Source organism: Channa argus, chromosome 1 (assembly GCF_033026475.1).
Source record: "Channa argus isolate prfri chromosome 1, Channa argus male v1.0, whole genome shotgun sequence".
NCBI classification, from domain to species: Eukaryota; Metazoa; Chordata; class Actinopteri; order Anabantiformes; family Channidae; genus Channa; species Channa argus.
Window position 1 is genome coordinate 10,630,484 of NC_090197.1, and position 288,358 is coordinate 10,918,841.

The following is a 288,358-nucleotide window of genomic DNA, read 5'->3' on the forward strand; positions in this document are numbered from 1 at the left end:
TAGGGGGGTTGATTGTTATCCAAAAGACGACAAGAAGAAGATTAAATCAGGAGATTTAGGTCAAAGTGGTGATGTCAAGGAGAAAGAAGGGGGAGGGTCAGGAAAATGGAGGAGGGCAAAGAAAAGCTGGGAGGAGGAAAAGGAAGGATTGGGGCCAGAGAAACTGATCGCTGTAGCATGAGAAGTTGCCTTAGCCAAGGCTAGAGAGTGATGCGGTGGGAGGAAGGAAGTGGAAGCCTGATTCCTGACAAGACTATATTTGACTGACCTGAGGAGCACAGTGGGGCGTTACCTTGTCACCTTACCTGTCTAGACTTCATAATCGGCGCCGACTGCTCTGATAGCTTTCTTTCTTTTCATCTCTCTCTGTCTCACCTCTCCCCCCCTCCTTTTTCTGGCCAGCCTAATTAGCAGACATTTTTATTGATCCAGTGGATTTGGTGCTGAAATCCCCTTCTCTGTCTGCCAGACAGATTCTGGTCTAAAGTCTTTCTCTTTAGCAGGTGGTCTCTGAGACTGGGGAGGGGGGCGATATGGGCCAACCTGTTGACCACAAGCCAGAAGCGTGCATACATCATCCCTTTCTTATCCCTATTCTCTGCATCATAGCATCTTTAGGCCTCCCAAAACCCTCTGTAGCAACTCTGCCCTCACTCTACTTCTGTTAGACCTGATGTGAGCCGGACCTTTCATTAATTGCATGTGCTGTAGCATATGACAAGTCTCATTAGTTCAGAAAGAGGGATGAGATAAAACAAATGGGAAGATTATGGAAGTATTATAAACCACAAAGTAGTCACCACACGCTGGCTAATAAACCAACAATCTGTTGGCACATGCAGGCTGAAAATACATCTGAGGTCGTTCAGGCCAATCAGACACCCAAATTCAGAGTGGAACACAATAAGGGATCACTGCATGGTGGATAAATGCATTTACTGTATTTAATTGCAGTACTTAAATACAGAAAAGAAAAGAAAGCTTCTAAACTTTCCGTTTGTGTTCAGCTTTCCCTTGGATACACGTTCAAACCCTAAAGAAACATACTTTTGTAATTTGTCAAAAACGCAACAATTGCAGAACAATCAAAAGGCAAAGATTAGTGTCTTACATTTTTTCCTTTCAGCGCTTGAATTATCTCACGACCTGTTAGAACCACCAAACGATAAGTATTATAGTGTATATAAATAGTTAAAACTAGCATCAGCTCGATCCAACAACGGTAAAACTAGAATTACCACATTGTGGTGGGAGGCCTCCCTCAACCCGTCAAGGGGCAGTTTACTGTGCATGCATGTCTGTGCAGACTCACATTGTCTTCAGTTCATCCGTGAGTCGGAGATGTAGTTGAACTCCATACAGGCATTTCTCCAGTAAAACATAGGTCGACATGAGTTCAAAGAGATTTTGACCTCCAACCACTAGAATCTAATCAGTTCATCCACGAGTCCTGGTGGATGTCTGTGCCAACTTTCTAAGAGACTCCCTTAGGCATTCTTGTGTTATCATGTTCACAGGAAAAGACAGACGCTAGGTTACAGATACAATGACTTCTGACAACCATTGACCAAAATCTAATCAGTTCACCCTAGAGCAGGGGTCACCAACATGGTGCCCGTTGGTACCAGGTCGCCCACAAGGACCACTTGAGTAGCCCACGAGCCTGTTCTAAAAATAGATCACCAAAGCACCACTTACCAGTGAGCTGGATCAAATGTTTTTGTTGCTATTCTTTTTAAAATCACATTTGATAGTTATTGTGAGAAATCATTAACATGATCTGTGTCTTCACATAGATGAATATCATTAATTAAATTAATTATTAACAATAACATATAATTAAAGGTAAATTGAACAAATTTGTTATTTCAAAAGTGTGTATCAAACTGTCGCCCTTAGCATTAATCGGTACCCAAGAAGTAGCTCTCAGTTTCAAAAAGGTTGGTGACCCCTGCCATAGAGCACAAGTTGACCTTTACAGATTTGAAGAGGTGTCCTCAAGGCAGGCTGTCACTTTCACAATTACAGGAGAGACTCGTACAGATCCTCCAAAACGTATTGACGGAGGCATAATAACAACTACATAGTTAAAATTTGAATGGAATACAATTTTAATAAACCTACACTGGGGATTTGATACTTTGAATCTACATATACTTAAAGGGATGTTGTGCCTCTTCCTGCTTCGTGTAACAAATCAGAGAATAGGCTTTCATAATGTGATACATGCTGGTGATGTGCACCTGCATGTCTGACAGTGAATGTCAAGCAATGGCATGAAGTGCAGTGCATCTGTTTGTTTATGGTACATTGTTACTGTATAATATTTTTAGTGTGACTCAAAACAAAGGAATGTGTCAAGAGATTGCTATCTAGTCTTATAAAAGAATAATCAGTACACCTCAGTCATGTAAGGCCTAACGGAATCTGGCAAATATGATTGTTTTCAGAGAGAAGTCACTTTTGCAAATAGTATGCAAATAACCCTGAATGGCACCATGCTACACTATCCATGTCTTCCTCTTCTGCTACTTCTAGCTGATGCACTCTAGGTGTGAACAATCACATGTCTAAACTGAGAGAATCACAGCACCAACTTTCAGATACATCACATACATTTGATTAAGCCTTTATCACCAGAAATATCGCTCTTAAAATGTGCCAAAAGCAAGAACTATAGGACCTGTCACGGTTACTGAAAAAGAAGAAGAGACTCTGTGACCAAAGCACGCATCACAGAACAAGAGTTGCCAGTAACAGCCAGATCAGCTTCAATACTAAGAAAAAAAAAAAAAAAAGGTGCAAATGTTTGTGGTAATGACACTGACCGGAAACTGAGTTCATATGGGCATATAATCAAGGTTCTTTTAGGAACATTTGTAAAGCATCACTTTGCTCATTGCTTTGTACAGTAAAGAGATTACAATAGAGTCAGGCATTGCATACGGCATACAGTCCCAAAAGGGATGACAATATTTAATATATGAGCTTAAGTTTTTACTATTTAAGTAAACAACAGGCTAATGATTACAATATGTGTGAACTCAATAAAACATATTAATAACAAACTTTGCTCTTGCTTTGCTCTGAGATTAAATTAGAGGTGTTGAAAAATCCCCTATAGTAGCCCTCATTTGGTTTAAAGGTACTGTATGCATGGTAAACAGACTGATGATAATGATGCAGATAAGGATGTTGTTTGTTGAGGCCTCTGGCTCATCCGCCTCCTTCCTTCCTCTTCTGTGATGGCATGCAACTCAGAGAAGGTGCGAAAACGAAAGGTTATTTTGGTCTGCCAGTGTCGGCCTCTGAGAAACTATGGCTTAGGCTACATATGCTAGTGAGAAAGTGTGAGCTCTCACTTTGTATTAACCTTATAAGGATGCACAGCCGTGCAAAAGGCTGAAAAAGTGTAAGATTTTTTAAAGATAAGTTGAAGTCACCTTTAATCATGCTGCAGTTATTAAGTGTTTGTGCTGAACTGTGCTACGGCTCAGCTGAGTGGGTCATAAACACTTACAGTAAATGGACAATAGCTTTACAGTTTCTGTTTTTAATTGCAACTTTTAGTCATTGAAAAACTAACTTTGCAAAAAGTTACAACTGAGTACAACTAAGGCATGCTCACAGTATATCCAGCGCTGGCAACTAATTTAGCAGTGAAGCGCATCTGCAGCAGAATGATGCAATGGTAATAAGCCAATAATAGCCATGCTTTGCATTAATAGTGTATGTGCTTTTTACCCTCGACTTCTTTCTACAGGGTCAGTATTGAAGAAACAAGTTAAAGAGAGCTAAAAACAGTCATTTCAAGGCCGCAAACATGTTGTGTATTTTCAGCAGTGCTTTGAAATGTTGGCTAATGCCCTTGCCTTTAATTGCCAGGGCTTTACCAAGAAAATGAAGTTGCAGATTACATTAATGCATTGTTAGAGTTTCCACATTAATCCATTTTAGCCACCTTTTGTTAATGTATAACATATAGTGAAATGAAATTTGAATCCCTCCCTTCATTTTTGCTAGTACCTGCAAAGAGTGGGTACCAGTAGCTTTTCCTCAATCAAGAAGAGGTTGAAGAATCAGAGAAAAGGAAACGGATTTTAGTGAGCGCTTTTACCTTCTTTCACCAGAAATATGTCTGACAGGTCACTGGAGTCATCTTTTTTCATCGAATGGCAAAAATATTACAACAGGCTTAAATGTAATGCACTCGTGTTTTTAATTGTACCTGGATGGCACACTGTGTGTTAACCCCCACTGACCTATTGAAAAGATACTGTATGTGATTTCTTTTCCCCAAGTGCGAGCACGGTTGCATTAAAGGAACTAAAGCACTGCTTATTTGACATTTAGTCGTCTTGCGACACAAAGGCTTCTTCCAGCGAATTTAGAGTATCCCTCAGAGCAACAAAAGCAGGTCAGACAAGTTCAGAATTAATTGGACAAGGACAGATATTTGCCAAGTCACTCAGAAAGTGGAAATGAAATACATTTTTTTGTTTTCGAAGAAAGCCTTACAAGGAGGTGAATCTTATCTTATGTGTGTTGACATGCACACAGTAGATCAAAAAAAAAAAAAAAAATTCTTCCTCTGGTGGCACAATACAGGTTCAAGAAAAGTGATGGCGTATGATTAGTGAAAACACAGGAATCTCAGGGACAAACTCTGACTTTCCCATTTCTAACTCACCAACTGATAACACAAAAGACCACCCACTTTAAAAAGTGACTCAGCATGTTAGTGATAAAATGTAGTACTATAATCTCCACGTGTGGTTTCAAGGTTTAAAAAAACGAGCCGACCAGCCTCAGTAAACAACAAGCCCCTGAGCAAGTGATGTTTTTCTGGCTTCTCGTTATAGGTCAGCTTCTTCCTCATAAAGTGGGTGTGGCTGTTGCTAGGGACAACGTAAAGCGCAGCATGGTAACAATGAAGACAATAATCCTATTTTTCTCTGTAAATATCTGCTCCTCAGTTGTTTACTGTTTACCAGGAAAAAAAAAATTGAAAAACACCAAGTGAGGGGAATCTCAGATCAATAAGAAGACTTTTTTGTGGCATGTTTCCACTTCAGAAGGACATTTGCACTCATGTTCTGACTTGTGATCTTGCATCTGTAAACATGTCATCTTTCTTCCGTGACTCAATTGTTACCACTTTCATTCTCAGTGAAAGAAAAAAACATTGGGCACCACAACCACAACTGACAATCCAACAGCTGAAAGTCTTGTTTCTTTTATCTTACAGCGGAGCTGATCTCAAGCTTCGGCCCATTTCCAAGTACGATGGAACTGCAAACTCATGTCAAAGATCTGACTACCTAGGAACTCCCAGAAAATATTTTGTTTTGGTGGACAAAGGAGAAAGGATGATACTGACACCTAAAATTCCCCTGGAATGTTCATTCAATGAGAGTAACAAGAGAGGTCCCGCGTTGTTCATTAATGTTTCTCCTCGAGGCCGCTGGCTTTTGTGTGACATGCTTTTCGACAAAGCATTTCGTCTTTTGGATGTTTAACTATTAGATGGTTCACAATTACTGTAAATACAGTGACATTCATGTTCTGTCCCTGGTGATTTGTGGTCCCCAGCAGGTTGACCTTTTAAGATCAGCAGCTAGTGAATGGAAAGTTTACGATTCTCAGATGCTGTGTCCCATCGATGATGGTAATTATCTGACAGTTCCTGTACCTCAACCTTTAGTTTGACATTTGAGGTTTTTAATGTCTTCACAGTGGTTTTGCAAAGTGCAATGAAATTTGGCAGACATTCATAACACCTATGTTGATATCCTAACTTCCCTACCTCTATATTAATCTTGGGACAACAACAGTTTGCTGAATGTACCAGTCATGTGACCCAAAATAACACTGTACAACACCACCAGCGAGCCAAAGTCCCCTGATTGAGTCTCCTGTTGACTCATAGAAGCAAAAATCCTTTCCTTTCTAACTCTCCCACACAAATACTGGTGGTGGCATAGGTGTTAGATAAAATACTGTAACAGTCATTGTTGCATTCCTACATTGCTCAAGTTCTAATTGTCTCAGGATCTCTGGCAGGGCATTGACCCACCGCTGTCTCTGACAAAAACGGGGACTGCCGCGGCTCATTGCTTCATTCCTGAAGGCACTCTATGATGTTGCCTTTCAGTCTTTCACACCTGCCACACCTACATACGCATAATCTCAAAGGCACTTTACATGAAGTCCCCATTTTTATGTTTTAAGGAATGCACATTTTCGATGTGGGGGCATTTAAGGTGGAAACAAGAATATAGGTGTCCCTAGTAGATTTCTTGGTTTAAAGTTCAATTCTAAGTACAATAGGGGACAGCATTGCTTTTTTGGGGAGGGGGAAATGGGGGGCTTAAGCATCCTAGAAGATATATGAGTATATGAGTTATCGCTTTCAATGGCTGTTTTGTGGGTGGTTAAGTTAGCATGAAAAACATTCTATCAGCACTGTCATGTCTCATATTGTGAAAATGTAAACCGCAGATTAGCAGTATTTCCATGAGCCTTTTTACAACCATCAGTGTTGTTTCAAAAATGAAACATTTTATTCATTACTGGACTCATAACTGGAGCAAGCAGACCCATTCTTGATCAGCAGTATACAGTCACTTCGATACTTCAACATCTTTTTTTTTTTTTTTCCGGTCTATAAACTGCAACTCAACACCCAAATAAAGGGACACGAGTAATAAATGCTCATTTGTGTCAGAGATCTATCTGATGTTTTTGGTAATAGACGGTGTATGATAACAAAGGTGAAACATAAATGTATTTACAGTACAACCCAAACATAGAAGTTTAGGGAAGTTGCAGTTTCTACATTACTTCACAATTTGTTAGATCTTCACTTTGTTCTGTGATTAAAAATTACATTATTAGAGTCAGTTGAGCAAAGTACACTAGAGTCCCATCCAAGGTTACACGCTACTGGTTGGGGAACATGTAGAATGAGTGGAAATTGGTGGAATCACTGATTACTGAAGAGGTGTAGAATAGTGACTCACTTGATACTCCTGATTACCCTATTTGTTTTCTGGTAGCATTGAGGGCCACATGTGCTAAACTGAAACTTATTTGTTAAAATTTGCTCTTGACTCAGCCCTCTTGCATAATATGTCGTGCACATTCGGGAAAAATATAGTCACTGTGCTCTCAGCTATTTATGTTAGATAGATTTAGGTTTTCACCGTGTAGATGGAGAATGATGGAGCCTTTTTTAAGAGAAAGGTGATAATCAGCACTTATACCATTCATTCATTTTACATTTTTAAGAAATTAAACAATTTTAATTAACTTGGATGGACTGTTAATTAAAATTGTTCCTCTTTGGTAGCTCAGTCCCAGTTCACACACATTTATTTTATTGTAAGTCCATAGTGTTTGTCAATCAGTATAATCACTACTGCATTTTAAAACACTCCCAGCTGTCACTGTGGGTTTCTGTTACCAGTTGTTTCAACTCACTCACTTTTAAAATCAACATTTGTTAGAGCATGTGGCCGTTTTCTCTGCATCTGAGCACTGCTGCATGGCAACAGGCGTTCATTTAGACTAGACTATTACAAAACAGCCAGTTACCATGAACTTGGTATTATCGTGTCTCGGGCCGCATCACTTTGTCTGATTTTCACCGTCTTAAACAGCTTCAGTCGAGTTGACCTCAGGTCTTTCCTCCACTTATCCTTTTCGTCTTGTCTGGTGCCCTCCCTCCCGCTTTGTGCTAAGGCCCAGTTCTGTGACTGAAGTTTCTCTCTCACTGGAAAAAGTATGTCTAGACCTTCTGATGTCCCGGATGTGATATGTGTCCAGCAGCGAGATGAGTCGGCTAGCCGCCTATCCTGGTGTGCCGGATCTTTAGACTCTGAGCCCTGAGCCTCAGCCCAGACAGTCTGACAATTAGAGAAATTAGCCTAGCCAGGCACTGGCCAGTGAAAGAGCCCAAATCACCACCTCCCCTTCCTCTCCCCTTTCCAATAACAGCTATCTTCTACCACCACCAGTAAACCCCCACCCACCGCCACACTGGACAGGGAAGCTCCACGCTTGGAATAGTAGCCTTGCCATATGGCAGCCAATTTACTGTTTCACTAGCCAGATTGAGATAGAAAAGGGATAAGTTTTGGCGTGACTGACAGACACAAATAAAGTTAGAATGCTGTATATATAACAATAAGGCTATATTTGGTCATACAAGTTCTTTTTATGACCGAATATAAAGTTCTTTTTACCGAATATAAATTACATATCTCATTCATTAAATAACTTTTAATGTCTTTATATTTATTTATCTTCGAACGCTGAAAATCCAATTACGTTTCTCTTGTTTATATACAACAGCCTCGTAAATTATTGTAGCTATTTATAGTATTTGACAGACACATCATATGTTTGCCCGTCAGAAGAAAAGCAAAGGTTACTCACTCATACATGTGCTTTTCCCACCCAGATTACATGTCCACATATAGAGAAGTCATTTTCTTTTTTTAACTGCTCTCTCCTGTCCTCGCTATCTTTATGCAGACTTCCAGATGAGGTGACCCAGAGCTCCCTGTCACTAATGTCTGAAAGTAAAGGGGAGGCTTGCCAGACAGGTGTCTTAAGTCTCTTTTCTGCGTCATGGGATGACCTGCCCTACATCTGTACCTGTGAATGAGCACCAGTGAGCCCACGGCAGGTATCTGTGTATTTATAAATAAAATATATAACTTTTCTTCATGCCTTATATGTTATGCATGCGAGGATCAGATACGATTCAGAATTTGTTCAAAGCATAAAAGAAAATTTGTGTTTATGTATGTATGTACAGTATGGGGCTTTGGTTTATTTAATGCTGGGTTTGTTTGTGTGTGTGTGTGTGTGTGTGATCGAGGACTCATGGGTCTCAAATTCTACAGTAAGATTTAGGTCAAGGAGATACAGCAGTAGCAGATTGCTCATTAAGTGCCAAACCAAGCAAAAGTCTATGAGTGTGTTTTTCAGTGGCAATGGGTCGGCCATCTGCTCCTCCATTATTCATTCATTAACATGTCTTTGTGTGCGCATGGATGTGTGTGTGTGTGTGTGTGTGTGTTTGTGTTTGTGTGTGTGTAAGTATTCATCGCAACAACCACTTGCTGGCCAAGTGTACAATGTCACTGATGTTGTTGTCCAAAACCAACAGTTTTGTGTCAGATGGCTCGATCACATGACTACGGTGCCTTGTGATTGGCTGGGGCACTAAGCTAAAAAAGCTTGGCGCAATCCAGGCTCGTGCGTTTCTAGTGACAGAGTGGCCGCAGCGAGAGTGGATACCCAAAGGATCTAACTCAGAGGAATCCCTGAAGAAGCCCTGGAGAAAGAGGAGAGAGTATGAAGAAAAGATAGAAATCAAGGGATGACATAGCCAAGGAAATGAGGATCCTACAGCTGAATGAATGTGCGGAAGTGAGTTGTGTCTTATTTCTTTTGTGGGCAAACATAGCCTCTGGATAGATTTACAACATAGATGAGATGAAGATGAGCTAGAATGAGCCGAAAGCAGAAAACAACAACTGCTTAAACTGAATGGCATTTGTTGGGATGTTGGCCGAGGACAGTGTCAATGAAGTTTGTGTCTTTCTGAATGGAAGTCTGGATAAAGAATGACTGCCAGCAGGCATTTTAAAACACCATGAGACTAGCAACAATCTGGGGATTTCTTAGGGCACCCAGTAAGAATAGCTGAATTTGAGTTCAGATACTGAGCACTGACCATAATGAATACTTCTATTCTCTCTTTGCCTTTTCACAGCAGCACTAATATCTCCGGTTCCCTCCTCCTCCCTTTCTGTTTCAGATCTCGAGCTTTAACCGACGTACCTAGTGCAAGCGATCTACCACAACGAAACCAAAGTACTTCCACGCCAAAGCAAGCTAAGCCAAACACAACCAAACCAAACTATAGGTCCAAAGCCTGAAGCTACCACCAGCTGTGTATTGTATACTGTCAAAATGAAGCTGGATAGCACATCAGGAGACATGAGCGGGTGGAGGGAGGTGGACTTTGCCCTCAACTGCACCTACATTGTGCCAGACCAGGTGTCGGACCCCAGCTTCAGCCTTCCCAAAGCTATGACCTCCATCCCACGCAACCTCACATTTGAATATGGCGCAGACAATGAGGTAAGAGAAATTCGTTTTCACCTTTACAATGTATGTCTCAAACTCACTCTAGACATCTTTGTCAAATGAACTTAATATACAGCATGTAGCAGTAGCCAATCAGCCTCCTCATGTTACAGCTCCTCAACACAGCATGTAATTTAATCCACAGACTAACTTCACTCAATTTGGAGTCAGTTGCTATCCTTTATGGTATTTTAGTCAGTGTTGTGAGATTAAAACTTTACACCTCAAACTGATAATAGTGTGTTACATAACTCTCTGTTTCGGCCATCTGTATTGGGTTACCGGAACAAAACATCTGCTGAGTAATGTGTTTGTCACAAATACAATACAGTCCACTGTGTGTGGACGTGAGGTCACTGGTAGCTTTGGGTTAGGCACTTTTTTATGTCTTGTGGCCACAACAATGACACCTAAACACTCAAACTATTGTACAGCTTCTCTTACTCAGGACATACACACAGGTGATATAATTACTCCAAAACTTTCCTCCTTACTGTTTTCTTCTTTTGCAACCTTCTTTTAACCCCTACTCCATTTCCCACTCAGGTGAGTCAGGCATATTGTACATTACATAACTTGTCTGTGCTATTTGTCACAGTCCGTCAGCTGAATGTTTGGCTCCGAGTGCAATAAAATCAGGCTTCTGCCTGGACATGTCACCTTGTGCAAAGCACTGCAATCATGTCTCGAAGCAAGGTTTTAAGGGGAAGTAGCTAAAGAGAATCATCATCTTAAAGTGAAGAGCGCGAGAGATGCCACATGCTTCTTTCGTAGTCGCTCTCAACACTCGACGCAGATGCTTGTGGTTATCTTCGCTGTCCCCTTCCTCTTTCTGCCCTGACCTAGGCAACACTTAGCGGTGTCGTTCCTCTTCTGTAGCTCTCATACTCTCATCTCTTCCTCCTCTCATTGCAGAATTATCTGCTGCAGGATAAGAAAAGCATGCAAACTGTGGAGATTATATCTCACTGAGGGCTAATTACAAATCCCCAGCCCTTGTTTAACGGCTAACATAACTTACTTACACTTACCACACTCACACTCAGGGCAGCCAAACTTGATTTCGCAGTGTGCTTGTGCTGGCATGCTGCACTGCAAAGCAGCCACAATAAAAATTATAATAATAAATAATAATGATAATAGTAATAAAAATTTAAAAAAAGATTTGGATTAACTTTGACCTAAAATCCACAAAAGAAAAAGAGTTACTGGCATACTTTTAAGTGTTTGTGTATATGTCACCATATGTGATAAGTGAAATGACAACAGATAAGAAATGAAACATGAAAGCTAGCATGTTCACACATTTGCATGGTTGCCAGTAATCTGCTTTGCTTAGAGAAGGCTCTTGTCCATCGAGTGGTTTCCCTTCCTAAAGATGGTGTCATGTGAATCTTTCTCCTTGTCTTTCTGTCACCAAAGCTGGGAAATTAATTTCTGTTTGTGATCAGGAAACAAAGTCACTCCTTTCTGTGGGTTTTATGCAGATTAAATGTAAGTTACAGTTTACATTATAGAGGAAGGTTTGGTGGAAGGGATTTTTAACATAGGTGAGTTCATGGTAGATAGATGAGTCAAATTTAGAGAGTATGTAGGGAAACAGAAAATGTAGTCAGCGCCTCTACGGCACATTAAAACATGGATGACATACAGTATCATCATGCAGATCACAATACTTCAGAGATCTTCAGCACCTGTCTGGATGAAAGAAAGTCCCCCATTTTCTCGTTTTTACCTCAAAGCGCGGCAAGAAAGGTGAAGAAGGGTGAAAGGAGCACGTGGCAGATTGGGCGTTAGCAATGAGCGCAGAGGACATGAATGGGGAGGGAGAAGCCGGGGTAGGCCTGTGTGTGTGCGCGTGTGTACGGGGGGGAGGATTTAGGTTAAAACCAGATGATTAACTTTCGTTGGGCACACGCAGCCAGCCAGGCATCAGGCTTCAACCTGGCAGACACACGAGTTATTTCAAGAGTGCTCAGAAAGGACGGGGCAGGATGGAGAAAAGGGGGGTGTGATAGCGTGGGTCGACATTAGAATGCCCGTCCTCCTTTCTTCTGTTCCTCAACACACTTCCCTCCCTGCCTCCCGCCCCCACCACCTCGCCTAACTCCAAACCTGACTAAACAGAGCGGTTAAGCAGCGGCGGCGGCCCTGCAGCCCCGGCAGCCAGAGTGATTCGTTAGTCACGCAACGCCTGCGAAGCACAATGTCCATGTCAGCCTGGTTCATCGCATCCAGGAGTCACCTCACTCGCCTCCGTGGCTGCTTGACACACGCATACGCACACTCCTGCCGTCCTCAGTGACCTGTTGTTTTCTAATTAACCGCTAATATGCCATTTCTAAAGGCCAGTTGCACCCTTCATCGTGAGATAAATCACCATAGATGTATTATTTGTTTATTAGTTGACTTTTATGTTTTTTTTATTAGTCCGTTTTTATTTATTATATTCATCGGTGGCAGAATGAGAGAGTGTGTGTTGGTGTTTGGGGGTTGGGAAAGGAGGGTGAGCTGTGTAAAGACTGAACACAAAGCTCCTCCAAACGATATGTGTGTGTGTGTGTGTGTGTGTGTGTGTGTGTGTGTGTGTGCAGGTGTGTGTGTGTGTGTGTGTGTGTGTGTGTGGGCCACAGATGCAGCTGCCTGATGATGTGTGTGTTTGGGTGTGATTTGTGAAGGGGTGACCCCCAAGCTTGTGCAGTTTCGATCAAGTGGCAACCATTACGTGTGTTTTTGTGTGTGTGTGTGTGTGTGCATGTGTGTGTGTGTCTGTGTGGGCCACAGATTCAGCTGCGTGATGATGTGTGTGTTTGGGTGGGATTTGTGAAGGGATGACCCCTAAGTTGTGCTGTTTCCATCAAGTGGCAACCATCATGCTGTTCTGCACAACAAAGAAGACAGTTAAAAATCATGTTCTTGCTTTAGATTAGTGTTTTCATTTTTTTTAACTAACTGGAAAAAAAAATATGCAAAAAGGTCAGAAATGACTCAGTCACCTAACAACAGGGCAGGTTTTGTTCCACATACATTACTGTATGTCCCTGAGAAAATAGGTACTTGCACATGGTAAAATAAAATCCCACACACATGATTGCAGTCAAAGTGCTTGGACATGCTTTGAAACGCCTATTTTAATGGAACCACACTGTAGAAATCATTTGAATGTCTATATAGACAGGATTTGTAACGTTTGGGAAAGAAAAAGTTAGTACGAATTTTTGTTAAATGAGAGATCAAACAACAGCTGCGACTGCTTCCACAACAGGTGACACTGCTTCCTCTTTAAGAGGACAGTGGGTCAGAGATCAGTGGAGTAGGTCAGAGAAAGTGTAATTCTCTTCATTCGTTTAATTCATTAGTGGAGAAAGTGGGTCACCTTTTGGATTACAACGTGGCTCTTGAGCTGTCTGGGTCAAGATGACAAAGACACCACAGCTGCAGCTCAGGCCAACGACAGTCAGAAAATACAGCTATTACCCGATGTGAAGATTTACGCCTGTAAATGTGAAAGTTATTGTATCTAATATAATAACGATGTACTTGATGTATTTTCCAGGTGACAGGCGTGTTCAGCAAAGAATACATTCCTCAGGGGACTCGCTTCGGCCCCCTGCAAGGAGACATCTACACCAAAGACAATGTCCCCAAACAGGCCAACAGAAAATACTTCTGGAGGGTAAGGAAAATAAAAATACACATGCAAATGTGTATGCAAATTTACTTATAACATACTTTTTTTTTTTAATAAATTAAAATCACCAACTGTGCTCGGCCTGATAAGCAGCGAAAGTCTAAAAACCTAGACATGAGAAACTAGGTCTCAGAATAGTCTGGGGAGTGACAGGGGACCGGTTTTCATCTTCCTGTGTTACACATTTAAAAAAATAAAAATAAAGACACTGGTTGCTCAGATACAGTTTCACATCAAGTGTATGTCCATACGTCAATAAGGAAACAAAAATGCTTTCACACAGATTGAACTGGCTTACAGGGGTTTTGGTCAAAAATTTTTGAGGAAGTTGTAAACGGTAGTGGCACGTAACTATTGATTCACTCCCACAGTCATCACAGTTTTACCGGCACTCAGGTTCTGTGCAACATGTGTCACACACACACAAAGGAAGGGGCTATTGTACAACACACAAACACACACAATCTCAGACAATCCTTGTCTTTCCGCCCACTTTTAGTCGTCTAGTTTGCAAGTTTCTTTTGTCTCTCTCCCATCCAGACATAACTTGTGTCACTCAGGAAATTTTCTATTCTGCTGAGTCAATTCCCATAAGGACTTTTTCTTTGCAATCCTACGTATTTTACTTCCGGCTCTATTTCCTGTAAACCTGTGCAAAGGGGTGTTCCTGCCCTGGTGCAATAGTGAAAGTGTTTGGGCCCCTGGAGTGATATCAACCACATGACACAGGTGCAGAATGGAGGCGGACGTGCTTCCAAAGGCATGCCTGCATGTGTGTCATTTGGCCGCCTGCCAGCACTTGTCTGTCAGGCCGCCAGCAGTTACATGGCCATTTCATCTTGTTTGTTTTCGTAAGCCAACGCACTCATTCTGTTCCTGAAAAAGTGATCGTAATTAGGCGAACCGCTGGCATGTAACCCACACGCTACACCAAGAGACAGGAACAACAATAAAACTCAAAGCTGAAAAGGGGAAAGACACAGAGAGAGTGAGGGAGTGACTGTGGTGAGGAGTCCAGGCCACGCCTCCGTGCCACACGCCTCAAATACAGGCACTCTCATGTATTAAACACTCACAAGAGTTTCAGGACACAAAGAGCAGATCTAAGGAGCACTGTAGCTGATAATTCACAAGGATACATCATATTTAACTGTACATGGCAGAGGTGAATATTCTCTCTCCCTTTTTTCTTGTTTTGAAAATTCTATGTGTCTAACATTACAGTTGCTATTTTATCATAGAAGAAGAAGTCTGTGGGTCTTAGTCAAGTATCATCTACCCTCTCATTCTTCTGCAGATTTATAGTGGCGGTCAACTTCAAAACTTCCTTGATGGCTATGACATCCACAGGAGCAACTGGATGCGTCATGTCAACCCGGCGCGCACCGTAGCCGAACAGAACCTGGTGGCCTGCCAGAATGGCCGGGACATCTACTTCTACACTATCCGGCCGGTGGAGCCCAAACAGGAGCTACTGGTCTGGTACAGCCCGGAGTTTGCCCAGAGGCTCTGTAGCCAGCAGGATGACATCAAACAGAGTGAGTGCAGCAGGAATGGCCGTTTTTATTTTTCTACTTGGAGGTTACGATGTAATGGAAGCTATGAAGTCTGTTGGCTTTGTGGAAGTAAAAGACGTTTAACAAATATTTTTAGGCACAGGAAGGAACAGAGCTTGTGTATGCAAACTCTAGTGGCAATTTATTATGTAATTGAAATTGAGGGCGTATAATAGTTAGATTGTTTTATGCATACAATGTACAACTTACTCACATACAGGCAGAAAACAATCATGTGAGCTTGATTCCTTACATTTATCTTACTTAGAATGAGTTAGTGACCGAGGACAGCTGATAATCAGCTGATTTGATGTTGAGAAAGCACAATGACACACATGAACTAATGTCATTTTCTTTTACTAGATCTGATAAAATGACAGATTTAGATCTGTGCTGTGACTAAACACACTGCACAAAGTCTCCGTCACACGGTGATAGTTATCAGAAAAATTCCTTCACTTCAGAGTGAAAAAAAAACAAAAAAAAAAAATAACACAGATTATTCTCTGGATAGGTGATTTGATATGCTTCGGTCCTGTCTGCGTAGGGTGGAGAGAGAAACGCCGTAGTAAGATCACAGAGAATGCATACATCCAAACAAGGACCAAACAAATCTCAGTATCACGTGTAGTGCTAAATGACGTGGGATTTTCAGGAGAGGGCACAAATGGAGGGGGAATAGTGGCTGTTCAAAGTACCTTTTGTGAGTCATTTGTCTATTAGTGGAAAGGCAATTCACACCTTATCATCCTGAAAGATATTCAGGTGCCACAAAGCCTGGTGATTCATACCAACTGGATGCACAAGATGTCATGGCCATTCATCCTAATGACTAATGCTTATCCGGTATCAATGTAGCAGAGGCAGAGAATGAAAAGAGGGGACGAGCACTGCTCAGCTCTCTAACCAGCTGACTTTCACATTCACAGCTTTTTACACTTTCACGGCTGCTTTTATTTATTTATTTTTTGCTTTGTGTTAAATTAAAGTGAAGCCAAATTGCTGTGTATAGGCCAAGACAGTCAAAAAGAGTGTAGTGGTCCTTTAAATTACCTTCAACATATGCATTACAATGAAACCCACAGGACACGCAGCAAACTGACAAACTCAAACAACTAGGCAAGGAAGTCGTGGCTCAAAAAGAGAAAGAACGTAAAAAAGGAAGCAACGTTTCATATGTTCTTGTGGCCAGTACGGTAAAACAATCATACCCAGAAAAAGTTACGACAAACGAAACGAAGCCTAGCATTTTACAACTGCTCACACATGTCATGAAGCATGTACTCCCACAAGCATTACCACCAACCCAGTCTCATATCAAAATCACTACTGTGACTGACAAACTGAAACCTCTACTGTATGATTTACTTGTCATGTCAAAACTGAAACTACTATCATTTACCATAAGACATGGTGTCTTCTCTAGGTGGATATGAGTGTCTTTGAGTGCTGTGTTACTTATTGGTTATTTAAATTGCATGCACACACATACGTGTCTGTATTTGTTTCCGTTGGGTGCCTTACATGCCCATCACAAACTCACTCAGCAAATATCTTTTCATTCTCTTTCTCTCAGAATACACAAGTGCTGATGAAGTCCAAGAACCAGAGTACGTCAAACGGCACCTACCTCAGCGGACGTGGTTTAAAGACAGAACGAAGGAAGAGATCAAAGAGGAAAGGGACGAAGAAGCAGACGAGAAAATTGACGTGGAGATGTTAGAGAGGGACACTCCACCGGACACGCCTGATGACCAGATCATGGACTTCAGCAAAAAGGCTGAGAAGGAGGAGAACGGAAACAAGGAACAAGAGGCCCAAGGGACCATTCCCTCCCCTCAGCCTGAGCCCAGAGAACCCAGCCTGGGTTTGACTCACCCGTATTTACCCGATCACCACCCTATGCTTCCGTCTGCACACAGGAGTCTCCCACTACACCTCCATGGCCTCTATGGCCCCAGAGAGGGGCTGGTGTCATCTTACCCTCTTTACCCGCAGTCCAGACCCCTCCAGAACCCCTACCAGCTTCTTCCCCCATATGGTCCACACTATCCTCGGCTCCTTCTTCCTTCATACTCCCCTCCCTTTCCTGGGATGCTGCCCTCAAGAGGATCCTTCAGATACAGCAGCTACCTGGGCACAGATGGACTCCCATACCCTCCTATTGCCAGCCCTAATCTACTTCCAGTGTCCCTCCCCTATCCTCCATCTGCACAGGGAGGTCTGAAAGAACTAACGCCAAATGTATCGCCGCCTCGTGGAGCCCCAGCTACCCCAGAGCTCTCCCCTCTCCCCAAACCCAACAGCCAATATCCATCCCCTGGGCAGTCACCCTCTGGCTGTGATGAAGCAATGAATCTAAGTCTAGGTACAGCCAAAAGCAACACATCACCACGCAGCAGCCCAGGCCACAAATCCCTGCCCTACCCACTGAAGAAGCAGAATGGAAAGATCAAGTATGAATGTAATATCTGCTCAAAGACATTTGGACAGCTGTCAAACCTCAAGGTAACAGCTTTAGTTCCTCTCTCTTATAATGATGAATTACTTTAATGCATTGTAATAAAAAAGACCAAATGTTACTACTCATCGTTTGACACTTTAGCTTAATAATTTTGTTTTTTTGCATGACCTGTGTTATTGTAGGTCCACCTCCGAGTGCACAGTGGCGAAAGGCCATTCCAGTGTAACTTGTGTAAAAAGAGCTTCACTCAGCTGGCTCACCTCCAGAAACATCACCTGGTCCACACGGGGGAGAAACCACATGAATGTCAGGTATGTTAAAGCCACCTCTTGTTTTTTAACCTCTGTTTATAAGCTTTTAACAAGCTCTTCACATATGTGAAATTGAGACATGAAAAGAAACTGTGCGCACACAATACAAGGCAACGCTCTGACTCACACACTGTTGTGTCTATTTGATTTTAACTGAGCCACTACCCACCTTGTCATGTAAGAGCATCTTTATACTTTTGTTTGCTAGTGTGGGTGTGATTGTTGAGAATATAGAACTGGTCTTACAGGGAATGAAAAGTAGTCCCACTTGCTTTAAGTATAAACCAAAGGAAACTGGAATAACACGGTAAACAGTGATACTGGGGTTTTAATACCTTCGAGGTGACATAATACCAAACCTCTGTTTTTCCAGAATATTCCTGAACACAATCTGTACAGTCGGTGACAAGTAATTAGTCATGTGAGTACTTCTCATAAAAGACGTGACCTTTCATTCCATTTTTTCCAGGTGTGTCACAAACGCTTCAGCAGCACCAGCAACTTGAAAACACACCTGCGACTCCACTCTGGGGAAAAACCTTACCAATGCAAGCTGTGTAGCACCAAGTTCACCCAATACATTCACCTCAAGCTTCACCGTCGGCTCCACAGCAGCCGCGACCGTCCTTACCGCTGCCAGCTCTGCACTCAGTCCTTCTTCCACCACTTCTCCCTCCGCATTCACCAGCACAGCTGTTGCCTGTCTAACTCTGTCAACGGTCCTGTCAACGTCCACATGAAAGAGATGGTGGAACGGTTTGACGCCAGTCAAGAGGCCGACGCACTCCCAGAATCGGCATTGGCGGCACAGGTGGAAGAAGCTGTTGAGCATTGGCTGGCTCGTACCCTGGAAGGAGAGGGCAAGGAGGATCAGAGGGAGGCCACAATGCTGCTGAAAGCTCTGACGGTGGCCATCAACACACAAGCTATATCCATTGCTCCGTCAGCTGTACCATCACATCACAGCCCTCCCCTGGCCTATCAGGAGCGGGCAACTGTTGTTCACCTGCACAAACGAGCAGCAGGGAGGACAGAAGGACAGTGAGAAGCTCGAAGGACTCATACAGCATATCATCAACCCAGAAAAGAGGTCCTCAAATAAACCCTAATTTGTCCACATGGTGTATAACAGGGAATATAAACCTTCAGAATCCAATGAGCGTGGCACCAAAATAAGAGCATTCCAAAGACTGTACTTCCTCCTAAAGTCGGTTTAAGAATTTAAAAGAGGGAGGCATCGTTAAGCTGTGAATTTCAAACTCTTGTCAATCAGGTAGAGAAGTGTTTGCTTTTTATGCTTTAACTTATTCCTTGTTTTGAAATTTGAGACATTTATATTTATTTAGTTGTATCATAGTTTGTGGATTCTGGGTACGACAAATGGACTCAGGAACAATAGAAAAGCGTAAATGTGTGTACGATTCTTTACTTTTGCCGTGCATTGTCTTACTTTGTGTGACTGCATGTTTAAGCTACTGGATGCTTGTGTGCAACATATCAGAGCACTGTCATAGAACAAACAACCCCTCTGCTCCTCAACTATTTGCAGACATTTTATTTATTTATGATTAAAAAGTGAAAAGCAGGTTATGTTAAAACCTGTGTCCTTATAGCAACTGTCAAAAATACATTGAAAGAACTTGAATGTGTACCACTGTGTTTGGTTTGTTATTGATACAGAAAGAAGAAAAGAGATTCTTCTAAGCATTATTCATATTTTTTTTAATGTGTATTTTTCATATACACATTAAAGTATCACAGACACACTGCTAATCACAACCAAACACCGCCAAAATACTACAGATTCAGTGTGATCACAGCATCCCAGTAAAATGCATACTTTGTTTCTATTTTTATACTTTTATTTTTAAAGATATTTATTACAAAAGCTTTACTGTAAAAGTGTGGAAACACAACCGTAAACATCGGTACCTCATATTCAGCAATAAACAATTTTGGAAAACAGGAAAAAACAGGAGCATTGTTAAACTTTTGTCACTTAGCACTGGAAAGAAAATGTTTGCTTTTTGTGTTACCCAGAGCCAGAAGGAGGGAGCCATTCTTCAAAATTGTACTTTGGAGTTTTGCATTCTTTTACCGTTTTGTAGTTCTTTTGTACAATATGTTTGTCTGTGTAGTCTATTTTTTGAAACAGGTTGTGTAATGCTAAGATTTTATATGTAAGAGACTATTTTAAAGAAACTTTTATATTAACATGATGTAGCATATTAAAGGTTGTGTTTGTACATTCTTAGTGTTTTTCATGTCTTTTCATGCCCATATACAATGGAAAAATACAGCAACCAGCAAGCGTGAAGATAAATAGTTTCTGAAGTCTTATGATAGACAGTTCCACACAACAATAGGTCTGATTTTTCCTGCTGTTCCAAGTGCCTGGGTTTGGCCTTGGTATATTCCATATTTCAAACAACCCTTGAAACAACCCTTGTGTGTGTGTGTGTGTGTGTATGAGAGAGAGGGTGTAGCTCTGGCCTTTTTGTTCCACACAAGGGTCGAGTGGAGATTGACAACAACAGCACCCTCTGTAGGCGGTACGTGATAATAGCTGATGATTGGACAAATTCAAGTTTCCAGCACACTGTATGCCACTCAGCAGGGTAATGGTGTAAAAGTTTTACAGTCACATTTAATTCTCTTAATTCTCAGTTTAGCCTTTTATTACAGGTGTGATGTTTGTGCAAATCTTTGTTGGCATGAGGAATGTGACATGAGATTAGCTTTGCACAAAGCTGTCAAGGCTCCATTTGTGGGTTCCTACAGGTGTCCGTCCTGGAACCCTTACTATTCTCCAATTTAACATTCATTGCTAAGTTTGGGATTTTTCTTCAGCACTGATGCACAGTCTTTAATGCAACTGCAAGGGGACACAAGCCAGTGTCTTCTTGTACCAGTCCCAAATTCAGGATAAATGCAGAGGGTTGTGTCAGGAAGGGCATCCGACATAAAACACATGCCAAATTAAAGATGCGAATCGTGATTTATGGATGTAGTGAGAGGGGACATGAAGTTAGTTGGTGTGAGAGAAGAGGTGTTTGTTGTAGTCCTAACAAAAGTAGATTAGCAGGACGTAGCAGGAGCAAGACTACACCACAAGAACTTCTCTTATAAATACTGTATCTTCCTATCATCTGAACAAGCTCTGCAAGAATCTAACCGTGTCACACAGGTAGAACCGCTTCATGTGCACACATTTCCCAAATTTCCACCGTTCCTCTTCAAATTCAAATGTGAAGCCATTGGCCCTGGTCCAAGCTATCGTTCTGGTTATTTTAAAGCAACTTTCCTTCACCTGTGCATGACGTTAAAGCTGTCTTCCATGTCCTGGTTGCAAATATATACTCAAAGTGAAACAGGATTTTCCAACAGGATACTGGAGTTCAACTCCGGTGTTAGATGTTGTGCGGTTGTTGTGAGATGTTGATGATCATTGCACAACATTACACGTATGCTTATTGTAGCATAAGTATAAGGACATAAGTATTATAAAAAGGACAAGCTTATTATAACAATTATAACAAGGATAAGCTCATTAATACAAAGATTTCATTGTATTCTGTTGGTATTTTAACACTTTTTATATGTTATCTCTTACTTTAACCGTCCACTGAAGTTTTAGCACCTTGCTTTAATCCAGCTGTGATTGTGCGTAGAGTTAACCAAACTGTGATGTTTCCACAACTGCAACAGAGCATGTCATGGTCCAACAAGCAGGCATGAGCCTTCCCATGGCTACAAGTAGCGGTGTTCCTAGGGCATCCAACATTGATGCAAAAGGAATAGATTAACGGCTTTCAGCTTGTCCCTCCTGGGGTCCCCACAGTGTCCCACCGGTTGATTTGGCATGAATGACGGGACCATCCAGGTTGTTTTCAGTGGGCAGTTTCAAAGCCTGCATCTCTGATGGTATGTGGGTGCATCAGTGCCTATGGTGTGGGCAGCGCTGAAAAAGTACATAGAGGCTTTAGAGCAACATTTGCTCCCATCCAGACAGTGACTCTTTCAGGGAAGGTCTTGCATATTTCAGCAAGACAATGCTAAACCACATGCTGCATTCATCGCAACAGCATGGCTTCACAGGAGAAGAGTCCTGGTGCTGAACTGGCCTGACTGCAGTCCAGACCTTTCACCCATAGAAAGCATGTGGTACATCATAAAATAAAACAATCTGCCAACAAAGGCCCAGGACTGCTGAGCAGCTACAATCCTGCATCAGACAAGAATGGGACAAAGTTCCTCTCCTAAACATTCAATAAATCTAGAATATATGAGAGTTTTTTTTGTATTTCAATTATGAAAACATTTACTTTTTCACCATATTCAATTTTTTTTAGATGCCCTTATAACCTGCTGCTACATTCAGCAGTTATCCAGCAACTGTGAAAATGAAATCATATAATTTTCTCTGGTTCCTACCCTTTCTACTTCATTCCTCACAGTAATAGTATAATACCATTTCCTCACGTTTTTTTTTAGCATTACTTCTGTAATTTTCTACAGGTACTCAAACTGGGTTCCCACTTAGTGACTCAGCTATTCTTGCCTCACCACAGTTGCTCTTTGCCATCCGCACTCCCAGGTTCATTTTTCCAGTTACTCACTTTGTCATCAAGGGATTTTTTTTTTTCTCTCCGCTGTTGTCTATTTCGTGCTCAAGGGGGATTTGTTGAGTTTCTCTATAATTCTCTATAAGGTCTACACATGTTTAGGTAAATTAAAATGTGGTTTAACAGGGCTGATGATATTTGATAGCCCTTCTTTTTCAACAACCCCATTCCTCAGACATTGCTAGACCAGTGGCCAGCCGAAAAAGAACTTAAATTACTTTTGAGTTTTCAAAAATCAACCAAATAAATGAGTCGTTTCATCAAACTGCCATGTACATCATATGTAAATGTTCTGTCAATTGTCTGTACTTCCGTTAAGGCTCTTGCCATTATTCCTTTCCTCCATGGTACCACAGCTCAGCGGTCGTCCCATGTGATGAAACTATGAAACAATGAAACTCACTGCAGGATGTGAAGCCTGCTGCAATAAAATATGTCCAGGATACATAACAAATGGGCCCCTCTTTGTAAAATACAATGCTTCAAAGGACTGAGGCTGCTGCCACGTTTTACCAAGGCCTTAGGCTTTTCCTAAAATCTGCAAAGACAGTCACACCTGGTTTATTTCTGTCCTGCATCAAAGAAAATTGATTCTGCATCCACAAGAGCAAGCTTTGACTTTTTTTTTTTTTTATCAAATAAGCCTAAAGCAAACTCCATTTGCCTATATCAAAATAGTGAGAAATGCCTTTACATGGAAATTAGAAAACTCTGAAAGTCATGTTCCAGTAGATGTATACTCACACACCCTTGCAACATCCTGCTTACTACCCCTGTCTTGCTGGTCATAAACTCTAAGAAGTCCCATATGCATTCCCCTGATTGGTTCAATGTTCAGGCTCACTTTCCTAGAAAATAGAGGAACCGAAACTAGCCAGTCACTCAAAAACTCAGAAGAGCACTGCTTACATCACGACGTTTCAAAATCAACGAGTGTGACAACAGATACTCCTATTTTGGACTTTGTTATTGTTGCTGTGAAGACACTTTGTAGAAAGGGGGGTCAGTAAAACCAGTGCTGACTGTCATGAGGTACATCATGGGAGTTATGTTTTACCACTTTTTTTGGTTTTTCATCCTTTTTGTCAGTTTCAGTACAATTTTAGAACATTCATTACAAGACATTTGTAGATGAAAAAGCTTTTTTTTTTTTTTTCCTTGAGACAAAACAGTTCAACGTATTTACGGGCACAGTGTACCTGACCGAACATGAAACCACAAAATGTGATTTCAACTTCATCATTGTCATCCCAAGGCAGTGAGACACACTTTCACTCTACAAAATGTATTGCAAGGTTTCAGTAAGCATGATTTAGTCTTTACAGTAACTCTCTCTCTCTCTCTCTCTCTCTCTCTCTCTCTCTCTCTCTCTCTCTCTCTCTCTCTCTCTTTCTCTCTCTCTCTCTGTGTTGTTTCTCAGTCTCTCTTAACCACTTTTTTCTTTTTTCTCTTTTTTGGTATGCAGTGACTCCTCGTTCTATTGTATTTTCTCCTGTGATCTGCTGTGGGGGAGAACCCCCACAGAAAACACACACACACGCCACTGACCAGAATAAAAACACCTCAGACCTTTAAAGTATGCTGTCAAAGTCTATTGGTAACAGGAAATCCTTTACATCTGGAAGGCTGCCAGGTACACTACCAGCTATGGCGCCTACATGTTTATCCTTTGCTGTCGCAGTAGAAGCAGAAATGCTTGTGTACACTTCTGACAAAGGGAGGACAGGTTTGAAACATTTACAGACAGATTACTACTTAAAGGGAAGATAATCAGTGATAGATGAAGGATTCAATGATTTACTAAAAGATTGATTGATAAACTTATTGATAAACTCACTTGTTCATCTCACAACGTCATGTGCCATAATATATAATCATAACATAAACCTATAATAAAATCTACAAATTATCTAAAATTTATAAAATAATTTCTTTCCAGTAATTGACATTCATTTCTGAAGTCTTTTGTTGCTGTTTTCATTTATTTCTAGTAGCTAAAGCTCTCAAATAAAAGTAGTGGCATAGGGTAGAATATTTGCCTCTGGAGTGTAATGAAAAAAATATAACAAAATGGAAACGATTAGGCAAAATAGAAATAGAGAAGTGCACTTAGAGCACTCGAATAAACGTAATAAGTTATTTTCCACCATTGTGCCTCTATGCCCTTCAAACCTTCAAACTCAGCTCTTAACATCACAACTATGTAAGCAGGAGTAGCATCACAGGCTGTAATTTAATTCGGGAAATGTTTTACAAAATCTAAAGAACACCTAACTGTATATTCCTATACAGTAAATATTGCTCACCTTTCTATGTATGAATAAATATTTCTTAGTTGTATTCATGCAGGTTGGAATGAGTATAGGAACTCGCTAACCTTACTGGTTATTTGGTCATTCAGTCTATTATACGTGATGTTAATTATTCATTATGTGATTCAAATCTTGGTTTACATTGTTATTAGTCGAGTGTCAGATCAGGTGTGTTGACAATATCCCATAATTCTTTTATCTAAATGGGTGATTAAATGGGTGAACTAATGTTAGCCTTGGCACCAGTTTGATACATACATACTGTACATACATATACACCTGATAGAAACTGTTTAGAATTAGTGGCGTGTAGAAATCCAGCGTAAGAGTTACAGGTGGGACTGGCCCCTGCCCTTTGACATCCCTGTAAACCTGCACGGCTCCACCAGCCCAGAGAAGAGAAGGCAAGAAAAAAAAACTAAATAAATCAAGAGAAAAACGAAATTATACTGAGCTCGAAACAATTGCAAGACTGTTGCTCGAAAGGACAGGATCGTGTCAAGCAGACATCCTGTTTATATTTTCTTCCACTCTTGTATCTCTTGACACATGACTTTATTCTGTGCAAACCAGCTGGCCAGCTGTAAAGCAGACTTGATTCACGTAGCCAAAACGAATCACAACAGGAAATCCTTTAACTTGCATAATAGGCTGACTGACAAGCAAACAGTGAAAGAAACACGCACGCAGAAAAAAAAAGTAAGAATACAGTAGGTGATTGGTGACGGCATATCTTACATTATCTCTTTAAATGGTGACAGGTCCCTGAAAATGTTATGCGTGCGCCAAACACCAAAGCTGTAAATCTAGAATACACATCACATGGAAGTCTTCTTTCTTGGGAGGTTGTTGTCTCATTTCAGTTTACATCATGCATTGTATGTAAAAAAGTTTATGTACGAGTTCCTTCGCTTTTTACTAAATCTAACTTCCAGGGAGAAACAAAGGCAACGTTTCCGGTCTTTCAGGGAACTGTCCGATGAGGATCATTGGTGAAGTGGTTACTGGAATGAAACATTTACGACACAGTGACACAACCAGTTGCTTTCAGCATTCCAGTACAGAATGCCGCAGGGGCAAAAAACACACAAACTGCTTCTGTTCTTCTCTCATCACACGGGCACACTGTTTCCACTCAGCCCACTCTCTACTGTGGTTACTTCCCTTCCAAAAAGGTCACCACCATCCCATCAGTGCCAAAGACTGTCATGTTTTGGAACTGACCTGTAACTTATACTACATTGGCATCAGTGCTTGTGGCCTGATGTCCAGCTTACTTTCCCACAGAGGGAGACTTTCTGGGGCGTTTAAGAACCGTCAAGCAAAATGCAGTTTACTAATGCCAGACAGCTCATTGTGTCATTGCCGTTACGCCAACAGGAAATCTTACAACATTGGGATGGACCCGAATGGTCTCAATGCATTTTCTCCAGCCCTTTTCTTAGAATTAATGATAAAACTAAAATGATTCAGTGTGGGTGAGCCGAAAGGGGCGGTGAGGTGGGTGGGTGGTGTGTGTGTGTGTGTGTGTGTGTGTGTGCGTGGGGGGGGGATAAGAAGAACCAAGAATAAATATGACAAACTTTACAATTCCAACTCTCGGGGAAAACTTGAACCTTGACCGTATTTTATTTTTGAAATGCCTGAATCAAAAAATAAAGTGCGACATACCTGTTTTAAGACCTGGAGGAGTTCCTGTATGCATTCTTTACTCACTTGCAAATTGACAAACTCAACATTTCTTACATGTCCTACATGTCTTAAGACATTGTGTCAATATCTTTAAAAGTATTTGAACATGATTCTGTACTGCCGTTTGGATTTTTGTTTTGTCATGCGACCAAATTATACCAGAAGTCGTATCATATGTGCACCTTTTTATGGTATATAACAACACTGTCCACATACTGTAATGTGAGACTGTGCATTTCACTTAACATATGCACCATTGACACTTCTACCTTCTTTAATTTAGCCACCAGCTATTTATTCAGGTGGTTAAGCATGTTATAGGTGCATTTTGCATGGTTCTTAGTTTTATTTATTTGTGCTGAGCATTGCAAGTCTCCTATGATTAAGGTAAATAAACAGGTGACACAGAGGCAGGGTTTTTTCCTGGAGCCAAGCCTTCTTGGCCTCTTGTCCTTTTACCTGAAAGAGACTTGTGTTGGGTAACCACCAAATATCTTTGCCATGCTTCATCCTACAAACAACGTCCGTAACCCTTGAACATCACATGTCTTTCTGTTTAAATGCAAATGCACGATGGTATTTAAAGTGTGCGTGGGTTTGTGTGTGCATGTGTGTGTGTGTGTGTGTGTGTGTGTGTGTGTTTGCATTGACAGACAAAGACACTTTGCTCTGTTCTGTTGCCAATGCACCCTTTCAGTTTTACTTTACACAAGTTGCCAAGACAACCAACATTTTTCAAACAGTTTTTCTATGTATGTTTTCATGTCTTCTTGTTATTGTTGTTGTTGTTTTTTAACAGGTGCATGTGTATGTCTTGTTTATCATTTCTTATTGGTCCCTACCCTCTCAGTTCCAGCTTAATCTCGGTGTTTGACTTTCGGTTGCAGTTATTTTTTCAGTCGGCAGCAGCCAGGAGCCATATCCATGGGTGTGGTGCACTGAGTAATAAGACAGGGTTGTGACGCTGTAGTAATCAACTAAATGGGTCTAAAGGTTTAATGTATAAAGATAAGCTGTGGTTGTTCACATCGCTATTTTTAGGGAGTTCACGTTAGGAAATAGGCGGAAAAACAATAACTTGTTTGTAATAAATCTCTGCCTTGAGTTAGCGTGCAGGCATTTCTTCTTGCACTATCACATTTCAAACAGCCCTGCACCTGTTAGGTGAACATAATGTACTTACCCTTTTTAAATATTGTTTGTAGCAACCTTACGGAGGATAAAACCTTAAATGTTTTATTAACTAAAATGTATTAAAATGCAGATGAAAGTATGGAATACGTAGTCCTACTATATGAGTGATACATTACTGGACCATTTTACTCTTAATAATGTTTGCAAAACATTATAGGGCAGCTTTAATCCTAACTCCGAGCTAATTGGGAGTCATTAGTGTAATGGATATGACCAAGGGTGTTACTAACAAAGCAAAGCAGGCAACTGCTGGTAAATAGATTCATTATATCTTTGTTTGGGAATATAGAAACTGACATTAAACCAAAAAGATCGTGTGAGAGACATTTATTTGATCTCTGGCAGGAGGGGAAGCTGACAACATTTAATCTGCTTGTGGCCACACAACTACTCAGGGCCACAAATAGTCTGGCGTGTTGTAATTTTTCAAAGACTTAAGGTTAATGTGGACAAACCAATGCTAACTACTGACCACAGTTTGTGGCCTTGTGTTAAGCTAAGCTTTCTGGCTGCTTGTAGCATTATAGTTTACGATGGACATTTTGCTGTATGAATATTTTCATCAGAGTCTCCCAAAACTCAAAGCAATAATTATCCATATTTTGACCTTCTGCTTTATAGTGGGTTTCACTATAAAATGTGACCTTCTATCCAAATGTAACCTTGATTATTTCAGCTAGTGTTGTTAAATATATGTCTTACTTGACTTAACAATAGCCAAATCACCACAAAATTAACTTATGGAATGGCCTGAAAATGCAAGTATTGACATGTCAAGACAGAAGTACAATTTACAAGATACTTTACTACTATCCATACTTTATGTTTATTTAAAGTTTATGTATTTATTTTAGAAGTGAACATATACATACACATCATGAGTAACTTGGGATTTAGTATCTTGTCCAAGGACACTTTGACATGTGGACCACAGTAGACAGGTGACCTGTTCTACTTCCCAATCCACAGCCTTCCTGTTTATCAAAAGAACAATGGGACCAAACTGTCTACTTCAAGGAAAAAGAGATTTTTTTTTTGATACTTGTTGTGGAATTATTTTTTTTTACCTTTATCGACCATGTGGCACATTAGCAAATGCCAGTTTAAATTATTTATTCTTACAAATTTACAGTTTTGAAAGTGTACTATAATTCACCCTGACAAAAATAAGCTAGGTTAAAAAAAAAGAAAAAAAAAAGAGTTGGTTCACTGCAGGGGAATCCCAGCACAGTGATGGATAATATGACGTCACTTTAATTACACTTCCTAATAATTTACATCAGGTATGATTTACGTTATCAGTTTCTCTCTTTATTCCCTCATTGCAAGTGAACAAGCAGTAAAGTGTGGGTTGCTGCTGTGCCAGGAAACCAACACAAAAGCAATGTCCGGGCACTATTAATACAATATTAATCATAACAATAATGCTGTATTTCCGTATTTATTCTTTTGTATGTGCTTATTAATTATAAAGTTACAGTAAATGTGGAAGTACTAGTTGACAGAGAGGTAAAGAAAAAGAAAAGAGCTGGGTTTGTTCATTGTTCTGTTGGTTAGTCAGTTATAGTCATTTCCTTATCGAACACTAACACACACTGAACCTGACTTTTGCTGGTTGCACAACAGCTGCTGCCTTTCAGTGAACTGCGTGAGATGGTAGCGCCATCGTGAGCCACATCCACATCAGCACCTACACAGGTGTTTGCCAAACAACCAAATCTGGGATCAGGCTGCAAACTGCACAGACCAGGCACTAGATGTCAGAGTTGCTCCAGATTGCACACACAGGTACACACAATGAAAAGGTATTATAAATGGAGGTCACACAAATAACTTTAAACATGAACTGTTCTGCTCAAGTGAGTCTTTGCATAACATTTCAAAGAGATTCTCAGTGAGATGAGGATTCACTTTATTCAAAAAGTAAAAGGTGTTTAAATCTCCCATGTCCCGCTACCTCCCACCATCAAACATGCAACTTCTAAATATTAATTTTATTTCTATTTCGAATGTTTTTTTTTATAAAATACGGCATAAGCAATAAAGAAGAGAGTTATTCAAATTTTGACTGAGGTGTGTTCAACCAAAGACTATGAAGAAGGACAAAGTTAGTCTTATCTGACCTGAACAATATTGCAAACTAGTAACTAAAAACTGGGAATAAAACCATAATCATCAAAAAAAAAACATGACAGTTATGTATACAGTATAATAACAGAGAAAGCTTGGAAAGTTTCGTGGGACAGAAAACATTCATGAGCTCAAGATTCAAAGAACGTTATTGATCCCATAGGGAAATGGTGGGTCGCTCATTATCTGAGGCCTCGATTGAAACTCACCATTTAGAGTTAATTTGCAGTTCATTTCCTGCACAATTGTATAATGGAGTAGTGGAGCAAGAGGGATCAAAAAGCAGAGTCGTGTCATTGGGAGCAGGCTGCTGCTCCGAAGGGGGCGTGGCCTGTCGCCACGCCCTAACTCTGCCTACTGTGCAGGGAATGAAGCGGGAGCAGGTGTTGGCCTGCATCTGTCAGCGAGGCGGTTTTTTTCTGCTCCACCGCTTTGTCATCAGCTTCCAATGACCGGATCACCCGCAGACAAGTAGACGCGAGCCGTGCAGAGGCCCGCCACATCCTCCCCTCCGTCCTCGGAGACGTCGCTCAAGTTGGAGATGGCGAAGAAGAGTTCATCCAGAAATGCTCTGAAAAGTTTGTTCTCCAGGAGCGAAGCCCACCTTGAAGAATCCGTGGATAAGGATGTGGAGAAGGCTGAAGGGGAGAAGAAGAAGTTCAAGTTCCTAAAGTTCAAGACAAAGTCCAAGAAAGGCTCTGCCTCCGAGAAGTCGGCTAATGAGAGCCGGCAGGTGCTCAGGTACGTTTGCACACCTTCAGTAGCCGGTTGTCATACCTGTGCAGGTGTCCCGTAGGTTCTGGTGGATGAGCAGTAGAACGCTGAATCGAGCTATGAAGACTCGGAATACCTGATGTAGCATGCAGTTTATGAAATGCATGTAAACAGTTTGAAATGAAGCAGTACTTTATTGTTTTACACTAACCCCACGCTCCTGTATGTGGTTTGTGTGAAGTTAAAGCTTCATGAATTGATACTTTGTCAGTGTCACATTAACTCAGATCCACTGATGTACAATCCATCAGTCAGAGCCGAATTTTAAAAGATAACAAGTTAAGAAAATGACCTCCACCGTCATGTCCTGTGAATGTTCCCTGATTTGTCCCGTGTGATTTGATGGTGACTGGGATGGCCTAGGAGGAATTTAGTGTCTAGACTGGACTGATGAAAGAGGGACTGTGAAATTTGTGTGATGTGGTCCATTCATTATGTAACTGTGCAAAAGAGAGAATGAATGGTGGCGTAACACTTTCCATTTCTTTGAAAGCTTGCAGAATGAACAACTGTCTAAAAGCTTTGAGAATATTCTATGTCACATTTGAGTTAAAAACAAAAGGGGATCATTGAAAAACCAAAACTCCCATTGTTCCATTCATGGACACCAAAACTGTGGCCAAACCAGAAACAAGCATCTGCTATTTTCTGCAATGCCCAGAATAATGTGGTTCTAGCTTCTTAAAGTTGCTCTCTTCAAATTTTGAATTGCTAGATAAACCAAAATGTTTAATGATGGATTCTACTGTTGCTAATATTGACACTGTTTCAAGACCAACCGCATGTATGCGACCAGCAGTTGGCTCATTATGGTAAGTGATTGAGAGTTTAATCAGTAATTTAATGCAAAATAAAATGACTGATACTGGGCTTGTGGGATCAATATGTATGTGTTCACAAGGCGATTTCCTTACTTAGTGTTATTGGCAGTAAACTGGAGTCCTGCAAACAGGTGGATTCACAGCAAGCAATAAACTCATTGTTCTCATCTGATAAACTGGGTTATGGCCATTTGTCGTCATCAAATTTGTTTGCTTGACAAACTAATTTATTTAACAGTTTAAAAGTGTGGTCTTCAAACTGGGACTTTTTTTCAAATGACTACCATTAATTATATCCAGTATATGTTCAACCCTGCACAGTAAATGAGAACCAATAGTGGGAAACACTGTAGGAATCCAAAGTATTGATAGCAACATATGTTTGATCAGGACTTTGTTCATCAACATGAACTCCACTAAGAAAACACTTGATACTTTAACTTCATTGTTATTGAAGGAGACTGTGCAAGTATGGTGGCCCGTAGGTGCAAAACGTGACATTTCAGGAAGCGCAACAACAAAGCAGCATTTCACAAAACCTTACAACACACGCATTTCAGAAGATGCAACAAAACAGGAAAACACGACCGTCATTTAGAAAACACATTACAGGAGCTTAAGCAGCTTTTTTCCTGATTGAACACAACCAAGCTCAGTCACAATCAAGGTCAATCTATGGAAGTAAAGCTTCATCAGCAGTCATGGGTTTGATTCAGCCTCATAGTGTCATACTTTCAACCCTCAGTGGGACCGGGAACAAAACTTTCATTTACCAAAATCATTAATTTACCAGTTTTAGTACTTAAGGAGTAAACTGCATCAGTAAATATGCCACATTATCTCACAACTGTCCATTTTGCAGTCAACATATTTGTATTCTTTGCAATTTGTTCATTTTTTTTTTCTGTAATATTTTCGTTAGTGAATGTGGTTTAGCAGGTGCATCAGTCATCTGGTAACCTGGAGGTACCCACTTCAAATCAGGCTTATGCACATTTCCATTCAATCATAAGTTAACAGAAGACTTTGTGGTAAACAAGTTTACTTCATATGTTGTAAAACTTGTATGTTGTAACTGTATTGCTTGTTCTTTAAATGGTTTTTCTAAAATGGTATATAGATGTGTTGTTTATGAACTTGTATATAACTTAAAAGTGTTATGCTGGTATTATCCAAACAGTCTTAAAGTAAATTCTCCTTAGTGAAGGTGAGAAATGCTATCAGTGTAAAAATGCCAACTTACAAAATCCAACCTAACATAAAATACTTTTTATAAAAGTAGATTTTATAAAATCGATATTGAAAAAGTATTATTCAGTAACTGGTATTGAACTCAAACTATCAGTGTTGGTACCAGGATTCAAAATTGCATCAATTGCATCATCAATAACAAAACCCGGCCCTGATCTTAGGAACGCTATTTTAGGACTTTTAAGTTATGATATGTTTTCAGGCAAGAAAGGATATAAAAGGGGAAAAAAAAAAAAACACACTCAGCTCGATGTTGGTAGTTGGGTGCGAAATCTGTTAGTTTCACGTCAAACTCAAAAAAATTGTGTTTTTGTAATTTTTTGTGTGTTCTCTGAATTTCTTTGTTTTTTTTGTGTGTTTCCTAAACATCACACAATGTGAAATGTTACTTTTCTGATACGCTGCCAATGAAGTTTTGAGCATTAAACAGGGACCGGCATCATTTTAACAGGAACTATGTGTTATTTAATATAACTTTCAAAAGTTCACACTTTTGGTGTTGGTTAAGGTAAAATGGCGTTAGTACAGGTGCAACTAAATCCTGGACTATACAGAGACGTCTTGTAAATTGTAGTTGGGTGTTAGTTGTGCATACCGAATGCGCCACTCTTTTTCTGGGTCATGATTGTTGTGCAAGGCAGTAAAAACACGATGTTCTGCTTAAAGTATATGTGAAAGGTTGTGTACATTTACAGTATACACAGGCGAGGTGGTGGCTGAGCCAAAGTCACATGTCAGGACAATGCGGTCACGGTGTTAATTTGGTTGTCTATCAGACGGAGTGACAGCCTGTGTTTACTCAGAGGAAAATAAATAATGAGCCGACACAACCAGCACCACCTTTGTACACGAGCGGCACACCGAGGTTATGTAAGGGTAAGGCTTAACAGGAGGATGCACATTCAGGTACTGTAGGAATAATGATGGGTAATGGTCAAAAAGCTCTTGGGGATGTGTACATCTTAGCTGTCTGGAGTAGAGATACAGCACATTTAAGTAGAAAACAAGAATAATTGTCTTTTACTCAGTCAAAAGCATTAATGAGCTACTGTGTTACAGCAGCTTTTGAACGGTGACTTGTTGACGTTGTGGATAAACGGCCTTGGTCAGGGTTAAATCCCGACTTGGGTTAAGTCTGTATTTGTTATCAGTCCAGGATTTAAATGTATCTGGCAAAGAGTTGGGAGATTTCACGGTCTGAGAAATAAATCTTCACGTTCCGTTTGCTTTGCCTTCATAGGATTCCAGTTCAAGGCCGTGTCAAAGTCGTTTTGAAACCTTACCCCCTATAGGAAATTACAGAAGAAACACTGAAGTTCTCTTCTCCAAACAAGTCAAACACACCCAGAGTTTTAGTATCTGGCAAGGTTTGTTGGAGTCCTGACCCGAGCTGTGGATTAATAGAGATACTGTAGAGAAACCTGCCGCTCCACATGCCTGTGACATTGTCGTGTAAGGAGTAATCACTGACACACACACACACACACACACACACACACACACACACACACCATTATTGTGCCTACAGACACAGGTCAGCAACATCGACAACATGAAGCTCCGATGTCTCCACTCAAGTGATTTAACATTTCTGATATTATTCAGAACAATTTGGTTTAAAATGAGTGACAGCATCGTCAAACCTGTTATCTTTTGTGTAGGAAGTGTACGTTACTGTAAGTGTGGGCCAAAACAGGCTTTACACAAACTGAGTTTACTGAACACTAGTAGAAATACTTCATCGTTCTCACAAAGCCCAGAATAAACTGACTTGCCCAACATTGTAAGTTAATTAGCCTGGATTCAAAGAAAACAGTTTCCCTATTATGAAGGGCATTTGTTGAAACGACGAGCTGATAAATTGACTATTGTCTTGAAAGAAAAGAACTAGATCACCTTCGCTTTGCCTCGAGATAGTCGAATGTCTTTTACTGTTGTGGCTGATGTGCTCTGCTGCACTTTGTAACATTAGTCGTTTGTCCAAATTGAAATAAATGACAAGCTCCAAAATTTACCAATCCAGCAGAAATTGTTAAATGATCTCACTGGAACCTCTAGAAGTGATTATTTGGATGCAGTTTGGATAGAGTAACCCCAGTCAGCGGACGTAGAATGTTTTTATTACTCCAGTGACTAAGTTCAGTAGGTGCAACACCGTCCTATCCATCAATGCTATCCGGAGCTGAGCCTCTGTTCTCTAACAATTCAGCGAGACCAATTAACCTAACGTGCATGTCTTTGGACTGAGGCAGGAAACCGGAGTACTCAGAGAAAACCCACGCAAGCACGGAGAGACATGTGTCATTTCTTCCTAGTTTTGCCTCATGCAGTACGTGCAATGGTGGCATTACTACAAGCACAAAACTAGACTGTTTTTCTTTGTTGTAGGACCGAGACAAGAATTTCAGTGTTTTGGTGTCAACAGATTTAAAAAAAAAAAAAAAAGAAGGAAAAAAGTCACTAGGCAGCCTTGGCAATATTTCCCTTTATATTTAGGATTTGCTGGTTCACAGATGGCCTTCATTTTGCTACAGGGATGTTTTTTTAAGATTGGTGAAAACCATATTTACCTTGGATGATTCACAGCACATGACGGATGTGGAAGCGGTTTCATTCTATGTTTTGGTGTGTGTGTGTGTGTGTGTGTGTGTGTTTAAACAGGAGTAAGCAAATGTTTCATTCGATGAGTCCCAACATCAGTTAGTAGCTGCTCATATAGCAACAGCTGTGTGCTCTGAACAACGGTGGTTAAACATGAACCTTATCTCTTTTCACACTAAAATTAACATTGTAATGCCGGAAAACTTTTATTATTACTACTTTAAAGGCCAAATGAAAATGACAGTGTATGCATACCTAAGCAGAGTGGGTATGCTTTCCATTCACAGGTTTGACTGTATGTGAGTGTCCTACATAGTTTCTGTCAAGTCCTGCCTGTCTCTCACATTCCAACAACCTACTCACCCAGTCACCCATTTTCTAGGAAGTGGTCCTTCATGTGGCGTTGTCTGCACCATCATTAAAACTGAAGACAGCTTTAAAGCTTATCTACTTAGACCTATTCCTGCACCGTGATGGAGCTGGTGGCCATTTTAGATGCAGCTGACAGTTTGTAGATACTATGCAAATGTGCACATTGGACGGAATTGGGCCTTGGTATTAATTGTGCTTCTCGCTCGCTCTCTCTCTCTCTCTCTGTCACTTTCTTCTTTTACCCGCACAGCCAGAGAAAATTGACAAGGAGGTCTTATCTCTTAGTGACATCCTGTTGGACTCCATCCAAGTCAAGACATGCACAAGATTTTTCTTTTCAGGATGTCGTGTGTTGTAATATCACACAGTGAAAGACTTTCACTGTTCCTTGGTATTATTCTGTGTGTTTACATGTCAGCGCACATCACCAAGGGACAAAAAATATTCTCTCATCTCTGAAGATTTTGTTTCTCTGGCACAGACAATTGCCTTTTTGTCTCACACAGAGATGTGCATGCATGACTTCGTGATAGATTAGTTGGCTATTGGGTCATTTTTTATTTTCTTTTTAAATGCATTTTTAGTAGCTGTGTGTTTGTACAGATCTTGTGTAACAGTGTCAGTTTCTACTTGTTGATGCTGCCTTAGGCTCATCGCCTACAGTATATGAGCACAGAGAGGTGGAGCTGAAGGTTCAGAGCAGCAGGTGAGATAGTGAGCATGTTTGCTGTGTCAAAGTCACATTGTGCTATAAATCCTGGCGATGCTACTAATGTTTGCTTGTCACTTGGCTTCCTGTTTCATCCAGTTGTGCAAAGACTGTGTGTGTGTGTGTGTGTGTGTGTGTGTGTGTGTGTGTGAAGAGAGCTTTGTAATGATTGTTTAATGCGATGACAGCTCTTTATTATTGAACCCTCCCTGTTCATTTTGAAGCCCACGCTCAACTCCAGACTGGCCCCCCTCAGGACATGAGTTGGAAACTCTTGGGAAGGCAGAGAATTAAAAAATATGCTTATAGCCAACATTTTGTTGGCATTTATTCTTCATGGAATGTTTTGATCATGGAGACTCACTTTCTGCTTAGCCGGTTCTTATCACCATTCCCTAAGTAATGAATCGCGGCTTGATTTGTGCTAAGCAGCATATGTTTCCCTTTTAAAAATATTTATTATAATTATCAAACTGGATGAGATGTATAGTTTCTATTGCACCAGTATATGGTTCTTAACATGGACCAGAAATTTCACAACTAGTGTTGCCAAGCAAACATAAGAGAAACGATCCATCTTTTTAGAGTTTCACCAAATAGCACAGGGGAGACTCCACTAATTCATGTTTCTAACCATATTCCCCTCAGTGCTGTTGAAACCAGTAATGCTGCTGAGACGGATGGAGAGGCCTGGGCTGACAAGATTGTTGTGAAAAACAAAGACCAAAAGAGTTCATTTCTCTATGCCACCGCACCGAGGTCAAAGGTCAGTCAAAATGATGTTGTTTTTTTTGTGGACCTGTCTTCTCACACATTTAGAATATTTCAGACGGTGCAGTCAAGTAGCATACAGGTCAAGTACATATGTAAAGGGTGAGGGGAGTGTTTCAGCAAGCTGCATGCCTCGGAGGATATACTTGTGTGTTCAAAATAGTTTCACCCATTTGGCTGGAACCTGTTTTTAAGGAGTTGCCTTTAGGTTTGTAAAGTAAGAAAAACAAAACTGTATAAAATGATGGCGCTGATTTTCACTCCCACAGGCTCAAGGTTACACTTTGATAAAATGAACCTAACAAAAACAATGTGTCATTTTTAGTAATTGGTTTTGCAAATATAATCAAGTTGATTTTAACTAGCCTACAAATGAGCACGATTTTGTAGTACTAGATAGCCTCAAATGTGACGGTATGACACTGCATGTAGGTGAAGTACAATCTCCATGTGTAGCATTTCATATTTTCTAATGTCAAAACATTTGAGCCACATCCTCTTATAATGCACTCAGTATGACTCCACTACTCACTTTGACCTCAATAATAAGCACATACGAGAATTATCACCTTTCTGAAAGTTTTAAGCTAAAAACTGAGAAGTTATAACCTTGTAGAAGTAGAGCAAGTGTATTGGATTGCAATAAGTTGCACAGGTGGTCACAATATTATGAGGAGGGGGGGGCTGGGGGCTGGTGGGTCAATGGGTAGAGCGTTGGGCGGGGCAGCGTGGCCCCTTGGTGGCGGTCCAGAGCCCGGTTAAAATGGAAGGGTTGTGGCAGGAAGGGCATCCGGGGTAAAAACTCATGCCAAATCAATGTGTGAAACACGTTCCGCTTTGGTGACCCCTGAAGGGACAAGTCGAAAGCCTTTGATATTTGATATTTGTCATATTACGCCTGATCAGTGTGTATACAGTAGCATATTTTAACATTAAACATCCCAACATTGAATATTTTTTTGTACATAATAATATATAGAGGACATGCTGACTGGTGGAGTGATGTGAGTTTAATAGAAAATGTGATGACCAAGCCTTAGTGGAAAACAGACAGACAGGTAAAGACATAATAGAAAGTAGATTGTAAGAACTGGAGTCCATGACCAACATCATGAAGGACACACATTCAACACTGTGGCTGAGAGTTGGTACTGTACAACAGACTGGTATAAATACACAGGAAACTGATGAGGAAGTAGGGAACAGGTGGGCGAGTGGGTGGGGAAAGTCAGGGCACTGGAATTGGACAAAGAGTGTAGAGGCACCTGCTGGCTGGAGGGAGTTACTGGAAATGCAAGGGCCAAAGGGATAAAGACCTGGACCAGGACTGAATGTGCACAATGAGCAATTCACCACAGCAGCTCTGTCATTAATTTTATTTTACAAGAATATAATTTCTCAGTTTTTGAGTTGAAGCTGTCAAAAAGGTGATAGATAATTCTACTCTGTGTTTTTTATTGAGGTTATAGTGGAGTGAACTATACTGTGAGGTGGTTCCAATATTTTGGCCCCCTCATTCTGTTTATATCGGCTTGCCAAACTAATTAGTAGGCTATTGTTAGACTTGTTTTATATTTTGAGGAGATGGGGAATGTGGGGTGCTTATTTATTCTGACGTACTGTCACAAATGGAAACATAAAATTTTAATGTGCCGAGTGTTGCTAGGGATTTTCATTCATGAATAAAGTATGTGCTATGATGATAAACGATAAAACACGGCAACGTGTTTTGTCAGTCTTAGACAGCTAAAGTCGGTGGCTGATTGCCAGACTGATAAAGTCCTTAGAACCTGCTGCTGGGCCCTGCCCTGAGACTTCCCCATCGGTTCAGATCGCTCTCACAGATGAAATGTAAAAATAGAAATTCTAAATGCAAAATATTCCAGAAGTGTTGTGAAATGTGTTTATATTTTTAATATTTCAGTATGCGATAAGAAAATTGCATTGAAACTTGTTGTTACGTTCTTTCCTATACTGTACAGGATATAACAGAATTCATGTAGGCAGGTCTGTAGGTGTTCTCACAGCAGCCTATAAATACCAATAACCTGTCTGAACAAGCATATTCTCTGAGGCAAAACTTTGGCAGGTCAGCTTCTCTGACTTCTTGATACACAGATGACTGTAAAATGCAATTTGTAACTTATATAGTTATTAATTACGCTACCAAACAAATTGTCTGAGGAGACGTGCAATAAGCTTGTCCCTAGAGGCCAATATACTACAGGAAAACACACTCGCTGTATGTTGGTAACGTAGTGTACAAAGTCTCAAAGTCAAACACTAAATACTATTCAATTCCAAATACAACGCTGTGGTTTACTTGTGTCTGCATTTTTCTGGCCTTGTTTTCCACTTATGCAGGCACAGAGACAAAAATCACCAGATTTATTTATTTTACCTCCAGCAGAGGGCGTCAGTGCTCTGCCAATCAGCAATGCTGAGCTGAAGATCAATGAGGATCTCTAACAGGAAAAAACTCGTTCAAACCCTGATAAAATGTTTCGCCTCTTATTTTACAGTTCAGTGATTGGACGTGTTATGTACGTTGCAGCATGTGAGCTTGAAATTCAGGAATTTAATCTATATGTGCAGTAAATGTACATATTGTGTGTGTGAGTTTTCGACATGTCGCTTTTCCAAATGAACTTGAGGCTCAGTGTGTAGTGACCAGAAGACTTGAACCCTAATTCGCGTCCCAGAAGATCATCCACAAAGGGCTTAAAGTGTGAATTTGGCAGCAGGGCAGCTTTCAGGATCACTAGTGGAGCAGAGCAGAAGACACCCTATCAAAACATTGTAGTGCGGGAGGCATTGGTCATTGAATGTACCTCGAGTTATATTAAAAAAAAAAAAACAGCTCTCCGGTCACATCAAATAGGTTTTCATATTCAAATGTGGGCCACACAATACACCACACCTGTGCTCATACGAACTGAAGATGCAGATGAGCGAATCCATTCAGACGTGGCTACCACAAAAAACCCAAAGGGGAAAAAAAAAAAATTCAACAAGAAAATGCTGTGAAATCATACATTAGTTGAATTTACTTTTATATTTTTTAAGATTCTACATATGCAAAATTAATTGGTAACTAGCTGCAAAATAATTGTTTTGGGGTAACTGCATAAATTTGTACATAAGTATAAGGTTATAAGGTTTATAACCAATGGTAGCAGCATTTACCCCCACGTTGTATCAGCATTTTATCTCCATCACTCTGTGGTTGAAATGGCTCCGTTTCGTGTAGATAAATTGTGCATAGATGGCTGAAAACACACCAGCTTCCATGTGTGTATCTAACACACGGGTTGTCATGTCCACCCACAGAGCCTGCTATCTTTGCATCACATACTTTTCAAACTAGCCATCAGGGAAGAATTTTATACACGGCACACCCAGTCCAAAATCAGACAGTTTCTTGTTTCATTCTCCTTTGTCTACACGACTCAACAATGCATGAACACATCATCGCTATAATAACATCACCCGTATCTTGACAATCGGTGACACATTTTACAATCATCTGGAGAGGAATGCCTAGTGCTCTCCCAAGATATTTTCCACACTGACCTCTTACCTTTTAAAAAAAACAAAAAAAGCCATCATGACTGTAATGATGTGTAAATAAACGTCAGAAGCCATGTACCCAAAACAACCTATCAGTGACTTTTAAGATGATTTGGTGACCATTTAGTTTTCCACATTCCTGGGCATGTGGTACTGCATGTACTGTGTACTTGCACATTATTGTGTTCGTTTGCACAGGATGTGTAACCCTATACTCCAGTGCAGTATCATTAAGATAGACGTTCGCTGGCATCGAATTTTTCAAATTTTACCAAGCCCTTCAAACCATGGCGTGTGTGCCAGCTGCTTTTTGGTTTTGTCGAGCATGTTCTACAAGTCTTTGCTATTTTTTTTTTTTTTTAATTCTATTTTTTTTTTAAGGTTGGAGTCAGTGGAATCTTTAGGGTGTCAACTCCTTTCTTGTTTACAAGACGAATCATTTTTCATTGTGCAATATCCTCATTCCCACCACTGACACAATTAGTGTTCTGTAAAAGCTTCTAATTATTCTTTGGCGAGAGCTTAAAATGATTAAGTATGGCTTCTATGTGCGGTATGTATGAGTCAGTTTTCAGAAGAATTTGTCGAGCTACCATCTTTTTATATTTGCATAATGAAAAAGAGGTCCGTCTGTGTTCAGCACATCATGCCCATGCAGTACATTAGCCATTTCTTTTTAACCGTATGTCTATATTTTATCGGTTCTCTTTCTGTCTCTGTCCAACTTTCTCTCATCCTCTCAGAGCAAAGAATTTAGCTACTCAGAGCTGGACCTCCGTAAGCCCAAAAGGTTTGCTACCTTTTCCTTTGGTCTTAGAAAGAGGAAAAAGAAGGATGAGGAGGATATCTCTAAGAGCTTCGTTGGCCTTCACAGCCCAGGCATTAAGGAGATCGAGGAGGTAACGGTGTTGTCTGAACCGTTGTTTGTTTGTGTCCATCTGGATCTAAAAATATAAAAACTATTCCACCCACTGTTAATTAATAACCCACTGTTGCCTCTCTATGCAGCAATTGTATAAAATGAGCAGAATACTTTTTCTCACAGGCTCCTCTGGACCTCCGTCCGATGGAATTGGATCAAGCCAACACGAAGACAGTGTTCAGTATGTCTCAACCACAGCTCGACACCTGCACTAAATATGACATCCCTTCTCCTCCCCCTGTGGCCAGCAACAGATCAGATTCATACATCGATCTTCCTGGACCATCGCACTCGTCTGTCCCTACAAAGACTCCGACCCAAGTAACGGAGCCTCTGCGCAACAGCTCTGTTCGTTTTGTTGCGCACTACGGAGCGCGAGCACCGATCGCCTCCATTCCCGAGCTCCAGCTGGATGAAGACGATACACTAAATATTCCTGCTCAGGATAAATCTTCCTCACCTGCCCCTAAGAGCGCTACAGAAACCACCCGGGCTGTTACTCAGACTGCATCTAGCCTTCCAGCTAGCCGCCCCACAATTGCACTTGAGACCTCAGATCACGACGCAGCACTTGTCGACTCAGCCTTCACAAGCACTGTTCCATATAATGATGATATCCTCCAGCAGTCTGACACAAAAACAGAAATCTATCAAACAGAATCCACCGCGGTTACACTATCGCACCATCACCCTGATGCCTCTGGCATAGTTGACAGTGCAGCTGGAAGTGGTGAACCCTTCCTGACAGGTGTCGGCTCCAAAACTGACACCGCTTTTACAGAGTCACCCCCTGTTTCACACAATGACAAGTCTGCTGTGAAGGCAGATTCTGCTTCCATCCATCAGGAATTTTCAGTTTCTACCACTGAGAAGTTTATCCCTGAAACTATCAAGAGCGTCTCCGTAACGTCAGCTGTTAGCAGTGAAAAAAGGTCCCGTCCTGTCATTCAAGATGCGGTTTACGGAGAGTTGTACGAGTCTCTGTTTCCCAGTAGCTTTACCTCTGAAGTAATGTCATCCTCCTCAAACCCACCACCTAAAATCTATACTGTTAAACATGTTGATGTTAAATCAGAGCCTTTCATGATTAAAACTCGTAATGAACTTCACACAGAAACGAATGTTATTTACTCCCGCCTGTCGACGTCACATGAGTTGGCTGCTTGCAGTATGGACGGTGCTGACAGCAGGTATACAGACAGACGTGACCACGTCAGCGAGGGAAAGAAGGTTTCTTCGAGTGAGAGCTCTAGATTTACCCCTTACCAAAGTTCTACTCCGACTGTGCTTCAAACGGACCCTGACAACCGCCACGAATATCTACTGCCCTCTCTCAGTTCAGCATCTGAACCAGTTCGACAAGACATTCATTACTCAGAGCTGTCCCTCTCCCATTCAGAGGTGAAATCAGACAGCTTTGTCCCCATTCATGAGAATGTCAGGTCAGTCCCTGTGGTTAAAAACTCAGCCCCTCCTGTTTCTGACTGTGTAACATCCCAAGGGACGGAGTCTCAAATTACTGACTCCAAACGGAGAGTAATCCTAGTCAAAGAGCTAGTCACAAATGAGACAGACATGGATCCTGTTTGTCCCCCTGCTCGGTCTGACAACACTAGCGCAGTGAAGGATCTCGTGGTAAAAATTAAAACCACCGAGAGTTTTTCTGAACAGATGGGTGGATATGATGGGCTTTTAAGTCCCGCATACCTGAGTGTGGGATCAGATGATGGCAGTGCCATGGATATTTACTACAGTGCGGAGGAGGACAATGCAGAGGCGAGTGAGGTTGAAGAGATGTACACCGTGGATGAAAGAGAAGACAAAGTTGTGGAAGATGGGCTGAAAGAATTCCGGCTGCGTGAAGAGCAGGGAGAGATTGTAGAAGACAGACAGGCGGGCAAAAAACATGAGGCAGATTTAAACGTGGCAATTATCAAAATGCAGGATGAGGACGGCAACGTGGGCAATGAAGAAAAGACGGAGGATGTCAATCTCCAAACTGAAGTGCAGCAACATTTAAGAGGTCCGAGGGCAGAAGGTCATGTGCTCGAATCAAAAGACGATGAAGAAATGTACACACTGGATAAAAGAGAAGGCAACTGCGTGGTAGACGGGGTGAAAGAAGTCCAGCCGAATCAAGGGCAGGGGGAGATTGTAGAAAGACGGACCGGCATAAAAAATGAGGGAAAATTAAAGGTGGTAATTATTAAAACGCGGAATGAGGACGGCAAAGTAGGCAATGAAGAAAAGACAGAGGATGTCCAAACCAAAGTGCAGAGGACAGAATGTCAAGTGCACAAAACTGCAGGGTCTGAGTTTCTGTTAAGCAATCATGCAAATGCTCGGGAGGAAGCAGCAGTGACTGCAGCGTTGCCAGAGAGGAAAGAAGAAGGGGAGGAGGGGAAACGGGAGGAGTTACTGGCCACACCGGTTCAACAGGTGAACACGCTGATGGAATGCAATGTCGCTCCACCCTCCAGTGAGCCGCGTGGGCAGGGGGAGGGGTCAGAAGGGAAGTGGACAAAGCAATTGGAAACAGAAGCCCACCCTAATGGAGAGGTGCAATTCCAGAGCCAGGAGCTACAATATCTGGCTCACAAAGACATCAAGAGTCCTGAATGTGTGCATGCGGCTTCTAGTCACTCAAGACATGAAGACGTGATCACACCCACATCCAGTGAGGCAGATAAGCAAGTTTCAGTAAATGCACACAAGAGGAGAGAAGTGAGCAAAGAAAGCGTAGAAACCGCCAGTGACACTAAAACAACTGTCGTCTCAGATGCTTCTGCTGAAACACAGGTTGAAACACAGGTTGTCACAGGGGTTTTGACTCAGAGTGCTGAGCTGCAATCAGATGCTTTGGAGAATTGGGCTCCACTGAGAAGCGAGGGGGTGGATACAATTACTCAGAGCACAGACAGAAACAGCACAGTGCAAGAACAGGTGTCAGTCAAGCTGTCGGTCTCGATCACAGACACACACCATCCTGATACTGAAGCTGCAGAGAGACACGAGCATCCACCAGAAGCCCGACCTGGCCTGAATCAGGGGTAAGTGACCAGCCTTATAACAGCGGAATCAAAATGAGTCCAGAGCTTTGGGTTTACTGACTTTTCAGTGTTTGAGTAAACAGCTATATGTCACAGTGTGTGACCAGTAGTTTGCTGCTCGAGTGTAGGGAGCATTAGAGAGAACATTAAGGGAAAGTGCAACAAACGAGTTGTTAGTCACATTTTAAGTTCTGTTGTTAAGGAAACTGTAGCCTCAGTAGCTGCTGTGGAGCCTGCAGGGTTTGTTAGACACACATACCAGTGTGGGTATCAAGTAGATGTAACCCAATAACTTTCTATCCATGATGCTTTGATACGGGCCTGAAATGTGTGATGACACACACATTTCCACTTACGAAGGTCAGCAGTGGATGAGCTGCGCTGTTTACCAACAGCAGTGTCTACATACCTGGAGTGAACACACCCTTTTTCGATGCATCGCATGTTACGTGGGGCTTTTGTGCCTGCACTGGCAATTCAGGCTGATTATGGTTTATAAATTCAAATATCACTTTTTTTTTTTTTTCAACTTAAACTAAAATGATGGATAGTGATTCACCCTAAGTTAATAAATATTCAATTCAATATTGAATTCAATAAACAAATTAGTCTTTTGAAAACACCATCTCCATCAGGTGTTTAACTTATTATTGTAGCTATTTAATATAATTTCATATATGATGTTAAGGTAAATCAAATTTATACTTTCCTCAAACTCAAAGAAACTGAAAATTTGTTAAGAAATTGCAGAATAATTTCCTTACTATGTACAAACACTGGTGATTCAATTTCTGCCCCACTCTAAACTGTAATAGTCAGCTGCAGATGATAAGGAAAGAAATGAGTAAAGCTGCAGTAGAGTTTAATTTCTTTGGATGCTTTTGCTAATACTGAATGATAAATTGCTGCTGTGCTTCTTGAAGAAACAAAGCCATTGTTGGGGGCTGCAGTGGCTCAGTCTTCTATACGGAGCACTGTTTGAGTGTGTCACACTAGTCAGCTTCCTACTGTATATGACAAGTGAAACAGGTTTTGCACCTGTCCACTCTCGTCAATAAAAATATTCCAATCCACTTTTAATGTAAGGGGTGAGGCACAAAATGTATGCTGCTCATCTTGTGCAGCTTAATAAAAGGTTCCTAGGAAACAGAGAAGCGGTAATTAGTGCTCAAAAGACTACAATGAGATTTTTATTTAAAATGATTGTTGGAGCTTTATATTACTGTAGGTTCAGATTGACTTTTTAAAAGAGGTAAAACAGAACCTTTTAAAGCTGATATGACGAAGGCGAATAACACCAACAAGCAAACGTACGGTTATATTGGCACCTTAACGTTGTGTTAAGAAAATCTGCAATCACACTTTCTAATCATTTGAAAATACAGTACAAACATCGGCTACTCAGCTCTAAATACTGTGTATGTGATGCTGCACTGCCGCCTACTTCTGCTGCAACTTCAATTCTCTCCATCTCCCACCACTTGTTGCCCCTGTGCTTATGATACGTGTATCTGATTTGTAAACTCGCAGTGAAGTCGTCGTTGAGCCTGTTATCCACTTTATCAAAAACAGAGCCACACCTCAAGCTCTCACACAGCATGTGTGGGGCTGAAACAATCAGCCGATTAGTTCCTGTTTAAAAGAAAATCATTTGATCAAAAATCGTTTGTTTTCCAGTGGCAGCTTTTCCCCCCATCGTCTCACTGCATATCATCAAATTGCTGTTGCTTCTGTAAAACCTGTTTAAAACGTGTTACGCTCACTAAACTCCGTTTATGATGAGACTAATGGCTTAATCAGTTATTCGTAACAAATAAGAGATTTAATGTTAAACAAAAATGATCTTATGTTGCCTTTTATTCAGTCAATCGATTCTGGCATCACAACAGGGCCCCGGCACTCGTTATTGGGTCTCATGCCAGAAGGCTCATTTGCCTATTAACATAGTTGTTTTAGATTACATAATAATTACTATCTTTCGTTAGTCAGCCGGCATTTAAGCCAACACTTTAAATTTTAAGGAAAAACGGTGACGAATCTTGAAACTGTGACCACACCATAGCCATTTAACTAAAAGTAGCTCTGTTTGACGCTGCAGTGAGCTGTGGTATTCCAGTATGTTCTGCCGTTTAAAAGGCATGTGTTTCCTGCATGCGTGTTTTTTTTTTTTTTTTTTAATATTAGCTCATTTGGTCTGTGTGGCAAGTGTCAACAGTAGCAGGCAAAGGCTCTGGGATGATGACTGAGAGAGAGATTTCTCAGGAAGGATAGAGTTTCCTGGAACTTTGTGATAGGACGAGCGCACTTTTACCCTTGTGGCTAAACACAGCAGAATCTTCATCGTATGCACACAAAGCAAGCATCACTCCGCTCGCTCCATTTACAACATAAGGGCATTTGATGGCTATATGTGCACCATGAGCATTTAAGTATAAATATCAAATAGACACTTTTTTTACAATTTGAAAAATGCTGTGGAACTGGTTTTAACAGCAATGGTGCATGTTGCTTTTTAAAAGGTGGTGATTGGTGTCAGAGTTGTGGTCCGTCTATCAAATTGATTGTGCTGCACTGTGGATGTGTTCTGGATTGTTACGACCACAAGACGGCAGCAAAGACATGTCTTTTACTTGGTATGAATTTCTTGGCGTAGCCCGTACTTTGTTACCAACATCTAAACAGAGAGGGGGCTTCAGACACAATTTTAGGAAGGAAAGTGCATCTTCTGTATGCAGTTAGTGTAGTATAGTGTAGTGTTGCGTTATGCCATTGGGGGCTTTGAATTCATGCTTTAAAGGTCTGCTTTGGCAAAACAACAAAAGTTGCACAGCATGAGTGAATCTGGGAAAGTGAAATACATCATACAAATATTGTAAGTAAAAAAAGTCAACAAGGGAGTTGGCTGGTTTCCAACACAGTGTTGGTACTTCCGAAATACCAACAGTATCTTTTAAATCCAGTGATTGATGGATGGATGAACCTGCCAAAAAAACAAGCTGTGGCCTCTAACACAGTTTCTGGTGAAAAAGGCACGATGATGTTCACTGAAAGGCAAATATGACATTTGGCCCCCACCACCAGTGGAGTCATGAAGAGCAATAATTATTATTAATAATAATAATGGGGATCTACAAAAAGAATGTGGAGAAAAGAAACTGATGATGATGATGATGATAATAATAATAAGTCCCTCATTCAAATTTTAGTATCCCAGCTTTTAAATTTGAATCAGCAGCTCTCTGAATACAACACATGTACTTGCTGCTAGGATTAAATGCGAATCCAGTTGAGCCACTTGTAAGTCTTTTGTCAAGACTCTGACAGTGAGCATTGTGCCTTGTCTGACAGTTGTCTTCCGGCACAAGTGGGATGAGAAACTTGTGGAGAACTCCCTCTTTTCGGATCGCCATCCGCCAGCAGAAAATGTAAAGAGGGGCTTAAACCAAAGATGACATGACCTTAGTCGTCATCAGGAAAGCTTAACCTCTCAACACTTGGCTTTCACAGGCCACGGGCTGAAGTTTTCATTTAAGACGCCATAGTGAAGTTTTAATAGAGTGGGAATGTTTATCATCACAGAAAGCAGAGTACTTGAAGTAAACCCACCCAGGGCCACCTTGGTGCAGGTCCCGAGCCCATGTAAAATGGGAGGGTGGCGGCAGGATGGGCACCTGGCATAAAAACTCACCAAATTCAACAGGCAGCACACGTTCCACTGTGGCGACCCCTGAAGGGTCAAGCCAAAAGCCGATTATCTTTGATTTGTTCTATGGGTACAAATGACTGTCTGCGATGCCTTATTATACATTATACATATAATAATTGTTATGCAAGCAAGACCCACAGTTTACAGGCTTATGATTCTGATTATGATTCATCAAGGTAAATATTACTCTTTGACCGATGTGTGTACTGGCGTCTTCGGTCGGCCTAATGTAACGTTTGATGACAGTAAGTCACAATGGAGATTCTTTGGCGTTGTTTGAAAACCTCTTTAGCTAAAGTGATTTTGGCGTTTGGCCATTTGATGAAAATTTAGCAATGCAAAATGACTCACTTCCAGTTTATTTGCCCTATGAATATTATTCCATTTTCCGGCCTTATTAGCTTGATGAAGAACACAATTGGTGCCACTAGAGATGTTTTGCATCTCTATTTATTGAAGGCATAGTTTGTTTGTTTTATATTTATCCCTATCATGTATTATATCTTACTTACTTATGTAAATATAAAGCTTATCAGAATCGGAATGAACCCTCAATAAAAGCTTTAACAGCTGTGTGTGAGCATCCAAAATGGACTTTCTAATCCGGTGTCACTGCTGTTGGTCTTTTAAAGGATGAATTGAATGAGAATCTCCAGAGGAAAAGAAAACGTGCACAGTACTCTACTCTGAAGACAGTTTTGCAGATGTGCTCATGATCCTTTCAGCAAAAGCTCATTGATGATTGATTGGATTTTATGAGTGAATCTCACTGAAACAAATTCTTTCTTAGGAATTCCTTCATCTTCTTGCATTTCACTAACCACTTTCAACAGGAAAGTCACGCATCAAGTAGCTTTGTATAATTTGCATTGTTGGCATTACATGACCGGCACACCCTGGAGGCAGCGCAGTACTTTATGATCTGTGGCGCGGTAGACATTATATCAAACTCTCACTTTGTTATTTCAGTTTCTGTTTTCTTTGTGTTTGCCAGGAGTCTGACAGCTTCAAGCATCACCACCGCAGACACAGAAGTTCTGGCTTCAGGAAGTCAGCAGACCAAAGCGGAGGAGGAATTAGTTGACAAAATGAATGCAGGCTACAGCAGCCTGAGCAGCAAACTGTCCATAAAAAACATGTCTCCCCCCAAAGATGATGAATCCAAACATCGTGTCCATAAAGTGTCCCTGATAAATGAGGCTAAGCCCACCTATGACAGCCAGGATACACTGGACTTTAGTAAAACGAGCACGATGGTGTCAAATGGAACAGATGTCACCCCAGAGTATAAATGGAAAAACAATTTTGAAAGGGTTTCTCTGTATAAATCCTCCACAGGAGAAGATATTTCTTTTTCAGACTCTTACAGGGTGTCTGACACCTACTCCAGTACCTCCTCCATGTCCTCCTCCTTGTCCTCCTTCTCTTCTCTCCCGGAGGCTCCAGGATACAAATGCCTCAGCAATAGCTTTAGCTCCGCCTCCCCCTCTCCAGAGGAACACTTTGGCAACAGGCTGAGTGACAGGACCGAGGTTTGTCTGAGCCCTAACAGCGAGCCAGTGGGAGAACCGAGAGATGAGTGGAGGAGGAGCCTATTGGGGCAGGAGGAGCTTTCTGCACCTGCCGGTGAAAGAGAGGAACAGAGAGAGGCAGAGGCAGAGGAGATAAGGTCACACTGGCTCCCTGTGTCTGAATTTTCCTCTGCACTTCAAAGCAGCCACACTGACGGGTTCAAAGAAGACGACGACAACACTTTGCCGTTTACTGGACTATTCAAGGCGACTTTTGTGGAGCTGGTCTCCGACCCTCCAGCTTCCCCCACCACTCCCCCTGCTTCTCCTGTCGCAGACTCCTCCAGCCAGTTCGACATGGATACCCTGATGGATACTCTAAAAAACATGGGCCCCTCCTTCAGACCCAGGAACTCAGGCCCACGTGCACCTCCTCCAGTCCTCGTTTCCTCCCTGCCTCCCATCATCGAGGATGCTCCCAACCCTGTATCCTGTATCGATGTCACTGACTCCCTCAAAAGTGCAACAAACAAAACTGAATCGACAGGAACCCCAGCTGAGTCCAGTCTCAGTAGAATTTACACTCTGCCTGCTGACCTGGGACTGAGAAGTGTCAGAGACACTCGTTCACCACTGGAACTGATGAAGCAGAGCCAGCAGGTAAAGTACACTCAGACCTAAATGAAAAGAGGAAGTCAAATTTGAACCCTAATGCATGGAGCAGTAAAATCTACTAGTGTGCTTAGGATTTAATATATAACTATTATATTAAGTTCATTTCCCTTTGGTAAAGTTTATTATCTTTTTTTCAAGGTTCAGCCTAAATACAAAAAATATATTTGTCATTACTCTGTGGTCTAGTGCATTTGTGAGCATAAAAAAACAAATATGAAATATTGTTTTTTACACTTGGCTGAGGTGGAAAACTTGGTGTATTTGTGTGCAATAGAAAAGTGATGTGCATGAAGCCTGTGACTTAAACATCACACAAGCTTCTGTTTCACTGAAAAGACAAATGGGAGGCGTACTGGGACGTCTGAGAAGATGTTAAAGTTCTTCAAATTATTACTCAGTCGTCTTCCACAATGTTTGACATTAGTGGACTGAAACACGTTCATTTGCATTGTTTCGGTAGATTATTTTAGATATTTTGATCTGGGCTACTTTGAATATGTGGCTTTTTGTGTTTTCTCTGGTAAACCAACCTTTTGGCTTATTGCTGTATCAACACATTGCTCCATCACCTGCAGGACCAGCCCCAGCAGTCTGGAACAAGAGGCCTGACCTTGCCCCTGAGAGAATCTATTGCCAGCAGTATTGTAATGAGAAAATCCTCTGACTCTCCTACAGAGGAGTTAAAATCACCTGTGCTCAATGGAAATGGGTTACTTCCGTCTTCCAGTACAGGCTCCCGCCTGGAAAAAAGTGTCCTCTTTAGAAACTACAGGTCCTCATCCATAGAGCCGACACAGGAAAATGGAAAGACCAATCGCCCGCTCTTCCACACTAACTCGCTGCCTGAAATGGGGCCTTCAAACAATCGCATGAGTGCAACGCCGAAAGAGCTCTATGAACTTAGCACTGGGACAGACCAGGCAGGGTCTCGGTTTGAGCGTCTGTCCTTCCTTTTGAACCCTTCATCCTCCACGTCGACCTCGTTGACTGGGGCCGAAGACCCCAACGCTCGTATGAGTCGGCCTTCATCCCTCTGTATCAGTTCACCGACATCCAGCAACAGTCCCACTCGTCTCCTAAGTCCCACGGGCTCCATAGACCTCCACAGGCCATTCACCACCTCAGACTTGCACCTATCTATGTTGGGACAGAATCAGGACAAGGGGATGGGTGTGGGAACAGGAACAACCGGCGCTCCCATCCTTCAGAGGAGCTTCAGTGGCGAGCACACTGTGGGGGTCCAGCAGCCTTCATTGTTCAGCAGCATGCTCGGAGGGTCTGTGATGCAGAGCCAACAAGCTGAGCCAGACAGGAATTTAACAATGAAGTATAGAGCCTTCCCAGATGCCTATGTGAGTATTACTAGTAGTGTATATTTGCAATTACTGTTTACATTCTCGAGTGACATTTAAAGGTGTAGAACTTCAGTCTAGAACTGACTTGACAACAAAGACTCTTGAGCTGCACAGAATTGATGAAGATTTTCAGATTTATCAGCCTACTTGTGTTTTCACCTCATGGTGATTAGCATGTAGAACTACATTATGCAGTTCACTGGAGACGGATGCACAGTGCGTGATGCATTTTTCTGCACTTCAAGGGAAAGGTACTGTAAAGGAACCAATGCCAGCCGAGTATAAGAAAGTATGAATGCATCCCAAAGCTTTTGAAGTGACCAGTTTTGGTTGTGTACTCAAGACTAACAACAGGTCAGCTTACAATAGGTGAGAGGGGGAACATGTGCTGATTCGTTGTGCACCTGGGAAATGTTCGTCTTTGTGTGGCTGCTGATGGTTTCACCAACCCGGAGCATGACTAGTGTCAAAAGGGTCCTTGGGTAGTTATGCTTTAACAATAATGTGTGTTCAGACCCACTGTGCCACACACTGTCACACAGAAAAAGGATGTGGATCTAGTTTTTCTTTCCATGCAAGCATTCATGTGTGCATATAAAGAGCTTAATTTATTAGGACAGGGCTTTAAAATTCTTTTTATTGCCAATATGGAGAAGCCATATCTCAGCTCAGGTGGATACACCCTCTTTCACTTGCTCCTCTTTCGCACCTCTGCAAAGAAAGCATCAAATATTTCCAGCAATTTCACATACAAACGTTAACCATTACTGTTAACCATTATATATCGTTAGTGCAGTTATGCCAAGAGTTAGGAAACACAAAAACCAGTGAAAAATGCCCCCGAGGGAAAGTAGAAATGTTGTGACAAGTGGTAATGGCAGCTTCTCTGTCGGATTTTGATGCGGTGCTGTCTGCAGCACATCACACTGCTGTTATCTGTCCATGCAAATGCTAAAAGGAGTGTCCACTGCACACTGGAGTCATTCGTCTACAGCTGCCCTGTTAGCTTTCATACTAATGTTTGCACAGGATGTTTGTTCATGTTCAAACAATAAGTACTGTAGTTTGCCTCTGCAACAAGTCAGTTGTATGGCTCCTGGATCATTTTTTCTTGGTTTTCGCAAGCTAAAACTAACTGAAGATGGGATGTTCAAGACACAGGACATTTGCAAAAAAGGGAATTGTTCTCCAGAAAAAATTGTCAGTTCAATCTGAAAGGGGTCAAAGAGCAACTGCGGTGCTACCGTGTAGATTTTTACATCACGGTAAAATGTTTCCATACTTGATTCGATCTAAATGCAACTAAATAGCGAATCTTCAAATTTAGTTTTACATCACACAACAAACTGACTTTTATGAGCAAATGTGTTTATGTCCCACTATGTTTTAAAGTTTTATCCTGCTTCACTTCTGTCAAAGGGCTTTTTTTTTTTTTTTTTTTTTTTTTTTTTTTTAAATGGATTAAGTGGATTAGAGAACGTGGAGAGCAAGAGAACTGGGAATCCAAAAGTGACTTTGAGGGAATTGTGAACACCCTGCAGCACTGTTATGTCTGCGTTAACAGAATCACAAGCTGTAAACTCGCCCATGCGTTAAAACCATCAGAGACGCGTCTCTCAGCAGGTGGGCGTGAGACTTCTCAGTCATTTCATCCTGGCACCGAACGCTTCTGTTGTATTTTGTGGGTTTTTTTGTTTTAATTTTCGAACGCGCTCCCCACCCAACCCAGCTATCTGTCTGTTCCTGCAGAGACACGGCCACACCTCGCTTCTTTCTTCACCTTGTTAGAATTCTGATTGAATTAAGCTGACGGGGACAAATGACGAGGTGACAGCGAAAATAGTTGTTATCTGTACGTGTCTGAATGGACACGAATGTCCAAAAGTTTTTATTCGTTCTAGTTATCGGTCATATGCGTCACCTGTTCGTACGTTTTGCTGAAACTGCACATTCCTTCTGCTGTACTTCATTTTATGGTAGAGCAGATCGTGCTGGGAGGGCAGGGAAAAGATGGTGAAAAGGTTTGTGTGAAGTTCTATTGTACTGTAGATGGATAAATGGGGAAAAGTAGTTGATCAGTTAATCAGCACCTGCAGAAAACATGCGCTCAATGCTTTTAGCATGACTGTACATGGGCACTATTTTTAGAACTTTTGAGTAAAGCCAACGACCTTTGACCCCCAGTGTCAGAATCAGACAGCCTACTGTACCATGTCAATCTACAGGAGTGTAAATGTTTACTTTGTGGATTGTGCGATGTGACAGCATGTTGCACAGCAGCCACTTTTTTTTTTGTTGTAGAAACTGTTCCACCCATTGCTGCATTAAGTCAAGCATGACAAATGAAGAGACAATATTTCTTGGGTGGGAACAAAATCCGCTGTGTGGCAAAGGACAATTTTAAGAAGGAATGCAAAGATTAAGATGGAGTATTTTTTGTTTAGTTTTTTTTTTTTCTGTTATATCTGTGGACAGTAAGGAGTCAGAGTTTTATGTCCTGCTGTAGGTCCATTTGACTTCATGGCTCACTTTCACTGTAAATGTAAAAAGGCCTTTTAAGGTCAAGAAACTTTGGCTGAGATTGGCTTTATTAAGTTATTTAATTCAAATCTTCCTACAGTAATTGGTTAAGTGCAGGACACAACACAGATGAGCACTGCTGAAATAATAGTTTCAGTAGCAGCTCTCTGTGGTCGGTAACATGATCCAGATGATAAGCAGTTTCCTACAGAGCTTCCAAAGAGTGGAGGCCAAGTGATACCTGAGATCACACACACACACACACACACACCAAATCTCTAGTAAATCTATACACAAATTGCACAGAGTTAATTTCCTACCACATTCCAAATTGAACGCGTAAACATGGCAAAATTCCATCAACACACAAGCCACGATTTGTACAGTACATCAGGAAACTCCAAGGGAAACAGTGAGTTCATTCATGCTGCGTGCACTGGTCAGTTTTCACTTTTCAGAACGGCTCCCATGTGAGCTCATACTGTTATCAGTGAGCGTAGTACTACAAAAGTGTCACGTTAAACAGGCAAAGGAAAGGAATGTGTTTCCACCTGTCAAAGAGGGGCTTGTTCTCTGATCTTCAGCTGTCTCGGCCTTTTATTTTTTTTAGGACGGGGCGTAAGAAACCACAGTATATAGTTTTAATGAGCGGGGAAACAAAATAAAATGCGTTTATCTTTATTAAAATCAGTAATAAAATGTGTGTTTTATTTCCCCCCCCTTTGTTCACAGCTCACCAAAGAAAAGGAACATGGGAAGCTCAATCCTCGTCCTGGGAAGGTGAGTTCCTTATTCCCGTTATTCCCGTCCCATTTTATTCATAATACTTAAATAAAAACAGACTCTGTATTTGATAGCGTAAAATGTTTTACCCGGCACCACATAGTCACCTGTTGGTTCGCAGAAAACGTAACGGGTTTACCTCAGAGTGGAAAAGCGTCGATACAAAACGTCTTGGCTAACACGTGGCCTCTTACGTAACAGCTTTTTTGTGAGCTTTTTCACTAGAAGTAGCAGACTGGTTAAACCATGTCTTCAACCAGAAAACCACAAACCTCCCAGACAACTTCACTGAATATCAGATGCAATTAAACTGCACACTTATAACAGTCGCCTCTTCCAGGGAAATTGTTTTATCATGTTTCAACCGCTAATATCTGATTCAATTCCACTTTATTTACATAGCACTAGCTCACAATAACACTCACCTGAAGGCACTTGCAACATACAGCTCCAAAGTAGGGGAAACCTGGATGGGCAGGGTGAGGTACAACTACAAGGGATCACATAGCATAACACTAGTTCAGAGTGACCTGAATCATCAAAATCAAATGGTTTTAATGCCCAGTCAGACACCAATGCTACGTTGCAACTCTGCTACCATACTGTTGCATTTACTGCAGACAGTTCTTAATCCTGCGCTCATCCTAAACTCATCCTTAATGCTCTTGAGCGTGAAATTTCCGATTTTTGCCTGGATGTAAAACCCCATTATGTAATTTCCTATATCTGTTTCTTCAGCAGCTCTGGTTGAGCTCTTGCCTGCGTTAGCGTTTGATAATTGCTGTAATTTTATTCGCTCTGCTATTCTTCTAATGTTAAAACTGATTTTTCTAATCGCCACACTTTATTAGATGCACGTCTCTCTTGGCAAAGCTTTAGATCTGCGTATCTATTGCTTGGGGAACTTGAAAGAATGTTTTGCAAAGACTGCAGAGTTGCATAGTGTGCAGGGAGGTGCTTTTCAATCGCACGGCACGACATGTGCCTGGGTGAAATTAGGAGTATAATAATTTTCCCTTACTGTCCATTGTGTCTGTCCATGTCTTCTCTAGATGTATATCTTTGACCGACCGGGGATGTGTGGCCAGAGGATTGAGCTGCGTGGTGATGTCATAGATGCGACACCCTGGGAGCTGCAGGAGACCATCTCCATCAGGGTTGTCAGAGGAGGGTGAGTCATTCAAAATGTATTGCACCAGATTTTCCATTTAAAAATTTTACATGGTATAACAAATACTTATGGTATATTATACTCCACTTTTCAAAGTATGCGACTTTTTGCAGTTGGTTCATACAGAAATCTGCACACTTGAACCTTTAGTACTAACAGGAAATTACTTAATTGCACCGGTGCAATTAACAAAAACCACATAATGGTAACTTCCTGAAAATGGAAAAATGGCAAAGCTAGAGAGGACGATGCAGCCAGAGACCGATCTTTCTTAAGAATCGTAATTAAATCCTGATCTTTTCATGTACTTGAGTACTGTCAAAACACAACTGCGTGTGTGAGAGGTGAACTTTGGGCATGCGAATGCTTTTAATAGTGAACACACCTACACACAAGCTACAACACACACTTGCCTCAGATGTGGAATGTTTCCTCGAACGCAGCCAATGATTTAAACCTGCAGTGACACTGATGGTAATGCTCTAACCTGTACACACAAGGGGAAATGTGTGCTTGGCTTGTTACTGTGAGAGCATTGAACCATCAGCTAATGCATCCAAAACACAGCAAAAGCTGTATTTTAAGATTGTTAGATGAGTGACCTTTTAAACCGGAAACCCTTAGATATTTGTAGATTCTTTTTTGGTTTTCAAGAGGTCAACTTTGTTGCACTGGAAAGTAACTAAATACAGTATATTTACTCAACTACTGTGCTTTAGTAGAATTTAAATGTACTGTCATTGTCATTTAATACACAAAATACTTGATAAGCAAATTAAATCTATAGCATGTGCACAGAGATGTGCACACATGTGGACTTTTTAGCTTAGACTCTTACAGATTTGAGAAAATTGTTGCAGCAATATGAACAAAACAGTTGCCTGACAATTCTTCACATTTTCCTCTGACCCTGTCACTCTCCCTTCTCTTCTACAGATGGGTGCTGTATGAGAAACCCAACTTTAAAGGGGAAAAGTTTGCCCTAGATGAGGGAGACATTGAGCTCACCAACCCCTTCAACCCTCCAGACGCGGAGGTGGAGAATGGGCCGAAGAAGGCTGACGATCAGAACGGAGAAACGAGGGAAACCAAGCGATTCATCATTGGCTCGGTGCGACGAGCTGTCAGGGTAAGATGTGTCAGTGTGACTCTGAGTTGGGATCTTAAGGTTGGTCAAGGACAGTGTGTTATGTCCTGAAAGTCTGAACAATTCTGAGACATTTTGCATTGTAACTTTACACAATAGCACCATCTAGTGTGAAATAAGTGTAAAGGCCTTTTGCCTTCACTTGTTGAAGGGTTTGTTTTTTTTTTTTTCAATAATTGTAGATTTAGAAGGTTTTATTCTTCTACCGCATGGGATTAACAGATAACATGTCTTGTCCCTCAGGACTACAGCGTCCCAGAAATCTGTCTTTTCCCAGAGGAGAATGCAGAAGGAAAGAAGGTCATCTTCAGAGACACTTCTGATGATGCCAGGATTTTTGGCTTCCCCATCAAGGCGAATTCTATCATCATCAATGCTGGGCTGTGAGTCATGAATTATGGGCTATGAAAAATCTGTGCTTTAAATCCCCTGACCTGGAAAAAAAAAAGGTCAATGTTCTCACTTACTGTATATTATCCTTTCTATTCTTCAGGTGGCTTGTGTTTGCACATCCCTTCTTCCAGGGTGTCCCCCGTGTCCTGGAGGTGGGGGGGTACTCCAATCCTGCAGCCTGGGGAGTGGAACAGCCTTATGTGGGGTCACTACATCCACTCAAAGTTGTAAGGGACACTGTCAGATTTATTTACGAGTCGCGTCCTTTTTTTTTTTTTTTTTTTAATTCTGTATATTACTGTATTGAAGAGGGGGGCCTGGTGGCTTAGAGGTAGAGCACCCAGCCTTGGTGCGGGTCCCAAACCCGGACAAAGATGGGAGGGTTGCGGCGGGAGGGGCATCGAGCTAAAAAAAAAAAACAACTCATGCCAAATCAATGTGTGGAACATGTTCCGTTGTGGCGACCCCTGAAGGGACAAACCGAAAACTGTCGATCATATATTTCTGTATTGATGTCAGCACCTGATTGTTCGAACTATTTGTGTTTTGTCATAGGGTGAACCAAGAGTGGAAAATATGGGTGAACCAAAGGTAAGAATATTATAAGTATAACGTATAGTACTTCTACCCTAAAAGGTTTGAGTGTGTCGTGGTTGTAATGGCCATTCTTGGTCTCTAGATGGTGATCTACGACAAGCCCTACTTCAGTGGGAAATCGAGGACCATAACCACCAATATGAGAGACTTCATGACCCGGACAGACAGGCAGCAGACTGTCTTTATGTACAGTGTTGGTTCTCTTAAAGTGCTGGGAGGAATGTGAGTACTATTGACCATTGAGTCTAGTTGCAAAACATCACTGCACAATTGAGTTTGGGTGCAACATAGAAAGCTAGAGGAGCCATTAACAAACATCTCTGAAATAAAGAGTGTGATGATTTAAAAATGCTGCTTGAGCCTTTGTGGGGTTTTGTTTTTTTCGATGCTGCAGCTGGGTTGGTTACGAGAAGGAGGGCTTCCGAGGCCACCAGTACCTGCTGGAGGAGGGAGAGTACCATGACTGGAGGGTGTGGGGAGGCTGCGATGCAGAGCTACGCTCCGTTAGGGTGATCCGGGCAGTAAGTCGCTGCTATGAAAACTATTTCACGTCAGCTAGTATTTGTGAATAAGAAGTGATGCAAATGTTTGTCAGAGCATTCAAAAACAAGGGCAGGTGTGTGTGGCTCCTGTTGGGATCGATTTGCAGGTTAAACTGTTTGGACAGGGTATTTTTAAGACACTAAAATGAGGCTGAATTATTACAGTGTAACATAGTCTGAAACCTCACAGCTTTTATTAGAGGAGGTAGGTTTTAGTGATGTACATCAGTAATATTTAATCAGACCCCTTATCCACTGGTGAACCTAGGGATCCAGAAACGTGCACAGTAAAACAGCCGGGTTTTTATTTTTATTTTATTGCAGCAAATACAAACTTTTTGGCTGTAACTGTAGCTACTGGTTTTTTACTTTACCTAATTTATGACCTACTTTACATCATTATGGTCTTACTGTATCTAATGGCCCACGTGACACAGTCATGGTTATGTTCCAGGACCTGAGAGACCCCTTGATGGTGATGTTAGAACAGCCAGAGGAGGAACAGGGTGAGGAGAACTCCTTCGAGGTGACGGAGGCCATTCCTGATGTCGAGCTGTTTGGCTACAAAACCTCCACACGCTCCATCCACGTGATAAGTGGCGCGTAAGTTGATTGATGTTACGGTTGATCTGCCGCTTCTGTTACGCCGTTGATTGTAGCGACACTGTAATTGAGCATATAGGTAATTGCTCCGTTTTGTTTTCAGGTGGATAGCCTACTCTCATGTGGACTTCTCAGGGAACCAGTTCATTTTAGAGAAGGGTTTCTATAGTAACTGTGCTGACTGGGGCTCTCGGGACAACCGCATCTGCTCAGTGCAGCCCGTCCTACTGGTGAGGACCACTGTAGAGAGGAGGACACAAACCTGTCGGCAAGAATTGATTTAATAATGTTGCTCACATGTGTTTGTTATTTAGGCTCCAGGTGACCACACAAGGAGCAGGAATGAGGTGAATATATTGTCTGGAGTTTTACTTTTGTTTATCCTCAAGTCAAGTTGTCTGTTAGACTTTTATATATGTTCAAAGTGTGTCTCCACAGTTTGATCTTCTTTTATTGAGATATATTTACAGGGCTCAGCTTGCTACTCCATTCAGAGAAAACAATGACATTAAACAGAAAAATGGACACAAACACACACACACACACACACACATGATCTTATGCCTCAAAGGCTGTAACTATAACATGGCCACAATAACTTTCCTCATGGTTTTTATTTTTTTTATTTTGCTGTGTCTGGTTTCTGTTGGAGCACAGAGTGCAAATATTTAACTTGAAGCTTGTGGGATGAGCTGCGCTGCATCTGGACTTTGCTTTATACAGGGAACCTCCCCTCCCCATATATTGAAGATAATGAATAGCATTACCATCTGAAAGTTACGCAAGGATAACTAAACATTTATCCTGTCATTTGTCCTCCACTTGGCCTTTTTATTGAAGTCTCACATGTCCAATATGAAAAGGACGGGGCATTGTAAAAAATCAAAGCTTGGCATTTAAAAGCTGGTAGTAAGATAATGATTTCTTTTATGGTGAATTAGAAATTGCGTCACGCTGGGCTAACTGTTGGGGGGCCGAGTCACAATCTTGTGAGACACGCACCCAGTGCTGATGGTAGCTTAGCCGTATACCTTTTATAAATCTTGATGAAAAAAAGTCAAAAAACCAGATTCCAACAGAAAGGCAGGGGAATCCTAAGAAAACCAAAACTTCAACACGCCCTGATGCCAAACGTCACATTCTCCATAGCGTAGGAGAAACTGCAGTTGTAAAACTTTGGCATTCATTGTTAAATAATTAGGAAGATAAGGGTTGAGGCTCTACATGTGTTAATCTGATGTCTCGTTCTCTTTCCCCTTTGCCTCTGTCAGATAATATTATACTCCGAGCCAGACTTCCAGGGAGAGTGTCACGTCTTTGACCGCACACACGAAGCAGTGCCAGAAAAATTAACAACCAAGTCCTGCCGAGTGGTGGGGGGAAGGTAAGGACCCGTGACATAACCGCTACAAGGTGCAGCCGAAACACGGTGCAAGATGTAAGATTAAAAGGCTGGAGAGCAGTGTGTGTGTGATGAAGAAGTGGAAATCAATCAACTGAATAAATAATAAAAACTTCTCTGTTTTGCAGCTGGGTCCTCTATGAGAACAAAGAGTACTCTGGGAACTTGTATGTCTTATCTGAAGGAGAGTATCCCAATCTAACCAGTATGGGATGCCCCCCTGACTGCAGCATTCGTTCTGTAAAGACTGTTCCAATGGTGAGAAAACTGTTTTTAACATTTTGAGGAAATTCTCTCTTCTCTCTCTCGTTCTAAACATCCATCGCTTTTTGTTTAGACTTTCTCAGTTCCGTCCATCTCCCTGTTTGGCCTTGAATGTCTGGAGGGCAGGGAGATCACCACAGACACCGAGATTGTCAGCATGGTTGAAGAGGGCTTTAACAACCACATCCTCTCTGTGAAAGTCAACAGCGGCTGGTGAGACTTTGTGTGTTTGGTGATACTGTTTGGCCATGTGCTGTTTTGGGTTTTTGCATTACCACAAGTGCATTTTGCATCGATGCATGTCATTGAGCAGCATTCTGGCTGTTCCGTCTGCGTGGCAGCTTTTTATATTTTTATGACCTGAAGACAGTTTCTAGACTAAATGGTTTGGACCTTTTTGCTGATAAGACGGTAAAAACATCTTGATAATCAGTTGAGTAGCCAAACTGGTTATTTCCAGTGATGCTGCGTAACCGAGGAAACACAACCTAATCTTGTCTCTGTCTTTGCAGTTGGGTGATATGTGAGCACAGCAACTACAGAGGGCGCCAGTTCCTACTGGAACCAATTGAAATCACCAACTGGCCGAAGTTCAGCTCGCTGCATACAATCGGCTCAGTGTACCCAGTCAGACAGGTTTGTGGACAACAAGGCCATGAAGTGAAAAAAATCAAATACCAGGTTTTGACATTAGCCAATCCTGGTTTAGGAGTAGAACAGCCCCTTGAGACTCTGAATATGAGCACTGTGTTGGTAGGACATGGTGAACGTGTGTCATCTCTGATATTAGTTTTTCATAATCCTCGCCTGCTTAAAAGGGTGAAAAAAGTGTGTTTTTAAATTGCAAATCTGTGACAATATGTTGCTTTTGAATTTTGCCTCCTACAGAAGCGCCAATATTTCCGCATCAAGAACAAAGACAGAGGTCACTACATGTCCATCCAGGGCGGTGTGGAGGAGTTAAAAACGGGACGCGTAGTGGTGACGCCGGAGGTGGAGCCCACGAGTGACATCTGGTTCTATCAGGATGGCTTCATCAAAAACAAGGTGATTTATGAAGAAGTGGAAAGAATCCTCTTTTAACTAAAACCTCAACTGAAATTTCCAGGCCTGAGCTGATTTGATCATGTGTCGTGTGTCCTCTTTAGTTCTCTCCAACCATGAGTCTTCAGGTGATGGGAAATGTAGAGCCGGGAGCCAAAGTGGTTTTGTGGACGGAGACTCGGCAGCCTCTCCAGACCTGGACAGCCCAGATGACGGGCCTCATCACTAGCGTTACGTTCCCTGGCATGGTTCTGGATGTCAAAGGTGCGAACAAAGAAGACGCATGCAGTCAATAAATGGCACTTTTACTTGCCCATTTCTGCCTCGTTCGCGTGATGATTGTAACGTTATTGTGATTCAACTTTAACAAGATCCTTTACTTTGTGTTTAGGTGGCAAAACGTATGACAAGGACCACGTGGTGGTAATGTCGGAGAACGAGGAGAGGCCAAGCCAACAGTGGGAGATAGAGTTGGTTTAAAAACCTCATGCTCTTCATCATACCAAACAATACAAGCCCTAAGAAGCTGCACTTAACAGTTCAGTTCTTTGCAAAGTGTTGTTTGTAATTTTGTACTTTAGGAGAAAAGAGATTGATTTTAGTCTGTACATCATTTTCTATATACAAGGACTCCAACTAAAAAAAACAAAAACAAAAACACTAAACGCGTGAACTGTTACATTATGTGATCTGATCACACTATTCAACCCAGCACTGATAGATCCCTGTTCTGTAGTAAGTTATAGAGAGTTTGACCTGTTTCTTTGACATTTATCCACAATTTGACTATTCAAACTAACATCTCTTGGTTTGTACGATTCCAAGCCCATGCAAATTTCCTGGAACGGGGAAGTAATTTTACGATTTTGTTTACAAAAGAGCGACGTAAGTCTGAATTTCTTTTGGATATTGTTTTCCTGGAGTGAACACCAAGTCGCTATTAATGCTTTATAAACACTGTGGGTGAATTAAGCCAAAGTAATGTGTCGTATGCAATGTGTGTCATGCTTTTATTTATATATATATATGTGTGTGTGTGTATCATTCGTTTCATGGGAAATATAGTTCTGTATGCAGCACCGTGTATCACATTGTGTTTTGCTGTGCTATGAACTGGGTTGTGTCTCGTTTTTGTCAAGTTACTGCTTCTTTCATTTCTGTTGTATTTTTGTTGTTCTAAGTCATATGTTACGTGAAAATGTGTTACCTGCATAACTGTATAATAATGTTTGATACAAAAGATTTTATGTCTAATGTTATGTTAAAGGGGGTGGTTTTAAAATGTCAAATAAAAGGAAGCATTGTTAAATAAATAAAAGCCTAGTAATTGGAAAAAAAAAAAAGCCATACAACCATCTTATCGTGATATGAGAAATACAGCCTTTTTTCTTTTCCAGCTATTTGAAAACTATATCCTGCCACTTAAACCCCACTTTCCTAATTTATTTATTTTTTTAGTATTTTAAAACGTGCGTGTTGAGAGTATAGCGTAAACTGCTAATAGTACGAGGAGGCAAAATACAGTAAGTTGCTGTAGATCAGCTTTGCAATCGCAGTTCTTATATCCACATTTTTAAAAACACTTGAATCAATAGGGACTTGTCCTCCTTCAGCTTTCTGCATCTGTCACAGAGAGTTTTCTCTCAGAATTGTTTGCATAAAACAAATTTAAAAGGGGAAATGCTGAGATTAGTAAACTATGTGATGGTTATTGAAGCGATTCTTGCTTAAATTAGCTGGTATGTACGGTTATTTTAAATATTTACTCAGGCTTTGTTTTATTTTAAATCCCACTCCTTTCACCCGTTTGTACGTCCATCGGTTTTACTGCCTGTTTGACCTTGGGGTGAATTTAAGTGTAATTGTTTTGCATTTCTATAAAGGTCTTTCTGACGTGCAACAAGCCAACAAGGACACAGCATGCAAAATGGGAAAACCACTAATATCATTTTAAGCCTTTTTGTTGTTTGTTTTTTTCTATCTCGCTGTATTTTTCCAACTGGCTCATTCTAAACTGTTCTCATGGCCGCACTTTAACTGCTTTCACCCCAAATGTTAGCGGACACTTGTTATCAACATTCACATGTTATACGACAGCTGCAGTGCTTGTATCTTTGACTCTTTAAACTCTTTTAGTGGCTACATATCAACAGACTATCTGCTCTTGTGTCTTCAAACAAATTGCATTTCCACTGCTTTCATCTCCCTCTTCTTAAATTCTAATGCTTGTAGGACTTCACTGAATACTTACAGTTCCACATCCATTGGGGCTCACACTAAAACTACCTTTTTCATCTGTAACTATTATTATTCAAGCTTCTTTTATTATAGTAGATGTGCATTGACTGCTTTAGTAGCTTCACTGTTGCAGTGTTAAGCACTGAGTGACACATACTGTACAATTTCTTAAGTGTATTAGATGTTGAGTTCATGCTGGTAGAAGCTAAAAGTGCTGACTGTAGATAACCAAATGGGCCTCTTCTTTTTTTTGGCTCTGCAGGGACAGAGCCAGTAGATGTCAATGAGCACAGAGGATTGGAAAGGTTAAAAGCGTAAGAGGATACAGTGTTTCTTTTTAAGTAGTTTCCAAATGGGTTAGGGTGTCTCCCCTCTCTGTTGATTGAGGGGAAAGGGCGGAGGGTTTGGGAGCATCCCATTGTTGCTCCGGCGGCCTCAAATGCAGGTATTGAAAAGCCTCCTTTGTTAGCTTTTGGGACACAGTTCACTTTTCATATTTTAGAGCCATTGATCGGTTGCGTTATTCCTGAACACACCAGCTCTACTTCCACAGATGGCAGGTCGTCTGGTAGGGTGGTGGATCAGATACAGTATCTCATCTATCCCGTGGAAAAGCTCATAATCGAGAAGCTCCTACTTCAGTACTAAACAGTATTGAATGAAGCTGTCAAGTTGTGTAGAACACAATTTAGTCTGCAGCCTCGAGTCATTTGACACTAAGGTCCACTGTAAATAAACCAGACTGTCTGGATTCCTCCTTTGTGAGGAATGGGAGTATTGTACAACTATATCGTCATAGTAACTACACGGTTACAGCCAGTAGAGTTAGTCGTACGTGTAAAAATAATAAGCCGCTATTGGTCATAATTGTTGAGAGACAGTCAGGTAGGTCTGCTGAGAGCGGGCGTGGTGTCCTCGGGTTCAGACTGCGATACAGAGCTTGTTAAAGGTGGTTGTAAAAAAAGAAAAAAAGGAAAATACAACGTCCACACCTTCGTTCAGCTGCCACAGTGTCTGTTACAGGTAGGTAAATCAGCCATGCTTTAAATATTTCGGAAGAAAATGTAATTGTGCTGTTTGCGTTGGCTTGTAGTCCGTTATGAATTAAGGCGTGAAGAAGTGTAAGATGTCATTTCATTTTTATACTCTTATGTGACACTGGCTTTTTGTCAAACACGGTGTGTGTACAATCCATATATCTCTATTTACTTTCTTTCTTTCTTGTAAAGAAAACAAGACCATGGACCCTGACTATTACAAATCTCATGTGAGTAGACCTTTTTGGCCTTCATGGCATCATGACACTCTTTACTGTTCACTGCACACTTTCTTGCCTTATCAACACAAAACGATCTAGTACGTGATGTTTTCAGGTATACTGGAATGATGCAATGTTTAATTTCTGTCATTGTTCAAATTCATGCACGATCAAACCTGACTCGTATCTTTTACTCATCTTCCATCGATGCATGTTTGGTATGTCTGGCACTATTGTCACGTCACTGAAACTTGTTGCTTAAGACTTGTGAGTTTGCTTCTCCTTCTGTCTGTCGCACTCCTCTTTTAGGAGATGATGTGGGGTACGCTCGGAACAGTTCGACCTTTCTCAAATTTCCACCCTGACCGGGACGTCGGACGGATCCAGACAGCCCTGGAGAAAAAAGGTAATTCTACTCATAGGTTTAAGCTCATTTGGAAATCAGAACAACGTCATTGACCTGCCATGTCAAAGAAAAACTTTACACTGACCTACTTTTTTTTCTTAACAAGCCTCATAACCATACTCTCAATGTTCTATCATAAACAAAATGTAAACATTCTCTACCAGATGCAGCCACTCTGGTGACGATCCTAACCAATCGAAGCAATGCTCAGAGACAAATGATTGCCAAGGTCTTTAAAGAGAAAACTCAAAAGGTAAACTGCACTTACTGAATTGTATGATTTACTTGAATGGAGAAGACTTGAAAGCAAATTACTTTTAAAAAAAAAAGGCCCTGCAGCCTTACAATATGAAAACCTCTCTAACATCATTGTTATGCAGTGCTAAACTAATTTGGAGTGGGAGTGGTTGTGTATGTTTGCTCATCCGTATCTTTTAATTGTTTGCTGAGCAAACCTTTTTGAAACTGGTCTTAAAGTGCTTGAACACACCTTTGTTTAAAGTGGGAGTCTGGCAATATAAACTGAAGTGAATCATACGCTGAGGTAGTCTTGAAAGTCATATCTCTGGTAGTTATTGATTGGATGGAAATTTGGTAATCAATAATAACCACAGCTGGGGGGGGGAGCTGGAGTCTATCCCAGCCCTCATCGGGCGACAGGTGGGGTGCACCCTGGGTGCCAGCCTGTCGCCATGGGCCATGGAGAGACATGCACAGAGAACCATTCGTACTCACAGTCACACCTGCAGGCAGTTTTAGATTCACCAATTAACCTAACATGCAGCTAGTGATATTGCTATGAAGCCCCCGAGGTTTAATACTCCATGTGCTGATTTTCAGTCTGGTGGTGGTTTGGGATGTATTTAAGAAGACAGTTCAAAAAACAAAACAGTTTCTCTTGTGAGCTTTTTTCTTTTTAAACTACAAACATAAGATTTAATGCTCCCTGTCCTTCTACTCCTGAGATACAATGTGTGGACATTGGTTCTTATTCTTCCTCTGTGGTGTCCCAGGACCTGGCAGCTGGTGTTAAGAAAGCTGTGAGTGGAGATCTGGGAACTCTACTACAGGAACTGTTGATGCCTCCTCTGGATTTTGAGGCTCACCGCTTGCAGCAGGCCATGGTGGTGAGGGCGGTGTTTGTGCTTAGTGTACATATTTTTGCATGTACACAAGTGTGTGTGCATGGGAGGATCCACACTGCCTGTCTGACAAAACAAAAAGTACAAAAGTAGGTAGTAGACAAAAAGTAGGTGTTTTTTTCTTTTTGTGTGTGTGTGTGTGTGTGTGTGTGTGCAGGGTATAGGCACAGACGAGGAAACACTCATGGAAATCCTCTGTACCCGATCTGGAAAGCAGCTTCAAGAAATCAGCGCTGTGTACAAACAATGTGAGTCCGAGAACTTCCCCAGGCTTCCCTCAGATGAATAAAACCCCCAATGCGTGGTCTTTTGACATGGGTCATTTTTTTTGTTTGTCCATTTGTCAGTGTACAAGAAGGACCTGGAGAAGGAGCTGAAAGGAGAAACCAGTGGAGACTTTGCTAAGCTGGTTGTGGCTTTGCTTCATGTAAATTGAGTATTTATTTATTTATTATACGCCATCTAATAAAACTGTCTTCATTATTCTTGAGGTCACGCAATCGCATTGAGCATCGCTTTCATATTATTAAAACGGTTTATCTGCAAATGCAATAGCAGTAAAAGCTTCAACCGAAAGCGGATATCGATCCTTTTTGTGTTTTGCGTAAGCTGCACCTTAAACTTTCGTAGACTTCTTTCAGCTTTGTTTCATTGTGTGTTTCCCTGGTTTTTCCTACAGAAAGAAAACGTTGCTGGTGTGGTTCAAAGGGATACTGAGGTGTGCTTTTCCATAATGTTACATATATTTACCATATACAAATGTTGTGGCTTAGGAGTGTGTAAGGAGCAGCTTTTAGTAATATTTTAATACAGTAAAGGATGCAAGGTTTACTGGCAACGATTTATTACTTTTATTTCTGAATAAACTTGTGCACACCTAGAAAATATTCATTGTACCAGTGCATCTTTGCACAGGTACAGTCTGCTGTTTTACCAGCATCAACTTGTTTTTATTCTTCCAGTCTCTCTGTGCGTCACTCAATGGGAAAAAAGCCGACGCGGGGCCATGGATTGAGATACTGACCTCTAGAGACTTGGACCATCTCAACAAAGGTGAGACTGTAATCGTTTTTTCCTACATAGTTCTTTTCTTGCATCATTGTTTCTGGTGTTCAAGCCTTCGCTGTTTTAATCTACTGACAGTGTTGATGGGCCTGGAGCTACAGACCGGCCAAATTGCTGAGCAGGCTGTGGAGAAACGCCTCACGGGAGACATTCGACTGGGCTTGAAGGTCCTAGGTAAACATAGATTGTTATGCTGAAGGATTTATTAGTTTGTGCTGTACACGTTGATTAGTCATGTGACATTTATTGGTGTCTGTGTCATGACAGTGCAGTGCATTCAACGTCCTGATATCTACCTCGCCAAAAGGCTCATGACCGCAAAGGTGAGATATGTCTTTTTATCAGTTTAGTTGATAACCCTCCCTGATACCGCTCTCTGCAGCCAAGGCATGAGTCAGACATCATTTAACATGAATGCTGAGCTCTGGCACATTTATTTGTGTATTGATTATCGATTGATTTTATTTAATTGCTCATTATTTATGTTGTTCCATTAACAATTTTTACTTTATTTAAGTTTTAATTTAATAGACATAGAACATTTGTCCTGTGAATTGTTTCCTAATTTCTTGACACAGCCATAAAAATATTCATAAAATATATAAAGTTTATTGTTGCCACCTGTATATATTTGGAATATACCTTCTAATATCATCTTTGTCTGTGTTGTACAATTTTGTACCTGCAATATTGTGCTCATTGGATGTCATCAGCCACTGAACAGCGCTGTGGGTAGTTTAGGATCAGTTTGCCAGTATGTGGGAAATGCTCTGTCTTGACCTCAATCACCGCACCAGAGTCAATTGTGGGCTTATGGGAATAAGGAAAACTGATATCTCATATCGTCTATACGGGTTTGTGCTATTTTGGTCCATGTTCCCATCATTGTAACCTAACAGAAGCGAATTTGGAGAAGCAACCACCACTTCCCACTTTATTATATTGTTTGTTTATTTGCCCGAATGGTTCTTCTATTAATATTCATATGCACAAAATCCTTTAGGGACGTTTGTGAAATATGTATTTGTTAACTCCTGCAGACACCAATCGTACAAGGGATTATGGTGTCTCACTCTGAGGAAGACCTGCTGAGTATCCGAGCTGCCTACCTAAAATTAACAGGCACTTCTCTCTACACCTCCCTGCAGGTGGGTCACACACATTAAACTGTGCTAAATACAACATGGAAACAGTTGGCCAGTTTTACATGTCGTCTTTCCCCAACAGAAACTATACAAAGGAGACCATCTACAGGCGCTGCTGGCCATTTGTCGATCCGAGGATTAAACGAACCCTACAAATTTCATATGGCTCCTTTTTGTTTGTTTTTACTGTGGTGTTTTTTTTTGTTGTTGTTGTTGTTGTTGTTGTTTTAAATCTGGTGCCTTTCTTGTGAAAATAAACTTTACGTTCTATTGTGACTTTTCATATTCTCTGGAGTGTGGTTCAAACTTATGCTTTGCATGTTCTTGTTTTAGTGACTTGCAAATACGTGCAATAAATTTGGTTATTTGTTTTTATTACTTTTAATATGTATTGCAATAGCTGTCTTCACCCAAATGTTACACACAGCACAATCCACAGGGTTTATTTTCCTAACACAAAAAGCTACGACGAAGCAAACAAGTGACACCCTTGAACTTGAAAAATATGCATCAAGTCTGTATAATATGAAGCTCTTACAATCTTTGAACGTTATATCCCACTTTTTCAATTGTGAATTTGATGCATCCCTTACACTGCGTTTACATTACAATATAATAAATGCTTTTTTTAGCCTGCAGAATAACAAGTACATAAAGTTCAAAGATACACATGCTTAAGAACAATCTGCAAATGGTTTCATTACACATAAAGCTTAGTATGGAGCCAGTCCCTTCATTCACCCACATTCAGTCCAATGTGATTTTTGTCTACACTCAGAAGCAATAAAACATTGAGGAGGACGACCATTTTAGTCCTCTGGCAGATTATTTAGGGGCAGAATGCATAGAGCAACAGCAGCACTACAGAGACCAGCTGAGAGGCTTTACATCCTGAACCTCCGTTGGCTTTGGTGGTGGCATTGATGGTGGATGTTTTCAGTGTCGTCCTCGTTGTGGCGGTGGGGGTGTTGTTTGTGGGGGTGGTTGTGTCATTTGCAGTCATCGTAGTTGTAATTGTAATGTTGGTCACAGACATGGTTGTCGCGGTTGGTGGAACAGGATTAGTTGTATTTGTAGTTTTCACGGTGGTGGTCGTTCCACCGGTTGTTGTGGTGGTTGGTGCAGCAGTTGTTGTGGTGGTTGGTGCAGCAGTTGTCGTGGTGGTTGGTGCAGCAGTTGTCGTGGTGGTTGGTGCAGCAGTTGTCGTGGTGGTTGGTGCAGCAGTTGTTGTGGTGGTTGGTGCAGCAGTTGTTGCATCTGATGTGAAAATTGTAGTAGTAGGTGCATTTGCAAGGGTGGCAGCAGTAGTAGCCTTGGTTGTAGATATTGTTGTATTGGGGTTTGAGGATGTATTTGTTACCATGAAGGTGGTCATGTTGCTCGCACTGGTGGTTGGGGCGTCAGTGATAGAAGCAGAAACTGTTTGAGCCAGTGTAGTAACACTGATGAGTCCTAGAGCCTGATTGGGAATAAAGGGGAAAAAAAATCATTTCACTCAGTGTTAGAGCGAACAGCTATAGGGCTGTATCTTCATCTAATAAGGCACATGAATGAATGCAAATGTAATTTTTACCAGCAGCTTATGTAGATTAGCATAGTGCAGCTGCTTCTGAAAGATCTTTGTGCTGAACACTGACCAGTTAGACTGTATGTAAATAGTTTAGACCTGACTTTTTTTCTCCTCCGCATATTTGCAAACCCATTGTGTCTTTAAAGAGGAAGCGGAAAATACCTTTATTAAATATAGAATTTCATACAATTTAAATAAATGTGACAGCGGAACCAAAAACCAAAAAAAAGCAGGTCATTGGAAGGATGTGGTCTTAAGGACAAACAACTGAGCATTAATGCAGTTCCACAAATTTATCAAGGGCTCCCGGACTCGAAGCACCAGCTTCTTCGTTTCTAATCCAAAATTGAGCCTTAAAAATTGCACTGCTTCGTCTAATCAGTGTAAAAGCAGCCAAAGCCCCAGATCTTCCCTCATACAGGCTCTAACACATTTATTTGGTGCCAGGACCACAACAATTAATTTCCTGCTTAAAAACTGCATTTAAATATTCATTAAAAGCTCCTTCTGTTAACGTTGTTCCATCCATTTAGGATTTAATAAGATGATTTCCTCAAGTGAATGGATTAAACTATTAGAAAATACTTTTACAAAACTTTTTTTGATTGTTTCAACTTCCTCCAGGTCAAAAGGTAATATCCATCTTGCACTGGATTAGATATTAATTTCAGTGTGTTCAATGTATTCTTTCCATACAGACACGTCCCTTTTTTTTGTTTTTTGTTTTTTTACAAAAATTGTTTTAAAAACAAGAGTTTCATGATTATTTTTGACTAGTTGTGCAACAGTTGCAATAAGAATTTTTCTTATACTAATAGAAAACACACTCAAAATAAAGTAAAATAAAATAAAATAAAATTAAATAAAATTAAATAAAAATTGGTGAATCCTATACTACTGCCACTATACTACTAATCCTACACTATGAATCCCATGAAATACTTCATATTTCATAAGTCAGAAGGCTTTATAGGATAAAATCACAAAACATCAACAGTGTGGTCATTTTAAAAGCTTTTGACTAAGTTACCTGTGCTAATGCCAGCAGTGCCAGTGTTGTTATTCCCAGAGCCATTGTCTTCGTGGTGGAGAGACGAGAAGAGTGAGAGCAGCACCAGAGATGTTACTGACAATGTACAGCAAAAAAAAGGAAGAGCAGTGTGGACTTTGTGGGCAGTGCAACCTGCTTCCACTTTCTGTGGGGCAACTGAAGGCAACTTTTTGGTATTTGTATTTATACTAAAATATTACGTTTCAGGTAGGGTGGGCGCATGTGACTTTATAATTCTTCATCCAGGAAGTTGAATAGGGAAGTGTGTGCATGTGCATGTGAAGGGCATCCTTCCTTAAATGTCCATAGACTCACACTGCATATGTGCAAGGAACTACCAATGATAGAAAATACTCCATTCCCTCCCTGTTACCATGACACCCGCTTTAATGTTTGTCTTAATGATTTTGACAGATAATTTAACTCACTCGTCTCTGTTCGGATGCAGGTTCTCGTAAAGTATTTAAACTCTGGTCATCTAGTCGGCTAAAGCACTTGGATTAGTCAGAAAGAGAAAATTAATCCTCCTGGTGGATAATTAACAAACTCATAAACAAATAGGTTACAATATAATGTTCTCAAGTGGCGACAGGTCTGTCACACACACTCTCACACGCACACAGGGATTTTATTGGCTTTTCCAGTACTTCTTTCTGAGACAGACTGGGCCGATAAAGCTTTGGCTACGTACTCGTTTGTATTTTCACACGCTGAATTCATTTCAGGCTAATTTCAAACTTCTCCCAACTACTGCACCGTGTTTGCTGTGAACATTTTGGAGCTGCAGAGGGCAACAATCTCAAAGAAGTTATATATTTTAGCATAAGGCCGTGCTCATTTAATAAATGCCTTTTAAACAGATTTTTTTTTTTATAGTCACCAAGCTGTTACTTTATATCAGCATATTTAGTAACTTATAGCTTTATTATTACAGCATAGTAATTATTATTACTATACAGTACTTTTTTCATTTTTGTACCAGTTGTCTGAAATGTTGTGTCATTCCATCTATTATTTTTACAAAGAGTGATGACATTCAACACCTATAGCTGGACTCTCCACTGGAAGTAGTGGTACAAAAGCAACAATGACACTTTGTCACTGCACCTGCCAACTCACTCAAGTGATAATTCATAATTACAGTTTTTACCTTTTGTCCTGTTCTTCTGTATTGGAATTAATACCTCACTTCATGGTAATTGTGTTTGAATCTGTTATGTTATGTCCTACACTATTTAGGTTATTATCACCTGAATGTGAAACAAAATGGCTTTTTAAGGGAATATGAGAAAAGATTAGCTCTATTGTTCAATATTTGGGTGGTGATTATGTCAAAATTACTGTAGCGAAAAGGGGGGAAAAAACTCTCTCAGCCCATTGTAGAAATAAAAAACCTTTAGGACATATAGATAGAATAGAACACATCTATCATCCACATCGTATTCTGAAGCTTTGTGTTTAAAGAAATGTGACTCTCAAAAGACTGATGAAGGCTTTTTTTTTTTTTATTGATAGATATTGTAAATGCAAAAATTACAAATCGACAGTAGAGATGTTTTTCTTTGTAACATTATTTTACTCTATTCAATGCTGTGAGACACGGAATACAGACCAAATAATTATATTACCGCTTGTGCCGCTATGCACAAGGATTTGCAGCAACATACACACACAACAGCTGATCCTAAGTTCATCCCAACTACTGCAGTGTGACATGTCTCCAAAACATTTTATTATTAGTTAGTGCATTTATTGTATGCATATATTTGCATTTCATCACGCAAATAATATCACACACGACAATAAACAGGCCTGCGGTATGTACAAAATGTTGATCTCATACAAACCTGTTTAAACTAAGTTAATTTTTCACTCATTTCTTTCCTTCATGCTTCCCATCTGTTAAAGCTGTTCTATGTTAGTTAATCAATAGTCTGGCCCTGTCACTTTGACTCATGTTTCATTTTATAACCTCGCTCGAAAAACACACCTTAAGGTATTTTCTATACAGCAAACATCCTAAATAGCATGTTAAATAGTTTTCTATTTCAAAACTGACTCTAACCCTGAGCCTCAAGAGGCCACCCACTGCCAAAGTGCCTGAAGAGCGCAAGATCCAAACAGGAGGCTGACAGAGGTGAAGATGTGGCTCTGTCCATTCTTTGTACCCATGGTGTTTGTGGTACACATGCCGTTTAAGCCACCCAGCTGGCTCCCAGGCTGTGAGGTGGTTGTGGCAGAGGGGCCCTGGTTATTGGAAGAGGTGGTTCCTGTGCTGTTCTTGTTGCCGGTTGAATTGGATGCGGTAGTGGCTGTTTTGTTCATAGCTGCTGTAGTCTGTGAGGTCTGGATAAAAATACGACAATTCCGACATAACGTGGCACCGTAGTTGGTTTTACAGAGCATAACATTTCACACTATGCTGTAGAAAGTGCTTGTTAAATAAAAGCCCCAAAAATGTAATTAAGTAAAATGGCTTGATATTTTTAAAATGCTAACATTTTAATGATTTAAGATTAAGGACTTTGTCTTATTTGTTTGATCCCTTTTTTACTTAAGTGATCCTATTAAATCAGAAAGCATAGGTTTCCTCTGTCACTACACATTCTGTTAAGCGAAGAAGGAGAAGCGATTTACCTGTGCGCACACAAATCCCAGCAGAGTCAGTGAAATCAGCCCCAGGACGAGATACTTCATATTGGATGAAGGGGGATTTCCTCTTAAAGATAAACTGACTGCTTGAGTTCACTTACTGGAAGTTCTAAGGCTTGTGACAGACCTGCGTGTCCTTGCCTTGCCTGCGCGTCCCTTTTTAAGTTTAGGTAATCTGACCACAGTCTCCACCTCAAATGCAAAACTTCAGTGCAGAAGGTACTTCAAGAAAATAATAACATTTCGAGCTGTTCTTATGCTGAATGACTATTCCTCACCAACATCGTATAATGAAATGACTGACTGAAGCGGCGTCGGGTGCAATATCCCAATGTATTTGTTACTGGGAGAATAATTAAGTTACATCACCATTAAAACCTTATTTCAACAATAATATTACAGCCGACATTAGAGTTCAGTGACTGGTAATCAACAGCATACACAGTTTTTCATGTTCACCACTCAACCTACAGCAAGTCCACATACTGCAAACCATCATTTAACAACACTTATATAAATAAAGTTTAATATGTTGCTGTGATATCCCAGAAGCCCTGAAGCAACGCGTTCAGAGAGAAACAAACCCTTAAAAGGTTGTTCAAAACAAACAGCCTAAATTTGAATGTGCTCTTTGAATAAAATGGAACGTCTGCATAAATGCAAATGAGGGGAGTCTACTATTACCATTGGATTTTATTAGAACTGAGGTTCTGCTGACACAGTCCAGTTCAACCGATGTTTTTGGTGGGAATGATGATCAGCCAAAGATTCCCGACATTTGCCTCCCAGTTGCCAACATGGTTTTAGACCTTTAGAGAATATTTAGCATTCAGCGCCATTTCAGTTACCATTGAATTTCATATTTGCCACAAAAAGCCAAACAAGTTTGTACCTGTTGTTTATGTTTGTCCTTTAGAGAAATGTAGTTTAAATATTTGAATGAAATATTTTCACATCATTTCGAGAAACTGTGTGACAAACCCCTTCATATTATTAGTGTGATAAATGGGTGACAATTACAGGGAGAGCCATTAAGCCCCCGGGGGCTCAAAGAATCAAAATCAAATTTAAGTAAGGTGAATCTGTGATTTTTTTTTTTCCACCATTCTCATACATAAGAGGATTTATGGATTTAATATAAAGAGGAGAAGTCCTTAGAAATGCGACATTCAGTCCTATGCACTGTAGATGAGAATGGAGAGGACAGGCACCAGCAGGTGACTGTAGCCTCTGAACAAAGCAGCAGTCCCTCCTATTGTTGTCTTAGACACTGTGTTACTTCCAGCAACCCCAGTTGTGGAGTTATGGTTGGTGGATGATGTGACTCCAGGGTTTTGAGTTGTTCCATTTGTCGCCTGGGGCCTCTGCGATGATGTGGCAGTAGCTGTGGTGTTCGAGGAAACGGTTGGATGGGAGGAAGAAAGAGGTGGGCCTGTGGTTACAGTATTACTGGTGTGGTTGCTGGAGGTTACAGGAGTAGTGCTATTGTCAGGCGGTGGCGTCTGCTCGGTGGCAACAGTTGGGTCAGTTTGGTTGCCGGTCTCTGGTTCAGCTCTCCCCTGCAAAAGAACACCTCCGTTTTATAAGACAGTACTGTTTAAAAATGGCTTTATTTGCTCAGGTTTTCAGATGTACGTCTGGATCACTTCCAGCCCCATCCAGGTAAAAAAAATGGGGAGTTTACATTTAAATTCTTTTGGTCCCCGTAGCTATTACTAAAACAAGCCAAGGACAACAAAAACATATATTTAAATAATAACACAGTATAATAGCAGCTGATTTGACTGTCAGACCATTCAGTGGAGCATCCTTAAGTTCTCTCCAGCCCCCGCTTATGGTTCAGTCGGTAGCCTTCTAGCGTACGGACGTGATAGGAGGCAACATTTAGTGGCTGTAACAAATATTACTAAAGTAAGGGTGACTGTTGGTGACATATGTTAAAACAAAGATGACGTCTGTGTCTGAAATCACCCCCTACTCATTTTATAGCAGTGTCTGAATGTGTAAATCTATCCACTATACGTATTCCACAATGCAACCTAAAAGTAGTGTACTGGGCATGGAAGATTATAAAAGTGGGTAATGAATGAGCTAGCAGGATGGGATTTCGGAGACAGCCGAGGTCTGTGCTGGGAGGTGGTCTGGGTGGATGGCCGGGCAGAAAAGCACAAGACTTTCATGCGGGAGACAGTGATTTGTTTTTCACTTTTTTTTCCTAAACTTATCCCCAATATTTTTGTGCCTAAACCTAACTTCCTCAACCGAACCTAAGAAGACTGTAGGTCGACACCTGACAAGAACCTTCTATACCTGCTTTGAGGTAGAAGTTGAACTATAGTCATGAGCTATAATTATGAAACGTGAAAAATAATAATAATAAATGCAAACTATATATAAACTAAAAAAAAAAGGTATATATGTCAGGACTGGGTTCTCTGGGTAAGACACTGAACCCCCAACAGCCCATTCCCATCTTAAGCTGTGCAGTGCCGGTCCAAGCCTGGTAAAAATTGGGGAGGGTTGTGTCAGGAAGGGCTGTGCCAAACTCTGCCAAATCAACATGTGGACAATGATCCGCTGTGGTGACCCTGAACTCACGGGATAAGCCAAAAGGACAAAAACAAACCAAAAAAAAAAAAACACACACACACACATATATATATATCCGGCGTAAAAACTGTGCCAAATCAACATGCGGACAATGATCCGCTGTGGTGACCCTGAACTCACGGGATAAGCCAAAAGGACAAAAACAAACCAAAAAATAAAAAACACACACACACACACATATATATATATCCGGCGTAAAAACTGTGCCAAATCAACATGCGGACAATGATCCGCTTTGGCGACCCTGAACTCACGGGATAAGCCAAAAGGACAAAAACAAACCAAAAAATAAAAAACACACACACACACACATATATATATATCCGGCGTAAAAACTGTGCCAAATCAACATGCGGACAATGATCCGCTTTGGCGACCCTGAACTCACGGGATAAGCCAAAAGGACAAAAACAAACCAAAAAATAAAAAACACACACACACACACATATATATATATCCGGCGTAAAAACTGTGCCAAATCAACATGCGGACAATGATCCGCTTTGGCGACCCTGAACTCACGGGATAAGCTGAAAGGTGAGTAGTAGTAGTATATATATATATTATTACAATTAAAGAAATAAATTAGACTTACAGGGTTAAAAAATTAATTGTAATGAGAAAACTAAAATATTGGTTAAAATGCGTCACACATCCACGTAAAGCCTCCCCACAGAACAGTGTGTCTCTGTCTCTGCCACACATCGTTTGTAGCCACATGCAAAGGTCAAGCACCTGCTGCTCAGGTATGAAGACATTAACGGCACTTTGCATGTTGCTGTGGTTAGTCCTGTTGATGTTTGCCCTGCACTCCGCGTCATGTTATGTTTTTTCCCCCTCAGTCTTTCAGGGTCTGTTGCATTTCAGCCCCCCCACCCCCACTCTAATCACTTCACATCTAGTTTATCTGGAAATGAGAGAACTCCCCAGGCTGACCTTAAGTAGCTCCCTCCGCCACAAGAAAGGATTAGACTGGGCTAATAAAGAAAAGTGGGTCTAATATATTCAGTTTCACAGAATTATAACAGTAAAGAAGTTACGTTTCCTGGTTAATAATATGCTTTAGTTCTGAAATAACAAACCCCGTTAACGGGGTTAGGACAAAATGACGTAACACATTAATGAAATCTATTAGGTCTATTTATGTAATAAGCACATTTTTAAACATGTTTTTTTGTTGCACCTGATGAGTCAATTTGTAAAACAACCATTGTTTTGCCTTTATTAAGTATTTATTAAACACAAATTTTAAGTAGTACTTTTAAGTTGCAGTAATTCTAAGCTCAAGAATGGAGTTTTTGTCTCCACTGAAATGATCAGAAAATAACTTTTTTTGCGCGTGTGTTCACCTATAAATAAGAAACAGGAATAAAATGTGTTGTCTCGTCATCTCAAAGAAAGCATTTCTCCCTGCCTCCATTTGCCTACAACATGAGATGGATTTAAATATTTCCTTTTCACTCTGACTACTTTGAATGTAACCACGCTCGAGTTAGAAAAGAGAAAGATGTGCTTTTAGGTAAAAATCCAAATGATTCCAATTTTCCAGCTGAAATTGCCCACAATCACAACACTTTGAATGTGGACACAAAACTCATCCCGCTTGTCCCTTGACATTTGTGTCCACCACGTCTTCAAAGTGTCCCTTACCTTGGTGCTGCCCAGTATGAAGGTCAAACAGACACAGAGGACAAGCATTTCTGTTGTCTTCATCGTGGTTTTCAGTTGTTTCCTTCGTCCTCTATGGCTGTCCCCACCTTTCAGCCTGTCCTTTTATACCTCCCACCTTTCTGCGACGCTGATACTGATAACTGTTAGTTAGGGAGTGCTGAGGAAAAAAAAAATAAAAAATCATACACTGCACTTTTGAGCACTTCCAGCTTGCTCTAAATTATTAATGTGATAAGAGAAAGATGATTTGTCTAATATGTAAATTACAATTATGCCATGAGGAAAGGTGTGTGTTAGTATAATTTATCCACTCTATTTTGTCTTATTGTGTACTTCCTGTTTCAACCCCCGGGGATTAAAGCACACTGCTGAATTGATGCTCAGGGATTTGGACACAATGAACTGTCCTTCACACAATAGTCTTTATTATATGATATTGTAAAATGTTACCTCATTTTATCCCAGATTGTTCAAATACACATTTACAGGAAGTATTACCACTGCGTACTGTATGTCACTAAGAATGGATCCCATAACTTGTATGTGAAAGGGATCTGAAAGCATTTCCTCTCAGAGCTACAGAGCACGGACCACAGGGTCAGTGGTTCGATCCCCGGTCCCGGCTATAAGTCAAAGTGTCTGTGGGAAAGACACTAAACCCCCAACACCCCATCTCCAGCTGAAATAACTACGCTAGAAGGATGGACAATGTTCACCACGCTCGTGTCTGCTGGATTCATAAATAGGCTGTTTTCTGATGATTGTGCCTCATTGTTTTGCATGTTTTTGCAGGTTTGGTCATTTTCATTTTTAAACAATACTTGACTTTAGATTGTTTATCATTAGGTCAGAAGTGTAGCAGGTGTCATCTAGAAATCCTAACAACTTTTAATCCGTTTTTAAGGTTTGTTCAACTATTCACTTTCTGCCCAGCTCAGATATGTAAAGAAGAAAGGCAACTAAGGAAAACTGAGGCAATATAAGGTAATTTACCTAAAAATGGAATGTAACCACAGAAACCCATTAGGAAACACTTCCAGGGTTTATCGTGATAGCACAATAATTCCAGTCTACTTTCAGATATTTCCAAACCTACTAAACATTATACAAGATGAAGACTTGGTGAATAAGGCACGGTTGAGTTCACCTTGCCTGTTGACTTGCAGCCGAAAGGTCTGTTGGAAAAGGAGAAGCAAACAGAAAGGAATGTGCCCCTTGTGATATTTAGTTTTCGATACCGAGTTTGTACAAATACTTGAGGGAAAGCAGGCCTCTTATCACTTTCCGTGCAAACAAAGCAATAATGTGACAGCTTGAGTAGACTAAAATACCTGGACTAAAACCCAAAGAACGGAGTTTTGAATAACATTCGACACAGGTGTTTCCAGTTTTGCCAGCTTTAAGCTGAACACGGTTTCACTGTTAGGTTAAAACATCATAATTATTTCAAATATTCCAGCTTGAATCTTTATTGTAGCCAATGTATGGCCCCATAAACTCTTATTGCACCTATATTGCTAAAGAAAAACAAACAGACGTCGCCTCTCATTTCGATTTTATTACTTTAAAGATGGGAGAAGGGGGTTGTGACAGAAATGCTTCGTGCGACAAGTTCTATAAGGTTCACCAGGACTCGAATGTTATTTCAAGGTTATGGGTCACACTGTGGACTACAAATGTACCGCAAGAAAAGTCTACTTTATTACACCCCTGTCACAGATGCCTCTGGATTTTGCTCATCGGCACCATGCAATCTCAAGGACAGAGGAGGAAACAAATGTATTCCTGTAAAACGGTGGAGATCACAGGCAGCTCTTTGTGGAGCTTTATCAGCTGTGCACTTCCTGGTATAGGGCATCGTGATGTCTCTTTCAGATATAAGGTGTCCTGTGTAATCAGTTTTACTTTGCCAGAAACATGATTAATTGGTAACCCTTGTCACATTTCTATTTGAAGGATGAGCTCAGAATCAACAACGGAGAGTTACTAATTAAACATTAAAATCGCAGTTATCCCTTGTCTTGATATGTTTTATCTGATGAGAGTTACTCATTGAATCCAGCAGGTTTATAGAATTCAAAAAGACAACGGATGCAGAATGATCCGCCTCATAAGCTATGCTATGTCCATCGCAAATATGCTACTTCACAAAAAGAGCACTTCAAACACATAGTTACTTATTTTTTATTCTAAACAAAAACAAGTCACAGTAACTCTGTGAAGGAGCTTGTACATTTTCAGCGGTGACACTGAGATAGATGGGAATGTTATAACCTAGTAAAAAAACATGCCGAAACCAAATAATTGCACATATTAAACTAACCCAGTGAAGGAAGTAGCAGAGGGAAAAGGGCACATTTTAGGCTCACCAAAGTTATTTTAGTTAATCTTCTATGAATGTAAGTGAAAAGGGTCACATTTGCCACAAAGGGGGCGGCTGCAGCTCAGTTGGTAAGTCGGTCGTCCACGGACCACCGCGTCAGTGGCATTTGCCACGTTTAAAATCATATCGTATCATGTCGTCATTGTCAGAGGGCAAGTAACTGTCTCTAAACCTTGATACTGGGAAAGCCCCTCTTAACTTCGAATAACAATTTGAATTTTGACACTTTCACTTATTTGCAAAGACATGTTTCCCACTGACATAGTGCTACTTAAGGAACAATGTTCTACAGGAAACGTATATGGCACAGCCATATTTATGAAAGGCAAACAATGACTGTAATTTGATTTACTTGAACAAGCCTCGGATGATCAAATCCACCTGAGTATTATCTGAGCATTGGCTAAAGAGGAAGGGATCAAACCTTAGGACAGTTGACCTTTTGTACAAAGTACTTAACACGGTCTGTGCCACAAATTTGCTTACATTTGATTGCTGACCTAAAATAATGCAGAATCTTTAAATATATCTTATTCATTGCACGTGCTGCAACCTGTGTTTATAAATGTTCAAACTTTTTAATTATTTCCAGATTTCCAAAAACATTTTTCCTGATTTTTGTTGTCATCTCAGATGTTTAGAATAGAGCAATGGTAATCTTCAAGCCTCCGGTTTTGGCAGAGTTGTATGGGTTTTAAAGAGTCCACACTAATTTGTTAAACAACAAAAAAGGTAGACAATTTATTCTAAATAATAATGTCAACATTTATATATCTGTAGATTGGATGTAAAAGACACCAATAAAATGGAATAATATGGTTAAGATCCAACCCTAAATACAAATTTTAGGCTACAAAATAAAGAATTGTCAAGTCAAAGTACATTATAAATGTGTCCAACATGTCGAATTCCTTGACTATCTACTTACTATTTGGCATCAGTGTGTGTCCCTGTGACCTGTGTGTTTAATGCTTGACTGCAAACCAAATTTTCTTTGGGACTGTAAAAAAAGTGTGTGTGTATATTATATGTGTATACTTACACAACATCAATGAAAATAATGGAGTACACAATCAAAGAGAGGAAGACTAGCAAAAGAATTTCATCAGTTCAGGATCAGGACAGTATATAGGTAATGGGCAAGAAGTAAAATAGCTCTATTTTCAGTTATTCAATCTTTATTTCTTTTTTGTGCTTGCCACTGTCATGGCACACTGTCCTTGGAGAAAATTGGAAGTATATGCAAATAAAGATGGTTCCATAAACACTCAACATCAGCCTCTTTCAAGTCCTGATACTTGCACGTTAGGTCGACAAAAGGCCTTTTCAAACAATGAACCATGTCACAAGAACAAATAAATATACTTCCTTAAAACGAGTGCAACATTTGATCTTATGTAAACCATGGATAAAGTCAGTCACACTGATTTAACAAATGAAGCTGGAAGGCCAGAACATAAATTAGTAATGAGTTGCTTTGCTGATTCTTATTGGTCTGGCCCGTCTGGTAGGCAAACAAGTCGCACTCGTACGACCTTCATTTCACCTTAAGTTTACTGGCACCTGCAGGCTTGATTTGCTTAACATTGTTTGATAAAACAGTTGTTTTGGTTCTCAGTAAAAAAAATACCTCAGTAATTAGAAGATATAATCCTAAAATAGTTAGATAAAACAATCCAAAACAAAGTATTTTAAATCAGTAAAGTGCTGAAATATTTGTCTATAAACAATGACTTTTTTCTACAGTAGGCCTAATATTTATAATCATAATATTTGTAATAGTATGATTTATATTGCCTGTATGAGCCAGTCAGGGGTCCACAGTTTAGTTATTTGTTTTATGTAATGTGTGTCTGTGTGGAATGTAACTGTTGTATGTAATTGTGTTGTGATGTGTCTGCGTACTGATGATGTCATTAGTGACATCATAAGGCCTTGATAGTTTGCCCTTGATGGTTGCCTCTGTAGTTTACCTTATTTTGTTGACCAGTGGTCAAGGAAGCCAGCAATGCTGAGGGTTTGTTAAAGAGAGATGCAGTTCAGCTCAGCTACTGAAGGGTGCAGATGTGACACGGTAGCTGGAGCAGAGGAACTGACTACAAGAAAGCAAGAGAGTTTGTCAGATTCGAGTAAGATCACCTCTACAATACCCGTTAATAACATTTGTATTCATACTTACTGCTAAGATTAAACTACCCAATCTAAGCTTACTGTATATGAGGACATTTTAATTTAACCTCCTTAAGCATTAAAATGCAGGCTACACAATATTTCATCAGCATAATAAATGAATAATAAAATCTGTTTTCGAGAAAACAATCACGTGAAGCAAAGTCTTACGGGCACTTTTTAGGACATGTCCTATTTCTCTAGGCTACCATAATGGAGAGTAAAGGTAATGGAAACTTTATATAGCGCGATTTGAAAAAAAATCATGAGGTAGTAAAGTGGTGTTACAGTACATTTACTCAACAACTTCTGTTTCCATCTAGTGGTGGAAATTGTTTCCCTGATGGGAAGTGACATCATAAACACAATAGGGCGCTGAGCTTCCTAAAAGAAATCAGTGGAATGGACACGTCATAGTCGACGCCTGCACCGGTGCGGGCAAACTTACACAAGCTGTTTTGAATGATGCTGTAATGACACTGACCCGCCATTAGCGTTGTTTTTAATGTGAAGGCTTCAAAATGCTTATTAGTTTTCTTTGTTTTTGGTTTAAAACAAACATAACCAGAGTTATGACGCATAATTTACACAGTTTTAAAGTTTAAATGTCCGAAAAATGCACGTCTATTTACTTCCATTTTAAAACCGGCCCGCAGTGCAAACAGTGCCATCTTGTGGCAAAGAGAAGTGACACTCCCTGGAAGTGTAAGTCCTGTGATGCTGCACTGTGCGTATTTTCAAATAGGAACCGCTTTGAACGGTGGCACAAGTAAAGTGCTAGGATTGTGGTAAATAGTTTTGGGAAGGTTTGCCTGTGTTTTATCTAAATTTTTCACCTTTTATTGGCATTTCCTTTGCTTTTTTCTTATTTTGAACATAGTTTTTATTTCACTATACTGTTTGCACAATTGTTAGAAAACCTAAAAAGTTGAGTCTCAATTCTTTTTCTTTTTACAACAAAAAAATAACATTTACTACTCGGATTTGTGTTTTTTGTTTAGTTTCAGGTTTAATGTGGAATTATTGTGTAATATAATGACAAAATATCTGTATGAAAAATGAAGTTGATGTTGTAATAAAAAAATGGACATGTACACTTTCCACAAAAAACAGTTTTAAAGGTGAATCATTGAAGCAAATTGTAAAGTGGTAAAAACGTCCAAAAAGACCCTCAGATCAATAAGGGTTAATAAAGAGTAAAGGTAATGGAAACTTCATATAGCGCGATTTTTTTTTTTTAAATCATGAGGTAGTAAAGTGGTGTTACAGTACATTTACTCAACAACTTCTGTTTCCATCTAGTGGTGGAAATTGTGTTTATCTTATAGGAAGTGACGTCATGAACAGAATAGGGCGCTGAGCTTCTGAAAAGAAATCAGTGGAATGGACACATCATGTGTTTTATAGAATAATATCGGTAAATTAGCAAACGTAGTTTTCCGCTACTGCTAAAACAAGCCCAGATATTTTGACAGCATCCACTCGAGGACGGCTTTCAATTTCGGTAGGCGGTTTTCTGTGCCTTGTGCCTGCTAGTTAGCTAGCTTAGCCTCTAGCAAGCAGCAACGTTGTGCAATACATATTACAATGTTTAGGCTAACGTTAGCACGTTAGCATGTGTACAAATTTAGCCTCTGTTATACTTTAACTCCGCGTTTCTTTAAGCACGATCAGTTTGGTGGTCTGCACAGGAATAAAAGTTTAAAACAACCTGGAGAAAATGTTCGTTACATCATAGGCAAGTGTTAATAAAATACTTATTATTGTTGTGAAACTCTTATTATTTCAGTGAAGATTCTCAGTCATTCAGGTTTGGTTGTCCGACGATTGAATCATGTGAACTGAACTTTTGTTCTTGGTTAGAAGCGTTTCGCTACTTATTCAAGCAGGTTTGAATAAAGTGGCTGTTATTATTCCGAGTCACGCTGACGTTAAGATCAGTGGTTCAGTGAAACGGGTTACATTTAATCAAGTAATCTGACTTTACCATTAACTATCTTACTATCTTTTCTTTCCCTTCTTCTACGATCAGTAAGTAATTATAACGTCATAACATTTGATTACTTTACTTACTACGTCACAAGTGTCGCTGAAATGAGGTTTCATGGCGAAAACTTAATAATTCCGTGGTCTGAAGTTTTGCTTATTTTTTATTTATTTATTTATTTGTATTTGTATTAACATTTTTTGGGTTAGGATTAACGTTACTGGACTGATTTACAGAGAAGACACCTGTGAAGGTCCAAGTTTAGGCTTAGGTATAAAAAAATGGGGGTTGTGATGTGACACTTTTGAATTTTCCCATTAAAATAATTAGAACATTAAATAAATATACACAAAATAGCACATATAATAGTAAATAAAGTAATGATAAAGTGGTTCACCCCAACCAGCTCATTTACCAACAGTAATGTATAGATTGTAATGTGTTGTGTAAAGTGTTTTTACATTGAGTGTTTTTAGTTCTCATACTTTCATACTACTTGTGCACTTTTACTCGAGTAGCATTTTCAATCCTGAACTTGGTGTACTTTTACAGTGTAGTATTCGTGCTTCTAGGATATGAATACTTGCTGTAAAGCATGCATGAGTAGAGCAATCTGTGCAATCTGTCAGTACAAGTAATGTTACTTGTCCTGTGGTAACTAACGGTCACTCACTACTCAATGACACCTCGTTCCGTTGTCCTATGTTTCATGCAGCGATGGCGTCATCCTTACCTCAGAAGCCTGGGATGGCGGGGATGGCCCTTCAGCAGCAGGGCCACCTACCCCCTAGCTCTGTCTCAGCCCAAGGTCAGCAGGGCATGCCCCCTCAGGGAGCCCTGAGAGAGATCTCCCCGGTTTTTCTCTGTCGGATTGGACAGGAGACCGTCCAAGACATTGTTTCTCGCACCATGGAGATCTTCCAGTTCACGCGGGCCACGCAGGTATTAAACACACGAATGTTAGACTGCCAGGTAGCTGGAAGTAAGGCTTTTTTCAAGGGACAATGTCCTGATGCAGTTTGTAATGGGTTTTCAAAAACCTTTTCTCAATTAGTAGGATAAGTTATTAATGTTATTAAACAAGCTGAGAAGGATCTCAATAACTACTGAGACCATATTAGCAAACAGAAAACAAAATGACCATATGATTTAGTGCATATTGGCAAATAAATGTAATTTAGTTGGTGTAAATAATTAATTCACTTCATCTGTCTCAACTCAAAGTCTATTTACTTCTGTTTAATAGACCTTTCCACTCTATTTTATGGTTGTTATAGGCACATTAGGTTTGCTCCATAAACATGTAGACTTTCAAACCTCTGAATATGGGCATGGGCAGATGATTTCTCACCCACAATGACTTCATCTGTAATGAATGAATTGTTGTCCTATATAATTATTTATTCATGTTCATTTTTGAGAAAAGAAAGAGAGCGTTGCAAATGCTTAGAGACCAAGCTGTTGATTTCTTCATCTTAACATCATCTTGATAATTTCTTCACCAATTCACTTCATTTCCGTTCAACTTTATTTAATGAGCGCCAATTCACAACATGGTCATCTAAATGGATAAATCTGTCTGAATATTTAAGTAATTAATTCTTTTTCGTGCCTTTTAGAGAATACAATTATAGTTTAATGTATAGTTTTCTGTGGCAATATTCTTCGACAGTAGCAAGGAGAGAACAATGTTTTTTTTTTTTTTTTTACTCTTGTCAGTTGTGTCTTGATGTTGACTGAATGGCTAATGATTCCTAGTTTACTCCCTCTGTCCTCTATCAGTGTGCACTTGTCCTGTCTTCCTTCTTGGTATATGTGCTTGGCATGCTTGTCACCATCCGTCTTAGTCATGCTCCCATCTCCACCATATCTGTGTCTGTAATTGTGTCTTCTCAGTGTATCACCGCCTCCGTCCAACTTGTCCTTGTCCATTAAACTGCGCGTGTATTTTTCTACACTGAAAAATCCGATATTAGGCAGCATCCGGAACATGGGTTTGTGTAGTAGTGTGCGTGATTGTGACTCACATGCCTTTTCATCTAATATAGCATGAAGTGCATACAGTGCCCTACAGTAAAAATGCTTTACTTTACTGGAAATAAGAGTAAACATGTATGTAGTCTACATACTGCCTTCTGCCTACAAACTAGTCCTTACACATTGCATCTGCACGTTACACTGCTACCTTAACCAAAAAAGGAATGTAATGTTTGATGTAGCTTCCTAATGGCGTGACCCAAAGTCAAGCGATGTATCAAGACCGCTTTGGAAAGCTCCAGGAACATCTTCGACAGCTCACCCTGCTCTTTCGAAAGCTTCGACTCTTGTATGAACGCTGTGTGGAGATGACCTCTGACCTGCAGGAAGGACCAGCAGAGGTTAGGACCATGCCCTCAATTTCTGCTTCGATTTGAGTTTAATATGCAGACAGTTATATGAAATATTGAGCCCTTTAGTAATGTGATGGCCATGTATTCTTTTGTAACACTGAAGAGCAGCTCTTTTCTGCACAAAAGGATATTTTCTTTTATTGTCCTTTCATCCAGGATTAAAATTTGTCAGTGTGTCCTTAACCTTTTCTTACACCCTTTGTCCTACACTTCATTCATATAGTGAAAGAGAAGGACTCATTTAAATCCTATTTTATTTCCTCAGCTTGTTCCATATGTTGGAGACGAGCTGGTTTCCGCCAGAGCAGAACCGTCCAGTCCTGCTGTCATCCAAGAAAAAAAAGAAGTTCTTGAGGTGTGTTTCTTTTTTCTCACAGTCTAAAGTGATAACCCCAAGAGGGAAATATTTAAGGTTTCATGTTGTTGCATCAAAGTAATGAGGTACACAATGACAGATTCCACAATTGAATCTTTCATTACAGATTAGTTGGTAATTGTAGAGCTTGCTGCATGTTACCTGTCTTGTATAGTTTATTTCACAAGGACAAAGTAAAGAATTCTAAAGCTCAGAATTCAAAATTCAGTGTAGCATCTGAAAAATGGCAACAAGGCTATTCAGTTGTAAAAAGTCCCCTGAAAGAGCCTCTAGGTGGCAGTAGTGACATAGGTCATAGTGGTCTCTTTTGCTATGGGAGAAATGTAAAAATCTAGCATCATTTGCAGCATACGTCAAATTTGAATATCAGGATGTTGGTCTTGTTTTGTTATTTTTGTAAACAGTAGACTCGTTATTATAATTGGATGACATTTACAAGCAAGTGAGGTAATTGCTCCCAGGAGCAACACAGTGAACATTTTGGCTTAAGGCTGATGGGCTTTGTTTGGTTTGCCAACATCATCATAAAACTTTCAAACAGGCATTGTTGCAATTCCCATTTCTCTTTAACGATAATGTATGTGGGAAAGGAATGGGGGAAGCTAAAGCTATGGCTCATTCTGCTTCAGAGAGTTTAAATGACAGATGTCGTGTCTTGTGGTACACCTGCAGAAAGTTCGTCAGAAGAACCAGGAGATGAAGATTCTGATGGATCAGATGAGGAACCTACTGTGGGACGTCAACACCATGCTGACGCTCAGAAAATGAAAGTTCTTCAGTTTAGACGAACTCTTTTAAGAAGCACATTCCTCCACAGACATACTGACTGCCAGGTGAAAGAAAAGACGACATGTTGGATTTTGGATAGTGGAGCTTCCACTTTTGTGCCACTCTTTTTTTTTTTGTGGCAGCCAACATTTTTCAATGATTATATTGATGCTGTTTATCTTTAATAAGATAGGATGAAAGTAATACATACTTTTTTAATCTTTTTTTGTTTCAACCTGATCAACTCAAAAATTGATATACTTGCCACCATCAAGATTGAGACTATTAAGTAGTTTTTTTTTTTTGTACCGCAGAAGGAAGCTGACAATCTATTTTGTACTCTGTAAAGTTTTCAACAGCTGTTAAGTCTTGCATGTTTGTTCGTATAAGCAATAGGCTTATGTTTCTATACCGTCTAAATAATGAGTTGAAACCTGTATTGCCTCAGGTAAACAAAACATTTTCTAAAAATAGTGTATCCACGGTGTTTTGCCACCAGACAGACTTGAATTTATTGCTGGCTATTTTTTCCTAAAAGCACACAAGCTAATGTCTATGTTTACAATAGGAACAATTGCCCTTGTTATGCTCTGCCAGTTGTAAAAACATTATAGGTTTGGAAATTCAGATTAGCCCCTTGGCAGCTATATATCTCAGGTGTGTGTGTGTGTGTGTGTGTGTGTGTGTGTGTGTGTGTGTGTGTGTGTGTGTGTGTGTGTGTGTGTGTGTGCGCGCGTGCATGTTCTTAATGAGATTAGCTTCCTCACTGCTAGACAATACACCTGGTTACCCTGTGGGGGCTGAGACTTGCTTGCCAGTGAATTTTTTTTGTACACTGCTAGACAAAAGTTAGGCCTTCTGGGTCATTTCTGTTTTGTATAAAATAAACTTCAAAATATATGTGGAGCCATTGGAAAGTCCGTCTACTAAATACACAGGCCTGCTCAGACATTGCAGGATGTGCCCTAAGGCATTTACACATGATACATGTTCTGACCTGGTGTCTTATGTTCCATTCATTACACATGTAGCCTAGAGCTGCTACACTTCAAGCCACTATTTTGTAATTGTATTTTAAATAATTTTAATAATTCCAGAAGTGAGTTTTAGAATTAAAAAGTCGTTACTCAGATTAGAGTAAAATTTAAATGATTTGCAAATAGATTTGACGAGTTTTGAGCAAAACTGTACCAATTCTAGCTTCTTAAATGTAACTATTGGTTTTCTGTATGTTTTTCTTGCCGAATTAATGTTTTCTCGGTTTGACAAAAGCAATTTGAAGAAGTCCCCTTTGTGCTGACAGTTGTCCAGAACGTGTACTAAAACCAGACAAAGGATAAGGCTGGTGATTTACAAGACTTTTTACACGACTCTTTCTTGTGAAAATCTTTTCCAGAGCCCAAAAGCTTATCTTTACTTTTGGAATTCTTTACAAAATAAATAAACAATGATCACATTTTTGTGAGGAGGAAACATCCAGTTCAGCCGTGCGGCTCATTCATGGGTTTTTAATAGCTTTTGAACAACAATGGAGGTTTATTGCACAGACAAATATAGTAAAATCAGGTTCGGAATTTATAGATGTTACAGTAAATAGACCATTTATTTTACATTTTAGCTGTTTAATGAATTTGCTGACAAATTTAAATATAGAATATCACCAGCTTTATCCTTTATTTGAATAACTTGAGAAGCTGGGGAATAGTTGATGGAAATTAAAATAATTGCTGGAGTGCTAGTTGAGACTGGTGGACATGAAATAGGATGTTCATTGTACAGTACAATCAATTATGCATCTATCCATCCATCAGTTCTCTGTAACCAGGGGGCTGTAGCCTATCCCGGCTGCCATTAGGCAAGAGGCAGCGTACACTCTGGATGGGCCACCAGTCTATCTCAAGGCAAACGGAGAGAGAGACAACCATTCACTCCTACAGGAAATTTTAAGTCCCCAATTAACCTAAACACGCAGGTTTTTGGACTGTGGAAGGGAACCGGAGGAAACCCATGCAAGCACGGGGAGAACATGCAAACTCCACACAGAAAGGCTGCAACCAGCTGCTGGATTCAGGCTGGTGAGACATCAGCACCCACCACTCCCCCACCCTGCCTCCCACCAATTATGCATATGGGACAAATATGAAGTATATAGTCTCTATGCCTCACTCAAGGGGGTTTTCAGTGTCTAACAAACCTATCGGGAAGCAATCTGGTTCCTTCATCTGTGCTGAAAATACACATTCAGGACTTGTTTGAATAGAAATGTTTGTCAAGTGAAGAAATAAAACTCCCAACAACCTGCTGCACCGTGGCAGAGTTTGCATTTATAAATCACTTTATTTGTTTTACAATTAGCATTTTGATGGGGAGATTATCTGTTTCCTTGGCAACGGTCCTTGCACATTAATGTTGAGCCACAGCTGGAGTGCATGTCACCAACACCAGTTCCTTGCTTTTGGCATAACCTCCCATCTTATTGTCACACCAGCAGCACTGGCATCTGAAGTGTTCACACAGACTGTCCTTTCTCACCGAGACTCACAAGGACTACTTCATGTCCTCCTCTGCTGTCTTACCAGACTCACAAAGGTGGAAGAATCAATTGAAGTTTATTTCAAACTTTATAAGCCTCTTTCTCTTTATATTTATATAGTCCAGAACAGTCCACCAGGGCCTGTCTTATTGTATTTTGTCCATGGACCATTTTGTCTACTTCCCAGACAGTCAATAAGTAGCACATTGCCTGTTCATCATTGACTGTTTCGTTCGTTTGTCCAAAAGGCCACTAGACAAGACCTCCCGTGCTCCTGTGGTCCTTCTGTCCATATGTCAATTTCATGCCCTCTCTAGGTCTTTGTACTTTTTACGGAGGACAGATACTTGATCTTTGAAGAGCACTGGGTCCAGGCGAAACTGAGAGTGGACTAGGGGCATGTAGCCAAACCAGTTGGCGAAAGTGTTGACACACTCTTGCCGTTGGTTGAAGTGCTCTGGATTGGCCCAGGGGACACTTTTTGTACCCTAGGAGGTAAAAACAGGACAGTGTGATTTTACTGGTCTGTTCTTTTAAGTAAAGGGTCTCCAAAGACTACAGCAAACAAAGAAAAAACGAGCCCCTACCTGTGGACTGGGCAGCTCTTTGTACTGTTTCCTTTGAGCCACTTTGACTGGCGGCAGGTGAGTTACAGCAGAGACCAGGAAGTTCATCAGGATGTCCTCACAGTTGGAGGTACGATCCACCAGCGTCCGTAGTGACTGCGGCAGGTAGTGGGAAAACAGGTAGTGATAGTACCTGCGGGACGTGTAAAAGTGTCATACAAGTATCTGTGCAGTGTTGTTAAAATATAAAACAAATGTTCTTCGAGGTCGACTTCACCACTTGCTTCTGATGGATCTAGACTGGGGAGTACATGTATACTAATGCTTTTAAATATTACTCTACCTTCCCTATATTCTGTTATATTCTGAAAATGCCCTGTAGATGACATCACACGGAGGAGTTTTTCCCTCATCGTGATGATGTCATCCCGAGCGTTCTGAAGGAGGAAGTCAACCAAGACCACACGACCTCTGTAGAGCGAGTGACGAGTTTACGTCATTTGAATTCAACAACTGACAATGAAAGAAAAAGCTCACCGCATAAATTAATATAAAGTGCGAGTGCAGTAATGGGCAGCACGGTGGTGGAGTGGTTAGTGCGGCCGCCTCATAGCCAGAAGGTCCCTGGTTTGAATATACCCGCGTTGAGTTTGCATGTTCTCCCTGTGCTTGCATGGGTTTCCCCCCCCCACAGTCCAAAACACATGCAAGTTAGGTTAACTGGTGACTCTTAACTGGTGATTTGTACGTGTGAATGTGAGTGTGAACTGTTGTCTGAGTGTGTCTGTCTGTGTAGGCCCTCGCTTTCAAAAGGGCTTTGAGGCACCAGTTTTGAAAAAAAAAAAAATAAACTAAACATAGGATCATTGGACAGGTTACAGCCACATGTCTTATTAATTTAACCTCATGTAATAATTTTTAACAAAAAAAAAGCGCCAGATGTTTAAATTAAAAAAAAAAAGGGACCTAAAAATGAATTAGCTGCGAGAGTTTCCTACTTGCCTATTCTCTCCATCACACATTGTTCTATTCTTCGTCTTGCAAAATACTTTGTCACATTTGTTGCCAACGTGCAAAACGTGATGTTCTGTTTCACTATTATTAGTTTCTAATCACAGCTTTAGGCTGTCTTGTACTTGCACACATAGTACAATAAATCTCTTTAGACAAGCACTTTGACAAAAAAAAAAATTAAATTGAGCAATGCACCACATCTCTGCCTGTTTTACCATAAGGCAGAGATCGGGGAGTTAGCACCTGCATGGTAGCATGTACAAAAATGAGAACATGGTGTGATGTATGTTGATGAAATGCATCTGGGACAAGTTAACCACTTCACCACCAGTGGGATTTAATATTTATAGTGCACAGAAAAATAAACCCCTCCGGCACGACGCATGTTCTTTCTTCATACAGATGTCAAGGTGGGAGAATTGTAGTGCTGTGCTACTGCATATTGAGCTGTTGCATTACATTTCGGTGCAAAGCAGCTCCATTGTGAAAGGCCATTAGCTGCGCTGTCACATCATTTTACTAATACCCTACACAGTAAGTAATTAGATAATTTTGCGTGTAAAAAGACCAAATTGAAGGTTCACACAATGAGCAAGGCACGTTTTAACGGACTGACTCACTGTGATTTGACTGTTTGACGGTGAAAAGGGGCATGAGGTGATCCTGATGGTCCTGTAGTGGGCCTAACCTTCCAGGATACAAATTAGCATGGAAAAGTGGTTTCTTTATAACCGCTGCCAAAAGTGAGCACACTGTGTTAAATTGTGGAGTAACTGCATCCTGCTTGTATAAGACGGCATATTCCACTCAGGTGGATTTGTTCTACTCATCAGAGGAGCTTTCAAGTAAATCAACTTTCAGGCCACTGATCACCCATTAGATTTATGGCTGTGCCTTACGTTTGCAACGGAATACTGATGACTAAGTAGCGTCGGGATGGTGGGAAACAAGGCGTCAGGACCAAAAGAAAGATTCAAATTGTTATTTTAAGCAAATAGGGGCTTTCACAGCATCGCATCACAGGTAGGTGAAACATTTCTTCGAGGAGATTTTGCATGTTTATGTACCTGTGGTAGAAGGCAGCTCCAGTCAGGACGATTGAGTAATTGTTGGTCCATTTCGAGGTGTAGCCCCAGGCGCGCTTCAGAGGATCCCAGAAATGGCTCCTGGGAGGGTAGCCCACGATCCGCTCAGGGAAGCTCCGCCACACCAAGAAAGCAAAGTTCACCTGTATGTACAGACATGCAGGGGTTATTGATGCTACTTTTTGGGCCGTGTACATCTGCTGTATGTTTATGACTAACACGGATGCACACACCTCACTGGTCAGAAGGACCGTATCCTCGTCCAGACTCAGTACTGCTTCTGTCTCTATGGCAACGTGAGGTAGAAACCGACTGGTGGTCTGTGAGGGAAATGCAGTAGTAATCTTTAGTTATGGTACTGTAGGCTATGTGCTGTCTGCCCTGTGAGAGATTATTAGAAGGAGTGAAAGATGACCATGTTACAGTTAATCGTGCAGAGTGAGTGAGAGGAGCGAACCACTAAAGATTTTGTGAAAAAAAAACAAAAACAAAATGGATACAGACTGGCACAAACCATCGGGAATGAGTGACGTTTATGAAGGTAAATGCCAAACGGATCAGTGAACATGTCTGATATACATGGGGAGGAAGACAGACAGAAATTCAGACATCAAGGAGAAAGAGCAGTGAAAAGACAGGAACAGATGTAAAGCAAAAGACAGATACATAAACAGCCCGAGCGACTGACAGTTTGTCTTTCTGTCACTCAAGACGTCAGAGCAGGCGTCAGTGTGAGTTGTGCGTGGCACTGGCCCTCACCTTCCTCCTGCCGTCTGTCACAGTGAGGGGGACGGGCATGGGAGGCCATTTGCTCCGACTGGGTGGTGGCTTCTCGCTGTTCCACAGAATGATGATCTGCAGCAGCAGCAGGGGAGGTGAATTTTACATAACACATCCACAGATAGATGCATCAGATTGATCAGAAATAGATGGTCCCGTCAGTCAACTAGAAAGCCTGGCGGATGTGTAATTCCTCCTCTAAATCCCTGGTTATTGCTAAAGTGATTCATTATAGATATAGTCGACAATAGTGCATACGATGAGTTTAAACAGTGTTACAAACGTGACTGTATTTTACTATTTATTCCACATTGTTGTGTCAGAGTTTGGTGTATTCACCTGTGAACAGTACTTTGACTTGGAAACCACCTGAAGCAGCTTCATAATTGGCTGAGACTGGGAGACCAACGGGGAGACGGCATGGATGACAGCAGTAAACTCCTGACCTGGACTGACACCTAAACAAAGTCACAAAAGTAATATTGTATCATTTGTGTTCAAAGGTTGTGCAAGAAACCGTGAAGTGCATCTGCATCAGTCCCTGAAGGATCATCGAATGACATTTCAAGACACTGTCAAGATTTTGATCCTTTCTTGTGCTACCCAGTGGGAAAACGAGCCCTTGTGGCATAGAGCAGTACCTGGGTTATTGCTATGTTCTGCCATCAGAATAAATTGAAAAATGTCATAATCACATAAACATTTGCTTAAATTGGCTCTAAATATTTTTTAAAGACTTGCGAATCTTATTGGGGAGATTTATTTGACGGCATTTGAAAATAAGAATTAATGCAGACCAGACCTTTCATAATCATTTGATTATTATTTGCTGCTGCAGTGTTGATTACTCCTCTCTACCTCCCCAGCTCTGACATAATAGTCTCATGATTGTGCTTAGTGTGGAATCGAAATTTGCATGTTCTGCCGACTTATTTACCTAATCCCAGGTAGTAGAAAGGGAAATGGGCCAGGTGAGTCGAGTACTCTGGGAGGACCAGCAGACCTCCTGGTAGGGAGTTCCACATGTATCTGTTCCTCGATATGTGAGAGAAAACGCGATCCTTGATTATCTGAGGAGAGGCAGGAAAACTGGATGAGTAAGAAACAGAAAGCATATTGGCTAGTTGTGCTCATCTAGTATAAGCCTGCACCACATTCATCTCTCTCTCTCTCTCTCTCTCTCTCTCTCTCTCAGCTGGCGGATGAGCGTCTTGGAGCTTAATGTAAACTCCACTGCAATTTGAGACGCGCCGCACTTCTGTTTGCGCCCTACAACAATCCCTCATGATATACCTTCTGCACTTCCCGTTTTGCACCAACAGGAGGTGTCTATGCGGCGGCACTGTCACCATCCAATCAGAAGCCCTCTGCCTCACTGACCTCAGGCTGACTACACAGCTGTCTCTCATGGGGAGAGAGGTTCCCCTCTGCATGCTGTATGTATATAAGCAGCTTATCACCAACTTCCAGAACCTCTCCTTTATTATCTCTACCATAAATCCCCAGCAGCAAATACACCAGGGGCCTCCAGACCTGCCTTTACTATAAACATCAGTGTGCGAACGCAGCCACTCACTGCGTGATTTCTTCAGATATCAGTAGGGTTGTTTTTGTGTGGCAGTGTGCACAAAAAAAAGGCTCACGTAATGAGGCTGTTATTTCATTTAATGCTTGATCTAACCCTTCGGCCGACCTTCAAATGACTCTCTCTTAGCAGGAGAAAGTACTTGTGAAGTACATTTTTCTTCTAGGTTTGTTCAAAGACCAAAAGGTAAAAACAGAGAAAGCGGCTATATGAGCTTAGACTAGAAGATTTCTCTGAACCTGACCTGTGGCACTAAGAAAGAAACGTTCTCAGTCTGATATTACTGAGCAGTGAGGCTTAACTTGGCGGGTCGGGACTGACATTTGCAGCATAATGATACATTTCTATACGTTAGGGGATTTCTACTGAGACTTCAGGTGGATCAGATGTGGACTGCTTTGAAAACGTTCCCTATGCAAATGGAGCAAAGCAGCGCCGAGATACAGAAGGAAAAGAGTAGAAGCATGGGCCACGATCCAACCCCGTAATCATAATGATAGAAGGGTGGTTGGATTCAAAAGTGAACACACGGTTGAAAAGCCTTTCTGAAGGAGGCAGCACACCACAGGGAGATGGGCGACTACGGCTGGGTATCCAACAGAAAGCCTGTGTTTACAGCAGCAGCAGCAGCTTCTTTTTATGGATGTTTTCTTTGGAAACAAATATATGGCTGTATGGTAACAGAAATGCAGACTATTCTAACTAATGGAAGATTTGAAGTAAGTTTCTAGTTGGTCCTGGAATTTCACTTTCAATCCATCTCACACATTATTGCTCATTGGGTTGAATATTAGAAATCCTTACCATATCCCAATCCTAACCTATGGCACTAATATTCAATGCTTTTGGCCTCGCGGTGATTTACCAGAGCTAACGGCAGCATCTAAGAATTGCTGAGTTTGGCAGGCAAGTCAGTGCCAATGATATAGACCAATGAGTGTTTCACCCATAGCAAACTGTCTTAATCACACTCACTTCTGTGGGGATTCTGACATAAAACGAAGCTATTGTGGAGCATCCACTTGTAATGAACCCTTTATTTAAGTCTTTTTTTTTTTACATTTTTATGCAGTTGCGAGACTGATTTCTTTTAAGCAAACTCTTGATGCACAAGTGAGCAGCTGTCAGTCCTCTGAATTGCATCAAGAGGGTGCCCCCTCAGACATGGTCTACTGATGTCAGCAGGTCAGCATTTACTTGCCAAAAGAGTTTTCCTTCTGCACAGCATATGCCGTGGCGTCCCAAAGGGGGAATGTGGCATCAGCTGTTTGTCTGAGCGACCAGACCATTGACACATTTTGGCTGGAGGCTGAGCCATTTAACGACCCTGAGGGAACAAACTGTTTTAAAAGGAATTAGTACTAGTTGACATCCAGTTACTCACCATACCCATGACAAATACACATGGGGTGAGAGCGTTTTGTCAAGTGAATCTTTTGAAAGCTGAAGGAAAAGATTGAGAAACCGCACTGGGATGTCACGGACGAGTAACTAGGCCTAAGCAGAGATTGAGAGACATCTGCAACATTTAAACCTTCCCGACAGTCACAGGAAGTGTTTGATTCATCAGTGTACGAGCCACAAGTCCTGCTGCTACGGACTGTCCACAACATCACTGAGGTTTATGTAGCCTTTTGCAAGGATTGTCTATAGGAAAATGCTTTTTTTGGTGTGTGTGTCATGTTACTAACATGGCTGCTTCACGATTAGGTCACTATGCTAAAATTGCTTCACTGCCAGCCCCTGATACTGCAGACTTGTTAGCCCTTGCATACTGAGTTTAGCTAGTTCACCATCTAGGACTGCATGTAGCCACAGCGTCACCACATACTGCTGCTCACGAAACCACATAGAAAGTGTTCCTCTGTGCGAGTGTGTCGAGGCTTTGGGCTGACCTCTAGCGTGGTGAGGACTATCTTATCCACTGACGAAAAGTAAGCTTCCCACAACATCTGCGTCCTCTGTCTGAGAGCCAGGACTCTCTCATCACCTACTGCTCTCACTGTGGACGGCACCTGAAATAAGAAGAACCAAAAAATTAAGATTAAGGCAAAATGAGAGTTTTTGATAACATTTTCAGATTTTCTATCCTATTTAGTCACCCACTATCATGACTTATACATTTGTGTAGATGTTGACAGTAGCTGCCTCAACACTGTCTTTATTTCATTATTAGATTTAACTGTTTTTTCCCAAAATGTAAATCAACCCATTCACTGTTTTAGTCACACCAGAGACCTTGTCCTTACGTATGGCATTGAAATAAATAATTCTCTTACCATTTTCTAATAACATTTTAATTTGAAATGATGGACTATACAGCAGTTAGAAAACAAATCCACTACAGTAGGTGCTTGGGTGAAAATGCTGTGAGCGAATTTAAAGAAACGATTCGTTCGTCATTTGCTTCACCATGTGTCAATACAATGGAAGGCAGCCACCTTAACTTTACTCCTGTACAGGTTGATTATCTTGTTGATAATTCTGCAGCTTCACTACGTACAATACTCGATACTGTTGCTCCTCTGAAAAACAAGGCTGTTAACCAGAGGAGGCGATCTCCATGGTATAGTTCACAAACTCGCAACTTTATGCAGGAAACAAGAAAGTTAGAAAGGAAGTTCCTGGTCCACTAATTTAGCAGAATCCCATTTAGCCTGGAAAAACAGTTTAAAAATGTACAAAAAAGCTCTCTGTGATTCCAGAACAGCATATTATTCATCATTAATAGAAGAAAACAAGAAAAAACCCCGGTTTCTTTTCTGCACTGTAGAGCCATAGTCCTGTTGAGACTAGAATTTCCTAAACTCAGAGCAACGATGACTTTCTTTATGAACAAAATTGTAGGTATTAGAGAAAAAATTCACCAGATCCTCCAACCCAATTATTAAATAGACCTTTTTAGATTCTAACAACCGTGATAGAATCATCAATCCCTCTTAGACTGCTTTTTACCCATAGATCTCGCTGAGCTAACATCAACTGTTACCTAATCTAAACTAACAAACTGTCTGCTAGAGCCTATTCCAAGTACACTGCTACACTGCTCAAGGAAGCTTTACCCTTAATAGACCTGTACAGGAATAATTTGTTTCAAATCTTGACTGAAAGTCTTCAGAGTTCATCATAGTACAGAAACAGCACTGGTAAATGTCACCAACGATCTTCTTATGGCATCAGATAATGGGCTCGTCTCTAAACTTGCATTTAACATCACTGATGGCAACATTTTATTGCAGAGACTGGAACATGAAATTGGGATTAAAGGAACTGCACTAGGTTGGTTTAAATCTTATGTATCTGATAGATTCCAATTTATTCATGTTAATGAATCCTCCATGCACACAAAGGTTATTTACATAGTTCCACAAGGCTCTGTGTTAGAACCTTTTTACTTTATATATGTCTCCTTTAGGCAACATTATTTGAAAACACTCCATACATTTCCATTGCTATACTGATGTTACCCAGCTATATCCATCTATGGAACCAGATAAAAAACACTACAAGACATAAATGCCTGGATTTCCGACAATGCTTAAAATTTTTTTTTGACCAGGATTTGTCCTTTACCTCACATATAAAACAAATCTCTAGAACAGCCTTCTTCCACCTACAGAACATTGCCAAAATTAAGAGGATCCTGTCTCAAAGCAATGCCGAAAAACTAGTCCATGCATTTGTTACCTCTAAGTTAGACTACTTTCAGGATGCCCCAGTAACTCCTTAAAGAGCCTGCAATTAATCCAAAATGCTGCAGCAAGAGTGCTGACTGGAATTATCAAGAGAGATCATATTTCAAACTCACTAGCTTCTCTCCATTGGCTCCTCATTAAATTTTGAATAGAATTTAAAACCCTGCTTCTTACATATAAAGCTCTGAATGGCCAGGCTCCATCATATATAGAAGACCTCATAGCACCGCATCCCAGTAGACCACTTCGATCTCAGAATGCAGGCCTACTTGTGGTTCCCAGAATTTCCAAAGGTAGAATGGGAGGCAGAGCCTTTAGCTATCAAGCTCCTCTGCTGTGGAAGCAGCTCCCAGTTAAGATTCTGAAAACAGACACCCTCTCTACATTTCTGTCTAGGCTTCCTCTTTGATAAAGCCTGCTATAGGCTATAGGATTAGACTGCTGGGAGACCCACCCCCCAATGCACTGAGCTCCTTTCCTTCTCTCACCCCACATTTCTTTGTCATCACTGTATGACAACTTTGTGTCTTATTTCTCCTTCTCTGTCTCCCTCTTTCTGTCCCTTTCTGTAGATGTCCCAGGCTTTGGATCCGTGCGTTTTCCAGTGCGCAGCTACTGGTCTGCCCCAATCAGTCAAGGTAGATGTCGGCCCACCCTGAGCCTGGTTCTGTTGGAGGTTTCTTCCACTGAAGGGAGTTTTTCCTCTCCACTGTTGCCTAGGGGTTGCTCAAGGGGGAATTGTTGGGTTCTCTCTATACATCTTTTTAGTCTCAACTTTATTCTGTAAAGTGCCTTGATGAATTGGCACTATATAAATAAAGCTAAATTGAATTGAATTGATTTGTTTATTCAGATAATTACAGCTTATTTTAGTAAGGACCAAATTAGGGGTTTCGATGGAACCACCCAAATTGATTTAATCACTTAGAGTGTTAAGCTCAATGGCTCAGTGAAGGTGGAAGAAAGCCATGTTGAACTGAGAGAAGTGCGAGCAGTTGACTCTTTAAAACCCTTCACAAAGTCTTCACAAAGATAACACATTTTCTAATGAGCACCAGTTAAAGAAGCCGGGAGGCCGCTAAATCTCTCGCTGTGTGTATTTTGTCTGAAGTGTCTGCCCACACTCCATAACCCCACATCATACACACTCTGATTATTCCTCTGTGTTTCCATGTGACGGCTTTTGCAGGTGTGCAGAAATGCCACTGATAAGGTCGACTCGCTCAATCCAATGTCTCCTCTGCCCCGAGTTCTCGGGGCACGTTCCCGTTCATTAGCTGAATGGCAGTTCATGTCCTCTGTTGGCTGAGATCGAAGCAGATCAGCACAGAGGAAACATGATGTTATTTGTGTGAGGGAGAGAGATAGCAGCTGTGGCTGAGTGTAAGCTGGCTTTGCTCGCTCATTGTGTTTATTCTTCTGTATGTGCGAGAGGAGACACAGACACAGGAGGATGAGCGCGCAAATGCTTTTGAACCGAAGCTGGATTAAGGCTTCTATGGGTGTTTAATCTCAAGGGGCCCTAACCTGTAACCACGCTGCTTGATACAGGTAATGCCTGCTTTGTAGCTTTGTAGATGGGAGGTTTCCCATCGCCCATCATTACATACAAACCGAGTGAAAACTGATGTAAATGGGAAAATGTTGCCCTTGAATCCACGAGAAAAAAGCCCCATGAAGAGGAGTCTAGTGTTTAACAAGCATCAATAATTAGGCTGTGTTTATTTTGACTATAAAACATAGAATATGTATACGGATGTCACATCAAACTAAAATGACCAAATTCAGGTGCCTTTTATCGTCATTGACTATAAGATACTTGCTTTAAATGGCTCCGTCTACGTACTCTGGGTATTTTTCTTATTAAAAACATTGAACCTCGACACTCATTAGATGCCTGCTTTTCTTTTTTCTTTGTGCAGCTGCTTTACCGTTTGTTTCTACATCTTTAGGACTGGAATTGCTGGATCATCTATAGAAGTCCACTGACCTGCTTGGACGCCAACTGAGGACATCCTGGTGGTCATTGACCTCGGTGTGCATTTATGGAAATGTGAAACTATGCGTGTGCATGGTTGGAAGTGTAAATGCTTATGCTTATTACCTGTAGTAGTAGTCTCTCGTCTCCCTCAATGACTGCTTGGTTCCACTGTATGACGTCAGAAAACGGCAGCTCCCAACCATTACTCAGCAGCACTGGGATACACGCCGCCTATACATGCACACACGCACACACACACACACACACACACACACACACACACACACACACACACACACACACACACAAACACACATTTAGAGAGTCATAGAAAGACAGTGAACTAATAAACCAGCTGTACAATTCCATGTAGATCAGCTCTGATCAGCTGCAATTTGACTGGCTTTCTTCCAGTTGCGTCTGTGTTGGTGCCAGATCCTCTTTGGCAATAAGCGACATAACATGATATACTACAGCTGTATGAATATAATACAATCTGTGTGAGTTTAGTCCCAGCTGCTTGGGACTGTGATATCCCAGGCTGAGCAGACAATGTGATCAGTCCTCTTGTATGTTAATATACTGTATGTGCAAAGTGTCTCTGTGTGTGTGTGGGCGGGGCAGGGGGGGCAGCAAAAGGAATGCACATATGCTGGGAAGGGGATAAAATGAAAGAGGAATGAAGATCTGAAGTATGAAGACTAAGAAGGAACTGTTGATGTGTACAGACGGGATTTATTGAAGTTTATGTTTGCTGTTCTGCTATCCGCTAATTCACTGACAGGGTTTTTGATGCTGGTCCACTTTGTCTTTGGTGTCCCCCTCTCTCCCGTGAATATATTGGCTTCTCTCTCTACCCTTTGTCCATTTCCATCAACGGCGCTCTCATCCCACCCTGCTCTTCTTCTTTCTAATCGCTATGGTTTCAAGTGTCGATTGGTCTACACATTGTGGTTTTTCCTACCGTTTTCTAATTAAACCACCAGAGAACAGCAGCACCAGCAGCAGCAGCAGCAGCAGCGCAAACAGTGGAGATCAAACGCTCCGGCCCTCTGAGGCTTCCATGCATTTCATCTGCGAATAGAACTGCTGAAGGACACTCATGCCAATAGAAGGATTTGTCCGTATGTGTCAGGCGGCCGCAGGTTATGACAAGGTCACGCAAAGCCTCCCAGAATGATTATTCAAGGCCTCTACATTTTAAAACAAGCCTGAGGCTCAGCTGACTATTCTGCCCAAGAGATGAGGCACTCTGAGGATGATTTTCAAACATTGCCCTACCTCCCGCCTGGAGGTAGGGCAATATAAAAGCCTATGCGATGTGTGCGATGTTTCAATTTGTTTGCATTGGGAAATGAAGAAGGGTAGAGTCTGAGCGAATATGTACGCGGAGGAGTGAGCTAATGTGCGTATATCGGAAAGCTGGCAGTACAATTCCCACCACAGTGGTAATTGCCAGTTCTTTTGTGGGCTCGGCTGGCACGAAAAAAAAACAAAAAAAACAAATACACAACAAAAATGTTTAAAAAGTGGCATGAATGGAAAACAGAAGCGGCAGCAGGGAGAAAGAAGTGAGATGGAGAAAGAAAGGACAGAAGACAGGAGGAGAAAGGGACCGTGACTGCCGTCTGCTGCCAAGCCAAGTGGGTTGTATGTGGATTTGTCCATTCAGCAGACATGAGCAGTGGGGCAGGCTGCCACTCCTATGGATGCTTCCGGGCCATTCATGGACATGCACACGCACACACACACACACACACACACACGCACACACACACACAGCCCCAGAGAGTAGTGCAGCCAGGGAACACAGTAACAGCTCGAAAGTTCAGTGTTCGGCAAATCTAAAAACAGCCACTCTGCTTCCTGCACCAGTGTGAGACCGTCGACTTGGGTGGCAGAGAAAGACATCCAGCAACCAGGCTGGTGTAAACTATTCCCTCACTTCAACGCCTGTGGTTTTTTTTTTCCCCCCATTGTTTGTCTACTTGCACTTTTCACCAATAGACTTTAACAACCAGTTCCAGCTTGCGTAAGTATGTAATGGAGCCGTTTTAGTTTAAAAGGCCTGGCAAATAGCAAATAACAATGCCTTTGTGTCTACATCTGCACTCAACACAATGCACTGGTCTCTGGAAAACACTTAAAGATGTGACAATCGAGGTGTCAACAACCAATACGCTACAAAACTCTCCAACATAAACATTCGGCATCCTGTTCGCTTCCCCATTGACTGAAGTGTGTATGAGCTGGATCTTATTCAGCGAGTGGCTGTTTCCTGTAAAAGTCTAATTTGGTTACTCTAACAGTGTTTTGTAGAAGGAAATGTTGTAGCTAATGATGATTACGGTGTTGGCATATAGCATGCAGAGCTTACGTAGTCGTTTATGTGGCCCTCGGAGAATCCAGTAAATCCCGAAGGCAGGGTAAATGCAAGATGTTTTTTTTTTTTTTGATTTTTTTTTTTAAATACAATTTAAAAATCACATCATTGTTACGTTACAATATGGGGGCAGGCTGTGCTTATGTGTAAGCTGATACAGAATTACATCATATTGGTGATGATCCCTAGGTTACAGTATATTACATGGTACTTTTCTAACCATTTCAAGTCAGTGAAAACATGTACACAAACACAAACTCTCTTTGTGAAATAAGCAAAAACAATCTAAATTCTAGCAGAACACATTTTATTTATGTGTGACTACTTCGCTCATACTTAGAAGCTGTAGGTGATTAGGGGTTTTAATGTTAAATGCAGGCTTAAAGCAAAACAAATAAGGAATCATGTACAGTAGATGATGGTGTGTATTTCATTGAATAAGTAATATTTACCTGTAGTGACTCCAAGAAGCGGAAGGAGCCCAGGCGTCGACCTCGAGGCACCAAACAGAACGTGGAGTTGTGGAGGAGCTCCTGGTAATCAAACCTACCGAAGACAAGAGCAGCTATGTTACATTTATTGCATTTCGTTTAGCAGGAACCAGTCTTTTTAAAGGTTTTCCTGCCCTGGATATTCACGTCTTGCACAGTTGTCTCGGTAAAAACACACAGGAACGAAGGCAGAAGGTGAATATTTAGCCGCGAATAAACAATACATAAACTGTAAGATTTGATAAGTTGAGTAAAGTCAAAAATGGAAATGGGGACACACGGCATATCGTGGGGGACAGTTTCAAATTTAGTCTTTCGAGCTTAAGCGAGTCTAACAAACGGCTTAATAAATTGAACACATGACAACTAATGATATAAATGGTGAAACGTGAAAGATGCCTACAGAAAAGTGAAATGACACCGGAGAAACCTAATGACCTGCCAGTGTGGCAACACATGTCATATATCAGACCGAGGGTTTGATATATGACATTTAATATCTGTCCCACATAAAATAAACCATTTTTTTTTAGTCGTAATGACTCAGATTATGTGCAGCCATAAATCTTCCAAGTCCCCCCCCCCCCTCTTCCCTCCAAAAGACATGTTGGCACCACTACAGATAGCTACTGTATGTTTGAAACTATATCCATCACTGAGCTCATAACTAAATATGCCCTAATCTCTGTTCTCTATTGATTTGTGCTGTAGACAAGATGGCCTGAACTGGTGCCAAAGAAACAAATTTTGAGTGCGTTACTCCGACTGACTGCTGCCATACATCACCCGGGTGAACTCCACCACTTCGCACTCGTATTTCACACTCGTGCTACGCAAAGAAGCCACACGGAAAACCTCTGGATCAATGCGGTCCTTCTTCTGCTGACTGGAACAGCAACGGACGAGTGGCGTAACGGCCTCATGGTAAAGAACCACACAGTGGAGCAAACAGATTAGGCAACAAACTGGCTCTTTTACTCCCCCCCCCCCCACTCTGCTCCTCCTCATCTCTCCCTCCCTCACCCTGCAATCTGCTTGTTTATTTGCAGAAGGACTGACAGTGTAAATCATACCTGCTATTAATCTTCTCACTCGTTTAGTCATTTATTTAACCCCCGAAAGTGATGATGCCCCCTGGTTGAAAAATAATAATAATAATAAAAATCTGGATTTCACTTGGCATGAGTTAACACTGCTACATTCAAGTCTTGGACAGGATCTAAATAGATGCCACTGTGTGACTGTATATTGAAACTGAATGTGTCAAGACACACAAGAGTACATACACAACACTGGCGTCAGTTCACTGAAAGGCAGCCTTGTCTGGCGTTAGTTGAAGTTCTGCTCTGATAGTCCTCCACCTTCTTCGCCGTCGTCACATATACATGTGCGCGTGATGGATCCGTGTGCATCTGCACCGGTATAAATTTCCAGCGTCAGGGTATTGATGACGATTTGAAATGAATTAAAGAGTGACAATTAAAGAGATTTCTACAATGTATTTCAGAGGGATTTCATGTCCAAATCTTGTTCTGGGCGCAGGATTTTAGTTAAACATGCGTTTAGCTATGCATGAGCGAACATATTTGTAGATTGCATCTGTAAAGATGGAGAGCTCCTCTGTGTATTAATGTGTTAGAGTACGGGAAGTAAATAAATGCGGAGCTAAGAGGTGTGTTACTTGTAAAGGTAAATATGGTCGTTTGGCCACGTCTGGTCGTATGAGCCAACGATAACCTTTGTATATTGCACATGTAGTGAGACTGAGCTGGTTGTTCTGACCCACTTCCTACTCTGTTCCTGCTGTTTTGTTTGTGTGCGCTTGATAATGCATAACCGCGAGTCAGCTTGTGAACGGTGTGTGTGTGTGTTTATCTTTGTGTGAGAGGGTCTGTCTGCAAATCCAGCAGTTGAGCTGGCTGCTCTTCCTGCTGCTGTTCTTTAATGAGAGAATGTGCCTAAATGCAGGGAACAAGTAAATCATTTAACAGCACTTTGTTTCCAACAGCAAATGGCAAGGTCCGGCCTGTCTCTCCCCCTTTCCTTCCCTTCTCGTCTGTCCCTTGCCTCAGCAGCTTTTCTCTAAGCAAGTGTTTGTTGCTGTCCTCTATCATGTCCGGTATATGTCGAAAGTAGACTGCAGTACACTGCCATCATTTACTAAAAGGCTTCGTTTGGCGTTAGCTGCAGATTTACATGTTTGTGTGGGTGTATGACGCGTCCGTCTGTATATGCAGTTTAAATCTGTGTATTACATGGAAATGAATGTTTATACCGTTTGTGTCCAATGTCTTGACCTATGCTCTGGTGTGTGTTATACATTTAAAGCTGCGACTGTTTCGTTTTCCCCGCTTTGCTTTGTCTCTTACGATTGCAAGCTAAATACTGCCATGGGGGTGTTTCTCAGACAAAATAAGCACTTTTAAAGGGGTCCGTATTGGCTCTGCAAACCTGTCATGGACACTTAACTTTCTGACTTTTAATAACTTAATGGAACATGTGGCTAATCATTTGGCAGATTGGTCGTAGTGCAGCTCTAGCTATATTATTTTTTTGCAACATTGCCAAGTTTGGCTCAGTCTAAAAGCCACTGTGTGTGTGTATATATATATATATATATATATATATATATATATATATATATATATATATATATTATATTATATTATATATATATATATATATATATATATTATATATATCATTTCATACTGTGTGGCAAAGAATGTACTAAACGTCCAGCTTGTTAATGAGGGAAATCACACATGCAGTGAGTGTGATGCACATGGATGGACCTGCACTTACACTAAAATCCAGAATATGTTTAAATGAATGCTGTGTGCCGGGTTGCATTAATGTTTTAGTTCACTGCCACTGCATGAACTGCAGTATGTAAAAGTTTTTAGGCACAAACAAAAAACTATAATAATAACTGATTAAAAAAAAAAAAAAAACTGGTCACATAAACTACTAGGAAGTGAAGAAGGTTTTTTTAAGACCAAAATAATCCAAAATTTTAATTCATACCTTTTCTTTCTGACTTTAAGTGGCCAAAGATTTAATTTATGCTAATTTAAACCAGCATAAATAATTTTTTTTAACAGGGTCTATTAGATATGCTAAAAGAGGAATTGAGTTGTTTGCTTTATCAAGTCACAGTTTCGGCGTTGTGTCTGTAACAATATGGACATTGGGTGGTGCCTTGATTTCACATAGGGTGTTTGTGTTATTTGATGGAGGATTCTGATTACGTGCACAGTTACATCTACAGGAGCCACATACTGCTTCCTCCTACGATTTTCCAGTCCCACAGTCTCCCAGGAGGACATATATTGGATGCTAAATATTTAACTATATCTGTATATGTCCAAGGATAAAAAGTTGTGTAGTCCTGGCACACACTGTCACACGCCCTCACATGCATTTCTTTATATCTTTTTTTTTTTAAATCTCTATTTCTTACTGACACACAGGCTAAAGGCTCTCCCACCCACCTGGCGTCTCCCACACACACAGTGCTCAGCAGGCTCTCTCTCTTCGTGTCAATGCACTGGGCACAGGGTGACGCCACTGTCATCAAAGACGTGTTTACCAAGATGGCACACGTCGGAGTCGACGACGACCGCACGTGCATTTTTGTGATGTCTGATCAACAAATGTGCTTCTCCTGAACCTCCTCATCTTCTGATCCCTTCATCATACTCTCATCAGTTTTCCACTCTCCACAATACATTACCGTTCTGGCCACCCTCCATTTTGTCTGAGTGTGCTCTTTTTTTTCAATAATAAAAACTGCTCTTCACTCAGACTCTATCCACCTACTTCATGCTGCATCATCCCTTTATGTACACTCTGACTATTTAATGAATATTGACCGAGTGAAAGCAGAGCGGTTAGAGATGGACAGAACCAGGAGGGGGAGCTGGATAGATGCTCTTTGATCGACAGCGACTTCTGGTTAGTTGATCTGCAGTATGCTTCCTGTAAAGGTCAGGTGTCAAAACAGAGTGCGAGTGTGTTCAAGTATCTGTGTGTATGCAAGTGTTTGGTTCACTAAGGTGGTGGATTAGCTGCCACAGTGTTAACAGGCCACTGTCAGCTCTTTTCATTCTCTTACGCTTCGAGCGAAACCCGATAGACAGAAGTGACTGAACTGTCCACATACACACTGTAAACAAACGTAAGTTAAAGCTGTATCATGCAAAGAAGAAGCCACATGTGAACATGATCCAGAAACACTGCTGTGTTCTCTGGGCCAAAGCTCATTTAAAATGGTAAAAAGGCAAATTCTTTTTGGAATCCATGAATGTTGTGTCCAGTGGGCTAAAGAGTGGAGGGACCATACAGCTTGTTATCAGTGGACAGTTCAAATGCCTGCATCTCTGATGGTATGGGGGTGCATTAGTGCCTATGGTGTGGGCAGCTTACACATCTGGAAAGGAACCATCAATGCTGAAAGGTACATAAAGGTTTTAGAGCAACATATGCTCCCATCCAGACAATGTCTCTTTCAGGGAAGGTCTTGCATATTTTGGCAAGATGATGCTAAACCACATCACAACAGCATGGCTTCGCAGGAGAAGAGTCCTGGTGCTGAACTGGCCTGACTGCAGTGCAGACCTATCACCAATAGAAAAACATATGGAGCATCATAAAACAAAATCCAGCAACAAAAAACCAGAACTGATGAGCAGCTAGAATCCTGCATCAGATAAGAATGGGACAACATTCCTCTATTAAAACCCTAGAGACTCGTCTCCTCATTCCCAGACGTTTGCAGACCCTGTCTCCCTGCTTCAACTTTTTTAGATGCGTTGCTGCCGTCAAATTTAAAATGAGCTAATATTTTCAATGAGATGATAAAATGTCTCAGTTTCAACATCTGATGTATTGATAATGTTTTAATGTGAATAAAACATGGGTTGATGAGATTTGCATTCCGATTTAGGTTTTTTATTTAGGTTTTTATCGTCACAACTGTTTTTGATTTGAGGTTGTAATTGAATTTTTATTTTTATTTTATTTTCAGAAAATGGCTGAGATGCAAACCACATGATCACAACATATCTGGTCATGTTAATTCTCGTCATGTGAAAATACAAATTGTTTTATTTTTTTACAATGACTTTTATCCAATAATTACACATAGGACAAACAGTAAAAGGGTGTCAGGATACAGAAAGGTTACTTTACAGTAAAAGAGAAGGAGAGAGTGTGAGAAGGAGTGAAGGAAATTACAGAAAAAAAAAAAAGGAGACAAGAAAGACAGGAATAGAAATATGTGTGTAGCCAGCTGCCGGAGCCTCTGGGTCTCAGCAGGAAGGGAGGGCTGGAAGAGAGAAAGTCACCAAACTACAGCTCTGTCTGCAGGCAGTAGGTCAGGCACTGGGCTGTAACCTTCATTAACCATGCCATCAGACAGAAGCAGAGGGCTAAAAGCGAGGAAGCCATGCTAAAAAAAAAAAAAAAATGATTTGGGCAATAAAGTAGTTTGTAAACTGAATTTACAGCTTGAGACAAATGAGAAATGTGAACAGTGTTATAAAGATTAGAGGGGCTGGAATAAGAGAAAAAAAAACATGAGAGAGATGGGAACTGGAACTGGAGGAAAAGGCAGGAGGCTAAATAGACAGCTCAGGTTTCAACGTGCAGAGAAATGAGGTTGTATCTACTTACATTAAACAGACAGAGAGAGAGAGAGATGAGTGGCCACGCTCACTTTTGTTTGGTGATGGAAGCAACAACGTTCTGATAATCTTCACTTTTCTCCTTTTTTTCGCCCTCATCATCAACCTTTATTCTTTGGGTTTTTTAAGTCAAGAAACAAAGGAACTGGGGTTTCGACAAGAGAAAGAGAAGGTGTATCCAGATGTCAAGATCTTATCCTGCAGCTGCAGTGTGTACATGTAAGGATCTGCATAACACACACACACACACACACACACACACACACACACACACACACACACACACACACACTCTGAGTGTTAACTCCCAGGCTCACTGCCCGTCTTAATACCAGATGGACAGATAAACCATCTCTGTCAATCACTCCTTCTTATTCATTTTCTCACTCCCTTCCCCTCCTTCCATTTTTCCCCCCGCCCTTTTCATCTTTTAGCACACTGATGGTGATGCAGTGTGACTAACACAAAAGCTAACATTCGTTCACAAAGCCGGAATGAAGATGATATGATCTTAAGAGGCAGCGTGAAATTCAGAAATATTGAAGTCTGCTATTGGATCCACAGTCGTGAATCCATACTGGTAAATGGAAATTAGCCATTGGGGCTGTTCGGCTGACAGACCCACCAGGACTGTTTCTTCATTTTCAAATTGCCCCGCTTATCTCAAAGAACTAAAAAGTGTATTCATATTCGAAGCTCAAAGAGGTTTTAAAACCCTGATATGTCCTGGTGCTACAGCACTGGTGCAATCCCCCGATTTCATTCTACTATGTATCTCAAAGACTTCTGCCCACTGTCCCTCACCCTCCTGCCATGGGCCCGACTCGAAAACGGCCCTGTTTTAGATATTAGTTACCCACCAGTCTTCCGACATGCAGTCTAACTTCTAGCAGCTTCCCTCAGACTCTCCCAAAAATAAAATAAAATAAAAGACAAGGCACTTATGCCTCCAGTGCCAGTCGGCCTTGCAGTATCAAAAGCCACCATTCCTCTGTGTCTCTTTGCTATCTAGCAGCAGACTCACTAATGGATTTCCTGCCACACAACTTTGTCTTCCACTGTTACCCAGAGTCATTACTGCGGAGGGCTCGAGTGCCGGTCTGAAAAGATGGGATTTTTTTTTTTTTCTCCCCTCTTTCTTTGCACTTAGTGAGTCATTGTTTCCTCTGGAGTGACAATTAAACTGCTCAGTTATAGTTATTCATCTGTTTATATTGGCCTTTTATAAATATTATATTGGCCTTTTATAAATTTGGCATCCTGATTATCTGTTACAATGTTTTTCATCCAGTAAACAAAACAATACATGTACAAACCCAATTCCCAAAACGTTGGGAGGATGTGTAAATGTAAACAAAGAGAGAATGCAATGATTTGCAAATCTCATCAACCCATATTTTATTCACATTAGAATATAAACAACTCATTGCATATAAAAGCTGACATTTTGCCATTTCATGGATAATATTAGCTCATTTTGAATTTGTTCTGCTGCCATAAAATTCAAAATGAACGAATATTATCCATGAAATGGTACAATTTCGGTTTCTCAGTTTCAACATCTGATATATTGTTGTATATGGTTTGATCATTGCATTCTGTTTTTATTTACGTTCTACACATCCTTCCAACTTTTTTGGAATTGAGGTTATATAAAGGAGACATTTTTCATTAGCAGAGTATGTTTCGGTATGTTCATGAAACAACGGCCCTCTGTGGATGACGGGTATAGTAATCACTTAACAAGTCATACTTACACCTTTTTAAATTAACACTAATTACATTAGCAGCCTTCTCGGCACAAACGGCACCAGAGATCACCTGATGCACGCCTCCAGAGCTGAGGCTACATTTTTTTTTCTTTTTTTGTCACAGAATTATTAGCCAAAAGATTCCCATGTCCCTCCAGGGGAGAGACACAGCAGAGCGTGTTGATTTGGCATGAGATTTTATTTCCCATTTTATCCGGGCTCGGAACAGGCACCAGGGTGGCCCTTGGTGGCTGGACGGGCCCACCAGTGGTGGGGTGGGTTTCAAACCTGCGGCCCCCCAACCCATTGCCTTACCACTGCGCCACCAGTCCCTCTAGGCTGATTACAAGGATAGAAATCATTGTTATCATTTCTGATCTAAATTGAGTCAATTTAGGGGGTAAATTGCTTTAAAGTTCTCTGACATTATGTAACCAATGATGACTGGGTATTAAACGTCAAATAAAATCAAGTAAGAGAAAATTGGCCTGCATCAATTTTGACTTGAATTCTTTTTTTTTTTTTTTTTTTTTTTTTTTTTACTATTTTCCTTTGATCAGGTTTTTGTTAATATAGGTAAAGTTTTTGTACAGTATCATGGCAGGTTATTGCTGTCACCACACCAAAGAAAGATTACGTTCATGTAACACAACACAAACACACATCATAACATTTTTCCATAAATAGAGAATACTAAATAATATAAGCTCAAGACTTCTTTGTTATTGCAGCTGGTACAAATATGTGTGTTTGCATGATTACAAATATCAGTTTTCGCTGCATTTAAGGCTTCGTACCACTGCATTCCCGCCATCCTCTAGTGATTATCCCTGTTGACATTATAGAGGTCCTGAACTCTGCCAGACAAACCACATATCCAGTACAACCCTCTTATATCCTGCACACATGCTCATGCTGTACACAAATACACTGACCACTGGGTACCCTGTCATTACACACAATCCCTTCTCTGCTGAGTGTGTTCCTGTGTGTGTTACGTTTAATACCAGCCAACATGTGCACCCACTCTCCTCTTTGCCTCTTTGTCTTTATCTGTTTCTTTCCCTCCATCTCTTGTTAATTACACAGAGACAGGAGCACTAAGCTCTCTAATCTGAACGGACACGACCCCATCAACAGCTGATCCCTTAACACTGTTACTTATACCTCAATCCCGCACTCACACACTCAGGCTCTGCCGCACGGACAGAGCTGCAGGAAACAGATACGCGTGTAAATAGGAAAAAGTAATAAAATGGGTCATTTGAATCATCACATGCAATGAGAAGCCTAAAGAGTGATGGTGTCTTAACATTCTTAAGCGAATTCATGGATGCAAAAAATAAAAAACTGTCAACAAAGAGTGAAAACACTTCATCTTTTAACTCACATTTGTCCTGCATTCATTTAATAACAGACTGGTGGTTTTATGCAGATTAAGGCTACATTAAATAAAGTATTTTAAAGTAGTTCCAGCGAGGCTTTTCACTAAATCCATTTAATGTAGCTTTAATTTTACATAAACCCACATCTCATGTTTAGCCAAAAAAAAAAGATTAAATAAAAAGCAGCAATAAGGTGCAGGTTTTTAAGCAAAAAGCCTCTAAAAAAGACGAAGGAGGAATAAAAAAAAAAAAAAAGGCAGATTAAGATGTAGGCATTTGGGCTTTATCACTACAGACCCAGCAGACATGCTCGCACATGAGTCCTGGGCTATTAATGCAGTGGTTCCCTGCATGTGGTGGCCACAGCGAGGGTGAGACAAACTTCATCGTGCGGGGCGCATAGTTATATATAGAAATGGGAGCACAGCTGTCTGTTCATTAGGCTAAAAGCACAGCAGCTTCACAGAGCTATGGAGAGAGAGCTGAGGACTTTGGCAAAGGAGGGGGAAGATGCAAAGTAAGGAGAGGAGACGGTTGGGATTTGAAAGACTGTGGTCACTTACACTGATCAGGCATAACATTCTGACCATTATTATTATTATTTTGAAAATTCAAAACAAGTTGGTTTGTTTGGTAAAAAGGTTGCCACTATCTCATCAATCCATGTGAAAATGATTTTTTCCCCCATCTAAAAATAAAAAAACTAAAAAAACAAAACTTAAAATGATATATATATATATATATATATGTTTTTTGCAGTGTTTTTCAAGTGCACTCTCTCTGTGTTCCTGATGAGAAACATCAATACAGCAGGAGGTAAGTGAGGACACAGAAACCGAGCGAGGAAGCCAAAGTAGACAGGGACAGAAAATAACACACAGCATGGACTCTTTGCAAGAAAGAACAGAAAGCAAGAACCTGAAAAAAAGCTCAGTGGCTGCCTGCCTCCCTCCTCCAGCGTGCAGTAGGTGTCTGCTGCAAGTCTAGCGTGACTTATCTGAAATCAGGTTTTCTGCCTATAAATATAGAGCCGAGCAAGGAGAGGACTCTTCCACTCTCCTGTTTTTCACACCCCACGAGCGCGTAGGCCACAACCCTGCTTTCATTATCCATTACGCCGGGGGAATTTTATCCCAATGTGCCCATCGCAGACCGGAGGAAGGGAGGATGAACGACAGAAGGTCTCAGGAAACACTGAAAATGGCCGTCATTCATTAATGTGCTTCATTAGTAGCGATATTGGGAAGGATGGATACAGGAGGGAGGGAAGGAGACAGGCATGAGGTGGAAGCAGGAACACCGAACGCACGTCAAGACGGTCTTTGGGGTGAGACGAGAGAGGAATTATTTATAGAGAATTTACACATCAATGACAGTTTTCTCCCCCTCGTGATTTCCCTGCTGCAAGCTGAAAAGACAATGTGCTGCGAGTAGGCATGTATGTATGTATGTATGTATGTACGTATGTATGGATGCGAGGGAATGGTGCATTTGGGAGAATGCACGCGTGTCCACGTGTCATCGTGGGCTTTTAATTGTTTAACCGGACGAAAGGTGCCAACAGATCTTTTGCTTGCTTCCTTGCCTGCTTGACAGTTGCCAGATTTTGGTCCTCACCATGACACAGGCCAACTGGCACCTCATTGGTTAGTCTATTAACACACACACACACACACACACACACACACACACGGAGACAAATCCCATCAACTGCACCATGATCAGTGCTGGACTGCCTATGGGCCATTAAGCCAAACAGACAACAGCAGGCATTGCATCAGTGATGACAGGGCTGCTTTAGTGAACTCAGCTTCAAACACACGGTGCCATAACAGCTATTTTAGCTCTTCACAAATAACAGCCACATATAGACAAGCAGCTGAACTAATAGCAGTGGCTGAAATGCCCATACACAGGTGGGGGCTACAATAGGTATGGCTGTCATGTGGCGGCTCCTTTTGAAGTCGAAGGGGAGGGAAAGTTTGCATAGGATAATTACTGAGTGAGTGTGTTTGTGTGTGTGTGTGTGTGTGTGTGTGTGTGTGTGTGTGTGTGTGTGTGTGTGTGTGTGTGTGTGTGTGTGTGTGTGTGTGTGTGTGTGTGTGTGTGTGTGTGTGTGTAGCCATCAGTCATATATATAAAATGCCCTCCTGTCATGCCGTCACAAAGCCCCAACTAGCTCTTCTGTTAACACCACGGCCTCGACACAGTATGTTCTCTGCCCTAAAGAACAGACTTAATTTTAAAGCTCAACCACAGAAGTTTCCAGACTCAGGTTAAACACTGGCGGCCTCACTTATTTCCCACCTTAATGAGCATAATGTCAAAAAGAGATTAACTGCCAACGTGGAAAAATAGAGAACGAATCTCATTTTGGACTTCAAAACGGCACCGACCTTAAGTTTTACGACAAATCATAAAAAAGAGTGGATGGCTGCTTGTTTTATGGAGCCATCTCTAAATAGAGCCTCTATTCATAACGTCTGTCCATTTATCATAAACCTCCATGGTCAAAGAAGTGGGATCAACTCCTCCCACTGACTTGTCTAAACTTGATGATTGAATGTTTATGGCTGCCGGGCGTCCTGTAAAGCCGTTTATAGTTCCCGCAGAAGTGAGGAAAATGTTCCTCCTGCAATTTTTAAAGGTAAATATATTATTTTCATGTTGCTGTCAAATTTACAAAACACGGAGTTTAAAGCGGCACTAACCAATACTTTTAAAGTATTAATTATTAATAATCGCTGAAACAACTATAGGAGTTGCTGTTACAGCTCCCGGTTTTGGTTTTACGAGCTGCTTGGTTTCACTCTCACCACTCTTGGACCGCACCAAATTGGCACCGATGATGAAGCTCGCCAATAGCTGGGGAACACAGCTTTATTAGGGGATGTGAGGCCCATGAAGGTTTTAAATATGCTATAATTGCTTCTTTGGACTCGAAACCAGTTGTGAGCACAACCTTGACATACGCTCATCCATTGAACTTGTAAACCCACTAACAAACTAACGTGGAGCTACATTTGCATCGATTATGTTTTACTCTCACTGCAGCTCTTGTCCTTTGTCGCCGCCAATTTTCAGCATCTTAAACTACAGTGCTACAAAGGTCGTGCACAGCGACATTATGACTTTATGAGCCCGCTGCTGTTAAAAACTGTGCTAATAACACTGGTGAGAGGGAACCAAAACAGTAAAGTGACAGTCTAATTAACACATCGGTTCACACCAATTCACATTGGGGTTTTTTATTATACTGTATAATATGAATTACAGCAGCTTTTAAATCACTGCAACCCCCAGTCAGACTGATTAGTCTATATATTTTACTGTCACTGCCATTTGAACTTGCACTACTACAAATTGGCTCTGCAGGTCTGTGAGGAATTTCTTTGTTATGGCAAGTCTGCATTTTGTTTTTCACGCAGTCCTGAATGATTTAGCGAGGATGAAAACCCTGCTAAACATCTTCTTCATATTCATCCTCCATGATCCCCAAGTTGCAAAATGCCATAAATGAAACATATGCACTGTAGTTGCATGATATTAACCCAGATTGTTGTTGGGGGAAGATTGTTACGCATTGTTGAGTGGGATGACTAAAGATCATTGAGGAAAACTCTCCACCGAGGCTCCTTGCTGCAAACGTAATCCGTCTCCGTGATATTTCATCGTCTATTAATAGTTGCACGGTTTAGGGGGTTTTGCATATTTTTGTGAGTCGAATCCTGCACCCAATAACATCAAAAACCTGAGTCATGATCAACCCTGGCTTAACGCCGATCTGTCGACGCAGACCTATATTAATACGCAATCTGTCTGACTGATGCACAGCTGTGAAGTTTGGATATAAAAGCTGAAAATAACATTCCAGTTTGGTGAAAACGTTAAACGACCTTCCCAAGCTAAAGTTGATATTGCAGAAACACAGGCAAAACATTTCTGTTAGAAAATAAAGCGCAATGTGCCAATTTTCTGTCTGACAGTTTTCACCTGTGGAAGAAATTCAGTAGCTACACACAGCCATTATTTTAGAGATGGGCTTGGAGGATATTGGCGCTTGCGATGACCCTTTCACCTGCGAAGGATATTGAATGGACAAAAGACAGTCTGAGGCAGGTTTGCTGCAGACGTGTGCAGACAAGTGAAGCAGAGAAGAGAGAAGACCAACAAGAGTGAAACAGACAGTATGGGATGGGCAGAGAACAGATGTGTTCCTTTGTAAGGGTCATAAAGATGAGTCATTCAACTTTGAGGGTGGCTGAAGTGCACAGGGAACTGTAAAGAAAAGTGTGAAGACAGAAGATGGGAGGCAAAACTCACAACGCGGCAACAGGATGACTGCAAATGCAAAAGATAAATAAAAAGCCTCATGATAGAAGAAGAAAGGGAACAAGGCAGAAGCGGAAGAATTAAGCGAGCGGCGAGGGATAAGGAAAGAGTGCTAGGGAGACTAAATGGTCTGTTTTCAGCAGCAAATTTGCTGGGGGTGAAATCCATCACTAGACGTGCGGCTGGCAGCTCATCTACACTGCAGCCTTTTGTTTTATGGCATTGACACCACCACTGCTGCTGTGTTTTCATCAGTCAGGGCCCTGACACCACCCTGGGGAGTCACACAAGAACAGGCCTACGTGTGGGTGAGGAGATCAGTGCATCTGCATATCTGTGTGTGTGTGTGTGTGTGTGTGTGTGTGTGTGTGTGTGTGTGTGTGTGTGCGCGCAAGCTGACACTTGTTTGTATCTACCTGTATGTCCCGGTGAAGCGAGTGATGCAGTGTGTGTCGAGATCTTACAGATTAGGGAGCTCGATGCTGCAGCATTATCAGCCTCTGATTAGTAATCTACATAAGAGCCCGAGTGTGAGGCAGTGTCAGTGTGGCAGATTATTCTTCTCTTTGTGGCACACACCTTGCAAGCTCCTAGTAGCTAATGTGGTATTCATAAATAAATTCTTCACGCTCTAAGAACAGCTAGAATATTCCCCAGAGAAACTCCCATGGGTGTTTAATCAGGCCATGCGTGTTTAGCACTTACACAACAGATTTACACGTCAGAAGTCTCCATTGTACGACAGGTTCTAATTCTTTGTAAGCACAGTGGCCATATTGCCTGCTGCCAGAAAATATAATAACGAACAATAATCCCTGTCATATTTCTTTAATGTACTGGCTGCTTATTATTGATGGATAGAAACATGTTTTGATTTTTTTAAACCTATTGTTTCTCCACTAATCTCATTGGTACAGGGACAGTCCAAACAAGCAGAATGAAGTAAAAACATTATACCATACACATCTAAAAATGCACATCTACTGTAGGATGCTGAATGTGCTCTGAATCCATGAAATCCAAAGAACAAATTCAATTTATATGAAGATCACAGCTCATTGTCCTGAAACCTCTTTCATCATTTTCAGTGTACAATTGGGGCTTTTTCCTAGGGCCTGTGTTGATTAAGAAACCTGCACACAAATGCAATATATAGCATCTGGATGTTGCACTATGCTATTAGAAAACCTTACCCAACTATTTTTTTCCAAACAGAAAATGAGGATTCGATACTCGAGCTGACATACAGTATCTCATTCAATGGCACTGTCATTGTAAGTAAAATGACAAAGTAAAATGTCATGAAATACTACTTCCTATATTTCAGGTGTGCGGGGTCTCGGCCGGCCTGCACCTTTCTGTGCAGACTTCGCATGTTCCCACAGTGCTTGTGTCGGTTTCCTCCCACAGGTCAAAAGACATGCACGTGACGTTAATAGAGGAGTTTAAAAATCGCCTGGAGCTTAATGACTGCGTGAATAGTTGTCTGGGATCAGTTTCAGCACCTCGTGACCCCCAACAAGAAAAGCAATAACATGATAATGGATAGATGGAAGTGCCGAATCAGATATACTGTGATTTTCAGAAAAAAAAAAAACCCAACAACTCCTAAATATAACCCAACAATATCTCCGTGTTACATGAATTTTACAACACGTAATTTGTCCACCAAGTCTCATCAGTTTTCTTCTGCTTTATCCCATTTGTTTACAAATTTCGCTCCATCGTACATATTATATTCAGCAGATTTGAAACTTATGCCATGTTAGAGTTAAACTTAACATGTACAAAAAAATATGCCATTGCTTATTGTAATTGTGCATAGTATGCATGTGTGTGCATGCATGTCCAGTGTGTGTGTGTGTGTGTGTGTGTGTGTGTGTGTGTGTGTGTGTGTGTGTGTGTTTTCACATCCAGACAGTAAGTGATTAACCTGTTGCCTTCAGGCATGAAGGAGGCCACAGCCTTTAAGGAACAGCTCATTAAGAGAAGTGACCTTGTGGGGTTGAAGCCTTTCAGTGCATTTTGTTCGTTCTTTAAATGCTTTTGTTGAAGAAAAAGCTGCATTATTACTAAAACTTCTAGAGGCCCGAAGAGGTAAAATAACTAGTAATTAAAAAAAAATAAATAAAAGCTTAGAGGGACTGTATATAATTATATTTTTTATTTTTTGTAGCATTGCCATTTTTTGCTTTCATATCCTGGTAGGTACTCTGTGATCTCTCCGATTTATTTTGTGACCCTGGTTGGGAACCACTGAAGTAGATCTTAATGAGTAAGTGCTGCAAGTTCACTGATGCGGTTAATCCATGTTCATGCATGTTTGTCATGAAATCTGGGCATTACAGACTGGGCAAGGAGAGGTGAAAATTCTGTGTGTGTGTGTGTGTGTGTGTGTGTGTGTGTGTGTGTGTGTGTGTGTGTGTGTGTGTGTGTGTGTCCATAAATATAAGCTCGGACATGTGGAGTCTGTGCGACTGAGTGTGTGACACCTGCATAAACAAAGATAAACAGTTGACACAAGAGGTCATGATGGCAGAGCCAGCTGTATTTTGTGTGTGTGTGTGTGTGTCTGCTGGAGGGCAACAATGTATGTGCATGGGTCCAATGGCATTCATGCTCATCTGACACTTTTACACCTCCACCAAACACACACACCCACACACACACCAACCTTTATCAGCACAGCCTTAATTATAGTCTTATACAAACTTCTTTCATCAAAGTTCACTTTGGTAGCTGCAGGAAAAACATGAAAACTCTCTTTCCTATTTTTGTTCATACGCTCAAGACAGAGATCAGTAAGTGTTGCAGAAGATGAATTTGCATTTGAAATTATAAATATCAGCATGATTAGAAAAAACAAAACAAAAGAGTTAATAAAAAGAGAGGGGCAGTTGGTCACAACTCCCAGTGCGCTGTAATCAAGACATGCAGACATCCCCCCCCCAAAAAAAAAAAAAACTTTACTGGTTGTCTGGCAACCTCACATCAACAAGACTGCAGATTCTGCCTCAGCACTAGAGACAGTCTCATAGAAACCTCCCTCCTCAAAATGCAACTTGTTGTGTCATGACATTTAGGTTTTCATTTCATCATCCAATGTTTTCATTCGTCTCTGAAAACATGGATGATTCCTTTACTGTCAAACCTTCTTCTCTGATCTACACAAACACCCCTGAGGCAGATGTGCAATATTAAGCAATCTAGTTAAAACATGACTTCTGACCACACATATTTTCTTTCTTCCCTGTGGGGTTCCTCTTTACAGCAAATCTCTGAAATTTACAAATCAATTATATTTCTGGCTGATTCAGACGTAACCCGTATATTTACAGTAAAGCCAAATCGCTGACAAGGGCTCGGGTACAAGCCAAAGAAGTTGCTCTAAGCAATTCCACTTCTGATCCCACCAACAACCCACAAGTTAAAAAAAAACAAAACACATAAGTCAGTAATGTCCAACTACATGCACGTGGAAGCTTATGATATGCATCCTCTCTCCAGTCGCATCATTCTCATGTGAGGGTCACATTCTGCCACCTGACTGAACCTTTGCTCCAGGGTCCAGCTACAACCTTTTGTGTGCGTGTCTGTCCCTTTATAGAGAGCCAAACCTCTCCATTAACAAAGTTACCCACACAATGAATCACCTGTAGTCAGGAGAATCTTTAATATTATACATCACTTTTTCCACCCAATGTTCGCCGTCACTATCACTAGTCAGCAAGAATCTGTTATGGCTAGAGCTTGTAGCAGCTTCACAATCGCTCTGCTTTTGATGTTTAGTACGAGCATGTTGCCTCCTCGAGGACGGCAAAAGGGCAGCTCCCCGGACAGACGCCGAGCCTGGTCGTAACTCAACCATATGCCCTCATTTCCACTTCAGGCCCTCTGAGAAAAGCAGCCACACGAGCGTCTATTCCTGTTATTACCTCTCGAAATGATTTCCACAGTGTGGAGGTGTCATACGCAAACCCTTTTACGTGTTTTTATGAGTTCGGTTCAAAATTTTATTTCAAACTAAGACCTGACGAAAACAATGCTCGCAGGAAAGGGAAATAAAACGGAATGTTTGAGGTTGTGTGCCTTTAGCGACACACTTGGAAACACGATTGTCTGCGTTTGAACGACGAGCTAATTTTTTAATTTGTAAAGTTTTAAAAGTGTAATACTTACATGGCTCCTCACACACACACAAAATAAATCGTATTTCTCATTTGCAGTTCAACACAAGAGGAGGCTTGTGGGGAAAAAAAAAAAAAAAAACACTACAACAAAATGAAAAAATAATAATAATAATTAACAATCTGCAAAATCCCCCCAAACCACAGGCCATCACTTTCACATGCACTCAAAGCCTCCCTTCCCTGAAGACCATCTGCACTCTGGTGCTGCAGGCTCAGTGTCAGCCAGCTCCCACCGCTGTAAAGTTTAGAAATTCACAGGTTGCCAAAAACAACGGTCTCTGTGGCATAGCTCTCCCATTTTCTGCTGAAAATTAAGCATGAATCCAAGAGCTATATCGTTGATGCTTAAGCATTAGTTAACTAAATTATTTATATGTTAATAGTTTATTAAGGGGAATGCAAACTTTTGCACTTTTTTGATACACACCCCTTCGCCCCTTCATTTAATTCTGATCAAGAAAGAAAATTAGTATTAGATAAATGTGCATTATTATTATTATCATCATCATTATCATTATTACTGTTATTATCATTATTGTTATTATTATGGGGCGGCTGTAGTTCAGTTGCTAAGGATATCATCCACGGACCACAGGGTCAGTGGTTAGATCCCCGGTCCTGGCTAAATGTTGAAGTGTCTCTGGTCAAGTCACTGAACCCCCCAACAGCCCATTCCCAACCCCAGCTGTGCAGTGCAGGTCCAAGCCCGGTAGAAATTGGGGAGGGTTGCGTCAGGAAGGGCATCCGGCGTAAAAACTGTGCCAAATCAAACATGCGGACAATGATCTGCTGTGGCGACGCTGAACTCACGGGATAAGCCGGAAAGACCAATTGTACTTGCTGAATGTCATCACTAAAAGTAGTCCATGTTGTAATATTTAACCAGAGACACAAGTGCTACTTTGGTGCACTTGTGCTTTCACTCAAGCTGCAATTTAAATTCAGGACCTGTTTGTAATGGGGCACTTTTAAAGTCTGCATTGCTAATTGTGCTTAATTAAACAATTTAACCACGGGTGAACACATCACACACCCTTATCGCTGGTGGTTTTGACAGGTTGAACAAGCGCTCACACACACACACACACACACACACACACACACACACACACACACACACACTCTCGGGCATCCTAATCACTCACTCACATTCACGCACACACACTCTCAGGCCCCCTTCTCGGCCCGTGCCATCCTCAGCTTGTGTGGCTCTCAGTGCACTGAGACGGGAGACAGTGGACGCAGTGTGGAGGAACTGGCCTCGCTCCAGAGACTCTCCAGAACATTCCGCTGAGAGGCCGCTGGCTGGCAGGCTGGCTGGTTGCTGGTAAACAAGCTAAACAACTTCACAATTCCTACAGAGTGCACGACAGAAGCTAAATCCATTCTGAAAGGGGATCAAGCCATGTGTTATTATTCCTGTGATCACTGACAATTCTGCCACAATTTGCAAGTACAAAAAATAAAAATAAAAAAAACCTTCATTATGCCATAAGTGGAAAGCTGCTCCGCTGATGATATTTGTAGTATTTGTGGTAATTTTAAAGGGTAAGTGCTCATTTAACAGTCTATAAATACAAGCATCGTAATGAATGTTATGCTCGTTTAAGTATTATTAGAATATAAGCTCCCTTATCTCAGGGTGTGTTTTCACTTAAGCAACACAACACAACACATCGAGATGCAGAACTTAGCCTTTTTGGACAGGAATACAGCTGTAAGACATTAAAACCACCGTCAACAACAGAACAAATGAGCAGTTTTTGCCAAGTGCCAGCTGTCGACCACGCAGCATCTGACTGTCAGCTTCTTCCTTGATGATACATTTTTGTTTTTCAATGCAGGCAACCCCTGCATATTTGTTTGATAACTTGATGATCTAGCAGGAGGGGTTAAATGGTGATTTGTTGGTGGGGGGGGGGTTTCCACTGCGTCAGAAGTTACAGCTTTTGTGACAAATGCAGATTCACAGAGCAATAACAAGATTTAATGAGCAGAACAGTGCATACAGACAATTAATGTACGTCAAAAATATTTTTGCTTCAAGTGATTAATGGCCTGTTGTTGTTGCTGGGTAGTCAGCGAATTTTCTCAAAATCTCTACAGTTTAAACTAATCAGAAAGCCAGACAACCTTAAGAGGCAAAGACTTGCCCGTTCATTTCTAGTTTAGCTGACCTCTGCACGATTGATGGCATCTGACTACCCGGAGCTCCACGCCAACCACTGCTAGTCCCCACACACACACACACACACACACACACACACACACACACATCAATCATGTCCTGATGTGCTGAAACAGCACAGAGTAGGTGGAGAGTCAGCATAGTCATTTCAACTCAGAGAAATGATGTGGCTAGTACCAAGCGCTTAAGTAACACTTTAAGCTTTGTTCTTACTCTGGCTTCATCTTTAGCATACGGACATATCAATCTTCCCACCCAGCTTCCTCGTGCTGGCACTGGGCACATCTTGTCTTAACTACTGCCGTTCTCTACTGACAGGGTTACCAGCGTGCACAGTCAAACCACTACAGGTGACCGAAAATGAAGCAAAACAACTTGATCTTAAAGCTCTGGCTGTGAAGCTAGGAAAATTCAACAGCACCCGTCTAGTATGCAAACAAGTTAAAATCCATGCACTTGCCAAAAGGCATTTAAATGTTTTATTTACTGGTTTTATTTAAAAAAGGTGGTGTGGGGTTTATATGCATTTGTGTAAACAGATTGCAGAAAGGCTTATATCTGTGTGTACAGTACAAGTGCATCTGTCCACATTGCTAGCTTTTGTACGTGGATGTAAGCTGTGTTTGCGTTACAAAGTACATCTATTTTTGTGTTCTGTGTCTACTTCTCTGCATCTGTCCATTTTTTATGGGCACCCATGAGCGTGTGCAGCCTATTACTCGGTGATTTGTTGTAGGCACGAGGTTTGTGGTGCATTGTGCAATTCATAGTCGGCATGTGATTAATGAGTAAATACACCGGTGACAACAGGAGGCGCTAAAGAACGATTGAACCCCACTGAGTTTTCTGTTGTTAATATATGGCCCGTGTGTGTGTGTGTGTGTGTGTGTGTGTGTCTCTCTGAGTAATAGAGAGGATATAATTCCACTCAGCGTGGTCTCTATTGACAGGCCTCCCACTTGCACTACCCCAAATGCACACACTCCCAAACTCAACACACTCACCACAATTAATATAACACTGGTTTTGTTTTTATTTCCATCACCACTCAAGCATCCTTTCCCGTATGACATCTGACATTTTCGCCATTTAGCAAACATTGCAGCTAATGCAGTACCATTTCTGTGAATTGAAATGACCTTCTTGTACGCATCAATTGAATTGTGGCGATCGTGGAGCAGGGCAACAATGGTAGCCACAAAGAAGACCGGGCAAGAAACACAAGCAATCCGTCAAATCCTACACCGTAGGTTTTGGGTTTACACTTTAGTCAGGTTATCTGAATTACTGCACTAAGAGCAAGCGTGAGTAAATAAAAGGTCATTGCGCAAGTAGAAAATATTACACTGTGATGTTAATAATGATGTTTCAGACGTAAACTATTCTATCGGCTCACCTAACACTTAAACACTGATTACCCAGTGAGAACTTAGCAGCCATCATTAGCCCTGTTAACCTAACTACAGTACTGTGGTGTGTACAGCAACAATGGTCCTTATTTCCACACTTTCAACGTGGATTAAGAAGTGGTGAACATGATATTTTTACCTGTGAGGTGAATGTCAGCATCAGAACATGCCTGAGCTGTATGTACAATATCTGCCGACCTTATTTCCTTCAAACTCTAGCTGCCCATGTTCCCACCTGCAGCTTTTATCACATCTGATAGCATCACGTCAGACTGTCTTCAGCCTGTTTTTCAGGACACGCATTTCTCCACAAAGAAATTTTGAGGCCAAATGGAAAAAAGGTGCTATGGTCAGATGAGAACACCTACAGAAAAGCACGGAGGCGGTGGCATCCTTTTGTTTCTCTTCAGCAGGCATCAGAACACTTTTCAGGAAAGGGAGAATTGATGGTGCAGAGTGCTGTCAAATCCTCGAGGAAAAACCTGCTGCCCTCTGCCAGAAAGCTGACGATGGAAGGAAGGTTCAACGTGACAATGATCCAAAGCACAAAGCCGAACTGACCATACAGTGGCTGAAAGAAGAAAAAAAAAGTGAATGTCTCGGCCGAGTCAGAGACCAGACTCGAATCCTATTGAAAATCCGAGGAAGACCCGGCGACTACAGTCTACCAGCACTCACCGTCCAATATGACTTAGAATGACGAGAAGCACTGCTCGATCTAGGCGTGCAAGGTTGGTAGAGAATTATCCACACAGGCTCAAGGCTGTCATTAAAGCAAAATGTGGTTCCACAAAGTATTAACACAGGGGCGGAGGAACCTTCTCCAAATCTACGTATTTGTTCTTTTTTTTTTTTTTTTTTTTAACACTTCTAAATAAGTCTTGTTATTTTGATTGATAAAATGGAGCTGGAAAACTTCTGTTTTTCTGTGTTTTTATTTCAGGGCCTTGAACGAACAAAATGTGCGATTCTTTTGTATTCCCACCGCATGCATCTATCCACCCTATGCCCGTCCCACCACCGCTGCCCGCCCACCTACCTGAAGCTAATAACAGTCATCATGTCAGACAAAAACCATCCACCGTTGTCAGCCTGGTCTAAATTACTGTAGATTTTGAATGGTAAGAGCTTCCACCATTATCACGGTATCACAGGTGGAACAATAATAACTAAATGGGCTCATGCCCAAGTATTGTGACCATGCACCCAATATTATTATTTATGACATAAATGGTAGATAAAGTAAAAACACACACAGTGACAACAGCTTTTGTTGTCATGTTGAGATTTACATCGACATGGCACAAAAATAACATCCCACCGCCCCCCGAACCCAGAAGCTCACACACTTGTCACACTCCCACCTTCTGCAGCAATATTTCAGTCTCCTTTACATATTTCACATTCATTTTAAATTAATCACTCTCATTTTTAGTTTTGGCACTGGCCACAATGTGCAGCCGAGCCCACACACACACACACACGCTACACAAACACACAAAATGAGGCGTAAAATTAATTAGACACGGAGCTGAGAGGGAGCATCTTCCTGCACAATCATCTACACTACTCCTCTAGGGAAGAGAGGAGTTGTGTGTTTGTGCATTAAGATAAAATACACCCACGCAGGAGCTTATATACATCTAAACACACTCGGAAATGCAAGAGAAGCTGCAAATATAAATCCGAATACCCTGAGACAAATAGACAAACATACACACAGACCAGACACACTTTCTCAGCCTCAGTTCACTGCTGTGAAACTACCTAAATTATAGCAACACGCAGTCGGATCATTATCTCATGAACTGCTCTCAGATGATGCATAAACAAAACAGTGAAGATATTCCAGCAGCTCACCCCCCTGATGTTTTCTGCCTTTCTCCTCCAACCTATTGTTCCTCTCTCTAGGATCAAGGTGAAGTGAAACCATAACAGCTTTGTCCAACAGCTTCCTGGTTATTTCTGAGCATAAATACCCCCCCCCCCCCCCCCCCCACCCACCACACACACACACACACACACACACACACACCTGTCATCTAGTGGTCTTCCTGTTTATGCCCCTTTCTGCAGTTGAGTGCATCCTTCAAATTCAGGGCTTCGTCTTCATGCCCACAACTCTTTTGTGTCTGTGCATAAGCGTGTCTGTCTTTATCGTCGCTGTCACGGATTTGGAGGCACAGGTGTTTCTAAAGTTCACCTCAGAGATTTCTGTCCCTGCCTCACTACAGTGGAGGTGAATGGTCTTTGAAATCAACTTTGAAATTTACTTTAAAACCTAAAGTTCTGTTCGGGCCCAATGTTATAATACATTTCTTCTGATTGGGGTTTTCCAGTGTAATGAAATGAGCAATTTTGCTTTAAAAAAAATAACTTTACAACATTGTTATTTAAAATCCTGATTTTTAAAGTTTTTTTTTTACAGTTAGTTACTGTCTAGTAGAGTACAGTAAGACCACAAATAACCAAGGGAGGGAATCACATGCTGTACACTGGGTATTGTTATCTGTTGGTTTGCTGATGTTTATGAATTCATAGTGTGATTATTGAAATAAGAGATTGTAGACATCTTTAAAATGAATCATAAGACTGTTAGTCTTCCCTAAATACCTCCGACAGAAGAATATTTTTGTGTAACATAAATAATCATTGAGCTTTGTTTGTATTACTGTATGTGCATGTGGTGCATACACATTTATGTAATATCTGTGACCAATTATGAAATGGGTTTTCGATTATAAACGCAAAATGTCAGCAATGACTGGAAGGGAATTTCTTCATATTTGGTACAAAAATCCACTTGGACTCAAGAATGACTTAATTTTTTATTTTTTTGTGGTCAAAGGTCACTATGAACTTATGTCCATCTTAGTCTTGAAAACAGTATATCACAGGTGCTGGGGCTGAGGGACACCAACAGCTAGTCTTAATGATGCCATTAAGTAACAGCTTCATCCTTTAAGTTCATAAACAGACCCACCGTATATTATAAATATATTGGAATATTGGAATTGGAATACGTAGATGGAAAGTCGTGCATATTGAACACAGGTAAGCAAAAACCCACTTGCATACACATACTTTTAGATCCACCTCACAAAAAATACATGTGTGTGTAAGTAAAGTGTAGAAACCACCTCAGGCAAATATAAAAAGACTGAAAAAAACAGAATATAAAAGCATTAAAGCAGTGGTTGCCACCGTTTCTGCTGAAAAATCTCTCTTCCCTTTAATCTCTGTCTTCTCCTTTATTTCTTCTCTCCTAAACCTCTCCTATCGTGTTTGCATGCATATTTTCCCTTGTTCCAACCATTTCTCATTCACACGTTTCGTTTTATGTATATACTGTTCTTTTTGTCTTTTATCGAGCCAGTCAGAGTCACAGAGAACCCAAAGAAAGACAGGAAAACTTGTGTCGTCTTTTTGTGAGGATGAAATAAGTGGGAAAAGAATAGAGCAACATGGCAGGTTACCAGGAGGGAGATGTCCAAATGTTTGTTTATGCCTAATTGGGCCACGGATAAGCTAGCAGCGATCTCAGATAGCCGTCTACCCAGAAAGAAGGAGGAGAGGTGCGTGATGGGAGGGGAGATTAGAAATAGGGAACGGAGGTAGTGCAGAGAAGGAATGAGGAGCACTGGTGGTGTTTGAAAGATGAACGAAGAGAGGAAGTGAAAAAACGAGGAAGAAAGTGAGGGAATATCCAGGATAGGACTAAAGAAAAGGGGATGAAAGAAGCAGAGTGAGCTGCAGAGGGATCGCAGGGGAAGTAATATCCGATAATTAAACAACAAGACTTGTGCAGCATGTGTGGCCTCACTACAAAAGTCCTTATACTGCTCCCAGCCGAGCACATTCAAAACCACACGTTGCATCTAATTAGAGCAAAATATCGGAGCTAACATTCTCACTGAACCTGTCTAGTAGGTTCACAGAGGTGCAAATGTAATGTACATAAAAAGGCACATCCAACAAATATGCAAATATGTGTCGGTACATATTCTTGGTGCATCGCCGGAGGACTGATCTAACGCCTAAGATCAAAGTTAGTGATGAATTGGACAAAAATGGCCAACTGGGGAATTGTAAAATGGAAACAACAGCATGAAATAAAGCAATTCACACCCAGCTGCTGCAGACTATACTAGAAACAGAGAAAGGCAATGCTCACCACTGGGTACAGCAAATACAATTTTGGGAAGGCTTTACTCTTTATTTAACCTCTTTAAGAGAGTGCGTGTGCTCACGGCAATCAGCGCGTGTGGCATGATTTGCAGGGTGCCCGTCATCTTCGTTATGCCAGTTTTAAAGCAAGGTTGCAAGCAAAATTATACATCTCTGAATCACATTACTATTCTCTTCTTTTGGTATGGATTAAGGCTGTACCCTAAGATTACTGAAATGCATAATAGAAGATGATGTGTGAATACAAAACTAAAGCTGCACTAATCATTTTTTAATGGAATAATACTCATGTGTAATGTGAAAGGGGTCACATCATCTCAACTATTAGGACTGGTTACTCATTAATAATTAATAACAGAAATAACAGTAATCCAACCTCAGGTCGCTTCTAAAAGGAAAATGAGCTGGGACATGGGTGTGAGATTTCTTTTCCTTGCAAAATACGCTCGTTTTATTAGAGGTTCATACGAGTGTCTCCTAATTTCGCTTGTTCTCAGGTGAGTCAACAAAGTGTTGGATTTGTCGTGGTGCAACAGACAAATGTTACCAGTGGAAACTCGGAATTTGCATCTGTTTTGAGTGAGTGGACAAAGTGCCGATATAGTAAATTAAAAATCCATTCATGCTGTTTTGTACAATTGCATATTGCAATACCAATGTGTGGTTGTCACAAGGTCCCACAGCACAACATTTGGGAGCCACTGGATTAGTTAAGCAATCAATCAGTTAATTAATTAGAGTAAAGTTTGACAAGTTTGGACAAGCTTTTTATTTGTTGCCAATTTCTGACATTTCACCAATCAAAGAAATCGATTAAATAAGAAAATAAACGAAAAAAAACAAAAACCGAAAAAAAAAACATTAGTTGTGATCCTATTCGAGCATCACATTAATTAATAACAAAACCTAATTTATATTTAGTAAGTGGAGAATGTGAGCAACTGAAACACACAGTATTGGTTACAGTTAATTTGTGCAACACGAAGCAGAAAACCAGGAATTCAAGGCTCTGACTTCGGGCGATGTGTAGACCAATTATCTTATGTAGACCAGGGTTAAAACACACTAGGAGACAACTCCATAAAAGATTACACAGGCACAACTGCTGACATCAATATCTCACTTACCCCCTTCGTCATTTCATTAGAGAGAAACTCACTGCATTCCTCCCTAGCTGTCCATCAACATCGTGGTTGGGGTGACTTGTCTTGCAATTTTTTTTTTTCTTTACATGTTAACAAAAAATTACAGTCACTCTCTCCAACCCCAGCTTTCAATTTCCTGTGGGCAGCTGATGTCTGCTGGCTGTCGGAGCGGGATGACGCAGGGTATTAAACGTTGGCATTATGTGGTTTGAGTGGGGTGGGCTGGGTTTGGGGTTTCTCTACAGGAACCCTAAAGCTCTTGGGAGAAAGTACAGAGAAGAGCGCGAGATTGAAGTCACTCCAGCTCCCGCCTCAGAAGCTGACAGCTGAGAGATTAGTGGTTAATTAAGTCCGACGAGTTGACTGGCACGGGGGGGGAACAGCCCTCGAGCCAATCAGAGTTTTGTTTGGTCGGAAAACAAGAGCACAACTACTGCAGCCTCTGGGGAGAGCTCACTGGAAGAAAGACTGTAGCCAATAGCAGCACGAATACTTCCTGACTCCCCAGTTCCTCATCCCTCTCGCACATCTGGAGAGGCTAGATAAGGAACATGTAATGAAAACAAAATGGTGATTGACACCTAGCTCGCTGCGTGCACATTTTATGCCGTGTAAATTTACATTTTCAGGTGTGGATGGATGCAGAGGAGGATGTGAGGAGAGGGGAGGAAAGGGTGATACAGCAAGTGACACTTGAGATGTGCTGAATAAAAAAAAAAAAAGAATGATAAAGAGGAAAGTAAAGTGATTTGCATTGGGCATTTTAAAAAATGTCGCCAACCTGGCAAATGCATGAGAGATCCATCAGAGAGAACGTCACGATAATTACATGAAAAGCGGGATGGAGCGCAGCTATGATGATCAAATTATTTCCAATTGTCCCCATTTGGTTATCTCAAATAAATAAATAAATAAATTAATTAATTACAAATGCTGTAATACCATAGTAATAGTGGGACATTTTGGGGACATGGCTCTTGTGCTTTCTTGCTGAGGAGCTCGATAGCACTTTCATATTAACCGTACAGTGGGAAACTACACCCTGCAACCAGTTGGGTTGGCTTTCTGGAAAAACAGTGAGAAAAAGTTTAAACGTCTACTTTACCACTGACATTTTTATGGAATGAAGAAATGAGTCATAACATGGTAATAAATTCATGTTTGGCTCCTCTGTGTTACAATAACAAACTCCTGGCTCTAGCTTCATATTTAGAAAAAGGACATTTTCAAGTCATACTTTTCTAGGCTACACCAGTTAGATTGATTCCCTTATACTAGATATGATTCATTTGGGTTTATTTGGTACACAAATACATTAGGTGCAGAGTTTCATTTTTCTGCAAAGCAAATATTAATAGAGCCAAACAGGCTGTACCCAAGGGTTTAGCATCCACAGAACCACTTCCATTATGTTTGGTTTAAAAAATAAAAGCCTGTCCAGCACTGTGCAAGCTACATTTTTAACTCTCTACCCTTGGAGAAATTGCCATCGGAGCAATTCTAATGGGTTTAGTTTAACTGAAGCCACTGTGCTACGGAAAAAGCCCCACCTGGCAGTGAGATGATGAACGTGGGGAGAAACGAGCATCCTTGTGTTACAGCGGGGGACTGAGGGACAGGAGACATCTGAGAGGATGAGAGAGCATCATGTCTTAAGGTCTGTGCATGCACTCTGTGCTTGTTTGTGTGCAAGAGATGGAGATGGAGAGAACACACTGTAAATTAAAAAAAAAAAAAAGTCACATGCAAAGCAACAAACTAATATTTGATTTCAGAATAAAAGCTCTCTCCCTGGACATTCATTATATGTTATACTGCTTTCATTATAGTGCTATCTATGCAGTATATTATCTTCAGATGTTCCTGCTCCCCTTACCGCTAGGTATTGTTTGGTTGGCTGTTTTTCTATTTGCCTCTGAGCTTCTGGTGTCAAATTAACTTGGCTGTATCAGCCTCAGTTCTTTATTTCTGTACATTTCCACGATTCGCTGCATCACTCGCAGCCTTGCTGCAACTGAAGGATTGTAATCAAGAGCTACCTATAACTTAATGAGCAGCTTCATGAGTGAAACAGACCTCATTTGGTTTTTATACAGTTATATGATTCCATAGATAAAAGCGCCTCAGATTGGTGGCGTACGAAAAGTCATCATTAAATTTAATTTGTCTGGAGGTTCACCATTTCTGAAAGTGAAACTCCTGCAGAAGTTTTCTCGGCACTTCTCACAACGTACACACAAGTTGCTGAGAGATGTGCACATCAGATCATCACTTCACCAGCTTCACGTGTACTCTAGCTGGCACTGCAATCATTAGCACCACTCGCCGAAAAGACGAATAAGCCTTGGCATTAGCCGTCAGCCACCCTGCAGCATTAGAAGGCTGAAGGGTAAAACGTGTCCAGTTGGGACACTGGTTGGAGCAGAGGGAAGATGAGAGAAAGCTCTTAGGGGGGGAGGGAAAAAAAAAAGAAGGAACATTAGGGATGAACTAGTGCAGTAAGCCCAAGGCAGAGCAGAGGCTGAGCAGGGTTCAGAGTATTAGCCATTTCTTTTCCCAGCATAGATCAATGGAGCATTACCGTAAGAAAGAAGGGAGACGGAAAGAGGGAGGGACGGTGAAAGAGCGGGAGGGAATATGACAGAGATAGGGAGAGGGTAAAAAAAAACTAATAAATTGTGTCTGCCTTAAGCTTGCTTTCTCTCTCTTTGGCTTGTCAAATACAGGCAGCGATATCTCCAGTCAAACAAGGAGATCACAGATCCAGCACAGCAAGTTCCCAGCCAATAATCACTGAGCATTTCAGTAACAAATAAAAGCCTAATTATGTGGTTAATACGTTAAGTGGGTGCCAGTGGCAATACACGCAAAATCAAATGGGATTTTCCACAAATTTCAGCCTAATTTCTAGTGCAATCCTCAAATTTTGTGTCATAGTTGTGACCCAAAGGCAATTTGATAACCAAATGGTGTCAACCAAGTGTAAAACATTTTGAATGTATCAATACTGATCTGAACAGAACCAGACCCATTATCTCAAGATTATGCTCATTCCCTTTCAAGTTTTTCCTTCCTATCATTTCAAGCTGAGAGGCCCTTTACTGACGTCCACAGACAGTAAAATTGGCCAAGATGGATAATCCAACATATTAATTTGACTTTATTATATATCTCTTGTAATTGTTTTGTCACTGCAGCTACCGGCTGAGAGTTTTCATATCAATGTGCACGGATGGCATTAACTCACTGCTGCCTGTCAGTCACTTCAAAAGCTCAGAGGGAAACAAAACTCTTCCAGAAAATAATAATATCTCTAGAAAAAACAAAAAACAAAACACCAACAACTGTCAGTGAGCGAGAAATTATGGGAAAAACTGGAAACATAGCAACAGCAGGTGGTTCCACAGAGTTCCCACTCTAGATGACCCTAATTTAAAATAAGAGTTCAAAAGGAAAAGATCTCAACAAATGGCTCTAAATGGTAGGATGGATCGATAGATATGAAATCACGTGGCTTCATTTCAGTTTCACAGCGACAGTGGATTTTGGACTAGTGTTTTAGACGGAACGTCACCACCAAAACACCTAATAAGGCAAACAGGAGAAAGAATATAAGAAAACTGGTTCCAGAGATCATATACCAATATGCTCTGATAGTGTTCTTGGGGCTTGGTGACCAGTTAGCTCCCGACACATTTTCCTTTTGTCATCCATCTTCAAAATCTGAAGATGAAAGAGGTTAATTAACTTTATTAGCTGACACAGCAGTTGTTAATAAAAGAGAGTGAGATGCTGAATGCCATCGGCTCTGACACCTGTCCTCTAGCTCTTTCTCACTCGAATATTGAACAGACTTTTGCCACAGAGATCGATAAAGCTGCACGTGTTTATTTGTCATTGTCTTGAGATGATGTGGCAGTGAGGCCCCTTGTCTTTTTGGAGGATGGATTTTGTCAGACGCTAACATTGTTAATACTGAATCAAATGCAGTTCTACTGAAACACTGAGAAAACCCAGACTCGTTAGATCATCTATTGTCACTTTTTCCTCTGTCGGTCACAAAACACACACACAAAAAAACAAACAAACTGGTAATGCCTGCACACACGCACTAAACTCAATTTAACAACTGGACTTTGTTCTCCATCAAACACACAAAAAGAAAATGACCACATCCAGACACTCGGCCTACACGGAAAACAGTCCGTGCCCTGTCGAATATGCATTGCATTCCAGGGAGGGTGCCTCAATAGATCACGGGACGTTTATTGGCTTCATGGATTCCCTTGAGTTCATCAGGCTCCAGAGAAGCAGGAAGAAGTGCGGAGACTGAATATAGATTCACTCTACCACTGTCTGCTGAGCAGGCCTGGCTGCCACATCAGCCTATACCCTATTAGAGGCCATGATGGAGTGTGACAGAGTGCGCGTAAGTGCTTGCATGTGCATTGGAAGTGGGCAGAGGCTGAGTGGGTTGCAGGCAAAGGCAGCTAGTTGCAATGGGAATGCGCTAAATATCAGAGCCACAACTGCAGGTGTCTTTTTTTTTGTGTGTGTAATTTAACAATCAATGTGGAATAAAATTTTCACATGTTTACATACATATTATGAAAAGAGAGAAGAGGATAAAGCTGAGAGTTGACACTGCATGTCCGTGTGAGGTCTGACCCCAAATGTGCTGGAAAGTTTAATTACTGTACAGTACTTTGTACAGTACTTTTACACCACCACATTACAGATATATTGTACCTACATGCAGAGCTTGGTTAATCATTACTCAGCAGAGCCCAAACTTTATTTTTTAAGACTCTTTACAAAAAAAAAGCAATGTGGGGCCTCTTAGTAATTGTTCAAGCTACAGTGTAAATTATAATAATTTGTGTAGCAGATATGCACCTTTGGTTTTCCTCGGAGTCTTATTGTGAAGCATGTAGAAATTGTACACACCATAACTAAACAACCAAAATCTGTGCCCCTACTTTAACCAGTTATAACAGTACAATCATGCACCAAGGTATCAGAAGAGCAGAAAGGACACGATCATCTTTTTGATGTGAAGATTCATAGTTCACACGCACTGCACCTGATCACATTACATCCTTATGGACAGAAGGGGGATGGGGCAGCAGCACAACAGACAGACAACGCTGGAGAAAGAGAATCGATTCTAGGACTAAGAAGAGAGAGGCAGAAAAAGTAAATGTTATATGCTTTAATTATCATAAAACAGCGATACAAAAGGGGAAAGTGTGTGAAGAGGGAGACAGTCACTACACAGAGAAAGAGAGAGAGTTCTGGGTTCCGGCTGCCAGTGGACAGAGTGATATCCAGAGGACAGCTGGACACGGTAGCAGGGCCGGGCACATTGGGCACTACTGGCCGGACATACAGCGAGAAACATGAGCGGGGGAGGGGGGGACTGCATGCATCTCCTGTTGAGAGGACGCTCGAATGAAAGAGAGAGCAACAACAAAGACGGGAAAGCGAGGGAGAGCGCATAAGGCCGTAAAGGGACGTGCAGTACTGTATGTACTTATGTGGGTAATCTGGTGCTTGGCACTGGGTGAAAGGTTGGGAGGGGCACTGAATGCCACTACCAGACTGTTGGACGTTGATATAGTAGATGCCAACCGCAAGCTGATAGTAGGAATGTTATTAGCCCATCACACCAGAGTAAAGATCAATGGCTCCCAGAAAAGTCATGAACAGTGAGGCGATGGAATGAACGAGGGTCAACGCGTTCAATTTAAAGTCGGTTATTTTTAGATATTAGGTACAAACATGGATCTGTCATGGTAGACAGTGCTGGACTCATTACTTAAAACATGTTATGTATTATTTGTTACTCTGTTCAAATTAATATTAATACTTTGCTCATTACTCCCTCCAACGTAACGTGCTTTTACTTTTCAAAAGAGTTAGGGTCTAAGGGACCTGGGCAACATTTTATCCATGCAGTCACAAGCTTCATCAGTTCTTTGGGGCTTGTTGCTGCCGTCAACTCAACATTGACAGCAGCTGTTTGAGCTGAAGGGCTACAGCCATCCTCCGCAGTCGCACAGGGCTCATCTTTGTTAGAGTGCAGCTCCGCGACATTACTGTTCTTTCTCTGGAGCTTTAAGAGGTCTGACGTCGTGTTTTTCGCACGTGTACACACGTTACATATTATAATAATGTTCTCGTGACCTTTCCTCGCGATAAGTATTTCCGTCCACCGAACGTACAGTAGGCACTTCCATCCTCCAGCCAGCTTACGGCTTATGGCGGTGCTAATAGTGACGCGTGCAAGAGCAGCGACTACAAATATTAAATGTCGAATTGTAATTTTATTACAAACATTACATTAGTTACCTCTTCCACTCTTTCGGAAAAGTAACTTATAAATTATAAAATGTAGCTGCTTTTTTGAAATAAGGATTAGTTTGGCTCAGCTGTGGGTCGGGAAGTCCACCAATTTCAGGGTCAGCAGTTGGGTGGTATATAAGAGCCGTGCAGAACGCATAGGCTTTACTTAATAAGAGCAGATGGATTCAGAAAAGGACTGAGATCTGCAACAAAGGACAAAGGTCCCAAAGTGTATTTGAATCTTGAAATTACATTAACTCTTAGACACATCCCTGCATTCGACCAAGCAGTTTTTCCCCCACTAACCCTGACCTGAAGCACCTGCATCTTGAGGAACAGAAACGCACACAGATGGCTATATCATTAACAACATGGGGCAATGCAATGGCTGGCTTTGAACTTAATATGCTTAATGGTGTGTATAATGTAAAGGAAATGGGGACCAAAATGAACGGCGGATTGGAATGAGTCAGGGTCTGCTGTAGTGTGAAGGAGCTCAGTGTGCCGGGGTTTTAATCTAGAGAGGAGACTTTTAGGCTGAACAGGCAGAGGCAGCGTAGAAGCTCATTTTTCACACGAAGCGCAGACCTGACAAAGTGTGTGTATATTCGGCGCTGTGCCATTTGGAGGGCGGCTGTTTTGTAGTATGCTGTAGGTGACTGTTCAGTGTAGCAGGCCATCTGACAAGGAGGTGCAGCGGGCCATACATCAGACACACAGAAACGCAAATGTGCCTTGTAGAGTTTGTGTCTATGATGCAGTTTCACAGAGGCTGCAGCGCATAAGACATTTTGAGAGCAACTAAGGGGAAGTTTTGACTCCCTCTCTTGACTTCGAATTCATCAAAGGTGATGAGACGGTAGATGAGAAGAAGTACAGAGCGGTCCCAGCACGGCTATCATTAAATAAGAGTTCAACACCAGAACTCATGAGTAATTCATGATCTTCTACACATTCCTCATTTGCTAGGTAGCAGAATAAAAGGCTTTATCTGGGGCACAGATACTGTATCGTCTGCTGTTTGGGCTCGGCAACACTGATGCACATAAACACACATTCCTACGTGCACTTTGCAGCTTGTGTTGAGTGTATCGCATTGCAAAACAAGCACAAAAACAGGTGAGGCTCCACTATGCACTTGAGAAACAAATATAGCAAGTAATTCATCATTTATAAAATCCACTTTGTACAGTTTAGGCAGTGCTTTCCGTCCTTTCTCTAATTAGAACAACCTGACAGAAGGGCTACAATAGCTCTCCGACATTGCACAAGTCAAAAAGTTAAGAAAAAAGACTGAGTCTGCGACAACAAACCTTTCCAAGCTTCTCTTTTATCAATTAAACAATTAAAAAAATAAAAACGCACAGTATGTCCCTCATAAGAAGTACAATTTCTACTCCTCGGTTAGTAACAGGTGAGGTCTCAACAAAGTCTCACTAAAATGGCACGGAAGAGCTAAAGGACTCTTTGTGCAGGAGCTGTCAGTCCAAACCGATTCTAAAGCAGTACATCATGAGCCGAAAGGAAACACACGTCAGTTTACATGGAATAAAAAGGTCTGCTGTTTGCCGTTTGGCAGGATGTACAATGTAGAACAAAAAAAAAAAAAACACTGCTGTTCAAAGGGCTAATATTTAGGGGGGATATCTTGTACTGAGAAGTAAAGAGATAAATACTTTCACCTGCATCTTTCTACGCAAAACCTTAACTCACAATGTTGTGGACAAGCAGCATTAAAAACTAACCGGATATTCATTTTTCAGTGCGATTCGCGGATTGTGACTCTGTGGCAATTTAAGCCGATTGCTTTTGGCTGACAGCGATACCTGGAGTCCAAGTATCACAGATCAAAGCTTATGGCTTATGGCGTGCGTTGGTGCAGGTACGTAGGTGTGTCTTTGTCATTACGCCGCCAGACTGCTAGTTGGCACTGTAGTTTCTGTGCCACCGTGTTAAGACTGTTCACCACTGTGGCGAGTCTGATGGATAATGTTGGGTTGGAGCTAATTGATGATGAACAGCAATTATACTGAGACTACCGCGAGGCAGGAAGGAAGAATTTGGAGGAAGCACGAGCTGTTTAGCCGTCTATTTGAGTGAGGGAGATACAAATTAAATCCAATGTATAATGTGAATGTAAAGTCTGATACTAAAAAGTAAAAGTATCAGATGTGGAATGGAAAACATGCTTTTATTAAACAAACAGTGCTGCACATACTCTAATAAAGAGTGATGTATGAGCGAAATAATTAAGCTATATTTATATGGAGGGTTGTGAAACAGTACCCACCCAAAGATACTAGAGGTTGCTTAGACGCTTCCTCGTCCAAATCCCAGTTTAACCTCAATACCCCACTGCGTTATTAAAAAGCGGGATACATAGATCATTTTAATGCTGATAGTGTGGAATATATTAGTGAGCACTTTGAACCTTCCAGTGTCTGAGATCATCACTATGTATCAGTCATTCATCTTGCGAGCAGCCAATCAAAGTGCTTGATTCGACATCAAAGAGGGAGGGAGAAAAAAAAAAAAGATGTTATTAAAAAGCCTTTTCATCTTATTGCAGACTTACACTGCACAATATTTTCTGACCTAATTTTCTACACTCGACATACATCTCAGGCAATTTACCGTAGGAGTGACGAAGTGCTAGGAAAAAAAAAAAATACAAATCTTCAGAATGCATTTGGGACAGAAGTCAAAATCTGGTCCAAATGCTGTGAGTCAGGAAGCAATGATTTAGCTTTTAGCTTTTAGGTTTGAACTTCTAAACGCTAGTGGTTTCTGCATCTTTATAGTTTGGTATGGTTAAGTACTTAAAAGAAAAAAAAAAAAGTATATTTAAAAAAAAAAGTTAATTAGCTTTAAATAAATGTTTCGTTCTCCTTTCCCCTAAATTCATTATGGTTTCTCCCTTAAAATCCCAGCTTCCTCTTACGTCGGGAAACCAAGAAAAGAAAGAGACGTCTCTAATCTGTCATCTTCCTCCATAATTACTGCACCATGTACTGTCACCACATGCCATGGGGGCAAAGGTCCTTTGGCTCCTTAAGTGCATAAGGAATGAGACATATCTCTCTCCATGTCTGTCTCTCCTTCTTGCTCCCACCTGCATCGTCATTGTCAAACCGTTCACGCTCCAGTTGGCCTGGACAAAAGATAGCAAGGTCGCCAGAGGCTTTTCCTGCTATGATCACTGTGGTGTTAGCTGGGGCTGATAAAGGACCCGATTAGGGTGCTGAATGGGCACCCATTAAGAAGACATCCACACTATGGAGGGAGCCCTGGGGCCAAGCGGCCTTCCTTAAGAAAACGGATACGCACCTGACAGACTGAAACCACCCACCCACTCAATATGTGGTGGAGATTTGAAGAAAAACAAAGCACAAGCCGTAGAAATTGTGAAAAGAGGAGCTGATAGAGAAAAGGCTGCATGCACCTACCAGCAAATGATTGCTGGGTATTCAAACAACAAAACTGAACAAGTCTTTACAGTGTAAAATGATGAACAGATAGGCAACGATTCATTTAGAAATCACCTGCAAATAAGGCTGAGGTTTCAGGAAGGACAGAAGTAATAATGTTTAATCATGTTTGGGGTTTTTTTGTGTTCCTGGGGTTGTCGGTTTTGGAAAGGTGCAACAATAGTTGAACACAGCTCCTAAATGTTGACATGCAAAGTCGTAGCAGAGTCTGCTCCACCCTAATTCACTACAGCCTCGGCCTGGTCTAGTTTAGGCCGCTAATAAAATATTCAGGTCCAATTCTGGCCAGAAGGCTGCAGCGAATATCATTACGTCAAACACAATCATCATAATCCACCATCAAAGCTGACTTATCACACCACAAAAACACGACGATCAAAAGCAAGTTCACAAAATGTTCTTCCAATACTCAAAAGAGAACATACAAATCCAGAAATAACAGAACATCCAGACCCTTATTCAGAATCTGGCAACTTTTAACAGTTATTTACCAATTTTCTTTATATCTTCCACGAACTGACCCACAACATCTCTATGAAGACTGTCATTTTGGTTCGTGTTACAGACATTTATTTGGGAATTTCTTTCCTCATAATGTCACAATCCAGAATGTAACCATCACAACTTCTCTATCCGGAAAGGGTTCAGTCAATACTCGTTAAAATGTTGTCTAGAGATTGAATTTCCAAAAAGTCCTAAACTGGTCTGGATATTCACATGTTTTTATCTTTAGTTACTGTAGCTATCCACCTTACTACCATTTCTGGTAAAATAAAATACAAAAATAAATATATATTCCAAAACACGGCCATAATAACTCTCCCACATTACCAGTGGGACACGCAGCCCTTTCTGCAAATGCAGTGCACAACTTTTTCTGTCTGTGTGGATTAAACAGATCGTGCGCTCCTTCAAAATAAATTAAAGCATTAAAGTTAGACCTTTGTCGTGACATTCAGTCACGACCATATGTATTTTTAAATGGCCACATATGTCCGTAATAAGTAAGCGCACAAAAAGGTCGACCAACAGACAGAGGATATTATACGTAAGGTGATCCCCTTTGAAGCAGCTGGACTGCATTAGGAGTACAAGTGAATTCATGAGGTTTAGGAAATAAAGGCAAATAAATTGCCACTGCTGACAAATAAAAATGATGCATTTGTATCAAAGTACTGCTGGCATGTTTGAATAAGTAAACGCCAGCATTTTGAGTTATTTTGTACCCACATAAACAAGGCTTCGCAAAATAGCTTTATTCCTGGTTAACAAACTATTTACTAAAGCTTTATCCATGAGTTACAAGCCATTTATAGGAAAACCAATATATGTTAAGGCTGTACTCGCTTATGTTGTAACTATATTATTAACATTTTTAAAAGCCTATAAAAACTTGCCTTATTGGACATTTGTGTTTTTACATTGTACTAAACATGCAAAAATAATAAAATAAAACAATAATAATGGTCATCTGAGGTCATTTGTTTGCCCATCAACTTACCATTAATCCCATTCACTCTCCTTGTCACTCTTATTTGTGTCTCCATCGACTTATGAGAGAAATAAATATGCCACCATGTTCACAAGCCAATTGCTGTTTTGTTAGTATCACAGTATTTAGTGGCCATTGAGAGAAAAGCTGCATCCAGAAATAACACTAGGAGAGTAGTGAGAGTGAACTTAAACGCCACATTTACACCACACACAAGTCCTAAATAGTTTGAACACAAATGGAACAGCAAAAACAGATCTGCTGTGTTAGTGGAAACGCTTGTTTCTAAATGTACTTAATAAACTGCCAACTAAGTGCATAACAGGTACAAAAACATCACAGCTAATTTGAGAAATCAGTCCATCGGTGCAAAAAGTGAAATAGACTAAATCCAAAGTGTGGGCTCGTGCCTGTGGAGGCAACCAGCTTCAGCACAGTCGGCGATACTGATTTGGGATTCTTGGTTTGTCACTTCTTAGCGAGTGGATTGGGTCAAACCTCGTCTGACACACTGTACACTGGAGGACCCCTTTAACCTTTCCCATACTGCCCGGCTCATCGAAACACGCATGAAGGGTGAGCAGTGTGTTGGGAACCACGGTGTCAGGGGAGGGCTGCATAGATTAAGTGTGAGCAGAGAGGGTTCTGTTTGTGTTTGTGAGCGTGCATATGTGCATTCAACTAACACAATGGCGTGCGAGACCATTGTGTGCAACACCAGAGACACAGCTGTGCTGTCAGAAAAGTTTGCTTCACAGAGAAGCAAGCTCTGTTGATAAATTATGCATACTGATGCTCAGAAATATGGCAGGAAGCTTGCATTCAAGAGTAGGAGGACAGCATGTGAAAAAAGTGAGGGGAGGATGACAAGATGCCGAGTCAAAGGTTGTGGAGTTGTGAGTAAAAGAATAAGGTACAAACATCCTCACATGTTCACACCATGCAACATTTTATAGTTGTGTTTTTAAAACAAAGGTTTTTTTTTATGACTTTTACGGCTCAAAGCCGTCTAGACCTCGTCTGCCTCATGTGGCTCCAGTTTCACTTGTTTTGCCATCGTGACTTACATAAAAAAAAAACAACAACTCCCTTTTGTTCCAATAAATGGACTCAGACGAGCCTAAATTATAACGTATTTTGACAAAGAGACTGGTGAGAAACTCAAACTGAAATAGCAGCGTGGAGGAAGTGGGAAGTGTTTGAACAGGGAGCAGTGGTTAAAAGAACAATAAGGCCGTGACAAATGAACCACAAACGCCGATAAAACAACAAGCAGGTCGTTATTGGCTCAAGTTCGACTGAGAATAAATCATTTCATTTTTTTTTTTACCAGAAAAAGAAATATGAAAACTGCGGGCTTTCTGCCTTTCAGATGAGCAGCCTCAGGGTGTCACAGTAGAAGATTCTCAGAAAGTGGAAACCTCCGAGTGTTCTTCCACGATATTATTACAACCAAATATAGCAGTCTCGTGAGTTCAATTCATTTGTGAGCTTGCAAACATATTTCTAGTTGAGATTATGTGTCTCCCTCGCTCTCATAGATCATATACACAAACACTTTGATATGAAATCAGACTCAAATGGAAACATTTTTGACCACAGACGCTTAAATCTTGGAGTCATGGCAATACAGTATGTGGCTCTTTAACTCCCAAAGGTTTTGATATGTTCACTGACCAGTTGCTAACATTTTCTTTTTTATTTGCTGCTTCACAGGTTGATTGCAGTGGATTAAAAAAATTAATAAATAAAACCTGCGACAGTGATAAAAGTGAAAACATCAAAAGACGCAGGCCACAAAACCAAACCAGTGGACCAAAAGATGTTAAAATGCTATACAGCGAGTTTGATTAAAATTTTCCCTTAAACCCATATGAGAGACATGATGTCCCCAAATCCAATGTTGATATTAAAATATTGATTACAGCAGCTCCAAAAAGAAACAGAGGTCATCAGCAATATCCGCAAGAGAGAAAGCAGGATCGTTTCAAGCCCTGGGTAATAACCTTTGCTGCACTGCGAGGCACTCTGAGAATTTACAAATATATTTGAGCAGACTTGACAAAAGCACAGCGAGAGAGGAAGACTGATGTGTGGGATTAGAAAAACACACAAGCTACAGAGAAGGAAAAGAACGGAGAACCGAGAGTGTGAGTGCCAGAGAATCACAAGGCAGCTTCTCATTTCCAAGTATTCTAAACAGAGACAGCAGAGACGGGCCACACAAACCACACACACACACACACACACACACACACACACAGACCACAGCATCTTCAGAGGTACAATTTCACAGTAATTACAGTGGGCAGCAGCATTTCTCATTTGGTTTGCCAAAATCTCAAATCACACACTTGCGTACACAGTTTACAGATCCACAAAAAAAACGCACACACAAAAAATGTGCACGCATTTATACACTGCAATGGGTGGCAGTTCTATGTAGATAACGCATCACTTTTAACACACACACACACACACTGAAATCCTTGGTGGCGATATCACGCTGTATTTACATGCACATGACGGCATAAAAGTTTGCAAATTCCCACTTCGAATTCCGTATGCGTGAGAGCATTTCTATAAAGCATTTCCTTCCAACTTTCAGTTATAACGAATACACTATTAAATTGCTCTCACTTCCAGTCCCTCAGTTCTGTTTTGTCTGATTAGCATGCTGCATTCATCTTGAGCCGTTACCCAGGTTTTAAAGTCTGATTGCTCACCATTTCTCTTCCAGCAACCTTGACTTGGTTCACGGACGTGAATAATGACCTATCGGTTTCCAACACCGGCCCTTATAGACACTGTGGCCATTTAAGACACAGCATTTTCCAGCACACATCCTGACAGCTCTCTCCCTCCAATCATGTCCATGTCTGTTCAACCACCACCACCATACACACACACACACATTTTTTACAAACTCATTTGCTCCAAAATCTGAGAACTTGTGCGTTTTCATTGCTACCTTTTGTAGCAGTGTCCTAAACATCCCTCTTCATCGTCCTCCCTTCCTGTTTTTCACACTCTTGCTCATTTACATTCACTGTACAATGCATGTTTCTCCTCCCTTTCTTAGAGAATTTTCTAAAGTGAGGGAAACTAGGCCATTAGGCTGCAGCGCAGCTTCTCCGTTGCTTTAAGTATCCCCTCTTTTCTAATTCCCCCCTTTCTCTTTCTGTCTCTGTCACTCTCCCTCCCTCCCGCCCTGTCTGAGTCTCGTGTTTTGCTTAAGTTGCCTGCAGTGTCCCTCCATTTCTTTTTTGTAATCTTTGTCATGGGACATTCTCCTTTTCTTCACTTCTGTCTTGCTGCTCCTACTGCCTTGGGTACCACTATGTGTTAATTACAACTTGTCTCTTTGATGCTTTATTATGTTTATTCTCCTATCATTCACATATGCACACACACACACACACACACACACACAATGTCACACTAATTCATAGATTCAAAAAGTATTTCCATCCACCTTCTGTTCCAATTGAGATTTATTTTTCCCTCTGGTGGGTTTTAATGGGATTTTGGGGTATCATTTACCAATCATTCCATGATTTAAAAGAGTGAAATTATGTTAAGAGAACTGCCAGGGACAGATATATTTAAACTTCCTCTATTTTAAAGTTATTTTGCTAACAACCATAAAGGTATTAAAATACTTTCATAAAGCAAAAAGAATGTCTATAATGGATAGTATAGGACAACCAAAACCATCAAAAGGAACTGCTCCTGTGCAGACTTAGAATAATGGGGACACTGCTATTTAAATTCAGTTCAACATTGTTGTATTTGGGTGGAGGCAAAAATTTTAGATATCTGTATTATGTGTTTCAAAACCTGGGCCAAAAAACACTTGCATGTCTACAGAGAACTAAACACTGAGAAGATCTAAGATTTAATTTGGGTAAAACTATGCACTGAAATAAAAGTGAGCGAGCTTGTGAGAAAACTGAATATCACAAATGTAGTAAAAATCAATAAAAACAATTAATATTAACCTCAAATGCAATCAATTTAAAACCCTATTATGTCTGAGGTTGGACTAACAGTGGAGGTGGGATATTCAGGTTCCCATTTGGTGAAAAAATTTTGTCATAATAGACTATTGATGTCTCCCTTTGTCACCCTAACCTTCCTCCTCCTCCACCTCCTTATCCTGCCCTTTGTCTTGGTGGTTGCTGTCTTGTGCAGGTCCCTCCGGGCTAATCTGCTGGTGTACCAGATGTATGCGCTCATTAACCTGGTGCCACCTTCTAAAAGCCTCATTGACTGTGACAGTGTCTCGCACAGACATGCACACACACAAACACACACACACACGCATGCTTGTTTTGTTAATGGAACTGTTATTAATGCAATACTGTAGTTGCTGGATTTTTGTCAAAATGAAATTTAAAAGAGTGAAACATGTATATAAAAACCAAGGAGATTATGCCTGAAGCGTAAACAGGGAGAGGCAAGGGGGTTTCTCTACGTGGCCCAAACTCAGTTTTCACACAGAAACCTTGTTTATGTGGTTTTAGCCTCTTTACTTCTACTCATTTTGATCCCACTTTCTCCATGGTTCTCATGTTGTCCATCAGAAATCTCCTGCTCTCCACAATGAGAGTTTCAAAGGATGCAAAAAGAGAGATGGGTCCAGCACCTTCGATCTCTCCCTTCTCCCCAATTTCCTCCTTCACACCTCTTTCTCCAAAGCTAAAAGCCTCGTGTTTCCAGAGAAAGAGAACTTTACAAAAGGGAAGAGGGAAAAAAAAAAAATGGAAATAAAAAAAAAAATCAATCCAGTTTTTTGTGTTTTTCTTCCAAACGGCAGCTGTCTCTCACATTGCTTGTCCCATTCATACCCCCCCACCCTCAGAGTTTTGGCTGTATCCAAATCTACCGCAACATACCACATAGGACCTGCCCACCTCTCCCACTTTCCTTCCCTCCTTCCCATCCCACCCGGGTGTTTGAGTAATGGGCTGTGTGGAATAAATGAGCTCATTCATACAGCAAACAGGCAGCTCCATCCCTTTTTCTGCACGGCCCAGTGTAAACAAACCCCACGGTAGCAAGCGGTAGATCACCGTAGCTGGCTGTGTGTCACCTACACTAACTGTGGATCACAAGGTAAAGGATTTTTTTTAAAAAAGCCCTTTTGTATAGTTTCACAATGCTCGCTTTTAGTGTTCATCTGCTACTTTCCAGCGTCTTAAAAATTGGAGTTTAACAGTTGGCTTCTCTAGAGTAAAGCACTTTGTTAAGCTATGCAGTAAAAAAAAAAAAAAAAAGGAAAAAAGTAAGCATTGTTAGAAATAAAGCTGGAGCCTATTCCAGCTGTCATTAAGCAAGAGGCAGGGTCCATCTCAGGGCCAACACAGAGACACACACAGACACCCATTCATTCTCACTTTAACACCTACAGGCAATAAAGAGTGACCAAGTAACCTAACCTGCATGTCTTCTAGCTGTGAGGCAGCAGTGCCAACCACTCCACAACCATGCTTCCTGTGAGATACATGTATGACACAAATTTGGATTCAGACATTTGGATTTAGGCAAAAACGATTTTCACATGAAGAAAGAAATCGATTTGTTCATTCATCATTACAGAATAATGCCATCGTGCATTTCTAGTGAATAAAGCCTTTTGTGTTATTTTATAACCAACCTGCAACGATGTCATTACTTGATAGACAGACTCGGGTTGCTGTAACCTGTTTTCTTCATTCTCCTCAGTCGGCTTTTTGCTTTTAGTAAAATCTATCTTTTCCTGTCTATGGATGTTCTGCACCACCATACAGTAGCATCCTGCTCTTGGTATCTGTCTATGAATGAACAGGCGCAGACTTTATAATCAGGAGCTCTATCAGCACTTCAGGTCCAGAGAATTGTATAGCAAAGTCTAAATTGAGCAAGTAGGTCCCAGCTATATGTCGAAGTGTCTTTGGGCAAGACACTGAACCCCCAACAGCCCATTCCCCTCCCCAGCTGTGCAGTTCCGGTCCAAGCCCGGTAGAAAGTGGGGAGGGTTGCGTCAGGAAGGCGCATCCGGCGCAAAAACTGTGCCAAATCAACATGCGGACAATGATCCGCTGTGGTGACCCTGAATTCACGGGATAAGCCGGAAGGAAAAAAAATAAAAAATAAAAATCTGTGGTTAAGAATATTGCATCGGACAATAAAAGATAGTGAAATTAGCGCAAAACAAAATTGAAGTGGACTACTTTTCAAGTTAGCCCTGTTTTACTGAATATATAATGTTGAACCTGCATCATTCAGGGTCTCCACCTGTCTTCACATTTCTAAGCCCCATGAGCCCCCAGCTGCTAAATCTAACACTTTTGAAGCCGTGTGAAAGTTTACACCAAAGCCCATTTGCAGTGAATTATTAAATAATGTAGTTAGACAGAAATGTTTTCACCTCAAATATTTATTCCCAGAAAGTATTGATGATATTTTTTTAAGAAAAAAAAAATCATATTTGTTTTGAGTACTTGTATTTATTTATTTATACTGTACACCCATTCGTATTCTGATTGGATCAGATTTTTAATTACTATCTCAGTTCTAACTGGTAGGAGGCTATAAAGTGTGCTCAGCGGATAATACGTGTTTACCAAGCTGCTGCTGCAACATGTATTATGCAGATGGGTGTGTTTCCTAAAGCTTTTCATTATTAAGTTAACAATGGTGCTGGCATTCTTGAAAACCGCTCTGTGAAAAGGCGTAAGCAGCCCAGAGGGCTGGAGTGAAAATGTATAAAGTGTAATCATACGTCATTGTGTGCAATTGTTGAGAAATGTCATATGGTGAAATTAATTGGTTTTTAATAATAAATCATTGCAAATATGGCAGATGTGGCTGTTTTCCAATGTCTGTTATCCACCCCACCCACCTTCTAGTCATTGAACTCCAAAATATAATTTCAACCGAAGTGGAAAAAGGCAAGCATTTTTTCCCCCCACACTGCAACAACATAACTAACCTTTGTGTGAAGGAACAGTCTGATTAAAAACAAAAAGCACCCAATACTATAATTAGTAACTGAAGCTACAGTAGACAACACCCAAATACAAAATGGTAATGTGTATTTGAGCATTTGTCTTTGCTGAACACCATAATTTGCTCATCTAGCTCGTCAATAAGCTTTGCTAAATAGTAAGAGCTCCACTTCAGTTACTTCCCACATTGAGCAACATTTCAGCCACTATTTAACTGTACTCTTAACAGCCCTAACACGCAACACAATTGCTGTAACTGGTGGCCTAAAACGAAATTCCCAGAGGCTTGAATCTGTGTCTAAAAGCTTTCATCCGGGAAGCGACTGCCATACATCATAAATTTCGAGCCGTCAAAAACTTTGCAGCCATTAAAAAGAGAGACACGAATCACCAGTGGGACACGAAAGCTACCACTAGGAAACACACTGTTTCCTATCAATCCCCAAGTTGTGCCACATGACCTCATTACTCCCCTCCCCGCTGGCCACTTGACCCTTACTTTACCTCTCGTATTCCAGGTTGTCATGGTCACAGCGGGCATCTTTGTGCTTCTCCCAGTCTTTCCCGTGGCGACACGTCGTCAACGACACAATGTCCTTGCCATTGTGGATGTGATGGAGAGCATTTCTGGTGTCTGAGCCGATGCCCGTCAAATAACGCTTCCCTTTGAACATTAGCAGGTACTTCCTTCGAGGCGGGATGGTGCTCCTCACCAGCCAGCCATGCTCTCCGCCCTTCTGGGGGTGATCCTTGGAGAACAGTGGGATGGAGACGTCAAAGCCGGCCCTGAAATGCTCTGTGTTGAGGCTGGCTTTGGCCAAGATGGCCTGGCCAATGTTAAAGCCCAGGTCCTCTGTGTAGTTAGGCCAAGTGCCTGAGTACAGATTGAAGATCAGGTGGTTCCTCCCGTCATTCCACAACGGGTAACCACGGATACGTTCATCCACATTGGGCACAAACTGTCCTGATAGTTGGTCCCGATCTAACGTATCTATCCCGAGCACGAACAGACAAGCTTCACGGGGGTCCGCCGTGTAATACCGCGACTCACCTATAGACGTCAGTATCTTCCTGTAGCTTTCTGATACGCGCTCATTTTTTTCTGATGGATATATATACACCCTGAAGCCTTCCCTTCCTCTACGGCGACACCGAGAGAAGTCAAAACAAGTCTCCATGCGGCAGCGGCTGTCCTTATAAATGGCGGACCACGCCTGTCGGCGTTGCCGGGGCGACTCAGCCATCCCAGGGTCCGTCTGGAGCTCGTCCAGGTGGGCATAGCGGGGCAGGAATGCCCTGTCGGTCCAGTTGGGCCAGGGGCGCACCACCTCACCCCGCTGGCGTGTCAGCAACCGGAGCAGACGCAGCTGGACTCCTCCACCCCAGTAAAAGAGGACCAGCCAGCAGCACGCACACAAGCCCAGCAGAACATACTTCTTACGCGCCTGCATGGGGGCCTGTCACAGTCTCTATTAATCTGCTCTGTCTCTTTCGTCCTCTGTTTTATCCTTTTCCTCTGCCCCTCAGCACTTTAGCCTCACAGGGGTGGGGGACTGACTTGTGACTAACAAGAAGTGTCTAATTGGGGACAATGTGTTAAAAAGAACATCACTGCCTCCGAGTGTGGCCCAGTCCACTTGATGCGATGCGAGTTATTGACTCGGCCCTCTCAGTCTTTTTCCGCCTTCCCCATTTGCTTTCTACTGTACTCTCAGAAGTCTGTGTTAGCCTGTCTCTGCTGTGGTGGCTGCTGCTGCTGCTGCTTCTGCTGCTGCTGCTGCTTCTGCGTGCATTTCTTCCGCTGCTCAGCCTGGTCGCGGGTGCTGAAGCGCGATTTCTCTGCTCTCTCGGGCCAAGCTCGCTGCCTCATGGTGCCTGGTGTGTACAGTCTGTGCAGGGCCTCTCCTGGGGAGACGGAAATAAACAAGAACACAGATCAGTACAGAGTCGCCACTCCACAACCAAAAAGTCATAGTGTGGGAGTAGTTGAGAAACCTCTGTCTGATAAGAGGCCAGAACTAACACTTTGGATAGCCCAGAGGGTATAAGCTTTAAATTTGATAGCTTTTCATTACAGAGTGTGCATGCAATCTGCAATCACAGTTAATACACATAAGCACACGTTTAATGAAATAGTAATGAAGTAGCACAGCTGCGTAATGTGTAACAGGCAATGCAGGATTATAAACTGTCAAACTCACTCTATAGCTTAAGATCAAAGAAGAAAGAAGGTGCAACTTTGTGAGCCCTTAAAAAGGCCTCCACCCCTGTTAAGCCACCATCTTTTCATGAAGTGCAGCTTCTCTCCATCTCTGTCCCTCCTCGGGCTGCCGCGATCCTGTGAAAAAGGGCGAGTATTTGCAGGCTCATACGCGCTTTAAGCGCACGGACTTCTGGTAAAGACTTTCTGCGATAGTGTGTGCTAAAACCTGGAGCAGCAGAAGGGACTTGATATTATCATGCTCTTCAAGCTCTAGTTGAACCGAGCCAGATACAGTTGAAGTGCAGTGGAGAAGAAAATAAGAGCGTTTAGCATGAGAAATGGAGATTTAGATATGCAAAAGGGAAAAAAAAAGAGGAACTTTACAGCTCTGAATTCACCTTGGAGAGACTGAAAGGCTTTTTTTGTTATGTTCACAAACTTGCAACGGTTTTCTTCAGCGTCACATTTTTGCCAAACATCGGCCCATAATGCCCCTACATATACAGTATACTATGTGTGTGTGTGTGTGTGTGTGTGTGTGTGTGTGTGTGTGTGTGTGTGTGTGTGTGTGTGTGTGTGTGTGTGTGTGTGTGTGTGTGTGTGTATGGGGGGGGGGGCACCTCACAGTGAAAGGCAGTGTTCTTACTGCCAGCTGCCACACAAAGGCAGCTTTCAGGTCTCACCTGGCCACTCTGTCGCTACCTCTCATTCACATTCCTTATTTCAGCCTCTTCTCCAAGCAGAAGTGATGCCTGCCATCTCTGCTTGAAATAAAACAAACAGAACACTGGCGCTGTGGGTACCACCTCAAAAGGATGGAGGAAATGGGGACTTATGTGTGAACTGAACTGCTTGTGCTCATGATAGTGTATGCATACTGTGCTTTTTAAAACAATTCTACAAACATGCTTTCGCTGTCTTGTAGATTAGTAGGGCAATATATAGTTTTATCCATTTAAAATTAAATCTAAAATACAATAGAGTGTAAAAAAAAATGTAAAGGGTCTGAATAAGCCACTGTGAACAAGATTTAACTTATACTCAAGGTGTCTGTGTGTGTGTGTGTGTGTAACCACAAAAATGTGTGTATTTGTACCTGTGCTGAAAGGCAGTAAAGTAATAACTGAAGCCCTTTATCCAGCAAAAGTGACAAACATTTGATAATTTTACCTCCTTGAGTGTGAAGATTTTGTTTTTCCCAATTCCCAATTGACACTGTATACTCACTAAATGTCTTTGTGCAACTTCACTGTCACTCTGATGCATCAGTAAACTAAACTACTCTTACTGCCTTTCTAATGCAACAAAGAAGAAAAACCAAGCAAAAAAAAACAAAAAACAAAAGCAAACAAACGAAAAAAAAAAAAAAACCCCAAAACTACCAAGCTGTGAGTAACACATAATTATACACCAAAAACTTCTAAGAAGATCGATGTGAACGCATTTTGGATTTGACACCCCAGATGGAAAAACGGTGGATAAAGTGTTAGCTGAACTTGTGAAATGCAGCTGCCTACAGTGATGTTGGCTTGTCACTTAACTGAAGCAGCAAATTCATTCAAACTTAACATTTTCTGTGACAGCTCTTGTGCTCGACAGTGCGCCCTGACTGTAGAGTAGTAGCAGCATCTGGGCCCATAAGTCTCTACTGAAAATGCTTACTGTACGTGTGTCTGCCAAGCTGCCCCAGATAATTTAGACTGGCTAATCTGCCTGCAGAGATGTTAGTGGGTTTCTACGTCTTTGGCTGTGACTGCAGCCGCCTGAGCAGCAAGCAGTCCAAGTCAGGGAGAAATAGACACTTGGGATCCCATTACATACTGCTCATCAATAATTCACTTGCTGCTTTAGTTAAGGCATTGATTTTCCTTTCTTTATTTTTGTCGTGCTTTATATCGCCTGCCACCAACACATACAATTAGACCTCAATCTTCTTCAGAATACATCCCGGTGAGCAATGTGCACGCGCGCTCTCCTCCGCGATTTGTGGTTGTGGGGATAATTAATAGGGAATGCGGGAAGGTGTAATAGAGAAGTGATGGAGGGTATCATTATAATGATAGTAATGATGATGGGCATGAAGAATTTATTCCATTGCTCCGTCTAATCTAATGCCACACAATCTCACGTTGCTTCTCATGCTTTTGTCAAGCTTCATTTTCTCTTGCAAAAAAATAACACTCTGCTAAGGATATTTACATTGATTTAAGTGCACCGGGGTCTCCCTTTTATTGTTGGATCAACAATGGGAGTTTCCATTTCCGTGCTTAAATTGGAAATTTCACAATAAGGTGCCAACGTTAAAAAAAAAAAAAAAAATCCCGTGACGCTCTTATCCTATTTTTCCAAATAATAGCCGCACAAAGCTGAACCACTGAAAATTACTTCAAAATTACAATATATGGAGGAATTGTGAGGCAACGATGCAGCATAGGTTTCCGTGGCAGATGGAGGAGAACATGTGAATTGGATAGAGTAATTGAAGATGCCATTACAGAGCGTAGGGCATGAAGCAACCCTTAAGCATTTAAATACAGCAACCAACCAGTAATAAATGAATTTACTCATCCTACTGCATAAAGGCTCCAGGTGTATGAAAGCCTCTGTTAAACACTGTTATGCCGTCCTACTTCTGTGTGCAAGGACAAATCGTACAATGGTGCCGGTGTGGCCATTAAAAGGGAGCAATAATGATGAATGTCAGCCGGTGGCACTCCGGGGCATGCCTCGGCCTGGCCGGGCCCGACAACGTCCTTGGGAGCTGCAAATAAGCAAGAAGAGCCACGCTTACAGATGCACGCACCCTGCACAAGTAAGTGGCTTCAAGAGGAGAGGTCCCTCTGTTGGATCAATGATGGATCATTATGGCTGGGTGACTAACACTGGAAAAGGCCACAAGGCTCATTGAATAGATGGGGGCTGAAAGTGCAGGACAGGGTTCAAGAAAAGGTGAGGGCCGGACTCCATCTACACTTTCCTACACTTTTGCCTTAATTCCAACTTGTCCTCTGCCTCTCACCATCCTTTCCTTGAATCCTCTCCTTGCTTTTCTCTATCTGACCTAAACCGACTGGATGGTTCCACTTTGAAAACAATAACCTTTTCGCACGTTTTCCTTTTTTTCAATTATTCCCGTTTCACCCCTCAAAAGTGAGCAGGGGAGCCGGGATGAAGAAAGGGGCGAAAAAACATTTAATCACTGAAATGAAGAGCACGCTCTGCGAGGCCAACAGTTCTTTGATCATTTTCTCGCCTTGAGTGCAAAGAAACTTCGTGGAAGGTTCATTATGTGTTCTTAGCAGCGCTGAAATTGTGTCAACAGGGCAATGGAAAAAACCCAAACTGCATACTGCATTAAACCCACTAATATAAAATGACAGATGCAGCATGTACCATCAGAGCGTGTCTTCACAGTTCATATCCCTATAACAAAGGAAGCACGTCTATGGATCACTAACATGCTACACATACAACAGTCTCCTATTATACTATGATGTAAAGATTCATTTATATCTATTAATATTTTAAACATACAGACACTGAAACAACAACAACAACAACAACATGAGAGGAGGGGGCCTTTGTCATGGGAGGGTATTACCACAATACACTTAAAGTTTCAAAAATAAAAGAACTTATAGACTATGATATTAGATATTATTCATGCACTAATGTGTTTAAAGCTTGTAGCAATGCTGCATATGGACCTATATAAAATTACAAATGTAGAGTTGGATCTGGACATATAGCAAACAAAGTTGCCTGTTTCGCCGTAGAAACTGAGAATCCGTGTTTAGCAGCTATTATAGTTACTACTTCAGTAAGACGTGGGTAGATGCTCAGCATTTCTCTGTCAACATGGAGACAAACGTTGTCATTCCGCTACAGTTTGAGCCCCACAGCGTTTATTTAGGTTAAATGAACAGAGCTACATTCTGTATAGCTTTGGTGAGTGTTAAACAGCGTCCAAAGCCCCATTGTGATGCTATGAGAGATGGAGCCCAATGTAACTAACTTGGACTAGCTTGTTTGTCTATTCCTCCAAAAAAAAAAACACTAAAAACACATCAGTCAGCCAGACACACCACTCCACTCCACTGGGCAGCATTATTCTTCATTCTAAAACTCTTGGCCAACTTATTATAAAATGTTGCAGCAAATCATCATTACTTTTAACTGTGGTCTGAAGTAATCAAGTGTCAACTAGCACTGTAAGAAGTTCTAACAATTTGAGACGGGTAAGGCAGTCGTCCATGGACCATAGGGTCAGTGGTTCGATCCCCAGTGTCTCTGGGCAAGACCCTGAGTATAGAGAAAATGACCAAAGGTACCCTTTAAAGTTGTTTGTGTTGGAGTCTGCCATTAATGCGTCTTCACCAAAAACACGGCATGCGTGAAACTCAGTGTTACTGTTTTTGATGCGGTCTCATCAATATCAGCCTCACTTTTTACTGATCGCTCATTTTGCACAATAATCAGAGCTATATTACTTTTTTTTTTTTAAACTCAACAAGAGCATTCCATATGTTTTTGAAAGGCAGCAATCAAACAATAAGGACTGCTCACTGTGTCAAACCAAACCAAGCACCTGCCCGGTCAGCATTTGCCTTAATATTAAATCAGGGTACTGATCACTAACAACGGGAGACAACAAATCAAACAGGACTAAAATGTTAAGGGTTACAACTTTTAAAAGGACTGAACTTCTTTACGGAGCATAATTTTATTCTTAAACTGCGCTTATTGTTGAATCCAGTCTGATCTGGTGACATGGAAAGGTCAGTAGGTAAAAAGAAAGGAACAAGTTGAGGGGAATAAAAAGGGGAGGCTGAGGGACATTAAAGAGTCACCGAAGGAGAGGACAACAAAGGGGAGAGGAACCTAATGATCAATATTTCATGGCTGACAGCTAGATTCAATCCTCGTACTTCCTGGCCTCGATCTCTTCCTCTCCGAGGGCCTTAAGGGCTTCCCTCAACCTTCTCTGTGTGATGCAGTTTTCCACAAAAGTACACTATTAAGTCATTGAGGGATATGGAATTGAAATGTGTCATCCCGTCTGCTTCCTTGAATTGTGTTTACACAGCAGCTTATTCAACTGTGGTTATACAGGCTTTGAAAGAAAATGAAAACTGACGTGCTCTGAAATGGATGTCACCAATAATGGTCCTCCGCAGGAAATTCAGAAATTGTCAATTTGTGTTTTTCTTCCACCAAATGTAATGTTTTTTTTTTTGTTTTGTTTTTTTCATAAAGACATTTCTGTCTTCCAGGGACAGATTGGCTTTTCCCTTATTTGTTCAATTTGCGGTTTCCTGGCCACAGCATCAGTTCTGAGTACTGAACACTGTAAACGCTCAAAAATGAAATCCACTACAATTACAGCTATTGTCCAGGTAGGAGAGACATTGGAACAGTGAGAGGAGCACAAGCAGCAGCAGCAGCAGCAGCAGCTGTATTATTATGTCTGAAAGGATTTGGGTAGTGACATAGAGCAGGTTGTAAATTGACACTGGATACGCCAAATGCCCGGTAGAATGGGATTTCCATTCCTTCCCAAATGATATGGTTAGCTTGTACAGACAGCCCACCTGAATGAGGGAAGCCAACCTGAAACAAATCCTGCATGATTAGACTGCACAAATGTCAGCGCTCAGTGGCAGCAGGCCTTTCGGGGACTTTATCCTTTCTGCATGAGCCTGACAGTGGGGGCCTCTGGGACGTGTGTTTTTGCTGGGCTAAAGTTGGAGACATATTAGTTCAGCAAAATGGAGCGTTCTGAAGAAAACACAAATCTTGCGGTGAGGTGAAAGGCTTAGTCAAGCTAAAATTAAACTTTGGACTCTGTCATTACAGAGGCTGAAAGATGTGACAGCATGAGCGGGGGATCGGCAGGGAGCTGCACTGCGTTGTTTGTGTTACTGCAGTCATTTTAGAATGAAGCCATGTGTACTCGTGACCCCTTGTACAGGCCACAGAATGAAGGGCAGTTCAGCCAAAGATTGATTGGTTTGATTTGGCAACAGCCATGGTTACTGCGGTAACACCGAGCACAGTTTGATACTACGGGTCTGTGAATTATAGAAGCAGTAAACAGTCCTGGAGCTGCTACTAAGTCAGACGAGCGACCGCTGTATCCGTTTACAGCACAGCCAAACAAAATCATGTTGTTTCAATCAAGCCCTCGGTCAATAATCTGCCCTTTTCTATCATGTCACGAACAACTGCAATCTGATGTCACGCTGCACATTGTGCAAATAGTTTGCCAGACAATGTAAAAAAAAAGAGTTTGTGCCTTTGCTGGGGAGTTAATCATAAGTCTCTGTCTAACAGCGCGCCGTGGCTGCTCCTGCAGCTTGTTCTACTAGTCTTGTGCAAAAATTATAACAAATAAACTGAAAGGAAACAAAAGAAAAAAAAAAGCGACCATCATTTGTAGATGCATTTTTGTTAACAGTGAGTGCTGACCGCCGTGATAAACACACTGCGTTTCCCATAGTTTGTGGTTCCTTCGCAACAAAAGGCTAAACAGCATGTTGCCAGTTTTAATATGAAGCGAGCGGTAGGAAATGTCGGGTTTGTAAAAGCAGCAACTTCATGCGGCTCTTGTACAGTTTAAAATAGAGTTCATCACTGACATAAAATTAAGATGGATTAGATGATTTATTGCTTCCAGTGACTCCCTCATGTTGAGCCAACCTGAATCTGGAGCAGCAATGGCAGACTGCACCAGATACAATGTAATCAACTATATAGAATTATTGTACAGTATTGTATAATATTATGATAATCATGAAAATCTTAATAGGGACTATAACTTCAAGGGCCTGGAGTTATAAAATGATCCAACTCTAATGAGGGAAATATATTGAAAAACCTATATTCTATTCTGTTTCTCATTTTATCACCGCTCAAATTTAACTTGTGACTCTCTTGGGGAACCACACTCCCCATGATGGCAACCACTGTGTCAGCCTATGGGGCTTTGTCACAGAGGGATCAGACTGGCCTGGAATTTGTGTACGTCTCATATGTGTGTTTATATAGGCAAGAATGGTGAATGCCTGCATAATAGCAGGGCTGCATTCCATCACACTGTGGCCATCTACAACCTGAGCAGGAGTTGCTGAATGTGTGAGGTTTCTCTGTGGCGAGCCAAAGAAATCCTACTGCGGTAAAATAAAAAAAAGGGGGCTGTCTCCCCTGACAGAGCTGCATTAAAAGCTTACAACCGGGATGTGATCCATGTTCTATTTTCTGTCCTCACTTAACAGTTGCCCTTTTGAAGCTGTGGTCCTCTTCACACTCCCACACAGCACATGCATATATGAGCGCACGTGCAGGCATACATATGCACATACTGATGTGTGCCAGACAAATGGCTTTTTAGCCCATGGAAAATAATCTCTCTTGCTGTCTCAATCCAGCTACCGGAGCACTAGTTCCATTAGGTCGACCACCTCAGAACCATAATGGCCAAAAACGTAATCAAGCACTGGTTCTTTTATGGGACCATTTTCATAATATGGATAACAGTACGTTCTTCTCCACCTTAATAAAACCATACTTGCGCCGCGTGGGCTGAGGGACTCTGACACGGTTAATAAGATGTTTACCGCAAACTGAATGCCCTCCAATGCAACCAGCCCTCCAACCGTGCTCACATTCCAAACCCAGCATAATTACAAGCCGGGGTTGATTAATTATGTCTCAACAATATGCTGCACTCCAGCGCCACGAGGGCTAATTAACAGAATGAGCAAGATTGGTAGGAACAATTATTAGGAAGTTCGAGCTCACACTCTGAATTTGGCAGTGCTGTTTGCAGTCCCAGGAGGTTTGTGGATCGGGCTATGTCACATAGGCAAAGATCATAGCTAACACCAGCACTCAGCTCGCAGCACTTAGTGTGGAAAAGCCTTACTAAGGGCACTGAAACAGCAACTACACTGCTCCGTGTTCATGGTGCCTGGCTGTACACCTGACAACACACACACACACACACACACACACACACACACAGCAGAAGCAGCATGTAGCGAAATCCATCTGCCTTATTAACTGCTCCTGCTCACAGTGCTTCCTACCTGCAACTCATCTTATCTCCGCAGCTTCCACCTGGAAGCAGTCCTATCGCGGAACTTAGATCTGATCTTCCTACGAACCATCTGACCTTGACAACAAGGGAGACGAGATACACAATCTCATCCAAGGATGAGGAAGAAGGGGCACATTCCAGACAGGGCTCAAGTAGTACAGTGTCCCTGACATTTGAGATGAAAGCAGTTTTTGCAATATATAGCATGAAAGATTCCTAATCTTGTGAGGACAAACTTTGTTCCTCTGAATGAGTCATCTACCACATTAGTAATAAACTACCACAATGTAAACAGTTACCAATTAGTGTTGTTTGCTTTTAAAGGTAGCAAACATATTTTCAACCCCTCTTGTGCATGTCTTGATTATGGAAATGCCCACCACATCTGAAATATAAATATTGTCTGTCTTTCTCAATGCTTCAACAAAATTTGAGGTTCTCTAAATCACAAGGGAGAGTATTGCAGAAGCATCTTCAATGCACAACCCCATTAAGACACGGGTGCTGCAATTGCAATGAAGTCATTTCATAAATCAGATGAAATCCATGCACAGCTTGGTATCGGGATCCACCCTCCCCAGAGAGCCTTTTGGAGTACACATGATAATGACAGCACTTTATTTGGGATAACTGAAGTCACCGTCTTTTTCATCTAAAAACAACTAGGGAGTGGTAATTCTTTTCTGCAGCCTTGTTTGTTTCTTTGGGATTCATTAAAACAAGGAGCACTTAGTAGCATGAAAGCAGGTAATTTTCTGCTCTTTCCCAAAGCCGTTAATAAATATATCGTTAATGCAACAGGGGCATAGAACAAAGATTTTGTTGTTTGTTTTTGGAGGAGGAATCAGCACGGCGGTGTTCTCTGACAACTGAAACGATAAACCCCCACATCTCCCTTAAAATACATAGGATGTTCCTCTTAAATGTCTTAGACAGTCATTGTCCTAGTCAGTAAACTCTAAAAGTTTGGTTTGTAAACAAAAGGTGTTTACAAGACTTGGCATCCAGAGAACTGTATAACTGAAGTTATGTTCATTTTGACAAGGCTCCAGTTTTGCATGCAAAAACCGAAGGACAGGGAACGTGGTGGCAGAGCAATGTGTTACCTGCAGCCCATGAAAGCAGATCCTCTGTAAAAAAAAAAAAAAAAAAAAAAAAAGGGGGGGGGGAGAGAAAAAGGGGGGGAGATCACGTGTTAAAAACCCCGCCAAAATAAAGTGAATGCACTTAAGGGGATTGGAAAGGATCCACGATAATCTACACAACAGAATGATCACTAAAGTCTTTCAATGCAGTCCGGGACAGAACTGTTTCAGTCTCATAAACATGCCACAACTCAGCCTACCTGTCACACAATACAGATATCCACTGCAGGTGGCAGCAGCAGGTTAATCCAGTTCTGAGAAGGGAGGTTCAGACTCTTCAGTACCCCCCCCCAACACCCCACCACCCCCACCCCTCCGAAGCGGAATCAATACAGTTGCGCACGGAACTGTTGAGGGTCGTGGTCTATCGGAGCTGCTGAAGCAGAGTCCACCGAGGACACCAGCTGTAGATACTCTGAATACCAAACTTCTCCTCCGAGGGACAGCCCCGTCCCCGTCCTACAATATCATAAAGTTACAACACACTGACATCCACACCCAAATAAACAATTGTCAAGGAGGAGTGTCCCGTCGCCCCCCCTTCGCGTCTGTCACACACACCAAATTACCCAGAGCTCTCGCTCTCGGCTTCTCCTCTACTATCCATCATGCACCTCACCCAGTCGGAGCACATCATCTCTACCTGCTTCTCCACCAGAAGCCGTCTGTCCAAAACAGGCTGGCAGCGTCGCGTATAGCCAAATGGCTTTCCAGTGGTGAATCAGACTGCCCCAGTTGTATCAACATCCTGATTAATGTAATGTGAGCATCTGCCACCATTTAATCTCCATACAGTCTCTACAGTGGCTAAAAAAAAAAATGTCTTAGTTTTGCATGATGGCGAGAGCAGCTTCAAACATTTCTGTTTCCCCTTTTTACGTCTAAGCAGCGTGAGTGACAAAAAGGTGTCTGCCAAGTCTGCTTTAGGATAAAGGACGGCACTCAGTCCTCATTTTACACTCGCAACATGTGCCGTTTCCATATGTCAGTGGACCACGAAGCGTTTCCTTTGTATTTATTATAATCTTGCAATGGTTATTGTTGCCCTTTACACCAGAGCAGAAGACCGACGCGAGCCAAAGAAACGATATTGTAATAACTCTGAACTCAGATTAACAGCAGAAGCATCGGGTTAAACATTACTGGCCGCACACATCTACAGTAAACACAGCGTCTTAACACAGACATCAGCAATCACCCAGCGCGATCCTTGCTGCGCTCCGACTTCTCCCCCCGACAGAGAGCTCGCCCTTACCGGGTGGCGAACCGCGCTCTTCCCCTCGCTGGTGATTTTCCTTTTCACACCACGGCCGGGCATTTGCGAATCAATTCAGCGTGCAAGCGCAGGTCTCCCCGTCGAGATATGAATGACGATCGTGCGTGGTAAATTGTCCATTTTCCACATCCACAACAGTCCGTACACGACCCGCCCCCAGGCGGTAGTGATTGGTGTAGAGGTTCTCGACGTCTTCGTCGCACCGTAAAGAAAAAAAAAAAACACACACACACACACATCTGGATGCGACCTCGCGCAAGTGGAGCGCTTTGGAGACGCCGCATTACGCACAGGAATTGAACATGGAGGAGCGTCTATAGTTTCTCACGTTTTTGTATTTTTAATTCAAATTTAATTATTTTTTTTGCTTCCTTTATTTTCGTGCCTGAATATGACAATCTGTTCACCTTTGTGGAAAGTAGACTATGGTTTCAAATACGGCACAGTATGGTCAGATCTGATTTTGCACTGAGTTACACCAACCTGGGATTTTGTATTTTAGCACTCGTCCTCTGTAGGACCAGAGGTGTCGGCCACAGACCAGTAGTGGGAATAAGCCGTGTTTGTGGGGCTGTTATGCGAAATTAAGATTACAAATGATTAACTTTAGCAACACATTGTATAGGTTTACGAAATTGGTTCCATTTTCTATAACAACCGCTAACATTCCAGATTTAATGAAGTACAGCATCATAATGTCAGAGCTCAGAAATTGTCTTATTGCCACAGGAAAACCAGCATTTGTGAAACTCTCGCGCCGCTGTGCGTCCAAATGACGTCAAGTCACCCTCTTTGTTTAGCTCACATGGTTGTGCTGTGGAAGAATATATTCCCTTTTGATCCATCTTCAGTTCATTTCGATAATTATGATGAACATAAACATCTGCCCTGATCTCCTGTTGCTCCTACTGCTGTTTAAAAACTAATTGTACTCATGTTTCCACACTTTAATGGTTCAGATTTTTTTATACAATTTAGAAATCAAAAGATGTCTGATTCACATCTGATTTGTAGCCAAACTATGCACAAATGACAAACTCTTCTAAGGTGTTAGTTTGGCCTTACACCAAACACGTGAACTATATAGTCAATATTAGGGCGAAACTTTTGTTTGTTAGTTTGTTAGAATTGAGAGGAATACTTACATTTTACAATATGACAGTAGAATATGGCACAGCTACAACCTAACCTACACCCACTAGATTTCTATTGCAATCTTTATGGCATTTATTTGAATGCCCTTTAGAAAAATAACCAAATACATTTAAATAATGTAGCAAGTGTCAAGATGAGGTGACAAAAGACTATTGTAATTACAACCCCAATTCAAAAAAAAAAACATTGGGATGTATAAAATGTAAATACAAACAGAATGCAATGATTTGCAAATCTCATTAACCCATATTTTATTTACAGTAGAACATAAACAACACATTAGATGTTGAAACTGACATTTTACCATTTCATGGAAAATATTCGTCATTTTGAATCTGATGGCAGCAACACATCTCAAATAAGTTGGAACAGGGGTGACCAAAGGCTGTAAAAGTAATTGCTGTAAATTAAAAAAACAAAAACAAATGGAGGAACATTTGACAATGAATTAGGTAATTTGGCAACAGGTCAGTAACATGACTGGGTGTAAAAGGAGCATCTCTGAGAGGAAGAGCCTCTCAAAAGTAAAGATGGCCAGAGATTCACCAGTTTGCAACAAATTGCATCTAAAAATTGTGGAACAATTTCAGAAATATTTTCCTCAATGTAAAATTGTGAGGACTTTAAAGATCCCATCATCTACAGTATATAATATCATCAAAAGATTCAGAGAATCAGGAGAAATCTCTGTGAGCAAGGGACAAGCCCAAAAAGGTCAAAACTGGATGTGCATGATCTTCTGGCCCTCAGGCAGCACTGCATTAAAAACTGGCATGATTCTCTACTGGACATCAGTGCATGGGCTCAGGAACACTTCCGGAAATCACTGTCTGTGAACACGATTCACGGTGCAATCCAAAAATGTTAGATAAGCTGTATCATGCAAAGAAGAAACCATTTGTGAACATGAACATGTCCTGGAGACTAAAGAGGAGATCCACCATCTAGCTTGTTATCATTGGACAGTTCAAACACCTGCATCTCTGATGGTACGGGGGCGGGCCTTGCATATTTCAGAAAAAACGATGCTAAACCACATACTGCATCCATCACAACAGCATGGCTTCGCAGGAGAAGAGTCCTGGTGTTGAACTGGTCTGTCTGCAGTCCAGACCTTTCACCCATAGAAAGCATTTGGAGAATCATAAAACAGGAAATCCGGCAACAAAGGCCCAGGACTGATGAACAGCTAGAAACATTCCTCTACTAAACTCCAGCAACTGGTCTCCTCACTTCCCTGACATTTACAGACAATCGTTTAAAGAAAAGGAAATGCTACACAATGGTAAATGCCACCTTATTATTCTACTGTGAATAAAATTAGGATTAAAAATATGTTTTACAAATCTTCAACATTTTCTGAAATGATGATGTAAGATTTTGCACTGAATCGCATAATTAAATTAGCAACAAAGCTTGGCTTGGGAATTGGTAGGGAGCATTTTTAAAATGGACCTTTGCAGAGAATAAAAGATATAAATAATGAGCATTTTTCATTCAGGTACACTAAAATCTAATGCAGTCTAACATAATATTCCTGTAATAAGACTTTCTATATTGGTGTTGAAGCTTTTTTGGGAAGTGTTGATTCAATTTTATATTTTTTGCCACTCAACCAGATGTCTCTGTTATGCCCACACACAAAAAAAAGGCCTCAGTATGGTGCAATATAATGCAACAATGACAAAAGCAGTCTCCAAAATAATCATAAAACCTTTTCTGAAATATTTTGATTACAACCTGAGGTATGATTGCTTGCAGGGCTGTTTATTACACTTATACACGTATATTTTTTAAGCATTATTTTAGCTCGGTGTACCGAATAAACAAGCAGTTGAGTGTAAACAATAATCGTACAGCTGAAGGCAGCAGGAGGCTCCTCCCAAACCAGAAGTAACACCGGTTTCCGCGGAGAGTTTCGCTCCCTGAGTACAGTTTGTCAGGCAACACTCTGTCACTTTGGCGGGCTACTTTTGCCAAAACAGTAACGCCATAATCTGAAATGGGATTGTCTGACAGACCTAATTCAGGGCCATGTAAGCCCATACACTCCAGCTCATTGATTGGAACTGTTGCGTGCTCAAACGCTGGCGGTTTTCCCCAACAAATATTAGTAAGCAGTCTTCTATTAGGAAAGGTAAGCTTCTGCTTATATATAAAATGCGTGTTTGGGCTTTCAGGTTCTCTCATTAAACTACAATCTTTATTTGGTTTTATGACGGGCTGCACCTGGGTACGCAGGGACCTGACTTTGAAATTGTTTTTACGTAACGTAACTACACATTTAGCTTCTTGACATGGGCTAATCAGTTTCAACAGCATTTAATACGTAACATCTTATTTACTTGGGGTATTAAGAATACCGTACGAGGTGACGTTGTTTTTGACGCACGGAACACGGAAGTTGGCAAAATCCCTGGTTCCCTTGACAAAAAGCCCACAGGAATGTTCCATTGACATCTTGATCTCCGGTTTTGCATGTTTTTTTAATGGTCCTGACGACCTCTGTAGTCGCATTTTAACACACGTACAGGCTCAGACATAGCGCCAGTGGAGTATTTAATGTTGGATTTTATATTAAAAAACGTGACCATCTGCCGTGTGGCTACATACCTTATTTCAGGCATTTAAACCAATAGACTTCGGAACGAGAGCACCGACTGATTCCTACAGCAAGGCCTTTGTTAAATTCACCTTGATGCTACCCACTTGAAAAATAGAAATGCCTTTAATTCAAGGAGCTGGACCTAATCTCTTGAGATAAACAGATGAAGGCTAGATGGTAAAGCTTTGTGTTTTATTTTTATTTTTTTTCTTCTGCAATATGTTTAGACACAAAAATGCTCAGACTACTCGCTATGCATGTACATGACCTTTGACCTCAGTTGTCTGTTCTGGCTGCATTGGAGTGTTCCGTAATTATGCTACAGCAGAGTTAAAAACACTTTGGTCAATGAGTATCTTGGGTTTTGTAAATCTACAAGCTTATTAACTGGACCCTAAGGACATGTTTAGTGCTCCGGTGCAACATGTGTCTAGTTGTTGATCCAGTGCTGCGCTTTCACATGTGTGTTTTTTATATATATATATATGTGTATGTGTATATATATATATATATATATATATATATATATATATATATATATATATATATATATATATATATATATATATATATATATATATATATATATATAATGTGTGTGTTATTCTCTTTATTATTTTCTTTTTCTCAGTCTGCCCTTTGTTACCCCCCCCTCTAGTCCTGGCTACCATAACCGACATGACGGACCCGCAGGCAGATCGGGTCGTGGCACTTGAAGAATGGAAGGAACGTTGGCAGGAGAACAGAATTGGCTTCCATCAGCTTCATGTACACGAGTAAAGGGACTACTTCAACTTATCTCCTTAGTGGAATAAGAGAGAATAAAATCGTTGTGTGATTTAACAAGATTACATCAACTGTAAATACATCCCCCCCCTGATCCAATGAAAATGTCAAAAAAGCTGCACAAGCAATTCCCTTCTTTACCTTGTGAATAAGGAATATTGACTATGCCTTATTCAGTCCTTCTACTACATCATTCACTGTGACAAACTTTGAGCTTTTGTTTGTACGTTTGAGAAATTAAATGGGAGTGATGATGTAATTCAAATACATATGAAGGAATGTCTCGTCCTGTCCTAGTAATGGTTTTGGTGTTTTCCATTTTTTGATAGGATGCTGAAGAACAATATTAATAACGTTCTCGCTGGACGGACAGGAGTTCGCTTTTTCTTCCCTCTCTGTGGGAAAGCTGTAGATATGAAATGGTATGAAGCTTAAGTATGAAAAGGTCACGGTTTACTTTTGCTGTAATAATAAAGCTAAATAAAAAATAATAATAAAGACAATACTTATTAAAGCTGCATCATTTATTTAAGATTTTCATTCTCAGCATGCTCCATTTGTTTCACCTCTTCATTGTGATTCTCAGGCTTGCTGATATGGGCCATTCAGTGGTTGGAGTGGAGATATCGGAAAAGGGTATAAAACAGTTCTTTGAGGAGAACAACTTGACCTACAGTGAGGAGCCTGTCCCTGCCATACCTGGTGCAAAGGTTTACAAGGCAAGTGAAATATGCGTAAAGGGGAAAGAGGTGGATTATCATTCTTTGTTCTTAGCCATCCATAACACAATCCAAAGACTACCAAAAATCATTTAAATCCCGTTATGTTTGAGTGCAGTACATACATTGTATACATTTCTTAGAATCTCTAAGATCTTATGGTTTTTTTGATACAATTTGTGGTTGCCATTCATCAGCAATGCATAGCTGTTCAGTGTGTTTACATTTAGTAATTACACATCAGTATCTGCCAGTGAACCATAAGAGATTTGTAGTAAAGGGACTTAAATTTGCTGAAAAAGGTGCTGAGTTTGTCGTTTCAGTTACGGCAGTAGCTAGATGTTGCAACAGTTGGAGGACCGGTGGGGGATTAGTGGTAGTGGTTTAACAAAATGTATTAATTGCGGCACAAAGGCCATCTGCTGTGGCGACCCCTGAAGGGACAAGGTGAAAGCTGTTGAACTTTGAGTAGCGAGATGTTGCAATACTCCATGAACGCTCCCGCTGTCCTGACAATAAATGGGTGGATTCTGTTTACTCGACCAGAATACTCGCTGACACTACATAATGCATTTATAGATGGACAAAGTTGTTAATCCACATTGTCTCTGTTCACAGAGTTCAGAGAAAAATATCTCCCTGTATCAATGTGACTTGTACAGCTTCTCCAGGTAGATACAATTGTGTATGTATTCATCTCTTTTAAAAGATTATAAATGACTTACTTGCAATCACTTTCTCAATTTCACAGCTCCATCGAGGGTCGGTTCGGAGCAATTTGGGATAGGGGATCCCTAGTGGCCATCAACCCAAAAGACAGAGAAAAGTACGATGAGATTGAACTCATGGTTGTGGTCTTATATTGTGACAATGTAAAATAATATTGTATAAACATCAGTCCATGTCATCTTAATACATTCTCTCTCGCAATACCACAGGTATGCTACTCTCATGATGTCTCTCATGGACAAAGAGTGCAGATATCTTCTGCTAACTTTTCTGTACAATCCTGAATTATATAAAGGTAAATATAAATATTCAGTCTAAAACGCTACTTATTGTGTGGAGTGTCATATAGACACAACTAGACACACACTTTGGTTGTAAAGCCAGAGTAAAAATTATTTTGTTCATTTGTTCACTGATTTTAAATTTTTTATTGTCTGCAAAGAGCCATTGTGTTTGCACTGCATGAGATCTGTGATACAGAAATATATTTATGTGTAACCTGATTGTGACTGACTGTTTGTTTTTTCCAGGTCCACCCTTCTTTGTGCCCAATGAGCAAGTGCACAGTCTATTTGGTGAGTGCTTAGAAGCCAGAAAGAAATCCGGATACAAATAAAAAGCGATATGAAGTGCACTGTGACACTAGTGGAAGTAAAAGTTAGTGGTTGTAAGTGGGAGTTGTTACTATAAGTGTAGACTTAAATGTGCATAAGTTATTTGCTGAGATTGGAGGATCAGATTAATTTGTGGGTTTTTAATGTGGCATCTTCTTTCCTTAGGGGACAGCTGTGATATAGAGCTGCTGCAGTCAGTGGATGGATTGACAGAGAAACATCGAGGCTGGGGACTGGACTACCTGACTGAAAATGCACACCTCATTCGTCCAAAGAGCAATTGAAAATTACTTTGTAAGTTTTTGAAAGACTGGAAAAGATGATCTTGAGCATTATAAATATAGGTACAAGGCAAATGTTTTTATGCTTTAGGGATCGTCTTGACATAGTTCCATTCTGGTAGAAAATCAATGTGCTTGGAAAAAAAATAGTGTGAGAATTTCGCATGTCAAAAACTGGCCATTTTTTCATATGGCCTCTAAGAATTATAAAATATAAATAGTGAATGCTTGACAGAATAAAACTTATTTTACCAAAATATATTTGTGATTTTATTTAAATTTTCACTTTACAGAACATCTGAACATCTGGTTAAATAAAAGACCCAGGTTAACAGTGTATAAGATATCAGTCTTTGAATTCATGTTTATCTTTTTCAAACTGCTCAAGCTTTTTTAATATGTGAAAACAAAGTGAATCCCAATATCAAATTACGTCATTCACTGAGAAAATTTGATGGCTGTATTGATTCTGTTTGTGGATCCACAGAGATCTAAAATTGACCTCCAGCAACACAGGAAGCCGAACAGTGTCTTCTTTAGGATTTTTGAGAAATGCTTATAAATAGGCCACTGGAACCAGTCGCATAAAAAAATAAATAAAAATCAATTGTGTGTAACCATCAGAGCTTGGATCTCTGACACCTTAAAGCAAAGCAAAGGTTTCTGAAGCGTTAAAATACTAGAAACAAAATAGAGGCCTATATAGTTTTTTTGCTTTCCAAAAGAGGTCTGGGGTCTCCCATAAAGAACCTCTTACGTCAAGGGGCCAGGCTTGCTCTCTATTGGCTGTTGCTTAGAAACGGAGGCCAACATTAGCGAGAAGCAGGAAAAAAGAGGCAGCGAGATAAATTTGAGCAGCAGTTGTCCACAAAGATGCCGAACTATCCCGAGGAAACGGCGGACGTAAGTTGTCACAACCAAGCAGATACATGTCACACGTTTTACAGATATTTTGTAAGAATAAGTCCCGCGTTTCGACAGTGAATATTCCTACCGGTGGTTGTGTAGCTAAGTTTAACTTCAATTTGCTAACTTTTATTTAAGGTTGTGAAGTAGCACACAACTAGCTTTAGTTGTAAGTAGCATTACAACTGTATGACATGAAATGAGCACGTTACCTGTCTCAGGTGAGTTTTCCGTGTCCGGGCCGATGCGTGTGGAATGAGGAAACCCAGACAGTGGACTTTGTCAGGTGAGTGCAATTTGAGCAGAGTGGCTACTGCTGCACATGCGTGTTGACGTGAACGCGGAGTCGTGGTCAACATCCTCCACTCTTTTATAGCTGTGTTCCAGCGGAGGAGGGCGCCTCAAGGAGACGGACACAAGCCAATGTCAACTTTACGGGACTGCAGCAGCGCGCAGAGTGGTAGGCCTGGCTCAACAAGCTCCAACGTGTTTTCATAGAAATGCAGCTACACGTTATTCACTCGTGTGTCCACGTTCGCTCCAAAACATGCGCGTGTGCGCGCCTTTGCTGTCTGCTCAGGTTGACCGAGTTGCGCACGTTGGACCACAGAGGGCGCCAGAGCCTTAGGAAGAGTGTGAGCTCTGCTCATTTGAAAGCGTACAGGTCCTCCGTGATGAAGAAGCGAGGGGACTTGGTCACCATCGATGATGTTAAACGCAAGTGTCAATATGATGTTGAACTATTAATATTGCATGACCTGAGTCAGCTGTTCCTTTCAGCATTGGTAATTGGCGAAACAGGAATTTTCGCAATGTATGTTTCTATCCCGTAAAGAGCTTTATGATCTCTGACCATGCTAGGAGAATTTTATGTATTTATTTTTTGTAGAGGTGGCTGTCCGTTTGCTGCAAGAGAATTATTCGCTTCCCATCCCTTCTTGCTTTCTGGCTGTTTTAAGGTAACAAACACGAAGACGTATAGTGATATATGTATACAGCTTTCATGGTTATGCCTCAAAAAAAGAAAATGTCTCATACAGTAGGCTCTTACTTCTTCCCTTTTTCTCTGGCCAGGAGGAAAGAGCTGGATGATGTTCTGGCTGCTCTTCTTCTTTACCTCTCTTGCTTTTTTGAACACAAGTTTCTGGAGAATAAACCAAAGCCTTTAATGGAGTACGTATACTAAATGTATTGTATATACTGTTCGGGCTGGTCATTACTGCCCTTGTTGTAATGTTTTTATGAATACTTTTCTCATTTTCTTATCCACCGTTATTTGACCTCTATTTTTTTAAATTGTTTTTCTCGTTCAAATTACATCTTGTCATTTCTCTGTCCGGTCTTTTTACTGCCACTGTCTCTTTTTAAAAAACTTACTAGAATAGACACGGTTACCGAGCACCAGATGGTGGAGACTTTGGCCAAAAAGGAGATTGCTAAAAAGAAATTGGCTGTCTGCTACTTCAGCCTATTATTCATGGACTTGGAGATAAAACAGGGCCAACACAAGCCATATTACAAGTGAGTGTATATTAAGATTTACAGTTGCTTGCGAACATTAGGGCAAGTTACATATTTTTATGATTCCAAGACCTTTCTTCTAATACATTTTCATTGATAACTTTTAAAGCTAAGAGTCTACATGTCACTGATTTAGGAACATTCCTCCTTTGTTTCTGATGCCACTGGCATCCCCACAATACCCAACGTAGAATATTTCCACACTCATGATTACCAGTCCAAAAATTGTTAAGCTCAATGCTTAATACAAGTCAATGAATCATAGACCTCCACATCATACAGTATTAAGCTCCTGTGTGTTTTCCTAGGAGCCAGATATTGCCAAGCAGTACAGAGTGGCTGCTAGATGGGGTAGGTACAATCAGAACCTTTTGTTATATTGTACTAATCACATCAGTCGCAAATGCACTGTTCGAGTTTATATATATATATGTGAAGCTATTGTGAGTGCTAGGAACTGATTAGTGATCCTAATAAGCAAAAGCCTAATAAATTGGCGTATACAGTAACAGTAGCGTACAGACATCCTTGTCTTGCAAAAGCAGCATGTTGAAATGTTTAAAACTGTATTGCCTCATCTGCACACCAAAAACAGAGCCTTCAGCGGGTCAGAATGAAGGCCAGTTCACCATCTGTGGATACAGACGGCAGTGACCAGAACAGAATGACATTGAGTGCTGGTTATGCCTGGTGGCCTCAATGAATTAGTCAGCAGTAGGAGATGTTGACTCAACACAGGTGCTTTGCTTTGACAGGCCCCATTTAGCCAGGTGGGTGGACAGAGAGGGAAATGGCACGCTAACAGCAGCAGTTTATTTCCTGCGCTGCATGTGACCTTTTTCAGACAGAAATAGCTGTTGTGACCTTTTTAAAAACACAGACGAGCAAGTGGCCAACTGGGCTTTTAGTCAGAAAGAAGGGATGCTGAGTGTTCATTCACTGAATGCATGAAAAATAATCTACCAAAGAAATTGGCAGGTGGCATTTTTCAGTCTGCTCTACTCACTTTAATTTCCTTTAACCCATTTCTTCCAGTGCTTGTACAGCTTTTTCTGCTATGTGGCCTGGGTGACGTTTGGCAGGAAGGACCTGAGGGACATCCAAGAGGAGGTTGGGCATCTTATGTACTCTGACACATTCAACATGGCAGTGACGAGTGATGGGGACTCGCGGACGACCTCAACTGCTGTTAACAGTTCACTGAAGCCAGAAGAAGATGACCCCAAGGAAACTGGATATAATGGCAAATTTACGCATCGGTATGTTAAAGTTTGAATAAAGGTTTGGTTAAGGTCCCTTGTAGTATTCGTTCCCACTGTACACGTACAACACTTTTTGATAAAAAAAACAACAGCAGTTTTGCCTTTCAACTTTTAACACTATCGGATTCATATCTCTATAAGTTATTTATTTCTCAGTTGTTTTCCTGCAGGCCAGTTAAAGAGGCTTTGCTTAAACTGTTCTGTCCATCGAAAAGGACCTTTCACTGGCTGGTTCAGCAGAACTCCCTTGGGATATGTATTTGTAAATGTTTACGCCTAATGATCAGTCTGTTTAACCAGTCTTCCCCCGAGTCGAGATATTTTACAGAGTGCAGGGGAAAAGCTCAGATAGTGAAGTTGTCTGTATTTGATTGATGTCATGTCAAGGGAATATGATTGATGAGACAGATTCATGTCCTTGTCTGATAGGAAGAACTGTCTGACAGCCTGTTTTATGTTGCCCTGTGTGTCTGATGTAAGATTGGCACATGTGTAAGCTGCCAGGGGCCCAGTGCTCTTTCCCGCTGTCAGGTTGAGACCAAACAATCAAAAGCGAGGCTTGATAATGGCTCTTATCCTGAGGGTGGATGTACACAGCATGGTTTGGAGTAGAGTCAGCACCACTTCCAGCTGTCTTGCACACATTGAAAAGCAATAATGGAAAGTAAAGTGCATTTATTAAAGTACTTCAAGCACAACTTTGAGGTACTCCATTTTGTTATTTTTACTCCACAGCGGTTCAGAAAGATATATTGCTCTTTTTACTTCATTACATTAACAGTTTTAGATATTTTAAAGATACACTCAGTAGCCATTTCATTAGGTGCACGTGTAAAAGCTAATACAATCCAATACAGTTCTACAATGCATTCTCTTTGAAAGGATATACAGCACTTTTTAAGTTGAAACGGTGAGATAGGTGGTGAATCTTCTAAGAATGTAGTGGGGGGTGTAGTCATAGAGGGGGCTCAGCTGGTAGAGCTGGCTGCCTATGGACCGTAGGGTCGGCAGTTCACATCCCTGACACCACGTGGCACATTGTGAAGCATTACTGGGCAAAACTGCCTAACCCCAGCAGTTCAGGTGTGCACATCTGAGCACCAGTCCCAGAGGGTTGTGTCACGAAATGCATCCGGCATAAACATCAGTGCCAAATCTGGGCTACCTGGTACACTGTGCAACCCTGATCTTACGGGAGATGACAAAGGAGGGGGTGAGCTGGTTGGAGTCGTACTGGAGTGCATTATATTTTGCCCCCCCCGATTTAAAATGAATGAGGGGCCCAGAACCTTACAACTGCCACGTTGTACAAATCCACCCCCCTCTCCGATCTCCACAATAAACACGTAGTAAGAAGGATGGACATACATGTCACAATGAAACCTGTTCTCTGGATTTAACCCATCCCCCTAGGGGAGCAGTGGGCAGCTACAGGCAGCACTCAGGGAGGTAGCGCTGATTGTCTTGCTCAAGGACATGCCTGATGTGTGGGCTGTGATTTGATCATTTGCATTTACATTTAGTCAGTGGGACGCTTTTATCCAAACCAACTTACAAGTGAGGTACAAGGCACGAAAGAAAGCATCAAAGCAAAGTGTTTCTGTTTCATGAGATGCAAGTGCAAGAAAGAACACATAGGATTTTACGCGTCCCAGCCTGATGATATACCCATTGAGTCACCAGGCTGCCATAAGTTAATTCTAAATAACTAGTAATACATAGCCTTAGAAGATTGCACCCATTTACCAGCAGTGGAAGTATTAAGACGGATTCAAACCAACAGTTTCCTCAATATGTGCATTGCTTGTACCAAACCCATTGAATGTGAGTGTAGTCACACTCTGCACAAAAAGGGAAAAACACGGAAAACAATGAAGTACTTTACATCACACATCTACTCCATGCGGTTAACATACATAAAGTAGAACCTTTCATTAACACAAAGGCCTGTTGAGGGTCCGGTCTCTTTGTAGCACATGGTATGTGGGTGTACTCACATGCCTCTGCTCATTAACATAATGAATTGTTCAAGACTTGTACCTAACACATGACACATGAATGTAGTCACACTCCACTTAAACACTCTCATGTCTGAGAATGATGTGCTTATAGTCACATGTTGAAAAAGTAATGACACTTCCAGATTCCATTATTTTTAGTTTAAAACTTAATATGCTATTTATTTAACTGCATATTTACATCACATTAGCAGTGATCTGTGGCTCGTAGCTAGGTATTTTTATTTTCCATATTTTTACACCTTTAAAATACAACCATGAGCTGGTTCTGTGGTTTAACTGGTAAAAGCTCTTCTCTAGTAAATGGGAGATCCTGGTTTCAACTCTCAGCATTGCCTGTGGGAGCATAGCTGTGGCCGAAAATGGGTTGTAAAACTTGTAAAAATAGAAAAAACTAAATCTTGTAAAACTAGAATTCACAGCAGAGCTGCTGTATTGGTTTGCATTACATTGCACAGGTGGTCATAATGTTATGCCTGATCCGTGTATGTCCTGCTTAATTTCTCCATAGAATAGATAAAAGTTTTTTTAAAGATTAATAAAAGTATTTATATAGTATTCCTCTTTTAAAAGGGATAAACAACTTGAAGCCCGAAGACTATCTTTTGTGTTGCTATTAACTAAAGAATATATATTGGAAGAACAAATTATTTTGTCTACTGTACTTGTTATGCAAAAACCATTAGAAAATCCATTAGAGTATTTCATTTTGGATCTATTCTGTACCTTGGTCCTAGAGTATGTCCACTACAACAGGTCCCCTGATTAATTGGTTTTGAACGTGTCTTGGTGTTAGGCAATTACAACCTCAGACAAACGACATGTAACCTTTTTCATCATGGTATTATTCAAAAAGAAAATACTGCTTCCATAGGATTTAAGAGGGAACATTGCTGCTAATCATCACTCTTTGATTAATTGGTCTGGAGCATTCAGGTGTGTGTTAACACAATGCCAGAAGAAAAGACATAAGCAGTGGCCTTAGAGACGCAATTGGTCCTGCTCGTCAATGCCGAAAGGAGTATAAGACCATTTCCAAACCATTTTGGGTTCAACGTTCTACAGTGAGAAATATTATTCACATGTGGAAAACAATAAAGACAGTTGCCAAATCTTCCCAAGAGTGGACACCCCAGCAAATTCACCCAGAGGTCAGACTGTGCAATGCTTAGAGAAATGCATAACCCTGTAGGTCTCACTGAGCAAGTGAAATGTCCATGACAGGATAATTCAAAATTCTTTGTAGCTGCCCTTTAGTCCTTTTAGTATCATAGTATTTTGATCTGTTATAAGGGAAATGTATTAGAGAGTTGTATGAAATCTGTTGTCCTCTGCCTTTTCTTTCCATACACCCCTTTACATCTGCATAATTCCCAGGGTATTAATACGTACACTATGTTCATTACTTTTTTTTTAATGCTCTGCTTCTTGTTTTGACTTTATACCCAGAACTTCTCAGAGGCATCCGGCCCTCAGCAGCATAGCTAATCAGCGTTCCCCACTGATGGTGTCTCTGTTCCCCTCGCCCAAAGAACGGTCACCACATCTGTTCCTCGGGAGCCGGGCCAGAAGGCAGAGCCCACTGCAGGCAGAGCACTGTGACACCAAGGCCCTGACGGAGCAGCTCAACCAGCAGCTGGCCAGTGTCAGGTGGTGTTTAATATCATACAGCCTGTCATATTTAACACTCGGGAGGATCTATCATGATTCATGATGTGATATATCTGTTGCACTTCTGCCATTATTTAAAAAAAAAAAAAAACAACCCAAAAAAACACATTTACTACTATACAAGGATACTGTCTATTTTGGGTTTTTTTTTTTTGTGCATGTATGAGGAAAAAAAAAGTGTTTCTCTTATGTTTTGTTTCTTTGCTATTCATTTTTTCAGCTTTGGGATTCTTGGCCAGTCATTGAAACAGTTCAGCTATACTACCCTGATACCCCACGGAGAACCGAAGAATAACAGGGAGAAAGTAAGCAGTGATGTTAATAATAACTAAGGATCATCCTGGCCTCCATGCTCAAGGCAGCAGGTTGTCCCTCGTGGGGAGCTAGTCTATAGGCTTGCCCAGATATGGCAGCACCACCCACATAAACACTAGATAGTGACCTCCAGAAAATAAATACTAGATGGCGACGTCCAGATGCTGAATAACTTGCAGGTGTACTGTGGGTGGGCTTTTTGATGGTATAACAGTGACATTGCTTGTGCTTAGCCTCTGCCTAACCCGCAGGGTTGGAAACGGTAAACAGATTCCTGTAGTAGCTGAGTTTTCATTGTGCTTTGTGCACATGTGTCTCATCAGACACACCCTATTTGTTGGGATTTGCTTTTGAATTAAAAATTTGCCAGCCAGCTTGTGGTAATGTTTAATGAAATAAAATTAAATCCATAACACCGTTGAAGGTCTCCACTTTCTATAGCATCTGAATGATATTAAATTCACATACGAAACGTCCAGCTCATCGCATGGATAATTGCCCTTGTATAATATGCGTTGGGTAATCAAATCATAAACCTTCACACGGTTTCAGTGTTCACCTTTTTTTTTTTCCCCCCCATAACTGAAGGCTTCCCTTTAGACAATCTGTCCTTGTACTCCCTCACACCAGGCAGACAATAACACGAACTGGTGCCACATTCACATACACTTGACACAGACTCTCTCACACACCACTCTCTAACCAGGCTTGGTAGCAGAAGGGGCTTTGCCTTCGCCCTAATTGGCTACGTAATCTAGGACACCAGGGGTAGAGTTAAGCTCTCTGAGGTGGAGAAGGAGCAAGCCAGGGGAGACTGCAGATTCAGTGGGGGATGGGACACAAGGATAATTTAAATTATTTCTTAAAAAAAAAAAGGGTGAGAATGTGTTTGCTTTAAATTTACATCCCTTATTGAAGTTGCTCCGCAGTTTTGTAAAATGCTCGCTGAGACCAGAGTTTGTGTTCTATTGTGTGTTTTCATTCAGGTCATAAAGGATGATGAGTTTGGTGGCGACTTCTGTCTGATCCCCTGTTCTACTTGCTCACTTCAGGTCCAGTGAGACTAAAACCAGGCAAGCAGTCAGTCAGACACTTAACAGATAACATGTTTCATTCTGTAAATAGGTCCTTTTAAAAGAGGTGCAGTCAGAGACAAAAACATTTGTAATCATGAAGCATATGACGTCCTTAACTTCCACCCTAAAGAGTTAAAGAGTTTAAAAAAAAAACGGTATACGAATTTTAAATCTGTGTTGTAAATATGTAGCTAGAGCCAGCAGCTGGTTAGCACAAAGCCTGGAATGAGGAAACATCTATCCTGGCTTAACCCAAAGAAAATAAAACATGTCTATCAGCACAGAGATTTATTTTTCAATAAGGAAAATGACAATTTGCATTTTATGGGGGCCTTTGTGTTGTGCAGAGGAATTCTTGGCCCAAACTAGTTGCCAGGCAACCAGCACATATACTCCAGCAAGTTCTGCACACAGTAATTCCAGTAAAAACTGAGAATTGTTTATGCACTTTGTATTATTATTATTATTTCATTAATTATTTAATTTCATTAAAAGTTCCCTCTATACACTGTATGCACATATTCTTCAGCCATACATAAACTTTTTTTTTTTTTTTTTTTTGCCTGATTTATATATCAGACTTTTTCCTGATAGTGGCAGGAAACTGTGCCGTCCCACTTTGCTGTGAAAATCAGAGTTCAACAAATGAAAAGATCCTACTGAAATTATGTGTCATTAAATAAAACTAGATTTTTTTTTGTCATAAAGTTTTAGCAACTTTACTAGTAAAATCTCGACATAAAAGTGATGATTCATTGTGCATGTAACAGACTGCTGGTTAATCAGTCATCAGAGTAATTTAAGTGGCCTTTTATATCTGTGACTCACGTGGCCCCTGCATTTGAGTCGGTGAAGGTTAATTGGATAAAATGTCAAGGATGTGAAAGTAATGCAAGTTCGAACACATACAACACATACAGCATCCTCAGCAGCAGTATCGCAGTCTGGTTGGGGATTTGCACTGTCGCTGAGGGCAATGCACTGCAGCGGGTAGTGAAAGCTGCCCAACGCATCACAGGGACTCCACTTCCAGCCACTGACAACGTACCGAGGCTGGCTGACCTGGCTGACCCCTCACTCCGCTACACACTCATCTCCTCTTCTCTCCTGCACATACAAACGAACTGTATCCATCTCAAAAAATTGGTCCAAGTCCTCATTCATTTTACTCTCTCTTGTACTGCGTATTATGCATTAGCTTATACACTGCACTGTCAACTATTGTTTGTTCTGTTATGCATTATTCTTAATGTCCATTGCACTAATGGTAAACTTGTAAAAAAGTGTTTATAGTTTCTGCTGTAGACTTAACATCTAACAACACACATTCATCTGTACATCATGTCCACAGTTCTCCTATGTGAACATTTTTACAACCAAAATTGAAAGAAGTTGGGACGATGTGCAAAACGTAAATAAAAACAGAATACAAAGATCTGCAAATCTCATCAACCCAAATGTAATTAACAATAGAACATAAGCAACATATCCGACGTTGAAACTGAGACATCATCAAAAAAATGGTAAAATTTAAGTTTCAACGTCGGATATGTTGCTTATGTTCTATTGTGAATGAAATAGGGGTTGATGAGATTTGCAAATCATTGGCTGCTGTTTTTATTTAGGTTTTAAACATGTCCCAACTTTTTTTGAATTAGGGTTGTATATTATTTTATCCATAGTACTCCTACCTGTACATTATGTCCACAGTACTTCCATCTTTATATTAGTCCATACTACTTCCACATGTAAATTATGTCTGTAATAGTGCCTATCTTGTACATATGTAGACACTGACACCATATTTTGCCCTGGTTATTGCACTTGTAGTTAGGTACTAAACTGCATTTCATTGCGTTGTACATGTGTAAAGTTGAATTGAATCTAATCTAATACAATCCATTATTTAAGTGTATTTACATTTGAACCAAATTGTGGATTACAACACCAATTTACAGTTATCACCTTAAAACAGTCTTTAGTACACATATTTAAAACAGTTCTTTTCAGTCTGACATGACTGATTTAGATAATTTATGGAAGTCACATTGTATCTCCAGAAGTGACGTTCAATTCTCGTGGTGCCTGAGGCATTTTGTTTGGTAGAACTCGTGATCAGGGCAGTTTGGGGGGTTTTACTGTGCACAAAGGGCAGACTACTGTATGTATTTGGATGGGATTAGTGGTTTCAAAGGGATTTGGGGAATATGCTGTTTTCCACCATTTTGAAAGATTTTAGTAATGTGCCATCTTTCACTGTGATATGAAAGCCTTAGCTGGCAAGTTTGTCAGCTTGTGGAGGGTAAACGTACCATCTTTTTCAAACTAATCAGGTGCATTGAACTTTCCTTTCTATCACATGCTTCTCTTGAAAAGGGTATTTATTTTATAAAAGTGCACATTCAAGACCTCAAACTAATATTTTTAGTGTATTTATGTTTGTTTTTCTGTGTGCTTCTTTGTAAACCTTTAATACAATACATATATGTAATTTTTGGACTTGATTTAACCCAGACAGTTAGATTTATTTCATGTAAATTGGGATTTGAACATTGGGCTTTCGGTTTCAAGCTTTGCACGTAGGAAAGTTCAGTAAACTTCTTTGGAGCTGATGCATCAGAAAATTAGCCAGCAGCTTGCTTGGACATTTCCACCTTCCTAAAAGCTTTGCACACAGAAAACGTGGACACTTCAGTTTCATCCAGCTGCAATGAAATGTCCAGCTGAATGCACAAACCCACTGTCCACAAGTTGGACACAAAATATTTAGCCTCAACAAGTGAAAAATACAAGTAGAGATTTGAGTATAAAGCTTTCAGGACGCGTTTTACAATTATAACCTTATATATTCGAGTAACCGAAGGTTTGCACGCCCTATACTTGGGAGTACACAGTGTACTTTACAACTTTGACGGGAGTTACTAATTTACACCGGCAGAGGGAGACTTTGCCCATTAATGGCTAAACTTAATGGGACTGTCCTAAAGCACGAAGGTCCTGTAAAACTCTGTCTTTAATTCCAGCTATAATGCAGCACCCTGCATACTTTTATTCGTGCACAAAGTGAGGCGCATTTCACTGCATGCTTACATACAGCTGCAGTTAAAGACTAATCATAAGTGTCGCTTGCGGCATAATATGCACCGGGGCTTGATTGTAATTTACTGCAGCGAATGAATGAAAGTGCGGGATAAATGGCTGATGGACGTCTCTTCATGCAGTCTGTTATCCCACCTCCCCAGTGAGGCGAAAACAAAAAACAAAAAACAAAAAAACAATAATCAATCGTCATTCAATTCGCAGCGTGTCAATGAACAACATGATTGGCGCATTGTGATTGTTGTGCTATTGTTGGCTTCCTTTTGGCTACTTCGTCGCAAGTCTCTCTCCATCTCGCGGTGACATCGGCCGTAAAGAGCGCACGCACTCATTCGGCGTCGGCGGTGCTCGTGCTTTACACTTTGTCCTCAGCGAGCGCTGACAGAGAGAGAGAGAGAGAAAGAGAGAGAGAGAGAGAGAAGAGAGCGAGCTAGGTGTCTCGTGCGGATTTCGCTGAGACAAGCCGCGCGGAAGGGGCTCTGCTCTGCACTTACACCGTGCGCTTATTTGCGTGTGTTTTTGTTAGATTTGATTTACTCCGAAACAAGAAACAGAGGGGAGAGAAGAAGAAGCGCCGGCGAGAGGAGGGGGGAGGAATAATCAAAACGCAACACGTATCCGGTGGGATCCCACTCCTGAGAGAGACACACGGCAGGAGTTGGGAGTGAAGGGTGCGAGGAAAGCCACAGGGCGAGAAGCAGAAGCAGAAGAAGCGGAGGGGCAAGATTTGACATTTCGCCGGCACCAACTCGTTTTAACCAGTTCAGAGGAATAATGAGGAACGTTTGGATACTTTTGACCCTCGGGCTCGCCGCCGTGCTCTCCGGGGAAAGGGTGAGTTTTTGCTCGACAAAGTTAAAAGTACTGCTGCTGTAGCTTTGAGAGGAGGAGGCGGAGGGGAGGGGGGAGGCACAGCTTGTGTCCACGTTCAGACCACAAGCTGGGTTTTTTTTTGTTTTGGGGGTCGGTTGTTTGTAAGACCCATCGGAGAATTAGCAGATTTGTTTTTTGAGTCTGCCCTGGTTTGATAGCTCCAGCAGTGGGAAATGGTTTAAAAAAGTCTCTCAGACTAAACGAAGCTCTCCACTGAGTCGCGGGTTTGACAACCACCAAGACACGTTGCATGTCGGCGATAACTGGTTTCTTTAAATCATTTTATAATTGCTACTAAAACGCCCTTTGCGAGCTAAAAAAAAACAACAACAACAAAAAAAAAACAAAAAACAAAGCATGTGGAGGTCATTGCATGTTCTATCGCTGCCGAGGACCCGAATAGTAACAAATAGTGTTTGTTACTATTCGGGTAACGTGGAGTTACAGGAAACGAGCACAAACGTTACGTAGTTCCTCGCGCAGCATTGTTTTTGTGACATGTGTTACAAGGGGTCATTTAGAAACACACACACGTAATCGTAGACTTTAGAGTATCTGAAATGAAGCATATGAACAGCATGTTTGTGTTGTGGCTGTATCACAGGGGGCTGTGTTCCAGTAGCCGTGCAGGTTTGTGCTCACTGATCATTGGGAATATGTCATCATTAATGGAGTTCACCCAGTTTACCAGCCGGATTAATCGTGTTTTCTCCCGTTTGTTGACAGTGATTTACATTTAAATCGATAGGGCTCCCCTGAGCAAATCATTTAATCATCCACTTCCTCTTTTCCCTCCTCACGATTATTAAACAGAAAAAAAAAATAAAATAAAATCCACATTTTAAAATTGCTTATTGCTCTTGTTCATCAAGTTTCGGATTCAAGTGGATGTGGTGCCTTCGAGCCACCGCCTCATCCTCACAAATTGGCTGGGTTATTGGAATGACAGATTTTGGCACTGGCAGTTGTAGCCTGTCATTATTGTCCGCTCCTGTTGTTTCTCTGTGGGTTGTGACTTGTCGCTTGGCACAGTGCCCCCCTCCTCTGTTCGAGCCCCTTGTCCAATTAGTTGACTCAGACACTGTTGATTTAATGACTCATTGTTTTTGCATGAGGTCATGCCCTGAGTACATTTTAATATGTTATGTGTTTATTATTTTGCCAGCAGACCTGTGTACACAACGTTTCAGAGCATCTACTTCAGTTGAATGCATGTACAGTATAATGGCCCACTGAATACAGTACTACTACCAAAAATGAAGCCAACTTGTCTGACACTCTGTCTAGACCAGTTTAAAGTTTTTTTAAAGGTAGCACTTAAAAACATATTACAGCACATTGCCTCACCCCTGACAGGAGCATTTTATTTTTAGTTACTTGAAACTGCTGTGATCTTTAAAGAATTTGGGCAAAATATAAGCTGCAGTTTTACAGGAAATTGCTGGGATTAACATGCAGGATAAGCATCTACTGTAGATGACTTAACGGAAACACACACACACACATTCTTTTTAAACAGATCAATATCTTGCCCTGCTTTATCAGTGTCCCCCCGAAGGCCTTAGTGGAACATGTGTCATTGATTTTCAGTAAAGGCACTGGTGCTGACAAGTGGCTGATAACCTGCTTTACACATGTCTTTCTGTGTTTTAATTACCCCATCATATCACAGGGATACAGTATGATACTCGGTGGCGTTTAAAAACGTACAAAAGAAAAAGGAAACGGCTCCTGGCTTCTGCAAACAAACAGTTTTCCTTACTGAGCCAGAGAACAGATTTTTATCTCTGTTACACACAAGCCTGTAAAAACACATAGATTGTGTGCACTATTGTTTAATTTTTGTCGTTTGCTTTGTGTGCTTGGTCATCAGCTGACTTGGTAACGCTTTTGAAGTAATGCAACATGTGAGGTCCATGCACATGTTGAAGCCTCATGGAAAATCCTGCTTTGTAGAATTCAAGGCACAGTGGAGCTCCCCTGCTGTGTTGTTATCACACCTCTCATTAGATAAGGTAAACACGGTGGATGTTCTCTGCTCTCTTTTGTGCTCTCCTCTTGGATTCATTTTGTCACATCTTCCACTCCTCTGCTGTCAAGAACTTTTGTGAACGAGGAGGAAGAGCTTGCATGAGCTAAGCCAGGCTGTGTATGCATGGTCCACCTCGCTATGTTTCGGTGCACGCCACTCACCAGATGCCGTGGTCTGTAATTTGTGTCATGTTTTGGTGGGAAGCGTGGGTGTGATTCACCTCCCTTTACTTCTGTGGGGGTTAGAAGGGGGTTCTGAGTTCCGTCTCGTACTCTGATAGTAGACTCAAAGGAATCACTTTAGAGGAGGGCTGGATTTGCTATGAGCTACCAAGGATGTTCAAGGAAAACTGGAGTTTGATGGAAGGACTCAAAAGATAGAAATGGGAGGATGGAGGAGACGGGCTCAAAATACCACAGAATGTTTTGAGTCCTAGTAAAAGGAATTTTAGAGCAACGACAAAAGGAAGATTTCACATGTTTTATTTTTATTTTTATTTTTTTGCTGGGAATTGTTCATGAACTGGCTCCATTCATGAGGATGTAGCTGGCTTAATGCTGCCTTAAGCTATTCGCAAAAGTAAGTTTGGACTGCTGTGATAAACTGGCCTCAGATAGTCAAAATGATAACACTTAAGAAAATCCCTTGTTTTGTTTCGATGGCAAAAAGGCCAGAGTACCAAACACAAGACTTCAACTTGAAGCTTTTGATGACTTTTCAAGGCAGGGGAAAAGGTGCAGACTGTGTATTGTGTGAGTTATATTATCTAGGTCCCACAGCAGCATTCATGTTTCATCTTCTGGCTGGAATCCTAGTTTTGTATCTGCTGATTTGGTGGTAATGAAATGAACAGCACACAAACGCACGCTGACCTTTCTTTAACTTAAGGCTGCCTCTTGCATTTTTCCAGGCACCTCTCACTTCTTACAAAAACACTACACACATCATTCACTCCTAGATGCACTAAGACCAAATTGCTCACACTTCCATTTCCTTTTAAGTACATTAATATGAAGGTTATATAAATTCTAAAAGCATGCTAATTTCCTCTGCTCTTAAGGTTTTTTAAATCCTACTCCCTCCAAGGCTACTGAACTAAATGCAACACTTAACTGGTTTTCTTGCACAGTACAAGGCTTTCATAGCCTGAATGAAGTATGTGTACTGTATATTAGAAATATTCTCTCTATTCTCCAGTGATGAAGGCATTAAGCTTCATCCTAATCTCTTCATTTCCAACATACTTTGTGATGAATAAGTAAAATGTTGTGGGTGGACAACATATTTATCCTCCAATTACTTTTTTCAGAAAAAGGAAATATAAATGGAGAGGGGCTGCGAGGAGTTATAGGCATGTATTAGAAGTTAGGGTATAAAAGGGTAATGATAGAGAAGTGAAAAGATGTAGTGCCACATTGAAGCGAAGGCCAGATGCTGTGCTCAAATGCAGCTTCTTCTGCTGTATATTTAATGAAGCTCTTTTATTTTGCATTAACCTAGAATTTCTCGGTCGCCTGTATGCAACAGCTTGTGTTTTGCCGGATTTTTGGAAAGTGCACTGCATCCTTTTTGTTTTGCTAATAAATCTACCTCTGACACACATGGGAAAACCAAGTTTCTTACTCTGCAGAGAAACCTACCTCCTTTCTACATTTCGACCCTTCGGGGGGTGCATTCACTTGGTCCCTGTCTGCCAAACATTATGTAATCACTAATGGACTCCACAGAAGGCAGGAGGCAGGGTCTGCTGGACCACTGAAAGTGCAATAGTCCCCGGACCCCCCTCCAACCTCCCTCCTTTTCTCCAAATCCATCTGTGTCCACTCATGAACTTCTGTTTTGTCATCATACAGTACAGACACACATACAAACACATAAACACCCATTTTTCACATAAACACTCCTTCATGCCTTTTTCCTTACAAAGCCTAATTCCCTTGCCACATCTCTGCCAGCATGGCTATGAGGCTGCCCATCATTGCCACAGTATCTTGGTTTAGGCTGAGAACGTGGCACAGTACTATATTTCCTCTCACACAGCTAGAAAGGAATAGAGAGAGTATTTATTTTCCATGATGCTCTACCATTTTTTTCCCCTCTGTCTTCCTTTAAGTAGGTCTTGCATTGAATCTGCTTACATCTCCAGGATGTATGTGTTTGAAAGAAGTCACCTCCCCCCCTCACTCTTGTTGACGAGTTGGAAGAGGCTCTTACTTTGGCAGGGACTACTAAAGACTCACAAATAGTCAGGCTCTGATTGTGCATGTGTTTGTGTGTGCTGGTTTGTGCATACGTTCCTTTTCAAGTGTGTGTGTGTGTGTGTGTGTGTGTGTGTGTGTGTGTGTAAGTTTACACTGTCAACCCAGCCACTGAGGCATAGGGAAAACACATTAGTGAGATGCGGCTACAGCAAAACCGGCGACAGCAGCACTGGTTTATGTTGGGTCACAGCCGCTAGAAGACTTATCAAAGGCTGCAACAGTAGACCACAAAGCCTTCTGCATGTGGCAATCAAGCTGACAATATTTAGACACAGTCGACCTGGAACACTACTCTCTCTCTCTCTCTCTCTCTCTCTCTCTCTCTCTCTCTCTCTCTCTCTCTCTCTCTCTCTCTCTCTCTCTCTCTCTCTCTCTCTCTCTCTCTCTCTCTCTCTCTCTCTCTCTCTCTCTCTCTCTCTCTCTCTCTCTCTCTCTCTCTCTCTCTCTCTCTCTCTCTCTCTCTCTCTCTCTTTTTTTTCATCTTTTCCCACCCTCACTCGTCTCGTCTTTCTTCTATTTAATTAGCTTAGCAAATGGAAACTTCCTTGGCAGGGCTGTGGTGAAGGGGATTGTGGTTGTGACAAAGAGAAATGGGGAAAACCCTGTGTCAGGATGTCTGTTTTTTCTTCTTTTCTTTCTCTCAATCTCTTTTTTTTTTTTTTTTTTTTTTTTTTTTATTGCCTACTGCTTTACAATTTGAGTCAGTAGGAGAAAACGAAGAGGAAGATGAAGGAACAGGAGTGGGCAAAAAGTGTAAAGCCCGGCTTCCTTTTGGTGTTCACGTTTTCCCATGCTTGGTGGGACCTGTCTGATGATGAAGTGTGAAAAGTGTCTGACTTGGCAGGGGGTAAAATAACAGGGACAGACCCATGTGGTAAACAGAGTATCAGTAATAGTGCTGGTTGTGTGACTACTGCGTTTGGTCTGTTTTATTTGTGAGAGAATAAGGAATCTGTTCATATTCCAGTTACTATGAGAAAGACTTTGACCTACTTTGTCGTGCCCATTGTCACTATACAGTCAAGATGCCAGCATGAGAATATGGAGAAAGCTGGTAATGTAAATAATTTGGACTTCGCTTTTTATTATAACAAGAACAAAAATGACATAATGGCAAATCTCTAAAAGGAGAACAATGGAGAACAAAAGCATTGGCATTCATCACTTTTTCTCATCAACACAGTGTATAACAGTATATTGGTTGAAGATGTGCAACTTTTGTAGAGCTTCTTTCTCTTTCACGTCAGGTACAGCTGCAACTAATTATTTTCATTATCAGTTTATCAGATTTTTGTTTTTTCCAGATGACAGCAAGAGTCTGAATGCTACAAAATTGTTTGGCGTCTTTGGAGAAATATGACTTGACATGAAAGTGGTTGCGTTATTAGTTGCTTATTAGTTCATTTTCTTGGTTTACATCTGTGCAATGATAAACAGAACACGGGTGACTGTGGCGCAGGAGGAAGAGCGGTCGTCTAACAATCCCACAGTCGTTAGTTCGATCTCGGCTCCTCCGGTCCCATGTTGAAGTGCCCTTGAGGAAGCCACTGAACCCCAACTTAGTTGCTCCTGGTGGATGTTGGCCAGCAAACATTTATGCATTCAAACATAGCCAGAAAACAAGCTTTAGCTACGTCAGCTGTGCATACTGACATATTAACCTGTGTTAAACCATTTACAACAAGAATAATCCTAATTGTTGCCTGTGAAAAGTGTTCCTTTACAGTGAAAATGCTTTTGTCTTGTTAGAGAAAGTATTTTGCTAAACATCATACCGTGCTGCAATGTGGTACGGTACACTTTAGTGATCAGAGAAAGGGAATCATCTTAAAAAGTGTGGCACTGCACCATGTTTCTGAAAGTCTGACCTTAGCTTTGTCCCCTATTAATCTAACAAAGACAAACATTATCCACTCAAAGCTGTATTAAATGTCATCCATGATCAGTCCAGGTTTTGTTGGCCTGCTTGTTAAAGGACGAAGTGAAATAAAATTTTTAAAGCTTTGACTTTGTCCTGTTGAACGAGGCAAAGAAGTTCGAGATTTTTTTGTTTTTTTTTTCGATCGCCACAATGTCCCGAAAAATGGTGGATATTTGAAGCCATGATGTCAGCTATGTTTTCCATCCAAGTCGCAAGATTGCTGCGGAAAACAGCAGGGCACATTTAACACATCTGTGCTCACTCATATTTACGAGCACACTTTATCGGATATCTGCACTGGTTCCACCAAGCAGAGAAAATGTACTTGTAATGTCTGGTGTTTCCATTATATCCCGCATCTTGAGTCAAAACGGCTCTGGAGGAATAAAGCATGTAAATCATGATTTCTATGTAGGGTGTATCACAACCGCAAATTATACTCCATGCAGTCACTTAATTTAGAGCCATTTTCATGACGAAATTCAAGAGATTCCAGAAGGTATTTGGGAATGCTGAGCTAGAGAGGGGAATTCATTAGTAAACACCCCACATGGCACATAAGACTTTTTCTTCTATAATGCATGCTGGTGTGTAAATCCATGTTGGGGAAATGCACACAATTTAAAGCCTCAAATTTTGTGTACATGACTATTCAATATCGAGATGTGACACGAAAAAAAGGAACTAGATGTGTTTTCTTTCTCTATGTGGGTAGTCTTGAATACTTACAGCTTTTAATAACTTCCTCATGAGCACATAACCTGTAATTTAACAAGACATTTTTTCCATCCTTTGGAAATTTGGCATATATTCTTGTCAAAGGCAAACATTTGAGTCTTCAGTAGTATTTTCATCCCTTAGTTTTTTAATTTTAAAGGCAATGATTACTGCTGACATTTTGACTCAGAGGAGCCATAATGTTAGTACCCTGGATTCTAATCCAGATGTTCTTTGTGCTGTTGTGGCAGATATCTGATGTTTGAATGTCTAAACTATGACCACATATCCAGACTAGTCCAGACAGTGACTCACATTGTAAGACAGAGTGAGCTAACCGTGGTGAAAAGCAGGGCAAATATCTAAAGGGACATTGCTTGGCCCAAATTAAAACAAATACTTGGGGTGGATTTTGATTTGCTTCTGAGAATACAACTGAAGGCCCTTTCACACACATTCTGAAACTCTTTCATAGTCTCTATTATTTAAAGGAAAGAAAACAAAACAAAAAACCAAGGAGGTTTAAGTACATTAATCTGTTGTTATTTATAGTGTTTTAAAGCAGAAAAAGCAAAACTATGATTGCACCTCCTCCAGTGAATGGAATTATGAAAATAAGCAGAAATAACTAAGCCTTCTGTTTCAATTGATATGTTTATTTTTGCTTTCTGATTTTTGAGCATATAAATATTGGGAAATGTAATGTAGTAGTACAAGCAGGGCCATGAACTTAATAATCTTTATGTAGTCTCCATTCATTAGGTTTAGTGTTGACTTTGACTCAAGATCTTTTGACAAAGCTACAACGTCCACTGTCAAGAATGAACTTTTACGCTCATGTGATGTCAGTTAATCAACAGCATTGTATGTTTTAACTTTGGCACACAGTAGTCACCATAAGCTACTGGTCACAAGAGACCAAATATGGCTGCAACAGCAACTATTGGTGTTATGAAGTTATTTTTAGGAGTGTTGTTATCTTATCTTTTCAGTCACATGCCAAAAAATTGTGAATATTCTTTGCATTAAACAGAGACGTTAAAAACAAGAATCAACGCTAAACAGATTTATATACACAAATATTAAATGAGTAGTATGACTCCAGCAAACCAGCCAAAGCTGTTCAGTATTTACATCACTGTTGTTTGTTTCAGCTTTGCAGTGAAAACTGAGTTATTATATTTATTTAAAATCTAAAAGTATGTTGTTCCATACTGCCCCTCCAGTACTAACACCTTCATTTTAAATTTTTTGATGGACTGACAGTCTACATGTAGGGCAAGGCCACCTATACGCTTGATTGTTACTTTTATGGATGACAACCTTAAACAGTTATCAAATTGTAACAAACTGTGCTTTTGAATAATTTGGCAATAATGGCATTTCATTGGTTTCTGATCTTTCACCTTTAGAGTTTGTTTGTACAATGACACACAGGCTTGATAACTGATTGAGAGGCCTGCCTCAGACGATTATACAATAAGACATGATAAACTCAAAGCATGCATGCACATTTGAGCTACTTTAATAGATATGCATTGTCTTATCATATCAAAACAATTCCAATTTTTGTTAATATCAGACTTGAGTTTAAAGTCCAAGATGACACCAAGACGTTTGAATTTATTCCCTTCCTTTTGGTCAATATTGATTTAAATATAATCAATTTACTTTGACATGGGATGAAGACAAGCATTATATATTTAATGGTTTCTACAGATGTCAAACATTGACAGTTCTTTTGTTAGATCTTCCACATTGACATCACATTTTGAGACTTGTAATTTCAGATACTAAATTTGACATATACAGTTAACTGTGCAAAACCCAAGACTTATCATGCCACACAGTCTCTATGCCTTGGTTTTTAACAACATGATCAGAAGCACTAATGTGGCTATTCTACCAGGCGAGTTAATCTTTACTAATGCATTCTGTTAACAGCCATCTGTGTTCTCAACACCAACTGTAAACCCTTTCAGCAGAGCACCGTGCTACATTCAGTGCCCCAGCAGTCAGTCCTCCATTACGCCAAGGGATTGGGTTTATTATTCAGCTCAGAAAGGCTTTAGACCAGAGAAACCATGTCAGATGGAATCCATTTTCATTTTAAATGCAAATACCGCTGACACGCTTATTGCAGGAGCTCTCCTTTCGGGCGTGACCACACAGACCTCTTGATGGGTGGAAAATTTCTGAGAGATCTCTGAACAGAGACCGCCAGTCAGAATGTGTCATGTCTACAGTCAGGTACAAGGTTGACCCTTTGACCTCTTTACTGGAAATCTATTTCTGCATGGTTGACATTGTTTAGGTTGCAGGCTATGCAATGCTTGGGTTAAGGATAGTGGGAAACAGACTGTCCCCATGAAGTTTTAAGCACATTGTTAGCTTCATATTAAAAACAAAATTTAATGAACTATTAAACATTGTGTCCTCGGTGACATTCATTCCCTTTGGTTTTCTCTCTCTTTGTCTGTCTTTTGGTTTTGCCCTTCATCTTGGGCTCTCTCTCCCCCTCATAATTCCCCCAAAATAAGCCCTTTTGACAGTGACATCAGGCAAGGTCACTACTTCACTAATAATCTTTATCATTTCCATGCTATGGTTAAACAGGTTTTCATGGTATAATGTAGGCAGGCAGGCAGAGAGCGAAGGGTGATTACTTGCATGATGATAATTTGTTTAATCAAGGGATTGGGTGGCTGAATAGAATGGCTGCATGACCACTACCCTCCAGACTCAGCAGCATATCCTTTCTGTGTGGGCGGCCTGGTGGCTTTGCAATGCAGCCTATTTCGGTGTTTTCAGATTGATCCTTAAGAAGTATGGATATTAAGAAAGTAGGGGATGTTAATATCCTTATCTCTTTTAAGTCAACCTCATGTTTTAGTTAAGCGAGTAGCCTACTGTATTAACTTATGAATGTAAAGTACTAGAGACAATCAAGCATTTAAAGTGCATTGTAACAAAAACACAACCAATGACTGTATTCTCTGTGTAATTTTCGAACTCTTCCAAATTTAAATGTCTCTTGTAGAGTTTTCATCTACTAGTAGTGCTATAGAGCATTGTCATCTGTACGGCTGTGTTGAAACAAAAGCAGAGAGAAGGAATATTGCTAGCTAGTAAATATCTGTCTGTTAATCCATCCAGTATAATATTTCTAGATCTTTTTTTTGGAGAAGGAAGGGAACTTTCTGACTATTGAGGATACAAAATACTTCCTTTTGTCTTAATGAATGTATACCTCATTTTTGTTATTTACAAGATGATTCAGCAAGGCAGCTTTTAGGGATGCAAAGCCTTTTACAAGATTTGTTCTTCTAGTATTGTTAAGAAAGTAAGATTAGAGTAATAATGGGGCTGCAGATTTTGAGATAGAAAAATTACTATCAATCTTTTACCAAAAGTGTTGTTTACTGTTGTGAGGTTATTAGTAGTGGTGAAGTCTCTTTCAGTTTTGAACTTTGTCAAAGTTAAAGGGGATTCTCCCTCTTTTTTTTTCCTTTTTTTTTTTTTTTATATATATATATATATTAAAATCCCTTTCAAATCAAAACCCGACCATTAATCATTGAAAGAGCTACAGCCTTTAAAATAGTTGTGTAATGTTGATTTTGGCTCTGGAGGGGGTATAAAAACATTATCTCGGCTTGAGCTTGGAACGCTTGCATTACAAATTAGGGCCATGCAAAAGGAGACATGAGTGTTTACCAGACAGGAAAAGTCTTAACAAAACAATGGTATTGAATTGCATTATTGGAAGAAAAGTCAGAATAGCAAAGCCTAAGTTGCAGCAATTTGTACTATTGCGTGTAGCATTGATTTTTGTCTTCTGAGCTCTCCCGACATTTTCAAAACTGAATGATAATTTCCGGTAGCACTAAATACTTGGGACCATCATAGTTCCACTTTCAGTGAGAAAAGTCTTTCATTACACATTGTAATAATAAGCCGTAGTAACTACTTTTATCATATGAGCAGCGCAATAGATGTTTTTAGCCTATTTTTTTTATTAGTAACTACAGTTAGTTACTTTAGCTCTGTCCTGCTTTGATCTTTATTAATCATTGTGAAATGACATTGTGGCATCCTGATTTTTACAGTATGCCTCTAATGAACTGACCTTGACACATATCTGTTTGGCAGGCAGAGCTGCCTACATGCTCACTAAACCACACAGCTCTAAAAAAGCCTACTAAAACCGCCTTTTTGAAGATGATTGGGTGCACTTACAACTTGTGCTTTAGTTTTAATGTGGCTGGACTCTGCTATGTGTGTCTTTGTGACCACAAGAGGCTTTATGACAAGTTTTCTTAGACATGCAGTGCAGAAGCTGCTGAAAACATCCTGCTTAGTGTGGGATGTACTACGGCAACCTTTGCTTTCGCAGCACATCTCTATCTTTTTCTACTTAAGAGATTGGTCTTGTGCATGCACATACTCGTATTATTCCTAGACCTTTCAGGAAAGCCAGACTGCAGTCTTCAGTAACCACACATTCTTGCAGAATTACAGCATAGGGAAAGAAAAAGGAAGGCCATCTATTGAGCAAGGAGGCAGAGGTTTGGCAAATGCATTAGAAGCCATTTTTAGCTGCAGAAGTTTTGTTAGTGATTTCCATCCTGCATCTAAAGGAGAGGGCACAAAGAAATCATCACTTCTGCGAAAGATTGGCCTCTTGCTATCTTGCTAATTGTATGTTTTCTCAGTTGAAAGTGTGTTTTCTGTCTTGATAAACTGGCACTCTTATTTTTTTAAGTCCCAACGTATTCTTCCACAAAGTCATTAAAGATTGAAAATGTAGCCTAGCTGTGGCAGAAGCACTGGGCTTATTTTTGTTGCCGGAGTTCAATTATTTACGTGGGACGGAACATGAATAAGAATTTCACTCCATTATTTCCAAATATAAGCCATATGCTACAGTTTGAGACAAACACACACACACACACACACACACACACACACACACACACACACACACACACACACACACACACACACACACACCTCCAAGCAAGGATGACAGAGTTGTTTGTTGCAACATTAGAGATGCACACCTTATCCTTACAAGCGGGGGAGTTGATTTTACTTCAACAGAATAAAAACTGGCAATCCACACAAGAGAATTCCCAGTTGTGGGCTAATCAAAGCTGAATGGCTACATGTAACACACCCCACACAACATCGTCCAGAATGATGAGTTGTTTACTCATATTTGTGAGCTTACTTGTGGGCTCTCTGTTGTTTGGTTGATAAGAGAAGAATGTATCTCACATGGAGCAGCTGGCATGCATATGTAAAACATAAAAGTATTTTTTTTTTTTTTAATCCCTTTTTTGTTGTGGAGGAGTTTGTTTCAATAACCACAGGAACTGAGGGGACAGATCTGTGGTGTTCAAATTCAAACATAGTTTATATACGCTGAGAGACACACGTGTGTTTGCGTGTAAATCATTTAGCCATTTCAGCTGTACTTGCAGGTTGTGCCTTGTGCTGTTACTGTAACCTTTGAGCAAGTTAAACTAATGTTGACATTAGTGAACAGGCCTTGGTTTGCAGGGAGTCTGCTGGTATTTGCAGGCCAAGTTTGATTTCGATTGGACTACATGGGAGAGAGATCTGAAGCACTCTTGAGCCTCAGTGGGTTAATCTTCAGCACGTGCTAATTGAACCTCAGCTGAATCAAATACTGTTAGGCTGCACAGGTGGCAGTGGAAACGTGGACCATGGTTTCAGTTACAAAAAGGTGTCTGGGACTACAATTCCTGTTGTGTTTCACATGGTTTATAGGTGCACATTCTCAGGGTTTGGCTCACAGGTTGTGTGTGAGTTCAAACTCACTGTAGGAATTCTTTTGTTATGATGCCAGAAAAACTTAACAGCACACTCCAAGGAATACTTTTGTTACTGTTTAAGATATTTTAAGTTAAAGTAATGGAGACTAAACATTAAAAAACCTGTGTGCTTGTGGACCCTACAGTGAGTCTGGCACACAGCTTAGCTCATGCACCCATAATTAGACGGTGTCATTAATGTGCAATTACATGAGTCATGCTTAGCCCACGTTAGGTCTAGTTACTGTTCATAGTGGAGCTAACTGAAGCCTTTTTTGCTGGGATTTCTATCCTGCCAATTTTTGGTTAGAGATGTCCTGCTATGGACTTTTCTGTCCTCTCCTCTCCTCTGCTCTCATCTCTTTTCCTCTAATTAAGGGTGAAGTGGTAACATTAGACCACTTCTTACATTTAGTGTCGCCCTGTGAAAGTATTCAAACGTACTTTTATCAGCCCACTCAAAATAGATATACAGATAAGAATTCATCATCTGTTGTGATGACTTGATAATTAACTCAAGTTAGCGTCTGACATTTGATAGTGGCACTTAACAGAATAGCTCTATTTTATGATTTGGGGATAAATTGTCGCTAACTTGCAGCAGGTTTATCACATTTTACCTTGGTTTTAATATAGGGGGATTACAGGGTCTTTGAACTGACTTTTTAAGATCTTGCATGACACCAATAATGATTTGCACATCTGCATCTGCAGCAGTCATGCAACGTTATCATGTGACATTATGGCCTGATGGAATGGATTAAAGCCAAAAGATAAAACCCCCTTCAAACATAACAGTGCACTGATGGCAAGAGTTGTCTCTGAATCATCAAAGTAATAATTTGCACATTGCTTCAACTTTATTGTGGTTACGTTTTGAACCAGCTAGAGTGGATCTATCATTTTCTGTACAATTAGGCAACACTGTATGAGTTTGTATGTCATTTTCTGCTAACAGAAAAGCTATAATTTCACCTGTTATGAATGAGATTTCAAACTGCATTTGTGTGATTATTTGTCCTGAAAACATGGAAGAGTTTAATTTTAATTTCAATTTAAAATTATCTGTGAGTCATTGTGCACTAATATGAACAGTGTGTGTTTTTGAATACAAACACATGGTGACCCAGACTCACAGGCTAGCTGACTATTAATAACACCCTGTGCGCGTTGTATTATGGGTGAGAGAACTTCAGACTTCCACTGGGAGCTGTCAGCTCCCATATACTGTGCATCAGAGTCACCCAGTCACCCTGTGTCTGCTGTTTGTCAAACAATGAAAAGTTTACACTGCAGTTTTATTATTTCGTGGACACAAGCTGAGACTCGTGTTGTTCTTATCTCACATGCAGTGAGCTTTTAGCAGTGAGTGAGGGTGAGATTTAGAGCAGACAGACAACGAGGAACAAAGTTGCAGGAATGAAAGAAATAGAAATAGAAATGGACTGACTTTGTCGAGATTCACAGTATTAGTCGGTCTAGCAGTTTTTAACACAAGACTATGATAAATAATATTTAGTATACAAACATCATATTGGTGTTCACTTCTTGTTAAATTTTGCGGTTTTTTAATCTCACTTTATATTATCCAGTTTTAGATGTAATGTGTGCGAAGGATTTATATGAACAATTATGAGATGTTCCAATTCTTATTGCACACTTTGCTATTCAGCGCATTTTGTTAACCAAACATTGCCTTGGCACAGTGTTATAAAATTGTAATAGTGTACATCTCACGTGCAGTTTTTCATCAGACCTAATGCTTCAGTGGGTGTCATTCCAATAACAAACGTGCACACCCACACAAGCAGAAGTACATTATAAACACGGTCACTGCTTGTCCGGATTAGGCCTGGTTAATGGGATCAGGGATCACCACCTGTTGCTTTCTGATCCTTAGTACACCGTTATTCGGTTTGTTTTACCGTCCTGGATGCTATTTATTTTTCTACAATCTCCCAAACTTGCTCTATCTTCTTGCACCCATGCCTCTCTTCTCCATTGCTCCCATCATCCCATCATGGGTTGCTATAGCCACACACTGTAGTTCTGTGGCCCATCTGACTTCCTTGATTCCAAATCCTCTTAAGGAAAAGGCTTGGATGAGAATTCAATAGCTGCACCACAAGGATTGAACCAGATCAGCCAACAAAGCAGCAAAATCGTTCTCCTCCCTCTCTCTCCCCCTTCCTCACATGCTTCTGCCCCATCTGCCTCTCTCTTTTCCTCTAGCTTTCATCTCAGGTGATAAAGGCCTATTTGTCAGAGCTGGCAGCACGGAGAGGCTGGCATCCTGGATGGAGGAATGTGGTACATCATCACTTTTTTCTGGATTACCAATATGGGAATAACTGGTAAAAAAAAAAAAGTGTTTTGCCTGTACACTTATCTGGATTTACATTTTGTTATGGTTATAGTGCAATAATTTATTTAAAAAACACTTCCAAGCTGGGCCGACAATTATAAAACCATCATGCATCTACTAATGCAACTTTTTCTTGGGTCAGCTATACCAATGTGCATAAGCATCACTTCAGTTTTTTGTTTGTCTTGTTTCACACACACCTTGCCCTGTGGGTTTTTATAACACTAGCAAAGGACACAGGCTTTTAAAAGGCAGAGTTGATGGAAACCATACTCTTCCCTTGACAAAGTGTCAGAGAAAACCAGACTTTGTGAGGCATGAGAGACGTATTTTTGTGACACAAATCGGTATCGTACAGCAGCTACTAACGGTAGAAAATGTTTTTTCAGTGCAGGTTATCTTTGTTATTGAACTGAATAAACATTTTCAATTCTCCGACAACTGACTGACTAATTGGCCTCTCCTGTATTGAATAAATTGTTTTTAATTTGCGCTGTCACTTGACAGAGCTGAAAGTGAATTTACCCTGCACCTTGATTGTTCTAAGACAAGTTGATTAGCTTAGCTCTAAGTCTGGAGCACATGAACAGTAATTAATGACACTGACCCCCACTTGAGCCACTGAGCACTCTGCATGCCATTGTGTCAAAGTTTAGAGGAATAAGTTTAAAACACCCAGCAGCTCCCCCACTTCTGTTGGACATTGTGTGCATGCCAGAGGTCTGACGCCTTTATAGGACACCAACGATAGAATGTCCTAAATGACACATAATTAACTAGAGTTTTGTTGGCATATCATATCCATGCCGATGAATTTTTTTCAGTTGGTGTATAAAAACGTATTGTCTCATTCAGCAACTTTTGACAGTTTGGATTTTAAAGTTTCAGGTTCAGAGTTTAGCCAGAGTTCGGGCCCTTCTCTAACGGTGACATCGTAGACCTGGGCTTTGTGGTACCAATTTAAATGACGCCTTCACTTATTTTGAATTTGCTTCTTTTGGTTGTAGTTTTGGTTGTACATGTACTTAAATGCTATTAAACTTTCCTTTGAGTTTCCCATATCAAAACATCTCTCTACTTCTAGCTGGAAAAATGCCTGCGGATGATATCGCTTGGAGGAACCTTCAGTTCAGATTTTGTCGTCTTGTTGCTCACACTATGAAATCTGTTATCATGGTCAACCTGCTTTTCCATAGCTTCTCCCAGATGACATCATCTGAACTTCTAATGATTAAAAACTCCTCCGGGTGATGTTATCTGAAGGAGTGTTTCAGCTAGGAGCAGAGAAATATTTTATTACAAGGGAGTCACAGGAAAGTTTAAAAGCATTAATGTACATTTACACCTTAAACTTAAAGCCATAGAAAGCAAGTTGAATATTGGTGACTTTGTCCTTCAAAAAAAATGTTGTCTAGGAGGTTAAAACATCATTTTGGTTAGTTAATAAGAAAATGTCCATAAGGAGAAACTCCTCTTTGTTTCATAATAAGAACCAACAATAGCTTTTTACTATTCACCTGCCAATGCTGCCTTTGTATCTGGCTGTGATGAATCCCTGCTTTTCCTGGAGCCTCTATCATTTCACAAATGCACAAAGATAACAGTTTTAAAATACTTCGGATTAAATGGACCAGGTAGAAACCATAGTGTGTAGTGTCCCTTTAGGTACCACAGCATGTTACTTTTTAATTAGATTTAACACAAGCAGAAGCCATTTTCAGGATGTTTAGTTTACATGAGCAGAACTTACTACTTTACCTTGGACTGTTCAGTTCAAGAACAAAGCGTGCAAGTATATAGCATGCAAAGGCATCACGCAACAAATGCACACACATAGCCTATGTATTGCGATAAGGTTCAAACAGAACACATTCCAATACTCTGTGTGTGCATGCATGTGTTCTTTGTTGACAAAGTCCAGTCAGTGATGCTGAACACGGGCCTCTGACTGACCCCATGTACCCCTCCCTGTGCTATTGTATACTCTGTATGTATAGAAACAGCAGCACCTGTGTTAGTGCAGGAATGGTTGATATTTCAGGCCTGCTGTGGCTTGAAAGACGGTATTCATCCCTTTCCAAAGCCCCGACTACCTGATGGAGAAAATCTGTGTGTGTTTGCTTTTGTATGTCTTTGTGAAGAAGAAAGAGACGGCATTGCATGTGCATACTATATGAAGACTATATGTCACAGATGTGTTAATGTGTACTTACATCTGAAGTGTGTGTGTGCTTCAGTGCACAAGACAACGTATTGAAACCGTGTATTTTCCTGTGGCACAGGTGTGTGTGTGTGTGTGTCTGTGTGTACACAGCAGCATGATAGATCTTAGCTGAAAGCTGTGAAGCTTTTGAAACATTTACTGTTGTGGAATAACGGTGGCTATATTTATCTGGTAATACTTTCTGCAAAGCAAAAAAACATAATTCTATTAATATGTCAATCCATGTGATATCCTGATTATAAAAGCATACAAAAGATTAATAACACTGTACTTTAGTTGCACACTCATAAAGGAGACCTTTTCCAGTCTTATGTATCCCCACAGCTAACTAGAAACACTTTGAGTAGTTATCTGGGTATAAATTTACCCAGTTGTTTAATGGTAAAAAGTCTGAATTAAAAAAAAAAACTGCACTAAGAGTGAAATAAAGACAGTGGTTGTCACGAAGGCTGAGACCTGGTTATTTGGTGAAATTCTGTTGTGACTATTAAAGGATCATTTTGGCAGCAGCAGTAGTTAATGCTGCCAGTTCAGAGAGCTGAATCCTTCCGGAAATGAAGAAGAAGTGGTCAGATATCCAAATCAAAAGCCATGAAGTAGAGAAATGTGCACCAGGGAAGCACCGGTGCCAGTGCTGGAGATATGAGTCTACTTTCTATAACTGGAGACTCATCAGCAGGAGAGACAAAGCTGGCAGTCACTAAAGACACAGCGTTTTTTTTCTTTTTTTCTTTTACACACTTCATGGGCTCATTATTAGTTTCATACAGTGCTTCCAAAACGTCACTGTTTTGGCCTGGATATTTTTTTGAAGAATGACGGTAATATGCATCAGGACTTTTAAAAACATGGTTGTATTTATTTCCATGTACTTTCATGGTTCGTAAAGTGTTCGTTTTCATGCTTCTAAGTTACTGTGGATGTGTGCAACCTTTACTTGTCAACTGATGGCTTCAGACACTCCTTATATAGCTGTATACTAATATTTACAGCTATATTTAATAAAGTTGAAGCAAAGCTCATGAGTTTTCATGCAACGTTGTCAAATATTAGTCATCAATATGGGGCTGCAACTAATAATTACTTTCATTAATCAAAATTTCTGTACTGCAGTGACACTTTTAATTTCGGGTTTTGTCTTGTACGCACTCCAGAACCCACAGGTATAATATTTATAAAGATATTAGGCTTATAAAAATACAAATAATAAAAAACTATATGCAATCTCCCAGATGAAGATATTGTAATATTACTCATTCTGTACATACAGTATACCATAGACTTGACATTAAGCATTAACAATTAATTGTAGAAAACATTCACTCTCCTGTCCTCTCGCAAGGCTGATCTAAGGACATGAGATAACGAGAGAGCTGCCCTACATTACAAATGGACTTGGCCCTTTGGATTCCTCATTCCCAGCTTTTAGGCCAGAAGATTCTGTCTTTTGACATAAGCTGAACAGAGCGGTGCTTCAGTTCTGCACCACGTGCTACTCAGCCAAGCTCCATATGCCTCCATCAAGGGAGCAGGAGGCCTTTTGGCACAGACAGGTAGATAACCGTTAAACATGCATTTAAATTGAGGTGGATGTAAAGGCGTACGTTGCTGCCTGCTGAGCTGAGTGCTACACAGCACGACTGAAAGATGAGAACTCTTGTACGGGCAGTGACTGGGAATGTTACACACGCTCTATATTCTATTTTTCTCTAATGTACACTGCAGCTTCTGGGAGAGTACCTGCTAAGTTGGCAGCATAACTATTAATTTCCTGCTCCTGCAAAGACAAAATGCTTGGGTGTACAGTGTGCACCTGTGAGCTACATTTTAAGCTAAGTGAGTATTAATGTGATGCAGGTGGAGGCTGGAAAATGTGCTATTTGGGGGACAAGCGAGAACTGAGAAAGCTCTGCTGATCAGAGCAGATTTACACATTTCAAATGTCGATGTAACTTTACCTAATCTAGGTCCCCCCCCCCCCAAAATTATTTGGGTTTGAGGGGAAACGCATTGTGATTTTGACACAATGCCGGTGCTGCTATAATATTAAACATCATATCAGATTGTTGTCAGTATGTGCACTCTCGTCAAGACAGTGGAGAAAGATAGTTGCGAGGATACAATAGGAGTGGGCTGAGTGGTTCTGTAGTAACAACTTGAGCAGAGTGGCCATTTAAAATCTCCTAGTTGAATTTTTAACAATATAATGTGAGCAAATTAAGCATCCCCTGCATTATTTAAAATAGGCAGCAACTTAAAAATAAGGTGTTTCAAAGTCAGCAGGCTGATAATGTTTAAATATACAGTATATTTAACAAAGATTTAATATGTTCTGCTGCTGGATAATTTTAGTGTATTCATATTTACTGTGTATGTTGAGCATCTTTGGCACAGAAATTAGTTTGAGGATGAATAAAGCTCCATCTTATATGTTTTGTGAGTTTGTGGCAGCGGTTTGTGAACATTAATCTGTTATTCAACACTGCCACTACAACCAGTTTTTGTAGTTTTCGTCATACTTTTTGTACCTTTCATAAGTTGAATAGCAGATTAATAAAGCAAATTCAATGTTTGATTCATGTTGTATAAATACTGTAAATAAACCTATAATCTTTTTCATTGGTAGACATCTGTGCCACAAAAAAAGAACTGTCAGTGTTTAGCACTGCTCTGGTTTTAATAACTTTTTCTTTCAGTAAATCGCTTTGTTGCAAGCTATGTTAGTGTCTTACAGTATTTCTAATGAGCCTTGGTACCATGTGTTGCAAAGCTGTGCTGTTTCTGGGCCTTTTTGGATCCTCACCAGTTTGCACAGACTGATAAGGCCCAATGTCTGGTTAGGTTTGTGTTATATTAGGAGTATATAGAGCAAGGTCACTGAGCTCTTTTTGAAAAAAAAAAATAAGCTCTTGTCATAATGGTCTCATCATAATGTTCTTCCCGGGTTAACTCAGCCATGCAGGCTTAGAAATGTTTAGCTATGATTTGGTGGGTTAGGAGACAGAAAGAATAGGAGGAGCTTTCACATTGAGCTAAATGTTGTCATGAGAACTAGAGGTGGCTATTAATTAAAGGTGGAAACTGATGATGTCTGTGAAAAATCTGTTTCTGGGTGCATGTGTGTGTTTCTGGTAGTGTCAGCTGTAATTGTTTTTACCATCATCTCCTTTTATTCTTAGCTTGCTTTTCTTCACAGCTCAGTTTGTGAATTGCTTTGTGAGACACTACATACGGTGTATATACACAGGCTCCTCTGTAAACTATTAGAGTAGAATGATCAGTTAAAACTCTAAACAGAAAGCATTTTATTTAAATTGGTTTGCTGATAATTATTTGCCAAGAAAATTTCAATTTGAGCTCACTTTGAGGCCAAGCAGTGATCATCCTTACTTCTAGCACCGAGGTGAACTGGAACTTCTCTCCATTTATCAGCTCGTGTTTCGCAAACGCCGTCTCTTATTCACAGCATTGCTCAAATTTGTGTGTACATAGCTTGACTCCATTTTGAGGTCCTGCAAGTGCTTTAAACCTCTGATGTGTGGTATTCATGATATGGGTTGTGCTATCAATTGCAGCTAAATGGAGAAAGTCCAGATTGTTCCCATGTTGCGCCCTATGGCTTTCGAATGTTTGAGATGCAGAATATGAAACCTGTTTTACGTAACACACTTAAATCTCTCTCTGTCTCTGTATTACTGCATTTGCTCTTCTTTACACTTACTCAGCTCAAGCTTTTCTCTTAAGCTTCAAATTTCTCTTCTGTCCGCAGGGAAGAAAGCTGCTGTGCTGCAGCAAATCTTACTGTTTCCCCACTCCTCAGCACCAGAGATGGCTGGAAGGTGAAGCCCATTTCCCAGTGTCTAGAGTTTCAAAGCTGACAAAGAATATATCTTTCACTTGCATATCAGGAGCCAGTGGACAGGCGAGCAGAGAGGAGCAGTGAAGGAAGAACAAGAGGGCAGGATCAGCAAATGGAGCAGCAGTGCTCACTACAGGGCTGGGAATATAAAATAAATATAGCCAGTTACAGCCCAGGAGGCTAGATGCCACAAAACTGAGGTCCACATACTTTCACTCGTTTGAGTTGTGGCTTCACTAAGAAAGAAATTTCACAGTGATATTTACATTAAGTTTACATTAATTGGGTTCAGAGCCCCTGGAGAGCCACTTGACAAAATCAAGTAATCTTTAATTAGTGTGCTTAAATATTTAGTGATTTGAGATGAACGTGTTGCCACATGTGAGAGAATCTACGTTCTTAGAGTAACAGACTCACAGTGATGGGAATATAAAAAAGCTAGTAGCATGTTCCATTGTGAGTCTCTAAACGCAACAAAATATTTAGGAGTGAAAGGGAAATGGATGCTATTGTTGCCTGTCACCTATCTGTGGTCTGTCAGCATGTGTCTTGTTTTCTTGGAAACCATGAAATTGACTTTCTTCCTGTTGGGAAGCAATACTGCAAAGAAGGAAATCATAGCCAGTATGTGTTATGTCTGTGGGAAAGAAACACTGGTGTGGTGCTTGTTCAAAGCAGGACATTAAAGTAGGCAAAGATGCAACTCTACCCCTGTGTGCTGTTTACATGGTATGACTTGAAGTAATATACAGCTAGAGGTGACCCAGTTTGCCCCTCTCAGGTACTATCGATTCACTCATGCCTGTTAGCTTGGAAGTAACAATTGAAATTGTTAATATAACATATGGAGAGTTGTCAAGCTGGACTTTGAATAGCAGCTACTTTGGATAACTGGACAAACATGCTTTGCAATGCTTTGTCCTAAAGTTTTCACATGGCGATATGCTCCCAGTGACATTGTTAAAAATGTATAAACCTTGACTTGACTTGATTTTTAAAATATCCTGATGTTTTAAACATGTTTACCGTCTTCATTATCTGGGTTTCACAAAGTTTACTAATTAACTAGTAGCCAGTAGCTGAAGTTAATTTCCAGCCTTATCATCTCCAGAGCCGTGTTACTTGCGTGGCTAAATAATTATGTATTGTATTTCCTACCACCAGCTTTAGGTCACGTTGTGTGCAGAGTAGAAGCAGTTAATCTGTCATACATTTCATAAAAGTCTGTGTATTTGTTCTCCAGTAACAGGGTGGGCCAGTCCGCGGACATGGCTTTCAAAAAGGTCTGCTGCATTTGATTGTAGTACAGACTTGGACAGTTGACTTAAGCTTTATGGGGACATAAAGTAGTACTAATGCACCCATAAAAGGCTGGTTTCATCCTTTTAATAATAGTGTGGCAATTACTTTATTAGCAGTGGGAAGTAGCAGAAGAATTAAAGGGTGACTAATTTTTTTCACCTGCATTCTCACACTCGTCTTGTCCGGAGCTTCTCCTGAGCAGAGCATTACATTACTGCTTTCATTGGTTTATACAGAATTAACATTTGCAATGATTTTAGAAATGGAAAAAGAGATTGGTTGTGGCATAAAAAGGTTAAATTTTGTGCAACTACTGAAATTGATTAATGCTGATTTATAATGAATCACGTAATTACAGTTGTTAGCAGTGTCGGTGACATTCACCGATTAATTATCTGAGGTCAAATGTACAGGATGACAAACTCACACAAGCCACATGAACACTACCTGCAAAACACAAAGTAGTAGGTGAAGACATACAAACATCTGGATAGTAAAAGCAGGACTCTACCATAAGGTGTCATCAGGATTTGCATTGTACAGGGGCCAAAAGATGATTCCTTTCGAAAGACAGTGTTGCTCTGTTTGTGATAAAGTTGATCTAACGCCGATCCTCTGTTTGATCAAATTTGTCATTTTGATCTTATTTTTTGACACCAATATAAATGAAGAGCAGGTAATAAAATGTTAGTTTATCAGTCCCTCCTGGATTTGGCCAACTGTTTTGTGATTTTTTTTATTTTTATTTCAAAACAGCTTTTAAAAAACAATTGTGATGTCTTTATGATGTTTTTTAATTGCAAGGTTGCATAGAATTCACAGGGGATTCGTTGAATTAATTGTTGCAATTGCATCGCAAACATCGCAAATCCCTGCAGACTGGTTTATATAGAAAGAGCCTTTAAAAAATTACTCAAAACACATTTTGCACTAGTGGGTATTTACATCAGATGGCCAGAACTACAATGACCTACTACTAGAATGTGCCAATGTTTACATGTTTTCATTTATGATTTTTTTTTTTCTAACAAAAACTGGTCTCAAAGCTACGCCTGGATTTTTTTGGCAGTGCTTTGTTAGTAGGTTCTATACATTCAATATGTTCATAGTACAAAAAGTATTACTCCACTGAATGTGTCTTGTGTACACATTCAGTTTCAGGAAGGCCATAAGCTGCAAACAGTGCAATATGGTTCAGACACCCGTGGAAGTAAGACCTGGAAACCCCTCCTGCTCCTGCCACCCCCCTTATGGAGGGGCTTGAGCCCTGTGGAATGTGGCGTTTGCCTTTCTATGTCAGACGGCCGTTTGTTTTGGAATAAGAGCCGATATGAATCTTAGCCGAAAGCACCCACATGCTCAGCTTGTGCTCAGATTGTTGGGGGGGGGGCAACATGATCTAATCCTTTAGAAGCTCGGAGAAAATGAAAAGAGGGAGGACTGAATGAACTTCCTGTAGGACACTGTTAATTGTGAGACACTCGTTTGTCGAAAGCTGTCTTTTTTGCTGAGTTTCTGTAATGTATGTTGTTGTTGTTGCGTTTTTCTTAATTTGTGTCTTTAAATCCTTTACACACGTTAGAGGAACGAACAGCAAGCTTTTTAGATGTTTTGTGTAAGATAGGCAGGTTATTGAGAGTCTAGTATTTAATGTTTACACATAGAAACACATTATTTGAGATAAATACGTAAACTGTAAATGTCGACTCCAGACAATCTCTGTCTTTTTATCTTAGTCACACTCTTTCTTTTTTTTTTACATTTCCTATGTGCTCACAATCTGTCTCCTTCTAAACACATACACATAGCGACTGTTACCCACCACAAATCGGCTGGAGTAGCTCCAGACCTTAAGGGTTCAGAGAGAATTTGATTTGTGTTGACTTCCTGCAGGAACTCCCCCTCTCTTTACCCTGTGGCTCAGAGACTATCAATTAGTTCCTTATTATGAACCCATGGAGGGCAATAAAAGTTTGTGAGTTCAAAGAGCACAAAGGCAGACACACACACACACACACACACCCGCTAACCTTTTTGGCCTGTTAATAGTTACAGCTTGGACATCCTCGCTTATAGTCCTGTAGGTGGCTGTTACTCCCTGCTCTTCCTATTTACATTTTCGAAACAATGCTCTCCACCCACATACATGACTCACAGAGACCATCTTTGCCGTCTGTCTTTCCTGCAGTTTGTTCAGTCATCAGGTGTTGGTGGACAAATTGAATGTTTGGATGGCTCCACCTCGTCTTGCCATGCTTCTATCAGCACATCCCCCCCCCCGCCCAACAAACACACACTTTTTTTCCTGTTGCATTTTGAATGTTCTGTTTTGCCAAGATAAGGTCCAGGTTATGAAGGAGCCGATGGGAGGGCAGAGCACAGTTGCTGCCTGTCAGCCTGTGTCGTCCTATGTGCATCGGTGGCATGCCAAGTAGAACAGATAAAGTGAAAGCCAGCAGGCCAATCTGCCACCTTACTTTGTTAATTAGGGATTAACATCCTCTATTTCTCTCTCACACACAGACACACACACACACACATACTCCCCTTACTCCCCTTCATATATGTTTGACTTCTCCTTCAGATTTTTGTTTGCTTGTTTGTGATAACACCTGATTTAATAACAAACAATGCACTGCATATTATGAAAGTTAATATAAATGAATAAGTTGATATCATGAAGAAATAAGCTAGAAGTAAGTTTAGTGAGTCTTTTAAAATATTTGCTTTGGAGGTAGTAGTAAGTGCACTTTTTTAACATTTGGACTGAGCCAAAGTAGCAGTGTCCCCCTGTTTGGGGACTTCATGTTAAGCTAAACCAATAGAGCGGTATCAATCTTCTCATGTAACCTTTGGCAAGCATGTGATCAAGCACATTATGCCTGTTAAAGTCTTGTTTTTAAATATGAATCTCCACTTACACTTTTTTGTTTGTACGGCTCAGACAGCCTACACTTGGAAAGCAGAGAGCAATATTTCTTTTTGTTGTGGTACTTTCTAAGCTGCTTGCAGTGTTAAGGCAGACTTAAGGAAATACTTAAGAATCAGCAGGAGCAGCAAACCGATAAATCAGGATCTCAGACGCTTTCTGTCTGCTGGTTCCATGCACTTGTTTTCTACGCTTTCTTCTCTCTGAAGTTGTGATGTTGTGATGTGCACCTATGTATTCATCTCACGCCTTTGAGGAGCGAGAGCTGGATTGAGAGGGTGTGTGTGTGTATTTCTGTGTCCCATGGGTGCTTTCATGAACACTCAGATGTTCATGTCTTTGTGTGTCTGCCTTCCTTTTGAGGAACCCTATTTCCCCTGGCCTGACTTGGAGTTGAGCTAATATTTGTTGTGTTAGAAATGAGACCGGTGTGTCAACAGTAGAAAGTCAGGAGCCCAGGGTTAGTGCAGATGACTCTATTTTCCTCCACATTATCCTTCACCCCCTCCATCCATCTTTTAGAGAACACAGTCTCACACATACTGTAAGCATATACATACAGTGCCTTTCAAGCCCTGCTAGGCATGGACATGGTGATTTTGAAAGGCTTTTAGCAGAGCAACCTCCAGGCTACAGGACTGTATCCAGCAATCCTGAGTTATTTTCTCTCCCATCCTCTCCCCCTTTTTTGTCAACCCCCACTCTCTCTTTCATCTCACAGTGTCTTCTCTTCCATCCCTCCTCTGTCATTTATGTTTTGTCAAATCATGGTTTGCAGCTTTTCATGTCTTTGGGTTTACAGGTCAAACAGTGAGAGTGATGGGAAGACACAGGCAGTCGGTGTAGAAGCTGCCCTCCTGCTGACTTATTAGTTCATTAGCAGGCCGAGATGCCAGCAACAGCAGCTCTTCTCACGACTAATAGAGGGCATATATCGCCAGCTACTTGCTCATTATGGCAGCACGCCCTCCTTCTTGCTCACTTTCACTAGCTCTCTCCCTGACGGACTCTCTTTTTTTCATTGTCTGTAAGCTTAGTCAGACTATGTATGAGACTCTGCTTAATAAGGTGTCCAAATTAGGCTGTGTGTGTGTAAACTCACATATGTGCTTGCTTATCACTGTTCTTGAGAATTCATATCATTTATTACCTCTACTATGTATTCACACTAATGATGACAATAGAAGGATGGGTCCAAGAAAGATATGCTAGAGCTGACTGCAGGAAAAATAATCTCACCCTCTGTGGTCACGACTTTGATGTTGAGACAAATTCTCTTTCTTTTGCTTTTTTATTTTTTTGGCACCTTTCTTCATTCATGAATTCATTCATACATTCATTCATTCATTCATTCATTTAAATAAAGGGGCATGCTGTGTTTTGGTGAGAAGACTGATTTTCAGATACTACTAAGATCAGGGAGAGTGAGGTGTTCAAAAGGTGTGTGTGAGCGAGATAAAGCACGTGAGCGACTGCATGTGGTTTTTGTGTTACTTTTGTTCCTCTTGACCTTCTTTCTGACTAGATTTTGTGTGCACAAAGGCAACATGTTATGGTGAGACTGTGTGCCTTATACCGTACCGCTCACTGACTGTAACTCAAGAGCTCTGTTGTTTGTCTCCTCGCTTTGCAATGGTGCTATTTCCAAAGCATTGTAGCCCACTAAAAGGTGTCCAGAATATCACCAAGGTTTTAATGTGTGTCCTACACCGAAAACTTTCATTATTTGATATCAGTAGTGAATCATTGGTAGCCACTACTGCGCTGCAGTGTGGCATTTAAAATCAGTTACCAAATATTAGTAACACTTATAAATAGTTGGGGGTGTATACTAATAATAATAAACTAACACTAAATCCACCTCCCAGAGTTACAACTAGACTGAATAATGTGATACACTATATAAACTTTTAAACTAACTATCAAGGATCAGCATCGTTTAGGGTAGTGACAGGTTCCATAATAATCATATTAAATCAAATGTGATCTGGAACAAAAAGGCGGTCACTGTATTTAATATTGAATAACTGCAGGCATTAAAGTTTTTATTGCCACTGATTCACAAAATTTCAATGCGGATATAGATATTGAGGGTCACTGTGTTGGTTTTCTGAGAAGGAAGTCATTGTAATTGATTTCCATTATACAAAATGTTACATTCACTGCCAAAAAGAAATAAATTGCTAAATTAGATATTTCCAACTCGATTTATTTTACAAACTCTTTCACCACTAAACTAATTCTGCAAGTAAATATTGCAAATATCGTTCCTGTAGACTACAGCACACCTGTCACAATAAAGCAACCCTAAAAAAAAAAAGAAAAGTAGGATTTCTGCAAGGCTGCATCCGTCAGCAAAGTGGTTTTCCGTGTCCACTGTGCTCTACTTGTTAGCGGACTTGTGTCTGGTCTCTGCCCAGTCTGAAACAAGGCTACCTTTTGATGTCACTGTATTGAAAAAGAGAGCATAGTTTTGAGGCCTCGGTCTGTGTGCATGTGCGTTGGGAAAGTGAGCTTTATCAAATTTGTGCCGCATACACACATGCTTGCTTGTTTGCTTGTTTGTGTGTTCTTGTGTGTCAGAGAATTCAGTGATCTTTGTCGAGGTCAAAGCGACCATTTCTACCTTTTTAGATCGTCGCCGATTTGGTGATGTAGTGTGGCTTGTACAGTCAAACCTCTCGGATCCAAATGGTTTGATCAAACTGTTGAAACACGAAGATTTGATTGGCGTCAGCAAGCTTGAGTGCTTGCAAATAAACACAGCCTCAGTACACTTGTGTCTGAGAGGCAGCATAGATTTTGGTAAGATTTATTGTCATTGTTAAAAGCAGTTTGCTTAATGTAGACAGATAAGATTTATACAAAGCTGTTTGTACTATATATATATATATATATATATATATATATATATATATATATATATATATATATATATATATATATATATATATATATATATATATATATATATATATATATATATATATATATATATATATATATATATATATATATATATATATATATATATGAAGCTTTTATTAATTGTTGTTGTGAAACCTGTAAACAAATAGAACAAAATTACAACATTGATTTGCCAATTATACCACTGTTTATAAATTAATAAGTATGTTATGCGTTTGTGAGATTTAAATGTGCTGGCAAGAGAGGGTTTTTTTTTTAACCTTTTTAGGATAAAGCCAGAATGTTCCCATTTCAATTAAATTAAACATAAGTTATAATATAAGCACAGCAACTAAAGTGATTTTATGGTTAAGATAAGGGGGAAAAAAATCCAACTGCTTCACTGTGCATCACTATACAAAACATTTATTCATTCAGCAAGTCAGGTGAAAGTGTTTTTCATTGTAATTATGATGCCTTTGAAATCCGTGTTCAATAAGCTCAAAGGGAGGCAGTGCTTCATTTTAATACCTTAGCTTTTTACACGTCCCCTTGCATGTCAATGTGGTGTCATGTTTTATGCTCAATTGCTCCCTCAAATGTGTGTGTATGTGTAAGCTGGGAATCAATGCGTGTGCACACATTTGATCCTTTGCACCCACTTGTCTACTCATGCATGTGTGTGTGGCCTGTATTGCATTAGTGGCCTTTGTGACCGCTTGATCAGTAGCATGCCTCCTTTTGGTCCATTGTGCTCATAACGTCATTGCATAAAGACCCGTAGACCGCATGGGCCGGTAAATGGGTTTGCCAGGCTGTTGCATTGGAGGGGGGTTGTGTTTGGAGGAGAAGGAGGCAAGAAAGGTTAAGATAAAGTTGCTTTGAACAAATTCTCTCTTTGATCAGGGGGCTCAGTGGTGAAAGGTCTTTCTTCCAGAAGTCAGAGCCAGTTTAGAGAGGAGAGACAAGGATGGGGATGGGTATTGTTCCGTTTCATCTCCCCTCTGTCTTTCATTTTTGCTTTCACACTGGTGTTAGAGAGGTGTGTGTGTGTGTGTGTGTGTGTGTGTGTGTGTGTGGTCCTAGCATCTTTGTTATGGAGAGTGCATGGACTTTCATGACTTCATTCAGGCACACACACGACACACAATGACTTAAAAGCATTACTGAATGCTTTAGAATACTGGAATACATTAGAATACTGGAAATGCTGAGAAGTGGCGGGGGCACACCTGAAGGTACAGATTCTGTTTTTACAACAAGCTAAAATAATTTTGGATTAATTGAACATCATTGAAGTATTTTAAAAAACAGTATCTGCTACTCAAATGCGAGGGTTCTATACCAATTTTACCAATCTGAATTCAATATATAGAGATTTTGGACTAGTGGCCAGAAAAACCAAGTAATCTGAAGTTGCACTGAACTCATTGAACAGTTTATTTTATTTACTTTTTAGTGTTTTTATGTATTTGTTTTTGTTACTGGGCTCCCTGGGGAGGGAGAGAGAGCGTTGTTCCCTCCCTTGCAGCTAGCTCTTCTGTTCGCCCTGCTCGCAACTGTAGGCCCAGACCGCGGTGAAGGAAGTGTGGAGGGGCTAAATATTACAGTAGTGTGACAGGCCAAACAATGTTTTGTATTATAGAGATAAAGTAAAGTTGTTTTTGACCATTATGCAAAGGAAAATTAGGAAAATAAAAATAACACTCATTCTCTCGATGGAAACTGTGTGAGCGGAAACGGCGTCAAAAACATTTTTTCCCACTTCTGTGACATAAAATGTCATAATCACTTGTTTTATTCAATATTCAACAATGTTGACCTTTTTGACTAAATGCATAATTGATTATTTTTGCAGATTCCTAGACCGTAATCGGTTAAGTTTACGCAACTTTTTTTTTTTTTTTTTAGCCTTTTCACCGCATGACTAATCTTTGCAGTTAACAAAAAGCATATTTCCTGTCAAGCAAATTGGTTATTTCCTCCAGTCCAGGTGTATTAGCACCACATCCTCAGAGCAGACCTGGAATTGAAGCCACCAGCTTATTTGGTGCAAACCACAAATACACAAAAGGAGGAGATATTGTGGGGTTTCTTTGTACTGTCCCCCCCTCCCTTTTAAAGCAGGACTATCCATGTAAAGGGGCAGTACAACTGACCAGAGTAGTGAGTTGGAGTTGAATAGATGTTGCCATGGATGCATTTAGAGCTATTCCAGTCACACACACACTCTACACAATATGTAAGTAGTTACATTTACCATACACACGCTCGTATAACACGTTTATCTTGTTTATCATAAAATCCCACACACTGGGGGAGGAACGGCTTTTTAGTAGGCACTGTTTAACTGTGCTACTTTAGCCAATCACTCAACACAAACATTCCCACTAGTCGGCCCAAGGGCCCGTTTTGTAAAGTGAGATTAGTTCGTTATCCATCTAACTTTGGCTTTTCAGGTACTGTGCAACTGACTCACTTTTAATCAGGCTAGATCACCGTGGCAGCTTATGCTGCACGGCTAACTTTTCTGGAGCAGTTTGACTTAAAACCTTTCAACAACCGACAGACCAATCAGATCACAAAAAAAAAAAAAATCTGAGCCATGATTCATATAGGATTCAGACAGGCACAAAAACAACAGCAATAAGGTGTTAAATAATAAACAATAGATACGTGAATTTGTGTCAGGTATTCCAGGGGTCACTCCGTATTTGAAATAAACTTTAACAAAGTCAGGGAGAGTTTATCACCGACTAATTACTGTACACTGTGTTGATTGTAAGTGCATAAAGATGGTTTTATACTTGACAGAACTTTTAAATGTTCCATTTCGTTCTATCAATGCAACTCAGTCTTCAATTAGAAGAAAATTGAAAATAATAGAGTTTTACTGTTATGTTAAAACTCCCCTTTGGACATTCACCTGCAATGCTGTGCTTTGGCACTAGTAGTCTACTGGTTGGCACTTTGATCCACACTTCAGTATCTCAACAGGTACCGTATGATTAGTTAGTTCAGCTTTCATTCAATGAAGCAGGTATAGCTCAGCTTAAAAACATAGTGATGTGTTGATAGTAGCCACCTCTTAGCTCATACAACATGACCGATTGTTATTTAGACTGTTGTGGCTGCACTTCCAAGGTTTCAAAATGGCAAGTTTAGTAATGATTTGTGCTGTTTGAAATGTACTAATGGTCTGAGCTATGAATTGCTACCCAAGAAGATTTTGTGTTTCCCAATTAAGGAAATAATGTTTGTCTCAAAGCAGAGAGGTTGTAATGAATGATGTAATGGCTAGAACAAAAACCCAGCCACCAGGCTTTGTCATTAGCATCGCTGGCACTAGTAAAATACTTGAACTGTCCTTATGTGGCGTTTGGAATGAGTGAGACTCTTCACTTTGTTTTTGTGACGTGGTGCTGAGTGGAAAGGTTTACGTGGAGTGTATCACTTTAGATGTGTATTAAAAAGTGACACAAGTCCTTTTTATCTCTCTGTTTTGCAGATAGCAGAAGCAGGCCAGACTTCCTCTCAGGCTGATGACTTGTACCTGGATGAGGTAGGCTCAGGAGGTTACCCTGAAGATGATGATGACTTTAACTCTGGGTCTGGCTCAGGTAAGATATTACCATCAGCACACACACACACACACACACACACACACACACACACACACACACACACACACACTCTTACTCTTACACTCTTGCAAGCTCAGCAGGCACCTGAGGCGCGGTGGCATTCATTTTCGGGTCTGTTGCAGGTAAGTTTTATGAACTCCAAGTCTCGTTCTTCTTCATAAGCAGTCTAAAGTTGTGCCATCATTACCTCCCTCCTTACTCTATTAAATGTATCTCGCTCCTCTGGCTCTCTCTCTATTCCTTCACTACTTCTTTTTCTTTCCTTCCATTTGAATTGAGATTGCCTTGTCGCCTTTACTGCCATCGGCAAGTGTGCAAATTTTACACTCCTATTTCTTTCTTTAAGCACCTTTACAACACCTATTTCTTACTCCGAAGTAACTTGTTTCTGAGAAGGAAACTGCAGTGAAGGAAGGTCACGTTAAGTAAAAGCAGACAGGACAGTGATCAATAGTCCTTCCAGTGCTGTGTAAACTGTTACTCTGCCAACCTGTATACTATAGATTTGAAATGTAAGAAAGCACAATAATTCAACACAGACTGTGATGTTAAATAAGACAGATCACATGGCTTTATATGCTTGTTGTCAAAATAAATGTATCACTAACAAGCTTGCCCATGTTTTATCTACTATACCTTAACCTCCTACATGCTGTGAAGCAAAAATCATATACAAGTTATACAATAAGTTATTTCTACCAATCTTTCAGACATTTATGCATTTACATTCAGCTGCTCCCCAACTGTCGATCTCCTTCTCCCAGGTGGTGGAGAAGATGTAGTTGAGGAAACGGTGACTGTCAGCACGGTTTATATCGAGCCCAATGCAGTACAACCTACCCAGGACTCCACCAAAGATTTCACCCCCAGGGTGGACACAGCCACGGTCAGAGAAAAGGCCAGGGACAGTATACCCAGGAAAGCATTCAGAACAGAGGTAAGAAGTACACTTAAAAAAAAAAATACTGTGATATACTGTAGGTAGGACACCAGACAAGAGCTGATATGTAAAGAAGCCTTGGTTATTATGTGACTGTTTTTAATTTAATAATTTATGTAGATTAAACCACTAAAGCTATTTCCTACTAATAATATCCAGAAAATGTTTTTATTATGGTGTTACATGCTTTGTTGTTGATATACAAGGTATAGTGTGAAATGCAACTCAATGCCGTGTATAATCACGGTGCCTTATTTGTGACTATGCTGACTCAATAGAGTGTGGCACAGTACCACAGTGTGTCTTTATCTGAGCCAGTACAGCATCCAATCCCCTGTAATACCAGGAGCCACGAGGTTGCTTTCAGGATAAAGATCAAGTGCCCACGTCAATTCTCGCTGTTTTTGCTCCGTTGCAAATTATGGAGGATTACATCTCTGTTGGACACAATCACATATTCTGGAAACATCCTAGATCTCACTCGTGTTGCACTTGTACTGTACTGTGCTGGATGCTACATCTGTTTGGGATTAGTTGTCAAGGTCCCAACCTTCTAAGCCAAGCCTACCTGGCCCTGTTCCATTTGTTTTCCTTATGCCTCTGTCACTACTCCGTTGGCCAAAAGCGTTGGCTCGGTCCCAATTCTGTCCTTTGCACCCTTCTCTGGTGTTATGGGGAAAAACATTTAGATTTGTGGATCTCTGTACATTCCAGACACTTTGCCTCTTTCCCTAGACTCCCAGGGAAAACCTGGGGCAATAAGCTGTGTCTCCCCCCCACATTATGAAGTCCTTGCACTCGTCTTTGGCCAATCTGGATTTGTTCCATTTTCTTCTTTTTGCCAGCCCCCTAAAGGGTTCATTGGCCAGGTTCCATTCCTGTCCTCATTGTCCTCCCTTGACTAAACGCTCTTGATAAGGGGACTTGTGAAATCTTCTCTTTAAATAGAAAATGGTTAAGAATTTTGGGAAATACACCCCTTCACTGTTTTGCCAAGAGTAAAGACAAATGAAAATAAATCTAACCAGCAAAACTGTAACTCAGTAATCAACACACTAGATCTCATTATGTCTTCAGCAAGTCTCTGTAACTAACCAGTTAAAAATAGTGTGTTGATTTTACTCCCAGGTGTTTACACCAACAACAAATTTGAGATGTGGGTAGGCTACATTTTGATAGAAGCAGGCTAGTTGTATCCCCATGTCTCAATCTGAATGCTAAGAAACCTGCAGGAATTAGGCCAAAGGAACCCAGGTTACACAGACAGGAAATATACAAGTGACACAATGTGAAAGTCAGCTGTCTATAAATCAACTTTAAATCCTTATTTCTTTTTTTTTTTATCTCTCCTTTCTTTCCTTATCCTAGGCACCAGTGCTAGTTATAGAGGATATGCAGATGAGTACTAGTACAACTAGTGCTCCCGGTTCACCACAGGAAGCCATAGAGGTTCGCACCGAAAACCTCTTCCAGAGGACAGAGGTGTTGGCAGGTACGCGCTTGTGTGTAACAGATGTCAAACCATGTTCTGTCTGCAAAATAAATGAAAAAGTAAAACGTACTGTTAATTTGACTCTATTTCATATTCTTAGTGAGTTTTCTTTTTATACTTGGACATGCCATTGCATGTTTTCTACTAAAACAGAAGATGCCACTTCATTACCTAACCCCAGCTAAAAGTAATAATAATCCTGCACAAAGGTTACAATGTTTGTTCAGTCTTAGTTGAATTTGTTTCAGAGGGGTGTTGCTTCATCCCTAGTCATTTTTAAAACCTCACTGATATAAATGGGTTGGACAAAAAAATAGAAACGCCCTTCTGTTCTGTAAAATCCAATCACTTAGCAAAAATTTTTGATGGGGGGGACATGTAAATTGGTGAGCCTAAGAGGTTCTGGTATGCAGATTTAGTTAACATTGGGCAGAAACAGCCATTCTTTGTGTTAAACTGACGAAACCAACTGTTGGAAGTAGCGTCGTCTTCTCGTACAAACATGATTTGTATCAGTCTTCTCATTTCACTCTTATCACTTTAATATTTCAGCCAATTGTAAAAGAAGCCTCACAGTATGACACCCAAACATTGATATATTTGATGCATTTCAGTGGTGTCCATTTAGTTTGCCGTCTAATGTTTCTCTAATTTGTATACAACGCGTCAACATGAGTCCTGAAACTGAGGGTAATATTTTTCCCCTGCAGTTTCACACCTATTCCATTTCTCCAAATAATTATTTTTAATAAAGTCAAAGAAAGTGAAAAGGAAATTATCTGACTCGAAATCACTGAGCTCTCTGATGCTCTCTCGCTTTCCCCACATGTCTGAGGCAAACATTGATTGGCATCTCACTTTTACTTTGTTGTCATATCCATCTGGTGCTGGCAATATGCAGAAACAACATCAACAAGGACAACTCAGGACAGACTTGCCTCACATCTCTCTTCTATTGCATATTGTTCTTGAATTGTGATAGATGTGATTCCTAGTACAAAGTCTTTAGATAAGACAGGGAAAGATGAAATATATGTATATGCACACCTTTGTTACCTCCATCCCTCTTTCCCTTTAACCTTCCTCTAGATTCTAACCATTTCCCTTATGACTCCTATAAAAATAATTGCCCTTAATCTAATTTTCATTTATTCACTCCGCATTGCGTTACTGCCTCTTGGAGTTCAGCAGTTGGGTGTGTGCCAGTGTCTCTACCCATATGGGATCAACATGTGGAAAGCTAAAGCAGAGCAAGAGCAGATTGTACCACCAGTAGAGACTATAACTGGGAAGGAAAGTAGTTCAGGAGTCCAGGTTAGGAGCATAAGTGGAAAGTCCCCGATCAAACCCTGGTGTCATCAGGATTTAAAGAACACATAGGTTTTGGCCTGTGTTACAAATCTGGATGCCGAGTTTTAAAAGATTTGAAAAGGTAGCGAGAGTCTAATGAAAGCCAATATAAATCCAATGCTTCTTTCTCTTAAGCTCCAGTCACTGATTTGAATACAGACCATGTTTAATCAGCTACACTTGGGGAAACATAGCTCTGTGCACCATCTAAGTATTGGAACCTTAATATTCCCCGAATGGAACACTAACTTTTAAACTCTCCAACGAATTAGAGGTGACGTGAACCACCGAGAATGATTTACTTTGCATCTCCTGAGACACAGATTTTCCTATTGACATGAGAGTAACAGCGTCTATTTCGACATTAAACAGTGATGGCTGCAAAATGGCTTCACCACATTAAGCTCTCAATTTTGATAAAATGCTTTGGTATTCCATTGAAGTTTGTTGCAATAATTGCAGAAATTGCTGCTGGAAACTAATTGGGTGTGATTGATTTTATGAGACTGAAGATGTACTTTACAGTCACTCACTTGTCAAGAAGTCTGCTCTCTTTAGGAGAAATAAAGCAGCCATTGATTTTACTTTGTGAGTACTAAAATAGTTACCTGCTCTTTCTGTCTCTGCCTCTCCCAGCTGTTATTGCAGGTGGCGTGATCGGTTTTCTCTTCGCCATCTTCCTCATTCTCCTCCTGGTCTACCGCATGAGGAAGAAGGATGAGGGCAGCTATGACCTAGGAGAGAGGAAACCCTCCAGCGCAGCCTATCAGAAGGCCCCAACCAAGGAGTTTTATGCATAAAATCCCACCCTTCTCTCACCAGATTGACAAATCTCAAGTGACTGCCTAAAAAAAAAAACAAAATGAATAAATACGCAGTCCACAACAACAGCAAACCTGTTCAAACAACGACAAAAAAAACCCCAACAAAATCTTTTCAAATAATTAAGAAAAAAATAGCATAAAGGAAAGCTTTTGCATAGAGCATTGTAATTAAGACATTTTCTTTCTTTTTTTTTACAAAAAAAATGAAAACAAAGCATTTCTCATTTTGTCAAATCTCAGTGTATTATTTTGTGTATTATTTGAAAAAGTAAAAAAAAAAACAAAAAAACTGATCGCACCTGTCTTCTGTTAAAGGAGCCGTTTTTAGTCGCTGACTACTATTAACTGTAGCAGTACTTTTATTTGTAAAGAAAAAAAAAAAATTAAGAGTGGAAATAATTGAATATAATTATTCTGTATCAATCCTACTTTTTTTTTTTTTTTTCCCTTTCTCCTTTTGTCCTAGCATGTGAGATGTTGATCTCTAAAGGTGTAACTACATTAATTTATCTTTTCTCTGATGTTATAAAAATGCCTTTGTAGTTTTGATGAAGCTCTTTGGTCATATTAACGCTGTTAACGGTCAATGTAAATGTCCTCCCTTCAGGTTACAATGTTTATTATTTGCTCTCACATCTGTTTTTTTTTTTTTTTTTTTTAGTCAAATGTGAGTGTTTCATCATGTCTCGTTTGTTTTTTGGTTCTATTCTCAGTGTAGCCTTTTTCTTTTTTTTTCCTCTTCAACAGCGTTTTATTTTTATATCAGGAATTGGTCTTTGAAAGATAAAAATACAGTAAGTGTGTCAGGCCTTGAGATAAATCACAGAATTCGCTTCCATTATTTTTTTTTTTGTCCCCCTGAACTTTTCTGTCGATGCATTCTCATACTGCACATGCACTGCTTTTTGCTTCCCACTGCCATGCGTGTACGTTGGGTTTTGGTGTGAAGTTTCTTCTTCATCCCCACTTTGTCCCTCCAGTTTGCAGTCTGCACCCAAAATCAGCTAACATCTCCTCCCCCCCCTCTCTTTCTCTGTTTGCCCTAACCTCCCTCACTCCAACCTTTTTAATCTGATTGGAGCACAGCCAGTTGAGTTGTCAATCCCCCCCTCCCTCTTTTTCTCACCCAGCTGTATGGAACCACCCGGGTAGCCTGGTGTTATTGTCTGTGTCCCAGTCTTTGTTGCTTTAGCTCAGTGAAGGTCTGCTACTGCTTGGACACAAACAAACCAGGTCGGGGCCGAAACGCCACATGCAGAGCACATACCTCTGCAGCAAACGCCAACACCTCCTTCTAGAAACCCACTTTCTCAGTGGGATCAGTAATTACAGCTGCACAGAGAATGTAAGGCTACGTCTGAACACTTTTGAGGGTTTATTCGTGGGTTTTAACGGTCAGCGCAGAGCATGTGTTGAAATGTGTGTTTGTTAACAACCTACACAAGGGAAAATGAGTTGAACTGAATAAAGGCCACAAAGTGGTTGCTGCAAAATAGCCACAGGAGTAGCTACATCAGATGTTGAAGAGGATTACAGTAAAATGACGAGTTACTATCTTCTGTTTTCAGTGTCTATTTTTACTTACTCTGCAGAGATGCATGTTTTGACAGGTTTGTGAAGCTGCCTTTTTCAGATGTGCATTAATGTGAAGTAGAAACAGCAGGTGCTGTCACATCGTCTGAACTCCTAACTCTACCCACATGCAGCTGTTCATCCCTGAACCTCTCCATCCCTCCTGTTGTCTAAACCTTCAGTTTCCCCTCTCATCCTTTACTTGTCCATTCCCATTTTTCCCCTTTTTCTGTTGTCCGTTCCTGCCATAGGGCCTGAGGTACTCAACTATATTGCAAAACCCAAAGACTCACAGTATTTCTTCTACAACCTTCTTCACGTACGCATTCCCCTCCAACATGGCCACGTCATGTTGTTTCCCTGTTCTCTTCTAGTTTTTCTTTCTCTGTTAGAGACCTGTCTTCTGAGTCCAATTGCTTATTAGTATATGAAAAGATATATAAATATATATATATATATATATAAATGTATATTCACAAATGTTTTAAACCTTCAAAGTGCCTACCATTTGGAAATGTACTTGCTCGAGGTGAGCATGTAGCAGGTGTGTACACAAAGGAGTGGTGTAAAGGACTTGACTGGCATTCTGTGAGCATGGATGACTGTAACGGTAACTTTTTTTTAGTCTTACAAAAGCTGACAGTATTGTACCTATAAGTTGAAACAACACTACTGAATAAACATTGTGGCCTAATACCCAAACTGCTTGTGCCATTTTGCTTATACGTCACCCGTGGATTACTTCCCCTCGCTAATCCGTTCACTGCGTCACATGCGTAATCGATGGGATCTCTAAAAATCCACACGGAAACCGCACGGTGCTTTAAATGCGTAGGGCCTTTGTTGTGACTCCATTTGCAAACCATCTCTCATCAGGTGTTACCATTTGATGGGAAAACCTCCAGTGCAACTTCAGAGATTCAAATGAAAATCAGTCGATTACAATGGATTAGGCCAGTTCTCAAGCAAACGTTCACTCTTGCTGCTTCCCTCTGTCTCTAGGTGACGGTAAATTGAATGTCTTTTGTATTGCTGAGACAAAAGCAAGCATTTATCGATTGGGCTTGAGCTCTGGCATTCAAATAACCAAAATTGATCAACAGATTATGCTCAACGGACGATTGTTAGATTTCAAAGTTTACAAAAGTTACAACCAATTTGATTCAGAGAAGATTTACCCATCAAGCATTTCTGTGACTGGTTATATAAGAGAAGATGCAACATCAATACTTTACAAGGTCTAACTTGGTGCTTTCCGCTTTTGGGTTAGACAAACAAGACCTGTTAATCTGTGAGGTTACCAGGTGCTGCTGCACTAACCACATTTTAGAACCTGAAAAGGTCTCTGGCTTCCACATGTTGATTTTCACGTTGGGCTTTATCAGCTAATTGTGTGCTGGCTCGGCCTTGTGGTCTCAATTTGCATCAAGAGAAGAAGGGGCCTTTGCTGTTAATTTGTTCACAATATGTTCAGTTTCTTATGAAGATATCTTAGCTATGATCTCCTCTGGAACCTGTTAGCAAGTGTTTTTGGTGTAAAAAAAAAAAGCAGACCCCTAACATATGCTTCTTCAAGGATTCAAGGACTGTCTCTTAACTGTGCACACGTAGAACAGAGTCTTAGATGCTGGAAGCTTTTCCATCTGTTCCCAGTTTTTATGCTGCTGAACTCTATACTTAACATATGGTTGTGAGAGAGGTGTAGAACTTATCAGCTCCCACTAAGTAAGAGGAGTAAGTGCATTTTCTAAAATGTTGATGTATTGCAGTGGAAAATACAGTTTCATATTAGTATTACTGTGTGAGGGTTACTATGTGTGTGTCAGTAAAGCTGCGTGTTACAATTATGGAAAGTTTGTGGCTTTTAGTTTGTGTTTTGTATTTTTTTTTTTTTTTTTTTTTTTTATAAATGCCTTTGAGCAAAGTTTCTCGTGGGATTTATTACTGAGTCTTTTGTCTGAACAGTTTGGAGCAAACACCTTTCCTTACAGCTCATTAACTCTTAAAAAAAATAAATGTCTGCAACAAAATGCACATTTGGCTAATTATTCAAAGTTAAGCCTTTAATTCACATGTTAATGCACAATACCACACATGAAGTTGGCCTCACAAATAAGACATACTGCATACAGAACATATACAACTACAGCTGTCTAATGCTCTGCAGCCCATTCGCTCTCTTTAACATTACTTAAAGTCTAAGGGGATTATCAATGTGCAGATGAATAATCTTTATGTGGTTATGGGCTCCACTATATCGTTTTAGTGCCCAAATCTCACCCTGTACAGAGGGAGATTAGAGGAACGATGGGGATTAATCCAGCACAGGGTTGCACATCTTGAGTGGTGCCATGATTTGAATGAGAAACCAGTGAGGCTGATATGAAGCTCTGACTGAACTCTCAGGGGGGCAAGTTTATTTAGAAATGTCATTAACTGGTAAAGTATTTAATCACCGTTAGCACACGAAGCACATCGGTGCTTTTGAAATAGACACTTATAAATGAAATGTGATTATCTGCAAGCATTACTCATTAAAAGGTAATATTTCTCCTTTTCAATGTTTTTTCCTTAATAAAAAAAAAAAAAAAAAAGAAGGCTGAGGCAGATGCGTAATTTAATCTGAATCAAATTAAGATTAAAAGAATCATTCGACATTTCTGGGAAATGTGAATATTTTGATGAGAAGCATAACAAGCGCTGGCTGTTTGTCCCTCTTTTCAGCCTTTCTGCTAAGCTACACGAACTGTCTGCTGGCGTTACTTCCAGTGGTATCAATCTCCTCCTAACTGCTGGAGCTTGTTTGCCAAAATGTCAAACTTCCTAAAACTCTTGAGTGTATCGATTTCTGACGTTAATCCACACGGACTCGTGATTTTACAGGCAGCTTCCTCACACTGGGTTTATTTATATTCAAAAGACCCCTGGAAAACCCTGCAGGTGTGCACAAACCCCCTCTTATGATGCTCCCTTTAAAAGGTGAGAAAGTAAAGAGTGGGGGTCTCAACATGCATCCATCTATGTACTGTGCGTGTGTGTATTGTGTCAAACTAATGATGTCCATGTGCATCCAGAATGTCTCCTCGTGGATCTTGTTGCATGTGTTCACCCTCTTAGTCTGCCGTTTGTGTCAACTAGGATTTAAAGCGTTTCTTCGTTGTTTAGGTTAATGTGAGGGCTCAGCGTGTTTCTGTCAGGAAAGAAAACAGGGGTGTAGCTTTTCCTATTTGTCTTTTCCTTTGACTCGTTTTTTTTTTTCTCCCTTCGTAGCTGCAGAGCTAATTCAGTAAATCTGTCGGCCATCAACTGGTAGTCGGCACCAAACCATGCAGAAACATCAAGGAAATGGCGTCCAAGGCAAACAGGCTGTCAGGCCTCATAAGAGCTCATGACTGGAGACTGAGCTTGGGCCCGAATAGGGTGGACACACACAGCACCTCACTGACCCAAACACAAAGCACAACGCTCAGCTGCACCGCTTCATGCCTGAGGCTAGCAAATAAAACGGTGATAATTATACGAGTCAGAGTCCAAGCTCCGACCGCAAGTCTATATTCTCGCCTGGCGTTGGTCATAGCTGCCGTTGCCACAAGCCTCAGTCTCAACTCTACCAGCTGCAGCTACTGACGCATGGCGCTTCACAGCTCCAAACTAAAAAAAAAACTGCTTCAACTCTTGCAGTATAACATAGAGACAGAAAGGACGAAATGTCCATGTCCAGAGGAAACAGACTTCAACACAGCACAGTGTCATCTCAACTCAAAATGCATATTCTTGATAGAAAAATTATGGTCATGTCCTGACAGAAGAATAATCAACTTCTTCCAGGATCAGACGTGTACGGAGAAGTAAACTGTGGCTGTATGTACTGAAGAAAGCGCTCAAGTGGACTGAATGTATTGACGTTTGGTTATTTTTGTTCAACTTTTTAAAAGCTCTTAGTCATTTATATAAAAAGGTCATGTGGGTCTTACAGTTTTAAAGCCTAATGGTGCAATGTGAAGTACGAACTAATTCTGCATACTTTTTGCATAGTTTCGATGATCCACAGGAGAATTGGAACAATTTTTAATTGCTTGGTTGAAAGTAGAGACGGGGCTGAATCACGTTCGGAGTGAAATGCCGCTTTACTGAGAGGTTGGTTGAGTTTGTTTTAACCATTTAGCAATTAAACCATCGCTGCTGCTAAAAGTGACTTGGACACAGTGTGATGATTAGAAAAGTTTTTTCTTTTAAAAAAAAAAAAAAAATCAGTCAGTGCAACCGGAGGGAACCAGTCAAAAGCAACAGGACAACTGTGTTTAAGAAACAAACACACACACAAACACACACCGTATGAAATCTACAGGGGTCAGGGCTTTTACAGGACAGACAACTGGTGATGGATTTCTATCACAGTTCCATTGTAATAGGAAACAGCCAATCATGTTTTCAAAGAACAGAATTGTGGTATGTCCCCCAGTTTTTTGGTCCGCTTTCATCTACTGCAGTCGAATTTAACAGACTGTAGGAGCATTGAGGGAGCAAGCTGCCACTGTGAGTGGCCTTGTGGCATCTATTAACTTTTTTTAAGCTTTCCGAGTATGATCGAAGCTGATTTCACCCTCAGCACACCTCAATTACGTTTCACGATTGCGTCGATTAATTTTAATCACCTCATATTTTGTTGACTCAACACACCGGATCGCACTATTGATGAAGACTAAAAAAAAAAAACAACAAATTACTTTACATCTTATGTGCGCACAAACCCCTAATGCGAGTACGTCATATTACGTTTTCCTCCCAGAGGACGACCACTCCCTGACAAACGATGTTCTGCTCGCTTATTCAAACAAAGCAGAAGTATCAATTTCAACTATTTTCTTACAGATTATGAGCCAAAAAAAATCTAAACATTCAGCTCCAAAAAGTCCAGCTGTCCCAGTTTTCCCTGACATGATTTAGAGTTATTTGCCTGAGTGAGTCAGCCTATAATGTTGAATGCTGGAAAGCTCCCAGTAAACACTCAGCTCTTGTCCCACTTCCCTCAAATTTGCACAAAACATATAAATGAAGATATATCGAATCTCTAATGATCTCAATTCTAGTCTTGGCAGTCTTTGTTTCTTTAAGGCCAATGTACACTAACATGCGGAGCTGCCACGCAGGTGTTTAGCAGACATCATTGTTTATTTTGTTTCCCATATTAGTTTCTGACATTACATTTTTGATCTGATGATGGTGGAGGAAACACCAGGAGTTCACAGTGATACATTTCATACTAGAAAAGGGGCTTAAATGTCTTTCCCACATGTTGGGGCCATTCATCCAATAGTTGTTGGGATGTTTCACTCAAAATCTGGAGATTTAATCTCATAGTGAAACTGTAAGAAATGTGTTGGGGTCAATAAAGTCAGTAGTATTTGTTCTCCTGACTTTGCCATAAACCATAAATATCTGTACGAAAGGTTTTGGCGAATCATTCACTAGGGGTTAAATCTGCATAAAAGTGGACGGAGCAACCAACAAACTGTGCTTTTTTTCCCCCTGGGTTTAGAAACCACTGGAAACAAAAAAGGGAATCACTACGAAACCGTAGACCTGCTGCTGCTTCCAAAAAGTGACGGATGCAATTTAAAAAAAAAGGATAGCACAACCTTCCCCACGCAGACGACAAACTCAATTTAGAGAAACAACAAGCTGCTCACTTTGCCACTTAATCACCGAGTTTCTTGATTAAACGCTGACTGATAATGAATGCCAATGTGCCATCTTGCTTCCTCTTGATAGGATTTGGAAATCATTTCATTCCCTCAGCCCACACACACACACACACACACACACACACACACACACACACACACACACACACAGTGTTAGACTTCTCATCTTCCACAGCTATAGCCTGGTACATGATATTACCATCATTTCATTTAAATGCAGCCGCGCTTTGGAGGTCCACTGGGGTGGGGGCGGGGGGTGGAGGGTGGAGGTGGGGGAGGAGGATGGAAGTTTTGTTTTTGATTAGGGTCCCTGTGATGGGCACGTTTTTAGCCATTATATACTAATTGGATTTGAAGCTACAGGGAGAAGAAGGCATATGGATTTGTTCTCCGCGCACATGGGAACGCTCTCTTTTCTGGGGCGGGAATACTTGTTTTGGGGATGGTTTGAATTATGGCTTTTGGTGGTGTTAAAGCCCTGCTTTTCTCCTGCACCGTCTGTAATGTGGTAAAACGTGTTAAAAGTTATATGCAGTACAGTCAGTAGTAACGCTCCTATACTGTAGTTTTGATGCTGAACTATTGGAACTTTACAGCACATATACATTTCAGAGAAAAGGCTCAGTCAAGTCCCAGCGGGCTGATCCCATTTTACTTTGGTCTTCAAAATGGTTTGATTATGTGCTCTTCACACAAAGGGGATACTTTTCAGCCGCTGAACTCCGAAAGACCCTTTGGAACACCTTGCCGCCTTTGTTCTAAAAGCCTTGCAGTGTTGTATGATGAAAGCCTCACGTCTATAAATAAACCATATTTCCAGAAACGTTAAAGCTACACGGCGAGGGAGGGGCTGGGTCTTTGAAGTCAACTCTGCGCGGAGAAAAAAAAAATCAGAGGGTCTTGTAGCATTTGTTAATGTTTAAAGAAGTTTTTAAAATACCGATGATGTGGTTATTTTTAGTAACAATTGTCATCTCAACATCAGCCGGTGACAGGTGAGCTCCACGGGATGCCCCTCACAATAATGTGCCGGTGATGAATGTGACAGATTAACTGATGTGCGCCCGGACGCTTGCGAGGCCTTTCTGTGAGCCAGCACTGTTTTCGGGGAGGGGACAATGAACAGATCATTAAAAGTCATGGGGGAGCACTGGCTGTTAATGATCTGTCCAGACCACCCTGCTGCCAAACGCTGCCGAATACCAGCATCTCCTGGGCCTCAGACTCGCTGTGCTCTGTGAAAGGTCTCCCATGTCTCCGGCATTCGAGTCATGTCCAGATCTGGACCTGAGGAACAGTGTCTACATGCAGGCGTCACGAGTTCAGTCACTGTTGACTGCTCCATTTTGCGAGGGAACTCAGCACTTGGATAAATCAGATGTGTGTGTCCAGACTATTGACGCACATTCATGTCCACACGCTGGCAATCCGTCAGATTTCAACTATTGGTGGTGATGAGCTCAGAATATTAATTTGTTGCCAAATTTCCATAAAGATTTAATCAAATGTTATACAACGTATGAACAACCACCATTCACTTTCAACTGTAGGTATCACTAAAGACCTTCAGATAGAACCAGTGAATTTGCTTCTTGCATAGTCTGAGTTAAACATTTGCTCATGTTTTGCTAAACATCTGATGAAAATTAGCGTCCGATGACATATTTACACAAAAAACATTAAATGTGAATGCAAACAGCCTTAAAATGAAAGGGGGTTCGTTTGCTAAATATAATATATATAGATGTGGACGATGGTCAGAATTAAATCCCCAAGCTGGTCTAAGTATTGTGATTCATTAGTGTTGTAAATATTTTTCAATCACAAATCTTCCCTGAGCAAATGGAATGCATTACATAAGTCTCTATACTTCTCCTAAGTGAAGCTGACAATTGAATTATACACCCATGATGCTAAAGATGGGACTGCTTGAGCAAACGTCCCATAGTAATGCAAACATTGTCTCCTGCCAATTCAGATGTATCATTTTCTCATTGGATTTTTGCCGACACATTTACGTCTCTCTGTCAGTGCTTCCATCATGGCTGATCGCATTTTCATCACCGGTGACAGACAGAGGCCTGTCTCTGCAAAGGCAACTTTTTCTTTGTTTTATTTTTTTTTTTTTTTTCCCTGGCAGATGTCCAGGCCTGCATGTCCAATCAGAGCAAAATGACACTTTGTCTTCTCTTTGATTCACTACCTGAGGACTGAAGTTTGGCTTTTCAGGAAGCAGTATGTCTAGTTCTCATCCTGTTAATGATGAGCTGTGCCGTGCCCTCGCGTTTTCCTCGGCGTGTCGTATATTTTTAAATATTTTTTTCTTATTGTGACATTGAATGGATCTGATGTTTTTATAAACGCATTTAAATCCAAGCTGCTCCAAAATAGGTGGTTATTCATCAACAGCAGTGTCAGAATTGTAGAGCATTAGAAAGACGTGTATTGCCATTGTTTTAATCAAACCCATAACAATTCAATTTATTTTTATTTTTTTTAAAGTCTTTAGACAGATGTTTTTTGTGTGACAGCTGATAAGTTGTGCGACTTATCACATTGCCACTGTTGGCTTCAAACGCTGAAGCATCCGCCTCCGTTTCTTTTCCGATTCCCCACTCGAGCCTGTGTACAACTCGTCTTCCATCTCTGACCCAAGCATTCACACAACATTACCGATCTAGCTTCAGCAGCAACAAAAGACGATGAGACATTGGCCGTTCGGCGCAACAGACGTGGTTTTCTGTTGCCTGCATGGCTGAGCTTTCTCCCATTGTGTCCTTTTGTCTTTTCCTTGCTCTTCCTCCTTTTCACTCGCTTCTCTACCTGCTGTTTTTAATGGCTGAGTGGAGCCAGGGGCAAAAGAGAGAGTGAGTGAGACAGACAGGGAAGAAAAGAAGGATGAGAGGGGGTGAGGATGGGGAGGGGGGGGGCTCCAGGCAAAGCTTTAATGAAGAGGCTTTGAAGTTTACTGTCACTGAGCAGCATCCGTGTCCTCTTCAAAGGAGACCAGCATCTCTCCGAAGACATGTCTCCCTTCCCATTTTCCACCACTCCCTTTTGATTTCTCTCCCTTTGTTTCTGTCAATTCCACGCGAGATCTTTACCTCCTCCTTCTCCTCTCTCGCCTCCTTTCACCATCACCCCCACTTTCCTCCCCTTTCACCAACCCTGCTTCACCTCCTGTCCTCTGTGATCAGGACATGGATCATGTCTCTACTTAACAAACCGTGGTGGGCCCATCCCGTTAGTTTCAAGACTTTGAAGCTCATGACTACAAGACAGGACAAGATGTATAAAATGAATGTCTGTGTGTGTGTGTGTGTGTGTGTGTGTGCCTGTGTCTGTCTTGTGGTGCTTTCATGTGTCTTGTTGCCAAGGCACATGTATGCATATGTATCAATGCACACATTCAGAAATACACAAGCCTGCCTCCAGCATTTAGCAAGAGATAGTGATTTCCCCTTCCGTCATCCTCTGGCACCGGCACTCCTCTGTTATCTCAACAAAGTGGGTCCGTGGGCAATTTCACCGCTGTCCACCCTTCAATCCCCCCCCCCCACTACCACACACACCACTTCCTTCCCTTCTTCCTACAGATCACACTCTTGCTTTCTTCCTCGCAGTGGTTCTCCATTTACCCCTCCCCGAGCTAACTGATCTATACTCCACTGTTGTGGATTCCTGCCTCATACAGTCTATGGCTTCTGCCTGAAGCATCTACTGCCACAATTATAAAAAGGAATATATTTTTTACTGTGATGCACAGGGTTTGGATTTGAAGTGATGCCAACTGTAATGGTTATTAGTATATCACAGCAACCATCTACAATTCTTACACTTTGGCATGTTTAAGCCCATTTACTAGAAGTAACATAAACCACTGTACAGGGCCAGTAGTATGTGGACAAAGTGCACTTTCAATCGCTTGTGCCTGGCCCCTAAGGTAGAATTAAGGAGACTCTTAATGCTTCAGCAAGAAATTATATATTTAATCATATTTTAAACAAAAGTGCACTTGTAGGTTTGGGGCAAAACTTTGGCTTATTCTTTTTTTTAACACGACAATTTCTTTGTATGTAAAACAAAATCCACAACGAAATGGCGTTTTTTTGCCACCAATTTCTACCAACCTCTGCAGCCAGGTTTATGTTGAACAAGTTCAACAAGTACAAATGAACTGCAGAGCACTGTAACTGTCTAAAAGCCACACAGTGATAACTGTGTTAGGACTTATGTTTTAGCAATATTACATCACGAAAAATTAATGACTGAGCAAGCTTTACTCCTCACCTGACTACATTACCTTTGGCGTTAAATAATGCAGTCATGTGCTATTGTATTTGTTGGGGCGAAGGCTGGAACGCGTGAATTGAACTTTGGATTTCACGGAACTGACAGGAGGCCAGGGACAGTAAGTCAGCCACTGGGAAGCTTAGGCGGTGGGATTACAGCCCCCTTCTCATCCAGGCCCTGTTTTTGCAGCATGGCCGGCGAGAGATTAATGAGGTTGAAAGAAAACATTAGTGCAGCACGGTTCACGCTCACCTCTTCACTTCTGCCAGCTTGTGTGTGTGTGTGTGTGTTTGTGTGTGTTTGTGTCGCACTCTGATATATATTTTTTTTACCAATTCACACATAGTTCAGAAAGCCTGGAAGTTGTCTTTTAGTGTGAAGGAGATCTTTGAAGGACATCTTAATCAAAAACGTTCCAACTTAATTTGAAGCTAATCCTGCTATTTGATATGGAAATTTGCACACACACACACACACACACACACACACACAATCAAATTTTTATAACTAATAGCCAAGTCACAGCAGTAAAAATGTTTCTGTTTTTTTTTTTTTGTGCTTAAAAAAAAATGACACCACCATGTTAAACCTATATTCACTTTTTTAAAATAAATGAGCTCCAGTTTCATTTATTGTTAGGCAGGACAATCATTTGTGGAATTTGTACCTCAAATGTCTGTAATCATTGCACACCAGCTCAGTTATAGTCAAAACTGTGCAAATATGACACAGGTAGTAAAAACCAGCTCCGAAAAAAAATGTTCTTTTAAGCCATTTTTCTATTCCCTCTCTTCAGTTGCTCAGCAAGGCAGTTGTCTGAGGTTTTCAGTCCTGCCATGCGGCCTCATGCTTGGAGAACAACTTTGATTGTTAACCCATAAATGATTCACTGAGTCATATTTTTAGGCTGGAGCCATTTCGAATGATGTATTTATCAAGCGGGCTGTTACATATGTGTCCATATTCGAGTTGACATAAATATGTCTAGTGAGGTTTTAACTCTGGGTGCTTTAAAATGCGTTTAAACATTTATATTAGTGCCTTGAGTTTCTCTATTTCTAACTCTTTGAAGGCAAAGAGGTTGGAAATATGGGATTAGAAAGAGGGAAATGGATGCTGATGTAAGCACCATTCTTATTTATTGTCACTAGATAATGAAAAAAGGGCTGTGCGGACTGTGGCGGAGTGTAGCAGGTGGTAGCAGAGCACGGACAGAGAAGGTTAGGTGGAGGTGAAGGTGGCTGCTGGGGAATTTGTGTATTTAATCTTTGCTTTGACACGTGTGACTTAAGTTAAATTTGTTTTACCAAAAAAGAAGATTTTTATTTATTTTTCCACATTCACAGAAGGTGGCTGTGAATGTTTTGCACCAACTGAACATGTGGGTGGGTGATAAAACTAGTTTGTAAAATCACTTAAATCAAAATAAACGCCACGTTTAAATAGCACTGGCCATCGGGATGAAATCAGCGTTAACTTTATAAAACCGCCACTTTCTTAAAACAAGTTTTAGGAGTTTTATTGCGGACCAGTGTTTTAGTGGAAAAAGAGCATGCGTGAAGCAAAAGTTTAAAAATGTAACGGTGAATGTTTCGTTATTAAATATCTTCACACAACATACAGCACATCTGGCAATTTCTAAACCTTATTGGAATTAATTCCCACTTAACTTGCATATAGTAGAATGACGAATTACTACTTGGATAGATTTAGTGTTTGCTCTAATTGCATTTATTTATTAGTTTCTATTCTGTAACAACAACCTGACCTCGACAAGATGCTTTTCATAGGAAAACATTAGAAAAGAAATGATACTTAAGGTAAGAAAACACAATTTCTGTAAAGCTCAACACAAAGGACAGAATGATCAAACTGTTCCTACAGCAGTTTATTTTTCCACCATGGACAGAGTGTGTGGGCACTGCAGGTACCTGGACCCAACACTGTGGACCACAATGAAGTCAGATGTCAGAGAGAGGACTTTCAACACAAACAACGTAATTACCCGCCTCACACCATTGAACACACACATACACCACAAGTGGAGACCTGTGAAGCAAAGGGAAGTCATCCAGTCCCATTGCATGGAGAAATTTTGTGCGTTTTAAAAATATAATTTGCAGCACAGTGTCAATGTCGAAGGTTTCGTGTTGCAACAAGCGATTGATGATTCGGGAAGGTCATAAAACCTCTACTGTCCAAACACAGGCAGCTAAAAGCTGCTTACCTCCAAAATGCTACGTTACACACTGCCAAGCGATTTCAGCTATTTGCTAAATGTTAACACACAGTTCTGTTTGAGAACAGATGCCAAGTATTAGGGCGTGTTAGATATAATCCAACACTATGTGACAGAAGTAGAGCTGTATGTTTAAACTGTGTATTTAAACAGATGCATCGAGAGTCCAACTCAGTCCGACCCAGCAGGGGAACAAACCCTCGATCAAAGCTGTGAATCAATGTCCACACAGCAGTCACATCCTTCTCCAAGTCCTCTAAATAGTCTATAATTTCTGTATAATTTTTATTTAACATCTTCCGTTTGTTGTAAAAGACAAAAAAATAAATAAATAAATGAAGAAACGTTTTTGAATGTAAACATTTCTAATGTCACAGACGTCACCTGGCGGAGATCATCAGTGGTCACCATCACTCAAATGGGTTTCGGGAAATATGCATTCAGGCCTCTGAACTGTTCTGATGTTTTTCCTACACACTTGTTGTCACATACATAAACTACCCACGTCATAAAAATATAAACATTAAAAAAAAATAAATTCACAAACAATTGTATCGATGTGTATCATTTTCAGTTTTCCCTGCAGGTTCTGGAGCTCCTTAAAATGCTCTCGGTGTTATGCAGGTAAGAAAGAAGCTGGTTCTATAATAATAATAATAATAATAATAATAATAATAATAATAATAATAATAATAATAATAATAATGCCTTTGGGAAACACCTCCACAGCTGAAGAAGGTCAAATTGAGTTAATGACCATCTAATAGCCTTAAAATGCTCTTGGCAAATGGTGTCCTGTTGCAGAAATGAAGCTTTAAGGAGCGTAAAGATAAGATGACACACTAAAGCAAAGCAAGAAATATCGTCATCTAAAGACACACACACACACACACACACACACACACACTCAGCCCCTGCTGTTTTCCTGTTTTGACTTATTACATTGCCATGCACTTTTGACCTCCAATAAAGAAAGAAAGAAAGAAAGAAATAGAAATATGTCCATCTCTTACGCAAGGCTGAGACCACTGATAATCCTCAGAGCTGAAGCTGGGCTCTGCACATTTCTCCTCTGATTGGACTGTATTACTACTTTTCACAACAATTACTTTGATGAGCAGCAGTTGTTGTGCACAGTGACACATTTCATAAAGAAGGGGAACGAGAGTTGAATGTGCTTCTGGCTTCTCTATTGTTATTATTCAGATGTGTTATAAAGCTCACAAGCTCTTTAGTTCAACCTCTCTGTGTTTTCAGGTAAAGACGGCTTCTCTGCGTATGATGATGCCTCTCCGAGCTCCACAGTTCTCTTATTACCCGACGGTAGCGGTAACAACGGGCTATGAATCACATTTGTAGTGTGGGTGTTAGAAATTGAGCAACTTTTTATTTCTCTACTTTTGTTAAAATATGCATCCCCCCCCCCCCCCATTTCATTTCACAGGAACATCAGATTATATTTTTATAATCTGCCTCCCTCGTTGTCTTTTCCCTCGTCTCCCTCCATTCAACACATCCTAATACAAATGCCAAGTTGTTCAGAAATAGTCAAAAGACAAACCTCTCACTTGTAAAATCAGCATGTCAGTCAGCACTATAGATTGATAAGAAATTTTATAATGCAGCATTATATTTGTTCTCAGAATTACACTACGTTTGAGTAAATACAGTAGGTTGGCCAGCTTGTCACCATCCTTTCAGCGGCAGTTAATATCACGAAGGCATGAGTAGTAATTAGGTGACTGCACTACAGGTGCTTCTCCAGCAATATTCACAATTAAGATCTCCCAAAAGGACCTCCTACAATCATCCTTTCTATTTTTAACTCTGGTCTACACCAAAGTTTTATTTTTAAAACTGATTAAAATCAAAGGCGGCAAAACCTAGATGTTATCAGCTGCGAACTGCGGCAATTAATTGGCCAACCCAAAATATTGGACTGTATGTGTGTGCATGTGGTCTGTGACATCACAATACCATGATGTGACACCACTGTGATGTCACTGAAGTGCAAGACCCGAGATTTTGGGACAAGACCTGTTTCGTCTAGTCAGGCTTTGCCACAGTGGAGTGTGCTGGATAGGTAGCAGGAGCCTGTTCCTCAGGCAGCTGAAGCAGCTGCATCGTGAAAACCTCAGTTGAAGCTTCGGTTTCAAGCGGCTGCGCTTCAGCCGCCTGGAGCACATGACCATAATGTGATAACACATGACATTGTATGATCCAGTGAAACAAGGGGATATGAGTGTCATGACATCTTTATCTCACAGTTTTTACTTTGAAAAACAAAACAAAATAAGTGGTAATGACATCACTGCCATGTCACTGTTAAATCGCATGGTTGAAGTCATCACGTCTCCCTGATTGTGCGCTCGAGAACTGACCCTTCATCCGGTTGTTATCTTTAGGCCCCAGGCAGCAGGTGGGTTGAAAACTAGGATCTTTTTGCTGTAGAGCCACAGTGCAAACCACTGCCCAACCGTGATCGTGCGCAACACATTTCATTATATGCAACATCTGTAATATCGTCACGGTTTCTTGAAAATATTGGTCAGTTTGATGATGTAGTGAGGTTGTAGTCTCAGTTATTCTTGTTATCAGAAGTGACAAAAGTACACACATCCGCCACTCAAGCACAAGTACACATACTTATCACGACATAACAGAGAATTTAGCAGCTTAAGAGCGAGAAAATGGACACAATGAATTAACACTGCACGTCTGCACAAGTAGTCTCATGGTTCTTTAGTGTGAAGTCATTCTGAGCTCCACCGTTTCGTTTATATCAAAAATGTCACGTCACGTCTGGGCATAGTAGTCAAAGATTACCCGTTAGTTTTTGGTCAAGAATATGCTGAAATGGTTATGTTTGGACCTTGACTCCACCCTGAGCTGTAGCACCAATTCACCCCCAACCTCACACCCATCTAACTATACCCTTCTTGGAGAAAATTGCATTTCTTGCAAAGGCACTTAGAGAAACCACTCCCTTGTAAAATCCTAGTGGTTGCGTGCGACTGGTTATAAAAACAGACAGCGGCCTATTAGCACCAAATTAGGCTTTTACACAAATGGGAGAACGTCTAACTAGGGCAAACTGACATTTAGACATAAGTGAATGCAGGTTGTAGAACGCAGTTGTATTAGCACTGAGAAGTTTCTTTTAATTTTAACCTCTCGTCACCTCTCTGCATCCCATGTCACCATCCCATCAATGTATTGATATATCAAGCTGTGCCCGCTCGCATTTATGTATTTATTGCCGTCACAGGAAAGACAGTAAAGATTATCCTGAAACAAACCTCGGGCCAACGGCGTGTTTTGTGTTGTATTAAAACTATTTGGATCACACTGCAAAGTACTTGACATTTACATTTACACGTCATTTCAGTCTTCACACTTAATTTCAGTCTCACTGTTGTCTATCACTGGGTTCAGAATGTAAGAGATTTACAACTATTAGGGGGACAGCTATCAAATTCAGCGCCTTTACATGCAGGCACGCCGGAAAAGATGACTCTTAGCGGTCACGTTAACTGAAAACCTGGTTATTGCAATTGAGGTGCGGAACCGTTTAGTATTAGGAGAGTTCTGCCATGTTTACGCGTAACCTGGTTTCTACTTTCTCCAACAGCCCATGTGCAGAACAAAACACTGCAGACAGCTGATAGCGAAATTATACTTGCATGTAGATATATGTGTCCATAAGGGGGTTTACCCATAACCCCAACCTTTTATTTGCGTAGGTTCCTGTAGATATGTGTATTATATGTATCAACGGAGGAGCATAATTTCACCTCATTTTTAAATCAAAGTCTGCCTAAAGTCCTTCGAAACTTTTAGCTTACACAAACTGCCTTGTAGCAGTTTAAATGCAGATATTTTCTTCCAGATTTTTTTATTTTATTTTGTTTTCAATATACACACACTGAGTATCAGCTGTTCTTCACGTTCAGTGCTAATGCTGAGCTACTAAATTAAGATAACAAGGACCGCTGACATTAGAGTTTAGCTCAAAGCACTGTACCGGCTTCACAAAACAACTGGTATGAAGTTCAGAGTGAAAATCACTGGAAAGGAAAAGGTATTTTAATGCCATTTAAAAAGGTGAGGAACGTTAGATACGTTAGTTACTGCTCTGTTCAATCTGAAGTCACTAGCAGAAACAATTGAGCTTTGCTCAAAAGCATTTAGACCTGCTGTCGATGCTCTTCAGTCAATCTGGAAGTGGAAGCTCCACATCAGGTTTTGGAGCATATTTCCATTAATAATTAATAATATAAAAGTATGTAAATAAAAACAAACAAACCTTACATACTGTAGCTTTGCTTGACATAGTCAAATGAAAATCTACCAGCATTTTTTTTCCCCCCTCCCTGGTACTTTGAGCTCTCAAATAAACAAAACCTTTCACCTGTTTGCAAAGCGCCTCCTGCTGTGAGGGAACCAACAACAGTGCACTTTAACCTCCGATCCAGCATTAATGCGCCAACAAACCAGCAGGATCGCGGTATTTAAACGGTTTGATTTAAATGTAGCTACTTTTCTATGACTTAGCTTCTTCAGTAGCTGTACCTGCTCTCTACATGTCTTATCCCAGCAATCTTAAGTATTTCAACAAACTACCCGAGTCGGACTGCTGAGAAACAGGCCTCACACAGCCACACACACACAGCCACACACACATACACACACACACACAGACAGACAGACACAGATGAGAAGCGTGGTTTTATTGTTACCAGAGTGGGTAAACTGCCCAGGGAGGAGAAAGGTTCCTTTGTTTCTACTCCAGACAAGAGACGTGGGTGCGCCATCACTTGAAATACTCCTCGTCTGGGCTGCACACCCAACACAACCTAATAAAGCTTTCAGGTTTTGTATTACACCCATTTAACATACCACAAGGGTGTGCTTCAGACACGGTTGCGTGGAGCGGAGGATGGAGGATGAGTCTGGGTTTCTGGTTTACAAGGGAGATTCCTCTTTCACCTGTGTTTGGTATTAGAGCTTCTCCTATTCACAGTGAGATTACTGTGTTAGGGAAAGTGCCGCGAGGTGTATCCATACAATACGCCTCCTGCCAGCGATGCTGCTGCTGTATTTACCTGAAGGGGAAACATGGTAATGGTTTGCGCAAGAGGAGTTTCTGTGATCTATGTGCTTATTTTCACATAAAGTACAGCTGTGTTTTCAAGTCTGGTAATAAGGAAAGATGTCAAGTGTGTAATTGAGAATCACTGGTATTCATGAGTGTTCGCAAGGATGGGATACAGATTCATTTAGAGCGCGCGCACACACACACACACACACACAGATACCTGTGGTCTCTTAGCATTTTTAATCAGATGTGTGGCAGGCAGGGCTAGGGCAGCGGATTTGTGACGTGTTATGTCACACAGAGACGCTTTCTAATGAGGACGGACGTGACTGTGCTTTGAATCAAATGGAAATATCCACTGCTAATGAAGTCTGACATCAGCAAAAATCTAATCTCTGTGGCTATTTCTGTGCTTCTGTTTGTCCTTAAACGTCCCCATCTTCCTCTTTTCAGTGTCATTTCCAATAATTTTCTCAACTCACTTACAGCAAATGTAACCTTTGCCAGAAGTGCAATCATTTCTGTCTACACCTCAGTCTGCTAGCACTATAACATTTCATTGTTTTTGGTGTATTTTGGATGACAAATCTCCATTACCGGAGTGTTGTCACATTTTAGTTTGAGGTCCTTAATTAAAGAACAAATGTTTTACGGCTGTGCTGATGTTCTTAACACAGGAAGGACCAAATTTCGTAAATAAATCAGGTGGGTTGAACTTTCTCATACACGGGAAAAAAATGAGAACTGCAGACATAATTTAGCGCAGGTGTAAGTTTGAATGTCCTCAAAGTGGAAAAGGTGGTTAAAAAGTTCCGCTTTCAGCCGTCAGTCAGCCGTGAAGAAAATCTGTAAATGTTTTATCACACACACACACACACGCACACACACACACACACGACACTGTAGTGTTTGGGTGAAGAACCTATTGATATCAGCAGAGAATGTGTCATAGATCCATATATGATCATCAATATGCGATTAAACCTACATGGAACTTGACACAAAGATTTCTTACAGATTTAATTTCAAACGAGTGATGATAAAATGATGAATATATTTTTCTTAGTGTCCAAAAAAATAAAAAACATTTCAAATTGCCCGTTTTGATTATTATAATTTGATCCATTCTGTCCAATTTCATTTGAAAAGTGAAAAGAGGCATAGAACACGCTCAGCTGGCCGTTGCCCAGTATGTGGGGCACGGGAACTTTTTATAACAGAGATCTGGAAGAATTGAGAAGCACAGAGCAAATAACACTGAACTGAACCGAGCGCCATCTTCTATTCTATTCTTCTATTCAGTTTCCCTTTAATGGTTGTGAGAGCATTACATGCAATTATATTTCAAGCAAAGGTGAGTTTTGTTGCTTGTCATTTAAAGCTTTTCATTAGTATGAGAGAGACGTATTCCTTTCAAAAGTTTAAAACCACTTGAAGAGACGGCTATACCTGTGTGTTTCTACTGGGTAAATACAGGTCAGAATGTCCTCCTGTCCACATGCGGCGAATCTATTCCAGAGTTTAGCACAAAAGAGTCTTTCACATTCAAGACTTTTGTTTGTTTGTTTGTTTAAAAGGGCTGCACCACGTGTACTACTGTTTGGAAATCAGTATATAATAAAAAGAATTTAAAAAATGGTTTTGTCATGCACGTTCTGCTAACATTTAGTTGTCCCTTTTCAATTCAAAACAAAAAAAAAAAAAAAGAAGAAGCCAGTCGCATTTTGTAAGAAAATTAATTTACCGAACATGCAAATTTCATTTGGTGAACATTAACGTTTGCCATTTCAATTTGAAATGTCAGCGTTGGCCACACTCAGCCATTTTTGAATATACTAAATACTATACTAAAACTATTGGCCACCATCTTAAAAATCTCTGGCCTGTGTTTTATTTAGTTTGATAGTGGGCAAAGGAGCAAAGCATCTATGATGGTAAATTCATTACAAATGATGGATGGTCAGTCAATAACTACAACGCCCTTCTAATTAAGGTCTAACAAGAAAAAATGACGATCATAATGTGTTGTGACTATCTGCATATATGATTATGAATTAGTTTGCATACGTTCCTGTTTATTTACATATTGTTTAGGGTTGGTATGGTTTCAAATAAATTATTAAAACAGTATGGTATTAAAACAGGATTAAAAGAGTCATAAGAACATGTATCTCTGTCCCTAGAAATATATAGAAACATGCATTAAGTGGAGCAGATGCAGCTGATGCAGCAAACGTGCAGATTGACAACACAAGCAAAAATTCTAAATACAAGCAGCCTCCCATAACCCCTCGCCCAGCTCAATTCAAACCACACGCACGCACACTTACACAACAGCAGGAGTGATTAGAGCAGGATGTACGTGGCTGAGGCCAGCTGTGGTGAACCAGCCAGTGGATGTGGGATATCAGTCTCTCAGCCCTGCTAAATGAAAACTAAATGAAAGGCTCTCAGATGGTGCGAGCGTTGTGTAAGCGAGGCACCAACCAAGGTCCCGGGATAAGCTGATTACGTGGCACACTCATATTCATTTCCACATCCCTCAAAGAGCCGAGCGCCGTGGCTTAGACAACGCCGTTCTCCTCTGCTCTCACAGCCAGTCTGCTCCTCTGCTCTGCCTTCTTGGCTGCACATCTTCCTTGATTTCTTCTCTTTGTTTTGACTTTCCATCTGTGTGGCCGGTGTGTATTTACTCTGTGTGTGTGTGTTTCACGTGCTTTCCCGTGACCACACGAGTTAAATGCAGTGGCCAAAGCTGCTCTCGGTAGCTGTAGCAACACGGCTAAAATCACGTGCCACGGGCGAAACACGCAGACGCGGCCGTGCATGCTGTATGTCTAAGCGTAAGCCCATACTTCACATAGCTTAGCTTATTGTAAAGTCCGCAACAAGGCATAGCAGCTGTGAAGGTGAAAGCGACAAGACAGCTGGGGATGTTATCCAATTGTTTGCATATGTCCTGCACGCCACTGCATGCTTGAGTGTGTTAGGTTAACAGTAGCCGTGTAGTCAGGATGTCAGAGTTAAAGTCACAGAAGAAATGGCAGGAGGGTAGAAAAGTGTCAAGCGCTCAAGGTGACTTACTGCGTAATAGTTGTTTTTCTACTCTGTGAAGAAAGACATGAAACAGGGACTGATGGGAGAGAGAGAGAGGCTATGACTGGAAATGATCTTTAACAGGTGGTAACATTTCATCTGTCCTTTCCTCTCATTATAGTGTGAGTGTGTCTCTCTGTTACTGTACAATAATCCTCTCCTGAGGCCACAACAAGTGTTCACCATGTGACAGGGGGAGAGGACCAAGGAAACACCAGCTTTTCCTGGTTTGGTTGTAAATGACACCGGACAGTTTGGGAAAACAATTGCTCCCTACTAGAACACGAGCGAAGCTGTACATTTGTGTACAGTCGACAGTGAAAGAGGAAAACAGGTCACACGTGCAAAGGCTCTTTGGAGATCCAGCGCTGTAAAATGACTAAATGACTCAGTTTGGTTCTTAAGTTTGGGAAAAATTGTACCATATTTCTATATATTTGTTTCACTATTACACCGTTATAGTTGCATTTACAGATTTTAGATACGTTTAAGAAGGATCCAGATGGGTATAGCAGAGCTTTATTTTTTAGGTAACCTGACCCCATCAGCTAGAAATACTCAGCTAAACTAACTGTGTATAAAGTAGTTAAGCTCCTCCTCGATCAGCTACAACAGTAAAATTCAGCTCATGCACTGGAGCATTAGTGCTAACAGTCTAATAATACAAACAACTCCTGCACGAGCCATGTTCCTGCATGTTACCTTCACTGATGTTACTTTCACTTGGGTGAAGGACGTGAATTCTTCTTGCTGCACTCAAAAATTCTGCAAAAACCACCCAAATTTTCTTTCACCAGCTGATATTTAACGGTGCACTCTTGTGCCATTAAGCTCGATCACTTCTCAGTGCCTTCAGAAAAGCACTTCATACGTGTAACTGCAGATGCACCGTGTGCCGCTGTTACCTTATAACAGTCTCAGACACCTGATGCTACTTGAAGCATTTCCTTCGGTTTTCTAACCACACTGCGGTACAGTGAACGTGACATGCAGCTGCGACCACACTGTACAGGCTGAGTGAACAAGATCAGAAGAGAACTAGTAGTTACAGTAAAAACATAACATGAATGACACCTCCTGGGATGGCGGCATTTTAATGCCAGTTGCTGACTATTTTCACTGCATATGGTACAAAATATAAGAAAAAAAATATTTTGTCTTTGTCGCTTCTCCTGCCACCTTCATTGCGTTTCTCCTGCATTTGATGCAGTATCTGTGTTTGCCTATTATCAGAGCAGGGACTGCGGTGTCACAGTAAGTGCCCTTTACCCACACACATTCACCCTTAACTATTGTGTCTATTATCATTGCACTAGTCCACTTCTTTGTTACCTGTGTCCATAGTAACCTGGAACAAAACAAGTTACTTATTATAGGACAGGGGCTCAGCTGGCGCCTGGTTTACAATCCCATTTGTCACATACTCTTGCAAACAGGTTGGCATCATATGAAGTACTGCAAGTTTTTTTTTTGTCGTTGTAGATTTGGCCGTTCACCTATTCAGTGTCTGTTGCTCGTTTGAACACCATGCCGCATCTGTGCATGTATGGCTTTCTGCTAATGCAAATTCAACTTAGTTCTGGCCCAGAAGTCACAGATTTGATGACAGTTGACTGACAGACAGTAGTGTTTTTCCGCAAGCTCAGTGTTCGAAAACCAAAAACAGAAACAAACAGTACAGCGGCACTTTAAACTGACTTTAAAACAGAGCCGACGAATTGAGCAGCAGTTGGGAGCCGTATTTGCAATGAGCTGTAGATTCATTCTCTCTCTCTCTCTCTCACTCTGTCTCTCACTCTGTGTCTCTCTCTCTCACTCTGTCTCTCTCTCAGGTAGTGTTCTGTTTAAGAATAATTACCATAAGTCAACCAGAGGCTTTACAAAAATCTAAATGTGTTTCCGGTAATGACTTATAATAGAGGTTTAAATCATTCCTTGATGAGCAAAGGTCAATATTTACAACTTAAAAGCCTTTTCAAAGCACGGTTCATATTTTTGTGCCCCCACTGCCTATTGTGCCTGTTTATGTGTGCTTTGTTCAAACCATATCAACTGAGTGACACTTTAAATAGCTTCGCAGGGAGAAGAGAGCGGAGGAAGAGAAGAGCAGGGAGGAAGAGGGATGTCGATTGCTAGCAGCTGCGGGTGAAGATCAAGAGATAGCATTGCATATTGTCAAATTCCTCCCGTCTCCCCCTCTGTCCTCTGAAGCACATCTGTGTGGAGGCAAGCAGGCTGGGACCTCAACAATGAAGGACATTCATTGGCTCAGATAAACTCTTCTCCTGCTCTCACCATACCACCATCACTGCTGTTATCTCAGCACGCCCTCTCGCCCTCTTCATGCTTCTATACATCTGCTTCCCCCCCCCAACCCGGTCCTCCAAATCTCACCACCACCTCTGTATGACAGCTGCTGCTCCCCCTCAACTCTTGATAAACTACAGCCCGCTCTCCCCTGCACTACAGTCACCCTGCTGTTAACCTGCACCATGAGCTTGGTGAGCTGCAGCACTTTCTCTTCAATGCTGCTTTAAATAAATCATCTTAATATTATAATGAGAAGCCCAAAATACTTTTTGGACATAATAATAGGTGCTGTTTTCCATTTTAGGGTGTTTATAAAAGATTTGATTCCAAAGTTTCCTACAATTGTGCAGGTTCTTGCAAATCTTCTGCTGCCAAATACAGCGCATCCAGAAAGTAAACCTCTCAAGCTCCATCAGGTTGCGTGGGGAACGTCGGTGCACAGCCATTTTCTGATCTCACCACAGATGTTCAATAGGGTTCAATTCTGAGCTCTGACCGGGCCAATCAAGGACATTTTGTTTATTTTTAATAAAATTGCAAAGTTCTCAAACAAACATTTACATTTACAAACTTCTTTCTTCTGTCTTTATGGGCTACTGTTTGTAGATTTTTGAGGAAAATAAGGAACTTGATCCATTTTGAAATAAGGTTGTAACATAACACTCTGTGGAAAAAGCTGAGCGCTCGGAATACTTTCCGGATGCACTGTGTGTTCCGATTGATGACAATCACCGCAGATTTCATTTCGTCTCTGACATTTGAACAACAATAAAAAATTATTTCCAAATTACTGTTCGTCTCCTGCCCATTTGACCTCTGTCCAGTCTGACTTCTACGCTTTATTTAACAACTTGCAGGTGCTTAACCGTTTAGATTTCGTACATTTCATAAATGTTTCATATATTTGGCAGAGGATGATAAGAGCTAAACTGGCTACAATAAAATCGGAGTTATGGTTTTATGCCCCCAGCTTTGTGTTTCCTCTGATGATGCACCTGAAATTAGATAATACCCACCGCAATCATTGTAAATATTACTACAATGGTACAGTGGCTGTAGTGCTTTTACTTTTTAATACTTTTGGTACTCCTACGTACATTTTTAGCAGAGTACTTAATTGACTTTACATGTTTTATATGCCGCTACATACAGTAGCATTAATATCGATAACAAACGATAAGCTTACGTTAATGTTTTGCAGAGTTTATTACGGATAAGCGCTAACCTAAAATCCAACCAGCAATATTCAGGGAACCCTGGAGGTGGAACTTAAGGATACATGCTTATTTAAAACTGAAAAGATGTGCTGGAGCAATAGCTGGTGTATGGAAAGTCACGTGTTTCATGAACATTAAAGTATGTAAACATTTTCTGGTAGATAACAGCTACAGAAATGGGAACTTAAAACCGGGTCCCTCTGAAGTGAGACTAGACCATGAATCGACCTCATTCATTCCAACGCCGAACAAAATTTCCAAGCGAGTGATCTCAAAAATTCTCATGAATTCGTAGCTAAACGTTTATAGATGCTGACCAACTTTTGGACATGACCACTGTTCCCCCCCGCCCACCCCCCTTCTGTCAGAGCAATTAACACGACCAATCAGGATGCTTGTAGCTTAATTATCAGGATGCTAGATTAGATGCATCAGCGTCAAAACTGTAATGAGCCAAATCTTCCCTATAATGAGCACATTAATATATCCTCCTCACCCTGTCTTCCTGCTCCCTGTTTACGGTGATAAACCTGTTGAAATGGATATAACCATCAGCTCCTTTTCCACCTACTGGAGTTAGAATTTAATCAGTGGACATTTCATATACATCACGAACCTCCCTAGAAACATTTCCCCCCCAGGTTTGATTTTTTTAACATTTGAATTAATGCAGCGGAGAAACAGATCTTAATCCTATCAATCCTGCCTATAGGTAACTACCTAATCTTGAAGGCCGACTCGGTGTTGCCACAGGATGTTGAAGTTTCTATATTAGGGAGGAAGCAGAATCACCAGACTTTGTTAATAATAGGTCCGTGCTTACATAATTATTCTAAATAATTATGGACAGCAGAAACAAACCATTTAAACATCAGCTGCGCCAAAGCTACAAACAGGGACGTTTGAGTGTGGATAGTAAGACAGGCTGTTAAACCTTTTAACGTGATTAGAGAAAAAAAGAAACTGGTATGCAGCTAATGTATTTTTCCTTTCCCTTTTCGCCTCCTATTCAGCTTGTTTGTGTCCATATGCTGCACGACGGAGGCTGGTGAAACCTAGCAGTAATTATTAACTGTAGGCATTAACTATTTCCACCAACTGCACACGGCGTATGAAAGTTCACTGCAACAACCATTAACAGTGGGAAATGCATAAAAGAGATGCTAATTTCAGTTTATCGGGATAACTTCAACAGACCTCTCCTGAATCAACAGCTAGTAGCCCACAAATCTTAATTTCCCTTAAAATTTCACTACTTGCTCTGTTTTGTGCAGGAAAATGGAACCACTTTTGGAGCCAACTCACATCCAAACTTTAGAGGAAATAAGAGCAATGCAATTACTCCATTAGCGCTAAATGGCTTGTAGGCCATAACGCTTGAACATGTGGACTGAGGATGTTGTTACTTATTAGTAGCGTTGACATCTCAAGGCCTAATCATGTGGCTCCCATGGAAAAAAAAAGATTATACTTGAAATCAAAATCTGCTTCACGGGATGAGTCAAGAGAAAAACACAAGCAGTAAATCTATAATACTGTGCACAAATAATGTTGCTTACACTAAAGCCCAGGATTTCGGAACAAACCACCACTGATGCAAGGCGCATCGTGTGATTGAATCAGTTTTGTGTGAGAACGTGAAGCAAACAAACTGAGGCCAGATGTAGGTGCATACTTCTTGTAGAAACACAGAACATGAATGCAAATACATATGCATTTATCTTTGTCCCTTTGCTTACACACTACTTTAGTCATGTCTCTGCACAGAGTTTTATGCATCTGGCCCCTGGTGTTTATGTCTGATCGGTTTTTCTCCAGACTAGTTAAAAATTAAAGTTATCTAAGTAGAGAAAAACCTAATCCATACTGAAGCTAAATGTGAATTATAAACCAGTGCAACCCTTGGCACAGAGATGTCCCCCACTCTCTACCAACTTTGATTAGTGACCACGCGAAAGTGACTTATCTGTTCAGACGTCACTTCACTTTGCATTCACCGCATTAAAGAAAACTACTGAAGGTTTTATTTAAATTAATATAAATAGTGAAATACAGTAATGCAAATAAATATTACAAAAAGTAATGAAATAAATGTAAAGATCAGGGCTGCAGCTTGTGAGATTTGTTAAATATAGTGTGACTGGTGTGACACCATTTAGAGTTTAAAAATATGTATCAACTGTGGAAGAAAGAAGCACAGGAAAGTGGTATCACACATCACCAAAATCATGCACACAATGAAATCCATGAAAAAAAAATAGTTGAGATTTTTTTTCGACTGGACCAACTGTGGATGGACAGACAGTTATTGCACATAAAATCAATGAAGCTTCCTTTTCCTGTTCAGCAATCCATCCAAGCCTGAAGTGTCACCCAAGGCACATTTTCCTGAAGTTAAACATTTACATATGAGCACAGGTTGTTGGAAATAATCTTGCTGAGCATTAAAAAGTGACCTTCCATATAGAGTGCTTGTTAAAGTGTGTTACACCTCATTCCTTCACATCAAAGCCAAACCTGCACGACCCCGCTGTGTCAAAGCTGCTTCACCCTGAATATTCCTACCAGGAGGCCGTAATGTAACGACAGCGCCTTTCTTAACCAGCTCCTAGATCTAACACTTCCCCTCCTGTTTCTCGCTTTAATCTTTTCATCCCCTCCTCTCCTCTGCTCATCTGACTCTGATCTGCCTTGCTTAACTTATTCGGGGAGGTCGCTGAGCGATGGGGCCTTTCTGCGGAAAGGACAGATATGTAGATAAAAGGCCAGTTTAAAATGCCCGTGACTCAGCCAAGGTGCTGTCAAAGAAATTGGGATGACACGTCTCTGGTCCCATCAGACGATACCCGCTTCATTTCAATTCGTGGAGCAGATGAGTGAGCCACTACTAATGAAGGCGCGATGTTTATATCCTCGCAAACTTCACGATGATTCGTGGTACTTTTACTCTCAGTCACCCATCTGTCTTTTTTGCCTCACCCCCTCTCCTTTAATCAGCTCTTATTTGAAGTAAGTGATTGCCTGTAATGTGCTCTGCCACTGAGAGGCCACACAGCCAAACCTCAAAGATCTTTTCCCACTGCTATCTGTAGCTGTCTAGGTGTGACTGATGATCTCCATACGCCGAGCCTATGCCCCTATTCTCAACAGCTATTCTGTATTCGTCACCCCCACGTGCCATTATTACCATGTGTCATGTGCACACCTGCTATGTGTGTGGGTGTATGTGTCCAAATATAAGCCTGCTCATGGACGGTGAAGGCTGGAGCGGGGAATCACGTGTGCGCCTTGTTGCCGTGACGCTACTCGAGCCGATGCCTCGCCGTCTTCAGTTTTTTTATTTATTTATTATTATTTTTTTAATACTGTTCACAGGGTGTTTACAATGACCTTGTCTGCTCTTCTCAACTCACCTGGGCTGGATTTGCTGACATTTATGGAAACTGTATCACCTAGATGCCATAATACCACAGATGGGTACATACTGATAGCAGTGGCTGAGCTGGAGAGGAAAACATGTAACACACGGGAGTTCTACACACACACACACACACTTACACACTCACACACACACCTTCTGATGCCAATTTATTTAGTACACCTTGTTAAAAGTAACCCAAGTAACTTTCATTCAAGGCTAATGAACTGGTGTTCGACTGGACAGACACTGACTGACATCTGTTGGAACGTCTAATTAAGTTTGCAGCACCTGTTAGGTTGACTCATTCTTATTGGTACATTAAAGTCAGTGCTCTCCTGCAAATCCAAGCCAGAACAAGACTTAGAGTAAAATTATACAATGTACAGTAATATGGAATTAAATGTGCATGTGCTTTTTGAAGCAGTTCTGATGTAAACGTATTCAAATAGTGGAATAGTTTTGTATTTAATGAAATGTGTATTTGCCAAGACACATTTTTTCTTTTGTGAAAAATTCCTACTTTTTAAAGGGGCTTTGTAATTGGTGACATGTTCTGACTTACCGTGGATCACTGATTTTAATTTGTTGAAGTTAAACTATTCACTTGCGAAACGAATATAACACTAATGCAGGTGGTATGTGATGCTGTTTTTGTAGAGGAGGAAACATTTTTAATTTGCTTGAAGTTACAGCACAGTGCGCTGGCAGGCATTCAACAGCTTGCTTGATCGTTTTTGTTTTTTTTTTGGCAGGTCTATATCACAGCAACATCAAGCTGCCCGTTACATGACTTAATGCATCTTCTGAAGCAAAGATTTTTTTTCTGCCTTGTGGGAGAATTTCAGCTGTACCATGAAGAGCATTGTCACATTGTCCTATCTAAACAGTTTGTGTCTCGGAGGGTGTCCTTATCACAGGCCAAACTATTTCCTGCTCTCCGAGAGCTTTACGCTCTCCTGCTTCAGACACCATGGGCCTCCGACACCCACGGCTGCGGCTCCATTTTGTCAAATGCTCCCAACAAGTAGCGCCAATGTGGCAGTCTCGACACAGATACACGAAATATATGAACTTCTGAGGCGAAGCAGCTGGAGAAGGAGAGATGAAAGGAGCAGTGGCCAAGAAAAATGGGAGGCAAAGTGATACAGACGAGGGAGAGGTTTTCGACAGACGCGGGTGTGAAAATAACACAAGATGGAAGCATTAGGATAGAGGCTCGCAAGCAGGAAGAGATTTGTAAGAAATAAATTTCTTCTTTCCAACTTCCAATCAAAGCACACATTGGAATGTACAGCTACCATGCAGTCAAACAACCGTGCGCACACATGTCTACGTGTACAAACACACACACACACACACACACACACACAGACACATTCATAGAGAAGTTAAATTTAAGCCAGCTTTCACCACCACACCTTGAAAATGTGCAGCACAATACTCCCTGCCAGAGACCACATGTAACGAGGCTGCAAGGGCCCACTAGCTGAAGACAATCTACAGACAGCACACACACATAAAAAAAAGTCATTAATAGCATACACAATTCCTCGAATGGATAATTACTTTGGGCTGTACACATCACATTTATTTCCATTGTCATTAAAAGATTAATCAATTGCAGGAATAAAAAAAAAACAAAAAAATCATGGAGTATTTTTATCTATCAGGAAACATGGGATCACTTGCTTGAAGAATTGATACAAGGCTGCATCCTGAAAAAGCTTGTGATATTCAGCCTTAATATGTATGGAAATGAGCCGAACATTTGTTAGTACAGTATGTGACACATGTGAATGGGCTTGGTTCACTCAAACTCGGAAGAAGAAATATTACCTACAGAAAGAGATCAAAGTAGTTTTTTCCATGGCTAATGTGCCCAGAATACACAAAGTTCCTACATCCAGGATGTCTAACAGAGTTTCCAAGAGAGACCTGAAAACCGTATACACATCTCAGGTAAAAACAGACTCGGATCCTCTCAAAAGATGTCAGAAAGTAGAACTTTCAAGTATCTTGGGGATGGGAACCACTGTAGAACTTCAGGTCGAGCATAGACACAGGACCTTTCAGGGCAGCAGGCAAGACAAGCTGGGAAAAAAAAAAAAAGGAAATGAATGGAGTAGAGAGAAAAATGAGGGGGGCTCTGACTCACGTCAGGCCCTCCTGTTTATTATTTTATATTCACAACTAGAATGTCAGTAAATGAACTCATTTCCAGCATTCATCCACCCTCTTTCTACACAGTGTTGCTAAATCCTCCCTTCCCGTTCTCCGTCTATCTTCGCCCTGCCATTTTAAATGTCGGCCATTTGTGTTGCGCAGTCAACCAGGAACAGAGAGCAGTCTCTTCCTCGCGACGTGGAGGCAGAGCAGAATGGATTTAGGGGAAGGTTGGACAAATACCTACCAGCCACGAAATGTATGCAGCCAAAATAAAATACTACTGTATGAACTGTAAAGGTTTGGATGCTCAATATTCATATATGCAACTTAGGAGCTTTTAGGAGGTGCTAAGTTTATGTAAAAGACTGCATCAAGGTTATGCATTTTCATGAGATATACAGTACCACCACCTAGTTATGGATGCACCCATGGGTCTCCTCACTCATATACATATACTTCTGTGTGTGAAAATAAAATAAAAGCTTTTCAGTGTGGCTACTATAAAAAGGTAGGATTACAACCCATATGGCAAAAGAGAATGGGCTAATAACTTTCCAGTCACAACTGCTCATTTCCCACAGGAGTTTATAATGGAGCGCAAGGTTCCAGGCAGCCACAGAAAACCTAAACCGATCTATAAAATTAGCTTTCCGCTCTTCGGGGCAGGCGAGGCAGGAGCCTCACGGCACTGATTTGTACCAATAATTCTCAGGTTGGACAGGCTCTCTGATGGGTATCCATGTCAATTTTCACCACATCACTCTCTCATTTCACTGAACTTAAGAGTTTTTTTTTTTTTTTTTTGTTTCACTGAGTTTGATATTGTGTCTTTTGGATCTCTCCTGCTATTGTGGTTCACATAGTATATGGCTTGTGCTAAAATCTATCATGCTGTGGTCTGCCTGTCTCGATTGCCGTCTCTCTCCCTCGCCTTGATGAATGTGCAGTCCACTATAACCCAATACCCATCTCCTCCCTGCATACCTGAATAATAACATGCATGCAGTGGAAGTGTAGACGGGTCACTTGGGGCTGTGATCTGCTGTCTGTCGAAGGTCACGACCTCTGTGTGACTGCAACTTAGGATCTAAACATAACCCACGCTGGTGCCATGGACGGGGGAAAAAGACAAAAACAGAAAGAGGTTTCTGGATTTGCTGTGGCGGGGCCTCAGACCGTTAGTGTGTGGTATTTTTAGCTACATTACTCCAAAATAACTCCGTTGAACCGGACTACAAAAACTGCTTCTGGCAACATCCTGAAACCTTCTGGACAAAACGAGTTTCACTTCTTCCAAGAAAACAGGCCCTGATGAAACATTATAGCATTTAATTTGCTTGGCGCTCCTGACAGGAATGATGTCACTGTGTGGCTGACTGATGTTTCATTATATTACATTACTTTGCTAATAATGATGCCTTCACCTCCTTTACCGCTTCCTTAAAACTTAGTGAGTCATTAGTTAAGAATGGGCTGTTAATGTCCATCAGTCTTTCCTGGGCAGTGAGTAATGTTGACCCGGGCTTTAAGTGCCTCCATGGCTCCAGCCAGGTTGAACTCTGACCTCTGTGACATCATGGTCGACACTGTGTCAGTACCAGCTGGTGGTAGACATTTATCACGCCCAATGAGATGATTTGGTTCCGTTTCATTATAAAAAAAAAAGAGATGGACTAGGACAGAGAGACGCATGAATGCTGTTAATTGTGATTGATTGTGATTATATTTGATCTGTCCCCTATATTTTTGTGTTTCGCTTGCAATAATTGTCAATGAGAGGGCTTTAAATTAGGCTAGTTCACTGGCCCAGCAGAGGTGCCAAAGCTGAAGACTTTGGCACTTCATCTGCTTCATCTGGCAAAAAAAAGTAGATTCTGCCTCAATATTAGCCTGACTAAGCAAGCGAGAGGTCATCACGCATGCCGCTGTAAACAAACGCAAACAACGGAATATTTCCAGTGTTTATCTGATCATAAAGGTAAATGAAAGTCAAATTCAGCAGGAAAACCTTTGCATCTAATGTCAGAAAGCAGCCCATTGTAAGAGAACCGTGGATGTTCCCTGTCAACCTCCTGTTAACGCTGTTTTGGTCTCCACCAGCTCCTGACAGAAATATCCTGACAGTATCTCTGTGTTCACCACATACTTGGTCTAAGATATGTCTCATTTGCTTTGAAAAGAGTAATTTCAACGCTTCTATTATAAAAAAAGTTGCTTGCGGAAATAAAGTTAGAACAGCTTTGTGTAAATATGGAGCAGAGAATGTCTTTTTGGACGAGTTATATGCAGTAAACTGATTCTTCCTTTTCAGGGGTCATCACACCGAATCATCTACCTCCACCTAACCCTGTCCTCTGCATCCTCCTCTCTCAGACCAACTAACGTCATGTCCTCTCTCACTACATCCATAAATCTCCTCTTGGGTCTTCCTCCTAAAGTTTTGTGCACTATTCATTCCATCCATCTTTTCATAACAGAGGGAACAGTGTGCAGTTACTCAACACAACTACATTTTCCAACTGCAAGTTCACAGTAACTTGCAATTCATCATCTGTTGCTAAACATCACACAGTTTTTACTCCCTTCACAGTCTTTTTCCACAACATATTTACCACCTAATTTCTCATTGAAGGAATTTTCCATAACTGTCAAATTGAACTGATTCAATTTACAGGGACTTATTGGAGCACATAATATAAACAGTGAACGCCATCATCATCATTACCAGCTTTTACTCAACATTTATTTTTTTTCTTACCCCGGCTATTTAACAACCATGACGGTTTTATTACCCTCCGTGCACTGTAATAGGCCTCTCATTGTTGAGGAGCCAAGTGGCCCTGGGCTAGAGGGGATGGTGGGCTGGTTTAAAGATGAATCTGGTCTACGTGCGCTGTTAATATAATCTTGTAATGTGTGTCTGTGAAAATGTCACTATGGCCTAGAGCTGCACTGTGTTTTCAGTCTCAGTTTGCTGCTACAAGTAAGAAACACACATAGCTGGGAGTAATTCAAAACTATCTTTTATGTATATGTCTGTAAAATTTAATAGCATCATCAAAAAATAACTGGCATGTGATTTAATAATTAATACATCAAACATTTTCACCCATCTTTCCTTTCACACGACACACGGACGTTTCCCTCCATAAGTCATATTCCTACATACAGTACGTGTGAGCAGTTTACCATCCTTACAAAAAAAAAAAAAAATAAAGAAAAGAAAAATCTCGGGTATGTACTAGCTAAAAGTGTTGCTGCCCTTGACAAACAGCGAGACATTTGGGGGCAGCCTTAGAGAATACAGGTATGACAGCCCTTAATCGATCTGTGCTTTTTTTTTTTTTTTTCTGCTTACGTGTGCATTGAAGCAAATGCTGGGAACAGATCAGGTGACTTGCCCTGAATAAAATACATTCGCTGCCTTGTCCTCCCTGCAACTTTCAACTTACTTTGCAGAGTTTTGTCAGGTTGGGGTATATTAGGTCCTCTGTCAAGAGTCAGTTACATCAACTTCTGACTTCAGGCAAAATTGTGTATGTGTGTGTGTGTGAGCGTGAGCTTGTAGTTATTACCTTGTTAGGGACCAAAAAAAAAAAAAAAGTTTTTTCCTGAACAACGTAGGACTTAATGGCTAAGTGGAGACATTTTGCCAGTCCTAATTAGGTGGAAGGCCTGTTTGATGGACTGGGTTTTAGTTGTGATGCCATTATGTCAATGAAAACCGAAGAAGAATAGATATATGAAGCTGTGTCTGTCAGTTCCATGACCGTGTCTTCATCTTCCACTTTATTGAGAATAATTTTTCTACACTGTTTTTTTCTAATAGAAATTTTTCTAGGAATTTGAAACTGTCATTCTTGGCACTGGCATCTCAGAAATACCAGATGCAGCCAAGCGTGCAGTCAGTGCCTCACGCAATGTCAAATGTGAGATGCTGCTGGGTGCTGGGTGGGATGCTGCTCCTGTCCCGTGGGACAACGGACACATTTAGTGTGGGTTTGTGTGTGCCGTCGTGCGGGGTTTAGGTGTGTGTGTGTGTGTGTGTGTGTGTGTGTGTGTGTGTGTGTGTGTGTGTGTGTGTGTGTGTGTGTGTGTGTGTGTGTGTGTGTGTGTGGCTGCGGGAAAAAAACATTCAGAAGCAAACTGATGACTTCATGAGGTGGGATCGTAATTCTAAAAAAATCAATGCAACCTTTGTACAAATATAAAAGTGGTGACTCGAGTCTCTCTTTTGCGAGATGTTTGAATCTTACAAACAGTAAGTTAACAAGTATAGATATTTATAATGCTACATGGAGAATCTGGGTGCTGCTTTTTGGCTCACATTTTAAAATGTTCCTTAATAAACTTTGTGCTGACACTGGTGCGATTCCACCAACGTCCGTAAATGTCCTTGTACTATGGTACCGTTTTTCAGGTGTGGATTACTTAAAGTGTATACTTTAAATGCAATAACTGACATTGAAAAGTGAGCTAAAAAGCAGCTACAGCAGCGACACCATTTCCGGTGCCCCGTATACGTGAGGCACGTGCTGAAGGCACCTGTGGTTGTGCTAGTAAAAATATGCTTCAGGTCATTAAACTGTGCGCGCAGACAGCTACATTGAGTAGCTACAAGTTATAATTTCCCAGTTTTAAAGACTGTCAGAAATGTGTTGAGGTAAATGTGGGTAGTGGAGTCGTACTGGAGTGCATTATACTAAAGAGGCGGCTCCCTCATTCATTTACAATAGGATGGCCAAAACATTACAACCACCGTTTATTTTAGTGAACTCCAGTACAGTACAGCTCTCAGCAGGAAGCATAACTCTCAAAATGTCAATATGTCAGCAAATAGCACATTGGACACAAACAAAGAAAGACACAAAGAAAATTACCTTAACAGAGCACTAATAATTACTTGTGTTCTGATTTCCTGGGGTATCAGCACACACAGACACACACAAGAACTGAATTATAGCTTCTGGAGCAGCGTGTTGAGCATGGGAGGAGTGGATAACATCAGTGCTCGATCTGTTACACGAGAAAAATGCTCAGCGAGCTAATGACCAATAGAATTTATCAAACCCACAGCATTCTGCATTCAGTAATCCTCTTTGATCTGGCTTCTCTGAAGCAGCCCATATAGCCCGACGTTGAGAGGGTTCATTTACCTTTGTAAGATTGTGGATTGTGGTGGATTGTTTTGTCTTTGAGCTGTCTGCCTGCCACTGGTTGGCTGCTGGTTCCTGAACAGATCCTGCTCCAAACAGGTCACGATTGGAAGTTGGGCGATACATTTAGCAGTGCTGCTGAAATATCAGATGCAAACATTCAGCCTGCATAAGTAGCAACATAAAGGTTGCTCATATTCCGAAAGGTGTATTAGAGTGAGTGCTTGTATACACGCATGTCTGGATATGTGTGTGGATACATATGTCTAACATGCATATCAACGTCGTTGCACAGCTGGGGGTGGGGGCCGGGGGGTAATATGCAGGATTACATTTCACCAGTTGAACTTTGTAGTGATAGTGTAGTGAGTGATGTAAATCACAGAGGGGCGATCGCTTTCAGGAAGGTGACACTTCGAAGGGTCATGAAGGAGAAGGAAGAGGACCTGTGTTATCAGTTTCTTTATTGGGAGCTCAATAATGCAGTATTATGAATAAAGTGAAGTATTATTGAACTAGTGACTATGGGGGCATGTGCATGTATAAAGCTCATTTTATTTGAAAAACTACAGCTGCCTAGGTCTCTCCTGAAAACTTGTAGCGTAGATGAACTGCAACCTGAATTTAAGACCTGCCGCGTCTTTGTTTTCAGGGCTGAGAAGTCCAACTTGCTACTGATTCAATGGAATCATCACTGCCAAATAAGAATTGTAGGGGAGGATTGTGTTTGTGTCAACAAGGAGTTTTGCACATATGTACCAAAAAGCAATAAAAAGCAACAGTTTGAATATAATACTTCTGTAGGCTAGGTGGCCTCTGTCACCATGGTTACAGTAATAACCACTTGCTAAAGGTTAAGGAATAGATGCGGCCCGTATTTTAAAAAAAATTGACATTTCGTTAGTCATGCGTCAAACCTCCACCATGTTCACCTGCAGACGTTGTAGCTCTAGAACATTTACATTGCATCATAGACCACCAGCAGTTTTGGACCTGAGACGCAAGAATGTGTTGTTATTTTGCACTGTGGAAATGATTGGTGAGTCTTGCCTGCTCCTTCAAAGAGGGTGGCAGCTGTACAGTAGTCAGCTTGAACTCTCAGCAATGACAGTGAATCATCGCAAAGACAAGTCAGGGCAAACCCCCCCAAAAAAAACAATTGATTCAATCTTGCAGGACAATGCAGATCTCCACAGGCTATTTTCCTGCCAGAGATTTGTGAGGCAATAGTGCAACGTAAAGCAAGTTCCAGCAGAACTTGCTTCCTGTGCTACGATACAAGCTACAACATTTTCAGAGACCACCATTGATGATTATTTGACACCAAAGTCATAAATTCGCAATGAAGTGCTCCTTCACCTTCTGAAAAAAAGAATCCATTAGGAAGGATAATTGTCATCCTTGGCAGCTGTAACAGCTCATTCTTTCCAGCTTTGTCACCAGGATCTTTAAATGTGCAATTTTTAAGTGTGTAGATGAAGAATGGACTGATTGTCTAAGTCCGTTTTTTTTTGGTCTGTGTGTTTGTGTTGTCATAGTACAGTGGCCCTGTAAAGGAGGATGTCTGCCACAATGGACCCATCTTAAAAAAGCAGAACTCCAGACATAACATGTCTGCTCACAGCAGCCTCTGACGACCCAGTGGACTGAGACACAGATGTGTGTGAGTCTGTGTGTGTGTGTGTGGGAAGTCGTCTGAGCTTTTACTGTCACTTTATGAGTGTCTGCGCTTAAAATAGGGCTTTATTGCAGTCCCCCGAGAGCCTGTAGGTTTCCTTTGTCAGATCCCTCAGACCCCATGGGAGCTCAGAAGCTTAACTTGTAGGTTTCTCTCACAGACTTATTTCCATATAGATCTGCCATCTGCGTCTTCCTACAAGCAACACCTGAAAAAAATAAAATAAATAAAGAATCTCAAGGGGCCTGAGTCAACCTCTCTATTCATTCTCTCCATGTCTAACATCGATAAAATGACCCGCAGCCGCAACAAAACACACCATTCTGTCGCTTCCAATTTCCTCATCCGCGGCTTACAAAGTACTAGGTAGTGGAAGCACCAGTTTCATGACCACAAATGTGTTAATAGTTTGGCAGAGTTGTCATTAGAATTACAAAATTAACTTCCTGGCCACAAAAATGAGGAACTACTGTGCACATTGAGCAAATCTAAGTTTTCAGGTGGGAAGAAGGACATCAAAGCAAACCAATGGCTACAGGCAATGCGGTACACGTAAAATGTCTTGGGGGTCCTAAGGTGACCCTGAAAAAGAAGCCATATAGGAAACTATGGGGGCAGAGGCTTGTTTGTGACAAAGGTCTGAAGCTCTGCCCCTTTAGAAACAATATATTACATCTTAAGCAAAATTCAGTTTTCTAGCAAAATTCCGTGTTATTCGAACAGTGGGATCGTCTTAACCTGCAAATGGGGCAAATCTCATTTTATATGTAAACAGATGACTACAGCAAGTAGAAGGCAAACACTACATACGTCATGGGCCCTGGAAGACAAGCGCTTCAGAGCAACAAGACTCAACATGTGATTACTGAAACGTCAGCAAAGTCAGGGTGTGAAGACATTAAGGGAGAAGCCTGACAGCACATGTCACCTCACTTTTCGGGAAAAAGTTTGCTATAAGCTAGGAATCAAAAGCATTATTAAAAACAATATATGTTTTCTGTTTTGTGATAGTTGACCAATTTCAGATCATTTCATCTACCGAGCTCATGGAAAGGTTGTAATAAGGTTTATTTTTAGCTGCTTTTTCTTCCGTTTGATCAAAAGCCACTGGTGAAAACAGATGGGAAGGGAGAGGAAGAAGGCAGGTGGAAGGAGTCAGAAAGGAAAAAAAGGGGCTGCAGTCATAGTTTGAGAGCGGTGATGATCTAATAAGTGGGCAAAAGGTGCAATAATTCAGCATAAATAGAGTGCGATTTGTGGAGATTCATACAGGTAAGCAGTGATGGGCTCAGCATCGCCTGTCCTGGCAGGCCGAGCTCACTTTGGCAGGTGCACAGAAGACACAGAGAGGCTACATAATAGTGAAAAGTGTTTTCCTTTTTCCGCAGCTAAAATTCATAACAGGAATCCAATTATGTTATCAGTGTTGTATAACGCCCACAACAACCCTACTGTGACAGGTGGGTAATCTCACAAAGTGTTGTGACAGTCCGTCAAACCAAAAAAAAAAAAATAATAAAAAAAAAACACCAGATGGAGTCGGGTCTCGTTTCGGCTTCATTTTGAATGTTATTCTGTTTTGATTTTAATCTGTTATATGAAAGCTCAGCGCGTAGACACACTTGAATGCACACGCACCCCTCATTCAAAACGCACACAAAACATTAATATCCCCACTGCTCTGCCCCCTGTCCTTCCCACTGCTGTGGATTTTATTGCTCTCGTCACCTGACAGGGCCACACCACGATCTAGTCTCACCGTTTGTCCATCTCCTGGAGAAGTAATCAACCGAACTCGGCTGTAGCAAAAACTCTGCTGTCAGATAAATGATACAGCAGCAGTAACCAGAAAAATCCGCAGTGGCTTCATTATCCAACAACTGAAGCAGAGGCCTTTCACCTCACCTGCTTCATGCTTTTGAGATTTTATATTAGCCGGGGAAACTGGATAAACACAAATCATAACTAACCGGCTTCCTGATGATGTATAAACTGGGCTACAGTTTCTACTGAGAGGCTACGCAGCAACCTTAGTTCAAGTAGGTTGTGGAGGATCAACCTTTGATTTCAAACGAACTAGTTTTTATTCACAATTTACACAGTGCAAAATAAATGTTAAAATCATTCAATTTCAAATGGAATATGTGCTGCTCTCAGCAATTAGTTGTTCAGTACACCTTCCTCCAATGACCTATGTGTTCCTAGTTTGAGTGTGTGTGTGTGTGTGTGTGTGTGTGTGTGAGTGTGGGGGGGGGTCTTTTTCTCAGGATGGCATTGTTGAAGTGCATCACGATCAAACTCATGTGCTCGGGGTGATATTCCAGATATTCCAGCCTTTGCCGCTCATTTGCATTCTTCAAAACACATACGTTCACCATTCAGCAACAGCACGAGCACTTTCAGAGTGACGCCGCCGACACGCAGACCTCCCAAGCAGTGAACTTCCCGTGTTCTTTTTTTGTTCCTAACAAACCAGGAGGAGTTTTCCAGCCGCTGCTAAAAGACCTCTTTAATCAAGCTATGGTAAACTTGTTATTAAAGCTGAATGTCGTCCGTGCAACGTTCGAACGACTTTCTGTATCTCTGTAAATGCAAATATCAGAGGTTTATCACTGCCTTCACATTTGGTTAAAGCTTTCAGGCAGAGAGTGATTAGTACATCTACAGCACATCAGCATGTCAATAATAGCAAAAAAGAAAAAAAGAAACGGAATTCGAGTCTGCCAGGAACTTTAGTTAATTGTAGGAGATCAATATACTGTAGGGCTCCTCAAATAATTGTTTTTCCATTTGGATTCTGACCCGTATACAATCTCATTCTTTCATGACGATTCTGTACATAACAGCAGGGCTCGCTCTTAATCCATATTGAGAAGTGCTCCTGTGACTAAGTGTGCACAGGAAAAAAATGAAGACAGTCAGACAGATGTTAACAGGTGCAGACTGCATACTCGGAGCACCAGTCACCGGCTTTAAATATTCACATTAACGTCTATTATATGTTTGCATCTCCACCAGAAGCCGCTCGTTACTGTAGGTTGCTTTACATTAAATGTCTGATTTAAAATCGTTCTTCATTTCTGCACTGCAGAGAGAGTGACAGGAAGAGCAGGAAGCATTAATGTGTCGCTGTAGACAACGTTTTTCACTGCCCCACCTGATATGATCCAAAACCCATAGATTATTAACAGCAGTGCTGAGAGGCTAGTTATGAGGACGATTAATGAGGTGACAACGTTCCTGCAGTTTCAAATTAAATGATTAGTAAATATAATATACAAATACAATGAATCAAAAAGAACCAAATAAGGGTAATTTAAGGGCCGATCATCTTGTTTGTTGTCTTTCTAATAAATAAATAAAAACAGCGGGAAGTATAAAAGTAAAAAATAAATTTTCAAGAATCAAGACAACAAATTATGATCCCAATTCTGAAAAGATTCCTTTTTTTATTTTCCCCCAGAATCATGCAGCCCAAGACGACTACGAAACTTAAATTTGTCACCTGTAAAACGGATAAGTTCTTTGATAATAAAACAATTATGATTGGATCAAAAACTGATTAAAAACTCAAAACTTAAATTATTTAAGCTTGCTGCAACAAAGACATTTTATGAGAGGTAATGGATTACAGTAGGTCCTCACAACACAATAATCTCAGTTACTGCAGCCTCTCAGTCAACAGGTCTTAAATTTTTAAGATCTCAGTGCAGCATAATTGCAAAAAGCATTAAAAGTAAATTTAAGTCCATCCTGTTACGTTTGCTCCCGTAGGCCTCATGCTTTATTCGTGTACATGAACGCACCACCCACCCACTCTCTCATTTAAAGCATAGCCTCTGTACAGCCTTAAATAGCTCTCTCTTTCACTGCTCCATCACTTAAGGATACAATGTGCACGAGGTCCACTGAGCACACTGAATGATGGCATATTTTGCCCGAGTTTCTCTTTTCTCTGCCAGAATTTGAAGTGGCTCTCCTCCTGGGCCGTCTTTGCATCTCCCCGCTTGTGGCCAAGGTAGATTAATCATTAATCAATGCTCTCCCTGTCCCAGCCCGTCTGTCTGGCCTGATCCTCGTTTGGAAACCGCCCCAACATTCTTTAGATTTTAATGGTTTTAATCCTCTTTGCATTGTAGACATTTTCAAATCAAGGACACAGAAATCTATTTACTCTACATTAGAGTTTCAGAATGCAAAACTATTATACTGTAATCTAGCTTGCAAACATTTGATATTTTACCTCAGAATGTTATTAATGAAAACTATGCTACAATGTCTGATTATCCAATTATTCCAGCCAGTAATGCATCCTTTCCCTAACCGTTTCCACACTTCTTTTAAAAGTCTTGCAAGCCTCCATTTAAAAAATAATAATAAATAAATTTAAAAAAAGTTCATCAGTTCATCACCTACACTGTCATTTTCTGGTGTCATTCTTTAACATTGTAGCGTCAGTCATGTTGGCCCTCAGAGGCCCTGAAGACTGTGGCCCCACAGCTGCTTTTCCCATTCTGTTGACTTCATTTCCTGCAGGCTTCGCCTCAGGACACTTCTCTGCTTTTCACTCCTCCAGTTTTTTTATTTCTATCTTTGTGCCTCCCATGTGCTCTCTGGTGTTTGTTTGTCTCTCAGGTGAACCCTGTTAAGACTTTAACTAACTGACCTTTCCACCTCTCTTCATCAGCTACTCTAACTCTGCTGTGACCTGAACTTGCCAACTCTCTCCTGTCTTACGCTCAGGCAAATATTTCTCATTGAAAAGTAGCGTTTCATGACATACCGGCTCTATAAAGAAGTGTGGCAAATTATTTTTTTGATTGAAATATAAAGCCACACAGTGAAGCCGTGTCTACTCATTTTGAAGCTCGAGGACCTTTCTGATGCCAGATTTAAACTTATTTGCCCTGGTTGGTGCAACTGAACTGTACGTAGCTACATGAGTACAGTAGTGAGGCAATGAATATTAAACTTCTGACCTCACAGAAGTGCGTGCGTGTGTGGCCCCTTCCTTAGCTATTTAAACGACGTTTTTAAAAGTGGTTCATCAACCTCAAAGAGACACTGGCCGATTTATGATGTCTGAAGAGGAAGAGATGAGGGAGGGGGCGGCATCTGACACCCAATTCAGAATGGCGTGTTTTGGCAGCCTGCATGCTTGGTGCTCATGCCATGACAAACTGTGTTGTCACCGTGAATAAAAACAAAACAAAAAACAAAACACAAATAGGCCAAGGTGCTTTGTTTTTCACAGTTCCATGTTCCTCAAAGAAAACAAAGACCCTGCAGAGGCTGCATCACACCATTTTAAAACGCCTCCACCGTTTTTTTCCCTTCTCGTGTACGATGACAAAGTGTTAAATTTACTTCTCAGCAAGTTTTCATCACATGAGCAGCAAAGTTAAACTTACAGTTTGTACATACATGCACCACTGCACACCTTCATTTAATAAAGCAGAGCAAAAAAAAAGACTTCAAATGACTGTTGGCATTAAAATGACCACTCAGGTTTGCTTCCCTCCCACACTCATGCATCTCTTTCTTTCATGTGGGTCCTGCCTTAATCCCAAACACCCCCGATTTCCTTCCCATTTTCTCCTTTCATAGTGTTTCTCTGATGAAAACCGTGCATCTGTCATACCACACTCCATTAGTTGTGACGTTCAACAGAGACACTGTAACATTGTCTGTGAAGAGATTGTACTCCTACAGTTTGTTTGGGTGAGAAATTCATCTGTGGCGACATGCAGCTAAAGAAATATGCAAAAGGTGTGTCTTTAAAATACAGCAGGGTGTTGTAATCTTACTATACTTCACTGTCACCTTAGGACAATAGTAGACGCTTAGCAAAAACTCTTCAAAGATACTTCTGTCTACCTTCAACTCCAAACTTCATAAGGATCCCACAACACAAAATGCGTCTTCGGTAAAGATTTTACATTTACTGTACCACACCTCTCAGTTTATACTATATAGTTAGGCTCGTATAAAGTTTTCTTGTTTTGTCTGTGCATTTGTATCACTCTACCCCTGAACAACAAAGTCATTGTTTGACTTAAACAGATTCTTCATTTATTTTTCAGTGTAGTTGGCTGGGCTGTTTCAAAGCGATGGAACCCAGGTTGCCTTTCAGTCTCCACCGCTTAATTTTGCCAAAACAGTATTTGTTGACTTGTGACTTCACAGGCAGTCAAACATGTCTCTTTTTAATCCATAAAAATAAGAGAAAGAGAAAAAGTAAACAAAGAAAAAAAAACACATTTCATAAAAACACAGCTGCTTTGCAAAATAAGAAAGCAGTTTTACAGTTTTTGCATAGTTTCCCTAATTTAAATCCTGCCGATTCATTTTGGATCCAAATAATTTCCCTAAAAACACAATGATTATATCAAGAGTATATTTAGTGCATAAATATTTAGATTCATTTTGGTCTTCACCCCTGGTCCTGTTTACCCTGTATTTTTGTTTTCTCCTTTTTGGATGCATCAGCTCAGTGCTTTTCCTATGGGTGTAGTGTTTGATGTGGAGTAAAAGGCTCCAGGAGTTTATGAATGAATATTTAAAAAAAAAAAAAAAAAAAAAAAAAAAAAAGGGAATCAGTGAGGCAGTGAGAAACAAAATGGTTCCTCTGTCCTCTCTACAAGTTGGTCAGTCATGCTGCCGCAAGCCCAGCTCTGGTATCTCATAAAAGCAAAGCCGCATCACTCTGCTGGGAAGAGGAGCCGAGTACAGGAAAAGACCAATATACGCATGTGTGTTCAAGTGAGAGAGCGGCTTAAGGTTGAGAGTGTGTGAGACAGAAAATAGGGGTAGAGGGTGTGGGAAAAAGGGCAAAGGAAAATGTGTGGGCAGGAGTTTCTAAAATGGGGACGTGTGCTATTTGAACCTGTAGGTTTTCAGATGTGTGTGTGAATAAGTTCAGAGCTAGAATCAGATGCCTGCCGGAGATGACGTGGTAAAGATGCTGGTTTCCACTTAGACCAGCTTCACAAAAACCTCGAGGTTGAAAAATGGGTTTAAAAGTATTTAAGACATTTCTTTTAAAAAAAGTGACTATAAGTATGTGTTTAGCCAATGACACAAAATAAAGGTTTACTGTTTGGATTATTTGAGACCTCAGAAGTCAAATTTAACTTAACATTACACAAGTGATTCCAGACGGATCTGTTTTTATTTGTTGATAATCAAGCTTTTCCCATGGAGCAAAGCACCGCTGAGGGTACACCAACTTCACTGGGAAATGTATGGTTTTCTGTCCTCCCTGTTGCATAAGCACTTGCTGTTGGGCAATGCTGTGAAAGCTTGCATTGATGTGAGGCTGGTATCAGTTCAAGCCCACCCCCACCAAAAAAAACCTACATGTACATGCAATTTGATCTTGGCTGCAGTCTCTGTTTTTTGGCTGCAGTGCAGTGAAATTCCACTTTGTCTGGTTCCAACTAGTCATTATCTATTGGTATGGAAGAAGAGAAGGAGGTCATGGTAGCAGGGAGCTGTAATTCAAGTTGCGAAAAGTGTTTATCTGTGTCTTCATTTTTTCCACGTTCTGTATGGCTACGGTGATAACATCGAAGGAGGAGCTGTGGGATTGTCTGAGGCGGACAGCTGGTTTAGGTGCCGGAGTGAACAGCCATGATGACAAATACAACTCCGTGTCTGGGTAATAATTAAACAAAAAAAAAAAATCTAATCTAAGATTACAATGAAACCAGTTTAATTTAAGATGTAATGTCTCCGGCAAGTGGGGACTGAGTGAATTGTGAAGTGAATTGCTTCGAACACTAGATGTATTTGGATCTTAGTGGAAATCAGCAAAAACAAGTGCTTGTTTGCTGCCTCCCACTCCTGGATCAGATGATCTTGGGGAAATCCCATCCCTTAGGTCATTTGGTACTAAAATGTCCTGAGACAGAGTTGTGTCTGGGAATGTTAACATCTCTGAATGCATTGCCTCAGACATCTCAGGAGAGGCTGAGGCCGCGGTGCTCAGATGGGACAGGTGTGATAAACATGCGCTATACGTGAACGCCATTTTGTCAGCCGACGTTCGCTGGCCGTGTGTTATGATTTGGCAGCGATGGAATGTGCTCTTCTTTTTCCTCTCACAGAGACACACACACACACACGTGTGCGTTAACATGGTCAGTTTCACTTTGGGTCACAATAGCTACTGTAAATAGGCAACGTAACCTTTAACAGTCAAAAGCAAATGTAGATGGAGCCAAAGCTGATGGACTAACACATTTATCAGTGTAAACACAAAATGAGTCCACTTTGTTATAAACTTTAAGGGCAGTTTCAAAAGTAATCATCATCATCATAATCATCATCATCATCATCATCATCATCATGTACCCTGTTTTTTTTTTTGAGATGCTGCAGAGCAAAGCACTTCCTGCTCACATGAAGCTACTCAGTTGCTAACAGAAGTGTTACGCTGCAGATCTGCCGTTAATAAAAGTGCACCACATGTAATTAAGGGCACAACAGGAAAACACGCTGCATTCTCGGCAATGAAGTAAAACATGCGACTTCTCCGTCTGCAGCCATCTGCTGCCTGATCCAACACAGAGTGTGGCAGGAGTCATTTATCATTGTTAACAGGCCCAATAATCTGCTTTTAACATGGATTTATGTCTTATGATCCTTCTCAAATGTGCTGTAATACCAGAGATTTCATAGGTTTGCTAATTCCCCATTAATATCAATCAGATCTCCACCAGCAGATACAGGAAGAAGCAATTTCACTCCTAAACAGCTGAACTACACTGAATGAATCCAGACCCCCACAACCACCGTTACTGTTTATCATCATCAGCTGCTGCGGCTTCACTTGTCTGTTACATTCCCTTCATTTAATCTCTGCATCATTTCTTTATTGCGGGTTTTCATCCCACATCTTCAATCTTATACGTCATAATTAGCAGCTCTTTATGTGATATGCAAAGTGGGCATTGTCTGATACTATACATCACACCTCCCACTCTTCTAGATGCCATGATTCAAAAGTTTGGGTCATTTCACGTAACCGTCAACGTGTTTTCTGATGTATAATTCTGATATTGTGGGTCACAATGTACCTCAGAGCCAGCAAACCCTACACCCTACTACTACTACTACAAACGTTTGTAAGAAAATAAAATAGCAAATCACGGCTCTAAGGAAGTTATTTCGAAATATATACTAATCACGTCTAGCTGGCTCCAAAGAACACATTTAAAAATGACCTTGCTTACAACAGTCTCTTTCGAAAGCATAAAATCTAATTATTGCTATGCAATTTCCCCAAATATTTTCTGGGTTTTTATTGGAAAGCACTTGAAGTAGGTGGCGTTTTTCCTCTTAAGTCTACTTAATAAAGCCTTGTAAAGTTCTGCCGAAGTCCCTTAAATGCTTGTTGATTAGGAAAACAGGAAGGCAAGCATGCCTTAGTTCATTAGTTACTCTTTGAGCAAGGCTTTGGGGACAAACTGCCTGCACACAACTTGTCCTCCAAAACATACACAACTGACTACTGCAAACGTGGTCACACACAAAGGAAGCAGAAAAACACTGATTCATGTTTATTTCCATGCAGTTAAGAATGTGCACAAACTACAGATGAAGTCACAAGCTTTGAGTATTTCGTGCTGATATTCCCGAAAACACACACACACACACACACACACACACACACACACACACACACACACACACACAGGTGTGAGCTGCCAGGCAAGGTCATGAAATGCTGCCATGCGAGAAAACGCCTCGCAGAGCAAATAAAGCCTCTCAAGGCAAGCACTTGTTCCGAGGGCAGAACCCGGGGTAGCATTCCTCTCATCTCTGTGAGAGGAGAGGAAGAAGGCGAGGGACGAGAGAGAGGACAGCGGGTGACGGGGATGGAACTGACTATGATAGGAAACATGAAAGACATAATGAGGGAGCAAGAAGAAATACAGCTAGAATGAGGATGAGGGTTATGGGGAAGATGGTGGGAGGCTGGATAAGAAGAGGAAGATGAAAAGAAAAAAAAAAGGCAGCATGAAAAACAATCAGGTAAAGACAAGGTGAAAGATTAAAAAAAATAAATGAATAAGCCGATGACAGGATAGAAGGTATAAATAGATAAAACTTGTTCACAGCAACCACTTTGACTAAAAAAAAAAAAAAAAAAAAAGATTTACTGTAATTAATATCGTAAACAACAGCTCTATTCCATTCAAGTGCCTCTGCAAGTCCTCTTATTTACACCTTGGAAGAACTTCAATCCCAGTGTGACATGTGCAAACTGTTGACTGCTCCTTCAACAAATTCCCCAAGTATCGACAAACAGACTGCGTTTAGGCCAATAACATACAAACAAATGTGCGGTTTTTCTTCATCAAATAAACCCGTTACACATTTGCAGAGCTAGTGGAAAAAGTAATGTAGTAAGTGCGTGACCCTCCCCTCACACCTCTGGTAGCTGTGGATCAGACCTGGAGACTGTTCAGGAGGAATTCTGGACCAGTCAGCCATACTGGATATAAATGTCCGTGAATGCCTCTTTTGAGGTCATATCAGAGGGTCTGAGCTCTGAGTGGGGACCACTGCGACACATGAATGTTTTATTTGATTTTAGGGTCATCAAACTGCTGCATCACTCAACTTGTCGTAGTTCGGGAGCATCCCACCCAAGTCGATACACTTGGCAAATTATTTCTCAACTCTTTCATTGGGGGCAAAAGCAGCACCAAATCATGATCCCCCCCCTACCTCTACGGCACTTCACCTTTGCGATGTGTAGAGTCAAATCAAATTTATTTCATAAATGTAGGCAAAGCAGGAGACATACTGTTTACACAAACTGCCTTTAGGTTTAGGAACGTCTTTGCAGGATTTTCATCTTAAATCGAGTCGACTTTAAACACCACAGCTGATAATTGCTTTTCTAGCCAATGTTAGGTAACATTAGCTTAAGGCTCACTAATAGCTGCTAAAAACAGTCATCATTTCACCTGGAAAGACTGATGGCTGGTGGCTTAAAATTAGAAGCTGCTGTTATCGGATACCAACAACCCATTTGTTAAAAAACAAAAACTTTAAAGCAGTAGATCTGCCAGGGTTATCGAGGTAAAACCTGAATTCGGCAAACCTAATCATATTTAACTCTGTTTTTGAGTAGACTATCCAGTCAGACTGTGAATCTTGCATGTGTTTTCTGCAGAGGCAACAATGAGCCGTGATTTCTGGATTCCTGCATCTAAGAGAGTATTTTTTTTAACCCCCGTTTTCTCTCTGAAAACACTGTCTTGAGATATGTGAGCTTGTTATAGCGTATGATGTACAATCTGGTGCCTTATTGACACGTTGCCTCCCCAACCACAGGAGAACTCTTCAATAACATAAATCAACATCCCATGTAGCCTCTCACATAAAAGCCGAAAGGTTGCTCGATGCGGTCGATGTTGTTACAGGCATGTCTGAAAAACAGATACTTCAGAGAGATTCCAGCAAAGCTCAGTCTAGATGTCTGGCTTTCCCCATCTATGGATGTGAATCTTGCTCTAAAATGTGTTCATAAAGGTGAGCTGCTGCCAAACATAGTAATGACTGCGCCCTTGCCAAGGAAATTCAAACATGAATAATCTCCCAGATGAAACCAATTTTTTTTTTTATTTTGATGACCACAAATTTTTTATTTTTTATTTTTTAAGTTTGCCCAAGTATCCAGTTTCTGTTCTTTTCAGCAGCCACGTACATTTTGGGTTGCTGCGATGCTCGGCACCCTGCTACAGGATTTGTTGTTGATGTTGGCTATACGAGACCTGTCAGCTAAAGGTCCTGGAGTCCAGCTGTAATGAACTGCCATACTGAATATTCCCCCCCCCCCCCCTCAAAAATCAAAACAAATCCTGCATCACCAGAACTTAATAAACACGTAGATGTCTGGCAAACACATCATTCACAGAGACATGTTTGTAATGTGTATTGTTGATGATGCACATTAAACAGGCTGCGTTCTCACATCTTTCAATGACATGCAGTTTTCAGAGCTTCCGGTGTTTCCTATCTGCTCTGTCTCCCTCTGAGCATCTGTTAACCATCAGCACAATGCCACTTCAAAAGCAAAACACTTGAAAACAAACTTGGATAAACTGTGCAGAATAAATAGCAATCAATGGACAACCCAGAAAAACCCAAATACTTTTTGGTTTTTTTTCCCCCATGTTGACAGTGTTCATAGAATACATGACTTTTTCACTATAAAAATGCTTAAAACACGAGGAAGTAATTTGCCTTTTAGTGAACACATTCCGTGTTGAATTGGCTATGTAACAACAATGAGGAATTTTGTGCTTATTTCCTATAAAATGTTTAGAAAAAGAAATATTCAGCTGATTGTTTAGTGTTTTCTTATGGGTTTGGGGCTTTTTTCATATTTATAAAAATAAATAAATTAATAAATTAAAATAAAAAGCACCTGATGAAAAGCTGTTTCCACTTCTTACCGCGCGCTTGTGTAAGGATGTCTACAATCTAGAAGCTGGATCTGGACCTTCAGCTTCTGCAGGACACCCTTCTCTCACAGACACCCAAAGGAACACACTATCTCCTGCATTCCACATCTGGAAGCATTTGAGGGCCGTCGAGCCGCTTCTCCTGAGAAATATACAAATCTAGGACAAAGTGCACATGGACCGAGGGAAAATATGACTCCATGGTGTATGTATGTCACTGTAGAGTGTGTCACCACATCCTGATGAGCCATTTACAAACAACACAGTTTATTAGATGTTCTGTGTCCATTTGATCTTTTTTTAAAATTGTGACCACAGTTTAATGTTACACTAATAATTTTACATAGAGGCACTTACTCACTTTGTGGGAAAAAAAATTAAATAAAATAAAACTAGTCTAGCCTGGGCTAAAGAAAATAAAATCCAAAATACTGGAAATGGCCTGGCACAATTTACATTGTGTAATTACCGGGATTAAACAACAGAGAAATAAACTTAACCAGTGTTATGTAGAGTTCCCACCCTTTCTCCAGTCTTCGTGCTAAGCTCAGCAACCTATCGCCCGTCTCTAGCCTTATATTAAGCAGAGCGATAAGACAATTGCATCTATTGTCACATCAAATTCTCGGGAGGACGGCAAATAAATGCATTAAACTATTGTTTTAACAGCAGCAAGTCACGTATCACCTCATAGTTTGACCTGACCACATGCACCTGAGCTGAACCATCGACTGTAGGGGGTTTCTCCTGACCCAGGCTAAAACAACACCACACACAAAGAAAAAAAACTAAGACTGCGACTACACACAGTCTCCGGGAATTAGGACGGAGCTTCAAAAACCATATCCATCTCCCTGCACTAAACCTGTTCGACATGCTCCTCAGTCTTGTGGGGACCAGGTCATGTGAGACAAAGGCAATTTAAGGAATGCAGAAAAATAAAATAATAAATACAGAGGTTTTGATAAAATGGTCGGCGTGTTATGTCAAAGTAAGAGAAAATATTCAGATAGGAACAGCTGCGGTTAATGTGCATAATAGACCAACATGTTCAAACACTCATGAGTGTACACACACACACACACACACACACACACACACGTCATGATGCTAATACTCTAACATCTGTGGATTCATTAACACCCTCCCATACATGTGAATTTTCATGCCACGTGCTGCTGCTCTCTGGAGTTTGATGTGTGACTGAAATCATTTTTTTTCTTCTTCCCCCCATGTGAGATGATTCATATGAGCACACATCATGGTAATCACCAGCGAGTTTCCGTGCATCATTCAATTAACAGAAGCTGTCAAAGCCGCATAATGGTTTTAATATGCTGCTTCTTCCACTGGCCGACTGAATCAGCTGCATAATTACTACATAATTACTCATCGTCATCTTAGGTAGAGCTCTACCTGGCTGTCGATGCCGGAATATAAATGCGTTAAAAGTTAGTTACGGATGACTTGCCTGAAAGCAAAGCATTTCTCAAGGGAGCTGCTGCAGCAATACTAATATAGCTGAATTGATAAAGTGATGATTAGCATTAGGAAGAGGCTGAGACCAGAGAAGGGCTTGGTATGCAACAGGTATGAACTGTGTAAGACTGATAGGATATGTGAATGTGGAGGATTTTACTGTAAAGGACAAGCAGGGGTGGCAGAGGAATTCCAATCTTGAATTAGTGGATGAGTTTCTAAACGTGGTCCGTTTACCTCGGGATTCACAGATATAAAATGCATCACTACAAGTCACAGGAGAATAAACTCACTGGTTAAATGGATGCGGGGTGGGAGCCATAAAGTGAGCACAGGATGTTCCTGTACCAGTGACAAATTGCTATGCAACAGCACAATTAGCATTTGATCATAACTATGGTGATTATCTGTGGAAAATATACCAAGTGAAACTCCAGCAGAATACTGAATCGCTTCCCAATGACTTGCCTTGATAATACAACACCAAAAATGACTTTTGGGTTAAAAAAAAAAAAAAAAAAAAAAGGCCATCAACCTGCTGTTTAGCAAACTTCTGATGTTCAGGGCCAAGATCGAAGTCAGCTCACGTTTTCACCATCATAACACAGATGCCCCTAGAAACGTAACAGGGAAAAATCTAATGTACTTAATACGTCAATGTGTTTAACTGTGGACTGATGAATGTCTGAATACTTTAGGATCACTGTGTAACCCCTTTTAGCTACATGCTAATCAACAACTCTTCATCGTAGGTCGTCTGATATTCTTTTTTATGAGAGGCACAACTTCTGTCAAGTGACATTGTTGACATTAACAGTGGTGAGATCAGAAGCCTTCAGTGCGGCCATCACTTTTTCCACCATTACAATCGATATGCTTAATAAAGACATGACCATTTGTGATTTATCAGCTTAGAAATATTATCAGATTTTATGAACAATTTGTGATAAAGCAGCAAGTTGCACGAGGTGGCCGTTACTTTTCCTTGCGACTGTACATAGTCTGCGTTTCCCTGAGATGCACAGACATCCCATAAATGCTCGTTAATCACGCATTACATAATATTCAAAAGATTTATGTTAAATTGTCCTAGTCTACCTCAGCCTTCATTTCAAACAACAAACAACACACAACACAGACTGTCACATTCTAAAAAGCCAATAAATGCGGTTTGGGTCGACAAACTCTAAAAGCCCTGCTTAACTTACCCAACATTAACATCAAGGTAATGCTGCATGCTGAAATATTCAGAGCTAGTGAGTCACAGCCTTCACAAGGCTTTGTGTGGAGCAATATTAACAGTCAATTCAGCCATATTTGCCTTTCAAATGAGGATATTGATGACTTGAAATGTCACAACAGTCACTATCTAGCTCTGCCCGTCGGAAGTGACAATAGCACGGCTTCCACCTTAGAGCAACGAGCAGGGCTGAATCTTTGTTGCTTCCACACAATCCTGCCTCTTCCATCTGTTTTACTTCTAACATGCTTCCTTCAACTTGTTGTCAACAGATATGATTTATCAGGAGACTGATAATAAACAAAAAAAAATCACCCCGGCCTTGTTTCCAGTGGCTTCAGCCTGAGAAGGCCCCCGTTGGTGCCGCTGATTAATGCCGTCTGGCCTTGTTTGGTACTGAGTGGTTCCCACATTCAGGGCCTCTTGGTCTCTGGGCTAATTAAAGTCATTCTTCAGTAAGATTCCTAAATCAACTGTTTCCTCTTGCCTATTTGAGACCTAATTGGAAGCATGTGCACTCAACCCAAAGGACTCCTTTTAACCCCTGACACTTCAAGAATGCGTCTGTTGCAGTCATTGATTTTTCTTTATTCCTGCAGCCAAGGAAAATGTGACTGAGTGGCGGCCGTTCTGAATTACGTCTGGATGTGTTGTGTCGTAAATGTGGTGCGTGATTATGATGCTTAACGTAGGATTATCAGCATGCGTTTATGTCAGTCTGCGGGTCTTTATAACAACGCATAACTGTCCAGCTCCGCTGTTGACCCCATGCTTCATGCTGGGAGGGTTGAGTTTGGGTCACGGCATCCGCCAAGGGAGCAATATTTCACCAGGAGAGGCTGCACAAAGAATATACAATTAACCCGGCTTCTAAAATGTGTGTCTGACAAACAACCCTGACAGAACAAATACATCTCTCTGTGTTGTCTGCAGAAGATTCACAGCAGAAAGGGTTTTTCTTTTCATACCAATGTCATCACAGTGATAAAGCCTTCGCAAATTCTCTCCAACACAGATATTTTACTGCAATCGTCCTTATTTACAGTATTCTCTTTTATATTAAACACATTCTTTAAAAATAAAAAGCATCCAATGGTCTTTTTTGTCTGTGTCTTCCCATAGTTATGTGGACACATTTGTGTGCGATACCATTGTTGTAAGGACTATTTTGCATTGCGAAGACATTTTGTCAATCTAATCCACCAAGACAGCGTCGTAGCACTCAGTGCTCAGTTTATTAGGTAAAACTAATGCAGTCTAACAACAGTCATTGCTGCCTATAGGTGATGATGTTCAGCCGTTTACCTGTATTGCTATCGGTCAACATGTATCATTAGGGTTATTAACAGAAACACCTCCCTGTATAATATAGTTCAACAGTAGCACGAACTACTGTCTCCAAAATGACCACATGGTCAAATCAACAACACAAAAAAGAAAACCTGAACATTAACACCTTCGTGAGAGGAGGATTTATTGCAGGGCTGCTGTGTTAGGACGCATTAGTTCCAGCTGGATCGGCTGATCACCAACACTCAGGCTTTACTGTAAAAACACTGTGCTAACATTTTCTCTAAATTCTTTGACTTTGCTTGGATTTTCCAGGCGTCTTTCTGTTGCTATTCATGTTATCTGTTCTGATTCCCACCTGACTTTTCTTGTTGGTAACAAAGCAAGCTGCTGCTCAGAGCCCATAACCAGCACAGACAATGCCGTCAGGAGTGGCCTTGCATCCCGAGGCTCAATCGTCTTTTCTTTTCATAGTTCTGAACCTGGCAATTGTTTTGCCTCTTTGTCTGCTGCAATAAACAATGGCTTTGGTGTTTATCTACAAAGACTGCTTGCTTTAATCATTAATGGCATCCTATTTTTGTGGCTCAGCAGGTTCTTATAAGATTCAGCAGCCATGTTTTTTTTGTGTTCTCTCACAAAAAAACAACACACAACATACAAAAACAAACATAACACACAATTTGCATGTGAGATCATTTCAAAGACAAATGGTTGTGATATTTTCCCGGGCGTTTATTGGTTGAGCGGCGCGATTGCCGTGATGCGCTGAAGCACCCAAGCTTGTCGTTTTCACCCAGAAAGCAAACAGAAGGATTGGAAACAATCTGCGAAGAGACTCTGGGGAGGGAGATTGATTTCCTTGCCGCCATTACTGATCCATTAAGCTTTACCTATCCTTTTTTTGCCCCTGATCGGCCTCCCCTCGCACACCTGCTTCCTTACGGGACATTAGTTGTGTTCGTGTTCAGAAGGGAGATAAGACACGCCGCCCCTCACAGCCTCTGTTCGTCAATATATCCATCTTGCGCCTATAGCGGCTCTGAGAAGGGGAGAGCTACAGTACCTGTGCAAATTACTGTTTATGGTTACACGGTCATAATTATGTTTGTTCGCTGCAGTGTCTTCACTCAGTGAAGTGAGAGGTACTGCAAGGGCAGAGAGAAAAAGAAAAGCTTATTATGCTGGGTGAAAGCAAACATTGCCTTCTGCCTCTGCACTGCACTTAACCAGCAGCAACAGAAGATGTTACACAAGAGGCTGAGCTTCATCAAGAACACTGGTGCTATTGTGTTTCAGTCATAACTATCATGCTCTAGACTTCCAAGGCACAGACGCTGTTATTCAGAGTCTACAACAGCAGTCCATTTACATCGGTTGGCTTTTTATGCCATAGCTGTTTTGACTCAGTTTAATCCTGTGTTCTTTTTGATTTACAGTGTTTATTTTTTTGTTTACACAAGTTCAAACGATTTTTCTATAATTTTATTCAATAAAAGTTCAATACATTTATTTTAGACTGGAAATGTATTTTGAAAAATGGTGTCCCAATGCACCTTATTGTAATACTTGAAAATCGCCTGATGTGATGAAAAACAATATCTGATGAGTATGCAACTGTGTTTACTTTGAAAACTTTCCGTACTAAATGCTTTGTTTGCTACTTGCCACGGTGCACTTGACTATGTTGCATACCGCATCATAATTGATTTCTAAACGACTCGTTATGGCACAAAATCGGTATCATAAAGACGATATAAACAACAGGAAACAGCCTCCTCGTGTCAAACTCTGCACATACACCATTCTGCATTGTGATCTTCAAACAATGAACAAAATCAAGTGTTGAGGAAAGGCACGTCAAGACCCAGGCTGAATACACCTGAGGACAATTACACTAGGTCCAAAATGCAAACAGACCCCATCAAACAGACCAATCTGCAGCAGCCTGACGTATTGCCAATTAAAAACAGCTGGGGTCAAAAACTATAGCAATGCCTGGTATTTTTTCTGTACTTTACTTACATATGTTTCATCATTGTGCTCTTTGGACAGAATATATTCAAGTAGAAGTATTGACATGCTCCTAATACCTAGAGGTATAGCATGGGAACCAACATGGACTGACTAGGCATTTTAAACAGGACAAAACTGTGTCTAACATTGGTCACTTGGAGCCCAGCTGACACACAAGGATCATGGTCTTTAGGCCCACTGCCTTCTGCTGGAGGTGTGTCTTTCCATCATGAGGGTCTTCTTGTGACTCATTTATGCCTTAAGAGATAATTCCTTTTTCATCTTTATTGCATGGGTTGTCATGAGATTTAAGATATTTCACAGGTTTTTCCAATTGGCCTCTTAAATTCACTGCTACATATATTTGACATCAGTCACATGAGGAGAACTGTATTTTTAGTTACGTGCCGAATTTGGGGGCATTCCAAACACGCATGCAAAGCTTTAGTGAAAGCATGAGATATATGCAAATAAGGGTGAGCACCACAAGATATGGCTTCAAACATGACCATAATTCTAATTATCACATTCAACAAATGCCACACATTAAAAACAAATATTATGAGCTTCACTAAATTGGTATTTACTGCATGGGCCAGTGTAATAAATTACAAGGCACCAGCATATTTACCAATTGCCATCAAGCTGAGCCCAGTTATGAGAGAGAACTTGGCGTCAGTGGTCTTGTAAGGGGGTTTGGCCACAGTGGCCTCTGCTGGGTGGTATAGGTACTGCACGCAGGGGTAGTGCTGAATAAAGAGACTGAAGTGATGCACAGCGTGAGATTTATTCAAGAATGGACTGATGATTGCTAATTAGTTTAATCCTGTATTAAACTATGTGCTCATGCTTACCTTAAGATAATGAATCACACTCAGCCAACTGTTGTGGTGGATTATAATTGACATGGAAGGGTCCCAACTGCTTTCTGGGAGAGACTGTGGGATGCATCTGTCCTGCCTTTGCACAGCTGCTGCAAAAAGCAATGTTTGGCTTTTTAATTGAACTGAAAAGTAGCAGTGTTGGCAATATTAAAATCAGAAGCCAATCTTGAATGTACCTCATCAAATTATACCGGAATAGTTTTTAAATATGGGGTAAAAGTATAGTCTTGCGTAAAGTCTTATCATAGGAAGCAACATGAAATTAATTTGTGACATTAACTTGCATTTCTGAGAGAAAACTGAGAACAGAAACACTGAGCAACAAGAAGGCCATCAGTTTGCAACAGCACAGCCCCATGTACCTAACATCTATTAAAAACTGTTTGTTTGAAGGCAAACTTTATGACAATGTGGAAACAATTTTCTTTTAATTCATGTCAACCACAGACAAGAGATTAAATGAAACTCGTCTTAAAACCCAAACTCACATAACAACAAATCCTATTGTCTAAGAGCAGCGCGCAGTGTCTGCACATACAGTAAAAAATGTTTTCCCATAAACTGCTCGCAGAAACCCCACTAAAGCCACTTTCAGTCAGTTTAAAAGCACCCAAACACTGATATAAATCAAGTAATTGCTAACAGAGTCCCGTGGTGTAATTTTAGATTTAAGCTCCAAAAAGAAAGATCGACCATTAAGGGGGAATAAAGTGATACAATTTAATTCCTGTCTGTTGAGCAGCCTAATGCCTTCCTAAGTCACGAGTGTGTGGTGCTGTTTCATGTTTAAAGAAGTTCATTTTACACGGTAACTGAAAGGCTTTTATGTTGGGTATTGTTTGGGTCCAAAGCTAGTGCTGATGGATTAAGCCCGACTCTGAGAGAGCGTTACGAACACGGGGCATTTCACAGAGAAGGCAACAATGCGCTTCTTGGATCTTATACGATAACTTTAATCTTTCAGCTGGATTTCCCCACGACAACCTACAGGTAGATGAGGCTTATGTGTCATCAGTGCAGTTTTGCCAGGATGTATTACTGTATTCTGACACAGAAAACACGCGTGTGTGACTGACAGTCACGATGCCAGCATCAAGCTGCTTTTGCTATGTCAACTTGTTACAGTTGCACATTAAATGGGATTAGAAAGGAAGTTTTTGCTTGAAGAGGAACTAAATCTGAATAGACAAACAAACAAACAAATTTATCATTCTTTAAAATGCACTGTTCTCTGCTCTAAATCAAATTCTGTTACTCTTGATTGTATTGTCCCTTCTGCCCCAAGTGCAATTTCAGAACAGTATAACCTTTGAATAAATTGTGAAACAATTCCCACGAGACCAGCTAATCCTGCAAACAAACCAACATCACTATCCATCACCGTCATGTCATGACATCACCCTGCTTCCTCTCTACTGAGGTCCCTGTGGTCTGGACTCCAGATTCTCTGGCTCAAATACTAATTCTCTCAAAAGGGTTGGGTGACTTAACCGAATGCTGAGAGACAAGAAAATAATAGCACTCAACTCTAGTGAGGTCCTGTTGCTCTCTGTCTCTTTGCAGCATGTCAGCATGAATATTTTTTCCTCTAAACAGCACTATGATACAACCTGACATTACCAGCTCGGATTCCCCCCCCAAAATTAGATAGAGCTAGTTTGCTTTGGCTCCACTCACCACTATGAAAAACCTGGACAAGGTATTAAACTCCAGAAATGTCTGTAATGACAGACACATGGTGCCCAAATGAGACCCAGAGCTAGAGATAATCCCTGTTATTTAGTGTTAGAGCAAATCAGTGTGTGGGCCATAAACAGCAAGACCACTACACACCTACAGCAGCAGTAATGGATCAGTTAATATGAATACAAAAAAAGAGTCTATACATTTGTTAAAGTACTGTTGGTGAGTAATTTGGATTCAGAGCAACAACATTTTAAGTAGTGCAACAGAGTACATACAGTACACGATCAGCCTCAACATTAACACTGGTGGACTTAAGTGTCATGGAGGACAAGGGTCAGCCTGTCCATTCTGAGTAGCTACACAGCCACATACACAGCAAAATGTGATACACCTTGTGCAGAGGTGGTAGAAGTACACAAACTCAATACTCAATTTAAAGTGCAAGGACTGGTTTCAAGTACTTTGCCACTTTAAACTCAAGTAAAAGTAGTAAGCAGATTATCTTTGTTATCATTGTTTTTTTTTATTGTTTTAATTTAAAAAACATAATATTTAATATTATTATTTTAGTTAAACGATTAACTTATTTGTTTGCTTTTTCCTATTTGAGGTCATTGTAAAATAAATGCATTTGCTTTGGAGCAATTTGTTGCATAAATAAGGACACAATAACGTCATCTCATCTCTGGAAACTGATGAACATTTTTTTGGGATATTTCTTACATCAGTGGTTCCCAGCCTTGGTCCTCCGAGGCCAAGTGCCCTGCTTGTTTTCCAACTATCCACACACAACTAGTGCCCTAGTCACTGCTGATAAATTGAAATAGCTGCGTTTAGTCAAATCAGAAGATAGAAGATACCATTTTAAATTAAGGTGAGGGAAGACAAAGCAAACTGCTGTCTTCCAATTACTGAACAAACCTGATCCAGGTAATCAGCAGTGGGTAGGGATATAGTAGTTGGAAAACTAGGAGGTTCCCAAGGACCAGGGTATGGGAATCACTGTCATAGATTAATTAATTAAAAAAAAAAAAAAGCCCAAATTGTCACACTGAGAAAACAGCTGGCATGATTTAATAAGATTTAATTTGTTGGCGCTTGTATAAAGCAGTTATCGTTCTTTGTAAACAACCACCCCAACAACCAGACTGATCTCCTGGCACCACCTCCTGCAGATTGGTAACTAGCAGCAAACTAAATTCATTGTGCAGTGAGGTTTTATCTCCTCCATATTTCCTCTGCCACTTTTTAGTTTTCCCTTTAGTGGTTTTGCTGATCTAATTAAACTGACTTGCCTAATTGTTTGACCACTCCTATGTGCCTCGGCCTGTCGGACTTCATTGCAGGAATATGATTTTGGAATTCCCAGTTCTATGCATAAAACACAACGTCACAAAATATTATACCTGATGGTTATAGACAAGACTGTTTAAACAAAGTAAGTTCCATTTCCCAACCAAAATTACTCTTTAATGAACCCTTTCCACAGCCGATATTTTGATTTGCCAAGGCAGGAAAGAAAAAAAAAAATCATGAAGTTCCTGGAGCTAAACGAAACCAAATTGTAATAAATGTTATTAATTACAACTGTGCTTTTCCTGTATGTATCTAAACACAGACTCAACTTGCTCTGGTGTGGGGCGAAAAAAGCTTTTACATAGGAGCCAAACAACATTTCTTTTAAGTTTTAGTTGCTAAAATTACCATCTCGTTATTTCATTCACCTTTGACCAAATAATTTAGGCTTATGGCATCAGAGAGAGCAAAAGATTCTAACAGGTAATTTAAACAATTAACCCCGCTGAGAAAATAAAAACGTGGTGGTGAATGACGTGTGCGCTCTAGATAAACTGCAAATCACCATCATCCTGCAATCTTCTTATTCCAACCAATTGTTTTTACCTTTAACTCGCCGTGATTTTGATCCAGCCGTACAGTGGCCGGACATTCAGAAGGATTTGTTCAAACAATTCCTCTCACAGACACTTTGTGCTTCCTTTGGAAAGCCACAGTCGAAATCGCGTTTTATGCAGAATTTTGGTCCGTGCGAGCTCCCGTATTTGAGGGGGGCGTCGCTTTCACGAAGTTTCAGGAAGTTGTCGGACTCACAACAACGATTTGTATTGCAGATTTATTGCTAAAGAATGGCACAATTTCAAACTATAGTAGAAACACAGACTTCTGTCAGCGGAGAAACCGTCCGCTATCCGGTCATAGTTAAATACTGGGACAGTTTATAAGGTTTTTCTCGCTAATTTGAACCACTTTGCTAATGTTTTTAGCGGGCTACGAAGTTAGCCTAAACAGCTAGAGATTAATTTAAGTTCCTAAAGACTCACTCAGGATCGGAAATCTGGCAACTATAAATGTGATTTCAGACCCTTGTTACGTGCATAGTGTTCAAACACACGAGTTAGTAGATATTTACTTAAACATTTACAGCTTTCTGTATGTCATAATGTAATTCCAAACAAGTGAAAGTGTTCTGCACGGAGGAAAAGGTATATTTGCATAGAAATTAGAGCAATGAGCAAAATATCTTTCTATTAACTCAACGATGATATGACCAATTGTAGCAGCTCTGCCACCATAAACCAAGAGTTCTGAGATGCGCAGCACAAAAACATAGTTTGCCACACAAAATTACATGCACAGTTTATATCTTCTTGCTTAACAGTTATAGGATACTTAAATATTTTTATCTTCTAAAAAGCCCTTAAATAAAACCCATTGTTGCCATTGCCTACCAAGAAAGTCCTGAGGCAATAATATATTAACATATACTGAAGCTTAAGGAAGGAGTAACAACCAACTGAACTAAATGCTAAAAGAAAGTAGGTAAAGTAAATAAAATGAAAGTAAATAAGTAAATACAAACTTTGCAAAACAAAATCAAATTTTTATTATGTTCAGCACAACAGGGTAGCGTGATGTTTTGGCTACATCTCGATTACTGATGACTGACCTAATTAAGCATATATTATTTTAGACATTCTCACTTTGCAAAGCAAAACTGCCAGACATCCTCTTATGTTCAGCATGTCAGTTGTGTGGATTTCTTGCTCTTCCTTTCTCCTGCTTTTCTTTATAATAAACAACATTTACTTATTTTTTATCAACATCTGTCTAAGAAAACCAAACCAAAACAAAAAAAATCCCTTAAAATTTAAGAAACAGTGATAGGCATATTGTTAGACATAGATATTTTTTCAACTAAATTACCAATTAATAAAATGTGTTCGCATTGTTAGTTGCATCCTAAAAGGCTTTTAAACAATTATAAATAAAACAAATGAAATGTGGTTAAAATAGAGTATCAGACAGTTGGCCACTTTAATGCCTTACATTGCCTTATATTTTCTCTTTGCTTCGTTGTACTTAGGGCGATGCCACACTTACCACCTGACATGTGGAAGCATCAAGGATGGGAGGGAAACCTTCCTCTGCAACTACTGTTCAAAGACTGACTCAAAGAGTGCTACCAAGGTGCAGATGCATTTAGACAAATGTAAGGAGTATTCTGCGGTTTCACAGCAGTCATCTGATGGGAGCTCTTCTGCCCCCATCGGTGTTCCCTCCTTTTCATTTTTACCATCTGTCACTCCTGGGGGACAGTTTCTTATTGATTCAGTGCAGCCAGGGGTATGCTGACGAGTACCTGGCAAGAGCTTTGTACGCCACTTCCTCACCCCTCACTTTGACATATAATATTTATTTGAAACAATTTTTTAGTATGCTCCGGCCTGCTTACTGTCCACCCACCCCGAGAGGCTTTGTCCTCTCATCTGTTGGACTGTGAGTATAACAGAGTACAAAGCCAGGTTGTTGAAGCTATAGGGAAGGCAGGTTGCATCGCCCCCATCTTCAGTGGCTGCTCGAATATAAAATAAACTGGAATTGTCATTTCTGTTGTTGCTGTTCCCCTGTTCTACAAATGCAAAGGAGCAGACACATACAAGCACATTCATTGCAGAGGAACTGAGAGATATTATAAATGAAGTTGGGCCACAAAAGGTCTTTGCTGTTGTCACAGATGATGCCCCAGAAATGATGGCTGCTTGGGCTCAAGTAGAGGAAACGTTCCCACACATATCAGCTATCGGCTGAACAGCATGTGGCATGCCGCAGCTCTTTGAAGACAATGTGACACAACCCTGAATGAAGGGACTGTGCAGGAGAGCTGAGCAGGTTCGTAGGTATGTTAGAGAGCAAAAAACAATAGCAAAGTCCTTTAAATGCTTGCAAACAATAAAGACAAAAACCACACCTCTAATTGGACATTCCAGGCACTACCTACCAGCTCTGGCTCATCTGGTGTGCTTAACGTGTTCAGCAGCCATCTTGCAGGTCAGAACTCTCTACAAGAGATGGCCACCTCACTCACGCTGAATGCTGACACATCTGTCAGGGCCACAATCCAAGGTGCTGCGTTTCGGAAAGGCTTGAGTGGCAGTCAACACCTGCTCTACTTGATTTGGAATACGATTGATTCCATGAAAAAGGGAAGATGCTGTACTCTCTGGTGTTGTTGACATGTTTAGTCATTTGAGATACTGCATTGGAGCATCCCTGTCTGACACCGTGCTACACATCGCTCAACAAAATACGGCCATGCCATCATTGGACAGGTGTCTGGAGTTTTGCATCCAGCCCATTCATGCAGCCGCATACATGCTGGACCCAAAGCACGTTGGATGGCAGAGGCTCTCTGGTGAGCAGATACATGGTTCTTACTATGTGATATCCAACCTGTCACACCATCTACATCATAGCCACTCTACTACATAATTGAAAAAATACAGTACCTTTAAGTTAAGGTGCAAATTAAATGGGCTTTTTTTTTAATTACAAAAACTGTCTTTCATGTCCAAGTGACAGAGATTTACTCCACGAAGTAATCTAATCCTGTGATCACGTGTTCATATTATTACATATTCACCCCCTTCTTAAGTGACTTACCTAATCATAACGGGTGCAGCCAACTGGTTTAAGAAGACCCACAATTAGTAGATCTTACCTTTAATCTGACATTCTTATTTAGCCAAAATCTAATTCATTTCCTGAATGTCATACAACTGCTTTAAGATGCCGCTCGCATTCAAATGTAATTTTTCACCAAAAGAATCCACTAAACATTGTCTCCTGACAAAGTTAGAGTGGGGATGTAGTAAAACACACTCCTTCACGATTCCTTTCTGCCTGTCAGCCTTTCTGCTGACTCTGTTCTGCTGGTGGGTTGGCTCAAGGCAACCTTGGGATTCTGAGGGGAGAACTGGGCCTTGTAAATACTAACACTGTTACTCTTTAATAGGAGTGAGCCAGGTCATCTCTGGTGGGTTCTTTACCTCAAAGATAGCAGGCCTGGTCCATAAATCTCAGACTCTTTTTCATTACTGCGTCACTATCAGTACATACAGTACATCTTCCATCCCTGTTCTGCAGTAGGATTTGAAAGGCAGTGACACCAGATGTCTTTGCAATAATTAGTGATAGTATATAAAGTTTACAGATGAGGTGGGTGAGCCTAGTAGCATATGATGTTTATGACAGATGGAAGAATGTTGGTAGGTTTAAAATTGAACTTTTGTGTAATTTGTGGAAATTTTTTTCTTCTTCCAGTTTTGTTTTCATCATTGTTTCATCATTTGTTGCAGATCTAGATTAACAGTGTCATGGACACCCGTCAGCTCCTGAGTTGTCTTTTGAAAAATTGCCTCACTGCAACAATGCACATAATTTTATAGGATATTTGATTGTATTGCATTATACAGTATTTTGCAAAAGTCAGTGTTAATTGTTTCTGCTGTCATTATATATCGAGAGACTGCAAGTTTACAACCACACCAGTGGGTCTGGTTTTGGATATATTTTGTATTAAACTAATAAGAGAAACATAACATTAATCTTGAGGTGCTATCTTAACTGTATTGTGCCACTATATATTGTATACAGTATCTGTTGTCATCCACCTATTCCCTCCAAAATTTAGTGATCTGGGTGTAGAGATCCAAGCATTTGCCATCTGTCTCACCCCCGTCACACATTTGTACACAGCTGAAAGAATACAGTCCTGCAAACAAAGATTTAGCTGTGTTCTCCTAAAGTGACACACATAGGAAAACACACACTGCTGCATTTGTTGCATTACAGCTCAGCTCCTGCACAGTGGACTGCGGAGTGGTTTCGTATCTCAGGATCTCTTGGGATATTGTGATTGGCGTATAGATTAAACTGTCTGAATCCCCTATTAAACTCTCAACAGCACATTATCCACCAGGTCTCTGGACACCATGACAGCAGATTTAGACGTCTCTCTTAACTCTGGACATGTTTAACTGCAAAGGGACACCAGGCAATTTGTTTGTAGTTCTGAGTTTGAGCGCAAAGTGCTAGGCTAGTGACCAATTATAGTCCAGAAATGAATGACAGATGAGAGTGGGTGTAATTTTGTAATCTAATCAGGTCCACAAAGTATTGCTGCTTTTACAGCTGGTGTCAATCCAAGCGTAACTCCTCCATCAAGGTCTGATACTGTTATCTTGGCCTGGAACAATGGCTGGCTGTGGCAGGGACTGTGTGTGTGTGTGAGACAGAGAAAGCAAGTTAGGAGCTGGTGGCCTGCTTACATTTAAAACAAAAGCCAGCTTGTCTGGAGATAACTGAGAAGAGAAAGTTATATTTTTACATTAGTATCAGTGGATAAAGAGCATGAATATGAAACCCTGAGGAGAGAGGCACAGTATGACATTTCATCAACACGTCCTTCACCTTTCACTCTCTCCCTCTCCATGTAGCATATGCCGTAGTCCGTGCGCTCTCTCTTTATACTTTACATCTTGTTCACCTGCTGACACACTTTCCTTAGCAACTACTTTAGTTACATTGCAAAAACAAAAGGAAAAAAAAAGGGGGGGGGGGGGGATCTATGAAGTTTCAAAAAGAGCATACAATTGCGTTTTATGACAACAGCCCAAGAAATCTTACAAAAGGCATTGGTCCAGCGTTTTAGCAAATATGTTTATTTGCTGTTTTTCAGAAGGGATGATGGGCAAGATCAGTAACACATTTATGCTTGGATGGTAATTACTGCATATGCATGCCAGGAAGCAAGTGCATCGCCTGTACAGGGTAAATACAAACACCTACCAACACTTGAGCATTAAATGTTTGAGCATGAGAATTATTTAACATGTTGTAACTTTTGTTTAATCTCTAAACAAGCACATTAATAGGCTATTTCTGGTTTAAGGGGAAGTTATGTGCTGTAGCTGTTTGTTGAAGAACAGTTAGTTAATCTGTTCATCACCTTATAGGTGTAATTGCACCAAACCTAGCAACACTATTTTGACGATGACAAACTACTGCTTGTGATTTAAATTTTTTTTATAGTAAAAGTTAATAAATGACATGCATGTATTAAATAATTCATTTTAGAGGTGTAGTATGTAAATATAACAAATATTTGACAACTGTTTGTCTGCTAAAGTTTCAAATGCCAGATGTGGTATCATTAAATTGGTAAAAACAGGGATATATTTATGGCTAGATAACATTCAGTTATTAAAAAAAACATTTATTATTGTTTGCTTTGTTAACAAAACCCATTGACGAACCTGGTGACGATTAATCTCAAATCATTCACTCAGTACTAACTAATTAGAAAGGTGTAGTTATTCTCCAGCGTCATCATTTCCAGTTCACAGGGTTAAGGGCAAAGTCAGCCAGGAGACGGGAATAACAGAAAGTCTCAACACAGAACAAACTAGGGTGGAGATTTGAAGTACCAGCCTTTGTGCAGTTGAGCCAGTCCTGGCCGCTCAGCCACCCTGCCACCTGCCAGTTAATGTACCTACTGTAACAGGGCATGTCTGATTCTGATTGTCCATTCGTGACCCTGATGTAAATTTTATTTTGCTGTAGGTTTCTGTCTACATGGTTGACTGTGCTGTGCGCACAGCCAGGCTGCAAATAGCTGAGCTCGAAGTGGCCGACCAACTGCGTCAGTGGGCCGAGGCTTTATTTAGAGATGACCATCATGTCAGACTGTTGGGCCGATGTTAACCGTTGGTAATGTGCGAACCTACTGTATCAACAGAACGACGGCAATTTGTGGCCAGAGCCTCCCATCATTTTCTCATTGCTCACCAAGGCCAAAACCAACCCACCCATCAACCCTCTTCGCTCCCACCCCTCGGTCTGAAAAACAAAAACAACAGATGGGCTGTGCCAGGGAGACTGTGACTGCTCCTGGCCATTACCACAGTTAGGAGCCTGAGAGTTGGTGGGAGGGTTGAGCTGCTTGGGTTGCAGATATGTAAAGTAACCTGGTGGCAAGGAGAGTCTGGACTGTTCTCCCTGGCTTGTCCTGTTCTTGCTGCTCTCAGCACCTCATAATGCTTTTATAATTACATTCCAACCCAGCTGAATTATGACTAGGTGAACACAGCACTTTTTTCTGGTGCATGAGCCCCTATAAAACTTCGTCTCGCAAACATCAGGCGATGGGTGGAAAATTATATCTGGATGCATTATTTGAGTGAAAGTAAAATGTAGGTCCCACATTAGACAACCTAGTCAAGTAAACTCATAGTAGCTGCTATAAATGTGTAAAATGTCGATTGTGACTGATCCCATAATGTTTTTGTACCAGTTTTGTATTACGTTGATAGTTTAAACTGCGTTATTTACAGTCCAGTAGTTAAGTTCAGTGGTTCTCAGCCCAAGTGAAGAAGGAAATACCTCAAAATATACAGTACTTGCAAAAGTACATTGCTACTTTCTCCTGCTGCGGCTTAACCTCTCTATTTACTCGTAATCCTATGAAATACGCCAACCCACAGATGACACAGTTAATTACTATGATTATGCATTTAAGCATTTAGGTTGATTATAGATGTTCGGGAAAACATAAGGTTGGTGAAAGTCAGCTGTATGTATATTATGTATATTACATAATGTTTTGTTTCAGCCACTTGCATCAAGCGAAATCTAGATTTCAAAAAAGATAGTTTTTTTTTTTTTTTAATGTGTTGTGTGAAATTGGTTTGTTGCTATGAGATAGTGTGTGACTTTGGTTTACATGACTTTGTGCCTCAGGAGGACAGAGCACTTGGTAGGAGCTGGAATCACACACAACCTCATTTTATTCCAACAAACGTTGGCTTTAGCTGAAAGTCGAGGGACTCATCTGGGATGAGAAATGGCATGAAATAACCCAAACAGTAATGGCTCTGTTGGGGAGGATGCCATTTGCACGGCATAGGAGGTCTATCTATTTCATCTTTGGAAAGTCATTTTGTTTGTCATAATGGGAAGGCGTTCTTATCAGAAAGCGCTGTAATAAGTGACAAAAGACAGAAGAAGGTCACTCAGGATCTCCCACTTACTTGCTCCAAACTGTCACTGTCTGCCTACAATTGGGAGGCATATTTTTTTGTTGCATACCTGTTTCATTAGGAAGCAGATAAGGTCCAACTGTCACGTCACCATCATCGCAGGTGTGAGAGAAACCCTGCTACAGGGCAGGCCTGTCCTATAATTTCAGGTGGGCTTTCATCACCTGTCTTTCTTACACTGCACCATCCTGTCGCCGTCCTGCTCGTTTGTCCTTTTTCTGTAAAGACACGAACAATATCCAGTCTCTCTGCCCTCAAAGAACAAAGGTTGTGCTCCTTTGAATCAAACTCCTCTTCTGTTTCTAGCCAGAAGATGAAGTGATAGAACTGAGCTGTACCCGAGCTGCTCTTGGACTGTGTTGCTGCTGTCCTCGAGTGGCAGAAACGTCAGTGGTGCCAAGTATGCAGCTCTAACTGTTACCAGATGTGCAATTATAACTACTTACAACCACCAAGGCCTGTTTTCTGGGCAAAGAAACGAAGGAGATAAGCGACTTGGCAAGATAATGAACATTATGCAGAAAAATGTATCTGTTTCAGCTTTAAACTGTTTTAATAAGGACGTTTTATTGTTTTTAAGATACAGATCGTGTGTTCTGAGCCACATAAACCACTACAGTGTTTAGTATGTTTTATAAGCGAATTATAGCCCAAACACACTCTCATTAAGAGAGGGTGCGCTGATATTCATCCAGCT

The 288,358-nt window shown here is 40.8% G+C and overlaps 8 protein-coding genes and 2 long non-coding RNA genes across 23 annotated transcripts; 7 read left to right on the forward strand and 3 right to left on the reverse strand.

Moving 5' to 3' along the window:
* The first annotated feature begins 9,304 nt into the window (after window positions 1-9,304).
* On the forward strand, window positions 9,305-20,432 carry prdm1b (PR domain containing 1b, with ZNF domain). 2 transcript variants are annotated; one of them, XM_067496355.1, is made up of 7 exons: window positions 9,305-9,441; window positions 9,833-10,158; window positions 13,721-13,840; window positions 15,153-15,393; window positions 16,988-17,919; window positions 18,058-18,186; window positions 18,656-20,432. In XM_067496355.1, exons 2-7 carry the CDS (start codon window positions 9,988-9,990, stop codon window positions 19,229-19,231), a joined length of 2,169 nt encoding a protein of 722 aa, XP_067352456.1. In that variant the 5' UTR covers window positions 9,305-9,441; window positions 9,833-9,987; the 3' UTR covers window positions 19,232-20,432. The 2 variants fall into 2 exon arrangements, with proteins under 2 accessions (XP_067352456.1, XP_067352448.1); XM_067496347.1 differs by lacking the exons at window positions 9,305-9,441; window positions 9,833-10,158; window positions 13,721-13,840 and adding an exon at window positions 14,868-15,020.
* A 10,090-nt stretch (window positions 20,433-30,522) lies between these two features.
* Window positions 30,523-65,954, forward strand: crybg2 (crystallin beta-gamma domain containing 2). The gene is made up of 24 exons (XM_067496538.1): window positions 30,523-30,880; window positions 37,316-37,433; window positions 41,752-41,907; window positions 42,054-44,980; window positions 49,681-50,857; window positions 51,448-52,224; window positions 55,480-55,527; window positions 56,583-56,701; window positions 57,638-57,830; window positions 58,092-58,231; window positions 58,342-58,468; window positions 58,797-58,832; window positions 58,921-59,060; window positions 59,233-59,359; window positions 59,835-59,983; window positions 60,087-60,213; window positions 60,298-60,330; window positions 61,255-61,367; window positions 61,514-61,643; window positions 61,723-61,862; window positions 62,162-62,285; window positions 62,538-62,696; window positions 62,798-62,957; window positions 63,085-65,954. The coding sequence occupies exons 1-24, from the start codon at window positions 30,681-30,683 to the stop codon at window positions 63,171-63,173; spliced, it is 7,509 nt and encodes a 2,502-aa protein (XP_067352639.1). The 5' UTR covers window positions 30,523-30,680; the 3' UTR covers window positions 63,174-65,954.
* anxa14 (annexin A14) lies at window positions 65,814-70,228 on the forward strand. Of its 2 annotated transcripts, none has more exons than XM_067496539.1 (13): window positions 65,814-65,954; window positions 66,161-66,198; window positions 66,499-66,595; window positions 66,760-66,848; window positions 67,609-67,722; window positions 67,895-67,985; window positions 68,085-68,164; window positions 68,417-68,455; window positions 68,700-68,790; window positions 68,881-68,976; window positions 69,070-69,125; window positions 69,843-69,950; window positions 70,030-70,228. In XM_067496539.1, the coding sequence occupies exons 2-13, from the start codon at window positions 66,172-66,174 to the stop codon at window positions 70,087-70,089; spliced, it is 948 nt and encodes a 315-aa protein (XP_067352640.1). In that variant the 5' UTR covers window positions 65,814-65,954; window positions 66,161-66,171; the 3' UTR covers window positions 70,090-70,228. The 2 variants fall into 2 exon arrangements, with proteins under 2 accessions (XP_067352640.1, XP_067352641.1); XM_067496540.1 differs by having other exon boundaries at window positions 65,871-65,954; window positions 66,169-66,198.
* Window positions 70,229-70,406: 178 nt separating this feature from the next.
* On the reverse strand, window positions 70,407-72,864 carry LOC137123120 (uncharacterized). Its single transcript, XR_010913808.1, has 2 exons — window positions 72,548-72,864; window positions 70,407-71,406 (listed from the first exon to the last, which is right to left on the reverse strand). It is a non-coding gene; the product is annotated as an uncharacterized lncRNA (long non-coding RNA).
* Window positions 72,865-74,055: 1,191 nt separating this feature from the next.
* Window positions 74,056-79,801, reverse strand: LOC137123019 (uncharacterized). 2 transcript variants are annotated; one of them, XR_010913794.1, is made up of 3 exons: window positions 79,481-79,640; window positions 75,206-76,779; window positions 74,056-74,914 (listed from the first exon to the last, which is right to left on the reverse strand). It is a non-coding gene; the product is annotated as an uncharacterized lncRNA (long non-coding RNA). The 2 variants fall into 2 exon arrangements; XR_010913793.1 differs by having other exon boundaries at window positions 74,056-76,779; window positions 79,481-79,801.
* Window positions 79,802-85,380: 5,579 nt separating this feature from the next.
* zgc:114119 (Mediator of RNA polymerase II transcription subunit 30-like) lies at window positions 85,381-90,480 on the forward strand. The gene is made up of 5 exons (XM_067496515.1): window positions 85,381-85,557; window positions 86,756-86,982; window positions 88,260-88,418; window positions 88,696-88,785; window positions 89,479-90,480. The coding sequence occupies exons 2-5, from the start codon at window positions 86,758-86,760 to the stop codon at window positions 89,572-89,574; spliced, it is 570 nt and encodes a 189-aa protein (XP_067352616.1). The 5' UTR covers window positions 85,381-85,557; window positions 86,756-86,757; the 3' UTR covers window positions 89,575-90,480.
* A 1,411-nt stretch (window positions 90,481-91,891) lies between these two features.
* On the reverse strand, window positions 91,892-171,146 carry LOC137123028 (exostosin-1c). Of its 9 annotated transcripts, none has more exons than XM_067496390.1 (13): window positions 171,009-171,080; window positions 168,992-169,060; window positions 150,784-152,184; window positions 105,649-105,742; window positions 102,937-103,044; window positions 99,033-99,152; window positions 96,490-96,622; window positions 95,892-96,010; window positions 95,532-95,627; window positions 95,006-95,092; window positions 94,755-94,915; window positions 92,695-92,866; window positions 91,892-92,595 (listed from the first exon to the last, which is right to left on the reverse strand). In XM_067496390.1, the coding sequence occupies exons 3-13, from the start codon at window positions 151,728-151,730 to the stop codon at window positions 92,410-92,412; spliced, it is 2,223 nt and encodes a 740-aa protein (XP_067352491.1). In that variant the 5' UTR covers window positions 151,731-152,184; window positions 168,992-169,060; window positions 171,009-171,080; the 3' UTR covers window positions 91,892-92,409. The 9 variants fall into 9 exon arrangements, with proteins under 9 accessions (XP_067352491.1, XP_067352501.1, XP_067352530.1 ...); XM_067496400.1 differs by lacking the exons at window positions 168,992-169,060; window positions 171,009-171,080 and adding exons at window positions 161,687-161,710; window positions 162,981-163,168; XM_067496429.1 differs by lacking the exons at window positions 168,992-169,060; window positions 171,009-171,080 and adding exons at window positions 161,687-161,710; window positions 161,926-162,003.
* LOC137123059 (probable thiopurine S-methyltransferase) lies at window positions 166,137-170,217 on the forward strand. 3 transcript variants are annotated; one of them, XM_067496481.1, is made up of 9 exons: window positions 166,137-166,293; window positions 167,420-167,537; window positions 167,877-167,969; window positions 168,134-168,266; window positions 168,885-168,937; window positions 169,018-169,092; window positions 169,205-169,290; window positions 169,526-169,570; window positions 169,775-170,215. In XM_067496481.1, exons 2-9 carry the CDS (start codon window positions 167,440-167,442, stop codon window positions 169,891-169,893), a joined length of 702 nt encoding a protein of 233 aa, XP_067352582.1. In that variant the 5' UTR covers window positions 166,137-166,293; window positions 167,420-167,439; the 3' UTR covers window positions 169,894-170,215. The 3 variants fall into 3 exon arrangements, with proteins under 3 accessions (XP_067352582.1, XP_067352602.1, XP_067352592.1); XM_067496501.1 differs by having other exon boundaries at window positions 166,176-166,293; window positions 167,393-167,537; window positions 169,775-170,217; XM_067496491.1 differs by lacking the exon at window positions 166,137-166,293 and adding an exon at window positions 166,569-166,938 and having other exon boundaries at window positions 169,775-170,216.
* On the forward strand, window positions 170,656-181,064 carry LOC137123053 (protein phosphatase 1 regulatory subunit 36). The gene is made up of 12 exons (XM_067496467.1): window positions 170,656-170,793; window positions 171,018-171,082; window positions 171,173-171,256; window positions 171,377-171,513; window positions 171,686-171,755; window positions 171,871-171,969; window positions 172,177-172,317; window positions 172,626-172,668; window positions 173,353-173,576; window positions 177,047-177,247; window positions 177,489-177,573; window positions 178,570-181,064. The coding sequence occupies exons 1-12, from the start codon at window positions 170,764-170,766 to the stop codon at window positions 178,642-178,644; spliced, it is 1,254 nt and encodes a 417-aa protein (XP_067352568.1). The 5' UTR covers window positions 170,656-170,763; the 3' UTR covers window positions 178,645-181,064.
* A 1,082-nt stretch (window positions 181,065-182,146) lies between these two features.
* sdc2 (syndecan 2) lies at window positions 182,147-222,827 on the forward strand. Its single transcript, XM_067496528.1, has 5 exons — window positions 182,147-182,592; window positions 214,497-214,608; window positions 215,397-215,569; window positions 216,941-217,064; window positions 219,051-222,827. Exons 1-5 carry the CDS (start codon window positions 182,533-182,535, stop codon window positions 219,212-219,214), a joined length of 633 nt encoding a protein of 210 aa, XP_067352629.1. The 5' UTR covers window positions 182,147-182,532; the 3' UTR covers window positions 219,215-222,827.
* Window positions 222,828-288,358: the final 65,531 nt, after the last annotated feature.

What these genes read in the sequence shown, in the direction of transcription:
- anxa14 (XM_067496539.1), top strand. Translation starts at nt 66,172, where the DNA reads ATGGACCCTGACTATTACAAATCTCAT. An exon ending in TTAAAGAGAAAACTCAAAAG is followed by an intron (nt 66,849 to 67,608) that starts GTAAACTGCACT and finishes GTGGTGTCCCAG; the next exon opens with GACCTGGCAGCTGGTGTTAA. An exon ending in TGGTTCAAAGGGATACTGAG is followed by an intron (nt 68,456 to 68,699) that starts GTGTGCTTTTCC and finishes TTATTCTTCCAG; the next exon opens with TCTCTCTGTGCGTCACTCAA.
- sdc2 (XM_067496528.1), top strand. Translation starts at nt 182,533, where the DNA reads ATGAGGAACGTTTGGATACTTTTGACCCTCGGGCTCGCCGCCGTGCTC. An exon ending in CCGTGCTCTCCGGGGAAAGG is followed by an intron (nt 182,593 to 214,496) that starts GTGAGTTTTTGC and finishes TCTGTTTTGCAG; the next exon opens with ATAGCAGAAGCAGGCCAGAC. An exon ending in TAACTCTGGGTCTGGCTCAG is followed by an intron (nt 214,609 to 215,396) that starts GTAAGATATTAC and finishes TCCTTCTCCCAG; the next exon opens with GTGGTGGAGAAGATGTAGTT.
- prdm1b (XM_067496355.1), top strand. Translation starts at nt 9,988, where the DNA reads ATGAAGCTGGATAGCACATCAGGAGACATGAGCGGGTGGAGGGAGGTG. An exon ending in ACAGAAAATACTTCTGGAGG is followed by an intron (nt 13,841 to 15,152) that starts GTAAGGAAAATA and finishes ATTCTTCTGCAG; the next exon opens with ATTTATAGTGGCGGTCAACT. An exon ending in AGAAACCACATGAATGTCAG is followed by an intron (nt 18,187 to 18,655) that starts GTATGTTAAAGC and finishes CATTTTTTCCAG; the next exon opens with GTGTGTCACAAACGCTTCAG.
- crybg2 (XM_067496538.1), top strand. Translation starts at nt 30,681, where the DNA reads ATGGCGAAGAAGAGTTCATCCAGAAATGCTCTGAAAAGTTTGTTCTCC. An exon ending in CGACCTGGCCTGAATCAGGG is followed by an intron (nt 44,981 to 49,680) that starts GTAAGTGACCAG and finishes TGTGTTTGCCAG; the next exon opens with GAGTCTGACAGCTTCAAGCA. An exon ending in GAGCCTTCCCAGATGCCTAT is followed by an intron (nt 52,225 to 55,479) that starts GTGAGTATTACT and finishes CTTTGTTCACAG; the next exon opens with CTCACCAAAGAAAAGGAACA.
- LOC137123059 (XM_067496481.1), top strand. Translation starts at nt 167,440, where the DNA reads ATGACGGACCCGCAGGCAGATCGGGTCGTGGCACTTGAAGAATGGAAG. An exon ending in AAAGCTGTAGATATGAAATG is followed by an intron (nt 167,970 to 168,133) that starts GTATGAAGCTTA and finishes TGTGATTCTCAG; the next exon opens with GCTTGCTGATATGGGCCATT. An exon ending in GCAAGTGCACAGTCTATTTG is followed by an intron (nt 169,571 to 169,774) that starts GTGAGTGCTTAG and finishes TTCTTTCCTTAG; the next exon opens with GGGACAGCTGTGATATAGAG.
- LOC137123053 (XM_067496467.1), top strand. Translation starts at nt 170,764, where the DNA reads ATGCCGAACTATCCCGAGGAAACGGCGGAC. An exon ending in TGCTTTCTGGCTGTTTTAAG is followed by an intron (nt 171,756 to 171,870) that starts GTAACAAACACG and finishes TTCTCTGGCCAG; the next exon opens with GAGGAAAGAGCTGGATGATG. An exon ending in CAGAGTGGCTGCTAGATGGG is followed by an intron (nt 172,669 to 173,352) that starts GTAGGTACAATC and finishes CATTTCTTCCAG; the next exon opens with TGCTTGTACAGCTTTTTCTG.
- LOC137123028 (XM_067496437.1), bottom strand. Translation starts at nt 151,730, where the DNA reads ATGCAGGCGCGTAAGAAGTATGTTCTGCTGGGCTTGTGTGCGTGCTGC. An exon ending in GACAACCTGGAATACGAGAG is followed by an intron (nt 105,743 to 150,783) that starts GTAAAGTAAGGG and finishes TGTCTTCGGTAG; the next exon opens with GTTTGATTACCAGGAGCTCC. An exon ending in TAGTCCTCACCACGCTAGAG is followed by an intron (nt 96,623 to 99,032) that starts GTCAGCCCAAAG and finishes GCCTCTCCTCAG; the next exon opens with ATAATCAAGGATCGCGTTTT.
- zgc:114119 (XM_067496515.1), top strand. Translation starts at nt 86,758, where the DNA reads ATGGCGTCATCCTTACCTCAGAAGCCTGGGATGGCGGGGATGGCCCTT. An exon ending in AGTTCACGCGGGCCACGCAG is followed by an intron (nt 86,983 to 88,259) that starts GTATTAAACACA and finishes TGTTTGATGTAG; the next exon opens with CTTCCTAATGGCGTGACCCA. An exon ending in TGCAGGAAGGACCAGCAGAG is followed by an intron (nt 88,419 to 88,695) that starts GTTAGGACCATG and finishes TTATTTCCTCAG; the next exon opens with CTTGTTCCATATGTTGGAGA.